Consider the following 243,793-nt stretch of genomic DNA (forward strand, 5'->3'; position numbering starts at 1 on the left):
CAACTTGCAGCCATGCTGTCCTAGGCAAGGCCTACCCTATCTGATGTAAGAAGCTAAGCAAGGACAGGGCTGGGGGCTGGTACCTCGATGGGATATTTTGAGTCCAAGGGCCATAGCTCAGTGGTGGAGCACGTGTGTTGTACGCAGAAGGTTCAGTCCCTGCTGTCTCCAGCTAAAAGGATTGGGTAACATGCTGGCCACATGACCACAGAAGCGTCTTCGGACAGCACTGGCTCTTCGGCTTAGAAATGGAGATGAGCACCACCCCCTAGAGTCGGGCACGACTGGCTGGGGGACACCTTTACCTTACCTAAGTATAAGGCAGCTTCATATGCTGAGATAATATGAATATATTTTTCAGTCATAGTCTCTCTCTCATAAATATTTCAGCAAAGATACTTCTTAAGTGCTAAGTACTAAAACGATAACATTTGAGGATATCTCTAGACACTACAGTTACCACAGTATTCAGCCTTCTCCCTTCCTCACTAAACACAGCCTTTCATCAGGATAAACTAGGATAGCCATGTGTCCTAATTTATAGAGGACAGTCCTGTAGAGCTGTCAGAGGACAATCCTCTGTTTAAAGGGCTTTCCTCTATTTGAAGAGCACTCCAGTCCAAATTTGTTTTAAAATTAAAGAACCAGAAGAAGGGATTGCTGGGCTTTGAAACTGACTATGAATAGTTAGCAGCTGGACAGCAGACTGAGGAGACATAACACAGGTCATTTGGCCACAGTCTTCCCCACTCTAGTGAGATGTATTAGGTTTCTATATATATTATAGAAATTATTTCTAAATTTGCATCTAGACATAGAAATTTGCATATACAAATGTTGTGCATATCAGTGCCCTCCCTGTTAATCTGGCTCTGACAGGGTTAAATAATATTGCTATCAATAGACTGGAGACTTTACTTCAAACTGAAGATGGCTAATATGTTCTGGAATGGTTAAATGCTTTGAATGAGGATTTTGGGGAGACCTACAAGAAGACCCCCTAAAAGACCCCAGATTCATATTTAAGAAGACTCTATACTTATATTCCAAGTCCCTGACCAATGGGCAAGAAGACCCTGAAATTGTGTTTCTATGCTTATTAATTTTATGGCATTATAATACCTCTAACTAAGACTTTACAGGACTGGCTTGAAAGAAGAAGAAAATTGCAGCTGTATTTTGCAAATGGCTTCTGTGGAGCAATAGCAAGGTCACAGTGGACTGTGCTGGCAGAGATGCTGATACGAGCAGTGGAACAGGGGAACTGACACATGCTCAGATACCAAATAGAAGGCAGAAAAAAAACCGTCTAAAGCAGATCGTGTGATGCACCTGCCTGATAAGAGATGCTGAAGCATGTCCTTACTCAGCACCTATTGGTTCAGAGAGTCATAACAACAAGCACAAACAAGAGTTGAAGCATATGTGACCGAGGATGACCAGAAGTTCAAGGAAGATGTACAGGCGAGAAACTAGGGATGGGTGGATTACTCACCCGGTTCCGGTCCGGGGCATCCGTGGGGGGGGGGAGGCGATCCGTCCCTCCCCCCAGAATCCTCCCCAGCTGGCTTCGCTCCGCAGCAAGGCTGCGGAACTGCCGGTCGGGGCTGGCCGCAGCTGGACTTCCAGCCGCTGCCGGCTGCCGGGCTGCTGCAGCCGCAAATGGCTGTCATCATAGTGGCCGCCATTTGTGTCCTTTCATTAGGCCGTGATAGGCTATGTAAGTATTTATGTAGCCTATCACAGCAAAAGGCAGGGGCGCAAATGGCGGCCGCTACGCCATTTGCGTCCCTGCCTTTTGCCATGATAGGCTATGTAAATACATATGTAGCCTATCACGACAAAGAGCAGGGGCACAAATGGTGTAGCCTATCACGGCCTAATGCAGGCACGCAAATGGCGGCCGCTACGACGGCTGCCATTTGCAGCCATGGCAGCCCGGCGGCAGCCGGAAGACAAGCCAGAGCCACTGCCGCCGCCTCCGCTGCCACCAGGTAGGTCCATCCCAGAGGGATTTCGGGGGGTGGCGGTGGGGGGGGGGGAGGCCGTTCCGCCATGGACTCCGGCGGGCCCAAATTCCAAAGAATCTGGCCTCACAGGAGTCTGTGGTGGATTTCTCCAACATCCCTACAAGAAACACGTCAAGTCAAGATAACATGGCCAGATGGTAGAGCTTTAGCAACATTTCAAGAAGTTACAGATTAATCATAGAATCATAGAATAGTAGGGTTGGAAGGGGCCTATAAGACTGTTGAGTCCAACCCCCTGCTCAGTGCAGGAATCTAAGTCAAAGCATCCCTGACAGATGGCTGTCCAGCTTCATCTTGAATGCCTCCAGTGTGGGAGAGCCCACTACCTCCCTAGGGAATTGGTTCCATTGTCATATTGCTCTAACAGTCAGGAAGTTTTCCTGATGTTCAGCCGGAATCTGACTTCCTGTCACTTGAGCCCATTATTCCGTGTCCTGCACTCTGGGATGATCAAGAAGAGATCCTGGCCTTCCTCTCTGTGACAGCCTTTCAAGTACTTGAAAAGCGCTATCATCTCTCCCCTCAGTCTTCTCTTCTCAAGGCTAAACATGCCCAGTTCTTTCAGTCTCTCTTCATAGGGCTTTGTTTCCAGTCCCCTGATCATCTTTGTTTCCCTCCTCTGAACCCTCTCCAGTTGGTCTGCATCCTTCTTAAAGTGTGGTGCCCAGAACTGGACACAGTACTCAACATGAGGTCTAACAAGTGCTGACTGGAGGAGAACTAGTACTTCCCAGGATTTGGAAGCTATGCTTCTATTAATGCAGCCCAAAACAGCATTTTTTTTGCAGCCACATCACATTGTTGGCTCATATGCAGCTTGTGATCGACAACAATTCCAAGATCCTCCTCACTTGTAATGTTGTTGAGCCAAGTATCGCCCATCTTGTAACTGTGCATTTGGTTTCTTTTTCCTAGGTGCAGAACTTGGCATTTATCCCTATTAAATCTCATTCTGTTGTTTTCTGCCCAGCGCTCCAGTCTATCAAGATCACTTTGAATTTTGATTCTGTCTTCTAGGGTATTAGCTATCCCACCCAATTTTGTGTCATCTGCAGATCTGATCAGCATTCCCTGCACCTCCTCCTCCAAGTCATTAATAAAAATGTTGAGGAGCACTGGGCCCAGGACTGAGCCCTGCAGTACCCCGCTCGCTACCTCTCCCCAGTTTGAGAAGATCCCATTGATAAGCACCTTTGAGTCTGATCCTGTAGCCAACTGTGGATCCACCTGATCGTTGTTTCATCTAGCCCACTTTTAGTTAGTTTGCTCATCTAACTAAGTATCATGGGGCACTTTGTTGAAAACTTTGCTGAAGTCGAGGTATATTATGTCCACAGCATTCCCACAGTCCAGAAGGGAGTAATATTAATTGCCATTAGTAATAATGCCAGAGATGTTCCCAGAACACGTGGGCATAAAACATGAGATTGTTGGGGAATAGACACCTCACTTCGAATTGGTGAATGGGTGGTCTAACCACGCACCCCATTTTTTATTGGAAGGTGGTTGTCTCATCATTTCAATTCACTTTTGAGTCTGTGGTGATGTTTGCCTGTTTGGACTTAGCTTGGTTACCCACCAGGATGTTTCAAACCCAACTGATATAAGTTCTGAAGCTAAACAGGACCAAATTAACACTCTAACATTAGACATGCTTAAATCCAATCTGTTTCAATGGGATCTAACAGTGCAAGTCAATGCATGTCCACTCAGAAGTAAGCCACATTCAGTTCAATGGAATTTACTCCCAGGAAATTAAGTATGGGACTGCACTCTAAGTTCTTAACTCTGTACTTGAGTCCCATTTATTATAACAAAGATTATAAATATAACCTTTTTTCTAGATTCCTCCCTATATTAAGACGAGTAAATAATTTGGAGCACTTTTAATTATCTGCAAAAACAAGCAGGGAACAACACAGAGGTGCAAGAAAAACCAATTCAAGGAGAAGAAAGGAGAGTACTGAACGGTGCCAGATTAGGATATGAGGAGATAAAACAAATATTTGGATGATGCTTCTGCAGCTCTTGTATTATTAAACACATCTACGATTTAGAAAGGCTTCTCTTTCACATGCTTGAGCTTTCTGAAATTCTCTGGGAATCCAGCTGGGTCTACTTCGATGCCTTTCCTGAAGGCAGACTGCCAAATTGCTACCATTCTAATAGAACAGGTGGTGTTAAAGTGTGGCTGAGGGAGGCCTTGAAGTATGTGCCTTGAAGAGTATTATTTTGTTTTTTAGCTTGAGGGACTGTTTAAAGGTTGATCTCAAATGTATGTGAATATATTATTATTTTATAAAGTGCACTGCCAATATCTCTTTTTAGGTTATTTTAACTGGAGGTATGCATAGAGGTATGATCCTGACTCAATACAAACAAATTGAAAACATTTCTGGGGTGCGTGGGTGTTTTTTTTTTAGATGTTATGACTGTTTTAATATATTTTATATTTATTCCTGTGCTTTTTGTTGTTTTGTATTTTATTCTATTCTTTTAGCTTTTATGGTTTTATATTGTATTTTACGCTTTTAGCTTTCATCGTTTCCTATTGTATTTTATTATTTTAGCTCTTGTGATCTGCCCAGAGAACTTTCATTGTTGAGAAGATTAAAAATATAATTAATAAATAAATAAGGGTGCAATCCTATGCATGTTTAGACAGAGAAAAGGCCTATAACTGGGGCTGGCTGGGGAATGCTGGGAGGTGTAGGCCTTTTCTCTGTCTAAACATGCATAGGATTGCACCCTCAATACACAACGTAAGTTTTTTTTTTAAAGGATCTATGCCTGCAACAAACAACATTTGGCATCCCTTCAGATATTTTGTTTTGTTTTGTTATGACCATGTGGTCTGTTAAAATCCAGAGCATCTGAGCTTTCTTTCTTCTGAAACAGAGAAGTCATGGTGGTTTGTTCATTTAGGGCGCAATCCTATCCAGATAGGTGACCGCTTCCAAACTCGGAGGTGACCGCCTATCCAATGCAGCCAGTGTGGCAAAGTGGCTAGAGTGTTGGACTGGGAACCCAGAGATCCGGGTTCTAGTCCCCACTCAGCCATGGAAGGTCACTGGGTGACTTTGGGCCAGTCACAGACTCTCAGCCCAACCTACCTCACAGGGTTGTTGTTGTGAGGATAAAAGGGAGAGGAGGATGATCATGTAAGCCGCTTTGGATTCCTTGCAAGAGGAAAAAAGGTGGGGTATAAATGCAATAAATAAATGAATGAATGAATGAATGCATGAATGCAGGGTAGAAGAAGCACGGAGGGGATCATTCCCTCCGCAATTCTCTGCCCTGCACTTTCAGCTAGACAGCTGATTGCGGCTCCCTAGCCGCAGGAGGGCAGAGTGGGGGAAGAGGCTGCTGTATGACACATTGGATGTGTCATACAGGCATTTCCGCCCTCCCTGCCCTGGAACGGCCCCTGACACACCCCTTCTCAGCCACTTCATGCTCCTCTTGGGAGCACGGAGGATGGGGCTTCTCTGTGCTACCTCAGAGGCAGCGCGGAGGTTGGGGAGGCCAGTTCTCCAGGATCTGACCTCGGAGCGCAGGCTCTGAGGTCGTTTCCCGGAAGCCAAGGTATCCTATGGCCGTCTAGCTGCTGTCTAGCGGCCATAGGATTGCTCCCTTATTTATTTAAGACATTTCTATACTGCCCTTCAGTTCAAACTGTCCAGGGTTGGGAAGAAACAGGTTGTTGTTGTTTTGTCCTTCAGGTTCTAGAAAAAGAACATGTAGCACAGCTGTATTTTTAATGCTTTCAGATCTCATAGTCTCTAAGCCTGTTTCATATTTTTGACTCCAAGACTGGGATCCAGGTGGAAATGATTGCAAAGCAAGCAGAACTGTACACATTTCCCACTTCCTCAATTTCAGCGGGATGCATAAATATCATCTCATCTACCCAAATATTTCCTTTATGTTTTCCAGCTTCCCCAGAATAGGAGAGCTTATAGCCAAGAGATGGGCAATACTTTGCCTCATCACATTTTCCCCCTAAAAGGGTAGGTTTCAGGAAAAGAAATGTGGGCAGATATCTGAGTACTCTCCTTTCCCTGGGAAAATAAGAGCACATGGAAATTCTATGCATCTCTTTTGTATGTTCCCCAATTTCCTCTTCAAAAGTGAGATGAGGATGGTTGTTGACAGACCCTCCTTGTAACACAGGAACTTCAGACTTGGTGGCTTTCTGAGATGTGTGTTGTGTGCTATATATGTAGTCAGCATTACCCTCGCACCTTGGTTCAAAAATCCATTTTGGCTCCAGTGAAGCAGCATGGGAAGGAACATGATTACCGTCTCTGGGATGGAGGTTCTCCATCCCCCCAGGTAATATTGACCTGCCCTGCTGCTGCAATCATCATCAGAGACTTTCCTGGTTGTGCCACATCTTGCAGATGTTTACCTGGAGACAACCAGGAAGAGGTTCACCTGGAGACAACCAGAAAGAGGTTCACCTGGTGACAACCAGGAAGTTGGGCACCACTAAGAGTGGCACCCAACCAGTAAGAGGTGGTATTCCACCTAACTCTTTGGAATACCTGCCCTTCAGAAATAAAGTATGTGCCAACTTGGATGGATTTCAGGTGCATGGTGAAGATTTTTTTTATTCACGTCAGCATTTGATGATCTGTGATGCCTGTCATTTTCATATTTTTCCATTTTTCAGCAGCCATTGGTTATGCTTTAGTATGCTTTTGTGACATTGTATATTTATATCTGTAGGTTTATATTATAGTTTTATTGCTGTACACTGCCGGACATGTTTTACATAAATAAAGGTGAATCACTTGGGCACAATCAGCTTGTGATATAAGGGCAAGGCGAACACAACATTTCCTGCTGCCTGAGGTTGGCAGCTGCGCCACTGCCCTCTTCTCCCCCTGCCCCCAGTCAGGTCCACCCACCCCACCCACAACAATGATGATGGCAGCCACAGCTGCCCACCTCTCCCCACCTCCTCCTTCCCCCTTCCCCCTGCTGCTTTCTCTGCCTGCTTCTGGCCACGGCAACAGTGGGGGCAGCTGCTCACTTGCCCCCTCCATGACAACGACGATGATGGAGGCAGTGGCAACTGCTGCCTGCCCTCCTCCTCCCTTCATTCCCCCAATAATGATGATGGCAGTGGTAGCCAACTGCCCTCCTCCTCCTTCTCCCCGCTGCTGCTTTCACTTCTCTCCCCCACTCCTCCAGTCACGGTGATGGTGTTGGTGGCGGTGGTCGCCCACACCCTTCTCTTCCTCCCTTGATGGCATTGGCAGTTGCCCTCTCTTCTCTCCCTTGCAGCCACGATGGCCCATCTTCCTCCTCCTCCAGTTCTCCTACATTCCCAGGTGGCAGTTACTGCCCTCCTCCCCCCGCTCCTGGCAGTGGTGATGGCATGCCTTTCTCTTCTTTCTATGCCTTGCTTGAGGGGTCCTTCCTTAGAGTGAGGTCTTGGCAGGAAGGTGGCCCAGGAGACCGACTGTGCAATGACAACATAGCATGGAGTGCTGGGCAGGGTGTGCAGTTCTCCTGGGGGCGGAATCCACTGTCCTCCAGGATCTGCCACCTGAGGCACCTGGAAGGGCTGGCCCTATATTATGGCACATCACCAGTCCAGTTTAGAATGACCACACTTTACCCATAAGAACATATGGAAGAATGAAGAAAAACATTTAAAAAATCCTTAACCACTATGACTATGAAAAAAACAGAAGCAATAAATTGTGTAGATGGAAGTAAGTGATCTGTGCTAAGTTATCTTGAATATGTTCCCTTACATTATAAATCCTCTAGAGAGGGATCATGCCACTTCTGTATTCTGTATGGCACCTAACATCCTGAAGGCACTAAATAATTGTTAAGCAGTGGTGATGATAACATGACTGCAAATGAAACACAACTGTCTTTTCATTTCTTAACTGGAAGGAAGAAAATTAAAAAGTGAATGTATTGACTTTTGTAATTATTATTTTAAATTATCCAACAGTGGGTGCACCCCAGAGAAACAAAGTGATTTGGCGTCAGAAACAAATGTAATCAGTGTGTATTACAAACAAGGTAATTGCAAAATAAAGTGTTTAGTGCTGTGCTGAACTGTCAAATGTGTTAAAAAATGGATCAAGTGCTTCTAAGATTCCTACTGCTTTGCCCAGGAGAATTTTATTGTTCTGTCCCCGTAACAGTCAGAACTTAGGTTAGGAACAATTAACCAGTGCTCTCAAAATGATCCTTCTCTTGATATTAATACATTGCAGTTATGTAACCATTCTTATTCCTGCCTTGTATTTCTGTATTTCATCCACAATAAAATGATGCAGATGTTACACTGAATTGTACACTACTCCTGATGCTTTTAAATCAGATACCTTTCCCTACTTCAGATTATGTTCAACTTAAGTCCCATTCATTTCAATGGGTCTACTCTACATAGGACTAATATTGAATATAAACCTTGGTGATCAAGTGGTGGCAATTATTCTTTGGACTTGAGATGCCCCGTATAAAAAGGGCAAGTCTAATATAATGCCGATTCATTTTTATTAGGTATGGGCAACTTGTGGCCCTCCAGATGTGTTGGCCTACATCAGCTCTAGACAGCACAGCCAATGGTGAGGAATAACAGGAGTTGTAGGCCAAATAATCTGAAGGGCCACAGGTTGCCCACCCCTAATTCAAATAATGGCGATGTGCTGGAGTACACACATACACTCTCAAAGCTTTATTTGTTGTTGCTTATGTGCAGCAGGCACCCATAGCTCAAGAAATAAGGCTCTCTTTAAACGGAATAATGGCTTATCTCTTTGGCAGTGGGAGCTGCTGCAGAGTAATCTACAAATGAAGATCTGGCTGTGCAGGTGGTTTGCCCCCAGACATGCACACAACCCACTGCATGCGTGCACTACGTCTACACGTACATAATGATGAACGGGAAATGCATTTCACTTCATTTTTCATCAGGATTTGCCCAGTTCGTACCTTCTGGACTGAACACAGACTTGAATGCAATCTGCAGTCACAGTCTGCACATTTCTGAGCTTGCAGTGTGATTTGTGGATTTAAAAAAATGTGTTTGACGGCATGCACACATTTTTAAAATGCTCATGAAAAAATGTACACTTTTGAAAAATGAGCACCAATATGCTTTAATCAATGGGAAAAGACAGTGTACACTTCAAAGATGCACACAGCTGATGAGCACATTTGGAAAAATACGCATGAATATATTTTATTTATTTATTCATTCATTCATTTCATTTCTATACCACCCAATAGCCGAAGCTCTCTGGGTGGTTCACAAAAAATAAAACCAAACAGCACACAATAAGACAATTTAAAATATATAGAACATTAAAACCACACTATAACAATACAACCACAATAAAACCTAGCATCACTGCAGAAATTTAAAATACAGATTTTAAACAGCAAAGCTAAAAGTCTAGAAAGCTAAAATGCCTGGGAAAATAAAAAGGTCTTCACCTGGTGCCGAAAGGAATACAATGTAGGTGCCAGGCGATACAATGTAGATATGAATGTAATATGAAAATATGAATACCTATGAATTTTTATGCAAAAAGAAAAAACAAAACTCAAAATCTGATATGGACATGAGATGGAACAAGCTTCAAGGTGAAATTTGGAGAACTTTGACAAGTTCAGGGTTTGCTTGTATGCCTATCCCTACACATACAACAAAGGTCCCAACCCAAAGAGGAAGAAGCAGGGGATGAGGCGGGTGGGGAAACAATGAAAAACATCACACTAGATTCTAAGCCAAAGGAACCATGTACGTAATTCTGAGAGTCCCAATAGGCTTTATAATTATTTTGCTTGAAAACCAGCCCATCTTGCCACACAGCAAGTTGCCTTTGAAATGGAGGGCAGTTTCAAAAGTGGTTTGTGATATGGTATAGAGGAAGGACTGCTCTTCCTCTATGGGGGAAGAGAACTCTAGAGTTCTTGTGGGCTAACTCAAGTTCCTTGTATGAACTGAAGCAGCTCTTTGGATCCCAGCCACAGCTGGCTCTCCTGCACTGTTGGTAAGTGCCATGGTAAAAAGAGAATTAACTTTTAAGAATCCTAACTCTGAGACAAAAGAATAATAATAATCCATCTCTCTCCCACTCCCCCCCCCCCATGATATCTATCATGGGGATAGATTTGTGTTGCTGGATTTTGTGGCAGATAGGATGGACCTCCAGGGGCAAACAGCAACATTGGGAGGGGGAGATGATTTTCTGTGGGAAAATGGTGCAGGGAGGAAAGGGTTAAACTTATCCCCTAGTGGCCCTGTCCCAGATCAAGGGCTCCTGCAGCTGCTTTTTGTGGGAGCAAGAGAAGCAGTAGTGGTAAACACACACTTTGAAGCAAGTGCCTAACGAAATGCATAGGCTGACCCTAAACTTCATGACAGGTCATGAGGAAATATACAGGCATAAATAGTCCACACTGTGCATGGAAAAACAAACCTTAACATTGCATTCACATTGCCTATGTATCTACATCTGGATTTGGGGTCATGCGTGTCAAGAATCCCTGATGTATTTCTACGAGTTTTGCATACACTATGTGTAGTACATTTTCAGATTTTTAGAAAACAAAGGGTGAGCATGGCCCCACCGGAGAGCATTTCTGCAAGCTTAACCTTGATCTGCAAGGGCAAGAGCAGTATATTAGCGATGGCACTTTTATGACACAGAAGCAGAGATTCCCAATAAATTTGTTAACAGCTTTAATTTCCCCGAGGGGGCATAACAACTCCAACCCATTCCTCTTATATGTTAAAATGACAATATTATTGGTGACGTGAGCCAATATTTGTAGCTGAGCTATAGCAAATCTCTGGTCAAAGCAGCTCCAATTTAAAAATACTGCAGATGAATAAACTAATGGCAGTACTTCAGAGCAATCCTATACTCACATTATCCTGGGACTAGAGATGCACTGCTGGTACACCTGGGTTTCTGCCAAATCCTATAGCTCCTCAGTTCTTTAGTATAAGATTGCACTCCAGTTTTTTTAAAACGAAAGGTGCTGTGGATAAAGTCACTGCCTGGAATTTGCATCTTTTACCCCGCATTTGTAATCCCAAGTATGTGGATGGTGAGGGACAGGTAAAATCTTCCTTATTGCAAACGATGGATTAAAACTTTATTCTTCATGAAGGCCAAAGCATGCTCTGATTTAATTTTAACCCCTAAAATATATATAGTAAAAATTTTAAAACAGGAAGGGTAATAAAGGGACCTCAAAGGAATGGGAGAATGGACAAAGGGCAACACATTATTATTATTGTTGCTGTTGTTGTTATGCTTTTAAAGTAAAACCCTTGACAAAATAGATGACAACTTAAAAATGAAAAATATTTTAAAATACAAATTATTATTATTATGCTTTTTAAGTAAAACCCCTGACAAAGTGGATGACAATTTACTTTAAAATACAAAATACACAATCAAATCATAAAAACAATAAATATTCAATACATAAATAATTAAAACAACAAATAAGATATATAACACAAGATGTAGGGCACCAACCCGGACAGCTTTAAAAGGCAATTAGATAAATGCCTGATGAGGCTATCAGTGGTTACTAGTCATGATGACTAATATTACTTCCAGTATTAGAGGCAGGATGCCATATGAGCAGGATGTTGCTCTTACATTCATGTCCAGCTTGCAAGCTTCTGATAGGCATCTAGTTGGCCACTGTGGGATCAGGCCTTTGGTCTGATCCAACATGACTCTTCTTATATTCTTAACAAATAAATAGCAACATCTGAAGACAAGGAGTTGCTGACACCTTGTTTACCTTTAGAATGCAATAAGGGCGCACTGCCTAGAGGGCCAGACTAGACACTGCCTAGAGGGCCAGAGGATTGTTCGGTTTCTGGGAAACGAGGTTGGAGCCAGGGCTCCAAACATGGTTCCCAGAAACTTCACTCACTTCCCCCTCCGCCTTGTAGCCGGAGCGGTTCTCTCTGCACCAGCTATGTCTCCGTGCTTGGAAAAGGAGATGGAGTGTGGAGTGTGGGGAACAGGAGGCAGCCTTGGGGGCAGGGAGGGAAGGAGACTGCAGAAGCCGCATTACACAGCTTCCTATGCACGCTTGACCTCCTTCCCTCCTCCTCCCCAAAGCTGCAGCTAGACAGTCAAAATCGGCCATCTAGCTAAAAATACAGGGTGGCTGGAGCATGAAGGTAGGGATTGTCTCTGTGCTATGGCTGCCCTGCACTGGATACTCAGCAGCCTCTGACTTTGGAGGCTGCTAACTATCTCAGTAGGATTGCGCCCTAGTGGACTTTAACAGAATTCCTAGATATTCCATAATGTAAAAGTCTCTCTCCCTCTCTCTAAGCCACACTTAAGTGTGATGAGGGGTCAAACTAGAAGTGATGTGGGAGCTCAGTGTTCCCAACACCTTTTTCTTTCTCAGAATGTATCTGCTGAAGTGTCTGATTTGTATCAAAGACATATTGACCTAATTCAGATGACATGGCAGCCCACTGTGAGTTAACTAAACCTTGGGGTACTGGGGTGTGTACTGTCTGCCATTATGAATATGCAAGCCCCAGTCAGGGGTTGCCATGGCTTGTCATATCATATGAACCTGGGCAGCCAGGGTTATTTGAGGGTTAAACAACCCTTGTATAACCCATGGTCTGTTTTAGGGTAATGTGAGGGTTGTTTAATCCTCAACCCCTGCTGGACAAGCCACAACAACTCCCAGCCAGGGCTTATATATTCAGAATGGCAGCTGGCATGCGCCGTAGCTCCTCACATGTAAATTAACCCACGATGGGCTGTTGTGTCATGCAAACTGGACTGCTGTGTGTGTGTTACCCTTTGTTCACCTAGCTAGCTCTATGGCCCCTATCTAAAATGGGCACTCCTGAGGCTAATGTTTGAGAAAGAAAGAAAAAATCCAGATCTCCGAACATGGATCATGTGTAGTTTGATTCAAAGAAAAACAAACCAGGGCAGAGGTGTGGATATAGTGGCTTTCTTGATTCCCACCAACCTCCACTGAATTATATAGGACAGTGGTTCCCAACTTTGCATTCCCAGATGTCGTTAGACTACAACTCCCATCATCCTCAGCCAGCATGGCTGCAATCTAGAATGTGTGGGCTGGGGAAATATGCTTCTCACTCTGGACTCTATAGTGTCCCTGGGTGCATGCCTTTACCCCCCCCCCCCCCGAATGCTGTTAGTTGTTCCTAATGGAAAAAATAAAGAGCTACACCTAGGAGCAAAGTTACAATAGAGGCTAAATTTGCCTACTCATCCCTAATGTTGAACCCATGGAAGTGGGTGGAGAAATGCCCCTTCGCATCAATTTGGGACAGAAAACAAATTTATGGGATCATAACACTTGATAGGCTGGCCGAATATAATGGATACGCCTTAATTTTAAAAGCCTTCTTCTCACATGCACCAAACACCTTTTGGTGGTGAGACATATAAAGATGGAAGGAGACAGTCATGTCACCTAAGCCCCTGCCTGGAGTACAGTGTACACACTGATTTACCAACTCATCTCTTTGTGCAAAGTAGACAAGAACCTACCATTCCATATACTTCCATGGATTGCAGTATAGTATCAGGGTGGCTCCTACATTTTTGGACATCAGATTTTGCAGTAGCGATCAACCATGCTGTTTTTAAGGGCAGTCCGTTATTCCATACTAAAACAAAAGCATGAATTTCTATATGTGTATGTATATATAATAGCAAAAATGTTAGAAAATCATGGGAACAGTACCTATTTTCTAAGAATATGTACAGGCTGTACATATTCAATGTGCAGATTGAATTTGCACCTATTTGCTAGAGCTTGTCTATCAACTATTTGGCTGTCACAATGATGTATGCCTCACTCAGGATGCAGCAAGCACAATTTTGCTAGTGTATTGAAAACCTTAGTACTTTAGGAGAGTTGTTTTGCCTAGCAATACACATTTATTGCTCAACAAATTTATGACAACATAAAATGGGAAAATGGGCATAAAGATCTCCTGGAAATGGTCTTTTCTGATCATTTGGCTTGCCAGCCAAACGTAAGCCAGAGCCAAGTGTATCGACATGGAGTGATCAACATGTGTGATCAAATTACACACCACACCTAACTCTTCACACTTTCCTATATGAAAGTGCCTTTGAAATGAAAACAGTAAAAACTCTCGTGATACCTTCAAGGCTAAGAAAGTTATTATGGCATCAGCTTTGTGGACTGTTGTTGTTCAGTCATTAAGTCGTGTCAGCCTCTTCGTGACCCCATGGTCCATAGCACGCCAGGCCTTCCTGTCCTCCACGCTGGGTGTGCAGTCCACTTTATCAGACTCATGAAGTATTATCCTGAGTTACAAGTATATATACCCATATTGTTTAAGGCTGAGGGCGGGAGCGTGTGTAATTATAAACAGAGAGGTGGGAGGGAAATGAAATGCAGAAAGTACAGACAGTGATAATGACTTTATTAATAGTCGCCATTCACAAAACAGTTGTTGGGCGATAACAAAATCATCCTTGCAGTAGTGAGCTGATCGACACACGTAGGGTGATTTAAAACAAAACACCTTTGTTCCTCTTCAGGCCGCTGGAGATACAAAGGGTGACCTGCCCGTCTCTTGCGCCATTAACGAAGAACAACAAGTGTACTCCTTTCCCAAAAGTCGGAACAGATGCAGTAAGAATACAAGGCGGCAGGCATCTATTTCAGAACCAGACTAGAGCGTCCCACCTGTGTAGCTTCCTTTGTGCGCGCGCGCCTGTGTTTTGTGAGAAGTGAAAGAGGGAAGAATATGCGGAGAACTAGTCTCTACGGCGCCAGGAGTCGTCTCCGGGCGGGGATGAAGGCGGGTGGAAGATGAAAAAGGCAACGCGTTAAAGCAAGCTGTTGCGACGATTGCTCAGCGCGGGGCCGTCCTCCTGCTCCGGATCATTATCCGGATTTTGTTTGCCCCCGTTACGGCAGTTCTTTCCCCCTCACGGCACTTGAGGGGAAAAGACCGTCCCCAGGGGAGGGCAACGCGCGGGCGGGCTCCTGCTGGCGCAGTTGCCGCGCCTGTGGGATGAACACCTGCCGCCTGGGCCTCCTTTGGCCGGGGAAGCTCCCTCCCCGCGCAGTTTGAGCTTCGTGACTGGCAAGGAGGACGCCGGCTTCTCTCTCTCCCCCACCCCCGCCTTTCTCTTCCCGAAGCCAACAGAGGAGGCGGGGAAGGCCGCTACGGCTGTGACAGCTGCTAAGGCGTTCGCCTGCAAGCCGCGCTTTGCATAACAAGAGAAAGGTGTGTGCGCGCGCGAGAGGGCGAGCGGCTGCTGAAGCAGGAAGGCGGCGGCGGCGGCGGCGGCGGGCGAGCAGTGAGGGCTCCTCTGGAATGTAGCATGCATGGCGGGGGGCTCCGTCAAGATGCAGCCCGCGTGTGACAGGGCCGACCCGTTGCCCCTCAGCCGGAGCCCCTCCGGCGCCAGAGACCAGGAGCAGCAAGTGCAGCTGCGGCAGAAGCTGAGGGAACTGCCGGCGTTGCTCCGAAGCGGACTGACGCTGCGGAGGAAGAGCTCCGCCGCTGGGGGCCGGGTGAGTGAGAGACCCGTCGCGTGCCCCCAGGAGCCCCAGCGTAGTGCAGGAGGGAGCCCTGCCCTGCCCTGCCCATGGCAGTTTTAGCCTTCCGGCCTCCGCAGACCAATGGGCGGGCTGGGACTCCAGGCAAATCCTTGCGGAGCCGTCTCCGCGGGCGTGCTGCACTTTGCATGGTTTAAAAACACAGCAAACCCCAATACCCAAGGCGCAGGCGCAGTTACTCGCGAGTAGCCGACACGGGAAAATAAGGGGAGCCGGGGCCGCACAGGAACGGCATAGTAAGATAGGCGCCTCTCGAGCTACAGCCCTAAATCCATCCGCATCCTAACGCATGTCTCGTTAAAGTCCGTGGAATTTACCAGACGTGCGGCGATCTCGGATTTGGGGCCTTGAGAGAGTGACCTGAGCACGCCGAAGTTAAGACCATATGCGTGTGGTCGCGGTTAAGATGGAGGCCTCGCTATGTGGACACTCTGGTTTTGCGGGGTGGGGGGTGGGGAGGAAGGATGTGAGGAGGCCACTGACTTCCCTTGATTTACTCGGGAGTAATTAGGCAAGTTGCAGCCCGATCTTAGCCGTATTTACGTAGAAGTAAGTTCCACCGAGTTCAATGGGGTTTTATCCAAGCGGGCATGGATAAGATTGAACTGTTAGTATTAGGCATTTCAAAAGAGTGTCCCTAGTGTACTGTCTTGGCTTTTGCAAACTGTTGTGGCACCTTGGAGGCTAACCAGCTTATTGAAGCATGAGCTTCATCAGGCTATGTATTTTTATGCTGCTATCAGTCAGTTTCATGCACCTGATGAAGCGGCGTTGCTCATGTCACACTAAGCCAGTTAATGTGTGATGTGTTGTGGCATTTTTTAAAGATACATTGATCCCTTTCACTGATTTGCAGGTTGATCCTGTACACAAGTTGCTTAGGCATATGTCCCTTGCTTAGGTGCATGTGCCACTGCCTTCAGTAGGACTTATTTCTTGGCAAGCATAGATAGGGTTGCAGCCTTGTCCTTTGACACAAGCTATTCAGGTGAATAATTGAAGTGAAATGTGATGGAGCCAGTTTGCACAAGACTATATTCAAGGTCAGCCCCTTGTATGTATTCTGTGGACAACATAATGTGTGATGTGGGTTGATCACGGACCTAGTCAGCAGCAATTTCACTGTCCGTAGTGCTGTGAATTGTTGTTCTTTGAGGATTGTCAATATCACTGGTACAGAAGAGAACTGAGGCTGTTTGTTTACTGTGTCTTGCTACAGGATATCATCTTTAATTTGTGTATAGTCTACTACTAAAGAATCATCAGAAATGTAATGGCTGGGGCTAGAATCTGATTAATGGATTAAGGGTGAGTTCGGAGCCCTCCACCTATCCTGTGCTCTGCTGGCAAGAGTGAGGCAGGGTGAGAGGAGGACAGAGGCAATTATGTCTCCATTTCTATGTTTAAAATGAAAAAAGTCCTAGATGGGCCCCTGAGTCAATCTAGCAGACTTACTTCTCAGTGGGTGGGGAGGGGACTGGAGAAAATGCTGAGCAACCCGGCCTCTTCTCTCCCCTCCCGTCAGCATGCCCCCTTTTCTCTCTCTCTCTGAACAACATCCAGCGCAACATCATAAGAGAAGCTTTCCATGGTGGCTACGAGGGGAGGGGGTGAGGAGGGAAGATCCATGATTGGATCTCTTTGTAGCATTGTCAACAGGCACAGAGTACCTCAGAGTAACAGAGTAACAGAGTACAGGTACAGGCACATTGTCAACAGGAACAGATTCAACCTGTTCTGGAGGGGGTTGCACTCCCCCTAAAGGATCAGGTTCGTAGTTTGGGGGTGCTCTTGGATCCCGAACTGTCACTTGAGGCGCAGGTGAACTCAGTGGCATGGAGCACTTTTTATCAGCTTAGGCTGGTATACCAACTACGCCCTTATCTGGACAGAGATAGCCTAGCTGCAGTTATCCATGCTCTGATAACTTCTCGTCTGGATTACTGCAATGCGTTATACATGGGGCTGCCTTTGAAAACGGTCCGGAAACTTCAGCTGGTCCAAAATAGGGCAGCAAGATTGTTAACAGGGACTGGCCTGCGAGCTCATATTACGCCAGTACTTTTCCAGCTGCACTGGCTGCCAGTCCGTTTCCGGGCCCGATTCAAAGTGCTGGTGTTAACATTCAAAGCCCTTAACGGCTTGGGGCCAGGTTACCTGAAGGATCGCCTCCTCCCATATGTGCCTGCCCGGACCTTAAGATCATCGTCAGCAGCCCTTCTCCGTGAGCCCCTGCCAAAGGAAGTGAGGTGGGTGGCTACTAGGAGGAGGGCTTTTTCTGCTGTGGCACCCCGGCTCTGGAATGAGCTCCCTAGTGAGGTTCGCCTGTCACCTACATTGTACTCCTTTCGGCGCCAGGTGAAGACCTTTTTATTTTCCCAGGCATTTTAGCATTTTCGCTTTCTAAATGTTTAGCTTTGCTGTTTTAAGTCTGTATTTTAAACTCCTACACTGCTGCTAGGTTTTATTGTGATTGTATTGTTATATTGTGGTTTAAATGTTCTATATATTTTAAATTGTTTTATTGTGTGTTGTTTGGTTTTAATTTTTGTGAATCGCCCAGAGAGCTTCGGCTATTGGGCGGTATAGAAATGAAACAAACAAACAAAACAAAAACAACAGAGCAAGAGATCTATGGTATCCTATGGCACCACAGATGCTGTCTAGGGACCACAAGATTGCTCTCTAAATAAATTTTAATTTTAGTCTAGACTGCAGTCCTATACATACTTTGGAGTAAGTCCCAGTAAAGTCCAGTGGGGCTTACTTCTGAATAGACACCAATAAGATTGTACTATTTACAATCCTCGATTATTGGAAGACTTCAAACCAGGGGGCTTTCAATCATCCAGTGGTGGGTGGGAGGAGTGGTGGAGGCGATCTTCTCATCCCAGTCCTCCCACCCTGCATTTTTCACTAGATGGGTCCCCCCTCGTCTAAGTGATGGTGCTTCACAGGGGAGGGAAGGGGGCTGGGAGAAGCTCAGGCTAGCTTATATCCTGGCCTCTCTGGTCTCCTCCCCTCCTGATCCACCAAAATGCCCCCTTTCATTCCTTTCTGAGGTCCATTTTCTGGCCTTGGAGGCCAGCCAGCATGGTTTGTTCCATGCCAGCTGTGAGGGGGTGAGGGATGATCTCTGACTTACCCTTCTGAGGTTGATGAGCTTTCTCCAACCTCGGAAGGGGAATCCCCACTATCCAGTGGCCCCTTGGACAATGTCTAGGGGCCATAGGATTGCTCCCATAATCATTCTATTGATTAAATTTACATACAGTAACATAATTCTGAAGCAAGGTTTGTTTCTAGATGATATACACATGTGTTATAGTGGTCATCAACTTAGAAGAGGCATTCTTCTGATAAGAGAAGGGACAACGCCTCCTCAGACAATATTTGCCATCTACAATTTTTATAAGCACTTCCATTTAAAATAGCAATCTTATAAAAACGTTTTAGCTGCCCAGTGAATTGGGGAACCATTTTTGTTTGGTTGATTCTTAAAAAACCAAATAAATAAAACATAGTCCTATTAATGCCCTAACTTCTTTTGGCATTGTTTTGTTCTGCATTTATATTAGGCAGAGAACTCATTTTTAGTGACCTGATAAACTAACTGCTTAATAAGTTTGATATCTGCTCTGTGAGAGCAAGCCATGGTCACATGTTACTTTAATGATAGAGATAATTGTGATTAATCCAGTAAAATTGTACAGTTTCTTTATCATCCATGTTACATTAGGGGCAAAATTAATCTTTGATAAGCCTTGTAAGGATGTTCATAGCTATAACTGCACATTGAGCGTCTGACATTTAGGAACATGTGAATAATGCAGGTTGGAGATTAGATGCCTTATGGGGATAGGTTACGCATAGCATTTAAACACTGGTGTAAGCACAATAATTCTCTTAAATATTATATGTGTACCCAAACCTCTGTACAAACACTAATTACTTATGAACATTATACTTGTATGGCATCAGGACGCTCTGAAATGAGGTTGCTCACAAACAATACATTTGCCATGTCCTAGTTAAGGCTTTCCTTCATTAGTCTATGTGAGTTACAGAAGTGTAATTACTGTTGTCATATCCAATTTTGCAAAATGGAATACTAAAATAGAGAGAAGATAAATGATAATCACAAGGCAGCTGAGTGACTCAACCGGAAATGTAGCCAAAAATCTTTGCCTCCCAGTCATGCATTTCAGAAACTAGTTCTTAGTCTTAAATTATGAGTAGACTAACAAGAATGGATGTAAGTTGTAATGCTGATATGTGTAGGTGATATGGTTTGGTTTGTGTCTGCAACATTATATAAATGTTGTGACATACAGATTGGGTTTGTTTACTTATCAGGGAATGAAAACCTTCTGAAGACTTAAGTGACTCGAGTTATTATATAATTGGAGAGAGACATAGGCAATCAATAATCTATAAAGGTTGATGCTAAAATCTTGAGGGGGGACAAAAATCTTGGAACTCAGTATTTGTGAGAAGTAAGGGCAGACTCTCATGACTATCCCCTTATCTGAATTAAGGTGCTACCAGAAAAAGTTGTGATTTTATGTGTGCATGTGCAGATATCACAACGGAACTGCAAATAGGATATAGATTAGCTTTCCCCAACCTCCAGATGTTTTGGACTTCAGCTCCCATCAGCCGTGGCCAGCATAGCCAATGGTCAGGGATGATGGGAGTTGTATTCTAAAACATCTGGAGGGCACTAGGCTGGGGAAGGCTTATAGATCTTTAAAATGAGAAGAGGTGGTACTTTAATTTGAAAAGAGCAAAATCAAACATAGAGAAAAAGGGAGAAATTAGTATTTTGCTGTAGTGTTTAATGTCCTCTTCTAGCTTTTAGTTGTTGGGGTGTGGGTGAGTGAATCCTACCTCACACAGGTGGCAAAGCATTTTTAAAAAACTGCTTCAGGAATGAAAGGTATGATGGATGAGATGCTGAGAGGCTCAGCCAGCCTGCACTGCAGTGACATGTCTGTAGATCTGCCTACACAACAGCATGACTGTATAATGGAATGATGTGGGGGTGTAATAAGGTGGGGTTTAATGGATAGTTAGGGCTCATGGATGGATGGATGCAACAAATAATGTTGTTGCAATTGAAAACTACCAGTACTTCGTGAATGCAACCCTCTGGCTATCATTACTGCCATCCCCTTAGTAATTGTGCTACAGAGTTCAGGATGGTATAGCAAATGTGCTGATGACATCCCCTAAAGAAATACTTTCGATATTCCAATGTCATATTGAGGGCAAAGTACTATTTTCTCTTGGATGTGGACAGTGCAGAAACACCTCTCCAGCTTTATCTGTGTAGGTTGCAACGCTGATATTTCACGTTGTAGCTTTAGTTTGTGTATGTGAGGCTATATCAGTGGCTATACCTATCTGTTGTATTTTGTGTAGAAGTATTAGCAAAGGGGATAAGTGCATTCTGTTCCTGAGTCTTGTGTGAGGCATTTTCCTCTTTGTTTTCACTGTAGTTTGAATAATGTGGATTTAAGGGGCTCATTGTAGAGTTTGCATCAGTGCATGGAGAACCTGCCTTAAGGGCGGTGAATTAAGTCAGCCCCTATAATTCCATGAATATTTGAAATTGGGGACATAGCTCATAGAGAAGTAGCATTTGCTTTAAAGCTGTAATTTATACTGGTGGCCTTTACTTTTTAAAGCCTGAACTTTTATTGCCATGGCGATTCAATTTGGATAATTTGTAGCATGTGTCATTATGTGACTAAAAATAGACCCTGTATATAATGCTGAGCTTTTCCTATTGTAATCCTCTATTTAGATATTCCCAAAGTAAATGAAATCAAGATAAGCATCTTACCATTTTTCCTTTACCCTTTTAACTGTGCAGCAACAGTTGAAATATATGAATAAAGGATAAACCTATTTTTCTTTTCAGATATTAATCATTAATTTTTCCCGCGCTTAAAATATTGCTAATATTAAAACCCTTCTGTTTTAATAATCAATACTACCCACATTTTAGTGAATTCTCTCTCTGTTTTGTGTGTGCTTCATTTGGATCTAGCAGATTCTTGATGGTATAAGCCAGTGTTATTGTTTTTTTAGGAAAATTGATGCTGGTGTTAAACTTATTGAGAAATACTCTCTGAAAGGGAAGTCCTTCCTCCTCATCTTTGATATGCTGATTCTTTCTCCATTTATTCAGCACTGAATTAAATGAACTCTACTGAAGATGTTTAGGGGCACGTTCATTCACATTCCAAAGGTAAGCCCTGACATTGGAAACAGATGGCAAGGCTGAGCTATAGTGAGCTCTAGAACAAATTCAGCCTGGACCCCCTCCCGCACCTGCTGCCCCAGTAAAATCTGTTGCACCAGTTTTAAAAAGCAGGATAGGGCATTAATTACTTTTTATCTTAAGCTTAGATGCTAAGTTTGATGTCTTCACATGAAATGTCTAGTTTAGACTTCCTCTGTTTTCGCCTTATAGTGGCTTCAAGCTAATTTCATACTGTATTTGGTGCAGAGAGTAATTGGGGTTTGGACTGATTTGTGCTACTACAGTTGAGACATGATTTTTTTGCCTGATTGGCAAGTTAGCTGATTAATAAATTTTGAAAATATGAGATTAGCTGTATTCAGAGACTTGGGTGTCCACAAATCTTGTCCTAATCAATTCTAAACAGCAATGGATTGATAAAATTTGGGAGACCATGATTGTATTATACAAACTTACAGCACATGGAGCAAGCAAGGAATTACAACTATCACACCTCAGTTCAGTTTTTATCTTCTATGTGGAACCCCGTTAAGCTTCTGGCCATATTCCAGTCAAACAAAGATATATATATCTGTTCTGACTATGATTTGGCTGTACATTTTACACACCCAAACTCTTCCAATAAACTCAGACAGTTTTATAAGCTCACCTATTCTCCTCCTCCTCCTCCTCATGTGTAGTGCTTTCAAGCATTCAGAGTGCTTCATATTATATAATGTTAATCCTTACAACAGCCATGTAACATAAATCAGTATTATTATCCCTTATATTGTACATGGGGGGACTGAGCCTGAGAGAGTAGCTTGCCTAAAGCCACTTGGTAAATTCAGAGCAGAGGTGAGATTAAAACCAGGGACTTCTTGAATCATAGCTCTGTCTGTAGCCACTCCAGTGCACTAGGTCACATACTAAGGACTGTAAGCTGCGAGCTTGTCCCCCCCCCCTTTTTTTTTTCACTTTTAATGAGTGATCTTGTTATGTGGTACTCTTTCTGGATGTTGTCTGCATTTTTAACTTTATTTCAAAATAAAATTTTACAAATCACAAAAATGTGCTTTGTCTACAGGGTACAATTGGTATGGTTTTTGGACATTCTAAAGTTTTTGAACCTGATGCAGCATGGATTGACTGTAACTTGTTTTACTAATTTTACATTAATAAAGAGTAAATTATCATACATTAATTAATGACTATCTTATCTCAGGATGAATGTCCTAAGAATGTAAGTTTCTAATGGCACACTACTGCACAAATGGTTTTATTGAAGTGGTGTAGTCTTACATCTTCATGAAAATTATATTTATTGCTTGTCTAGATATTTTTTAAACGCACATGAGATGCGGTGCTTTTTGTAACCTGAAGTATTTTTCAGTATGGATATTTAGTATTGGTGCTGTCACCCAACTAATCATGTGTGTTTGTCAGTTGATTAAACTGACAGTTCTGAAACAAGCATATGAGTACATAAATGTATCATAGCAGGCATCACTGTAGAGGTGATGACACAAGGAGATGCCTCTTCTTAAGATGGTACTTGCTGTCTGCAGTTTTGGTAAAACCTTCAGTTAAAAATAATACATATTTTAAAAATCTATCCCATTACGTAAGGGCACTTTTAATTTAAAACTTTAAATCTAACTGATCAATGAAATGTTTCTGCCTTAATTAATGTTAATCCTCAGGATCAGAACTCTTAAATAACAGAAGTGTAATGTTGTAATTTTGTCCTGCCTCTTCAAAATAGGACTTCATGTACCCCCTCATTCTGAGGCTCAGAGAGTGGCAACAGGAAAGAGGGTTTTTGGTGGTGGTCCTCCAGCTCTGGAAGGCTTTCCCAAAGGTAGCTTGTCTGGTGTCCACACTGCTCTCTTTTCAGGGCCAGGCTAAGACTTTCCTGTTCTCCCAGGCTTTACATTTTTCTAAAGTCTTTTAAAGCTCTAGGAGCATTTTAAACATTTGCATATTTTTGTATTTTATCTTTTTAGTCCCTGCAATCTGCTTTTATTTTATACCTGAGATTATATTCTATGCTGCGTTAACACATCAGTTTTATATGATTGATTTTATTGCATTTTTATATTGTTTTTGTAAAATGGCTAGGGAAATTTATTTTATGAGGAGCTTAATAAATCACATAAATATATTGAAATAGAATAAAATGCTTTCTTAATATCTACGTGAAGCTGCTGGGAGATTGTTGGGATTTGGAATAAGGTGCCATCAATATGTTGATGACACCCAGATCTGTTTCTTGACAGGAGTGTCCATGGAAGTACTGAACTGGTGTCTGGATTCACTAATGGGCTGGATGAGGGCTAATAAACTGAAGGTGAATCTTGACAAGACTGTGGCCCTGTGAACAATCCTATGGACCCTAGACATTGTCTGAGGGGCCATAGGATACTGGTGATTTCCGTGCCGAGGCCAAAGAGAGCATTCTGAACTTGGATGTGAGAGTCAGAGATCTGACCCCAACTCCCCCACCCCCTTGCAGCCAGCACAGAAAGAACCATGCCGCCTGCCCTCCAAGGTCGGAAAAGCAACCTTGGAGGGGGGAAAAAGGGGTATTTTGATGGGCAAGGATGGGAGGAGACCGGAGAGGCTACGATACAGCTATCCTGAGGCCGCTCCAGCCTCCTTTCCTCCCCCTCCAAAGCATCTCTGCAAAAAAGCCCATCTAGCAATGGTGCTTTGGAGGGGGAGGGAAGGATGGGCAAAAAAGCTGATCTAGTGAAAAATGTAGGGGAGGTGGATGGGGAGGCAAAGAAATTATAGGTATGGCTAGTCGGCATGGTTCTTTCTGCACCGGTGAGGGGTGGGGGTGGATCTCTGACTCCCCTTTCCAAGGTCGGAGTGCTGTCTCTGACCTTGGAGTGGGGGACTCTGAACAATCTTATGGCCCCTCAGACATTGACTGTGGACCATAGGATTGCTCCCTTATTAGATGTAAACCCATTGTAGCAATGTTCAGAGCTTGCCTTGTAAGCTTTCAGGTACTGAATTAACTTAGTGCTATTGTCTCGCCTAGTGTGGTGGTGGTGGTGGTGGTGGTTGTTTTGGATGTGGTTAGAGTGTATAATCCAGCCTTCCTCTCTTACTTGACTGTTCCTGAATGGTTAGTTTCACCTCCCCCTAACTCCATTTCACTGCTGATGTTTTTCTGCAAAACTTTAAGAAACATATAATTGATTTTTTAAAAAATATACCCAACCCTTTAGTTTTTGTGTTTTTTCTTTTTTAAAAAGATATACTTTCTGAAGGTGATTGTGACTGGTCTCTCCCCTTTAGATTCACTTCTCCAGGTTCTCTCCAAGTATCTGGCAGGTGAATCAGGCAGGAATCAGGTGCTCAGATATCCTACTATTGGCTTCTAGGTGCCAGAGCACAGGTGCAGTAGCTGGAACTCAGTAGCTGGCAATAGGTCAGCTACTTCATCTCCTGCAATGTTCTCACGATCTTAGGTATCCCCTCCCTAGATCTGGCTCCGGAGTCACCAGATCTGCTACTGGACAGCGGATACTTCAATCAAAGTAGGGCAGCAGCATCAATGCAGCAAAGCTTCCCACACACCCCAACTACCGTATTGGTTGGTGTTGAAACCTTGCCACTGGATTTGTTTGCTTTTTAAAGGCATAAGTGTGCTCCCTTATTCCAGTGGTAGTGCCTTTTGAATAAGAAAATCTCCCCACCCCTCGACAAGCACCAAAAATGACAGCAGCAAGGAAAAGGGGTGTAGCTGTCTTGTGTGGGGACTAGATAATGCACAGTGAATAGGGTTAGTAACTACTTTTGGAAGTTACCCCTTCCCCTAATCCATGATTAAGAGCTGGGAGAGAGTATTTCATGTTGTTCCTCTGCACCTGAATGTTATGGGGTGATATCAAGAGCAAAGTTTTCTTGCAACTGTATGAGTTAGAACAAGTAGTCAAAGTGCAAAGTTTTGCATTAGAAAAATGGTACCTCTTCGCAATGCAAAACTACAGATGGTGCACCATATATGGCAGGGTTTAATTGCTTAGCCTGTCTTTTTGAAGATGTTATTGCTGTTGGGATGACATTCATTAAAGAGTGCTATGGAACAATCAACCTATTTTCTCAAACATTTGTGTGACTGTCTGAATTGAGCTGGGATTGATTATGCACCTTTCATTTTTTACTTGCTGAAGCACTTTAATTCTTTTGTTCATCATAGTTTTGATGATGTATTCCTGACTTCTATTAATATTTTTGTCCTGAAATTATAGGTATTTGAATCCATGTTTTGTAATGTCACCTTTTGCTTTTTAGATCATATGTATGTGGACAGCATACCCAAATCTAACCATATAACACAGAATATTGGCTCTGCTCCCCCACTTTTCTCTTTATCACTGGAATCTTTGTTTTAATACTATAATTTTTGGACTGCTTAAGGTACAATCCTATACATGTTTAGACAGAAAAAGTCCTACAACTCTTAAGCTGCAAGATTGTTTTTCTATCTAAACATGCATAGGATTGTGTCTTTAATCATAAGGTTGGAATCACCTAGAGAGTGTTGTTTTAGCTATATTCACATTACCTTTGGTATATGGTATATGGTACCTTTAAAAATGCTCCCCACTTCTCCTGTGCCTAGATAACCTCCTTGCCTGAATATAGTTTGGTTCTTAAATTCTTTCTTGTAGAAGCATCTTTCAAGGTTGCCTCAAATGTAACATGGCTGTGCACATCTATCACTGCATGTAATTGCTCAGGGAGCTGTGGTAAGTCCCTGCTCATGCCTCCATCACATGTACTATTGAAAGTGCATATTTGTCAAACACACACTTCATTTTTAGATGTACATCTTACCTTTTTAAAGGTATAAACATCTTAATTCCTTTATTAGCTGGAGAACAAGATCTGTAACTTAGTGTTGAGTTTAGAACGTATTTATAGTAAACTTAATATCCTTATTCTGATTCAGCAGCCATAAAATACTTTCACTTTTGAAATCTAAACAATTGTTCTTGCTGAGTCAGTTTTTGTTGGCTTCTCTGACAATACCAAAGCTAGACAGGAATAGAATGAGAAACTACATTATTCTAATAGGTAGACTTTCCCCAAAATAGCTGAGGTGTTTAACAAGCATACATTTCAAAGAATAGCTGACAGAGCTGCTATTTGTTAGTATTTCATTAATGCTGAAAGAAAAGAAGCCATACTGGAGGTGAAATAACTGAATTGACCCAGTTTTAAAACAGAACACCAAAACAAACTGATGTGGTTGGTAATTCAGACAACTTCACCCACATTTAGCAGGGAATATTCTTATTGGCCAGATCACTTTGTGTGTCTGTTTTTTTATGTGTAGGTTCTTTGGGGTGTGTTTTCCCCAGGAACAAGCTTGTATTACTTAGAACTTTTTACTTAAACCCTGCACAGGCATTTGCCTGAACATGTGAGGGTTTAAACTGGGTAAGGCCCCGCACCTTATGTTGCCATGTGCACCAAACTCAACCCCCTCAGTCCCCACACTGAGAAGAGAGGCCTGAAGGTGCTTTCTACTTGTGGTTGCTTGAATGCAAGTAGAATTCTCCACAGAATTGAGTGACATGTGGGAAGCACCTCATGTCACAACTAACTTTAGTTGGATTGTGGCTTTTGTGCTTAATAATAGCCTCAATTCTGAAGGGATGTGTATGTGGATATAGTGTTAATTACAGTGTACCAAAGGCTGCAGTCTTATTCACAAGTAATTAGGACCCAATGGACTTAGCAGGACAGATGTCTGAGTAAATATTTTTTATCAAATTCATTGTCCATTTAAAGTACAAACTCTGATCATTCTTGCTTTTCAGAATTCATATTAATTCATTGAAAGATAAAATAAATTCCAGTTTGTCATCTGAAAGGCAAGTATCTGTCTGAAATGCAGTGAGGGAACACAACACATACATTATTTGTCAACTTTTTGAAAACTGTTTATTGAAGCTTTTATATTGTACTGCCAAAAGTTATGCTTTGACCTGTTCTACTCCCTTCTAAAGTATGAAAGGCACAAAACAGCATATTATTCAGACACTTCTAAGATGTAGCTGATGGGATAAAAATTGCAAAGATTTTACTTCATTTCCTTGTCAACACCGGTTTATGTTCATATTTATGCCCACCTGTATCCCATTGTGACATCCACCTGCTGGTTTGGACTGAAAGGTGCAGTTCTGTGTTGGCTTCATTAGCCCCTTCCCAGACAAAGTGGCTGCCTTGGGCAGTACCCAAGAGAGTTGCCCATTTGGGACTAAATCAGTTCCTCCTGGTGAGCTGCACCATGTGATGTCCACAATATGTAGTTAAATTATGGAATTATCTTCGACGGGATGTGGTGATGGCCACCAAGTTAGCTAGATTTAAAAGGAAGTTAGACAGATTCACAGAAGATAAAGCCGTTAATGGCTACTAGGCATGATGGCTGTAGGCTACCTCCGGCATCAGAGGCAGCATGCCTCTGAATGCCAGTTGCAGGGGAACAACAGTGGGACAAGGCTTATCACCACCATCATCAGTTTATTTGTACGCCGTAGAACCATGCTGAACACAGCTTACAACATCAAAATATTTACACAGTAGAATATAACATTTCCAAATAATTAAGTTACAAATCATAACAAGGTTTAAATAATCGTACATATAAAAACATCTCACACTAAGAAATATACATTAGGATTAAACAATCCAAGAATAATTATACTAAGGTCAAACAAAGGAGAAATAAACAAATCCAAACAGCAAAAATAACCACAGGGACAGCAACCTTTGTAGCTGGAGTCAGTCGGTCAGGGCCCCACCTCTCAGGCCAGGTGAAATGAGCCAGAGAAGCAGGGACCAGGTCTTGCTTATGCCTTCATGTCCTGCTTGCAGGCTTCAAAAGCATCGGGTTACCCACTGTGAGGGACAGGATTGTGGACTAGATAGGCCTTTGGTCTGATCCAGCAGGGTTGCTCTTATGTTCATCTCTCTGCCAGTTCCTTTATCCACTATTGCTCTGGGATCCTTCTTGTTCTCTTGAACACCCAATATATCCTACCTCCTACTCTTTCCACGGCAACTGGGGCTTGTCATATGGCATGTGAACCTGACTCAAGAGTTAAGTGCGGGTTCCTTAAACTTTGATTAACCCACAATAGTCAGGTTCACACAACATGCAGCAGTCACCCCAGTCAGAGGTTGCACATTCAAAACAGCAGCCATGGGCACCCTCCATACGCTACAGCTAATCGTGGGTTGATTAACCCATGATAACCCACTGGGTCATGCTAACTGAGCATTCAAGGTGAGGCTGGACAGCCATCTGTTGGGGATGCTCTGACTTGGATGCCTGCATTGAGCAGGGGGTTGGACTCGATGGTCTTGTAGACCCCGTCCAACCCTACTATTCTGTGATTCTATGTTTCCAGCATTATGGCATCCATTCACTCCCTTCTTTTGGAATCTCATATCCATTTGCTGTCTTCCTTTCTATCTCCTGTTTCTTCTTGAACTACCTGTCAGTTGTGCAGCATATGTTCTCTCCATTCAATTGCTTCTTCTTGTCAGAAATGGGCTCTCCCCTTCTGATACTGCCATCTCTGCTGGCCTGTTTAATAAGACTCCCCTCTCAGACATCTCTACCATAATGGGTGCAGATTTTTTTGGGTAGGCTTCCTTCTTGCCAAATTGTGCCAGTTTCCAGCCCTGATTGCTTCTCAGACTTCAAAGTTCATTTCATATGTGTCTGCTTGCTCTTGCATTGCTATATCATCCCCTGGGCTCCCATTCACTTGTCTTATCTGACATTGATCTTTAACTTGTCTCTTTCTCTGGCAACATTCCCACCTTGGTTACTTCAATATCCATAGATAACCTCACAGACCCAGGTGCCTTCTCTCCTTGACCCGCACCTTTCCCCTGTGACTTTGGACTGATTTCCCCACTTACTGCTTTGACCATTCTCTTGGTCTTGTGTTCTTTAAGAAATGCCTTATATTGGCTGTCCCTTCTATGGAACCTGCCTCTCTGACAATATTTCATACTTTCTGCCTTTTGCTACTTTTGTGACCTGCGGTTGATTGACACAGTGGTGTTTCTTGACATGTTCTTCAACTCCCCCACTGGCAAATACTGCTCCAGCAAATGGTGTAATCATTCCTGCTATGAAAATAGTATTAGAGCAGTACTCCTTTGCGTTCCTGCTCCCCTACACCACTGCACAACATATACAGATGTCTGAAGTTCCCTGATACAGCATTGGAGCTATAATACATGTGTGCCTTAGTCATATAGTTACAGTACAGAAAGAATCTGAAAGTGATTCTAAAGTTTGTGTCTTGGAAAAGCTGCCTGTTTTATAATGCTGATATCCACTCCTCAAAAATGATGATATCTCCGAAGCTGGCAAGTGTGTGAAAATTATTACTTGGGCAGGAGTGTGTTTTGCCTAGGCCTCTAGCAAACTGAGGAAATATGTGTAAAAAGCCAACTGTATTCTGAATTTATTGTGATGCTCTGAAATGATTATTTTAAGTCCAGGTTTTCAATTTTTAAAAAGTGGGCTGATTATATAGAATTCGGTTCTTGATTACATTTTAATTATGCATTAAGGATTGGATCCACTTATGGAAGGGCCCTCCACCTAATTTTCGGGGATACCCCTTTTTTCTTCAGCCCCCCACAGCCTACCCTATTCAACTTGGTCCCCTGAACCTCTGTGTAGCGTTTTCACAGGGCTGGAGGGGCTACTGTGGGGAGGGGAAATAATTCACTTTCACCAGCCCAGTGGCACATACCTAAATCTGGATTTAATCCTTAATATAATGTTATAATATAGCTCGCCTTTATCAACTGGATTTGCGGCATGACGAAAGCAAACGAATAAGTGAAGCTTCCATTACATTTTCATGCATCTTCAGTCTTCTTAGACTGTACTGACTGTTGGAGTATTTTGCCATCCAAGGCTAGGTATCAGAACACAGAATAGGTCCAGGGAAGCTCTCTGATCACAAATATAAGTCATTTGCAAATATCATGCATTACACATTGCTTCACATTTAACAAAAATCCAGTATAAAGAGTGTCTTGTCTCTGACAGCGGCCAACCTTTGTCTTTGGACTGCCATTGGTACCCACAGAGCGGGAGGTCTGAAGCATCCTGCCCTCCTCAGCTGCCCTCGCAGGGAGCATAGGATTGCCCCCCTAAATCACATAAAGTCAGCATTTAAAACTTAGGGCTCTTTCACATGGGTTTCTTTTGGTGTGATTGTCGTACTTCATTCACTGTTTCTCATGTGCAATATGCGACATTGTTGTCCTGCAGCAGCTGCCCACACCTTTCCCCTTTCCCCGTGATATTTTTGTACGTGGAAAATCCAGTATTATTTGCAGCTGCGCAATGGATCCACCATCACCCGCCCATGTATTGCTGACATCGCACTATGACATGCTTTGTCACGGCAGGTGTTGGGTGGTGCAGTGTTGACGTCACCTAGTGCCAAGGGGAGTGTCACCCTCCCGCACCTCACTTGTCCTCCAGCCCCTTTGCCATTCCTCTCCTGCGAACAACACTGGGAACTCTGGAAGTGCAACATACTGGCGTTTCACTAGCACAGCATGGCAGAGACCACTGCTGCTCCGAATGCCTGCAATGTTGCAACCCATTTCCACTTAATCCCCTCTCTCAGTGTATACTCAAACGAGAAAAGTGTTACTGCTTGCTTTTACAAGGATGATACTGACTTGCACACGTGGTGGTGGGGAACTTTGGAAGTGCAGCATACTGGCATTTCACTAGTACAGCATACAAGCGTTTCACAAGTACAGCATGGCAGAGACTGACTTGCGCACATGGGGTGGGAGGTGGGATGGGACAGCAGACTTATGAAGTTGCAAGTGTACTGTGGATTGTATTTAGAAGTTGCTAAGGTAGGGATCCGAGGCAGCAGAAGTGAAAAAGGGAGGCAAGGAAATTGAAATGGAAAAATTCATGCCAAGAGGGGGGAGGGGCTACCCCAAATGGGATGGACAGAAGGCGGACAATGCTGCTGAAATCTGATAACATCTCACCAGACTCCACCCACCAGTGTAAATGGCAGGTAGTGTTACGCAGTAAAAGAAAAACTGGCTGCGTAAAGAACTGATTTAAATCTCGCAAAGAATCCGGAAGCAGAAGCCCCGGTAAGTTGTGGGATAAAAAGCCTGGTGTGGTGAAGCCCTTATTCTCATCCTGTATATAAGTGCAGAATTTTAGAAGCATTTATTACCGTGGTTTTAAAAATAGATCGGAAAATGTGAAAATCTTACTGGACCTTTTATCTCCGTTTTGATTCTTGCTATAAAAAGCTCAGGTGTACTTTATGGGGATGTTACAATGGATTAGTCCTTTCTCTAGCTATGTTCTCATCTTGCATTACAAAGTGTTCATGAACATAATTCCCTGTGCATTTTGCTGCAGCTAATTTCTCTTCATGTCAAAAGAATTGGATGAACTCATGCATGGCAGGATGTAGAGAACATGATGTTAAAAACAGAGGTATTTCTGTATGAAAGTTTGGAAGTCAGTTCTTGGCAAAATGCAGTCTGACCTACCTCATAGTCTCTCTCTTTCTGATGTAGGCATTTCCTTCCAAAGTTTCCCCCTTTTCTAGAAATGACTTCATTGTAATCTTGTAGGAAATAAGATAATGTAAATAATTCCCTTTTTTGGTGATACTTTGAAGTTAACACAAAGAACTAAAGAACTCACCATTGTACTTGGAAGTAGCACAGTTGTATGTCTAGTTTTTCCAGTAATGTTTCAGAAACTGAAGCATTCATTTATTTAGTAACATTTGATTACTTGACTAATAGATGTTCTCTCATGTTTGTATTTATGCATTTTTATTATACTGCTACAGATCATAAAGAAAAATGTTGTTTTACCTTGATGTGAGTGACTATGTGATGTCTCTGGAAATGTCCTCCACTGACCCCCACCCTCTTCCTATACATGTATTTAATGTGGAAATTGGCAAAGGGTCATCTACACCTGAGCAGCTGCTCGCATGTAGATGTTCCACATGACAGGGATCCCTGATTGCATGGACCGCATATGCATAAGTAGTTATGAGTAGAATTCCCCTTTGTCAAATGTGGATGGTCAGTGGATGATGAAACAATGGATGTGGGTCCAACAGTGTGGAACCCCTCCCTACTGTATCCATGACTTCCCTATGTTTGAAAAGGTCTCAGGTGCCTCTCGTATTTAGTGGGGAAAGGTGGAATCTCTCTAGTTCGTTTTCCAATCTTCTCCAGCTCCTTCCATCATCCCAAAATATGTTCTACTAATAGCCATTGATAGCCAGTTCTCCCCACCCAAGCAAAGCATCAGACCTGGTTCCTACGTAGCAGAGGGATGGGGTGAGGCAAGACAAAGACAGTCTCAAGCCACCACTCTTGCTGGCAACAGTGAGATGATCAGCAGATGATCATTTGACTTAACTTCACTCTCCATGTTAATTGCTGCCAACAATAAAAATAACTCCCCTATTGGAGGAGCCAGTACTGCACCTCAATCTCTTGGCCATGCTGAATCCTCTGGTGAGTATGTAACTGCATGTTGTGCAAACTGGAAGTTTAGTGAGATCAAAAGTTGTATGCGTCCTTTTTATATGTGTGAATTTTTGCTTTGTGTGTTTGACAAATTAAAATAGGACCTCCATCACCTGAACCTTTGACTTAACCAAAGTTTTATATTGGGTTTAGTGCGCAATCCTATAGTCGCTAGTCAGCGGCTAGATGGCCATAGGATGGGTCAGTTCCCTGAGAACCGACCTCCACTCCCTCCCACGTTGCCTTGTAGGCAGTGCGGAATGGCCCTGCGCTCTGCACTCAGAAGAGGAGCATGGAATGGCAAAAACGGGGCGTTCCTGGGGCGGGGAGGGCAGATGTGCCATTCCAATGCTTCCTATCCATCATCCAGCATCTGCCGCCCCCGCTCTGACTTCCCTCAGCTAGACAGCCAAAATTGGCTGTCTAGCTGTGAATGCAGGGCGGCTGAAGCACGGAGAGGATCTTCCCCTCCCCGCTGCTCCTGCTCTGCATTGGATAGGCGGTTGCCTCCAAGTTCGGAGGCGGATGCCTATCCCGATAGGATGTGCCGTTACTGTATTTGCCACCAAGTATAGGGAAGAGAGGATTGAAAGGGTAGACCCACCATATGGTGAGCAGTATGAGGTCGTCAAGTGAGCCACTGAGTAGGAATAGATTAGCAAATACATAATCTTCCAATTTAAAACATTATAAAATCTTGACTTGGAGTTGACCGATAAAAGTAATAACAGCTTCTTTAGGATGCACTTCTCATATGGAGATGAATGTGAAATTTTTGTGATGTAGTTCTTCACCTTTCCAATCCCATGCTCCTACTGGCTTCTCTCTAACAAAAATCCAAAGACGTTCCATTCTGTACTTTTCTACTTAGGTTGCAAATATAAAAATATTCTTAAAGCAGTTATGGCTATGTCAGCCTTCCCCAGCCTGGTGACCTCCAGATTTTTGGGGTGACAACTTCCAGTATTCCTTACCATTGGCTATGCTACCTGGGGCTGATAGGAGTTGAAATCCAAAACACCTGGAGAGCACCAGGTTTGGGAAGCTGGGCCATGTGATTTGGATGGCGCAATGAGCATGTGGCCATGCTAGAGGATCTCCAAATTTGGGGGGCCAATGGGTACATTTGGAATTTTGAGACAGTGTTCTGGGCACTAACACAAAATGGCTGCTATGGGGGGCTTTCTAGTCACAAAATGGTTGCCATGGTGGGCATGACCAGTCACAAAACACCCATTTCCCAGAAGGCAAAGTGGTGAGGCTAAAAGAAAAGAAGCTTGCCCAAGAACTTTAAAAATCAGGAGGGGGCAGGTTGCTATGTTGGGGACCCCAGTAAAACATGTGGATTAGAGAGAACAAATATTACATGTGACCAAATTGAAAAGCTGGGTTTATCAACTCATCATCAGTAACAACAAATATAAATACACTTTGATAAGTGTGTAGAAACGTCCAATTAAAAAAACAAAAACAAAACTATTCAGCTTTTCTATACATTACATATATTTTTTTTCTGTACTGTTAATTTATATAGAAATTTTAGTGCTGCTTTTCATTTTTGTTAATATTCTATCACTTCTACAATAAACCTTCCTTGCTTGTATACTTTAAGGAGAAACTGTACTGTGGCTTAGAGCATGCTTGCAATAAAAACAGTTGAATGTTTTCTTTTGGTCCCTTCTGCTTAACTGCATTTATGTGTAGACTCCTGCCTCCCTTAAGGCCCAGCACTGAAATTAAGTAGAAATAATAGTCTTTTGTTCAAAGTAGAATACAACCTACAAGAAAGCTTTATTGCCAAAGAATGGAAATTACTTTCCATAGCCATCTTTCCCAAACCCTATGCCCTTTCAGAATATTAAATACATTTTTGCTTTTGTTTTGTCCAGATTACGGGGACTAAACCTTTTTGGTTCATCCTGTTACCACCTATGCATATTTGTACTTCTCCTTTAGCTCCTGAATGAGGAGAGAATGCAATACCATTATAGATTTTTCCTCACACTTGCACAATTTGAAACACTACTTCACTTGCACAATTCTTAGTGAAGGTGGTAAGAGCTGACAGTAATTAAAATATTGGACAGGATTCTCCTTTCTCTATTATCATGACTGGGATATTGGTATCCATGGCATTTGCCCTTGTCCTGGATGGCCCTTCTTACGCTTCAATGCTATAGTTACCCTGAGCTAAACCTTACTGGCCAGTTTATAAAAAGCTGAACTCTGTCTTCAGAGGTGGAAGATGCCCCTGTCCACACTTAATAAATGAACTATAATTCAGTTTAATGAAATCCTGGGTCAGGGAGCAGTGAATCCAAGTTACCTGAAGTAGCTGGGTTTCCCTCTTGTCTCCCTATATTATACTTTGCTGCATTTGTGGGTATTCTGGGAGTTATTACTGCAGCATCAACTTTGTGTGGTAGTGGTTCAGAGTTCATTCTTCTGCCTACTTCTTTGAATATAGGAACATATGAACATAGGAAGCTGGCTTATGCCAATTCAGACCATTGATCCACCTAGCCCAATGTTGTTGGTACTGACCAGCAGTGGCTCTCTAGGACTTCAGGCAACACCTCCTAGCCCTATCTGGAGATACCAGGGATTGAACCTTGGACCTTATGCATACAAAGTAGGTGCGCTACCACTGAAATACAGGATCTTCCTGGCTGCAGGCCATTTATTTTATGTATTTATATTTGCATCCAGCCATTCCTTCAGGAGCTCAAGTGGTATATCTGGGGCTCCCAGGTGTTTTTCTGGTCTACATGTGGAACATTAGAAGCTGTCTTATACCAAGTCAAACTAATGGTCCATCTAGTTCAGTATTTTCTACATTGATTGGCAGTGACATTCCAAGGTTTCCGACAGGGGCCTTTCCTAGTCCAATCTGAAGGTGCCAGGGATTGAATCAGGGGCCTTCTTCATGTACAGCATATGTTCTACCACTGAGCTACAGCCCTAATTTTAGAGGTGAATGTGCCTTAGACACCTTGAGACCACTTGCTGTTGGCCATAGCTACTGTAACAATTTTCCTTTGGTCACAGAATTTTTTCCCCCAAAGCTGATTTATTTTGAGATAGGTATGTATTTGGAACACTCAACAGTGGCCACAAGACTGGAAAAGATCAGTTTATATTCGAACTCCAAAGAAGGGCAATGCCAAAGAGTGTTCAAACTACTGTACAGTTGCGCTCATTTCACATGCCAGCAAGGTTATGCTCAAAATCCTACAAGCTAGGCTTCAGCAGTATGTGAACCGAGAACTACCGGAAGTACAAGCTGGGTTTCAAAGAGGCAGAGGAACTAGAGATCAAATCACCAACATTCGCTGCATCATGGAGAAAGCAAGAGAATTCCACAAAGACGTCTATTTCTGCTTCATTGAGTATGCTAAAGCCTTTGATTGTGTGGATCACAACAAACTGTGGCAAATTCTTAAAGAGATGGGAGTACCAGACCACCTTACCTGTCTCCTGAGAAACCTGTACGAGGGTCAAGAAGCAACAGTAAGAACCGGACATGGAACAACCGATTGGTTCCAAATTGGGAAAGGAGTACGACAAGGCTATATATTCACGCCCTGCTTATTTAACTTATATGCAGAGTACATCATGAGAAACACCGGGTTGGATGAATCAGAGGTCGGAATTAAGATTGCTGGGAGAATTATCAATAACCTCAGATACGCAGACGATACCACCCTAACGGCAGAAAGCGAAGAGGATCTAAAAAACCTCTTGTTGAGGGTGAAAGTGGGGAGTGCCAAAGCTGGTCAGAAACTCAATATTAAAAAAAAGTAAGATCATGGCATCTGGCCCCATCACTTCCTGGCATATAGAAGGGGAAGAAATGGAAGCAGTGACAGATTGTATTTTCTTGGGCTCCAAGATCACCGCAGACGGTGACTGTAGCCCTGAAATTAAAAGACGCTTGCTCCTTGGGAGGAAAGCTATGACAAACCTAGACAGCATAGTAAGAAGCAGAGACATCACCTTGCCGACAAAGGTTCGTATAATCAAAGCTATGGTCTTCCCAGTATGGCTGTGAGAGCTGGACTATAAGGAAGGCTGAGCGCTGAAGAATCAATGCTTTCGAACTGTGGTGCTGGAGAAGACCCTTACAAGTCCCCTGGGCTGCAAGGAGGTCAAATCAGTCCATCCTAAAGGAAATCAACCCTGAGTGCTCATTGGAAGGACAGATACTGAAGCTGAAGCTGAAATATTTTGGCCACCTAATGCGAAGAGAAAACTCTCTGGAAAAGACCCTGATGCTGGGAAAGACTGAAGGCAAAGGGAGAAGGGGACGGCAGAGGATGAGATGGCTAGATAGCATCACCGATGCAATGAATATGAACTTGAGCACACTCCGGGAGAGAGCGCAGGACAGGAAGGCCTGGCGTGCTATGGTCCATGGGGTCACGAAGAGTCTGACACAACGACTCAACAACAACAACATGTATAAATTAGTTCTGAATCAGGATCCATATCTTTATTTTACTTTATACCTAGGCGTGTATGTGTTTCTTACTACACTATTGAGTTTGTTTTTCCTTAGCAGTGTTTTTTTAAACATATGTCTTGAATTAAAGTGCTTTCAAAAGTGACATTGATATGAAGGATGGAAGCTTCTTGTTTTCATATGAGTGTGAAATGTTCATACATGGGCTAGGTGGAACAGTAGATAATTCAGCTCTAAAAGCAGATGTGCTTCTTGTAAATAGGGCAGTTGAAAGATGTGTTCCTGTACAACAGCCTTTCCAAACCTGGTTTCCTCCAGATGTGTTGGACTACAACTCCCAGCCTTATGAGAGTTGTAGTCTTAACACATCTAGAGGGCACTAGGGGAAGGCTGCTGTTCAGCATGTTGCGACTTGGGTATTGATTTTGTGTGTGTGCTGACATTCTGAATTCTCACTGGGCTAAAACTACTGTTCGGTGCAGGGTATATACAGAGCAATAGACTGTAATCCAAGGAAGTGGATCAAAGTGTAAATTCTTGGTGGTGAGTTTTATAAATCCAATAATTTCCACAAGTGCTTTCACTCATTTTCAGTTTGTCCAGTTTACCTGAAGTGCTACTGGATGAGGCAACACAATGGTGAAAAAGAAGAAACAAAAGGGATGGGAGGTTTTTGTGTATAAAACACTGATGCTTCTCAAAGCTCAGCCCTTCCTAATTCTAAGGATGTTCAGGCAGCTGTGCAAGCAGAAGTAGAGAATAAAGTTAGGCAAATGGGATTGAGCAAAACACAACAAAAGAGAGAAATGGAGGTTTGGTTCATACCATTGTTTTCAGCCAGAGGTGCAGAACTTCCAGCTGGTGGGTCTAATCGTCTCTACATCCAGCCAGTGGAGGCTTGTGCCACCTCTGCTCCCATCATTCCTTTCCGTTGTCTGTGCTGGCTGGGGCTGATGGGAATTGTAGTCCAAAACATCTGGAAGGTTAGGGAAGGGCATAAAGCATTTCCCATAAGTAGCCACAACTGCAAATTGTGTCACAGAAGCACAAAGTGAGATCTACACTGCAGCCACTGCCCCATCCATGCCTCTAATGGCCCACAGCAGGAAGCGGGTGTGTTTTTTCCACTGGCTTCTTTGCTGATAGTTTTAAAAAAATGTTTCCTCCCATTGAAACCAGTCGGAGGGAATTAACTATGCCAGGTCCAGGGATGCATAGTTTGGGGGCCTGTTTGGCAACTTGTTAGAGGAATGGCCACCCCCAGGGATTCACGGCCAAGTCAGCAATGGCAACAGCGCTTTCTGCTTCTTCACCGGGGGGGTGTGTCTCTCTCCCCTCGGACCTCCCTCTCCCCATACAGAGAGAGATCTGAAGCACCCCATGGTCCCTCAGCCACCCTCTCAGGTTGCATAGGACTGCTCCATTAAAGTCCTTGGGCTGGATCATGGCCAATGTTCTTAATACCTATAAATGGATAACTGAATGGATGATGTGTAGTTTGGCCCTTAGATTTTAGAAGAATTTTAGGACTGAAACCAATAAAGATAGCTTGGAAATGAATAGTGGATTTTGCCTACAATAGTTCATTTATATAATAAATAGTTCATACATAATAAAATGAATAATATTTATACAATTTTTTTTAACAGCCATTCTAAAATATAAACTATTACAAGAATCCTGGTAATTTCCCTTTTTGAGATATGGTAGACACAGTGTAGTTGAAATTTTCTTTTTAGATTTAAAATGTGAAAGCAAGGTTTGATTTAGCCATGTTTGACCTGTTCATGGTATGAGTTGGTGGTTCAGTGGATATTTTAAAGCTCACCTTCTGCTGCCACAATATCTAAACGTCAGTTTTAAGCATGATTGTTCAAATATTTTCGGATGGTAAATTCTTTATTTAATTTATTTAATTATAGTTATATTTGCAATTCACTCTGCAGAGTAAATTACCTATCCAGAGAACAGAAGCAATACTGCTGCCAAGCTAACTAACCCCACAGATCATGAATTTTTATGCTGAATACTTAGAACAAGCTAATAACTATTCATAAAGAGAAGGAAAATGTAAACATCCCGGTAGTCTTGAAGTAATTAATTTGTGGGCAGGTGGTTCATCTGATCAGAGAGATGGGACCTCTTCACACATGCTGGGGGGAAGGGTGGTTAGGGTAACTACGGAAGGGGGAGGTTTAGCGAAACAATGACACACGGATCCATCACACAACCAGGAGCCACGCAGTGCCGCATGGTTCCACTACCTCCCCCATCTGTAGTTGCCTGGCGATCTTACTGGAGTGGTTAGCATGCATCCTGATGTCCTTCATGGTGAGAATGGGCTCCCGGTGGCCACTCCAGTAACCAAATGCTGAGTGACCATAGAGAAAGTTTGTGGCACCTAGAACATCACCTGCAGTGGCAGATGCTCTAACTGGTGGACTTTATGGTCGCGGTCTGGAAGTTCTCCAGAGTCCATTTAAACCACTGGTGAGCCTTCCAGACAACACGGTAAGCCAGCCCGGGGCCCGTAGCCCTTTTGCAGGGGGGTGGTTAGTGGGGGTGACTTACTAACCATGAGGAATGTGCCCCCCCGACATGCAAAGCTGCCATGGTCAATGGAAATTCCACAGCGTGATGTCTGAACAAGCTCCCTGGTAGTTTAAATGGGGAGCCTGAATGGTGTTCAGTCTGTTCTGGATGGGGTTATAATCCCTACAATCAGTCTTGTAGTCTGGGGGTATGCCTGGATCCAGATGCGGCAGAGGCCTAGGTAGCCCCTGGGGCAAGTAGTGCCTTTCACCAATTAAGGGTGGTGCATCAGCTGCAGCCTTTCATGAACAGCGATAGTGTGGCCATGGTTATCCATGATCTGGTAACATCTAGGCTTGACTACTGTAAATTACCATATGTGGGGTTGCCATTGAATACTGCTCAGAAATTTCAGCTAGTTCAAAATACATCCACTGGGTTGACTGGGAATGGTTAAGGAACATATTTCACTGGTATTGAAAAAAACTTCACTGGCTTTGAGTCCATTTTCAAGTAAGAACGTAAAATGAGCTATGCTGGATCAGACTAAAGACCTATCTAGTCCAGCATTCTGTTTGCACAGTGGCCTACCAGATGCCCATGGGAAGCCCAAAAGCAGGACATGAGTGCAACAGCATCCTCTTGCTCATGTCCTCTGAACAGGCATATAGAGGCATACTGAACCCTCTATTCTTGTTACATGGGAGTGTTGTCAGTGGCTTCCATGGTTATTCTACAGATTTCATTGGGATGTATGCTACGTTCTCACAGAGTTAGTTAGAAATTGTCTTTTTATATTGGTGAGAGCACAGACAAACTGCAGATAAATGAAGAAAGTAAGGGAAAATGAATGTTAAAAATGTGAAGAGGAAGAAAAAAGCCTCCTCTCAAAATAGCCAAGGTACCTAATCCCATTAAAAAACAAAACAAAACAGGAAAGGAACTGTAGATATGCAAGGGAAGGTATGTGCGCGCGCGCGCGTGTGCGTATGTGTACACACATAGCTATACTTCTAAGGTGGCAATAATGCTGTAGTATTATCACAGTATATTCATAGTGGCTTCTTCAAGTTCATCCTTTCTAAAATGGCCCATATTACACATGAAACTGAGGCTACATTTACACTACTGTTTTATAGCAGTACTGAAGTGCAGTGATAACTGTTGTAGCACATTATACATTTGACGTACCGCTTTTGTAGTATTATTTCCTGCTTTTTATTCCACATTATCCAGTATACCGCAACAGCTGTCACTGTTTGTCCTATGAAGTATAAATACGTAAGAGGGCTATAGTGTTACCATGATGGGATTGTGATGATATGACACAAGGTGTAGATCTGGCCAAAGCCTGCTTGAAGAAAACAAACTCTTATAAGCTGTTGAAAGTTGGTGAGCAGATATTGATGATGGCATATTTAAAACAGTCTTTTGGACTTGAGTATGGTGTAGAACCCCTTCATGGATCACTGCCTTGTTGTGGCGAAGGGGCTTGCGTAACTCAGTGAAGCCATAAGCTATGCCGTGCAGGGCCACCCAAGACGGACAGGTCATGGCAGAGAGTTCTGACAAAATGTGGTCCACTGGAGAAGGAAATGGCAACCCACTCCGGTATTCTTGCCAAGAAAACCCCATGGAACGTATCACAAGGCTAAAAGATATGACGCCGGAAAATGAGTCCCTCAGGTCGGAAGGTGTCCAATATGCTACTGGGGAAGAGCAGAAGGTATTTCCAAGTAGCGCCAGAAAGAGTGAAGTGGCTGGGCCAAACCCGAAAGGACACTCAGCTGTGGATGTGTCTGGTGGTGAAAAGAAAATCCGATGCTGTAAAGAACAATATTGTTTAGGAACCTGGAATGTCAGATCAATGAATCAAGGTAAGCTGGAGGTGGTCAAACATGAGATGGCAAGATTGAACATCGACTTCTTGGGAATCAGCAAACTAAAATGGACAAGCATGGGCGAATTTAATTCAGGTGACCATCATATCTACTGTTGTGGCCAAGAATCCCTTAGAAGAAATGGAGTAGCACTCATAGTCAACAAAAGGGTGGGAAAAGCAGTACTGGGGTACAATCTTAAAAATGATAGAATGATCTCAGTACGAATCCAAGGCAAACCATTCAACATCACAGTAATTCAAGTCTATGCCCCAACCACTGAGGCCGAAGAAGCTGAGGTTGATTGGTTCTATGAAGACCTACAACACCTTCTAGAACAAACACCAAAAAAAGATGGCCTCTTCATCATAGGGGATTGGAATGCTAAAGTAGGAAGTCAAGAAATCACTGGGATAACAGGCAGGCATGGCCTTGGTGTACAAAATGAAGCAGGACAAAAGCTAATAGAGTTTTGCCAAGAGAACACGTTGATCATAGCAAACACTCTTTTCCAACAGCACAAGAGGCGACTCTACACATGGACGTCACCAGATGGTCAATATCGAAATCAGATTGATTATGTCCTTTGCAGCCAAAGATGGAGAAGCTCCATACAGTCAGTAAAAACAAGACCTGGAGCTGACTGTGGCTCAGATCATGAGCTGCTTCTTGCAAAATTTCGGCTTAAATTGAAGAACGTAGGGAAAACCACTAAACCGTTCAGGTATGACCTAAATCATATCCCTTATGAATATACAGTGGAGGTGAGGAATAGATTTCAGGGATTAGACCTGATAGACAGAGTGCCTGAGGAACTATGGACGGAGGTCCGTAACATTGTTCAGGAGGCAGCAACGAAATCCATCCCAAAGAAAAAGAAATGCAAGAAAGCCAAGTGGCTGTCTGATGAGGCTTTACAAGTAGCTCACGAAAGAAGGGAAGCGAAAAGCTTAAAAGAAGGCCTTCTTAAATGAACAATGCAAAGAAATCGAGGAAAACAACAGAATGGGAAAGACTAGAGATCTCTTCAAGAAAATTGGAGATCTCAAGGGAACGTTTTGTGCAAAGACGGGCATGATAAAGGACAAAGAAGGCAGGGACCTAACAGAAGCAGATGAGATTAAGAAGAGGTGGCAAGAATACACAGAAGAACTATACAGGAAAGATCTTAATGTCCCTGATAGCCATGATAGTGCGGTCACTGAACTTGAGCCGGACATCCTCGAGAGTGAAGTCAAGTGGGCCTTAGGAAGCATTAGTAACAACAAAGCTAGCGGAGATGACAGTATTCCAGCCGAGCTATTTAAAATCCTAAAAGATGATGCTGTTAAAGTGCTGCATTCAATATGCCAACAAATCTGGAACACTCAACAGTGGCCACAAGACTGGAAAAGGTCAGTTTACATTCCAATTCCAAAGAAGGGCAATGCCAAAGAGTGTTCAAACTACCGCACAATTGCGCTCATTTCACATGCCAGCAAGGTGATGCTCAAAATCCTACAAGCTAGGCTTCAGCAGTATGCGAACCGAGAACTACCGGAAGTACAAGCTGGGTTTAGAAGAGGCAGAGGAACTAGAGATCAAATCGCCAACATTCGCTGCATCATGGAGAAAGCAAGAGAATTCCAGAAAAATGTCTATTTCTGCTTCATTGACTACGCTAAAGCCTTTGATTGTGTGGATCACAACAAACTGTGGCAAATTCTTAAAGAGATGGGAGTACCAGACCACCTTACCTGTCTCCTGAGAAACCTGTACGAGGGTCAAGAAGCAACAGTAAGAACCAGAGATGGAACAACCGATTGGTTCCAAATTGGGAAAGGAGTACGACAAGGCTGCATATTGTCACCCTGCTTATTTAACTTATATGCAGAGTACATCATGAGAAATGCCGGGTTGGATGAATCAGAGGTCGGAATTAAGATTGCCGGGAGAATTATCAACAACCTCCGATATGCAGACGATACCACCCTAATGGCAGAAAGTGAAGAGGATCTAAAGAGCCTCTTGTTGAGGGTGAAAGAGGAGAGTGCAAAAGCTGGTCTGAAACTCAACATTAAAAAAACGAAGATCATGGCATCTGGCCCCATCACTTCCTGGCATATAGAAGGGGAAGAAATGGAAGCAGTGACAGATTTTACTTTCTTGGGCTCCAAGATCACCGCAGACGGTGACTGTAGCCATGAAATTAAAAGACGCTTGCTCCTTGGGAGGAAAGCTATGGCCAACCTAGACAGCATAGTAAGAAGCAGAGACATCACCTTGCCGACAAAGGTCCGTCTAATCAAAGCTATGGTTTTCCCAGTAGTAATGTATGGCTGTGAGAGCTGGACTATAAGGAAGGCTGAGCGCCAAAGAATTGATCCTTTCGAACTGTGGTGCTGGAGAAGACTCTTACGAGTCCCCTGGACTGCAAGGAGGTCAAATCAGTCCATCCTAAAGGAAATCAACCCTGAGTGCTCATTGGAAGGACAGATAATGAAGCTGAAGCTCCAATATTTTGGCCACCTAATGCGAAGAGAAAACTCCCTGGAAAAGACCCTGATGCTGGGGAAGACTGAAGGCAAAAGGAGAAGAGGACAGCAGAGGATGAGATGGCTAGATAGCATCACGGATGCAATGAATATGAACTTGAGCATGCTCCGGGAGATAGCGCAGGACAGGAAGGCCTGGCGTGCTATGGTCCATGGGGTCACGAAGAGTCGGACACGACTTAACAACTGAACAACAACAACAACAACAACAATGGTGTAGAAAATATGTAATTGTGTTGCTTTTAGTTGTTTTTTGGATTGTTTCATTGGGGGTGTGTGGGGGGGAAGGAGCTGGAAACTTTATTTATATGTCTTCTCAAGTGCTCATTGAGTAGAGAGCTGACTGAAAAATATTCCAAATGAACTTTGAACCAGTTTTAAAATCAGCGTTGTGGTGTATATGTTCCTTAATGGGAATTCCAGGTCTCTGAGCTTGAAAGATCACTTGAAAGAGGTGAGAGAAAGGAGCAAAGGGCAGCAACAACCCAAGTTCCAGCAGACAAAAGTATTTATTCCTTAGCACTGTGAACACTTCCATGCTATTTCAAGCTGATCTGGTATAGATAACCAACATGGTTGGCTATATTAACAACTTTTATTTACCTCTGGTGTGTGTGAACGCTGTCATGATAGGAGGGTTTTCATTAAATTCTTTGAAAAATGATGGTGTGAGTGCTTCTTTCAGGACTCTGCATGGGCAGAGTCTTTGAAAGGTGGGCAGAAAGTAGATCTCCAGATGTTTTGGACTTCAAATCCTAACATTCCTGACCATTGGTCATGGTGGCAGGGGCTTCTTAGAACTGAAGTCCTGTTCTTCCCTTTAAAGCCAGGCTAGGTTAGAGCCAAATCTGCACTGAGCAACTGGTTTAGGCAGGGAAAGAAGTGTTGAAGGGGGTTGAGGAAATCTTTCTCTGGACCCTGCAACAGAGAGGCGGTATACTGGGAGGAGGTAAGAACCTGGCTGAAGACCAAGACCTTTAGCCCGATTAGCCTAATGAAGGCCAGTCCTTTGGGACAGTGGGATGTGCAGTTTAGGAGCTCCATTTAAGCATATGCTAGCAGAGTTATGAGTAATGATAGGGTGGCCACATGCTTTGCCCCCCCCCAAAGGATACAATTTGCATATGTAAATTTATCTGTATGAATGCAAATTTAGAAATTATAATTTCAACAGAAATATAGTTCCTCTTACCATAGTGGGACAGACTGTGACCTGCCTACTCAGTTTGCTCTTCAGGTGCTAGCTACTGATAATGGGCAAGTGCAAGGCCCCAGTCTCTCCCTGCTTATGGTTCTTTATCTTTAAACCAGTCTTGGACAGAAAAGCCCTTCAAATAGAGGATGCCATCAAATAGAGGACTGTCCTTTGGCAGGCCTTCAAATAGAGGGCTGTACTCTGTAAAAGAAGACACATGGCCACCCTATGACAGCTAGGAAAGTAAAGTAAATGCTAGACCACACTTACGGATGTTGGAGAAATCCACAACTGATTCAGAGGAGTTCATATTTCTATGAATCTGTAGATTTCGCAGTGGACTGGCTTTTTCTGAGTCATGTGACATGGACTTGTGGACCGGTTTTTCACTTTTGGGGGGATTTGTGCAAGTGTGCATTAGCGTTAATGTACACTTGTGCTAATTCACATTAGTGCAAGTAGAACGAAATTCTGGTTTTAAAAAATCAATTATGTCAATGAGCGGATGACAGAATCAAAGATACTTGCTTGACAGTCTGTGAAACACAGATGGAACAGGTTTAAGAAAATCTGTACATTCCTAACCCACATCACATCACCTGTATTTTGATTACTCTTTTCGCCCAGAGAAAAATAAACCAGCCATGTCAGAAGTCAATGGCAGTGGTGTGTGCATTTCACATTAGCCCCCTTGGGCCCACCCATCCATTTGATAATACAACTTTTAACTCAGGCCCCATTTACATGGCACTGCTTTCACCCTTCACTCCATCGCAACAGTACAGCATTGCAGCTGCGAATTAGCTTCCGCTGCGATACACTCATGATTTATTGTGGACTTCCCCAACAGGAAACTCCGCTGTGCCCCTTTTTTTACTATTATATTTTAATGCGCAGCTGTGCAGGCACGTGAGTGTGGGAGTGTGACACTTCGGGTTTTAGTGGCTGTTTTGTACTTTAGGGGTTGTGTCTGTTTGTCCCTTGTTAAGTAAAATGTGGGTGATCTGTGTTCCTTCATTTTCATGCCAACTGTTTTGGCAGTTCCTGAGCCTGAGACTCTTGTGATACTTCACACTCACCAAGGCGTGGGAGGTATGTGCCTACCAATCACTCCGAAATGGTGACTGGAGCGAAGTTGGTCCTGGACCTTCTGCTCCCCCGAGACTCCCCTGGTCCTTGGGCACTCACTCCAAAGCAACTATTGTGAAGGTATGAAGCTGCAAAAATGTGCAAAAGTGTGATTAAATAAATGAAAACGCCTCTCCGTGACTCTAATTGTGCAGCTGTGAAGGGATGGGGGGAGTAAAGGGGCATCACAGAGTGATGCAAGCACTATGTACGCTTACAGTATGCCCACCACAAAATCTGAAGTCAGTTTGGGGAAGGGACAGACAGCTTGCAACCACAGAAAACCCGCAGCAAGCCAAAAACATTGCAGCAAAACACCTCCTTGGAAATGCGCATTTTCTGGGAGAAAACCATGGACGAGCTGTGAAGTGGCAACTGTGTTGTATGTCCTGAAGGACCTCGACTCGCAGCCGACCCGGAGTAAAACGCTTGTGTAGATGGGGCCTCAGCCTAACAAGGTCTAACTTAGGATCGTACTTTTTTTTGTCTGCTTGGGATTTCGGAGAATACAAATTTTGTGCATGTAGTAAAATTTTGTGTGTGTAGTAAAAATGAAATCTGCAGCTCTTTTATTGATAAAGCGGCACTAGCATATAAGCTGCTAGAGGAATACAGTGTTAAATGATATGTATGTTAGAGTAAGTGGGCTCTAAAGCAATGTGACACTTTTAATGATACACACACACGCGCGTGCGCGCACACACACACACACACTCTTAAATGAGCAAAGGGCTGGATGCGCCTGATCTCGGAAGCTAAGCAGGGTCAGCCCTGGTTAGTACTTGGATGGGAGTCTGCCTGGGAATCAGGCTTTCTGTACTGAGCAGGGGGTTGGACTCGATGGTCTTGTGGGCCCCTTCCAACCCTATGATGCTATGATTCTAAACAAGAGGAGAGAGAATAGATCAAGCAATGTTCTGTTCATCTCTATTTTGTGGTGTCTTTTGTCCTAAAAACAGTTATACAATATGTAGCTGTATATGCATATAGGCTTTTGATACCATCAACCATGGTATTCTCCTGGATTGACCCTGTGGGATGGGTATCGGGGACACTGTGTTACAGTAGTTCCAGTCCTCCCTATGGGGGCGATTTCACAGAGTAACATTGGGTGACTATTCCTTGGCTCCTTAGCAATTGAGCTATGGGGTTCTGCAGGGTACCATCCTGTCCCCAATGTTGTTTAACATCTGTATGAAGCTGCCGGGAGTGGTTATTAGGGGATTTGGAGCCAAGTGCCATCAGTATGCTGATGACACACAGCTCTATCTCCTTGTGATATCTGAATCAGGTGAGGCTGTGCAAGTTCTGGATCATACCTAGACACAATAATGGGCTGGATGAGGGCCAATAAACAAACTGAATCCTGGCAAGATGGAATTGCCGTGGCACTGTGGGTGAGTGGTTCCTGGGTCTGGAAGAGAGGCTTTTTGCCTGTTCTGGATGGGGTTGCACTCCCTCTGAAAGATCAGGTTCATAGTCTGGGGGGTACTCCTAGATCCATCACTGTTGCTAGAGGCCCAAGTGGCCATTGAGGCTTGGAGTGCCTTTTACCAGCTTCAGCTGGTTTGCCAGCTACTGCCTCTCCTGGACAGGGATAGTTTAGCCACAGCTGTATAGGCACTAGTAACCTCAAGGCTGAATTACTGCAATGCGCTGTATGTGGGGCTGCCCTTAAGGCTGCTCCGGAAGCTGGAGTTACTGTAGGATGCAGCAGCTCAGCTGTTAACGGGACCTGCCTCTTTGCAGCATGCAGCTCTTTTGCTGAGGGAACTGCACTGGCTGCCTATTCGCTACTGGGCCAGGTTTAAGGTTTTGGTACTAGTGTACACAGCCCTAAACAACTTGGGGCCAGGATACCTGAGAGAGTGCCTTCTCCCTTACCAACCTGCCCGATCACTGAGGTCATCAGAGGGCATGTCCCTGGTGGTTCCACATGGACCTATGGACCAACTGGAGTCCACCTGGAGAAGAGCCTTTAATGTGGTGGCCCTCTGTCTATGGAACTCCCTGCTTCCGGAGGTCAGGCAGGCACCAACACACTGGGTTGTTTTCGTCGCCTCCTGAAAACTGCTCATTTCCAGGAAGCCTTCCTTAGTTAACCAGCCTCGGTTTTATTGTTTTTTAATGAATAATTTTAATGTCATATTTCATTCTTTTTTATCATTTGTTAATTTTATCTCTTGTTGTTCAGAGCTCCAGAATCTGTTTAGATGCGGAGAGGGATACAAATGTTGTAAATAAATAATATGGGTAGGGAAGAATGTACTATTTCAGCACACTCTGTTTAACAATTACCAATGAGTTTTTTTTCCCCTGAAGAGAGATACTGATGTTGCTTAAAATTTTAGCTGATAACGCATGACCCACTTTACTCTTCTAACAATGTACAATAAGAGTGACTTCAACAGTGTCGCTGCTATTCTAGATTCATCCCTTTTTATTATCCAGTTTATTTTGAAATGTAACAGTACAGTAAAAGTACTTGTATTCCAAAACTGTTGGTCTGTAATGAATTTAATTCTTCTCTTGCTCAACCCACCCATAAAGCTATACGCCCCCTTTATCTATCCTTCCATCCCAATACCAGTGTCCAAACTGTATACGACACAGTTAATTTCTTTTAAACAATAAGCAATGGAAGAGAGAAGAATGGAAAAACATATAGACATAATTTAGGGGGCAATCCTATGGCCGCTAGTCAGCAGCTAGACAGCCATAGGATATCTGGTTTTCTGGGAACCGACCTCGGAGCCTGTGCTCTGAGGTCAGTTCCCAGAGAACCGACCTTCCCCCACTTCCTGTCTAGCTGAAAATGCAGGGCAGGAGAAGCGCGGAGGGAATGATCCCCTCTGTGCTTCTCCTGTCCTGCATTGGATAGGCAGTCACCTCTGAGTTCGGAGGTGGCTGCCTATCTGCATAGGATTGCACCCTTACTAAGCCAAATTATAGGTTAGTTAACAATAGGTGCAAGCATTGTCTTGGGGAAATGGGAACACCTCAAGACTGTGTTTCAAAATAATTATTATACAGTTATACAGTTTTCAGAATACTTGTACTCTTTGGGGATCCTTTGGTTCAAAACTGCTGGGGTCATTAACTGTTGTAGTTCCATTTATTTATTTAGTAGTGGGCCATAGGCCATTTACATATACAAAACAAGTAAACAACTAAAACATATTAGGGAAGATACAACATCAGAAAATCTAAAATGGTTAAAACTAAAAAGTATTCACAGCATATTATTTAATGAATAAAGTATATTCATTATATTATGAATTCATTAAAATTCATTTAAGGTATACTGCTTCCACATTTAAATGAATAATTACGATCTGAGAATTAAAACAGCTAAAAGACCATTAAACCAAGGCATCCCCAAAACAGTGAACTGCATTGTCAGAAATGAACTTTGCATGAATTTTCGATGCTGCCAAAGCAAAGAGAGAGACCTTGTGAGTTATGGTGGGATCTGTATCAGACAAAAGATAGAAAATCTTCTCTGGAACAGTGTTACAGTATGGATAAGACAAAATAAAACTCAGAAATTTAGACTGTGGTTCAGAGTATAAAGGGCAGGAGAGCAAATAATGTGGTAGATCTTCAGTCTCTGGAGCATCCCAAATACATAAACATTGAGCCAGAGGAATTTGAGAATATCTGCCGTCAATCATTGCTGTTGGTGTAGTTTGAAAACAAAGAGCTGTAAAAGCTTGCCTAAGTTTTGGGAGAGTAAGCTTTGTCAAATAGGCGGCTCTTTGGTGGTCAAATTTGTAAAACCTGTACCATTTTGAAAATTTTGGATTATTAATAGCCTGTGTGTCCAGGGAAACACTGTGACCAAAGATACATTCACGAAGTCTGTCTTTTGAATTCAGAGTAGAAAATACATCAACTGAGGTGAAATAAGATTGTAGTAAATTATAATATCTTGAGCTCCAGAATTTACAATTTAACAGCTGTTCATAACATAATTTAGGCAAAACCCAGACAGAAGATTCTTTTAGACTTCTCCGGTAATTAATCAAGGCACAGTGGATATAAGCTGTAATGGAGGGAAGACCAACCTCTGCCCGAACCAAGGCAGCGGGAGGGCCAGGAGGGATAAACTCTTGTAATAAAGGAATACATGATGAAAAATAAATGTGGCTTCAGTTGCCCAAATACCTTCATTATGCTTTGTACTTTTGTTAAGTAATAGTGTTTATAATATGTTTTTCTTGCAGATTATGTCCAGAAGGATTTCAAATCCATATCTGGAAAATCCTCCTAGCAAGGTATTTTTATTTTTTAAAATCTTATTTAACAACTCCTGTTTCGTGCCTTCATTCTTTTGAGCTATTTCATTAATGCTGCCTGAATTCATTAATGCTGCCACATTTGTTTGTCTTTCAGCTTATAACAGCTATGTGGGTCAAAGTTTTCTAATGTAAATAGTTTTCAATTTAGCTGATAAGGAATTTCATATTCAAATGCACATAGCTCAGTAAAATCATGCTTGTACTTGTTAGCTGTGTTCTGTAACTTTTATGTAGTACTAATGCTATAACCTTGTATGCTTGCATAATTTATGGTTTGCCCAATTTCCTTTAGATTTATGGAGAGGGTGCCTCATGTGCTGGAAGAGCACTCAGGAATGTTTTCGTTCTACAGGCTTCTGATCTGATGAAAGACAGAATGTCTCTGATGGGACTTTGCAGGTAACCGTGTTTTCCTTGTTTTAACAAAACATAGTTTCCTCTTTGCTATTCCTCCCTCCCTCGCTCGCATTTGCGAAGCTAAATTTGCGACCGAGCATATCTGCAGTGGCAGATTTCTTTCTGGAACCAGGAGCACAACTTTCCCTCCTTAATCCAGCAAGTTTCTGAATTGCTCTTAATCTGCCGCTATCCTTTTTCCCACGCCAAGGATCCTGATGGAAGTATCCATGTAATCAGGGCTACCTAATTGAGTGTCTTGAGTATTAATTTTTATTTATACTTTATGTTGTATCACTTTTTGTGTGCTGTGCTATTTCAGGGAAAAATTATTAAGACTTATGGACTGGTTAAATGTATTCTGTTTTATCTATGTGCATATTTCCAAGTGGTAAGTACATTATATTTGAGTTTATCTCATTTCCTGAAAAAAACTCACTTTACTAAAGATGGAAGGGGCTTTCTTGTGTCAGTCAGTGATATATTACAGAACTTCAAAAATGCATTTTTATTGCATAATATAATAGAAGTCAACGAACAGGAAAAACGATCATAAGAAAGTGCCCTCAGGGAGGCAGTATAGCAGTGTTTGTGGCTTGAACAAGTGGATCTTATATTTTGATATACATGCTATTATTAAACATTTGTCTTCGTTTATAGCATTTGGTTTGTGTTTCTTGCACAGTGTTTCTAGGAGTAATTCACAGTATTTGAGAACAAAATTAAAGATGGCTACCTAAGCATACACAGTAAATTGGCCTTCCTCTTTCATAGCAAGTAATTCCAAGAATTAACCCCTCACATCATTCCATTATATGAATTATTGGTTTTAAAATAGTATGCAGATTCATTATTTTGTCAAACTGAAAAGTAATGTTGTGACTTCTCAATTCCACAGAGGTATAATGAATCCTAATAAAAAGAAAAGACTGAAAGGTTGTGATTTTCTACCTGCAGGACTCTGATCCATTCAGAGATCAGACTATACTTACGAAACGTGTAAAATTCAATATTCTTGTAAAATCCAGTATTCTTGTGAAATTCTTTGGTATAGTGTACCCCCCAAACTTATTTGCTTCACATTATCTAAACCAGGACTAGGCAAATTTCACATGGCCCTTGGCCTAATTTCAAAAGCCTTCTTGAATGCTATCATTTCAGACCTCTGGCGAAAGCTATCTGTTCCTTCCCTGGTATCCCACTGCGTGGGAAGGAAGAGGGAAGGGGAGAAAAGGGGTGGCAGAAAGAGAGGGAAAAAGGAGTGACCCACCCACTTTTGAGTCTGGTCCTGTTCATCACTGTCTTCAGCCCCACTCGTCACTAGCATGTGGCCTCCCAACAGATTACTTGCAAGGGAATGCAGCCCTTGACAGAAAAGATGTTGCTTACCTCAGGTCTAAACCGTGTATTTCTTCATGAGTTTCCTGAAAGAATCAAGCTTTTCATATACAGTATTTTAGGAGGTGGTTGCTGCCTGTGGAAATGTCCCATACATTTGCATGGTGGTGAAATATGTCCTTTTTATTGCCCACACATCTGCTAGTAAGAAGGATGGTGGTTAATGCCACAGCCAGATTTCAAAGATGGGAGAAATTAAATAGATGAAGGAAGAGGAAAGAATTCTCAAGTTAATTCTGAAGAACTCAAGTTATAAACCAGCCTAGAAAGGCCAACAGAAGTTTAACCTGAAGAAATTACTTATTCCATCTGGAGATAATGAAGAAGTTGACACATAGAATCTTCCAAAGGAGAAGGAAATGGTTGATGGACTGCATGAAAGCTGTTGAACTGAAGGGTTAATCTTGTACTTGGAACACCAGCATCAGATTTAATCGGATGTGATGGAAAGGTGAATACACCTGCTCCTTTCTTGTGTTATTGTCACTTAAGGGCCAAGTGCTATGTGCACCAGCTATGACATGTCCTTGGGGGGATCTTCAAACAATGGAATGAGAAGCGTGTTGAAGTATTACCTGGATTTTCATGGAATCAGTTTTGGTCCATCAGGGACACACAAAGCAAGATAAGCTGAGTGTCACCTTTAAAATCTGGTTTTCAGGGGTCACACAGTGCTTGAAAGGAACATACTTCCAGGTGGGGTGGTGGGAGTAGAACTGAATGTCATCAAACTGGAAGGGGCTGCTGAACCAATGAGAGAGACTTGTTTTCCATCTCTGTCCAGGCTCCCTGCTGCTATTACATTATTATGAATGGAGAGCAACTAATTTTCCCCATGTGTGCAGATTTCCCTGAAGAAGCCAAAATCCCCAGTTCTCCAGTGCAGCATCTGAAGGCTCCCTCTACGAGCTTTCCCCCACCCCAATTTTGCTGCATTCTAGCAATCTGCCATGGAGTTATTGCTCCCACTCCATTTTTCCCGATGTGTGCACATTTGCCTATTGCTTCCAACCCCTGCTTCTCCATTTCTCCTTCTCCCTGCTCACGATGAGAAGCTCCCATAAACCTGAAAGATCGTTACTGCGATAAAGTGGAGAAGGGATTTTACATAACAACGGAGAAACGACTTTACATCAGAGAAACTACAGAACATCAAAGAAGCACAACATCGCAGTAGCGATTTAAGAGAGCAAGGAGAAGTGAAAGAGCGCTTTAGGGCAAGTTACTAAAATTAGCCTTTAACCCTTTCACTGCAGGGGAGCAAGATTTATTTCTTACTTCTGAGTAAACATGCACAGAAGGGGGGTATGTTAAAGATTAAAAGCAGGCTACCTAAGGTGAATGAGTGTCCCTGCTATTGTGGTAATGAGAGGGGTCGCTGCTGCGCTCCTGAGGATTTTCTCAATAGGAAAAACTACTTCCATTGGAGAAACGAGGCAATGGGGCATCCCACCCCCTTGACTACATCACTGCCAGGTCACGGAGGCACGCCCAGGATTTAATGCAGGGGGACGTGGCACGCTGTGGTAAAACTACCAGGGAGCCGCTTTCAGTAAAAAAAAGAGTAAAAGGAGTTTCAGAAAATGCGGCTTTTCAAGAGGGAAGCGACTGATTGGTAGCAGATTGGTGATGATGGCATGTGTTGTGAAGGAGCTCAGACTGCTCTAACTTTGCACTAAATCGCTCGTGAAGACAGCCCTCTTGATAGGGATAGACTGGCCATGGTTATCCATGCTCTGGTAATATCTTGTTTGGATTACTTCATTATATGGTGGTGCCTTTGAATTCATTCCAAAAACCATTGTTAAGGCAAAATGTAGCTGCCAGAATTTTTTACAGTTCATTCAGAATATATTTCACAAGTCTTGAAAGAATGTTCAAAACCTGAATAGGTTAAAAATTCATGGGGAGGGAGCACTTCTGCCCTTCCTTTCTCCTCATCATGTTTTGTCACCCTCTGCTTGTGGAGGGCAACAATCTGAAGAGGAGAGCCTCTGGATCATTGGAGAGCCCCCATGGATAGAGCAGGGTATCCTCTTCAGACTGTCCCCTTCCATAAATAGAGGGTAACGAAACATGACAAGGGGCAGTTGTGGAGTTGGAGCACCTCTCTCCTTGCGTGTTTACCCTATTCTAATTTAGAATACCTGAATATGGCTGTTGTGGCATCAAGATTTAACATTGTGCTCTAAATTTCCATTGAGTTTAGAGATTGCTCTGATTGTATTGTTTCATGTGGTGTACATCAAAATCAGAAGTTTATTCACAAGTAAGCTCCACCACTGCACTACAACTTATTCCCATGTAAATGTGGTTAGAATTACAGCCTCAATCTTTTTTACTTCTGTCCTTTTTGTTTTGTTTTGTTAGGAGAAGCTGCATTGGTTCTGAACTCGTGGACTGGCTTTTAAAGCGCTGTCCTTTCATTAAGAGCAGATCTACAGCAGCTGGTGTATGGCAGCTCCTACTGAATATGGGAATTGTGTTATCAGGTCAGTTTTATGAAAGCAAGTCGAACCTGTTCTAGGAAGGTTTTCAATTTCCTTTGCTCTCCTTGTCTTTCTCTGAGCATTAGATTTATGATGCTTACAAAGGAAGAACGGAAAACCCCCAATATCTCTTGTAATGAAACTGGGCTCTCACAGTGCTTCATTGCTGTATATTTTTGTTTCGCATGTGATCTTTCATATCCTGAATAATTATGATGAGAGATTTACTAGATATTTTTGCCTATGGAAACACTTGCCAGTTTCCAGAATGTAATGGTTTTCTGCCCCTGTTCTGTTCTTAACCAGTGGCTAGCTACTGGGGAACAGAAAGATCACTAGTTCACCATATGATTATGGTATTTTTAGTATATGGAAAAATAATATTTTACTGAAGAATCACATATTATTCCCCTGTTTACCTCCACATCCTCTTTCATCACCTTCCTCTGTTGCTCCCCTTGTGTCAGATTTTAGATTGTAAGCTTTTCAGGGCAGGTAGCTGTCCTCTTGTATTCTAAGGTGTCATGCATACTGATAGCACTTTATTGATAAATAAGTCATGGATAAATTCATAGAATCATAGGGTTGGAAGGGGCCTACAAGACCATCGAGTCCAACCCCCTGCTCATTGCAGGAAGCCTGATTCCCAAGCAGTCTCCCATCCAAGTACTAACCAGGGCTGACCCTGCTTAGCTTCCGAGATCAGAAGAGATCAGGCAAATGCATTGAAGGATGGCTTTGCTAAGGAGCATGCTTTATCTTCACATCTTCTCTCCTGTCACTATCTCCCACACTCACAATCATCTCTCAATATCCAGTTTATTACCAAGTCCTGCTTCCCCTTCCTTCTTGACAAACTGTGGTCCTTTTCCATTTATTACTGAACCCCCGATCATCTCTCATTTAGACTGTAATTCTTTTCATGTTGGTTCTCCCTTCTGGCAAATGTCTTGTCCCCAGACGTCTCAGAATGACCTGTTTAAATTTCTTTCATTGTTATGATTGTGTCCGCTCCATTCTTTAAGGCTTCATGTTGCTTCTACATAAGTTTCCATTTCCTTGGGCTAACATTTAAAGCACTCTGAGTCTCTCCAGCTGACTGTAGCCTGATTTGTACATACCCTTTGCAGTATGGTAGCTGCTTTAGAATTCAATTTATGATGGCTGCTCCAACAGCAAGCTGTTTGTGTGCAATTGCGTATTATGTAGTTCCAACCATGCTAAAGCAGTTGTTCTTTTTGGTAACTGCTTGCATTGGCATTTTTGATGTTGCATGTTACCATGCTTGCTTGGGACACTTGTCTTAACATATCCATGAATGACAGAAGAATTTAGCTTCAATGTGTGTTAAGGGAACCATTTCCTGATGTGACCCCAGCTTTATTATGCTCTGGAGGACTGGCTGCCGTCTCCTAAAGAAAATGCAGACAACTGAGTGTGTGTAACTGGGATTGCTTAGCCTGGGGACCAGGGTGCCCTTGTAAGATATCCACAAGGAGTTAGTGGAGATGAGATCAGAGCTTTGCAGAAAATGAAAGATTTAGTAATGAAACATAACTCAACAATCGTTGTTACAAATAATAAAAGGGTTAACTATGATTGACTGGTGAAGGCATCTCACAAGAGAGGAAAAAGCAGAGGAGAGGTTTGAGGGAGGTTTGAGTTTTGATTGCATAGCATGAATTCTGGCCTTGGCGGAGGGGAAAGAGGGAGGGGAAGTTACAATATAATTTGGAGGAAATGGAGTAAGAAAATTTAAAAATGAGGACAGAGACAGTTATTACTGATCTCTTATGTTCTGTCTAGTTCCCAGGGAGTAGTGGTGATCCAAGGAAGCTGTCAACCCTCACTGAAGAGGGGATTGTGTGGAACAGAAAGGGGAGCAATGCTCCAATGAACCCTGCAGAGAGAAAGGAAATATGGGAGATTTCAGTGAAGGAATCCTCATGGAAGGGAATGGAACTCCGGGAAGTCTTGAAATGCAAAGGGATTTATAGACTTGTGCATTTACAGCCGATTGTACCTGGAGGTTGGTAGTCCTAAAGGGGAGATCTCCATGTAAATGCAAACAAAAGCATTGCTTAACAAAAGACACATCTGTGAGGTAATGTACATCCTATTGCTGATTAGGGATGTGTGAAAAATTTGCTTGGTCAACTTTTTAAAAAATGTATTTATCCAATTTGCATCTCCTGGACTGGAATGCGGTTTGCAGTCAGTACACTTCTGAGCTTGTGATGCATTTGACAATATGTGCACACGTGCAAAGAAAAATGCATACATTTCTAAGGTGCACACAAGGTGCACACTTTAGTCAGTAGGTGCATGTGTCCAAAAAATGCATACATTTAAAAATGTGTACATTAATACATACATCACCAAAAACGCATACATGCATTTTTGTATTGATTTTGTTTTGTTAAATTGCAAGCTCATGTGGAAATGGGAAGAATGAGCTTGACCTCAAAAAATGGACCATCTTGGCAAGACTGAGATTTAAAGATCTCTGATGACTGATTAGTAGGTGATACAATGAGTCCTGAATGGATTAGAATGTGAGACAGATCTGGCTTAATGCTCTGGGATCTCTGGACGTGAATAGCTTGAAGGGCTTCCTCTTTCAGTCCTCATTACTGGAGGTTACAGGGGAACTTGCAGCTAGTATATGTGATGCAGCTAGATTCTTTTCAGCCACAGTCAGTAGCTAGATCATGTTCGACTACATTCAGACAAAATGGAAATGGTTTTCAGGCAAAGCGCTCAGTGAGGAGACACATTAAAAATAGTGGTGGAACTTTGCTCTCCACCAATATGTATGAACAATATGAAGAGCCACTTTATCCAACTTCACACCTTTTTCAACTGTGCGAATAGTGGAAATGGCTGCTCCTGTCTGTAATCCATGTACAGTCCAGTTCATAGCATGGTTCTGTATGTGACCTGTATGCAAAACAGATCTTATGAAGAAAATGCAGTTGTGTATTGTCTGAACTGGCCCTCAGTTATACACTGAAGTGAAATTACTTGAGGAATTTCTAAACACTTACTTCGACTGCATCTTTTGATTTTGTGGCAAGCTGTTAAAAAAAACTTTCTAAGATTCATTGATTATTTTTTCTTCTTTTTCAACAGTGGATAGACAGATTTATTTTCAAGACAAGTACGTTCTCTACCAATTCTCAGCTGATAAGTGTATGTATTCACATCTTCACATATTCTGTGAATATGAAGGAGAAGATGGATGGAAAAATGGTGTGAAACTTTTACTGCAGCTAGTGCCTGTTATTCCTCCAAGGATTAATACATGCAATCTGTAAGTATGTTTTCTGTAACTACTCTTGCTTAATGATCTGCAGTATATGAATTATATCAGGGGTCCATAACCTTTTTTTATCCCAAGGGCTTCATGTGATCCTGATTTGGGGGGCCACACATGCATGTACATGCGCACACACATATAAACATATGCATCCTGAAGTCAAAAAGATTGCAATAGCTGCCATGTGGCTTTCCACACACTTATAATGCATCCCTGTAGAATTACAATCCCCAACAAGCAAAGCATTTAAAAAACAAAACAAAACAAACCACACACACGACTGTGCCATTAAATATATTGGTTCTTGTCGTGCTCCTTTGGCTCCTTACTAGTGGGTTTGAAGGGGATGTAGGCCTTGAAAAGATTACAAGTCCAGTAATCACAAGCTCACTTCACATGAGCTACACTACTATCCTCCTGGGAGCCCAGGTGGTCAGAATCTGTGGCAACAACACATTCCCCTCCAGTACCTGGCTCTCTCACATACCTGTGTACCAAAGGAGAAGACACACTCATCCTTATGGACCTGTTCCTGGCCTTGGGTGCCCTGATGGATGGCAGCACAGATAGTAGCACTTTGTTCAGCTTTGCCATGACAGGTCCTTTCTCCAACACCACCCACAGTCAACCCCTAGTCATCAGAGAATGTTGTATACCAGGCTTCTCCAGCCAATGAGTGCAGCCCAAAGGCAAGGTGGAGTCTAATCCTTAAACCCCTGAAATGCAAACTACTTTGTTTGATCTGTTGTCTTCCTGGCAGAATGGCAGAAGCAGTGGGGGGGGGATTTGGTGTGGGTTCTCATGGGGGTCCATACATAAGGCCTTGGGGGCCACTTATGGCACGTAGGTTGTGCACCCCTGGATTATATATAATTACCAAGGGGGCTGTTGCCTATGAAAGTTCCTACCATAATATATTACTTATACTGTAAGGGGCCACATGCTACTCTTTTTTCTTTGTTTTTATCCAAATCAGGCTAGAAGGTTACAGCTGTCTGATTATCTGTAGGGAGCAATCATGCAGGACGTAAATCATGCATTAGATGAGCCATACACTATTGGATGCTTTCATAAAAACCCATTTATTTATGCTTGAGCTAATATTATATCTTGAAATGTTCACAAGTAAGGACTTGAGTAAACAATGGTGGTGAAGTCATGGAGCTGAAGAAAGGGGAGGACAAGGGCTGGGGACCAGGCTTAGGGACAGAAGAAGCAGAGCTGTTGGTATATACAGCATACATAGATACTATGAGATACATAGATGGAAGAAAAAAGAGGCCTTCTCGGATCTAGTCCTGGAAGCCAAGAGGCATTAAGGAAAGGATGTGCATTTCACAAGCTGGCTTGAATCAGCTAGCCCAGCCCACTATAGAAAGAGGGTGTCAGAGCAAAGCTGAGGTTAGGCTGAGCCTCAGTTGGTCTAGCTAGGCACCATCTGTGGGTCATGACAGGGTGGCAAGATGAGAACAAATCCTGGTTCAGCTCAGATCTCACCATTCTTCTTTCTCCTTAGAATGAAAGAATGTATTTCCTTTGGCTGCAATTCCTGAAATCTCAGCATATGCCACTGTAAAGGCTGCTAAATCAAAACTGAGGCTAGAAGATCATACTCTGGCTTTAACAGCAGGTTTTCTTCTTAATCTAGGCATGTTTGAATAAAATAAAAGTACTTGGTTGAAATGATCTTAGAAACACTTTAATTAGCTATGTTATGTCATGCTTTGGTCATAATATGCACCCAGTTTGTGCACCCAGTCTCACTCTTTCTTTAGTTTAAGTGCATCAGTCTAACTGGAGCAGTTCTTGACTGTTCCTCAGCCTCAGGTGTGTTCATGAGACATTTTCTATGCATTTTTAAACTTTTTGTTTTAAAAGGAACAATAGAAAAATAGAAGACACAGCTGAAACTAATGCTGAAATTTTTGTTCGCCTTACTTCTGCGGTAAGTCTTTCACAAGATTTTTCTTGACCTGATTGAAAAGTTATTTATTTGTGACAGGCTGTAATTTCACATCACAGTTCTGATACGTTGTACGTGTGATGATTTAATAGCAGTAAGTTAACGTTGCAGTATATTTATAGCCTAGACTTAAACGGTAAGGGGTTTTCGTGGCAGCTAACAATTAAAACAATAGTAATTGATATTAAAATATAAAAAAGCAGAACATTAAAACTGAGAGTTATTAAAACTACATGAACCCAGAGTCAGGAGGATCAAAATGCTAGGACTAATGAAAGGTTAGTGGCATCAAAAAGGTAAGGAAGTAGGCATCAGGCAAGCTTCTTTGGGGAGGTCATTCCAAAGATTGGGCAGCACCACCTCAGACAGGGACAGAGAGCATTCTTGGACTGCCACCTGCCTCACCTCAGACCTGAAGGGCTTCCAATGGTGATACCATCCGTTGTGTTTATTATCCAGAATGGTATTATATTAGCTGCTACTAGAGTATACTATATTGCATATTTAAAATAATGGCTGGCATGTGCCACAGTCCACTGTAGCTTAAATAAGCTACAGTGGGGTGATTTGATTGTGTGAACCATGTCAATAAGAGGGATACCACTGAGGGAAACCTCTGCAAGGTCAAGGGAATGTAATTGTGCCTGCAGTCTTGAGAGTGCCATCTGAGTACTCCCACCCATTGTAATTGGATTATCTCGCCCAACTGAGGATAAATTCTCACCTGTAGAACAATTATGTTAAACCTGGTCTGAGGAAACAAAGTTCCTTTTATGGTTGTGAGCTAAGCCAAATTGACATACCAAGTCAAATTGTGCAAAATATTTGCAGACGTCACAGAATGCTTCTTGTCTACCATGGCAAGAGTGACTACCCTCACTCCTGGAAAAGCAGCTGCTCCACCTGTCCCTATGATTTCCATCAGAAAGGACTCAGAAAAGAAAGCAGGTCTGTTTGATGCACCATCAGTCAATTAGCAGGTGGAAATGCTGTTCTTGGATTCTGAGGGTATTCCTGGTAATCAGCAGGAACAAATCAGCACCAATGGTTTGCTGAAATAGGCTGGAGTGATATTATCTGAGCAGATCTCGGATATAATGTGTTATTTATTAATATTGGAAAACCTTCTAAAGCATAGGGAGGTGGTTCAGGTCACAGTCCTGCTCTGCTGTCATCCTATACTGTGCTTGCCCAGCTTTTCTTCTCTGAGCTTTCCCAACCCCTGCCTTCTGAGTCCAATCCACAAGTTGTGCAAACATCTGTCTGCTTTGTAATAAATTGTTGATACAAGTACCATATACGTTGACTGGAAGACTCACTCCTTTCCCCTGCTTGGGTGTTCTACTTCTTGTCATGATGCACCATGACATTAGGTTAAGGGGCATTTCCTTGTAGGTAAGGGGAGAACAGTGGTGGCCCCCACTCTGTGGAATTCCCTCCCTAGTGACCTCCGCCATGCCCCCTCTTTGATGAGCTTCTGCTGGGCTTTGAAAACCTGGCTGTTCAGGTGGGCGTTTGGGGTGGGTTAGGGTTTTTTAGAGCAGTGTTGTTTTGTTTAGTTGATTATGTAAATTTGTTGTATTTTGTGTTGTTTTTTTGTATTGTACACCGCCTAGAGTGGCTGGGTAGCTGGCCAGATGGGTGGCTAATACATCTAATAAATAAAATCAAAATAAATAAATCAGGGCAGTCGCCTTGGATGCCAAATTCTGGGGGTGCCAAAAGGATCCCCTGAAGATGGTGGTGGTACTTCAACTCTTTCCCCATGCTAGCTGCCTGCTCATCTGTGCTGCCCAGAGAGCCTGAATACTGGCCCAGTCTCTCTCTCTGAGGACTCACCCAGAGTGAGAGATTAATCAGGTGGGTGGGTTATCTGTAGACTTGTGACAGCCACACAAAGCAGTTGACATGGCTCTCCAGAGAATGGGCCAGGGCCGAATGCCATGCATTGAGGGGTCCTTTCTTAAGGTGAGGCATTCTGGATGTGAAGATAACCTGTGCTGTTTTGACACAGGCGATCTCCAGGGCCACCTCACCCAGAATGCCTGGCTTTATTGTTGTTGTTGTTATTAACAACAACAACAATAACATTTCTATACTGCCCCATAGGTGAAGCTCTCTGGGCGGTTTATAAAGATTAAAACATTATAAGTACAATATCCAAAATTTTAAATATAAAAACACACAAACAGACAATATACACAAAGACAACTGTATATCTAAAAACAACTTTAAGCAATGAGCAAAACTATAGAACAAATCCAGGATCAATTAAAACTCGCCAAATGCCTGGGCAAAAAGTCTTGACCTGGAGCTGAAAAGATAACAGTGGCACCAGGTGGGCCTCATCAAGGAGAACATTTCACAATTGGGGGCCCACCACCGAGAAGGCCCTCTCCCTTGTTGCTGTCTTCCTAGCCTCCCTTGGAGTAGGCACCAGAGGAGGACCTTAGATGTTGAGTGTAGTGTATGGGTATGTTTGAGCCAGGAGAGGCACTCCATCAGGTATTGTGGTCCCGAGCCATGTAAGACTTTATAGCTTTAGGGAAAGATCCTTCAAAGCATTGCACAGATGGGGAGGCAGGCAGTGGGGAGAGTAAAGAAGAGGAGAAGGAGAATGGGTAGTTGTTGAAGAATAGGAGGTTGAAGTGAGGGTGGCAGGGAGAGAATAAAAGCATGGCCGGGGGTGGGGGAGCAAAGAGAGGGGGTGGTGGTGGCATGTTCACTCAAGTGCTAAAATACCACCTAGATGAGAACACATGGTAACAAAGGCATGAAAGCACCAGTCCTCCTTTTTATCATTTGGACTTCTTGGACATGGAACTAGGAGTCTTAACGTCATACAAAATTTCCACAAAATAAATCAAGGTCTGCCTTTATCAGTGTTACACACAAACGGATTGTTTGCCAAGTTAAACAGTGTAATAATAACTGATACATACAGTCAGGGCCAGAAATATTGGAACAAGGATAACTGTTTTGGCAGTTGGCCTCTGTACACCACCACATTGAAATTGGAAAGAAACACGCCCAGATATGAGCGAAGTCAGGACTTTCAGCTGTAATTCAAGGGGTTTGACAAAAGGGGGGCACTAACCATTCAGGAAATACAGCCAGTGGCATACACCCCCCCCCATTGTTGGTGGCTTATAAGTAATGGAACAAACCAACATCATTTCAAACTTAAGGATCGCCTTTAATACCTGGATGAAAATCCTTTGCAGTCAATGACTGCCTGAAGTCTGGAACCCATGGACATGACCAAATGCTGAGTTTCCTTTCTCGAGATGCTTTGCCAGGCCTTTACTGCAGCTGCCTTCAGCTGCTGCTTGTTTGTGGGTCTTTCTGCCTTCAGTCTTGTTTTCAGTAAGTGAAAAGCATGCTCTGTTGGGTGGAAATCAGGTGACTGACTTGGCCATTGAAGAACATCCCACTTCTTTGCCTTGAGAAACTCTTGGCTAGCTTTTGCTCTATGTTTTGGGTCATTATCCATCTGCAGTACGAAGCGGCGTCCTATCAGTTTGGCAGCATTCGGCTGAATCTGAGCAGAAAGTATAGCCCTATACAATTCAGAATTCATCCTGCTGCTTTTATCAGCAGTCAGGTCATCAATAAACAGCAGTGACCCGGTTCCATTGGCAGCCATACATGTCCATGCCATAACACTGCCTCCACCATGTTTGACAGATGGTACAAGTTAATCTTGGTTTCATCAGTCCAAAGAATCTTATTCCAGAACTGGGCAGGCTTTTTTAGGTGTTTGCTGGCAAAGGCTAATCTGGCCTTTCTGTTCTTAAGCATTACCAGTGGTTTGCACCTTGTTGTGAAGTCTCTGTATTTATATTCATAAAGCCGTCTCTTGACTGTAGATGTTGACAATGACATGCTTACCTCCACAAGAGCGTTCTTAATCTGGCTAGATGTTGTGAAAGGGTTCCTCTTCACCATGAGCAGAATTCTGTGGTCATCCATTTTAGTTGTCTTCCGTGGTCTGCCAGGCTTTTTGCTGTTGCTGAGCTTGCCAGTTAATTCCTTCTTTTTCAGGATGTTCCAAACTGTTGTGTTGGCCACTCCCACTGTTTTTGCTATCTCTCTGATGAGTTTATTTTGTTTCCTCGGGCTAATGATGGCCTCCTTCACTCGCATGGACACCTCTTTGAACCTCATGTTGGGAGTTCCAGTGAACAGCTACCAAACGCAAATGTAACACTCAGAACCACCTCCAGGCCTTTTGTCTGCTTGATTGGTCATGGGGTACCCAGGAAACAGGCCACACCTGGCCATGCAGCTGCTTGTCAGCCATTCGTTCCATTACTTATGAGCCACCAACGATGGGGGTGTGTGCATGCCACTAGCTGTCCTTCCTGAATGGTTACTGCCCCCCTTTTGTCAAACCCCTTGAATTACAGCTGAAAGTCCTGACTTCGCTCCCATCTGGGTGTGTTTCCTTTAGGGATGTTAGAGAATTCCGCCACGGATCCCAGGGAGGCCGAATTCCAGTGAATTCGGCCCCCCGGAATCTGTGGTGGAACGGAGCAACCTGCCTCACCACTCTGTGAAAGCCCCGCAAAACGGAGTCTACCTGGCTGCGGCTCCGGCAGCGGCGGCTCCGGCAGCTCCGGCTGCTGCCAGGCTGTGGCTGCAAATGGTGGCCACTATGCTAGCCACCATTTGCCTCCCTGGCAAGCCATGATAGGCTATGTAAGTATCTACGTAGCCTATCACGGCTCAGGGCAGGGACACAAATGGTGTAGCCATTTGCATTTGTGTCTTTAGCCATGATAGGCTACGTATATATTTACATAGCCCATCGCGGCAAAAGATGGGCACAAATGGCGTAGCGGCCGCCATTTGTGCCCCTGTCTTTTGCCGTGATAGGCTACATAAATATTTACGTAGTCTATCATGGCTAAAGACACAGATGCAAATGGCGGCGGCTACGGCGGCCGCCATTTGCGTCCCTGTGCAGCCCAGCGGCCGGATGTCTGGCTGCATGTGGCCCCGGCTGGCGGCTTTGCTGAGTCGCCACAGAGCACAGCCGGCCAGGGAGGATTCCGGGGGGGGGGACAGAGCGCCTCCCCCCCACTGCGGATTGCCCAGCACGGAGCCAGGTAAGAGTTTCGTACATCCCTAGTTTCCTTTCAACTTCAGTGTGGTGGTGTACAGAGGCCAACTGCCAAAACAGTCATCCTTGTTCCAATATTTCTGGCCCTAACTGTATAATACTAATATAAATTGTAGCCACACAAACGAAAGGCAAGGTTAGGGAATAACTATTTATGTATGGATGTGTGATGTAGCTTTATTATCACATGGCACAATGCTTCGTAGTGCCAGTTAGGCATATTTTCTTGGCTTTTCCCCTGCTTACTTCCCACGGGAGTTGAGTACCTATAACATTGCTTTTGGAAGTTTTTTTTTCTCTGAACAATAGTACAAGTTTCTTTTTCTTGATGATTCAGGCTAGAACCTGTTAGTAAAGGAAATGCATACTTGTTTGAAACAATGGAAGGGCAAGGGACTTTTGAGTGATAATAGTTCTGTTGAATGGTGCCAAGTTGGTCAGATTGCAGGAAACAACTGTAGTGCAGAGGCTTCACTTTTGAATGCATCTGCAAGGCTACTAAAAGGGACTGGGCATTAGAAATACATTACTCTGGTTCTTTGTCAGCTGCACTGGCTTCTGGTCTATTTCTGGGCCCCATTCAAAGTGTTAGTTTTGACTTTTAAAGCTCTTTATGGTTTGCAACCAGGTTACATTAAGGATTGCCTGTCTCTGTATGTAACTTGACTTTGAGATATTTGTTGGAGGCTCTTTTCCATGTGCTCTTGCCAAGTGAGGTGTGATGGGTAGCTGTAGAGGAGAGGGCCTTTTTGATGGTGGCACCCCAACTCTGGAATATCATCAAAAGAGAGACTTGCCTGGTGCTTTCCTCGATGCCAGGCAAATATCTTATTTTGTCCGGCCTTTTAATCTGTTTTGCTGATTATCTTTAACCAGTTTTTATCTCAACTCTTTGTTTTTAAAGCTGCTTATATATTTTATGGTGTATATTCTTCCATTTGTATTTTAAGCCTGCTCAACCCATTTTGTTATCCACCCAGAGAATTCTGTTGAAAAGCAGGGTATAAATAGCCAAAATAAAAGAAAAGAAATAATTCACAAACACACTGTGTTAGTAACTTAGTAGCTTAATAACAGAGCAATCCTGTACTCTTATTTATGCTGGGGGTGGGGGAAGAGAAGCCAAAGCTGTGTTGGTGGTACAGCCGCTCTGTCCTATGCATGCTCAGCTTGGGCAAAGAGTAGAGAAAAACACAAATAAAAATACTGGCTGCTTTATTTGCTACGAGGCCAAGTTTAAGGTTTTGGTATTAGTGTATAAAGCCCTAAACAACCTGGGGCCAGGATACCCAAGAGACCACCTTCTCCCTTAGCAGCCTGCCCAGTCACTGGGGTCATCAGATGGCATGCTCCTGGTGGTTCTGCATGGACCTATGGCTTGATTGGAGTCCACCCGGAGAAGAGCCTTCAGTGCGGTGGCCCCTTTCTATGGAACTCCCTTCCTCTGGAGTTCAGGCATGCACCAGCATTGTATTGTTTTTGGAGCCTCCTGAAAACATCTTTATTTCAGAGAGCCTTCCTTGACTGATCAGTCATGGTTTTTACTGGTATTCTGTTGTTAAAAATAACAGCTTTTTAATATGCAGCTTTATCTTTTTACCTTTTATTGTTCATGGCTCCGGAATCTCTTTAGCTGTGGAGCAGTATATAAATGTTGTAAATAAATAAAATGAAAGTCCCAAAATAGTGTAAAAACAGCAGATATATCCATAGTGTTCCTGGAAATACCATCAGTGGCAACCAATTGGTGACAGCGCCCACACACGGAGAGAGACAATGAACTAACATGATGGGGATATGCCTGCCATATACCCCTGCATTACTACACACAGCACTCAAGACGACACCATGTTGCCCCCACTCTGTCAGTCCCAGTGGTACAGCCAACAATGGACCCAGCTACCGCAAGGCCCCATTCACCCTTCTAGGCAGGCAATTGAATCCCCTTATGCTCCTGAAAAGCACAATATATACAAAGGAAGACATGGAGCCCTTGCAAGACAGCACCCACACAGGTCCCAGGGCAGGATTCCTGCAGAGAGCACATAAAGCCCTCCTCAGGATAGGGCTCTAGACCTATGAAGAGAGAGGGAGGCAGACTTTGGCCAAGCAACCAAGGGCAGCTGCAGCTGCACTTTGCGAGCAGCAGCATTCAGCAGCTATAGGGCACGGTGCTGGGAAGTGGGAAGTTCAAGCCCACTGGGGAAGGGGCAAATACAGCCCCAGTCCCCTTTTGCATGCCAGGAGGTGGGAAGTGACATATCAGAAGAAAGACTAGTTGTTTCTGGAACTCAAATGCACACTGCAAACACCACAGGTCTCTAATTGCCTGGCCACAGCAACAAACAGGAATCAAACGTATCATGGGGCATTGACAGCTTGTTCTGCTCCATGCACCTGAGCTATAATCCTGCAGTGCACAGTGTTCACATCTAGCAAAAGGGGTGGAGGGGAGACATGGGAGGCAGTTGCAGCAGTTACCTGCAGCATACATTCCCCCTTCCGTTGCTCACCTTGCATGGGATGCTCTGTCCTGGCATCCCAGTTGTTGGAGTGGGGCTGGGTGTTTTTGTCTGGAGTCCTGAGATGAGGTACATCTTAGGGCACCAAGCAGAGGAGCATTGGCAATGTGCTCAAGCTTCCATGTGTGTTCTTAGAGCACTTTTCATACAAATAGCCTGACCTATCTTTATTGTTTCCCATCGCCAGAGTTCTGCCTTGTGAGCCCTGTATGTGCATGATATGAAGCCAGAGAGAGAGATGACTCCATGCCATGCACCCTTGGATCTGAGTTAAGGTCTCCTTATATGTGTATCAGTGAGCTATGATTGCATGCTGTGTTATCCTGTGCTCTCTTGGGTGGAATGTCATCTCTTTGGGGGCAGCTTTTAAGAATGTTACCCCTCCTATTGGAATACACTGAAGGGAATTTTCTTGCATCAGGTCTCAGGCTGGTGTAAGGTTGCACTGTCAATAGGGGTGTGGCTGTGAATTGAAGTGGTAAAGGTGTGCTGTAAGTGTGCTCCTTCCACATGCCGCCTGTGTACAACTGCACCCTGTTTTAGCTCTTCTTCTGGTGGTCTGTTTCAGGTTCTATTTGCATAGCAGGGCTTCTGCCAAATCCTAAAGTCCCACAGTCAGTGGATATTGTGTATAGGATTGTGCCCTAAGGTAGTAACTCCAGTATATTAGCAGAAATGTTATTTATTTATTTATTTCATTTCTATACCGCCTAATAGCCGAAGCTCTCTGGGCGGTTCACAAAAATTAAAACCAAACAACACACAATAAAACAATTTAAAATATATAGAACATTAAAACCACAACATAACAATACAACCACAATAAAACCTAGCAGCGGTGCAGGAGTTTAAAATACAGATTTAAAACAGCAGAGCTAAAAATTTAGAAAGCTAAAATGCTAAAATGCCTGGGAAAATAAAAAGGTCTTCACCTGGCGCCGAAAGGAATACAATGTAGGTGACAGGCAAACCTCACTAGGGAGCTCATTCCAGAGCCGGGGTGCCACAGCAGAAAAAGCCCTCCTCCTAGTAGCCACCCGCCTCACTTCCTTTGGCAGGGGCTCACGGAGAAGGGCCGCTGACAATGATCTTAAGGTCCAGGCAGGCACATATGGGAGGAGGCGATCCTTCAGGTAACCTGGCCCCAAGCCGTTAAGGGCTTTGAATGTTAACACCAGCACTTTGAATCGGGCCCGGAAATGGACTGGCAGCCAGTGCAGCTGGAAAAGTAGTGGCGTAATATGAGCTTGCAGGCCAGTCCCTGTTAACAATCTTGCTGCCCTATTTTGGACCAGCTGAAGTTTCCAGACCGTTTTCAAAGGCAGCCCCACGTATAACGCATTGCAGTAATCCAGACGAGAAGTTATCAGAGCATGGATAACTGCAGCTAGGCTATCTCTGTCCAGATAAGGGCGTAGTTGGTATACCAGCCTAAGCTGATAAAAAATGCTCCGTGCCACTGAGTTCACCTGTGCCTCAAGTGACAGTTCTGGATCCAAGAGCACTCCCAAACTACGAACCTGATCCTTTAGGGGGAGTGCAACCCCCTCCAGAGCAGGTTGAATATCACCTAGCCGGGCAGACGAACCACCCACTAACAGCACCTTCATCTTGTCTGGATTGAGTTTCAGTTTATTGGCCCTCATCCAGTCCATTACTGTGCCCAGGCCCTGATTCAGAACAGCCACTGCCTCACCTGGTTTTGATGAGAAAGAGAGGTAGAGCTGGGTGTCATCCGCATATTGATGGCACCTCAGCCCACACCTCCGGATAACCTCCCCCAGCGGTTTCATGTAGATGTTAAACAGCATGGGGGATAAAATAGAGCCCTGTGGAACCCCATGGCACAATTGCCATGGCACAGAGCAATAATCCCCCAGCACCACCTTCTGGAATCGGCCATCCAAGTAGGAGCGGAACCACTGTAGTGCAGTGCCTCCAACTCCTAACCCAGACAACCTATCCAGAAGGATACCATGGTCGATGGTATTGAAAGCTGCTGAGAGGTCCAGGAGAATCAACAGGGTCGCACTCCCCCTGTCCCTCTCCCGGCAGAGGTCATCCCACAGGGCGACCAAGGCAGTTTCCGTTCCAAAACCAGGCCTGAAGCCCGATTGAAATGGATCTAGATAATCTGTTTCATTCAACAGTGCCTGGAGCTGTCCTACAACAACCCGCTTAAGCACCTTGCCCAGGAAGGGGATGTTGGCCACTGGCCTATAATTGTTAACATCCTCTGGGTCCAGGTTAGGCTTTTTCAGGAGTGGTCTAATTACCGCCTCTTTTAAAGCGGCAGGCACCACTCCCTCTCTCAAGGAGGAATTTACAACCTCCTGGACCCAGCCAGACATCCCCTCCTTGTTTGATTTAATAAGCCATGAAGGGCAAGGGTCAAGCACACAAGTGGTCGATCGGACTTGGCCAAGCACCTTGTCCACATCCTCAGGCCTCAGTAACTGAAACTCATCCAATAAAACTGGACCAGACAGTGCTCTGAACGCCTCTACCGATGGAACTGCATTAATGGTGGTGTCCAATTCATGACGAATCTGAGCGACTTTATCCTCAAAGTGCTGTGCAAACTTGTCACAGCGTGCTACCGAGGGTTCCACCGTCTCTCTCCCTGGCCCAGAATGTAACAGGCCGTGAACCACTCGGAAAAGCTCTGCTGGACGACACTGAGAAGATGCAATGCTGGTGGAAAAGAACTGTCTCTTTGCCACCCTCACTGCCACAGAGTAGGCTTGATAGTGGGCTCTTACCTGTGTTCGGTCAGACTCAGCACGAGTTTTCCTCCACCTGCGTTCTAGCCATCTCCCCTCTTGCTTCATTGCCCTCAGCTCAGGTGTATACCAAGGAGCTGGCCAGGCTCTGCTCAGAGGGAGAGGGCGCTTGGGCACGATTGTGTCAACCGCCCGATGTCAGGGTGGACACTAAGCCCATAGAATCCCAGAGTAGTTCTGATTCTGAGGAAGAGCAGTTGCTCCTGGGAGAGGAGCGTGCTCCTTTTTCCCAGGACCAACAGCTGACGGAGATTCCTCCCACCAGCATTCCGAGTTTAGTTAGCAGTCCAGGGAGTGACCGAGCACAGATAGCAGACTTGGTGGATGCGCGACGCAGACGCAGAGAGCGGCACCAGATGGAGGGCGCGGAAAGGAGGCGTAGTGCCCGGTTGGCGCGCAAACAAAGGCTGCGCCCAGAGGATCCAAGGGAAAAGGGGAGGGACTCTCCCTAGTCCTTAAGTTCAGGGGTCTGCCAGTAATTCCCTTTCAAACGGGGACCAACTGTTTCAACTTAGGGCATAGGTACTCTGCTGCTCAGATCAAGTTGCTACCTGTAGAGTTGTTAAGTTGTAAAAGAAGAATAAAGCTTTGAATAGAATCCCTTTGTCTGTGTCTGGACTTGGCTACTGGATTAGACTGAGAGAGGCCTCCAAGGAGCCCTTGACACCTGAGTCATCTCTGCATTCCACAGAGCGACCTGGGCTTTGACAGGAGCACCAGCCATACCAGCAGGAAAATCCCCCAGAGCCCTCTGGAATCCATCGGAATCCATTTTAATAGGTCCCCCACCCTTGCAGAGGGGGAAGGCTGCCAGGAGTCTAAACCTCAGCAGGAAGTGATCTGACCATGACAAAGGGACAGATGTTAATTCCTCCACTTTCAGATCACCATCCTCCTGCCCAGTCGAGAAAACCATATCAAGCGTGTGTCCTTTTATATGCGTTGGGCCGATGACATGTTGGGACAGCCCCATGGTTGTCATGGCGGCCATGAAGTCCTGAGCTGCCCCGGATACAGCGGCCCCGGCATGGAAGTGGAGATCCCCCGGGACCATCATCCTAGGGGTCCCCAACACCAAGTCCAAGACCACCTCCGTCAGCTCAGGCAGGGAGTGTGATGGGCAGCGGGGTGGGCGGTACACCAGCAGAATCCCTAATCTGTCCCGGGTACCCAACACAAGGTACAAACACTCAGGATCTGCACTCGAATGAGCAGGAAGTCTGGAGAGGGAGATTGAATTCCTATAGACCACGGCAACCCCCCCTCCCCGACCCTCAAGTCGGTGTTGGTGCTGCACTGAGTACCCAGGAGGGCACAGCTGGGAGACAGTGACCCCTCCCAGTTCCCCACCCAGGTCTCAGTAATACATGCCAGGTCAGCCCCCTCATCCACAATCAAATCATGGATGAGGGAGATTTTATTTTGGGCTGACCTGGCATTCAGCAGCAGCACCACCAGACCTGAGGGCAGACTGGTAAGGCTGCCAGGAACCATCAGGTTGGGGGAAGAACCAGAAGAGGGGACAGCTGTAAGGTGTCTAGCTCCTCTTCTCCTCAGCTGGCCTGTTAATCCCCCAACGCCATACTTCCCCCTGCCCGTGACCACAGTTATGGTGGCACCTCCCCCACCCCCTGAGTTGCCCAGTAGTCCTCCCAGGCACATATTAAAATGTTAGGATATAAAATGCACAACAGTTTAAAAAAAATATAAAAGATAAAAGAGGTAAAAGAGAACAGCAACTAAGAAGGAGCAGATAAAGTCCACGTTTGCCCCTTTCCCCTTGTCTTTAAAGCTGCTGCCCTCTGCTGCTGCTATTTGCTGCTGGTATCTGTGGCTGCTGGTGTCTCTGGAGAGGCAGGTGGGTAGGTCTTCAGATCCTACGCGACTCCAAGTGCGACGCTAAGTGAAATCAATCTATCAAAAAAAAAAATAGTATAAGAAATAGTTAAAAGGAAACATAATAGAAAAAATAAGAATAAAATATATTTATAGTAATTAGTAACTAATTACTAGCTACTAATTAGCTTTTAGTAACTAATAGTTACTAAAAGAAGCAGTTATAATAAAGTTATCTTCTATTGCACATTGCTTTCAATTCCAATATTCTCTGAGGAAGGCTCCATTCTTTTCCAAATTTCATCAAGGGAATTTACCCATGTTTAGTACAAAGATACCATATAGTTTTGTTAGGTGCCATAGCAGACTCTTTTTAAATTTGGCATTAGTCTTAATAAAATTAAATTTTGCACAAAAGAGCTGATATGCAAGCATGTTTAATGCAGTAGCTTTCTGCAGCTGTAAGTTCTGAACATAGGGGTTACATCCAATATTATCTGAGTGCACTTCCACTCATGCAGTGGAACTTTCCCATCCTCTCCTATTCCTTGCCGCTCCCCACGCCCCTCTACATTTGCTCCGGAGGGTCCCCAACTCTCTGGAGCAGGGGTTGAGCTGGGGAAACTCCATTCTGCTAACAGATGCATTTCCATTGGTAGGAGTTGCTAGTAGGATACAACCCATGATGTTATACAATTTTTAAGCCAACCTGCTACTGGTTTGGTTTTTTATGTGTGTGTTTTCATGACAGTGTGGGTTGGAACCAGATTTAGGTGCATGCAACTGGGCTGATGAGAGCAGACTTTGGCACCCTCTGCTTCCTACGGCAGCTGCTCCACCCCCCTGAAAATACTACATAGAGGGTTAGGGGACCCTGCTGAATGGGGTGCACTGTGGCGTGGGGAGAAGGGGATTCCCCAAAATTGGGCAGAGGCACCTTCTGTGAGTAGGAAAGGAAAGGTTCCTCCTGTGCAAGCACCGAGTCACTGCTGACTCCTAGAGGGACGCCGCTTGCACTGGTGTTTTCATGGCAGACTATAGTGGGGTGGTTTGCCATTGCCTTCCCCAGTCGTGACTACCTTTACAGAAGGCAGATCCTGGATCCAACTTGTGTATATATGTAAATCACATATCAGACCCCTGTTTTACTTACTGAGACTTTGAAACATGAGCTCCTACTTTCAAACCTCAGTTAACAGAAATAACTTGTTAAAAAAAGAAAGCTGTTCCAGGCACATGGCATGATAACTGACCACCTAATCTGAAATGGGATATCATTATTTACTTGTCCATGGCAAGTATAACACTGGCATTTGGTGGGCAAAGATGATCCTATGAGAACATTAAATCTGGATTCACATTTGCAATAAGACATTAATATTCCAGTTCTTTCCATTGGACAGTTTCCTGAAGCTTATGAGGCAGGGAGGGAAAAAGGAAGCTGCAAATATGTGTACTGGGTGAATAAAGGTAAACTATAAATTTTATCTATTGAAAATGATGAAATGGAACTGAAAGCTCAGTTAGAATAACAAGTTTATTTAAGTAACAAATGAGACGAAATAGGCATCTTAAGGTCCAGAGCTAGATAAATCTTTATATATTTGTATGACAAGCTCAGAGCAACAGAGTTGATGCATTTTTATTGATCTACATAGTTTATGCAAAATACTTGAAATGAGTTTTTGAACTCCATCTCTTTCATCAGGTCTTGTTTCTAAGAGCAAAAAATAAGATTTTATTTGTTTGACCTGGAGTAATCTGACTATATACCTAGCACAGTGATCTTTAGAAAAATGGGTAGGAGAGAGCAGAAAAAATTAACTCTTATTACACATTATCTGAGTTTTCTTAAAAGGTTTGGGGTACAGAAAACAACAAAAGATTTTAGCAAGTGTCTTAACATTTCGGAATAAAAATATTAACTCCTCTTCTTCGCTAGTCTGTAAGATGTTGCTTCTTCCTGTCTCTAATATAATTTGGGCATTTTGCAACAAACTAATTTGTCAAGATGGAAATACATTTGGAAAGCTAAGAGAGGCTTTAATCTTGTGCTCTCTTAAAACAAAAGCAAAAATCTTCAAGAGTTTGCAGAATCTTGAATATGCCCTTGTATGCAACTATCCTATTCTTCTGAGATTTAAATATGTATGAAAATTAATTTATGCTTCTATTTTAAAAAACACACACAAATACCTTTGGCCTGACTAGGATTTTTCAGCTCTCCTCCTCAGTGAGAGATCTGTGAGTTTCACCAAGTACTAATTAAGTCTGAGTGATTGCTATCTTTATGTAACCTGCTTCAGTTTCTCTGGTTGACCACACACACTGTTACTTAACCATTTAACTTTCAATATGTGTTGGCTTGTATATGCAGGAGCAATCATGAAAATACTAATTGAACATAAACTGAATTATGATTGATTCAGTTGTGATGACTGCTGAATCTGGCAGTAATTTCAAGATGATATCTCCAGGACATTTGATCGATGGCATTCATCTCTGCCAGGACCATGTGGGCTCTAATATGACATCTTACCTTTTCTTCCATGATTATCCAACTGGGTTTCAACCACGGAATTTAAATTATTAAAGGGATTATTAAGGGGATATCAAAGAAGTGATTAGTATGACTGTGAACTGTTGTATATGGAAGTACTGAGCATTAGAGGGATCTGAAGCTAATCTCAACTTGTACATTCCTTTTCCAGTACTGAAAATTAAAATGTTTAGCTATAAAATGTATTTTTGAAAAATTAAGCATTATTTTGTGCATTGCTTCCCAGTAGTCATAGCGGAAGAGCATCAGGGTGGAAAGCCTCATGTTATTTTCATGCCATCTTTAACCGCACAGATTTGGGTTAGAACAAATCTTTAGCTTAGTTGTAAACATTCCATAATCGCAAAAGCGATGTGTACTAGTTTTAGTTCCCAGGACATGAAAGGGAAATCTAGCTGTAGCTGCTTAACAAAACCTTCTGGAGAAAAAAGAATGATAGGGAATACATAGCAATTCTTACCACTTGTTATGGTCTGTCTGGAGGAAAATGAGACACTTCTGATAAGACCATCACTATGGTGTAGTCGTTAGAGTGTTGAACTGGGACTTGAGATATCGAGGTTCTAGTCCTCACTTGGCCATGAAGCTTACTGGGCGACTTTGGTCCAGTCATTGACTTTCAGCCTAACCTACCTCACAGGGTTGTTGTGAAGATAAATGGAGGGGAGGAGTATCATATATGCCACTTTGAGCTCTTTGGAGGAAAGGTGGGATATAAAAGTAACAAATAAATAAGACAAATAGATTTGTGCTGTAATTTCCTTTGGGTTAAAGATAGGTAGGCCTGGAAAAGGAACTTTTTCCCCCCTAAAGGATTTCCCCAGTTTTTATAATAGAACAATTGGAGTCATCTCTTATGAAAAGTCTTCCTCCCAGCAGCATGAGAGAAGGGGAGAGCAGGAGAGCCTAAGGCAACTCCATCCTTCTGGTACACCTAGTAAACTATGGTTTTACACATCCTTCTCCAATCTGTTGCCCTTCAGATGTTCTGGGGCACAACTCCCATCATTCCTGACCATTTGTTATAATGGGAGTTGGGGGTTCAACTCCCATCAGTATAATGGCTGATGGGAGTTGAACTCCAAAACATCAGGACGGCATCAGGTTGGGGAAGGGTCATTTAACATGATGTAAAATTTGGTTATTGGAAGCTTGTTTTCTGAACTCTTTTAAAATGAGTTCCGCCCCCCTCTTTCTGGAGAATGCTGACAGTATGAAGAGGAGACTGTTTCTAAGCTCAGGATAATATAAACTTACTTTTGTTTAGTATAGTACTAATAGTTTTTGCCAGTTGGGAAAATAGGGAAAAACTAAAAGTTGAAAATAGAAGCCCAGATATTTGTACTCTTGGGTACAGATCTTGCTTCTCTGTGCATACTTGGAATTGTTTGAGTAAAACTAAGGCATTTAGGGACCAAACCTATGGCCCTTAGATATAGGTGCCATAGGATTTTTCAGATCCAGGAATCTGCACTCCAATCCCCCTCCCCCTCACAGCTGACATGGAAAGAACCATGCCAGCTGTCTCTCCAAGGTTGGGAATGCAACTTTGCAGTGGGGATGAAGAGGGCATTCCCATGGGCAGGAAGGAGACTGGAGAGGCCAGGATATGAGCTATCCTGAGGCCTCTCCAGACTCCTTCCCTCTCCCTCTGAAGCACCCCAGCTAGATGGGCAAAAAGCCCTTCTAGCGAAAACGCAGAGCAGGAGGAGCGGGGAGGTGAAGATCGCCTCCACTGCGCCTCCACTCTGCATTAGATGACCGTAAGCCTCCGGGTTCGGAGGCTTACAGTTATCATGATAGGGTTGTGCCATTATACATCTACATTTCATCATTGTATCAAACAAACAACACACTTTTATGTGCTGGGTTGCACACAATGTATTTTATGTTCTTAAAATAGTAAAATAATTTTAGAGGTGGTATGAAAACGAGAACTGTGTATATTTCCTCAATGTGTTCCCTTCCCTCTGGAAAAAAGGTGTTTTTTTCCCCATGGCCCCAAGTCTTCTAATGTGGGTAGCAAGGACATTTTTCAAATGATGGCAGTGACGGCTGGAGTTTGCCTCTCATTTTTATAAATGACATGCTGTGAAAAGTAATTCTGCTGCATTCTTTGAGAATCTTACTAGTAGAGTAAGTTAAGGTCCATTAGGGAAGACTTAAGTAACAGGAAGCCTAGATTGCATTAGGTAATTACAGATGCAGTGAAACAACCCACCCAAAGAAGAGGTCAATTTTTTGATCTGAGTCAGAAATTTTGCTTTGTGATACAGACCAAATCCACGTCTCTGTCTATGGGAGCTGTGATATTTAGTCTGCCCTTACCTTAGCTTTTGGCCAAAATGCTGACTTCAGTTTGTTGGGCTTGACTTACAAACATATCACTAGCAGTGCAGTTAACAGCAAAGACTGATTAAAACTGTCAGCTGCCACGTAGTGCCACGTCAGCTTGGATTTATTAATCAGATGAGTGCATTTTAGCACTCATTTTAGCAGAAAGCATGGTTTGAATACTGCCACTGGTGCTGTGCCAAAAATTCTCCCACATTTTTTTCAACCATTCTCATTCAATTTGATAAGAAAAGAAATTGCTTTCAAAAAGAAATTCAAAGGATGAGACATTCGCAGGGGTTGGGTTTGGGGTTCTTGTGCTTACCTTACTTGTGAGGTGGCTGAGGAGTGTGCATGAGTGTCCTGTCTGTCATTGTACAGTCACCTCTCTGGCAGCCTGTAGCCTCCTTGGCTTCCTGCACTTTGCTTAGAGCCATCATGAGGAAGACATCATGAGGCAATTCCTCGCATGGAGATTTTTCAGTTCAGAAAGTGCAGGTGGCCTGGGAGGCTGCAGAGCAATGGAAAGATGTGTAATAGAGAGAGAGAACACACACAGCACTCTCAGCCACCTCACAGTGGTTGTGTAAGCTCAAAAATACCACCAAAATTCTGCCTCAGAAAAGCAGAAGCCTCAACACAGTTGATGGTGTTGCCACAGAAGCAGAGTAATAAACCAAAAATCCTTAGGAAAAAAGAAAGAAGCTGTGCTACAACCCCTGCCAATAGTGAGCCCTATCTGTGAGAAACTGTTGGAGAATTTCTCCTCCCCTAGGAGAAATTTGGTGAAATTCGCCTCCCAATTTATCTGCCCACAAATAGGCTTGAGAATATTGAGAGGCCATTTTTGCACACTAACTGCCACTGTGCTGGTAGCAAGTATACTGGGATTTAGAGACTTTATTCTGAATTATCTCTCCTCTGCTGATGCATATGTCAATATACAGACCTCCTCCCACCTATACCATTCCTGAAATCTGCCACAATACAGAGAAAGTGTTCTTGACAGGTGGACTACTTATATCACTGTTTCTTCACCTGGAAAACATGGCCATTGGTCCTGTGTTGAATTAAACAGGCTAAGCTATCATGTTTTGAGCTCTAGGGAATTTTAAAGGAAGTAGAAGGATATTTTTATACACATTCCTGATGGGTGTTAATAATTTTGATCGTTTCCAAAGATTTGTGTTTGTGAAATCTCGCTGTGTATATATATAAAAACAGTTTATTCAGCTGATGGTGTTCATGTGTTTGTTTAAACTGTTTTTTTGTTTGTTTTTAATTATAGTATTCTGTCCTATGGGCCGCAGTGGCTTAGTGGTTAAGACACTGAACTGCAGACCGGAAGGTCGGCAGGACAGCAATTCGAGACCCGAGTGCTGCGTGACGGAGTGAGCTCCCGTCTTCAGTCCCAGCTCCTGCCAACCTAGCAGTTCGAAAGCAAGAAATTGCAAGTAGATAAATAGGTACCGCCTCGGCGGGAAAGGTAACAGCGTTCTGTGCACCTCGGTGTTCAGTCATGCCGGCCACATGACCACAGAAGCGTCTTCGGACAGCGCTGGCTCTTCGGCTTAGAAATGGAGATGAGCACCACACCCTAGAGTCGGACATGACTAGTTGGGGACACCTTTACCTTTACCTTTTTTCATCCTATGCTTTACCAGCATTTCTAATAACCACCCATAATGGCTACATAAGTATTTCTTTGCCTGAAACGGCAGCTACTTGGATACTGATCTTCACAGCATTATATGTGATTGAATTAACTGACTGTACTACTGTGTAGGGATGGTGCGGATGCCCCATTCCATCTGGGAATCTGTCGGAACACCCCTTGTGTGTACCCCTGAGCCCCCCTTGCCAAGCCCCTGCCCCCGCTTGCCTCCTGCCCCTGCTCAGTGAGCGGCCTGCACTCACCCCAATGGCCTTGTCAAGCTCCATGGTCACCATTTTTTTGAAAAATAAAACAGTAACTGCAAAAATGTGCATATTTGCAGATGTGCAAAAATGCACATTTTGCGAATGCACATATTTGTATTCGCACATACACAAATATATGCATTTGCAAAATGCGCGTTTTCATGCATATGCAAATATAGGCATTTTTGTGATCACCATTTTATTTTTCAAAAAATGGCAACCGCAGAGCTCAATGAGGCTGCTGGAGTGAGTGTGGGCTGCTCACTGATCATGGGAAGGCTCATGCGCGGTCTGGGGACTGGCAAGGGGGGCAGGGGCTGGGCGGGGGTGGGTTTGCACATCGCTACTACTAATGTCAGCAAATTCCAACAATTGCCATTGTTGGTAATTGATCATGTGTCTGATGCTTATGGCAGATGAGGAACATCCTATCCTATATCTCCTGTGCTTAATAAACTTCTGGTCCTTATTCTTCAAGCCCTGGCATGGCAACCTGAGGCCTAAATTCATATGGCTGTTGGTCAGATTTCAAAAGCTGTCTGTGTAAAATCAGTTCAAATCTCTGACCCTTCTCTGACAGTCCACTGGGTGGGATGGAAGATGGAGAGAGAGAAAAGGGGGTGGCAGAAAGAGAGAGAAAAAGAGATGGAAGAAGGAGAAAAGGTATGATCCACTCACATTTGGCTCTGCCCCTTCCCACTGCTGGCTTCAGACCTGTCCACCAAGGTCTCCCTAACAGATTACCCACAAAGGAATATGACCCTCAACTCTTGCAGTTTCTCTGAGAGGGAGAAAACGTATCTGAGAGACAGAAATGATGGCATTTAGTGAAACAAATATGTGATTCTGGTGGCAAATTTCATGCATGATAGAACAATTGCAAATCATTTCCCACTTTAACTACCCCCACTCCTGGTATAGCTGTCTTTGCTTATGGCAATACTCCAGCTGTATATATGCCATTGAACATAACTTTTTGTGTTATGCAGCTTTTTGCTGAAGCAAAAATGTTTTTTGTAAATACAGTGCTACTTGGGTAATAATGCAATCCTATGCATGTTTCTTCAGAAGTATGCTTCACTGTGTTCAGTTGGGCTTGTTTCCAGGGAACTGAGCATAGGATTGCAGCCTAACTCCATTTTGGTCATAAGTCCATGAGCCCCAGACTGGTGGTAGTGCTTGTTCCTACCGCCTAAAGAGGGCGGATAAGCTGTGTGGGAATCTTTATTGTTTGTGTTGCTACATGGTTGAAAATCAATAAAGCGTATTTTTCCCTCACCCCTAAAAAAAAGTTTGCTGTATATATGTAAAACCTTTCTGATTATCGGCACAACTGTAACACTTTATCTTCTTGGTGTGTTAGATGCAGAGAGAATTGGCTGCTGTTCTTGCTATGAAGGCAAGAAAATCAGGCGAGTATACCAAGCTTTTGATTATGCATTTTTGGATTGTATTGAAAGAAATAAAAATTCTATAAAACTGTAACAAGAAACACTTGCTGGCATTTTCTTTTTCCTTCAGATTTTTCTTTCCCTGTTGTTCAAATTAATGTTCACCTGATGAATTAAAACAATAGTTGAGTTGCTGATTTCAGGTTATTGCAACCATTTTTCTTACAGATCAAGTGTTCTGTTTGTTTGTTTGTAGTTCATAAGTTAATGTTTACATATGATTTTCTTCAATTGAAATATGTAGGTCCTGATTTTGAATATTTTTGTTTTCATTGTGTTGAGCCTCTGTGTGACGACTGGTGTACAGAGTTGTGTTTTTCAGTAGTGCCATATGACTTATTTCATTTTTAAATGATTGCCTTCTAAATAAAATGTGTATGATAAAGGAAAAGGGCTGCCAAGCTTGCAGGAACCAGCTCATTTTCACAGTGTTGAACAAGTGAAGGGTATGTTTAGGGAGGATGCATGATGTGTGGATTGCATGGAATATACAAAAAGGGCTGGGTGCTTGATATCCTTCTTGTTCTTTCTCCCTTCCTTAGTTCCTGTCAATGTCACTTGCATATGTTGCTTTTTGATATTTACATGGCAACTGGAAGATCTGTAACCTGCTTTGGGTTACACTCATGTTGATAAATATGTGAAATTAAATATGTCCATGAAATAACATCAATAGTTTAGTTTGTGTGCTAATTTGCAGATGCAAAACCACAGTTTCCAAAATGAAGTGGATAATTATGTTAATGGACAGCATCAGTCAACTACCTGAGCATAGTACTGATAGAGGAACTAGAGTTAACTTGTTGCTAGGAAAATCTAACTTGGCTTTCAATCTGAGTGCAAGGCTGCAGTATTTTAATACATTTTTCATCATTCTTGCTGTTCTAAAAGTAAAATGATGGCACAGAGTTCCATCAAGAGAATGAGGTCTTGGTGATGCAATATTTTTAGGTATTAGTCCTGTAGCAATGTTTCTTTGACCAGTTGAAGTGGCATATACTAATAATTTTGAGTATGCATGCAAGTTTTTTAATTTAACGAGACACTGTATATTACAAACTGTGGCAATGGGAACTGGTGTGATCTGGTTCAGCATGTTGCTTTGATAGCTTTATTCATTGTTGAAAAACTTGGAAGCTTGGTTAATGGATGTGATGTTCCTATAGTGTTTATGGAAATACCTACTGGCTTTGAGCAAAGACTTGAAGTCACATTATTATTTGGAAACAGTTTTGCTGCTTTTTCAGTTTTTTCTCACAAGGCATGGATCTGTTCCTGCTGTGGGACTTGCACCTTGCAAGTATTTACTGTGAAATCATCTGACCATGAAGGAAGAGGTACTTAGATACTCAAAGAGTGCATCCTAAAATGCAGATGCTGACAGCTATGTTAATGGAGGGAGCAATCCTATGGCCGCTAGACAGTGGCTAGACGGCCATAGGATATCTGGTTTTCCGGGAACCGACCTTGGAGCCCATGCTCCAAAGTTGGTTCCCGGAGAACCGACCTCCTCCCACTTCCGCGCTTCCTCAGAGGCAGAGCAGAACAGCCCCATCCTCTGCGCATGCAAGAGGAGCGTGGAGTGGCCAAAAAGGGGCATGCGTGTCTGGAGGCATTCTGGGGTGGGGAGGGCAGAAATGCCTGAATGACACAGCCAATGTGTCGTACAGCAGCCTTCTTCCCTGCTCCACCCTCCCACGGCTAGACAGCCAGAATTGGCTGTCTAGCTGAAAATGCAGGGCAGGAGAAGTGGGGAAAGAATGATCCCCTCCATGCTTCTCCTGCCCTGCATTGGGTAGGTGGTTGCCTCCGAGTTCGGAGGCAGCTGCCTAGCTGGATAGGATTGCGCCCTAAATGACTTGTCCTCATTATCATGGAAAGTTCATAGATTTGCTTCTTAAAGAAGATAAATGTTAAAAGGACTGAATTTGAGAACAGAAAAATAACCATACTTTCCAATAATCATTGTTTCTGGGATTGTTACTTCAGACAATGAGTGTAAAAAAAAAAAAAAAAATCCACAGTAATTGGAACGCATTCTAGATCATAATCCAGTATACAAACTGTTATAATATTAGTTACTTAATACAGGCATGTCTAGTTTCTGGTGCTTCATTTTGTGGCTTATCTCCCTTATGGTCAATTAGCCAGAGTAGAGAAAATGAACACTAATTAACTGTGCTTGTAACACAGTGTCAGACAGGCCATGTTCTAAATTTTTAATTTTAATTGCAGAGCTTTTTTCAGTGATGGGACTCCTCCTTGCCATCCTGCTATAGCTATCATCTGCTGTTTATTCCTAAACACTACAGAATGATAGGAAATGCTCCTTTATATTTTGCAGAGATGTGGGGCGGGGTTGGTAGGTTACTGTTTCCTATTTGATGTCTGAGGAATTGATCCTTTGGGACTAACTTTGTCTACGGAAACTAAACTAGCATAATGAGTAGCCTTCTTTGGAAATTCAATGTTAGCATTACACCTCAAGTCAAAAGAAAGTTAATGACCATTTACACACCAGGGATAGGAAATTGCATTGCATTTTATATTTTTGTCAATTTAAAAGAATAGCATTACACTCAAGTAAATTATATTTAAATTGATTTAAATTGCACACCATAATCATTGAGGACGCTAGAGAACACTCTGGTGGAAAAAGCTAGCATCTGTGATATTTGTAAACTTGGTTTAGGCAGTAATTGCCATATTGAACCCAACAGATAGAATCATAGAATCATAGAATAGTAGGGTAGGAAGGGGCCTACAAGGAAGAGATACAGTTGGAGATGACAATCAGATATTAAAAATGGATAGAAGAGATACAGTTGGAGATTGCAATCAGATATTAAAAACAGATATGCTTGCATGGAGGAGGAGGAGGAAGAGCTGTGTATAAAAAACACATTTTGTTTTGTGTGTGTTTTTTGGTTTTTCACACAGCAGATCCCATCATCAAAGTCAAACTGCCTTTAAAACTGAAAACCTCTTATCTCTTTTGCAACAGAAACTGCAGAAGCAACCAACAAAACTCAATTTATAGATGGTTCTTATGTATCTCACTTCTTTGGAGCCAGATCAGTATACCTTATTGGAATAGTGCTGTAGAAGTTTGCACTTAGATTTTAGTTATGCATTCAAATGGTACCTGTTTAGCATCATTTAAAAGTTTTAGCTGTCATCCTTAACGATTTTGGCTATCTATGCATTTAGCAAAGATCAATGATTTCTTCAGCTCTTAGCAATTGTTTTCTCTCCTGCTCTTTTGGTAAAGTTTTTTTTTTTAATTATTCAGTTGATTTAAATAGCTATCTGTGAGATCGTCCCAGTGGTCTGTGCTAACTGATAGAGGGAATTTGGTATGCATATAGTATTTTAAAAGATATGTATAGATGGGGCAAAGGAAGAACTTACTCTTACAAAGAAGCTTAACCACAACTGAAATATGTGTGATGCTGATTCAGTAGTCTTGCTCTCCTTTTCTATCTTACCACCTACCATTTTAAAGGAAAACCTGTACCCACAAGCCCATTGGTTATTCCATATGCCCCAAGCTGTTCCTAAGCTTTTTCTGTGTAGAATCATAGAATCATAGAATAGTAGGGTTGGAAGGGGCCTACAAGGCCATCGAGTCCAACCCCCTGCTCAATGCAGGGGGTTGTAATTTTGTCTCTTTGTAATTCCTGTGTAATTTTGTCTCTCCACAGCCCAGCTCTCAGCACAAAAATGTGGACCGGGTTCACATAATCACAGAAGGAAAATAAGCTGTGGTGGCTTATTTTCCCTCCCCATGTGTGCTGGTTGTGTGCCGCCTAATTAGCATAGTTACCCTCTCCAGGTGCAGGTTGTCGTGGTGTCCGAACCCAGAAAGGGTGGGTGGCTGGGGTGGTTTACAAACCACCCTGAAACCCATGGTTTGTTCTAGGGTTGTTTTTGTGTTGAGGTCTGGGCTGTGAAGAGAGCTCTCTCAAGTGGTACAGCAGGGAAAGAGTCTCCTGCAGTCCATTATATCCTCCTCCAAATCATTATGATCTATTAGTCTTGAATGCTTTGAGATTCCCTCTTGCATTTAGGGGAATGTTGCTGGTATTTGTGTGGGTCAGTGGGTGAAAATGTCAACTGTTAACATTACCAACAAAGGAATTGGCTTGTGTTTTGTATATCTGCTTACTCATTCAGCACAAAATGGTCAATGTTAATTGTTAACACCCTATAAAGCTAGAGGGAGGAAGTTCACACCTTCCTTAGCTTTATTGTTGCAGTCTGTTTGGCTGCACAGTGTGCTGCCTATAATTCATTAGTTTGGGTTGAGAAGTTTATCTCTCCAACCAGAAGTAGTAATTTTTTTTTTAAATTGCACAATGCAATAGAAAATGCAAAGGCCATGAATTTTATGGTTCTTTATAAATTGGACTTGGGGATAAACCAGCTTAAAAACACTTTTTGAATATCAAGCACAATCTCAGCTATGTATAGTACAAAATGAGCAAGTAATAAGCTACTGTCCAGTACTCTAGGTCCTATGTGGTAGCCACCTTGAAGGACCTATGAGGGACAGAAATGTTTTAATAAATATACAGACAACCCATAATTATTTAGGAGCTGTGAAAATGCACTAGCTTGTAGCTTTAGAATATATTGGTGAGACCTTGTAACTTGTAACTTCCATGTTACCAAATTGAAGGAATTTCAATGTATCTTCCTGATAGGCATTTTCTAATGTGTGTGTTATGTATTTAAATACCATTTTGGGTGAAAATGGATATCAAATGATCTCAATAGGTACACAGTGGATTCAGTATTAATTGCATTTTAAATTAGGCATGTGTTCCTTTTGGAACAGCTATTCTTCATGTATCATAGCTAGGCACACTGTCATACATTCAGGTACAACTTGCTCTCTCTAGGGACCATTATTCTATTTCCTACACCCTGTTTTATTGTTGGGTAGTGTTAGAAACTCGTTTGTCCAACCATGACCTGTAAAATAACTTTGTGACACACGTTCAAGCAGCACTCTATGTTTATTAAGCACGTTTGCAAAGGTGGGTGTCCTAGTTGAGTAGGCACACCTGACAATCAAAGCACACAGTTTTTATTCTCTTTCCCCAGCCGCTGAGTCCCTCCCTTGTTTCCCTATTGGCTAGGTACTCCAAGGTTCACAACTTTCCGATCCGCCTATTCACATTATCTCCTTCACATGTTCCCCCTCCCTTTACATACATCGCATGTACATTATAATGACCTTATTAGCTATGCAGGGTGTGTAACATAATATTCATGAGCTCTTTAAGCATGCGCAGTTATATGTGTCCTAACTCTGGGTGTTTTATCAAATTTTCTAATGTGGTTTCTACTTTGCTTAGCTAATCACACTTCTAACTTCATTTTAAGTTTCTTACCACAAAGTACCTTAGACACGTTTCCACATCCTGTCTCAGCTCAGTTAACTGCTCAAAAGCATTTGCGACCTATTTAATGCAAAAACAACATTTAACTCTTTCCTACAGGTAGCGACAGTATAAATGACCCTAGCTCATTTTTTTAATCCCAATCCTAGAAACAGCTTAACTGGAATTGATTTAGTTTGGGGAAGGTGTATTTTACACACAGATTTGACAATAGGCCCTTGCTCTTAAGTTCTTTCCTCAAAACCACCTGACAATAGGATGGTCATGTGTCCTCTTTTACAGCCCTCTATTTGAAGGGCTGCCAGAAGGCTGTCCTCTGTTTGAATTTGATGGCCTGTCATGTCCAGTTTAAAGATAAAGAACCATAAGGACTGTTGTCCAACAGTTAGCATGTGGACAGAAGACTAAACAGGCAGTCATATTGGTCACAGTCTGCCACACAATGGTGAGATTTGCTGTATGTCCACTTAAATTATAATCATTATATCTAAATTTGCATCTCTACATATAAATTAGAATATGCAAATTCATGCAAATCACTGTCCTCTTTTGTCCTCGTTTCTGGTGATTCACAAGTGGCTACCCTACCTGAAAACCATCTCTACGTGGGAGGTTCTGTTTACCAGATTACAGTGTAGAACAGAATTCTCTCTGAATGGTAAACTACTGAAAAGTAAGTATTAAAAATGAAAGTGCTGAAGCAATCTTAATTTCAGCTGTAACAAACAATACATTATTATTGTCCGTCTTAAGTGAATCTTCCATTAAGGTCAGAGTAGGTTATCTCTCTCTCTCTGAAATTGCTTTGAAGAAATTAAATAAGCCTTACTTAGCAAGAACAGTAATCCCCTTTGTGCATAAAATGTACACAGTCTCTCTCCTGGAGCAAGCCTTTACTTTATTATTGGTTTTATAGAAAATCTTGAAGGAAAAATCCTTCCTGTTCCCCACAAGGAAGAAAGGAAATTAAATCAAGGCATAGCCTCCTGATCTTTTAAGTGACCTTTAAAAAAAATCAACATCCTGAACTCCTTAGGCTCATTTGAAATTGCACTTCAGCAAGCTAATGCTTATTTAACATCCTCACATTAACTATTCCATGGGTAAAACAGGAGAAATACTATAGGTAGAAATGGGGTGTGGTAGTAATAAACCTGACTGCAGTCTTTGTACCCATTTCACACTGTGTGTGTCATATTGAACAGATGTGTGGCTCTAATAAACACAGCTTTTGTGTTTAAATAATAGGAGTGGTTTCCTTTGCTCTCAGCACAGGGATGAATAGAGGACCATTGTTTGTTGGCATTGTAGGAATTTTTATTGCAGGTCAAGCTGGATTTTGAGGGAACTTCAAGATAAACAAGATCTCCTAACATTTTCCCATCCCACCCTTTTACACAAACCAGGATTTATAAGCCAAGAACAAACCCTGGTTTATGATCTTGGCTTGTAAAGCACACAATGAACCAGGATCCTGGATTTAGATAACACGCTATGTAAGCCATATCTGGTTTGTTATTCTGCATGCCTTAGCTGGAAAAGCCAGGTGGGAAAGAACAGCCTGCCAGTACATAGCTTGTTCATGGTAAGCCAGGATTTGCCAGAAAATTCTGGCTTAATGTTTCATCCAAATGTGGCTTATGGTGGTTTTTCCAATATTAAGTGTGGAGTGTTGGTCCTCTTTAAAGAAAAAAGGCAAAGTTAAGTACCAGAAAGTGGGAAATTATTCCTTAATTGTAATACTTTATGAGAAACAGTAAGCAGTATACTTGCACAGTACATTTGTGTACCATCTTAATTGCACAGCCATATGTATGTTTGTTTAATATGCATGAGCTCATGGGGAAATTTATGAATTCTTAACTATAGCATAAAATGCAGTGTATCATTCCCTTCTCAGTTAAGATGATACATAAATTTGGACCAAAAATGTGGCTGTTTAAAAAGATGGCAATATTTTAAAAGTAATACCAAAGATAGGTAGCATCCCTAATCTATGCACAGTTCTACATGACCTGCTCCGTCTTTTTTCTTAGTTACTCTGTTACGACTTTGAGTGATGATTTAACTCTGTTAAACATCAGCGGCACAATGGCAGAACAATATTTCAGTGCAGTTTCTTGGAATTTTGTAGAACTTGAAAATTACTTTCTAGACAGTCTGTTTTTAGATTTGCTTTTTCTGTGAAATAATTTTAGCCTGTATTCCCCCCCCCCCGCCTCAGTGGCAGTGTTTTGATCAAAATAAGAGCCCCCTCCTTGGGCAGTGTTAAGGTAAAAACATAAGAAGAGCCATGCTGGATCAGACCAAGGTTCATCTAGTCCAGCATTCTGCTCACACAGTGACCAACCAGCTGCCCACAGGAATCCCACAAACTGGACAGGAGTGCAACAGCACCCTACCACCCATGTTCCCCAGCAGCTGGTGTACATAGGCATACTGCCTCTAACGCTGGAGGTAGCATATAGCCATCAGGACTTGTAGCCATTGCTAGCCTTCTCCTCCAGAAATTTTGTCTAAATACTATCAGGAGATGCTGTGGCTGAAGCATCTAGCATAGCTTTCCATGTGGCTTTTCTTGGTTACACAAGTGTTTCCACACCAGCACAAGGTGTTCCCAGAAACATCTGCCCCTGATTTTGGAGTTCCTTGTTCAGTCTGGAGGATTCACACCAGTACTAATGGCAGTTATAGCCATAGTAAAAGAGTTGTACAGGGATATGGTAAGGCAGGAGTGGAGAATGTCTAGCCCTCCAGATGTTATTGGACTGCAACTCTCATCAGCCCTAACCTGCATAGGCTTTATGAGGGATTATGGGAGTTGTAGTCCAACAAGAATGTGTGCAGTCCACACATTCCCTACCCCTGTGGTAAGGTGTAAACTAGCCATGTACAGGGAAAAGCTTCCTAGGAAAAAATAATTTGCCACTTTGTATAGTGACATATGACTTTAAAGAAGCTAAATTGACTTGAGAAAGCATTTCTGTACAATCCTTCTGCATGCAATACATGCACATATGTAAAAAATGAGCCAGAACTGTTAGAATTGGTACCTATTTCATATTTCAGAAAATAGATTTGATTTGCCTGACTTCAGTTTGAGAATATTAATCCTGTACTTGAGCTAACAAAGTATTGATGTGATGCAGTTTTACCATATATGATGCTATATGCAGTTCTGTGTTCAGTTTTCCAGTAAAGAACACACAGTATTAGTGATGTCAAGGTTGGATCTGAGCCCATAGAGTCCGAGTCCCAAAGCAGCTGTGATTCTGAGGAAGAGACACAATCCGTGGGAGAGGAACCCACTCGTTTTTCAGAGGTGCAGCTGGAGGGAGTGCCCCCCCGCTCACATTCCTGGGAGCGACAGTGACCCTGGCATGGAGAGGGAGGGACATCTTGAGCTTCTAGATGCGAGGCGCCAGCGCAGAGACAAGTGAGAGGTTGCGGGCGCCGAGAGGAGGAGCTCAGCCCACTTGGCGCAACGACAACACCTGCGCCCCGATGCCCCACGGGAAAGGGGGGAGTCTCCCCTCCTACTCCTTAAGTTCAGAGAGTTGCCACGCTTTTCTCCAAACGGAGACCATCTGATCTTCCTAACACTTAGAATCCCTGGTAGGCTGCTCCTTTGAGTTTTCCACTTAGTCTCAGGCAATTAGCATCTGTGAGGGTCATTAGGTTGAATGGAAAGAAAGCCTTGGAAAAGAGCCCTTTTGTCTGCATGTTGATTCTGGCTACTTGAGGAGTTCAGAAGGCAGCAGGGGCACTCCTGACAAGTACTGCCCTATCCCAAGCAACTGTATCCTAGGATTGAACTAAGTTAGTTTTCATTATGGTTGTATTCTGAAGCCCATCTTTTACATGTTTCTAATTTCTTCTAACCTTAGCAATGAACCAAAATGATGAAAATAGCAATGAAGAAACAGCAGGTCAAGAAGATCAGAAGGATGTCTGTGATGCACAGGTACAAAAAGATAGATGCTGAGGTTCTTGGACCTTCTTTTGAAACATGCCACTTGCTAAGGCTTGGTTCTGAAAAGAAAGATATAACACCATTCAACTAAGCATGTTATGGAAAACTATTTGATTTTGACTGTTGGTGTTATCTGCAGTTTAAAGACCTAACCTCTTCCTGGGAATAATGTGTGTGAATGTATTTACACCTTCACTCCTTTTTTTATGTTGCTCCATATGCCTTGTGTGGTTAGTTGCGTTTTTAGTGAGAACTGCATACTGCACTCTGATTAAGTTTTGATTTCTGAAATTAAGTGGTGGTGTGGGGATAGTACATTCAGTTGATCTTCCTGCTCTGTATTAAATATGGACATAACTTCCTTTCTCAGAGGTTTGTCTTCTTTGGTGATAGTCACAATTTGGTGATAGTTGGTCACCAAACATTCTATGTAACCACGTTTCTTAATTAAATTTGTCTTCATTCTCTTGAGAGGGGTTTTTATTTTGGTCTCTGGTATACATAATATAACAGAGTCTTGTAGTACCTTAAGGGCAAACAGATTTATTCTGGCATAAGCTTTCATGGACTAGAGCCCACTTTGTTAGATGCATTAAGTGCTATCCTCGGTTATGATGCATACGCCGCCCACCCCACAAACATCAATGCTATATATATTAGGAAAAATGTAAAACCGTGGGGCCAAATGTTCATGAAATACAAGATGTAACGGTGGGTCAGATATTTCTGTGCAGGAGTCAAATGTATACAGGCTAAGAATAGTGTTACCTATTCACAACAATAGTCACTGTGAAAATACTATGCTAATTTAACATGTATAGTGGGAAAGAAATCCAGAGTCCTGATTAAAGCCAAATAGTTCAGCTAGAACCTGTCTTTGAAATCTTTGTTGGTCATATGGTGACCTTTCAGGTTGATAGCAGAGTATCATGGGAGACGGAAATGTTCACTCACTGGCTTATGAGTGGTGCCATGTTTCACATCAGGCTTGTGTTTGTTTTTTTTTTTTCTCGCCTAGACTGGCCTGTTTGTCCTGTGTAGACAGCAGAAGGTGATTGTTGGCAGGTGAATATTGGAGGGTAAGGCAAGTGAATAAGCTCCTCATAGCATGCTTGATATGTCCTGTAATAGTGTTGCCTAAGACAGATAGAGATGTGGAGACAGTTTGTTGCAGGGCTGAGTCCCCAAGTTTGTGTATCGGTTACATAGCCTGCTGTTGCTGGTGGGTAGTCAGTGTAGTCAGTGGGTAGTCAGTGTAAATTAGAGAGTAGTCTAAGGGTTAACTACACTTTCTTTTTAACTTCCAATTAAGCGTGTTGGCTCCTGAGCAGGTATGGGAGATTCAAACCTCCTCCCTCTCTCCAGCCTATTCCTCCCCCTCCCACATACATGGAAGGTAAAAAAAAAAAGAAGGGGGGGGGGAGAAAAAATCTCCATTGGCACCATTGGCTCCCATTTGGGAGGGGGAATTTAGGGCAGGGGGAGTGATTGGTAGAAGGGATGCTCGTGGCAGGCCACTATGGCACTATGTCTTTAACATAGTGTATAGTTACTCCCTAACTTCTTCCCAAGGAACTGGAACAAATGCAATTGTAGGAACTGGCTGAAGACATTAGGGCTGTTTGCACAACACAACAGCCATCACCGGCTGTGGCATGTGTGCCATTTTGAATATGCAACCCGCACTTAGGGATATTGCATCATGCGAACCTCACAAGCATGGGTTATGCAAGAGTTAATTAACTCTTGCATAAGCCATTGTCTGTTTTGTTTAACCTGCGCAAAACCTACATTTGCCAAGTTTACATGACGTGACAACCCCCAAGTCAGGATTGCAGTAACCAACAATAAGGTGCAGTGTGTCCTCTGAACTTGTTCAATGGATCTTGTGGTGTGAGCTGGGTGCTGGGTAGTAGCTGGAAGCATATAGATGTGTCTAGTGGACAATGGATCTCTGATATAAGGTAGCAGTTATATGGCCATCGTATATTTGCACAGTTGTGTCATAGCTATCCTTCTAGAATTTACCCTGTGGACGTGATGAAACACTGACCATATAAGCTCATATAAATGTTCTAATGAACACATGTCTGTGTTAACTTGTCTGCCAGAGATGGCCTCTTTATCACTCCTACATAGCTTTATTGCTTTTGCATCTCCTCAGTTAACAGTCTGGCTCTTCCACTAATTAAGCAGTGCCTTTGTTAAAAGGACTGAGCAACATGGTTGTTGAAGATACGGATGGTTGCTTCTGTTGGATGTTTAAAACTTAATTGCCTAAAATCTAATTTGATGTGGGGAATCTACTTCAATGACATCTTATAGGATCAAACTAGCACAAACATGGGAATTCCATGATGAGGATCTCCCTTTTTTTAAGATAAAAAAGTAGCTGTAGGCAGGGGTGTTGCCATTCACTTAAGAAATGCTGGGTCCAGGCCGATAGGACTAAACCTGCATACAATTTTCATATATTGATTTATATCTATATATGCAAATGTAGAAATAATTACTAGGTTTTGTTTAAATTTCACAGTAGGCAAAGGCAGCCAATTAATTTCTCATCCAAATAATCTCAAATAAAATATTCAGTGAATTTGCATCCTTCCCCAGGTCTTCTCAAATCAATAGAATGTTTTTTCTAAGCTTAATTGCCATGCAGGGAGATACTTTTGAAGGATGGGGGGCTTACACCATGTGGGGAGGGGAGACTCAACCCTTCCCTCCCCAGCTGCAACCCCTCTTGAAAATTGTCCCCTGCATGGCAATTAAGGTAAGAAAAAAAAGCTTCCATTGGCATCAGTGGACACTCAGAGCTCTGCAGAATAGATCTGGGGCCCTAAGAAATAGATTTAGTGCCAGGGCCTAACCCCGGTGTAAGACTGTCATGCAAAAGATGGAGCAGAGTTGTTCATTGCTCCAGAGGACAAGGTTAGAACCACTAGCAGGAAGCTGTAGGGAAGCAGATTTCTTTTCTTAGGAAAATCTTCCTAACAGTAAGAACTGTTCAGCGATGGAATAGACTGACTGGGTTCATGCAACATGATAACACATACTCAAGGTTGAATATGGGCTGAGTGTGAGTTGTTGTTGAAACATGGGTTGTTGTGTTGTCTGAACCATTGTTTGTTAACCATGGACAACCCATGAAGAGAACCCATCATTTGTTGTTGGGTTGTGAACTGTGGGTTGTTCATGGTTAATAAATCATGGTTTGTTATTGCGGCTGGGTTCAGACAACACAACAACACATATTTCAATGACAGCCCATACTAATCCCATACTCAGTCAGGAGGGTGGGTTATTATGTTGTGTGAATCCAGTCACTGCCTTGGGAGGTGCTGTGTTCTGTTTCGCTGGAGATACTTAAGCAGAGCTTGGATGGCCATCTGTCAAGGATGCTGCATCCTGTGTTGCATAGCCTGCATTGAGCAGCGGCTGGACTAGATGATCTCCAAGGTACCTTCGATCACGATGATTCTAATTTGCACTTCCTGAACCAATACATGAGCCAAAAAACAGTTCTACTTAGAGATTCACACTTTTCTGAATTTTGCGGCAGAGTTCGCCAATCAACAAATGGAGTAAATGCACACGTAACGTACAAAAACACATTACATTTGGGAGAATTGCTTTAAAAAATATGTGCATTAGGCAAAATTGGGTACAAAAATGTTCATATTGGGGGAACTTAAAGTCATGAAAACTTCTAAAAATACTCAGAAACTGATGTGGACATCAGATGAAGCAAACTTAAAATGGGAAAAGTCAGAAAGAGGGAGAACCTGAAATGGACAGATTTGTCCATCCCTATGAGAGAAGTTCGAAGAGGCAGAGGAACTAGAGATCAAATGGCCAACTTTCACTGGATCATGGAGAAAGCAAGAGAATGCCAGAAAAACATATATTTCTGCTTCACTGACTACGCTAAAGCCTTTGATTGTGTGGATCACAACAAACTGTGGCAAATTCTGAAAGAGATGGGGGTACCAGACCACCTTACCTGTCTCCTGAGAAACCTATACGAGGGTCAAGAAGCAACAGTAAGAACCGGACATGGAACAACCGATTGGTTCCAAATTGGGAAAGGAGTACAACAAGGCTGCATATTGTCACCCTGCTTATTTAACTTATATGCAGAGTATATCATGAGAAATGCCGGGTTGGATGAATCACAGGTCAGAATTAAGATTGCCGGGAGAATTATCAACAACCTCAGATACGCAGATGATACCACCCTAATGGCAGAAAGCAAAGAGGATCTAAAGAGCCTCTTGTTGAGGGTGAAAGAGGAGAGTGCAAAAGCTGGTTTGAAACTCAACATTAAAAAAACTAAGATCATGGCATCTGGCCCCATCACTTCCTGGCATATGGAAGGGGAAGAAATGGAAGCAGTGACAGATTTTACTTTCTTGGGCTCCAAGATCACCGCAGACGGTGACTGTAGCCCTGAAATTAAAAGACGCTTGCTCCTTGGGAGGAAAGCTATGGCAAACCTAGACAGCATAGTAAGAAGCAGAGACATCACCTTGCTGACAAAGGCCCGTCTAATCAAAGCTATGGTTTTCCCAGTAGTAACGTATGGCTGTGAGAGCTGGACTATAAGGAAGGCTGAGCGCTGAAGAATTGATGCTTTCGAACTGTGGTGCTGGAGAAGACTCTTACGTGTCCCCTGGGCTGCAAGGAGGTCAAATCAGTCAATCCTAAAGGAAATCAACCCTGAGTGCTCATTGGAAGGACAGATACTGAAGATCAAGCTCAAATATTTTGGCCATCTAATGCGAAGAGAAAAGTCACTGGAAAAGACCCTGATGCTGGGAAAGACTGAAGGCAAAAGGAGAAGGGGACGGCAGAGGATGAGATGGCTAGATAGCATCGCTATTCATGCAATGAATATGGACTTGAGCACGCTCCGGGGGACAGCACAGGACAGGAAGGCCTGGCGTGCTATGGTCCATGGGGTCACGAAGAGTCGGACACACTGAATGACTGAACAACAACAATGAGAGAAATGGTGTTAATTCATTCAAAAGTAAGCTGAATTCATTATAACTAAAAGTTTACTACCTAGCAGCTGAAATTACCCATCATTTAGTTTCTTTTCATGTCTATAAAGTCTCCCATCAAGCTGGTTCTGCTTGCTATTATAATTAGTTTATGTGAATGCTCATTTCAAGGTTTCGTTGTTCAAGATTTAAAAACAAAAGAATTCATTAAGTATTCATCTGCTCTAATAGGCAGCATGCTAATAAGATTATATGAGTGGATTATAGAAAACAACAGTAATTTAATTTCAATAAATCCAGTCATTCAGTTTGTCTGGAAGCTACTTTGAACATTTCACAAACATTGTTAAGTGTGTATTAGCTAATGTCCCACTTTTTACTTCATGGAAATTGTTTAGGGTATTGAGTGGAACAAAAGAGACAAGACCAGGGCAAAAGTATTTACTCCAGCTTCGATAATTTGATGACATCCATGGATGGTGCTGGGGGTTTTCTGCAGACAAAAGTGTTGGTGAATATAGATGACCATTTACCTAGTGGTAACTCACCAAGTGTACTTATAATCACTCAGTAAGCCAGTCAACTTTATTAGTCTTGCCAAGTATGGAACAGAATCTTACTATTCTCCCATTCGTTTTCTGATCAGGTCCCAAAATGTCAGATGATCCTCTTTCACTTGTCAGGCCAATACAAATGAATGTTTATATGCACACTTGTTATTATTTGGTAAATGTTCAACTATAGATTTGTTGATGGAATGCAAAGCTCAAGTTTAAAGGAAGCAGAAATGACATTTTTGCACTTTTTCTGTATCCAGCAAGAGTTTCTATGGAGTAAAGCTAGAATACCCTGGAGGATAAATCTTGCTTAGTAATGTTTTGTGTTGAATGTGATGAAAGTGGTTTGCCCTCTACTTCCCCAGGGATCCAATATTTCACTTTCACGCCACTTCTAGCTTAGTCATTTATCAGTGTTATGGCTTTCCTCTAGGGACATCTTTTCCAGGATTCGCTTTACAGCTAAAAGTGCATAGTCAACATTGTGGGCCATGACTATTGCAAAAACTACGGTAGCAAGTAATTTATCTTTCATGTTGTGCTGCTCTGAGTGTAATTTTTCTACCCAGTTAGTTTGACCAGTGACTTTCTCTGTAACCCTCTTCTCATATTTGGATCCACATGTAGAACACATGAAGAGTGGGATTGCACTACCTGGCTCTGACACCAATATTCCTGTATTGGGTAGAAGGTGGGAGGAGGCCTTATGTACATATTATTGTATGTATGATTGGGAACCCTGGTTGCAGAATGTTTTCAATCATGAGTACAGCCCTTATATGTATGTATGTGCATAGGGCCTACTCTCCCCTTTAACTCAGTATGCAGACGGCGGGGGCCAGCCGTCACAATCCACTCCCCCATCACATAATCATTGTATTCATATGTCTAAGCATGACAGGATGGCTTATAACATGGGGGGAATCTACATGGCAACAGTTTTCGAAGTGTTTTGTGGTTATATCCAGATTTTCATGAAATTGCTTTAGCCCATCAGCAGCACATGAAGCAAGAAAAGCAGAGCACACGCTACTTAAAAACCCACTTTCATGGGTCACACAACACTTGAGACCACCACACTTTGGGGTTTGGTGGGAGGAGTCCAACGAGTAGAACTGAACATCATCAACTGCGTAGGTGCCGCTCATCCCATGAGAGATACTTGTTCCCTGCCCGTATCCATACTCCCCTGCTGAGGAAAGTTTAATGGAAGTGCTGAATTAAGCCCCTGTAGTTTACCTCACACCTTTCCCCTCTCATCCACCATTGCGATATTATGAAAAAGTTAAAAGAGTGCTACTGCAATATTGTGAATGGTTAAAACAGCACTACTGTGCTATTGTGAATGGTTAAAACATGCTACACATTGTGAGTGGGTAAAGTGGGCTACTGTGCTATTGTGAAGGGGAAAACAGCGCTACTGTGAAAGGAAGCCTGTGTCCAAAAGCACCCTACTGTGAATGGGAAAGAAGAGGGAATGGGGGGGGGAGGACAGCCCCACCCCTTAATCGTCACTGCCAGGTCACAGCCAGGGTCACAGAAACGCCCCTAGGCATGCCCAGGATTTAATGAGGGGGGACAGGGCACTCTGCAGAGGAACTGCATGGGAGCCACATTTAAGGAAAACAACACACTAAAATGTCTTTGCAAAAATGTGTGGTTTCCAGAGGGAAGCTGTGGGGTTGCTGCGGATTGGTGACAGCTTCATCTGTCATGAACAGCCCCAATATGCTTTCGCTCTGCACTAAATCAGCGATGTAGATTTTGCCATGAGGTTTACTTGCGTTATCTGACGCTATAAATTTTGCAAGTACTCTGGGGTGATGCTCTTGATTCACTCCTGTTCTATACACACACACATGATATAAAAAAATTTAAAACATCAAAATGCTATGTTAGCTCTCTTGCTTGAGTACTTGTCAGAATTATGAGCACAAAGGAAAGGTTCCTCCTGTGCAAGCACCGGGTCATTACTGACCCCTAGAGGGACGCCGCTTGCGCTAGCATTTTTGTGGCAGACTATAGCAGGGTGGTTTGCCATTGCCTTCCCCAATGAGCACAAAACAATGGCCTTTATCCAATGTTAGTCTAACTTGTACCATTCAATTCAGTGGGTCTACTCTACGTAGAACTAACATTGGATACAATCCACTGCGTTTGTTTTTATACGTTTCCCACCTGCATTATGTGTGAAGCAATTTAAGAATTGCTTGATATGTATTTGCCTGCTATCGTGTCTATTTAACATACTTCAGAGGGTATATTTCATGCTTACAAAGAAGGGTGGAGTGTGAGAAATAGAAGCTCATGCTGTTATTTTTAGGGGATGACTCTTTTGCTCTCCATCCTTTTCCAGGGCTGTTCTTGGCTAACTTTCCCATGGATTTCTAACCTCTTGCTATGGTTCTCTTATGCAACAGGAAATAGGTTGACGGGAACAAATACACTGCTAGCATATCAGCTGCAACCATAATAGCAGCTGATTTAGTTCATGTCTTCATTTGGCTAAGCAGATAGCATAGCATAAAAGAATTGTGAGACCTTTTGGTATATTTTCCCCCAAGAAACAACTATCATTCTATTCAGCACAAAATTGCAGAGTTAAGGAGTGATGGGGAAGATGTTTTTTTTGTTAAAGTCAAAAGTTTATTAGCGTCATGTCCTGGGATTGTGGATTTAGGTATCTCTTTGCTTTCCCTCCAACTATCAAGGCAGGAGTTATGTGCAAGCTTCAAGAACGAGAGGATATTGGGCGCCTTGAACTCGTCCAGAAACTGGCAAGAGAAAACTGTCGCCTTCTACAGACAGATAAAAAAGAGCCAGAGAAGACAGACCAGGTAGGACATTTTCAGTTTGTGGTTTTTCAGGAGAGTATCCAGTGACTTGGAGATATAATCCACCAAAGTGAGTCATGACAATTCCCAGTTGAATCAATGGAACTCAGTTTGCAGTGCAATCATATACATGTCTACTTAGAAGTAAGTCCTGTTGAGTTTAATGGGACTTACTCTCAGATAAGTGAGTATAGGATTGCAGTCTGAGTCATATGTTAAGTCCAATTCCATAGCTTTGAATGGGACTTAATCACAACTATATTTTGCTGGATTCTGGCCTCTCTGTCAGACTCTTCCCCTTCAAAATAAGTGAAAACTTTAATGCAGTGTAAACCTACAAATAGCCTCACTAGTAATCAGCATGAAACATTAAAGGAGTGTTTATGAAATCAAATCAAAATCAACTACAGGAGGTTCAAAGTGGTTAATGTATGGATTTTTGTGAGAACATATTCCTAGAAATTCATTTCTCCCCACCACCCCACTTAAAAAACTCCCCTACATTTAACTTGCTAAGTTACCACGGGTACAGTTTACCCATATTGAAATGAATGGAAAAGTGATTACCGAATGATTAAGCTAATTGGAGTCCATTCTATCCCTAGAAACTTCTCAAATACAGAAGGGGGAAAACTTGGCAAAACAGGGGAGGGAAGAAAAAAAATCCTTGCTCTGTATCATAAATTCCATTTGTGTGTGTGTGTCATTATACCACTTCAAGACACTGGAGTAGATTTTTTCTGTTTTTGTAAAAAATAATTTTTAAAGTCTGTATACCACAAAAGGCAAGCAACCCCCCCACAACCCTCCATCACAAAACCACGCAGGTGGCTGTTGGAGCCCAGTATTTTGCCTGTGCCTTTTAGGTTTCTGTTTTGCTTTCTGCTCTGCATTCTCCTCCAGGGCTTACTGATAGCTCAGTGAGGTGCAGTAAAATCTTTAAAGCTGACATTGTAGGGTCCACTGTACGCCATTATTTTTTGTGTTAGACTATGTTTTTGGAATGACATACCAATAACATCTATTGTTAAAATGTTAAACTACACAGTTTCAGGGGCAATTGCTTAACGACATTGTTCTTCCAAGCACTTGATTATTTTGCTTCATGTACCACGGGTATATGGAGCAAGGCCTGATCACAACATCATAACCAGTGCAGGGGTTTGTACAGAAAGAGGCAGTCTCTAAGGCAACCTTCCCCAACCTGGTGCCCTCCATATGTTTTGGACTACAACTCTCAGCATTCCTGGAGGGCACCAGGTTGGGGAAAACTGACCTAAGATGTGTTGCTTTCAGGCCTTGCAGGGCTATACTAGAAAGCACTAGCACCTTCAACTGGGCCCAGATGCTCACAGGAACCCAGTGCAGTTGCTGCAAAACCAGTTGCATATATTTTCACCTCCCAGTATTTATTAGGAGGTGAGCCATAGCATTCTGGACTTGCTGCAGCATCAAAGTTGTCTTGAAGGGCAGGCATGTGCTTCCTTTTTTTTCTTTTTTTTTTAAGGAAACGTTAATGGGAACTCTTGACTTTGGTTTATAGATTATTTGAGGAGAAAGTCTGTTTTGTTTTTTTAATGACAAATACACCCAACCCCCCGGAAAGCATCCAATACAAACCCACAGCACAGGTAGACCACGTCTCAGAATGCTGGAAAATATTTAATTCCAGGCCCAGTGTATTTTGGACCACTTTTATTTTGGGGTCTTCTTTAGGGGTCATATTAAAATGGCCTACAGAGATCTCTGATAGATACTGTCTCCAAAATATCTATCTCCAAAATAGATATGTCTCCAAAAATAAAAGTGGGCTGAAATATGTTGCACTTAGACATTTCTTTCCTAGCATCCTGAGGTATATTTTTTTAATGCCATGTATGTAAACATAATTTTCTTTAACTTACTTGTTTAAGGAAACAGCATTGTGTCTTAAAAGTAGCTATTCAGATGGCAACAATTAAATAAAATGTCTTTAAGCCCACACTTGCTTTGTTAGGCAACTTGTTTTGTTCTTCCTCAAGGATTTTTTTTAATGTTTGTGGATTGGAAAATATTTCTCTTTGCTGCAGTTGTATGCTAATTTAGAACCCGCCAGAAACAAAAACAAAAAGTCTGCTTGAGTACTGGTGTGTAGTGTACGTAAGGTTCACCAATATTTTCTTTAGCCCACAGTCTGGTCTTATAGAGTTCTTGTGCCAAGCTGGAAAAATAGCTCTCTAAACCAAGTGTTTGGCTTTTATCGAGCAAAAACAGGAAATGAAACCTTATTTAAGTGCAGGGCCAGCCCTCCCATGAAGTGGGGTGAAGCCCCTGCCTGAGGCAGCAGAGCAGGAGGAGCGGCGAATTACGTGCTTCTCCCCACCACTAGGGGGCTTCCCCCCTGGGCAGATGCTGCTGGGTGGGTGTTTCAGAGAACGCTGCTGGCCGCTCTCCCACTGTGGCATTTGCCTATAGTAGGAGAGCGGAGCTGACAGGGCTCTCTGGAGCTGCTGCCTGGTGGCACTACAGCAGACACTCCAGGGCGCCCTAACGGCCCCACTCTCCCACTGCAGCAAATATTGCAGGGAGTGAGTAACCAGTGGGGCTTCTGGAACAACCACCCACCGTCTGGCTTGCCCTGAGGATCTTCTCAGGGCGAACCAGAGAGTGGGTGGGTAGACAGGCGGTCTATCTGAAGAACCACGACGGTCGTAAAAAAACGGCCAGCACAGCTCAGCCAGGCCCAAATGCCTGGCTCTGAGGTGTTTTTCCTTAGAGCCAGGGATTGTGAGAGGGAGTCTTCCTGGAGATCAGCTCTGGGGACACCCCCTCCTACAATGCCTGGCACTGAGGACGGACTCCTCAGAGCCAGGCATTTGGGCCTGCCGTGTCTCTGCAGTGCTGCAGCGGCTGCTTTTTACGGCCGATGCAGCTATTCAAAGAGCAGTGGCAGCGGCAACAACAATGGTGGTGGCAAGGAGGAAGTACATGGGAGACAAAGGGTGTAGCAGGGAGGAGGTGGCGTGTGGTGGTGGGAGATAGAGCACACAGCAGAAGGTGGTGGGTCCTGCGCTCGCTCGCTCACTCGCACACGCACACACACACACATAGATATGTTGGGGAAAATAATTAGCCAGGTCACATCCCTATAACATAATGGCCCCTTGACTGACCTGCTCAAACTTGTTCTCATGGTATAATTTTCTAACACCTGCAATATCATCAGCAATGACCTTCTCAAAGAACTTCGTTATTTGATAAGTTCTGTAAAGATGAAGATGCATTAAGAACGATATACTTTTTAGCTAATGATATATCATGCTATTTCATAGTACCTCATGTGTCATCGTATCATATGCAGCATCATATCTAGGGCTTGGCAGTATTGTATCCACCCTTGGATTTTCTGTGTATGCAGGGAACTTCGTATCTAACGCCAGTTCCTGGCAAGTTTCATGGCTGCGGAGAAAATATTGGAATGGCATAAGCAGCGTGTGGTGAAGATTTAGAAAACAGAGAGGTGTTTTGGTTATCTTTTATTATGACTGGAAGATAGGCACTTGCACTGTTACCCATTGCTCTGTATCTTTCCTATGGTAAAAATAGATACCGCCCCAGCTTAATTAGGCATCTCCACATCCCAGATATTTTGTCAGCTTGATTCACATGGTATACTTGGATGCACTGAAGTCACCATGTGGTGATTTTAGTCTGTCTGTCTGTCTGTCTGTCTGTCTGTCTGTCTCTGTCTCTCTCATTTCTATACTGCCCAATAGCGGAAGTTCTCTGGGCGGTTCACAAAAATTAAAACCAAAAAGTGCAGGATGAAACAATATAAAATAAAATGTTAAAATATATTTTATAAAATATAAAACAATATAAAAGAGGGAGCAACAGCTAAGAACAGCTAAGGAGCAAGTAAGATCTGCATTTGCCCCTGTCTTCCCGTTCTTTGAAGCTGCTGCCCTCTGCTGTTGCTGTTTCCCGCTAGTAGCTGGTATCTCTGGAGAGGTGGTGGGCAGGTCTTCATGCACTCCTCAGTGTGTCTCCAAGTGCAATGCTAAGTGCACACTTAGCGTTGCACTTTGCACGACGCTGAAGTGCGCGCCAAGGTGCTGCCTCTGGCAGTCCCTGCTCTTGAATACCTGTGGAGTAGAGGAGCGGCTGGTCAGCTGATGGTAGTAGCCATCATATTCATGCAGTGAATATGCAGTGAATATGTTGTCTAAATGTACCCCTGGGTAGTAATGGCTAGCATGCTGGAGGGAACCACTCCAGAGTTTGCCCTGGCAGGGGAAATATCAGCGATTAGTGCATTAGGCCACTTTCTTAAACACATATTAACCATGCAGATCTGATGTGATAGAATGACCCAGTGGAAACACATCAAAAAGTAATTTGCTAAGTTGTGGAAACAGAACAATTTATGCAATGTAAGCATAAGGATACACTTCTACTTAATTTACATTATTAAATCTGGTCATTGAATTTGAGCTTCCTTGGCACAGAATGCAAATGTGCTTGGCACAAAATAGAACCTTGACTGTAAGTGTTTTATTCTTGAATTCAGTATCACATATGTAGAAGGATAACTCAGTTATGAAAATGTAAAAGGAGGAAAGAATATTGCTTTTCATCAGCTGCAGATTTTGACATTTAGTGCTGAGATGTTTTTAAGATAATCTAAGAGGTCTGTAAAGATGAATGGCTTAATATATTTGCTTTCGTTTGCTCCACATTCCATACCATAAATTGTACGGCACCTTTAAGATTCTGCCTTAGGCTGGAGGTGTGTGGAACTCTGCCACTCCAAATATAATTGCAAGAAACATTGTGCCCTAAAGGCATTACTCTGAAGAACACCCAATTTTTCTCTTTGTGGTTTACCAAGGAAGCAGTAAATTATAACATTGCTTGCATTGATTCAGCTGTATTGGATACAGCTAGTTGTGCATATTGCTTGCCTAATATATGCCTGCTAGTACTGTTGTGGAGAAGGAATGGGCAGGTTGCGTCTCAGTGATTGTGTAGATTTTGATTTTGTGCCTGTCTCATTATCCAGCCTGTGCCAGAAGAGGGAGCGGTGATTAGATCCACTCCTTTCCATGACCCAAATCTTTTTCTCTTACCAGAAATCACTTCTCTTCTTGCCCTCTAGATCCCAAAGTCATCTTAAATGTTTTAAAAATATTCTTAACTTCTGAAAAAGAGTTACTTAATTTGCATAAATTATTCCAGATGTGGATTTAGAATAGGGGTGCAAAACCTCAGTCCTGTGGCTGAATCTGGCCCTCCTGGGGTCCAAATCAAGCCCTCTGGGGTTCCCTAGATGGCTATGCCCCCTTCTCCTGGCTCCACCCCTTTGCCCCAGCCAACAATTGTTTGGTGGTTTTCTAGCTTTTGTGTAGTCCCCCCCCCCCGCCCATTCTAAAAGATTGAAATGCTTCTCCTATGCCTACTGGCAGGAAGGAAATACATTGGTATTTTTGGTACTTTGTCCCAGCCCTTTTTGTCTTTGGCCTGGCCCACCAGTAGAATGCAGCCTCTGAGAGCTTCTCCAAAATGGAATTCGGCTCTCAAGCTGAAAGGGGTTCAGCATCCCTGATTTAGACTTTATATTCGATATACAAACAGCCATGCCTGTATGTGCTTGGGAAACTGCTTAGTCCTTGCATCCAAGGGGATTAATACTCAAAGTCTGCCTGAATGTGTGAGGTTTCTGGTAGCAAGTAAAGCCATCATAGTAATAGCAAAATATCATTTTAATAATATAGGAATGTGGTGGTACCGTACCGTAAAAAAGAATGTGTGTAAAATACGCACTTCTCAAAATTTTACATTTGTTCTAAGTAAAAAATAAAAAAACCAAAACAAAACAAAAGCCTACCAGTAGCTGCTTGTTAATACAGGATCGTGCACATCCCATCACATAAAATTAAAGTACAGATTTATATACATTTCTGATGATTTCCCATTAAGTGACTGGGTTCGGATGCTATGCCACAGCTTGTCATGGGTTATTTGAGGCCATGGCACCCACAGGCACCGATTTGCAGATGCAGCTCCCACTCAGGAGTTGTCGTGTCATGTTAACTGGCGAACATAGGTTATGCAAGGGTTAAACAACCTTTGCATAACCCATGCTCACCAGATTTGCATGACACAACACTCCCCTCCCTCCAAGCGAGGGCTGCATATTGAAAATAGTGGTTGCGCATGTCCCGCACACACCACGACCTTACCCTGGGTTATTTAAAATGATGGGCTGTCATGTCAGCCCCATTATTTATGTAAGTCTAACCTGATGCAAACTGTCTCTTTGTTTATTGAACCTCTAATTATTCAGAAGTGTTTGTTCCAGGTGCTTTTCAGATGGCTCTTCCTGAGAAGGAAGTGTATCCTTTCCTCCCTGTACTTTCCCTTAAAAAGAGGTGAAATGTATGTCAGAAGTTTTGTACACACAATGTTTCATAAAGGTCAGATTCCAACCTTATGTTATTATATTTTGCTGTTTTTCAGAGGTGCAGTGTGGTTTTATCCCCCCCACCCCCATCTTCCATGCAAGTCTAGAAAAATCATTGTCTCCAACACAGGAGAGCCATTGCCATTCAATGTAGACAACACTGAGCTAGCAGCTGTGCCATCAGGGCAGGACTTTGAAGCAGATTTCCAGGGCTCCACTTGGCAGAATGAATGGGGGGGGGCAGGGGGAATGCAGCAGGGCTGGCTTACTACATTTTGGAGTAAGTGAGGTAATACACATTGCTACCTAAAGGTAGAGGGCGTAAGACCATTAAGTCCAGAGTCTAAAATTACCTAACTGCATCACTTTGAACTAGGTGGACCACTGATACTGTATAAGGCAGCTTTCTATGTTCTTCGTCCCTCAATCAAGTTGACCATTATTTTTGCTGTCTCTTCTGATTTGTGTATTGGCTCCAAATACCCAAATTATGTCACAACTCAGTTGTCAAATTGCTTCTCAAAGTTCTCTTCTTTTGCAAAATCTTTTTAATTTTCTCCTGTCACAGCATGACTATTAAATTGTTCATTTCAGTGCATTAGCTTTCCCCTTTTTCCCATGTTGTTTTCTCACCCCTTGTTCAAAGACTGCTTCTTAAAGGATTCATACAGACTTTGTAAAGTGGACAAGGTAGAGAATTAAAGTGCAGTGTAGCACGTGCATTACAAATGAGAACTTAAAGCTATAAATCGAAGTCCTTCCCTTGGTGTGAATGGACATTCCCTTGGTAGTCATGGTGTATCTTGCAAGACTTTTCTTCCTTAAAATTCAGACGATACATACTTAACCTGTAAGGGTATTATTTATTTATTCCTTTGCCTCTCTCAGCATGCACAGCCAATGCACAGAGTAAACCAGAGAATGGAAAGTCTTTGCTTACCACCTATAAGCACCTATTTGCCGTGATCAAGCAAAGAAAGGGGGCTAGATGGGGTTATGGGAGGTGCACGCAGGCCTTCCATTTGCCACAATGGCCCCATCAAGCTGTTTGTGCTTATACAAAAGAATGGAAAACAGGAGCCCTGTAGGAATACATCTGTGTATGGAAGATCGTCCTCATAATGTGGGAAATAACTCTACGCTTGAATTATCCGAATCTATTTTTCTGTAAAACCTCATGTGTATTGATGACGATATGGGAATACTAATTAGCTCATTGAAAATGGATAGTGATTGGGCTGAATCTATAAATAGACATTTAAACAAAATTCCCATGTGAAATATCAGCCAATTTAGATTTTGCAATATTGAAATTCCCCCTTGTTAAACTAGTTCGAACAGCTGTCAATGGACTAAAGTGAATATTGGCACATGTCCAGCTGTGTGTTCAGTATCAATGTGGCCTTACATGAATGCATCCACTATGTCTGGAAAAAGAGTAAAGTATGTGAGTTTAGGGAACTGCTCTGGCACCTTGTAGAGCAGGAGTGGGGAACCTCAGGCCAGGGGGCCAAATCCGGCCTGCTTGGGGTCCCAACTTGGCCCTCCAGAGTTCCCCAGATGGCAATGCCCCTTTCTCCTGGTCCCATCCCTTTGCCACAGCCACTGATCATTTGGTTGTTCCCTGGGTTTTGTGCAGTTTTTCTCCATTCTAAAAGATTAATGTGCCTCTCCCAGGGCTTAGCTACCGGCAGTAAGGACTCAAAACTAAAATATGCTGGCATTTTTGGTATTTTGGCCCCACCCCTTTTTGCCTTTGGCCCTGCCCATCACTGGAACGCAGCCTCTTAGAGCTTCTCTGAAATGGAATTTGGTCTTTGGGCTGAAAAAGGTTCAACACCCCTGTTGCAGAGAATACCTAAATATAAATGTTAATGGGAACCTGCTATGTAGGAAGTCCTTGAGATGAACAAGGGGCTAACCTGCTATCCCAAATGTTATATGTTGATGTTCCAGAGGAGAATCTTGGTGGTTCTTGAACAGAGGGCTGCTTGAAATATTACTCCCCACTCCCATAAGAGCATGTGACAGAACCTGTGTTGTAGCAGTTTCAGCAAGGGAGATCCCACATCCAAATAATTTTTATGCTCTTTCACTTCAGATGTTACTGTCTTTGTGCAGTGAAGGAAGGGTGAGAGGAAATGGGCAAACTTCAAAACTGCTGCTGATCTCACCACATCTAGATATGGAGGGAGCCTAATGTCTGAACATGTTCCAATTTCATAGAATAGTAGGGTTGGAAGGGGCCTAAAAGACCATCGAGTCCAACCCCCTGCTCAGTTCAGGAATCCAAGTCAAAGCATCCCTGACAGATGGCTGTCCAGCTTCATCTTGAATGTCTCCAGCGTGGGAGAGCCCGCCACCTCCCTAGGCAATTGGTTCTATTGTCGTATTGCTGTAACAGTCAGGAAGTTTTGGGGGTGGGTTAGGGTTTTTTAAGAGCAGTGTTGTTTTGTTAGGTTGTTTTGTTCAGTTGATTATGTAAATGTGTTGTATTTTGTGTTATTAGTATTGTACGCTGCCTAGAGTGACTGAGTAGCCGGCCAGATGGGCGGCTAATAAATCTAATAAATAAATAAATGAATACCTCACTCTTTACCTCTCCCCAGGTTGAGAAGATCCCATTGATAAGCACTCTTTGAGTCTGATTCTGTAGCCAGCTGTGGAACCACCTGATAGTAATTTTACCTAGCCCACTTTTAGCTAGTTTGCTAATCAGGATATCATGGGGCAATTTGTCCAGAGCTTTGCTAAAGTTGAGGTATATTATGTCCACAGCATTCCCACAGTCCACAAGGGAGGTTGCCTGATCAAAAAATAAGGTCAGGTTAGTCTGGCAGGATTTGTTCTTGACAAATCCATGTTGGCTTCGAGTAATCACTGCATTGTTTGCAAGGTGCTTACAGATTGATCGCTTTATAATCTGCTCCAGAATTCTCCCAGGGATTGATGTCAGACTGATTAGTCTGTAGTTCCCAGGTTCCTCCTTTTTGCCCTTTTTGAAGACAGGGACAACATTAGCCCTCCCCCAGTCATCTTGAACTTCCTGTTCGGAGCCATGTTGCCCTGGCAGCGTTCTGCGGAGGCTCCATGGGACTCTATCTCAAACAGCTTTTAAAAGGTTGAAAAACCTTTTCATCTTCCCCTGGAATTAAAAGGGGACGCAAGAGCAGCATCTGGATGAAATCTTGGAAGAGCAGCTTATTTTGCGAAGCAGCAGAAGGATTGAACCCCAAGGCAGTCTGTCAGAGCTTAGACACCACTCAAAGTTGTTTCGAAACTCCTATCTAATTAGGAGAACACAGGGCTGACGAGTTCCAAATGTAGTTATTAGTGTTTGTGGATTAAGGAATACCAACAATATTTGAGGACCTGCAAGATCTGTTTGAAGAGAAGGATGGCAACATCAAAGAGGAAAAAAGCAGGATCTCCACCGAGCCCCACTACACCTCCCGTGGCAAAGACTCCGAGAAGCGATGGAAATACAGGGGAGTTGCTTGCTCTGCTAAAAACTTTGTCTTTGCAATTTGCTGAACAGGCTAAGAGGCTGGATGCAATTCAAAATTCCATCACTGCCCTGCAAGGGCCTGTGGACTTAATTAACACTTCTTGGCAAAAGATGGAGAGGAAGGTTAACGAGCTGCAAGATTGGGTGGCAGCGCAGGAGATTGCATCACAAGCTTTTTACAACAATTTGTCTGTCAGAATCTCCCAACTTGAGGCTTTCACACACAGGGCAAATGTACGTATTATTGGTATCAAAGATCTACCTACTGATATAAATTTGTCTACTTTTCTAGATAGGTTTCTGCATGAGATACTCCCTGTGCCATCTGATTATTTACTTGATATTGAGCAGGCATTCTGTGTGCCAAATGCCAAAGGGACTGATCATACAATTATAGTCCAATTTGCAAGAATCTCCACAAAAAATTATATCCTGCGTTTGGCAAGAGGGGGTGGAAATCTTTTTTGGGTTCAAAACAAGATAGAATCATAGAATCATAGAAAAGTAGGGTTGGAAGGGACCCACAAGGCCATCGAGTCCAACCCCCCGCTCAGTGCAGGAATCCAAGTCAGAGCATCCCTGACAGATGGCTGTCCAGCCTTGTCTTGAACGCCTCCAGTGTGGGAGAGCCCACCACCTCCCCAGGTAATTGGTTCCATTGTTGTATTGCTCTAACAGTCAGGAAGTTTTTCCTGATGTTCAGCCGGAATATGGCTTCCTGTAATTTGAGCCCATTATTCCATGTCCTGCACTCTGGGATGATAAAGAAGAGATCCTGGCCTTCCTCTCTGGGACAACCTTTCAAGTACTTGAAGAGTGCTATCATATCTCCCCTCAGTCTTCTCTTCTCAAGGCTAAACATGCCCAGTTCTTTCAGTCTCTCTTCATAGGGCTTTGTTTCCAGTCCTCTGATCATCTTTGTTGCCCTCCTCTGAACCCTCTCCAGTTTGTCTGCATCCTTCTTAAAGTGTGGTGCCCAGAACTGGACACAGTACTCCAGATGACGCCTAACCAGTGCTGAGAAGAGGGGAACTAGTACTTCCCGGGATTTGGAAGCTATGCTTCTATTAATGCAGCCCAAAATAGCATTTGCCTTTTTTGCAGCCGCATCACATTGTTGGCTCATATTCAGCTTGTGATCGACAACAATTCCAAGATCTTTCTCACTTGTAGTGTTGTTGAGCCACATATCCCCCATCTTGTAACTGTGCATTTGGTTTCTTTTTCCTAGGTGCAGAACTTGGCATTTATCCCTATTCAATGTCATTCTGTTGTTTTCTGCCCAGTGCTCCAGCCTATCAAGATCACTTTGAATTTTGTTTCTGTCTTCCAAGGTATTAGCTATCCCACCCAATTTGGTGTGCAAATTTGATCAGCATTCCCTGCACTTCCTCTTCCAAGTCATTAATAAAAATGTTGAAGAGCACTGGGCCCAGGACTGAGCCCTGTGGTACCCCACTCGTTACCTCTCCCCAGTTTGAGAAGGTCCCATTGATAAGCACTCTTTGAGTCCGATTCTGTAGCCAACTGTGGATCCACCGGATCGTTGTTTCATCTAGCCCACTTTGAGCTAGTTTGCTCATCAGGATATCATGGGGCACTTTGTCGAAAGCTTTGCTTAAGTCAAGGTATATGATGTCTACAGCATTCTGACGGTGTACAAGGGAGGTAACTTGATCAAAAAAATGAGATCAGATTTGTCTGGCAGGACTTGTTCTTGACAAATCCATGTTGGATTCGAGTAATCACGGCATTGTTTTCAAGGTGCTTACAGATGGATTGCTTTATGACCTGCTCCAGAATTTTCCCTGGGATTGATGTCAGACTGACTGGTCTGTAGTTCCCAGGTTCCTCCTTTTTACCCTTTTTGAAGATAGGGACAACATTAGCCCTCCTTCAGTCATCTGGCACTTCCCCCGTCCTCCATGATTTCTCAAAGAGAATAGACAGCAGTTCTGAGAGTTCTTCTGCCAGTTCCTTTATTACTCTAGGATGCAGTTCATCCAGCCCTGGAGATTTGAACTCATTCGAAGTAATTAGGTGTTCCTTGACCATATGCCTATCGATCTCAAGCTGCAATCCTGCCCCTTCAGCCTGCGCTTCGCCTTTGCCAGGGGGGTCATAGACCCTCTTTTGGGAGAAGACTGAGCCAACTCTAACATAGAGTTATGTTATTTCCAGATTACACTAAATAATTTGCTGATAAAAGAAGGCAATTTACCAAGGTGAGAAACCTGGCAAAACAAATGAACTTACAATATCATTTAAAATATCCTGCTACATTTTGCATTTTTTCTAAAGGTCAGATGAAGAAGTTTCTAAATCACGAAATGGCGGAGGCGTGGCTAATCGAAAAAACATGTGAGACTTCTGTTCCAGCCCCATGAACTGGAATTTATAAACATGTTTTGTCAATTGGCTATGTTTAGTCTGTAAGATCCAGGCTGGGCCAGAGATAATTGTTCATATATATCAGTCTTTTTTCTCTCATTTTTTTCTCTTTTAAATCCTTTCTCTTTAAAATGGATATGATATACTGTACTTAAATCTACTGTCTGAGGGTGTATAGAAACGTGCACACTCATTTATATATTTGGAAATGATACTATCTAAAATATAAATAGTACAAAATACATTAGTGATTGTTATATTTTTCCTTCTTTTTTAATCCTTTATAATTCTTTTCTTTTTAATTATTATTAATATTATTAATATAATGAGACTAGGATTAGTAATATTTTTGGCTGGTTGATTTTAAGCTTTATTATTATATAACAGCATAAAATTTATTAGTGATTTGTTATTCTTATTACTTATCCTTTCTAATTTCCTTTCTTTTTATTATTATTACTACTATCATTATTATGAGACTTTGGTTAGTAATATTTTTGGCTGGTTAAATTGTTAAGCTTTACTATTATATGTTAACTGAAGGGCAATATATGGTTATTGGAAATGAATTGTAGGCCTGCTCTCTTGCTATAAGACTGATGATATGATATTGAAATGTAAGATTGATTATCTATGCTGTACTGAATTGTAATATTGGCAATGTTATAGGTATAACTTTTAGAATGGTATTTGAAGTTTGTGTAATGGAGTTTAAATTTAATTCTTTTAAGTAACTTTTTATATTTTTTCATTTTCTTTCTTGCTTTCTTCTTCCTTTTCCTTTTCCTTCTGTTTCTTTTCTTTTTCGTTATTGCTGTGTCCTCCTAAGAATACTGTATTGTTGGGAAACTGTAGATAATGATTAGGTTGTTGGTGCTGTTTATTTCATTTATAAAGTTAAAAAATAGAATAAAAAGTATTTTTTTAAAAAGTCATCTGGCACTTCCCCCATCCTCTATGATTTCTCAAAGATAATAGATAGTGGTTCTGAGAGTTCTTCTGCCAGTTCCTTTATTACTCTAGGATGTAGTTCATCTGGCCCTGGAGATTTGAACTCATTTGAAGTAATTAGGTGTTCTATTCTGTCTAAGAACTCTTCGTCTTCTCTTATTCCCTGGAGGATTGATACTTGACACTCCAGTCCTCTTACTTTTTCTTCCAACAGTGTAATCAACTTGCACTTGTTGCATGTGTAAGCCATGTTGATCTCAGGCAAGAAAACAAACATTGCACAGACCTTACAGGTCACCACCACTAGAGAGTCTTTTGCTTTCATAGTCTCTATTCCCTTTATGTTTCTAGCTTCCTGATTGTACTGGGATAGCCTGTGCTTTGTCCTCTATTCATTGGAGGTTAACAACAGAGTCCCACTGTTATGAAAGTGTGTGTTACAAGAAAAAGAAATTTTAAAAAATTGTTAGGGAATTGTCAGCTTTCACAGTAACGGTAGCTGCAAAACCAGAAGTGTCTTGAAGAGGTATCTGTTACTGGGTGTGGAGAGAGCTGCTATTGTTGTTTTTATGTGGCGATTGCTGATCCTAGGAGAATAAACCCAGGGGGTCGCATGGGAATATTTGCTGCAGCCCAGAATTTCAGTATGCTGGATATCCATGAATTTGTTATGATTGTTGGAGAAAACTGACCTCTTTAAGCTCTCTTAAATAAGCTAATAGGACATCTTTCGTCTCTATTTATTCTGGTATTATCAAGAGGAAAAAACACTGCCAATTTCAGGGGAGTTTCCTGGTCTTAAGGCAAACGTTTCAGTATTTAAGCATAGAAAGCTGTGAAAAAAATGCTGTTGATGAATCTTGGGGACAAAATGGACATTAGTTTGAATCAGTATCTAGCAGCTATGCCTCTCTCTGCCCCCCATTTTTACTCTAGAATAGGCACAGGTTGGGATCTGTGTGTTTTAAGATCTGGATTTGAGAAATTTATTGGTAGAGTCCGTTGCTAAAAGATCTGTCATGGTGATTGTTTTATTTTTTAAACAATTAATTGCCATGCCAAAGAAGAAGAAAACTAGTGTTGCTATAACCTTGTCTTCAAATTGTTTATAAATTGATATTACAGTAACCTCAACATTTAATCTGAGCATGCTACTTAATATTATGTATTTCCATCTTATGTCATCTGGAACTTGCACCTGTTTTAAAAAATCTTTGGAAGTCTTCTGCTAGAGATTTGTGGTTGCTTGCTTGACAGGTGCTGACATTTCCTCAAAAAACTTTTTAGGGCCTATGGGGATAGGTGGCCACCTCCAAACTCTGAGGCGACCACCTATCCAGTGCAGGACAGGAGAAGCACGGAGGGGATCATTCCCTCCGCGCTTCTCCTGCCCTGCATTAGCGGCTAGACAGCCGATTTTAGCTGTCTAGTCATGGGAAGGTGGAGCAGGGGAGAAGGCTGCTGGACGACACATAGGGCATAGTTCCCTGCCCTGGAACACCCCCTGGAATGCCCCGTTTTGGCAATTCTGTGCTCCTCTTTGGAGCACAGAGCATGGGGCTGTTCTGTGCTGCCTGTGAGGCAGCACAGAAGGGGTGAAAGGTTGGTTCCCGGAAAACCACATATCCTATGGCCGTCTAGCCACTGACTAGCGACCATAGGATTGCTCCCTCCACTGTTGAACAGTTTCCTTCAGGAGAAGCTGAGGTGCATTCAATTCAGAGTAGTCTGATATTTGGCTCCTCTTTCCCCATGGCTGACCTTTGCCTTTCCGTCATTTACAATCTACCTATATTGGAAAGCCAAAAGCGGGAAAGGATATTAAATCTTCTTTTGGATCAATAGCAAACAGTTTGCCCTCCTTATTTATTTGCTGGAGCCACAATATCTATAGACATTTCTCTTAAAGCAGAGGTGGGAAACATGCAGCCCATGGGCTGCATATAACCCTCATGGCCTTTTTTTCAGCCCCTCCTGCCCCCCACTGCAAAATTTGCCATGACAGCAACCCTCCACCCCCCAGAGATTGTGCAAGAAAACAAGGTGCATGGGGAAGCAGAATTGCAGTAGTGTGATTCTGCTTGTAGACAAGGTGTGGGCCCTGTGTGCCCTGCTTTCTTTCAGAATAATCGGGGTTTTGCTGCCACTGGAGTGGCAAATTCAGTGGCAGAGGCGATTTCTTAGGGAGAGGGATGCAGCCCTCATGGGTTCGGGGGGCACTGTGGCCCCCGACCCCCAGAGGTTGCCCATTCCTGCCTTAAATGTTCTACAAGTAGATGAATGGTGTTTCTAGCTCACTTAGATCTTTCGCTGATTTTTTTAGGGTTTGCTGTAATACATACGTATTTGTTCTGCAAGTTATTATTTCCATTTTTTCAGAAAATCCAAAAACTCCTTATTAAGTTCATTCTTTTGAGAGTACTCTTTTTTCTTTTGCATTTGAAATAGCTTGCAAACATTGTCCTGATAAAATATCTTTACAACCCTTATTTATTATTCAGTTTATTTTCAGCTTCTCGGTGTTTTAGCTTCTTTAATCTTTCTGATTAATTACTATAGTTTTGTGGAGGAGTTGGGTTATTTACCTGTAATTTTATGCTTAAGACAAGCTTTAAAAATCTCCCACCAAGTCATACATCTTACTTGTACCTGACAACACCTATGTACTACACACTATGGATTGGATCCGGGTTTAGTCATACTTCGAATAGACCCATTGAAATCAATGGGACTTAAGTCAGTTATAGATTTCAATTGGTCTAGTCTAAGTATGTCTCGATCCAACCCTATACAAAAAGGCAGAAAATGATTTAATATCTTTGTGTCTATAAAAATAAAAACTTGCATAGGAATCATGTTACATGTTATACTGACATCAGTAAATGTGGAGACCTTGAGAAACATTAGTGTACAGGTAAGTTCATCTAATGCCTTTACATCACATTTTTCTCCCACACTTTTTCCAGATGGTTGCTAAACTTTGAACAAAACAAAAATCCCTCTTCTGTTAATTGTTTCTATTAGTAACTTATTCAATAGGGAGCAACGGCTTAATACAGAAGGAAGTTCCATTAAAACCTTACCTCAGATAGACTATATTTAATGTATATGGATGGCTATTTTTTCTTAACAAAGGAAGAGTCATCCTGGAAATGACCAAGGACCCATCTAGTCCAGCATTCTGTTCTCCCCATGGCTAACCAAATGCCTACGGGAAGCCTGCAATAGAACATGAGTGCAATAACATTCCCCTGCTCATGTTGCCCAGCAACTGGCATTCAGAGACATACTGGCTTGGATACTGGAAGTAGTATATAGCTCATCATGACTAGTAATCACTGAGAGCCTTATTCTCTATGAATTTGTCCTTCTTCTTAAAGTACCATCTCCTATTGAAGGTTAGCTATCATTACAGCTGTTTTTGTTTTTGATGCCGCTGCTCTGAATAGTTGTATAGAAGTACAGCTGAACCCTTCCCTCAGATTCTTTAACTATGATGTTTGTCTTCTTCTTACTGATCTGTTTCCTTCTATTTTGTCCAATACCCTTTTAAAAGCATTGAAATTAGTGGCCATCATTACATATTGTGGTAGCAAAATCCATAGTTTAACTATGTGAAGAAATGCTTCCTTTTATCTGTCCCAAATCTCCCATAATTCAGCTTCATTGGATGAGCCCCGATTATGAGAGGAAGAAAAATGTCTCCCTGTTTACTTTCTCTGCACAATGGTTAACGTTATGCACCTCTTTCATCTCTTTCCTGTTAGTCACCTTTTTCTAAGCTAAAGGACCCCTGGTTAAAAGTAGGTAGATATATTCTTAAATTTTAATGTTTAGAAGTGGGGTTGGAATTGGGTACTCAAAATTGTGTAAATATCCTGTATAGATTGGAGGCTCTCGAAGGGCAAGGGGTGAAATTATATGAAGTAAAACAAATACACAGGCAACCTCTTTCAAATTGCATTGGCACATTCATTTCCGGAGGATCAGACTCAAAGGCTGCAACCCTATGCACACCTTCCTGGGAATTAATTGCCATCTGAATAAATATGCATAGGATTGTGCTGTAAAATAGTTAACATCCTCTTCACAGGTGATATTCCCCACAGTGGGGTTGTTCACATGACACAGCACTCACCATGGCTTTTTTTAACACATACTGAGCCTGTGGGGCACATGTGGCCGCCATTATAAATTTGCAACCTCCTAGTGGGAGTTGTCATGTTGTGTGAACCCAGAGAGCGTGGGTTATGTGAGGGTTGTTTAATCCTCTCATAATCCATGTTTGCTGGGTTCCCATGGCACAAGAAGTCCTGAGAGGAGGTTGCATATGCAAACTGTTTCCTGGCTGTTCATAAGAAATATGAAGGCAAAGTGAAGGAATTCTTTGGAATCTATGTGTTCACCAGATATGCCTCATTTACTGTTAAATAGGCTGATTTTTTGACTGCACATAGTCGTTTTGGAGTTGGCTAACTTGTGCAGATAGTTAAAATTCTCTAAATTCAACAGATTTTGATCCCTTTAAGGCAACTTTTGCAGGACAGGACAATGCCTTTTTAATTGAAACATTAGTTCATTTGCAAAAGGGACTATAATCCAGCAGTCTCTCCTACTGGGGGAAGGGGAGAAGGTGATTTTTTGCCAGTTTCTCCTTCACCATCTCTCACGCTGTTCCGAAGGGTCTCCGAAGCATCCAGAGGAGATTTTCAGGGAGCTGCAGGGGAAAAGAATAAATCCAAGAAAATCGTGTCTCTCCCCCACCACCCTCCCATACTTCTGCTCAGTGTCTGGGTCCAGACATTGTTTTGTTTTATTATTTAAATCAAAGTTTCCTTACGTTGAAAACCCTTAAGGAACCTGCACTTTTCCCCCAAAGCCCCTTCTGTTTGTTGCACGGTACGATATATCTGTTAAGTGTAAAGCTTTTGTCAGGGGGCCCTAGCCGGCCTCTTTCAGTCTACTCCAGTAGCCAACTCCAGACACAGACAAAGGATTCTTTTCAAGGCTTTATTCCTTTTACAACTTAATAACTCTATCACCAGCGACTAAGCTATGAACAGCAGAGTAACCTATGCCCCGGGTTGAAAACAGTTGGTCCCCATTTGAACGAGAATCACTTGCAGACCCTGAACTTATGGGCTAGGGAGAGTCCCTCCCCTTTTCCCTTGGGTCCTCTGGACGTGACCGTTGTTTGTGCACCAAACGGGCGCTACGCCTCCTTTCCGCACCCTCCATAGCCCGTCGCTCTTTGCGTCTGCATCAAGCATTCAGCCAGCCCTCCTCCCGCGCTCTTTCACTCCCAGGACCACTATCTATGTCTGGAATGCCAGCAGGAGGAATCTCTGCCAGCTGCAGGGCCTGGGAGGGATGAGCGCGCTCCTCTGCCACAGATGGCTGTTCCTCCTCAGAATCAGAACTGCTCTGAGGTTCTATGGGCTCAGTGTCCACCCTGACAGCTTTGTTCTGTTCCTTTTGAGGAATAACCTGCATAATTTACACCATGTAGTTATAAAACAGATAGTTGTTAGATAGCGTAGCCTACTGAGGCTCTTCTCCAGAGCTATGCAGTGTGCAGCCGCATATTCCTGCCATGTGGTGGCGCATCAGTGTTTAGGTTGTTCTGAGTTAGATGCCTTGGCTGGTTGGATATAGCCTCTGGGCCTTTAAGACATATCTATCCTTGATTTAGAATGCTCTCAGTCTGCAAAGTGCACTTGCAGAAATTAGCAATTTTAATCAGTGTTGTATTTCAGTTGCATGGCTATAAAGTTTTATGATGCCAGGTGCAAGACCGTGAAAGAATTGGTCCTTAGATGTCAGCAGGGATTTGATACGTTGAATTACCGTGGAAATTCCTCTTTGTCTTTTCTAATTACCATTTCTAGACTTATCAGCAGTGTTTTTGCTTTAAAACTCACATGAAAAGCCCATGAAAGCCCTTAGTTCAGATACATGGATTTCATTTTTAATTTACTTTGAAAAATGTATTATTAAGAAACAAGCTCTGGCATAGTGGCTACTGTGGAATATAAAGCATTTCTGAAATATCAAGAGTCTGGTGGTGGTGATAGTAAATCCATCACTGCAATCGTAAGAATCTAAAGACACAATTCTATGCATGTTTAGAAAAAAAAAGAAGCCCTACAATTCCAGCATTCTCCAGTCAGCCATTCTGGGAGTTGTAGGATTTTTTTTTTCTGTCTCTTCATGTGTAGGATTGTGCACTAAGAAGAGTCCTGCTGGATCAGAGCAAGGGTCCATCTAGCCCAGTAGCATGTTTCCAACATTGCCCAGCCAGTCTGAGACTAGGAGTAGGTAAAATACATCCTCTAGGCCATATGTTTCTTTTCTCCTAGCTATTTTTGCATGACTTATACATGGGTTTTGTAACGGAATGTTAAGGTTTTCAGTTTTATTTTTTAAAATAATACTTTAGTAACTGCTTCAACTGGAAAAAATGTTTACATTTGTGAACTGACTGCCATTCAGGTGACTTGTGTAATAAACTTCAGCAGGGAAGCATTATTTTACAAATAAAAGGCTTGTACACAAGTGTTCCTGATCTAAACAGCCTCTAATAACTAGTGTTATTAAACACTGAAATTAAAGGTAAAAAGTTTATATTTAACTTAAAAAATTAAGTTAAAATAAACTTTTTACCTTTACTTGGGAATATTTCACACATAGGTAAGGATAAAGTGTTGCAATTACCAAATTCCTCTCCAGTGAACTAGCAGAGGTGTGCCTGGTAGCCTTGCAAAATAGGCTAGCTCTGGGCTACCTCCTAGCCTCGTGTGCTTTAATTGGAAATGAGTGTTGTACACGAATAACAGATAACCAACTTGACATCTTGCACCACCTCAATAATATAAACAAGATCTCTAAAGATGTCTCAAGGATGTTTTTGAAGATTGGCTTCCCTCTTCTGCTTGGGTAAGACAACTAGTTATTGCAATTGTTATTATACTTGTGTTAGTAATTGCTGTTCCATGCTTTGTGCAATGTTGTATAAGACTTATTTCTCCATTATATAAGTGCTGTAAACTTTCTTCAGGCCGGTATGCAGCTGTGCCTGTAAATGAGCCCCCCCGCCCCAATTGAAATGTCCAGTTCTCCAGTCCATCACCTTAAACTTAAAGAATTCTATTCATGACCCAAGATTGTACAAAGAGTACTATTTGAATCAAAGGGAAGACTGTGGAAAGAATCCTGTAACCTCACCCCTAATATGTTATGTGTACGCCAGAATGGCAACGCAGTTATAAGAGTGCCGGTGCTTGTGTTAATTGTGAACCAGAGTTGCTCCTTGTTTGTACGCTAGCCCACCTTGTTTTGGCAGTACAGTCTGTGAGAAGCAGATTACAGCCTGTCAGCAGCTTCTCTGAGAATTCCTAGGGAGTACAGGTTCCTCCCCAGGGAATGCTGATAAGCATTGCAGCGACTCAGTATCAGCAGCTGGTAAGCATCCACACTGTCCAGGGAGGGAACATTAAGCTCCTTTCCAGATAACAAACTGTGTGAATGCCTCCAAGTAATGTGTCTACTAGAGCATGGCTAGAGTTCTTCCCTATATATGACGTATTTCACTGTATAAAAGCCTGCCGCACTGAACATTCGGGGCTCTCTGCCCCTTTGCTGACAGAGTGTCTTGCTGGCCATGCAATAAAGTGCTTTTTGATCCTGAAGTCTTACCCGTGTCTAGTGTGATCCATTGTCTGGCTAGACATCGAACTGCTTCAACTTGAAAAAATGTTTACATTTGTGAACTGACTGCCATTCAGGTGACTTGTGTAATAAACTTCAGCAGGGAAGCATTATTTTATAAATAAAAAGCTTTTACACAAGTGTTCCTGATCTAAACAGGCTCTAATAACTAGTATAGTATGTTCTAATGTTATGCACTCCCAATGCAAGGTATTGTACTGTCAGAATAAACATCAAAAAGGTTCTATTAAAAATCTTTTTTATATGGGGCTTTTTATTAGTATCATGCTTGGTTTTTCTTGCATATTGCACAGGAAGCGGAGTAAAATGGTTGTATTCCATCTCCTTCCATAGTGCTATCCTGGGGGGCTTCGCAGTATTATGAACTCAGCTGAGCGAGATTAGGTAGATTGGCATTATAACAGACTCTATAGAGAGTGCAACCCTATCAAGACTGTTGTAGTATTAATCATTTTCGGTAAACAGCTTTGTGAGGTTCATCTGAAAAGCAGTATAAAATGTCTAAATAAATAAACTAGCCCTGTGCATTGGGGGTGTTGAACCTCTTTGAGCCCAAGGGCCAAATTTAGTTTTGGAGAAGCTCTCAGGGGCCACATTCCAGTGGTGGACAGGGCCAAAGGCAAAAGGGGTGGAGCAAAAAACACAAGAATACCAGCATATTTTAGCTTAAAGTTCTTTCTACCAGTAACTAAGCCTTTGGAGAGGCATTTCAATCTTTTAGAATGGGCACAAAAGCTGGGAAGCCACCAAATGATCAGTGGTTGGGGGAAAGGTCTGGGGCCAGGAGAAGGGGTGTGGCCATCTGAAGAACCCTGGAGGGCCAGATTTGGCCCCCAGACAGGCTGGATTTGACCCGCAGGCCGGATTCGGCCCACAGGCCTGAGGGTCTGCACCCCAGCTATACCTTGTAGAAGAGTGTATCCTTGATGAATCTTCAGAGGAAGCTTCTCTTCCATGGCCTTCATTAGGGATATATAAGTTCCCCATCCATAATTAGAAGCAGCAAAGAAAAAGTAAGCAGCATAGTCCTGCTGCCCTATTTGTACTGAAGGCAGGTGTGTATCAGTGGACTCTGCTTGTTTCTGCATTGATGTGTGAAATATTCATAATATAAGATACAAGCTGGTTTTGCCCAACTCAAGCTTATCTCACCCTAGGATACTTACAGTGTAATTTTATTGTGTCTGCTCAGAAATAAATACCACTGAGTTCAATAGGGCATACTGAGATCTAGTGTGATGTAGTGGTTAGAGTGCTAGACTGGGACTTGGGAGATCCAGGTTCTAGTCCCCAGTCAGCCATGAAGTTCACTGGGTGACTTCAGGCCAGTCACAGACTCTCAGCCTGATTTACCTCACAGGGTTGTTGTGAGGACAAAATGGAGGGGAGGTGAATCAGGCAAGATCCCTTGGGTTCCATGGAGGAAAAAAGGTGGGATATAAATGTAATAATAAATACAAATGGGGCTTACTCCCAGTTAAGAATGTATGGAATAGCAGCCTAGTAGCCGTCTACTTTTAAAACTCACACGCGTTTCTGGAATCCTAATGAATGTAGATCACTTTCACAAGGGAAAAATGTATTTTCAAGATGACATTCTTGTTCCATGTATTGAGTTATTTTAGCTTACCTTTTAGCTCTCTGTAGCAAAACCTAGATTACCAAGATCACCAAGAATTATAACTGATTCTTCTCTCTCCCCTGACACATGTTTTTAAAAAATGACCTGTGGCCATATATACACAATAGGCTGGATCCAGACTGGGTTAAGTCATTCTTTAGTCTCACTGAAATTGATGGGATTTAAGTTAGTTATGACTAGTTACGGGAATTTATGCATTTGGCTGTTTAAGTTATTTCCTGTGTGACACAGTATAGAACAAAGGCACGTCAATCTTGGAAACTACGTTGAAAGCATTTGCCCTATTGAAATAATTGGGGCTGATGCCAGTCCAGCATCTTCAGGATTAGATAAAGTCAGAGCCAGGAAAGTGCATGTGTCACTTCTGCTTTTATGACAATTAATGGTTCCAATCCTTTTACAGCCGCTCGCTTCCAATTTACCATGTACATGTTAAGTGCTTGCCACTGCAAACTCCCCTCTTCTTTCCATAGACAATATGCCTAATGTACATCAGCTGTATTGCATTGTCTAGGAGAGGGACCAAATGTTAAATGAGCAAGGGCTTTTATAAAAATGAAAGCCAGAGGAAAAATGGCTTCATCATGGGAAATCAGTGCCAGTGTCACATGATCTCATACTTCCTTGGCATACATATGATAGAAAACACTGGATTTTGTTTCTTCTAGCTGTATTCAAAGTGTTGGAACTGAATACATTCACTCTGCTTTAATAAGTTCCCATCAGTTGCATGCCACTATATTTAGGTAAATATATTACAGTGAGTTAGGCTAAGATTTAAATTTTCAAAACTTTTTCCTTATAAATTCAATCAAACACTTTGCAGTGCACATTTTTTTTTTCAAGTTTGATTTTCATGCTTGGGCTGAGGATTTGTAGTTCAAGATAATCACCAAACGAAAAGGAAGAATAACCTAAAAGATCCATTCTCTAGATAATCCTTCTGGTTTACTTGTTACCTCATATTTATGCTTTCCCTGCTGTTTCTGGAAGATGTGAGGCAGACACTTGTGGATGTTGCCGCTTATAAGATCTAGGAGCTCTGGAGGTTAGCTTGAGCTTTTGGTGAGATCTAGCAGCACCACTTCATACGTTATAAAGGAGAAGTAAGGTGCACTTTTTCTTGATTTGTCATAATTCAAAACCAGCTATAAGAGCAGGACTGTGCATGGGGGCCAATACCTGTATGTTTGTTAAGTAGTTGGGTATGTAGGAGATGTACCACTATCTGTTGGTTCTGTAAATGCTATTGTTATCATTAATGCTCATCACTGCCATATTTAGCATGTTAACATATGCATGTGTAGAATATGTCTGTAGAAATGTCTACAGAAATGTCTGTAGAATTAAAACTAATATGGCAATTTGGGCAGTATCCAGTGGGGCTGCTCCATCTCTGCTGGTTCCGTCACTCTCGTGGAACCCACCACTTGTGCAGTAGGGTTTTTGTGTTTCTAAAAATAACTTTGAAAATGAGCAGAAACCCTCATTTCTGAATTGGGATTGAGCTCCCTTCTGCAAACTCTGTTGACCAGCCCCATTCTGAAAAAAAGTGTTTCCAGTCACTTTGGGGGTTATTTTTAGAAGCACAAAAGCCTCATTGTGCAAGTGGTGGTCCCACAGGTGCATGGGCGCAACAGGATACTACCCTAAGTTTGTATGGCTTCACTAAAATAAAATAACTTCAGCTGGTCCAAAATAGGGCAGCAAGATTGTTAACAGGGACTGGCCTGCGAGCTCATATTACGCCAGTACTTTTCCAGCTGCACTGGCTGCCAGTCCATTTCCGGGCCCAATTCAAAGTGCTGGTGTTAACATTCAAAGCCCTTAACAGCTTGGGGCCAGGTTACCTGAAGGATCGCCTCCTCCCATATGTGCCTGCCCGGACCTTAAGATCATCATCAGCGGCCCTTCTCCGTGAGCCCCTGCCAAAGGAAGTGAGGCGGGTGGCTACTAGGAGGAGGGCTTTTTCTGCTGTGGCACCCCGGCTCTGGAATGAGCTCCCTAGTGAGGTTCGCCTGGCGCCTACATTGTACTCCTTTTGGCGCCAGGTGAAGACCTTTTTATTTTCCCAGGCTTTTTAGCATTTTAGCTTTCTAAATTTTTATCTTTGCTGTTTTAAATCTGTATTTTAAACTCTTGCACTGCTGCTAGGTTTTATTGTGGTTGTATTGTTATATTGTGGTTTTAATGTTCTATATATTTTAAATTGCTTTATTGTGTGTTGTTTGGTTTTAATTTTTGTGAACCGCCCAGAGAGCTTCGGCTATTGGGCGGTATAGAAATAAATAAATAAATGTGAAATAAGCAAACAGTGGAGTCCCCAACCTCTTTAGGTCAGAGGGCACATCTGAAATCTTGAGAGAGTATAATGGGTGCTCTCACAAAATAGCTGCTATGGGGAGGGGGGAGTTGCCCATTCATAAAATGGCTGCCATGATGGGCATGGCTGGTCACAAAACATTTTCTAGAACACAAACTAGTGAAACTAAAAGAAAAGTAACTTGCCCAAGAACCTAAGTACAAGGCAGAGGTGAGGTCTGAGCTCCAAAATACAAAACCACTCTTTTGAACCCAAATCAAGATGGCAATGGAGTTAGAGCAGCCCTTCGCTGTGCAGTATGCCAGCCTCCCAGTTAATTTTTTTAATTAAAAAAAACCTTTAAGAAATCAGGAGGGTCAGGGAGCATGGTGGATGCCCAGAGCGGTGTCCGTGGGCACACTGGTGCACATGGACCCCATGTTGGAGTCCCCAGAGAAGTCTGAAGGCTAGTCGCATAGATCTTCTGTTGAAAGTAAACCACTCTGGCTGTCTAAGCTTCCTTAGTAGAGGCCACCTGGGAACCATATGCAAATAGCTCAGAGTTCTTCAGAGGAAGAGCAGGACAGAAGCAAGACAAATAAGGAAGTAAAAGGCATAGCAAGGGCACCATGCATAGTTTTCTCTTATGTGTTTGCACACAAATATTTGGTAAACTCAGAAATATGAACTCCCTTCTGATCTATGCTAGAGCTGTAAGATTAGTTAATTTTTTTATTTCATATAATTTGTACCCACACATGCTTATCCACAGACTGTTCTAAAAAGTTTTTCTCAATTTTCAAAATAGTGAGAAAAGTGCCCTTTCACATACATCTTTTAAAGAGATGAATTAATCTCTGGATAAGGCAGATATTACTAGAGTGTGTGTTTTTCATTGTTCAGCAAAAGAAAATCCTCTGAGATCTCAGGGCAAAACAAAAAATATCAGTGTTTACTTAGAATGTTTTGCATTTCATGGCAGCTACCATGTGACTTAGTTGTTACCATGGTAGCTATGCATTTGTCATTCCATAACTCACATAAATGCTCAGATTGCCCTTGTTGGGATAACTTATTCTCTTTTTGAAGTCATATACCACTGTGCAGCATAATGATAATGAAAACAATGCCGAGAGAGAGAGAGAGAACTTGGCTATTTAAACTGATAGAATTACAAATTATATATAAAACTGTTCGATATAGATATAGCAATTTAAATTATTTAAGTCAGAACAGTTTTCCTAGTTTTAAGTTTGTTTTAGTTTTTTCATGGACTAAACCCAGTTATGATTAGAAGTCGCGTGAGTAGAAGTAAAATGGTATTACATTGTTATGTTATCTGTCAGATATTTTCACAATGTTGCCCATTTTCTTTCAAATGATTGCATGACAGGCACAACATGTCCAATTTTAAAAGTGCCACAAATTCTAGATTATTATTACATAATCTCAGCAGAATGTCTTGTGCGCCAAGCCCTACTGACATGGATAGAATTTTTAATTCCCATCTGTTACAGTGAAGCATATGTATGAAATGCTGTTAGTAAATTGTGTTCAGTATCTGCATTTAATGCAAGACATGGCTATTGAATGCTGCCATGCTAATTGCTAAGCCAGAGACGTCAATGATTGCAATTTCTTATCTCCTCCCCTACCCCCACATTTTTGTATAAACTAGTACAATTCTTCATGGGGGGCTTGTGTTATAAATGGCTCAATTTTAAAAAGTGCTCTTTTGATCTGTATCAAGTTTGTGGTCAAATAGGAAAACAGGGATAGCAAACCTGCTGAAATGGCAAGAGCAGGCGGTAGCCAAGCAGATGCAGAGTTTATTCTTTTTGTGGGTAGACTGTAGTTAGATTTATTTAGTGTAACTATATAATGAAGTATTGAATGAATCTCTTTAACATTTCTTACACAAGAAATTCCAAATCCTCTCAAGCAGAGAATAACTGATAAAGGTTTGTACTTGAAATATCCCATAAGTAATATATAAATATTGTGTGGCATAATTTCTTGTACATGTGAAGGCAGAAACACCAGATAAAAAAGGGTGGTTTGTGTGTATTTTAAAATGGAATAAAGCAAGCCTATGACTGGGTTCGTACAACACGACAACCCAACATGGGGGCCTCAAAAAGCGGGGGGAGGCTGTACCTCTCTTAAAAGGACTTGCTGGAGACTCAAGGAAGGGTGGAATGAAAGCAGGGCAACATTGAAAATCCTGGGAATCACCTTCCTAAGTGGGAGATTTTCTCCCCCTTTCCTGATGTGTCACTGTCAACGGCTGTCAAATTAGCTATATGCAGTTTCATTCTGTCAATCTGCTTGTATGTTTCATAGCGCACTTCCTTCCCTTTGACAGCTGAAACATACAATGGCATTGACAAGACAGGGTTATATATATTTGACAGATGCAAATGCACACTTGTGCAACTGTGAAAGACCGACAAATAATAATAACAATTACGAAGACATTTGCACAATTCCTGGGGCCGAAAATTTTATCAATAGATCTATATGCCCCATCTGCGCAAATGTCAAGGCCTGAAAAGCTGTATTGTTTCTGGCGCCTCCTGAAACAGCACTATTCCAGGAGGCATTCCTTAACTGACCAGCCATGGTTTCTATTGGCATTCTGTTTCTTAAAAAGCATAATTTTAATATGGTGTTTTAATCTTTTTATTCTTTTGTCTTTTACATTCACTGCTCTGAAATCTATTCAATATGGAGCAGTATAGAAATATTGTAAATAAATAAAACATTTTAGAAATAAATAAAATATAGAGAATCCAGTATGTTTTGTGGAGCTGCTATGGTGTTCTAAAAGAACTGATGTTCCTCAAAATGGCAAGGGTACGTGACTGGATTTTTTCCAATAAGTGTGAATACTGGCTGTGTGTGTGTGTGTGTGTGTGTGTGAGAGAGAGAGAGAGAGAGAGAGAGAGATGTATAACTTTTTTATCGCCATGCAATAGAAGCTTCTTTACTCAGCCTGTAAAGGAGAAAAAATGGCTTTTTATCCTCCTTGGTGTCTGCACAGATACAAAAGGGATGCAGAGCCCTCATAGCTATGCCAAATCATGCAGTGACATGAGTGAGCATTTTTTATGGATTAAGAAATGATGGATCAGGCCGCAGTGATGAGAGGAGGGTGCTAATTCTTTTTTGTAGTCAATCCTTGCTTCTTATTCAGGATGTATGCACCATGTAGGTGATACATGGTCTTTCAATTATTGACAGCCTGAACCTCTCTTCCTGTAGCGATGCAACAAGAACTTGAGCTGCAGGAGACATAGCAGTAGCCTTGGTGAGGTACTTGGGGTAGAATTGTCCAGCTGTGCCCATTTGGTGTGTCTGAGTCCACTCCTTTAAAACCACTATAGTTTTTTTTAAAACACAGCTAGGAGGGTTTAACCCTTTTCTTCCCCACCATAGTCCTGATAGAAATCCCCCTGCCCCCCAAATGAAAGATTTTTAAATTCTTGTACCTCTGAAGAACATAAGAAGAGCCATGCTGGATCAGACCAAGGGTCCATCTCGTCCAGCATTCTTGACCAACCAGCTGTCGACCAGGAGCCCACAAGCAGGGCATGAGTGCAACAGCACCCTCCCAGCCATGTTCCCCAGCAACTGGTGTACATAGGCTCACTGCCTCTGGTACTGGAGGTAGCCCATAGCCATCAAGACTAGTAGCCTTGATAGCATTTTCCTCCAGGAATTTATCCAACTCCCTTTTAAAGCCATCCAAATTGGTGGCCATCATTATATCCTGTGGCAGCAAATTCCATAGTTTAACTATGTGCTGTGTAAAGAAGAACTTCCTTTTATCTGTCTTGAATCTCCCACCAATCAACTTCATAGAATGACCGCGGGTTCTTGTATTTTTGAGCGGGAGAAAAATGTCTCCCTCTCCACATTCTCCATCCCATGCATAATTTTGTAGACCTCTATCATGTCTCCCCTTACCCTCCCTTTTCCAAGCTAAACCATCCCAGCTGTTGTAACCTTCTCTTATAGGGGAGATGCTCCAGCCCCTTGATCATCTTGGTTGCCATTTTCTGCACTTTTTCCAGCTCTACAAGAAGTTTCCAAGTCCCGCAAACTGATGGGTGTTTCTGCTGGTAGAAGGCATAGCAATGCTGATCATCACTCCAGATGTATTTCTTAAAGAACTGCATGAGTAGTATGGCAGAGTTCTCCAAATAATTTAAAACTTCCAAATAGTTAAATGATGCAGTCCCGGATAGTTATGTTACTTATCACTAGCAATGTCACAGGAACTATCTGATAAGTGCCCATGATATTTGCACTACCACACTGCACGCCGCAGTAGTGTTGCAGTTGACACGCTGTCCTGGAAGTGAAAAAAAATCTCAGCAAAGAATATTACCATTCAAATACTAGGGAAGTGGAAATACTAGGAAAAAGGGGTCGTGGTAGAGAACTCAGTGAAATCATCAATCCAGTGTGTAGATGCTGTGAAAAAGGCAAATTCCATGTATATTAGAGATAATTAGGTGAGACAAAACAAATAAAGCTACTAATATAATAATGCCTTAAACCTATGTGCAGCCATACTTGGGAATGCTGTGAACAGTTCTGGTTACCACACCTCAGAAAGAATACTGTAGAGCTGGAAAATGTGTAGGAAAAGGTAGCCAAAATGATCAAGTGACTGGAGTAATTTCCTTATGTATCAGGCTTGTCTTTCCTTCACCCACTCTGGCAAGCTGAATAGGACACCCAAATCAGTGAGCCTTTTTATTGTAGTAGATCAGGTTATACAGACCAGCTTCTAAGATCTCATGGCAAAAGCTTCATGATTACAATCCCGAATAAATCAGATATGTACATTTGTTGTATTTCATGGTGTTATTTCTACTGTATGCCGCCTAGAGTCGCCAGGTAGATGGCCAGATGGGCAGCTAATAAATCAAATAAATAAATAAATACATACATACATACATACATAGCCTAGGAGATTGACTATTGGCTCATTGCTTAGTTCAAGAGATAGTCCCAAGTCTAAATTTCACACAGTAACAAAGTTAAAGTCCAAAGTCCATCAAGATAGTTCAGATCATGATCTCACAGTACTGGGTTCACACAGACTGCATTGCTTAGTTCAAGAGATAGTCCCAAGGCTCAAAGTCAAGCAGAATTGCTGTTGGGGTCCAAAGTCTAACAGTGCATTACAAGACAGTCTTGTACAGGTTCAAACAGACAAGTTTCCAAGATTCACAATAAGTCCAGGCAAGAAAGTACTTCAGGCAGTTAAGACTTTGTTCAAGAGTAAGTTCCAAGGCTAGAATTCACACACAGTCAAAGATAAAGTCCACCAATAGATTCTACATCAGGATCTCAACTTTATGTGTTTCAAGGCAGACAAGGATCCAAGAGTCATAAGTCCAGGCAAGAAAGGATTCTGGATAATCAAAGATGAAGATACACGATTTAGCCAAGAATTCAAAGACAGTCCAGGGAAGAAAGTGTTTCAGGCAATTTAGACAATGGTTAAAGGCTCTCCACCCCTTCGTGGATAACTGCCTTGTTGTGGCGAAGGGGCTTGCGTAACTCAGTGAAGCCATAAGCTATGCCATGCAGGGCCACCCAAGACAGACAGGTCATGGTGGAGAGTTCTGACAAAATGTGGTTTACTGGAGAAGGAAATGGCAACCCACTCCAGTATTCTTGCCAAGAAAACACCATGGAACGTATCACAAGGCTAAAAGATATGACGCCGGAAGAGGAGTCCCTCAGGTCAGAAGCTGTCTAATATACTACTGGGGAAGAGCAGAGGGTAATTCCAAATAGCACCAGAAAGAGTGAAGCGGCTGGGCCAAAGCCGAAAGGACACTCAGCTGTGGATGTGTCTGGTGGTGAAAAGAAAGTCCGATGCTGTAAAGAACAATATTGTTTAGGAACCTGGAATGTCAGATCAATGAATCAAGGTAAGCCGGAGGTGGTCAAACATGAGATGGCAAGATTGAACATCGACATCTTGGGAATCAGCAAACTAAAATGGACAGGCATGGGCAAATTTAATTCAGGTGACCATCATATCTACTACTGTGGGCAAGAATCCCTTAGAAGAAATGGAGTAGCACTCATAGCCAATAAAAGGGTGGGAAAAGCAGTACTGGGGTACAATCTCAAAAACGATAGAATGATCTCGGTACAAATCCAAGGCAAACCATTCAACATCACAGTAATTCAAGTCTATGCCCCAACCACTGAGTCCGAAGAAGCTGAGGTAGATCGGTTCTATGAAGACCTACAACACCTTCTAGAACTAAAACCCAAAAAGGATGTCCTTTTCATCATAGGGGATTGGAATGCTAAAGTAGGAAGTCAAGAAATCACCGGGATAACAGGTGAACAAAATGAAGCAGGACAAAGGCTAATAGAGTTCTGCCAAGAGAACACGCTGATCATAGCAAACACTCTTTTCCAACAGCACAAGAGGCAACTCTACACATGGACATCACCAGATGGTCAATATCAAAATCAGATTGATTATGTCCTTTGCAGCCAAAGATGGAGAAGCTCTATACAGTCAGTAAAAACAAGACCTGGAGCTGACTGTGGCTCAGATCATGAGCTGCTTGTTGCAAAATTTCGGCTTAAATGGAAGAACGTAGGGAAAACCACTAAACCATTCTGGTATGACCTAAATCATATCCCTTATGAATATACAGTGGAGGTGAGGAATAGATTTAAGGGATTAGACCCGATAGACAGAGTGCCTGAGGAACTATGGATGGAGGCCCGTAACATTGTTCAGGAGGCAGCAACTCCATCCATCCCAAAGAAAATGAAATGCAAGAAAGCCAAGTGGCTGTCTGAGGAGGCTTTACAAGTAGCTGAGGAAAGAAGGGAAGCGAAAAGCAAGGGAGAAAGGGGAAGATATATCCAACTGAATGCAGAGTTCCAGAGAATAGCAAGGAGAGATAAGAAGGCCTTCTTAAATGAACAATGCAAAGAAATCGAGGAAAGCAACAGAATGGGAAAGACTAGAGTTCTCTTCAAGAACATCGGAGATCTCAAGGGAATGTATTGTGCAAAGACGAGCATGATAAAGGACAAAGAAGGCAGGGACCTAACAGAAGCAGATGAGATTAAGAAGAGGTGGAAAGAATACACAAAAGAATGATACAGGAAAGATCTGAATGTCCCTGATAGTCATGATAGTGCGGTCACTGAACTTGAGCTGGACATCCTCGAGAGTGAAGTCAAATGGGCCTTGGAAAGCATTACTAACAACAAAGCTTTTGGAGATGACAGTATTCCAGCTGAGCTATTTAAAATCCTAAAAGATGATGCTGTTGAAGTGCTGCACTCAATATGCCAACCAATTTGGAACACTCAGCAGTGGCCACAAGACTGGAAAAGCTCAGTTTACGTTCCAGTTCCAAAGAACAGCAACGCCAAAGAGTGTTCAAACTACCGCACAATTGCAGTCATATCACATGCCAGCAAGGTGATGCTCAAAATCCTACAAGCTAGGCTTCAGCAGTATGCGAACCGAGAACTACCGGAAGTACAAGCTGGGTTTCGAAGAGGCAGAGGAACTAGAGATCAAATTGCCAACATTCGCTGGATCATGGAGAAAGCAAGAGAATTCCAGAAAAATGTCTATTTCTGCTTCATTGACTACGCTAAAGCCTTTGATTGTGTGGATCACGACAAACTCTGGCAAATTCTTAAAGTAATGGGAGTACCAGACCACCTTACCTGTCTCCTGAGAAACCTGTATGAGGGTCAAGAAGTAACAGTAAGAACTGGACATGGAACAACCGATTGGTTCAAAATTGGGAAAGGAGTACGACAAGGCTGCATATTGTTGCCCTGCTCATTTAACTTATATGCAGAGTACACCATGAGAAATGCCGGGTTGGATGAATCACAGGTCGGAATTAAGATTGTCAGGAGAATTATCAACAACCTCAGATACGCGGATGATACCACCCTAATGGCAGAAAGTGAAGAGGATCTAAAGAGCCTCTTGTTGAGGGTGAAAGAGGAGAGTGCAAAAGCTGGTTTGAAACTCAACATTAAAAAAACTCAGATCATGGCATCTGGCCCCATCACTTCCTGGCCTATAGAAGGGGAAGAAATGGAAGCAGTGACAGATTTTATTTTCTTGGGCTCCAAGATCACCGCAGACGGTGACTGCAGCCCTGAAATTAAAAGTCACTTGCTCCTTGGGAGGAAAGCTATGGCCAACCTAGACAGCATAGTAAGAAGCAGAGACATCACCTTGCCGACAAAGGTCCGTCTAATCAAAGCTATGGTTTTCCCAGTAGCAACGTATGGCTGTGAGAGCTGGACTATAAGGAAGGCTGAGTGCCGAAGAATTGATGTTTTCGAACTGTGGTGCTGGAGAAGACTCTTACGAGTCCCCTGGACTGCAAGGAGGTCAAATCAGTCCATCCTAAAGGAGATCAACCCTGAGTGCCCATTGGAAGGACAGATACTGAAGCTGAAGCTGAAATATTTTGGCCACCTATGCGAAGAGAAAACTCTCTGGAAAAGACCCTGATGCTGGGAAAGATTGAAGGCAAAAGGAGAAGAGGACGGCAGAGGATGAGTTGGCTAGATAGCATCACCGATACAATGAATATGGACTTGAGCACGCTCTGGGAGAGAGTGCAGGACAGGAAGGCCTGGCGTGCTATGGTCCATGGGGTCACGAAGAGTCGGACACAACGTAACGACTGAAGAACAACAATGAATTGGATTGGAGTAGCAGTGCTGGGAGAAGGTGTGTTTAAACCTTTCTCTTGGACCATTTCCCAGTGTTTTTTTTTTTAATTGCTGCTACCCCGAGGCACCTCTGCCTGTAATTGTTAACCCAGTGGGTTGGAGGCAATGTAATTTGGGATAGTGGTGTAGGGATAAAGGTTGAGAACCCCCTTCATCAGAACATCTGGTGTGATTCAGTCAGTCTCCCACATACAATTGTTCCTAAATCAAAATAAATGTGTTGGAATATTTAGACTCAGAAATCTCCCCAGTAGCATGTGGTTTGGCTCTAACTTGCCTTTGACCAGCCCACAACCTTTGTGCAGCTAGCCAGCATGAAGAAACGGAAAGTTTAAAGGCGTACAGAATCATTCAACCAAAGGCTCAAGGCTGAGGTACTCTAATTGCCCACTGTCTGTCACCTTGAGCAGAAAAGCTCTGGGTAGTACCCTCCTGCTATTGATACCCAAAACTTTGTATAGTGCTTCCAAATGTTCAAAGTGATTCACACATATTGTCTTGCAATTGTTACAACAACCCTGTAAAGCAGGGGTGGGGAAGCTCTGGTCCTTCATATGCTGGGGGACTCCAACTCCTGTCATCTGTGACCATTGACTGTGCCAACTGGGGCTGATGGGAGGTGAAGTCCAATGATATATGGAGCCACAGGATCCCCACGCTTGCTGGAAGGTAAGTCAGCATTATTAATTCCTATATTGAAGATGGTGTGGTGAGGGGGAATGGGGTTGAGAGAGAGTGGCTTGCCTAAGTATACCTTAATGAGTTAGTGGCAGAGCCAAGATTCAAATCAGGGACTTCCTGATTTTTAGATCAGTTTCATAGGGCATTTCTATATGAGGCTTTTATCCCTCACCTTTTCTGGGGCTACTGTTTACAGATTCTTTGCGGGATTAAGCTTGCCTCTTTTACACATGCTTTTTTTCGGGAGGAGTTCTTTTTCTGCCTTTCTATATATTTCATTATACAGCCACTAGATGGTGCTGTGGTATAGTGGAATTATGCACTTACACATTGAGTTTAATGGCGCCATTCAGGATATGCCAGACTTTCCCCATTAAGAAGAAATAAAAAAACATGATAATAGTTGCAAAGCATGGGAGAGGCCCTGGAGGATGACGGTATTGTATAAAGGACCCACAAACTACTGTGAGTGAGCAAGCAGGAATGTGCAATAAAAGTCACATGTAGAAAGGTTCTCAGAGAACTTCACTTCGCTGGTTAGGGAAAATGGAAACTATGGGATAGAGGCAATGTGGGTTTATGGATTAATGTGCCCCCCGTGGCATTTTCCTCATCCACTTTACTTTATTTATCGACCTGGATCCTATACTTATTCCACAAAAACAGTTAGTGGGGAAAAGTGGAGTTACAGTTGGACGTTGCTTTTTCTTGAATAAAAGCTTGTAGAAGTGTAGTTTTTGTATTAGTATAGAACAGCTTTCCCCAATTTGGTGCCTTCCAGATGTCTGGACCACAATTAACATCAGGCCCACTCAACATAGCCAATGATCAGGGAGCATGGGAATTGTAGTCCAAAACTTCTGGAGGGCACCAGGTTGGGGAAGGCTGATTTAGGATATCGCCTCTGTCCTTGGTTCCATTGAGAAGGATTTTACTAATGGTGTCTTTATTATAAAATAACCACCTAGATGATAACATAAGCAGTTTTGGGAAAGTGCTTGATGCGTGAATTATCTTATTTGATCTTGTGGAGTTTTTTTAAAAAAAAAACCTGGCAACACAGCAATTTTCATTTAAGATAACAAGATTTTCTTGTCTTGATATCATTTTGATACATCATGATATGTTATAATATCTGGGTTTTGCTAAGGTAGGATGAGGGCGTTTTACTGTACAGATGTGTGATTATCATGAAGGAATAGTTTTATATATCCTGCAGTTAAGCATTAATGGACTTGGGAAAGAGTTAGTTTTACAAGCCAAAGCTTAAAATTTTCATTACACTAAAGCGTGATTTGCACAATCAAATTATTGTGATGATAATGTGGGTTCCATCGATCTATATCATTTGACATGTGGTGAAGGAGATGGTCTACTTCACACTGCACCCACACCATTGTACCACAGCAACAAATGCAGTGAACCCATGTTTTCACTTGCCAGTTGTTATTATTATTATTATTTATTGCATTTATACCCCACCTTTTTTCCTCTTGCAAGGAACCCAAGGCAGCTTACATTATCCTCCTCCTCTCCATTTTATCCTCACAACAACAACCCTGTGAGGTGGGTTGGGCTGAGAGTGTGTGACTGGCCCAAAGTCACCCAGTGAGCTTCCATGGCCGAGTGGGGACTAGAACCCGGATCTCCCAGCTCCTAGTCCAACACTCTTGCCACTACACCGATCCTAATTCTCGGTGTGCTGGGTTATCTTAGCTTCTAGTCAGAGCTACTTTATAGAGTCATGTGACAGTTTTACGACTAATAAAGCATGCAGGCTAGAGTCTATTTTCTTGGATGCATCTGAAGTGAATGTTATAGTTAACTGGCTTCATTTTGGAAATATGTGCTTTATGTAGTTCTTTATGTGAGAATCCACTTCTGAGAGATCATCAGTCCACTTCTGCTTGCTGTACAAGATCATAATTGGATAGTCGTCCATACATTTCTTTGGGAGTACTTAGCACAGTTTTCTAAATAGTACGTGGGTGATAGTGTAAGGTTTTACTCTGGTTTTATTGTGGTATTGTTATATTGCAGTTTTAATGTTTTATTTATTCATTCATTCGTTCATTCATTCATTTCATTTCTATACCACCCAATAGCCGAAGCTCTCTGGGCGGTTCGCAAAAATTAAAACCAAACGGCACACAATAAAACAATTTAAAATATATAGAACATTAAAACCACAATATAACAACACAACCACAATAAAACCTAGCAGCAGTGCAGAAATTTAAAATACAGATTTAAAACAGCAAAGCTAAAAGTCTTTTTATATTTTATATTGTTTTACTGTGTGCTTTTTGGTTTTAATTTTTGTGAACCGCCCACAGAGCTTCGGCGATTGGGCAGTATAGAAATAAATAAATAATCAAACAAACTAACAATAATAAAAATAATAGTATGGGTCCCCCACTTCCTAATCCAGCTAGAAATTTGGCTTTCTCTGACTCTGGCCCAAACTGTATGTGATGCAGGAGATATGTGTTTGGATTTCCCAACATCTTTTCTTAGAAAAAAGGCTTCTGTGGTGGGGTGATTTGGATTGGGGCCATTGGAGGAGGGGGTTGGTTTCCTACTGTGCCAGTTCCCAAAATACAAATCACATGCCTCTGAGCTGCTCTGAGGGGATTTGCATCTGGGTAATCAGCACAGGGAGAAAGGGTCAGCCCCCTTCCCCCATGGCCCTGATCCAAATTGGGCCCCTGCTGCAATTGCTTTCAGGTAAAAAAGTTGTTGTAAGATGCAGTCATGAATCTCCCACATCACATGTAGTTTAGCCTTGTGTTTTTGTTCAGTTTGTTCATTCTCTCTGTGTTTGCACAACACGCTAACCCACACTCAGTAGTTGAGTGTGGGTTGTTGAACCGTAGGTTGTTTGTTGAATTGTGGGTTTGCGTGTTGTCTGAACCCAGGACATTTTATTTATTTATTTCATTTCTATACCGCCCAATAGCCTGAAGTTCTCTAGGCGGTTCACAAAAATTAAAACCAAACAGCACACAATAAAACAATATAAAACATATAGAACATTAAAACCACAGTATAACAATACAACCAGAATAAAACCTAGCAGCAGTGAAGGGATTTAAAACCCAAATTTAAAACAGCAAAGCTAAAAGTCTAGAAAGCTAAAATGCCTGGGGAAATAAAAAGGTCTTCACCTGGTGCCGGAAAGAATACAGTATAGGTGCCAGGCGAACCTCACTAGGGAGGTTCCACAGGGTGGCTTGTTAACCATGCAGTGTGGCTTATTTTTCTCAAACAAGTCAGCTAGAGAACCCATGGCTTGTTGTTGGGCTGCTCATGATGGTCTACAAGCAACTCTGCATGGTTAACAAGCCACCCTGAAGAAAATGTCCAGACAACACACTAACCCTTGGTTCAACAAACAACCCATGGTTCAACAACAAACCACGCTCAACCACTGAGTGTGAGTTAGCATGTTGTGTGAACAGCCCCCCACCCCCCAATGCACACCACTAAGGCCCTTGTCTGAGACTCTCCCTCTGCAGGTGGATTCCTGGAGCCTTCTGTTTAAGAGACATTAAGGAGGCGCAAGACTGTAGTTTTTTGCTGCAACAGATTAACAGAGCAAGTATCTAGATGTTTTTCTTTCAAAGGCTGTCTGAGAGTGATCAAGCTAGGCTTACCTGTGACTTCAAGACCTGTGTGGATAGTAGTTGTTTAAAAAAAATGCATTGGATCCAGGCTTAATCATATTTAGAATAGATCCATTGAAATCAGTGTGACCTATACTTAAGAGTAGATCAGTTGAAATCAATGTGACCAGTCATGACTAACTCAGGTCTCATTGTTTTCAGTGGGTTTACTCTGACTAAATCTGGATCCATCCCTATGTATGCATCTGGGCAAGTTTCCTCATGAGACAGATTTCTACTTCAGAAGGCTAAATGGAAGGCTTTCTAAAAGGGCAAATTATAGATCAGCTGCATATTTTGTTGCATCAAAAATGACAAGAGTTGTGTGCCATCTCAAAGACTAATATAATTGATTGTGACTTTTTAAGGCTAGAGCCTACTTCATCTGATGCTAATTTATACCATGCTAATGATAGGAGTACTATTTGATTAGACACTGGCTGGGTTCACACAACAAGACAACCCATACCCAATACTGAGTATGGGTTGTTGTTGAACTGTGGGTTGTTGTTGAACTGTGGGCCGTTGTGGTGTGTGAAACCCGCTGCACTAACAAACCATAGTTTATTAACCACAAACAACCCATGAAGAGAACCCATGGTTAGTTATTGAATTGTGAACTGTGGATTGTTCGTGGATAACAAACCATGGTTTGTTAGCATGGATGGGTTCACACAACGGCCCAAAGTTCAACGACAACCCACACTCAACCCATACTCAACCTTGAGTGTGGGTTGTCATGTTGTGTGAACTTAGTCACTCTCTGTGTAAATTGTCTATATGGTAGCATTGAGATCCCCAGCCACCATGGCTAATGGAAAGGGTTTTTACCTTTTTTAATGAGGTACCAATGTACAGATGAAAAAATCCGGAAGAGAACACGGGAAGTGTTGTGGTCTGTTCTGCGGGCATGATGGCTGGGGATGATCTCATATCTCAAGTGCACCAGGTTGGGAAAGGCTGCTGTAACGTAATCCAGATATGAAGTGTATTGCTAGGTATCTCATATGTAAGGGATGCTGGAAATGAGTTCTTACCGTGACATAGTGGCTCTCCTGATAGCTGATGATGAGAGAAACCCATCTGTAGCATGACCACATGGGATGCATTTTTGCAGAACATTCTCATTCAGATATTCTATCAAGCCCACTTATATCCAGGCTAAAAATATAATAAATTCTATTCCATTAGTGTCTCTTTTCCAGTGTTGGGCTTTTTGCTAGGTAGTTGCTGCTTACTTCACAGATAACTATACTTGTTTCCACAGCTCATTTAATTTCATTTTTGTCACCCACTGTCCCAACATCAATCTTTATGTTTTTCTTGTATATGTGTGATCCCCTCCCTCAGCATGTTTTCCCCCTTGACATGTGTTCAGTTGTATCCATGCACCTATATGTGTACCAATAAATATGATGTAGTGTGCCAAAGGAAAGGTGGGGCACACATGAAGAGAGCATTATGAAATAGATGAATGTAGCTTCTGCAAAGAAAAATAAATTATCTGCCCGTGGGTGAATGGATCCCTTGGTATAATTTCTCAAATTCAGCATGAAAACTAAATGTTCAGGTAATGAAGAAGAGGAGGTGAGACAGTAGCTGAGAACAGGGACAGTGCAAATTCTCTGTCCTGTTGAGTCATGGAAAGGGTTTTTACCTTTTTAACGAGGTACCAATGTACAGAAGAAAAAATCGGAAGAGATCACAGGATGTGTTGTGGACTGTTCTGCCTCCTTGCACAAATATCAAAAGCAGATAGCTTGAAAACTTACCAGTTTGGATGTCATGTTTATTATCACTGTCATTTCTGGTCGTATCGAATGGGTTATATCTAGTGTTGGACTTAAGTCCCACTGTGAGAGCCAATGTGGTGTGTTGGACTGGGACTTGAGAGATGCAGGTCCCCACCCAACCACAAAGCTCACTGGGTGACTTTGGGCCAGTCACTGACTCTGACTAACCTACCTTACATGCTTGGTGTGATGATAAAATGGAGAGGAAGAGGACTGTGCACACCATTTTGGGCTCCTTACAAGAGGAAAAAGGGAGGATATAAATGTAATAATAAATTCATTCCAGTGGGTCTATTCTAAGTAGGGCTATCATTGGATACAGCACACAAACCTGGTTCGCACGATCACCACAGCCCAGCATGGCTTATTAGCTAAATCAAGCCTCCACTGCTGTGGCTTCTCATGTTGTCCAAAGCCAGCAAGGGTGGCTTGTTGGGGTGGTTAACAAACCACCCCACAACCCTACAACAGGCCATGGGTTCTGGGTGGTTTGTTAACCACCCCAACAAGCCGCCTTCACTGGCTTCAGACAACACAAGAAGCCACGCCCAGCAAGGGTAATTATGCAAATCAGCCAACACGCAACCAGCACGCACAGGGTGGTTAACAAGCCTACCATAGCTCGTCAATGACCCTGCAATCATGCAAATTGAATCATAGAACCATTTCACACAGTCAAACAAATCACAGTGGCTTATTGTGAGCCGTGGCACAATTTGCATAAATCACTGCCTGGCTGCAGCTTATCGTCTTGTCCAAACCCAGGTGGCATGGCTTCTTGGAGGGTTAAACAACCCTCAAATAACTCATGGGCTGTTGTAGGGTTATTTGAGGGTTGTTTCACCATCCAACAAGCTATGCTGCCTGGATTCGGATGACATGATAATCCGTGGCCAGGCACTGATTATGCATATTGCACCCGACATGCGCTGTAGTTCACAGGGAGCCACCATGGCTATTTTTGATTGTGCAAACCAAACTGTAGTGTGTGTGATCGCTCCCCTTTGCTTTTATATGTGATTGGTACCTTCAAAACCTGCTCGCATGCTTTTCTTGAATATATTCTTTGCCTTATCGCTCAAGGTCATGCCCTGCTACCAGCATCGAATTGTGGGAAGATAGAAAAGCAGATCAGCATTAGATGCATCAGCACTATCTAGCTGTGCTGCGTCAGTTTTAGCAAATGCAGCTGTGAAAACAAGAGTTTCCTACCTTATATGGCCTTATACTAAAAGTATTTCATTTGTTAATGAATACAGCTTACAGCCTATATGTTTCTGAGCATTTTGCTCTGATGCCTTGCATTACAAAGAGCTCCCTTTTGTATTTTCAAATCACTGTTCATGATTCAAAAAGTTTATATAGCAGCTTGTGTAGTTTGAGTACCTTATTTAGTTAATGTGGTTCATTTGAATTAGGTTTTTATATTTTCTCTTGTTCTTGCTGGTTCTTAAATTGGCAGGGTCAGATTCTCTTTTAAACTGTCCTTCTAGCTCACACGTCATTTCACTGAGAGTGATACTTTGATATAATAGGAAAGGAAATGTTTTAACTGTCAAGTGATGTGCTACGAAGGAAATTAGCATGTATATTCTATTTTCATGATTCTTGTAACATAGATGAAAGTCACATGTTTTCAATAAGTAGATATTTTTCTCTGCTATCGTTTCTTCTTTAATACACTTAATACTCATGAGATAACTGACTTGTATCTCCAGTTAGATAAAGGAGGCCTGCACAAGTTAAACCTGCTCGGTAAAGGGTTCTAGGGTGCAATCCTATGGGTTGTGCCCTTGCTAGATGGAAACCTATGAACCTGGAGGTTTCCATGTATCCAATGCCCTGCTGGACTGCACCCAGAAGGGCAGGAGGAGCGGTGAAGGCGTTCTTCACCTCCCCATCCTCCGATTGCTGGATTTTTCACTAGATGGGCTGTTTTGCCAGTCTGGCAATGGTGTTTTAGAGGCAGAAGGAAGGAGGCTGGAAGAAGCTCAAGATAGCTTGTATCCTGGGGCGTGTTTCCATGCTGTCGGATTTGTTGTGATTCTTCCCCAATCGCATCTTCTCCTTTTCCAGTTTCCACAGTCTTTAAAGTCTCGGCTTATCATCGCTGTATCCTGGGGCTCTGTGCTGTTTCCACTGAGTTCTAATCGAATTATTTTCTTAATGGTTGGGTGGAGTCTGAGTGGAGTCTGGGTTGGGTCTGATTACCTCATCAATGTTCCCACCTCCTCAGCCGTGTTTCTAGGACAATAGAAGGAGAAGCTAATGGAGGAGTATGGGATTTTTGAAAAGGAATCAGCTTTGCTGTGAAGAGAGGCTTTCCCCCTCTTCCCCCTTTCTCCTTTCCCCTGAAACTCCAGATGCACCTGCATTTCAGGAGCAAGCCTCATTGAGCACAATAGGAGTTACTTCCAAGTAGACACACATATGCTTATGCTGGGAAAGTGGGGGGGGGAGAGAACACAAAGAGGGAAACTAGCCCCCATTTTAACTCAGAGGACCTCAATGACCACAATGGGAGTTACTTCTGACAAGGCAGTAAGGGTTTGTTGTGGGAAAGAGAGCAAAACCAGCCCCCATTTTAATATACAGGATCTCTATTTGGAAGCTGTGAAGGAGTTACATCCTAAGGCAATGGACAACTACTTGAGATCTCAGTCGCATTTAAGGAATTGGGCTTAAAAGTCTGCCATTTCAATTGAGGGGGAATCTCTGTAAGTTCTGATGTAGGCATTCAAAGGCAAGCCTCATTCAGCACAATGGGAGTTACTTCTGAGGAGATACTAATGGGTTTGTTCTGGGAAAGAGAGTAGTAAAGACAAAGACAGAATCCAGCCCCCATTGTACTCCGCAGGATAGCTATAAGGAAGCTGCAAAGTACTTTCTTCCTAAAGTAATTCATAGGAGCCTCACTTGGTTGCTTAAACACATTTAAGGAATTGGGCTTTAATGTGTGCCATTTCAATTGAGGGGGAATCTCAGCCCCATCCACTGCAATGGGAGTTACTACTGAGGAGTCACTAATGGGTTTGTTGTGGGAAAGAGACTGAAACCAGCCGCCATTTTAATGCATAGGATCTCTATGTGGAAGCTGTGAATGAGTTACATCCTAAGGCAATGGACCAAAGCCTCGAGATCACGCTTAATCACATTTAAGGAATTGGGCTTTGATATGTGCCATGTCAATTGCGGGGCTTCTCTTTATTTCTGTGGTCATTGAGAGGGCAAACTTTGTTCAGCACAATGGGAGAAAACACCCCTTGACTGGAGTCATGGGCTGTGTTCTAGTGCTTATTTTCAATGATGTTTTAAAAGTTGGTCCCTTGGCATCCTGCTCCAAAATGGCGATGAAACGTCTGGAAAACAGGGAGGGAAAGGGTTGGGTCACTGAGGTCAGAGCGACACACCCACAAAGGCTGGGCTACATGCACCATGGGCAAGACTATGATACTGGACCCAGTGCGATTGTGGGAACAGGTAAGTAATGGAGCTGTGGTAAGCTGGAAAAGTCAGACTATAAGCAGTCTCAGAAGAAGTGGTTGTACAGCGATAAAATCCGGAGCTGGTGCTGAATGGCCACGACGTCATGGAAACACAGAGACCTCACCGCACAGCCACGCTGAAGTAAATCACTGGTGGAAACACAGCCGTGGCCTCTCCGGTCTCCTTCCCTCCCTGCCCAGCAGAATGCCTTCTTGGAGGCCAGCTGACGTAGACCTTTCCATGCGGGGGCAGGGGGAGGATCTATGACTCCCCCTTCCAAAGTCAGAGCACTATCTCTGACCTCAGAGGGGGGAATCTCCACTATCCTATGGCCCCTCAGACAATGTCTAGAGTCCATAGGATTCTTCCCCTAGTTATTTGGTTAACTTAGGGATATAAATATTTATATTAGACATGATCTAGCCAAAGTTCAGCACTTCTAAGTACAATGAACATGATTTAAATACGTTCTTGATTTTCACTGGACATGAATGGGAACTTTGTCTGGATCATGCCCACTGTGTTTTGGTGACTTACATGCAGAAAACTAGGATTCAGTATACAAAGCACTTCTGTGTGCACAGGGGATGGGAGACTTAGGTGGGGAGTGACCATTGTTTTCCTTCTGGCATCAGCCCAACATGTCTCCTGAAGGGTGGTGTGTGTGTGTGTGTTTGTGTATGTGAGTGAGGGAGGGAGCTGTCACTGGATGTGGGGAGCTTAAGTCTATGTGGTGCTTTGGATCCCAGTAAATATTCCTTACTTTCTACATGATTTTTATGGAGTTGTACAGAAATAAGTTCCAATAGGGAAAAATTAAGTATTTTTAATCATTATGTTAAGAAGTGATTCTCATTATTGACACAATTTTTTAATTGGCAGTTCAGTAGCTTGAATCTGAGAGGAATAATAGCAAATCATATTTTGGCAAGTTAATTTAGTGCCTATAAGTGTGTGTATACTTAAAAAAAACAAATTGAGAAAGCTGTGTGCAGAAACTTATTTTAACGGAATAATTTTAGGTTATAGCCTGTGTTTATCTCATTATTTTATGACTGTGCTGTAAATCGTAGGCAACAAAAGCATATACCGTGAAATGGAAGATTACAATTGTGCATCAGTATTCCTGCAACATGATGTCTCGCTAAATGTCCCCAGGGAAATTTTCAACAAATATCCTCTGTTAATTGGCTCGGTACTTGTATGTCTGACATGGCAAAAAATTAATAATTGCGTGCTCTGTGTGTGTGTGTGTGTGTGTGTGAGAGAGAGAGGGAGAGGGACGGGGGGGGGAGAGAGAGATTTTGAAAGCTCCTTGGGGCAAGACAATACCTTTGGTTCTTCTGGTGTCTAACAGAGCGTAGTTCTTGCTAATTCGTTTCTGAATTCCTTCATTCCATTAAGATATAATGGAAAAGAAAAGGGTTAACTGTCAAGTTACTGCTTTGTACTGCTGTTCACATCTAACATAATTTTTTGATGTTTAAGGCCAGTTTAATTCTATAATACCAGTTTGATACTATCCATTGTTTGTATAATTTCAGTGTATACAAACAAATACCTTGCATATTAACCAGTACAATTGTAATCCAAATTAGTGTTAAGTATTTGACTTAATTAAAATAACATTAGACTATATGGGTTTTGCCAAGCCTCTTGCCCCACTGGGGTTCTTCTAGGAGGCTCTGTGAAGGAACTAATGAGAGCTCTTCATCAGTCAATATGTTTTAGTGGAGATTGTTCAGTCAATAACCTTTGCATTGCGTAGTCACCCCTCCGAGATGGCTACTATAACCTATATGTGCAGGAATAGTCATATTCAGTTCCTTCCAGTTCAGAGGACCTGGGATGGGAAAAAAACCCTCAGCAGATAAAGCTGTGGTAGTCCAAGCATCAGCTTTGCGAGGGGTATCTTTTTGTATATTTTGTCCCAAAACTTAGTAGGTTTTGTTTTCAATTGCTAATTGTAGATGATATGAGCTTTAAGTGCAAGAAGCAATATCACACTTTTCCCTGACTTCACTGTTTCATTGTCTGCCCCCAAGAATGTAAACAGCTTTATAGGATGGTATGTTTTGTTTGTGTAGCAGGTGTGCTCTGTTGAAATGTGGTAAAGTGCTCGATGATGGTTGTAATTTGCTTGGCAGTTTTAATGTGGTGCGTTTAGTCACTAGCTAAATAAACAGATCAGCAACAGCAAAGCCTAACATGTATCAGGCAGTTACAGTTAATAACAATACAACCCTTCTTTCTACTATTAAGTCCCCCCCCCCCATTTATGTGTTTGAATATCATCTTTTGTAGTTACAGCATGCTCATGCACTCTCTGTGCCCCTGGGAAAGGAGAGATCTGCTCAAATCCTGGTGCATTGTGAATTTTCAGAATGTAAATCAAGGGCAGCGGCTGCTGCGTATGGCACCATTGATAGAGAGAAAATGTAGCTCTAATCAAGGCTTTCTCCCACCCCTTCCTTTCCTCAGTCCCTGGAGGTTTTACTCATTTTTCTCTTTTCTTTGTTGTTTGTCCTCCTCTCCAAATTAAAGCTGGATGATGAAGTGACTACTATTCAACTGAAGGAACTGGACCAAGATGTGCTGGTGCTTAGGAAAGTGTCGTCACATAGCCCAGCCCCCACATCAGGGAGTGCCGAGAGTGATTGGAGGTAAGAGTTTTTTCCTTGGGTGCTCAGCCACAGCCACACACACAAGCTGACTGCAGAGCTCTCAGCGGCTAGATGAACTCAGTTACCGGCAACAGAACCAAGAAGGCAAGATACAGCAGCATGTAGGGAATGTCTTTGTTATTTGCCCTACAGTATGGGAAGTTCCAGGCTGAGGATCTTTGATCCCCATGTAGAGAGGAAGGATTCTGCCTTGTTTCTAGGCAGGGAACTGCCTTTGCCCACGTTTGATGTGCCTTATTTTAAATACATTGATGAAGAGGATGAGGAGGATGAATGGAGCAGTCGCTCTCAGTCTTCAACAGAGGATGACTCTGTGGACTCTCTCCTTTCTGACAGATATGTGGTGGTATCTGGGACACCAGAGAAGATTTTGGAGCACCTCCTGAATGACCTACACCTGGAAGAAGTACAGGACAAAGAGACAGGTAAATTGCAACTGCACCCTCTCCTGAAAAGCAGCTGTCTGTGCCCACTCGTGGTGTTAGCAAACATAGTTGATCAGCCACTGTGCAAATATTGCACAGTATGGCATTTTCCCTTTAAAATGGTTATAGTTGTGTAGTATTACTGTTTTATGCATGTTGCATTTAAATCGATGGTTGATCATCTTAAAGTAACGTGTCATTTATATTTGACAATAGGCTATCAAACCTGGAAAATAAGTTACTTTTTAAAAAATTGTTGCTCGTGCTAACAATTTCAGCAGCTTGATATATAAAATGCAAACAATTTTAGGGAATGGTGTGTAATAAGGTAATATGAAGGAGGTAGTAAGCTGAGGTATATAGCTGGAGGGGAGATATGTCAGCAGTTATTTAAAGTACTCAGTATCTACTTGTTTTAGTACCAACTTCTGCTTTTTATTTATTTTTTATTAATAGCTTACCTACTGCATCCGTAGCACAAATTATAGTGTAGAGAATACAATGCTAATTAACCCTCTTCTGTACTGTGATTCTCTGTAGCCTGAAGCTATCACAAAATGACCTTAGTGTTCATTTTATTTAGCAGGACATTTTCTTATAAATTCAAATTTCTACTCTCATCAGAGTGCCTGTGCATTGATGTAGCATTTGAAGGTGGCTTATAGACTTCCGTTGTACCACAATATGCAGCAGTATAACCTTCTGTAGTACTTGGCTGTCTTTAACCAGGGATTGTAATTTTGTTCCAGCCTGGAGCAATTATATTGATCAGGCTGCTTGACATGCAGGTTATTTTTCAGCTTGATCTCCTGGCTTTAATGTACACTTTGCTGTCACCAAAGCTCCTTTGGTAGTTTATCAGGATCACCTGCAACTTATTTACAGTTTTAATTAAAGCAGTCTTGGGGCTATCTTTCAGAGTTTTCAGTATAATTGCAGAGGGGCTGTGAAATGTAGCAGGCTGGAAATGGAATTGATATGTTCTTTTTTTATTGTTCTCAGTGGAGCTACAATGCACATTCTTAGTGCTCTTTTCCAAATGAGATTACTAAAAATAAACACATTTACAAGGATTTAGGGGATTAAAGCATAAATAACATCTGTGAATTCCTATAGCATTCTTGAGCCAGGTTCTCTGACCACAAATCAGTAGAATATTGTTAGGCATATGGCATTTGTGGTTAATTGTACAATGTACTTTACTACACAATAAGCAAAAAGAAAAATCAAGTATCTGATTTATTGTGCTGTCTATTGAGCTGCTTCTCTGTGACTGGAGATTAATATTTTGTGCAGAGAAAGCACTGCTATCTGATTGCTATGCTTCCTCAGGTATAATCATAATAATGCTGTGTGTAATTTTACTGGCAGCAAATCATAGGCTATATAATAGAGGTGGTTCATGCCGGGATACTCTTGGCTAGGCTGCATAGAAGCCATGGAATTGGGGGAATCCTTTCTGAATACTTCTGTATTTAGGTTTGAAGCAATTGGTTAGCTTCTTCTGTAGATTGCTGTTAGCTTTATTCATTCACTTTAAATCCTATTGATCAAGGACAGACTCCCCGCTAATGTAGTGCATTATTCTTCGATGATTTTATCTTCTGAAAAGAATACATCAATATAATGTTTACCTGTCCAGTAGCTTTTCTTTTATTCCTTGTTTTCCTCCCCATTTCTCAAACTTAAGCCTACATGTCCATTTCATTTTTCCATACTATAGGTGAAAAATGGCCATCTGAGCATGTCTGGCGGAGATGATAATATATTTAGTGGCTGGTTGATTTCCATCTATATATTTCTGCACTTATCACACCCCCTCAAAAGACCTCACACTGTCAGTCCTGTCATATGCAGAGTGTGTTTCTAAGAACGATAAAAGAACTACAAGTTTACTTTTTAACAAATTAAATCATATTTCTATGAAAGTGAGTGAAGTAGCCCAAAAAGTTGACTTGAGATATGCTGAACTGTGAAAAACTGCAGAGCACATGTTGGTGTGGGGTTGGAGGGCAGGGGTGGATCAGCAGCATCTATCAGCTGGTCACTGCAGTCCCTTTTGTTATTTCTGGAACCTGCAAAGCCTTCTCCAATACTGTTGGGGATTGATCCCATGAGAAATAAATACAGGGTCCCTAAATACAATAAATACTGCTCACTAAATACAGGGCTACCTCCAAAGCCTTCTTAGGGACTTGCACAGGCTTCACCTGGCTTAAACAGGTTGATAGATCTAAGCAGTTAATTGATGGACTGGATGCATCCCCTTTAAAGGTGCTGTGCTGGATGCTTCAGGCCTCCTAGGCTGCTTACCCTCAGCCAGGCCAGCACTGGCTGTTGCTTCTCCCAGCTTCTTTTGGACTGCCAGTCTTATGCCTATTCCTGCACTCACTTTCTGCTAATATTGCAAGATTTGGGGCGGGGGCGGGGGAGCACCTAATTACTGATCATGTAGAACTGTTTCTCCTCTACTGACTTGAGTTTCACAGCCCATTGGCTTTCCTGGTTGTCACCAGCCCTGGCTGGGAGCCAGGTGGTATTATGGCAACAATCCAACTCATTCTCTCATTGCCTTGCTCACCTTGATATTTGCCAGGATTTGCTTCGAGAAAGCATGCTCAAAAGTAGTACACAGTCTTTCAAAACTAGCACATGGGAATTTCAATAAATTGAACCCAGAGCTGTGCTACTTGTTTGCCTTTGTGGGACCTTTGTGGCCTTTTGTGGGCAGGTTTTGACTCAACGTTTACTCAAAGAATGCAATGTTGTTTAAGCTCTGAACCAAAGCTGTGCAACCCTTGTATTTGCCTTAACATCATGTGTACACACAACCTGACAAGTTCGTCAGCTGGCTACATATGAAGCTGCCATATACTAAATCAAATTAATGGTCTATTTTTCCCAGTATTGACAGTGGCTTTCCAATGCCTCAGGCAAAAGCCTGTTCCAGCCCTGCCATTTGAGGTTTAACTGCAAATGTCAGGGAGCAGAAAGTAGGAATAAACATACAGTTCTCACAGTGGAGGGATGTAAGAAGTTGGTTCCCCAAGGCTTTGTATTGGGACCAGTGGTTTTTAAGTTATCCATTAATTATCTTGTCTTAGGGGTGAGCAGTGAGGTGGTAAACTTTATGGATAATGCCAAATTAGTCAGGGAGATAAAAACAAAAATAAATTCCAAAGAGCTCCAAAATGAACTCTTCATACTGGGGGAATGGGCATTAAAATAGCAAAAGCAATTCCATGTGAGTAAATGGAAAGTGATGCACATTGGAACAAAAAAATCCTAACTTCACGTATACACTGATGGGGTCTGAGCTGGTGGTGTCTGAACAGGGAAGGGAATGAGAATACTGACCCAGTCTGTGGCAGCTGTGAAAATGGAGAACTACGTGTAAAGGTTCATTTGGAAAGGGATTGGTAATAAAAATGCCAATATTGTAATGCTCTTATACAAATATATGGTGTGACCACACTATGTACAGAGCTGTGTACAGTTCAGGTTGCTATACCTCCAAAAAGATGTTGTTGAGCTGGAAAAGGTGCAGAAAATGGCAACCAAAATAATCAGGGAGCTGGAACAACTGCCCTATGTGGAAATATTATACAATTTGGGACTATTTTGTTTAGAAAAAAGGCAAGTAAGGGGGGACATGACATATATAAAATTATACATGGTGTGAAGAAAGTGGATACAGGTTTTTCTCCTTCTCTCATAATACTAAAAACCACCCAACAAAACTGAATGATGATAGATTCAGGACAGAGAAAAGGAAATACTTCATATAGCACATAGTTAAACTATGGAATTCACCTCTTCAAGATGTGATGATGGCCACCAACTTAGATGGCTTTCAAAGGGAATTAGACAAATTAATGGAGGATAAGGCTATCAGTGACTACATACTGCCTCCAGGATGACTATATACTGTCTCAAGGATCAGAGGGAGGATCTCTATCTACAACAGAGCGGGAGGATGCTGCTGCATTCATATCCTGTTGTGGGCTTCCTGTAGGCATCTAGTTGGCCACTGTGGGAAACAGGATGCTGGCCTAGATAGGCTTTTGGTCTGATTCAACAGGGCTCTTCTTATCTTATGTTCTGGCACCTTCTTCATTCAAATCATATGCTCTACCCCTGTGTATGACCTTTCTCAAGGATATGGATGTATACTATATATAGATATAAACAAAATGTTTGCAAAAGCTGCTGTGTCAGTAGCTGCAACATTATTAATTGTACAGCAGATGTGTAGGTGTCCCCAAGGAGAACTGTATATTCAAAATGTAGAGATGTCCCCCTGTGGAGGACACAAGGAGCTGGCTGTGCCTAAGTACAACAATGCTGTCACAAAGACAGCATTGGGACCCTGTGAGACGGTCCACTGTGCCTCTAAATGAATTATTTGGGGGAAGTCACTGGGCAAAGTCCAACATAAGACCTACTTAGAGCAGACACATTGAAATGAATGGGACTTAAGTAACTAACTTAAATCATGACTAACTTAAATCCCATTCATTTCTATGGGTCTACTCTAAGTAGGACTTATGTTGGATTTTACTCATTATATTCACCATCATACCATGAGCCAAGTACTGCATGAAAGAACTCCTTCCCATTTTCTGGAGAGTTGTTGTTGTTGTTGTTGTTGTTGTTCAGTCGTTAAGTCGTGTCCGACTCTTCGTGACCCCATGGACCATAGCACGCCAGGCCTTCCTGTCCTGCGCTCTCTCCCGGAGTGTGCTCAAGTTCATATTCATTGCATCGGTGATGCTATCTAGCCATCTCATCCTCTGCCATCCCCTTCTCCTTTTGCCTTCAGTCTTTCCCAGCATGAGGGTCTTTTCCAGAGAGTTTTCTCTTCGCATTAGGTGGCCAAAATATTTCAGCTTCAGCTTCAGTATCTGTCCTTCCAATGAGCACTCAGGGTTGATTTCCTTTAGGATGGACTGATTTGGCCTCCTTGCAGTCCAGGGGACTCATAAGAGTCTTCTCCAGCACCACAGTTCAAAAACATCAATTCTTCGGTGCTCAGCCTTCCTTATAGTCCAGCTCTCACAGCCATACATTACTACTGGGAAAACCATAACTTTGATTAGACGGACCTTTGTGGGCAAGGTGACTCTGCTTCTTACTCTGCTTCTTACTATGCTGTCTAGGTTTGCCATAGCTTTCCTCCCAAGGAGCAAGTGTCTTTTAATTTCATGGCTACAGTCACCGTCTGTGGTGTTCTTGGAGCCCAAGAAAGTAAAATTTGTCACTGCTTCCATTTCTTCCCCTTCTATATGCCAGGAAGTGATGGAGCCAGATGCCATGATCTTAGTTTTTGTAATGTTGAGTTTCAAACCAGCTTTTGCACTCTCCACTTTCACCCTCAACAAGAGGCTCTTGAGATCCTCTTCGCTTTCTGCCATTAGGGTGGTATCGTCTGCATATCGGAGGTTGTTGATAATTCTCCCAGCAATCTTAATTCTGACCTGTGATTCATCCAACCCGGCGTTTCTCATGATGTACTCTGCATATAAGTTAAATAAGCAGGGCAACAATATGCAGCCTTGTCGTACTCCTTTCCCAATTTTGAACCACTCGGTTGTTCCATGTCTGGTTCTTACTGTTGCTTCTTGACCCTCATACAGGTTTCTCAGGAGACAGGTAAGGTGGTCTGGTACCCCCATCTCTTTCAGAATTTGCCAGAGTTTGTTGTGATCCACACAATCAAAGGCTTTAGCGTAGTCAGTGAAGCAGAAATAGACGTTTTTCTGGAATTCTCTTGCTTTCTCCATGATTCAGCGAATGTTGGCGATTTGATCTCTAGTTCCTCTGCCTCTTCGAAACCCAGCTTGTACTTCCGGTAGTTCTTGGTTCGCATACTGCTGAAGCCTAGCTTGTAGAATTTTAAGCATCACTTTGCTGGCATGTGATATGAGTGCAATTGTGCGGTAGTTTGAACACTCTTTGGCGTAGGCTTATGAATCATCAGTAGATCATATTTTAATGTGATGGGTCCATTCTTAGTCACTTCCATGTTGTAATAATAAAAGTGGTCCCTATTTCCTTCATTTCTATTTTATTCTCAGTCTAGCTCCTAAAAACTTTTGCCTATGAATTGATCATATCACTTCTCTTAATTGTATCAGTCTTGTGTCTTTCTCTGTTTCTTATTCAATCAAGCGCTAAATTTTATATTCTTGCCATAAAGGGTAGCAAAAGCTTTTCTTTCCTCTTCATGTTAATTTTCCCTTTTGATACTTTTCATTACTTAGAATATGAAGGAGCAAGGAACTGTCTTATGTGGAGGTCCATTGTAGCTCAGTATCGGCTACTCTGTCAGCCATTTTCCAGATTCTCAAAGGTCAGTTCTGGCCCTGCTATTGGAGATCCTAGGGATCAGCTCCACAGTGAGTAAAGTGGAGTGGGTGGTCCCATTGTATACCTGGATCAAGGAAGGCAAGGAATACTCATCTCTGCAGTGAGAGCATGAGTGTTCATGAGCAAAAGGGATTAATTACACTAACAAAGTTCAAGCCATTCTCTGCTCTGTGTTCGTATAGGGAACATCTTGTAAGTTAATCTGATGTGAAGAATTTTGTTTCTCTCCTCCTAAATCTTGTCCTGTAGGCAGAATGTGTTTTGAAACCAATAACAGATGAGGTTTTTATTTTCCATTCAGCTGCTGATGGCCACATCTTTCTTTCTGTCGCTGCAATTGTATATACCTGTTAGAAGGTAATTAATTCATTTGTTTCAAAATGTGTTAAGACAATCCTGTGCATCTGGGGGCTCTCCTGCTCATTCTGCTGAGTGGAGCCCTGGACCTCTGTCCCAAGGTCTGGCCCTGATGGAATCATGGCAATAAACTGTGAGAAGTTTTACCATGGTAGTAACAACATTACTTACCAACCTGCCCGGTCACTGAGGTCATCAGAGGGCTTGCTCCTGGTGGTTCCACATGGACCTGTGGCCTGATTGGAGTCTACCTGGAGAAGAGCCTTCAGCGTGGAGGCCCCTTTTCTTTGGAATTCCCTGTCCCTGGAGGTCAGGCAGGCACCAACACTGTGTTGTTTCTGGCGCCTCCTGAAAAAAGCACTGTTTCAGGAGGAGTTCCTTAATTGACCAGTTACGTTTTTTATTGACATTGTGTTTTTTAACAAGTATAATTTTAATGTGGTGTTTTAATCTTTTTATTCTTTTACTGTTTTATCTTTTGTGTTCACTGCTCCAAAATCTGTTCTAAATATGGAGCAGTATATAAATATTGTAATAACTAACTAACTAACTAACATTAATCCTAAGAGTTCTATGTGTTTTAAACATTCATCCATCACTAGAGCAGGTCTGCTGAACTGGACCCCAGGAATTTCAGATACAATTCTTTGCATCCCCTTTTTGCATCTTTGTGGAATGGACTGCCCAGCCAAACTCATCAGTAGTGGGAATAGGGACAGGAGAATTCTGCACTACTTATGCATTTGCTCCTCCTTTTTCTGGACTCAGTTTTTCTATCATGTTGCAGCCAGACAGCCATGTTGTGCAGCCCACATGTGCCTGAAACTTCCTAACTGAAGCCAAGTGCTAGAACAGTGAGCTTTGTGCATTGTATCTATGGTGTGACCACAGTTGGAATACTGTGTAGAATTATTTTTGGTGCATATAAAAAAGGATATTGTGGAGCTGGAAAAGGTGCAGAAAAGGCCATCCAAAATTATTAGGGGCCTGGGGCAGCTGCTTTATGAAAAAAGTTGCAACATTTGGGATTTAGAAAAAAAGTAAGTAAGAGGGAACGTGGTAGAAGATTATAAAATGATATCTAGTGTGGAGAAAGTAGATAGAGAGAGGATTTTCTCCCACTCTCATAATAACCATATTCGTTGGGGACATCCAATGAAGCTGAATGATGGGAGATTCAGGACACACAAAGGAAGTACCTCTTCACACAGCATGTAGTTAAAGTATGGAATTTGCCACCACAAGGTGTGGAAATGGCCACCAACTTAGATGGCTTTGAACGGTGATTAGACAAATCCATGGAGAATAAGGCTATCAGTGGCTACCAGTCATGAGGTATTTATTTGTTTATTTTACAACATTTATACACTGCTCTACATGTAAGCAGATTACAGAGCTGTGAATAATAAATGATAAAAATAATAAAATACAGTATTAACAGTTACTTTAAATACAGAGTACCAATAAAAAACATGTCTGGTCAGTTGGGGAAGGCTTGTTGAAATCAAAACGTCTTCAGCAGGTGCCGGAAACAAAACAATATTAGTGCCTTTCTGACATCCAGAGGCAGGGACCTCCACAGAGATGGAGCCACCACACTGAAGGGTCTATTCCAGGTAGATTCCAGCTGTGCCATAGGTCCATACAGAACAACCAGGAGAGCCTCATCTAATGACCTTGGTGACTCAGCAGATTGATAAGAGAGAAGGTACTCTCTCAAGTATCCTAGTATCGATTTGTTTAGGGCTTTATATACTAGTAACAAAACTCTAAACCTGGCCTAGTAGTGAATAGGCAGCCAATGCAGTTCCCTCAGAAAAAGAGTTACATGTTGAAAAGTGGCAGCTCCTGACAGCAGCTTAGCTGCTACACTCTACACAAACTGCAGCTTCCAGACCAGCCTTAAGGGCAGGCCCACATAGAGCATGTTGCAGTAATCCAGTCTTGAGGTTAGTAATGCTTGTAGCACTGTGGTCCAGGAGAGGCCCATAGCTGGCGTATCAGTCGAAGCTGGTAAAAGACACTCCAAGCCACCACTGCCCTTTGGGTTTGCAGCGACAGTGATGGATCTTGGAGTACCCCCAAACTATGGACCTGATCTCTCAAACAGAGTTCAACCCCATCCAGAACAGGCAAAGCCTATCTTGTGGATGGAAAACAGAGCAAAAACAGAGAGTGAAGTAAGATAAGGAGACAATATAAGGGACAGAGAGACTTGTGTAGTGGGAAATGGGGAATAGTGGAGGTGGGAATGCAGAGAGACCTGTAGCAGTGCAGAGAGAAGAGTGTTACGGATTGCAGAGAGCAAAAGAGAGTAACATGATGCCGAGACCTGTAGGATGAGAGGGAATATCTGAGAGAGGGGGGTGCAACTCTATGGCTGTGTAGAGTGAGAGAATAGAGCATGTATCATAAAGTAGAGAAGGGGCTGGTTCGCATAGTCGCTATAGCCCACAGTGGGTTGTGGTGTGTGCCGCCTGCCCTTTTGAATATTCAAGCCATGGTGATCAGTCACTGCAGCTTATTGTGACATCCAAACCTGGTGAGGGTGGCTTATGCAGTGATTTAACAACTGTTTTGTTAACTCATGGGCTGTTTTAGGGTTATGTGAGGGTTATTTAACTCTCACATAAACCACCCTCACTGGGTTCACACAACATAATAAGCCATGGTGCCCGCCCACTGCATCTTGAATATTCTCGAATATTAAGTAAGCCACAGTGGGGTGCGGTGATCAGGCAAGCCTGGTCACAGTGTGCTATGAAAAGAGGATGAATGAACGTGGTTAAAACTGACAGTGGGTATGGGAGTGAGGTGGGGAAGAACTGAGCTAAAATTCTAATAATGCTTTAATCCCATTAATGTAGCTCGCTTGGGGTGATGTGAGTTCTCTCCCCACCCTGCCCCCTGCCTTAGAAACAAATGAAAGGTGAGTTGAAATTCAGATTACTATTGTAAAGACAAGATGGAGGAATGATATATTGTTATTGTTATTGTTGTTGTTATTATATTTATATCCCACCTTCCTTCCATCATGGAACTCAAGGTGGCTACATATGGTTCCCAGGTGGTCTCCCCTCTAAGCACTGACCAGACCCAAACCTGCTTAGCTTCAGCAAGGTGGCTGTCTCAAATGCCTTCAGACTATTCCCTGGGATCCTGCAATCAGATATATTGCATCTGATACCTCCACCAGTTGCCTTGAAGTTCCTTCCTCTTACTAGAACATTGCATTTGCATGCATTCAGAAATGAAGTTGCCATAAAGTAAGGCAATGCCCATTCCTGTGTTATCCAAGCCATTATTTTACTGGGATGTTGCAACTGCAACACCCCAGTAAACAACTATCTCCAATGGTTGTTGAGAGCATTTACAACTGGCCCTCCCACTGAGAAATTCTAGATGTATGTACTAGCAAAATGCCCCCCCTTTTTTTTACTCTGAGCAAATTCCATGGACATGTGGCAGTCATTTATATATTTTAACATTCTTGACCTGCCCGATACTCCAAAAATGAGTATGCTAAGCCACTTATGCCACAGATTGTAGGAGTGCTAATTTATTTGACTCATTATATTTAAGAATACTACAGGATATACATCCAGGATATTAAAATATTGAACTCACCATATTATAGAACAAATCCTTACTTTTAGCCAGAGAACACAACCCAGTTACTGTGTTCATTGTACACATGCATTTCAGTGTTTCCAATGTAATCTAGGCTCAAAGGATTTTAAGTACAAAGATTTTCCTGTTTGTAATGTTTTCTGTGAATTATAAAAGAGTATATTCATTGCCCTCCCACAGCATGTGAATGATGGCAAAGTTAAAAAAAACAGCACTCCTTTGCAATATGGGTATTAATCTTGAACCAAAGCTTCCAGCCATTCTCTTTCTGTAAATTGTGTTCAAATGGTCCAAGCAACCACAACCTTACAACCCTTTTGGAAGCATAGGTATTAAACTTAACTACTACTTCGCTGCTGCCAATCTTGTCTCGGTACTTGAAATCTGCTCACTTAGAGGTAACTACATAATAAATCATTTCTCAGTAAGAGGTCTACAAAGATGTTGGACATACTGGACTTCACAAGATGTGAAAAATGGGCAAGATTGTCTGATTTTTATGCCTGGTTTCCGTTTTTTCTTTTAAGTTAACAATCATCAACAGAAAACCTTTACTCAGATTGCTCAGTGGGTCTGGGAAATGAGAACTGGATACCTAGTGCCTGAAACTTCCTAACTGATGCCAAGTGCTAGAACAGTGAGTAGTAATCTCACTGGTTACATAGGCTGTGTGTGAAGGTTAATTCAAGATTGTTTAGCAGCCTAGAAGAAGGGTGTGGAATTGGTAAGTGTTTGTATATGGAAACACCTGAGAATTAATTAGCACTTACTAGCATGTTCTTGGCATTTATGGAAAAATGAACCCCCACATGATGTACTTGCTTTGCATGTTGTGTTTCAGAACAACGTTCAGCCATGCCTTTTGGCATGGTAATTGCTAATTTGAGTGCCATAGCATAGATGCATGATAGGAGTCAGCATGTCAGTTGCTAACGCCCTAGGCTGATGTAACATTTAGTCATAGTTTAAGGATTGGGAGCAAGTCATAGGATCACATCTCATTCATTGACCTGGTTTGCAACAACATGGCAGGGTCATTAGGGTTAGTTATCAACAACCTCAGATACGCAGACAATACCACCCTTATGGCAGAAAGCGAAGAGGATCTAAAGAGCCTCTTGTTGAGGGTGAAAGTGGAGAGTGCAAAAGCTGGTTTGAAACTCAACATTAAAAAAACTAAGATCATGGCATCTGGCCCCATCACTTCCTGGCATATAGAAGGGGAAGAAATGGAAGCAGTGACTGATTTTACTTTCTCTTGGGCTCCAAGATCACCGCAGATGGTGACTGTAGCCATGAAAATAAAAGGCACTTGCTCCTTGGGAGGAAAGCTGTGGCACACCTAGACAGCATAGTAAGAAGCAGAGACATCACCTTGCCGACAAAGATTTGTATAATCAAAGCTATGGTTTTCCCAGTAGTAACGTATGGCTGTGAGAGCTGGACTATAAGGAAGGCTGAGCGCCAAAGAATTGATGCTTTCGAACTGTGGTGCTGGAGAAGACTCTTACGAGTCCCCTGGACTGCAAGGAGGTCAAATCAGTCCATCCTAAAGGAAATCAACCCTGAGTGCTCATTGGAAGGACAGATACTGAAGCTGAAGCTCCAATATTTTGGCCATCTAATGCGAAGAGAAAACTCCCTGGAAAAGACCCTGATGCTGGGAAAGATTGAAGGCAAAAGGAGAAGGGGATGGCAGAGGATGGCTAGATAGCATCACTGATGCGATGAATATGAACTTGAGCACACTCCGGGAGAGAGTGGAGGACAGGAAGGCCTGGCGTGCTATGGTCCATGGGGTCATGAAGAGTCAGACACGACTTAACGACTGAACAACAAGCAGCTGTTGTATTAGTATTAGGGTTATGTGTGGTTTGTTTAACCCTCAGATAACCCACAGTGGCTAGGTTCACACGACACAGCATGTATTCAAACTGGCGGCCATGTGCGTCTGCACGTGCTGTAGCTCATTGTGGGTTAAATAACCCATGATGACTGTGTTGTGCAAACTGGCTCATTTTCTAATGCCGATTCCTCCTGCTTCTCTCTACCCAGGTTCAGCATTATGTCTGACTTTAGCTAACCCTGGTTAAGGGTGCACCTAACACCTCCAATTCAAAGCTGTAGTTTAAATTAGGGTTACCTTACTCAGACTTAGCAGTGGTCATACATAACGCCATATAGGATGTAATCCTATGCAGGTTTAGACAGAAAAAAGGCCTACATCTCCCAGCATCTCCCAGCCAGCATAGCTGGCTGGGAGATGCTGGGAATTCTAGGACTTTTTTCTGTCTAAACCTGCATAGTATTGCACAGTAAGAATTAAAACCAGCACTTTGAATCTTCCCTGTAAATAAATTGGAAGCAGTGCAGATTTTTCAGTACTGGTGGGATATGATCCAGTCTAGCTACAGTGTTTGGAACTAATTGAAGTTTCTACTTGGTCTTCAAGGTAGCCCCACATACAGTGCATTACACTAATCCCATTTGTAGTAAACTACAAATAATCTTGTACATGAAGGAGAAGCCTTTGAGGAGAGACTTCGCTTAGTATTTTATAATTTAAGTTGTACACAACAGAAATTCTGGGAGAAAGCTGTAGTACACCAAAGGCTGTGGAATGTGCATGTGTGTGCATAAATGAAAAACTAGGAAACTTTAAAATGGGAGAGGATGATGAAGTATAATGTCTGTCTTTGTAAGTGTAGTAAGCATTCATTTAAACCAATTGTTCAAGGAACAAATCTAAGTACACATCCTACAGTTTAGTACACAACTGAGGCCACACCTCCTTAAAGATGGAAATGTATCTTGACCAGCATCAGAATAAAAGAGCCCTTTCATGAAGGTGTAGCATTAATCTATTACATGGAGCAGATGGCTGGGTGGAACAATGAAGGCTACACAATGGATCCTTGCACAGCAATACTGTGGTTTTGCTGTCTGAAATTGTAGCTTTGGCAGTTGTTGTGAATAGTTTTAGGCTACTAAAATACAAATAATGTTTATCCTGCTTGCATCTCTGTGTATCATCTTTAAACAGAACAAGCAAAAACTTTCATTATTCCTCTTCCTGCAGTATCAGTATGAGGCTTTAACATCAGCCTGCAGTTTGAAGTTGTCATGGTGTTCTTATGTGAAAAGAAATCTCTTATTGTCTTTCCTTGGCTTTGTCATTGATAATAGTGCAGGATGTCTTTTTAATTATGTATTAGCATATACTGATATGGCATATTTGCATTTGTGTACAATACGCTTTCATTTCCTCAGTAATCATTATGCATGTAATACCGTCATTAATTTTTGCAAGGCTTAAAAGAAACTTCAACTGGAGATATTGGGACATACATAGAACAGAAAAATTTAGTTACTTTCTTGGTATAGCTTGGGGTTAACTTGGAAAAGATCCTGGACCATTATGTGCATAAAATAGCTATAGGGGCAAAGCTAATAAATAACTCTCTGACAAAAAAAATGTTCTTTTTTTTTGTCAGAGCACATTTCAGGTGTCATTTGAAAGTGAGGTCTGTTTTTTTGAAAAGGTACAGGAGCCCAATTTATACATTACACATGCGAGGGGGGCTATACACAGTGACTGGGGAGCAGGGCCATGTTGTTGGCCCTGCCCCTGGCATCACACAGATCCCTAGCATCACCTCTTGATGTCTGTGCATTACACATGGGCCATAAGTAGGTAAATGCAGATAGATGTTTGCTTGATCAGAACCCTATGTGCATTGACCTACTTACACAAAAGTGCCCCTATGTAAGAGTCCATGCTCAATGCACGGACATTAAGGGTCAATGCACAGATACTAAGCCCTGCTTCCCAGTCATCAAACATAACTCCTTCCACGTGTGTAATACATAAAGAGGGCTAAGGTGTAATGTTGATCATTCCTGGCTATGAGTGTAGTCAACTTTCAGGCCAGGGTGAGCAGCATGGCCCCAGACAGCATCTTCTATAAGTGGATCCCGCTCCATGCATTTAACACATGAAGGAGGCTTTTTATGATAACTTTCCTCAGGCCAAATGCCAAGAAGTTATCATTCCATGAAGGGGAAACCAGTGACTCTGCCTCATGAACAAGCTGGTTTGTTACACAAGAGACTCGGTGGGTCATGGAAGGTGGGTCATGGAAGCCAAAGATCATATCTTTATCTTGGAAAGCTTTACATCACTCTGGGAAGATAGGATAATATTATCCTTGCCCTGCCCCATATTGCAGATGAGGTTGGGGGGTGTTGCCTGAAGCCCACAAGAGAAAGTGGCAGAAGCGGTCAGTTTTGTTTTGGATTTTCTGGAGCCATGATCTCATTATTTTAATTAAAGTAGCCCTACACATTGTTAGATAATTGTTGTTTCAGAAGCACTTTTGTGATGCAACACAAGTATCTGCTGTTATGGTGGAAAGAAAAGAAGCAGTCCTGGTGTGTGTGTGTGTGTGTGTGTGTGTGTGTGTGTATTGAGGAGAATGCACATAAAAGGATCCTTAGCCTGGTTTGTGGCCTGAGGTTGTTTCAGGATCATTCCAGAGTCGGTGCTTGCCCTACCATTGTCCAAGCTGTGCATTTGTAAAGAAATGGATTGTTCCAAAGGTGCTCTCTCCCTCAAAAAGAAGATATTAATTCTGCAGAAAGAGACTGCCTAAAACTTCTCATTACCTGGGGAAACATTGGAGAAATGATATTGTGTGTTGGGTGACTGTAGCAAGTTTAAGAGCCTGACCTGGGAAGTCACTGTACTAGGATGTAGCATCTCAAGGGCTGTTTCCATTCCATCCTATCTCATGTTGTGTAGCTCTAGATAAATAGCAATATTTTTCAAGTGATTTTTAACTGTCATATTACCTCTGCTGCTACTTATTTCTAATTTTTTAAGCTGTATTTTCAATTACAAGCCATAGACTTTAGAAGAACAATATAAAGTCCTTCTATAGTGTTGCTAATCCTGCATTCTGTCAGAGGAGGAGTTAACTGCTTGCTATCCTGTCTGATGAACAAAAGAGAAATCATACTTCCCATTTTGTAAGTACCAAACTTCCAAATACTCTTAAATTAATACATTACTTTTGGCCTGTGGTATCAGCTGTTGATTCCAACTATTCGAAATAAAGCAAGTCAAGATTTCTTTCCAGCACACTGCAAGCATCTTCTTTTTAGTTTTTTTGTACTGAAAAGGGGATGTGGATGCCAGCCACCAGCCAAAATATATGTTGAAGTTTAGATTATAAGGCTGCCTGGCCAACAAGTTTTAAGTCAATATGAGCTCGGAGGAAATATTTAATAGTAGTCAGAGGAAAAGCAATCATATGGCAGTCTCTTCCTCTATCATTTGTTGTGAATGGAGTATTCAGTAAAACTAGGACAAAAAAAGTGTTGTTTGGGTCGGTGGTGGGAGGGAGATTGGGCATTGAGAGGATGCTTTGCTCTGTTTCCATCTTAAAAGCAAGGATGGACAATTTATAGCTGCTGTGGCGCTTTTGTGTGGTCTGTAAGACTTTTTGAATGGCTTAGAACCCTAGTTACCTCTTGGAAATGATTGGGAAAAAAGAAAGCAACTTGCAGTGCAATCCTATGTATGTCTACTCTGAAGTAAGTCCCATCGAGTTCAGTGAAGCTTACTCCCAGATGATGGATATAGGAATGTAACCTTAAAGTCCAAATATAGTGATCTCAACTCTCATGTCTTCTGAGTCCATATATTCTGATAAACCTGGAGATTATAATTGCTCATTAAGAGTACTATATAATAAATGAAACACATGAAACTTTATGTAGTGGACACAAAACTGCTGTGTTTATGTAAATGATCCTCATGTTATGTTAATGGATGGTAACGTAGTGTACATACTAGGAAGGGTTCTTCAGCTCATGATGGATTGTCAGTGTGGTCCTTGGTGTTGAATCACTGTACCATCCCTTTTTTTAAAGTATGCTTCCAGAATTAGAAGCTTGCAGAACTGTAGAAAATGAAGACCTAGAGATTTGCACGGGTGTACTCACATTCAGATAATGCTAGCTACTCAAAACACTGATGGTAACATATAATTGGAGAGGGTAAAAACTGTAAGAACATTGCTTACCCCAAGGCTCCAGTTTCTGGTCCAATGTCTACTAAATCGGCTGTGTCCTTATACACTTGAGATAACTGTGGAAATAGATGTCCACCAAACTAGATAATTATTCTGTGGAAGAAGTTGCTTTTCTACATATGATTGGAAGTACTGGAAATAATCCAAAAGTAATTAATGAGGACTTATGATTTCTGAACAAATATAATGTCACAGTAACAGAATGGTGAGCAAGAACATAATGACTAATCAATATGTGCAAGCTACATGTGCTAAATGGTTATCATCTGTTGACTTGTAGCAAGGTAATATAAAATGTAGCCTGTATATCTTCCCTTCTGTGTGTGCGCGCACACGTGCGTGTGTTTGAGGTGGTCCCGTATAACTGAGATCTGCTGACATATTAGTTCTTGTCAATAAAGGAAAATACATAAAATATGTATTTGAAAATATATTTGAGGAGGAATGTTTTTGTCTAGTGTTGGTTGTACTCATAATGATAATAGGGTGTTTAGTCAGCTTTATTCCTGTTGAAGTTTTCATGCTTCACTGCACTGTTGACATAGCTGCCAAGTTGGTAGCCATATTTAGTAGTAGTAATTGGAATGTAACTTTAGCAAAGCTCTTTGACCCCTTTTCCTGTCATCCAAGTAATGTTAGAAATATTGGATTCTGGCTTCTGAAATATTCCCACAAATGCTTTTCACACTGTAATAGATTTTTGCCAGTGTAGCTAAATAACCTAATCTTGATACTCCAATGTCTAAAATAAATGACTTGCTCTTTTGGTGTGTAGAGGCCTCAGTGCATCCATTGTTAGAAGATATAACTGTACAGCAATTACTTTAATGCATTATCAGCACATAACACATTGGTGTTCTTTTGTTACGGACTCTTTTTTCTAAATGCAATCTTATATTTTTTTCTCATGTTGTGTCTTTGAGTAGCATTTTTCATATTATAACCCAGTTCATCACGTTATGGCTTTCTTCAAATAGAACAAAATATATTGATTCAAAACATAAAGACGTACAAAATAAAATGCATAAAATCTAATAAAATTTATGTACAGTTGGACACAAACCACTGTTAATCAAAAATAAAAGTAATACCACAAGATACAGAGAGCTGGTGCAGATGTACTCTTAAGTCACCCACTTGGAAAGGAATTTTACCATCTCACCTTAACCATGCTGTTAAGAATTAAGGCTAACCAGAATTCCCATTTAACTAGGATTTGAAACCAGGGTGAAGTGATAAAGGAAGTGCAAATCTTGCTTAAATAAAACTTTGGTTAGCCTTATGATTAATTTGGGTGCCAATATAAAACAACCATAGATGAGAAAGGGAGAATCCACTTCTGAGAGGTCAGGGATGGGAAGAGGGAGCTTTTTATTTATTTATTTATTTATTTATTTATTTATTAAATTTATTAATCGCCCATCTGACTGGTCACCCAGCCACTCTGGGCGATGTACAACCCACCATAAAACAATTTAAAACAATAAAATTTTACCATAATTTTTTTTTTTAAATACCCTAACCCACCCCAAATGCCTGCCTGAACAACCACGTTTTTAATGCACGACGGAAGCTCATTAAAGAGGGGGCATGACGGAGTTCCCTAGGGAGGGAGTTCCACAGAGTGGGGGCCACCACAGAGAAGGCCCTCTCCCTCGTCCCCACCAGTCTAGCTGTCCTGGCTGATGGGACAGTGAGAAGGCCATCTGAGGCTGATCTTGTTAAGCGGCCTGTCTGGTGTTTACACTCTTATTGTAGATTATTTCACTCTTATTACACTTACACTCTGAAGCCCACTCTCAACTTCTAAACTGTGTTCAAAGGTTTGGCACTTCACAGAGTATGCGTTGTCATTGAATCATGGATTGTTGTTGAATCATGGGTTATGTGTGACACCTGCACTGTGGTTTAGCTATGGGTTGTTAACCTCAAACAACCCAGGAAGAGAACCCATGATTTGTTGTTACCCACTTAGATACCACAATGGAAAAGGCCTACTCTTTAGTATCCACCTACCTCACTTCATTTGGTGGGGACACCCAGAGAAGGGGTTCTGGAAGATGAACTTAGAGTCCAGGCAGGTATATATAGAAGGACACAATCCTTCTGGTAATTTGGCCCAACCCATTAAGGATTTTGAAAGTTAATACCACTACGTTGAATTGGGCCCAGAAATGGACAGGCAGCTAGTGCAGATGGAAAACTACCGACAATCGCATTGGCCATTCCCTGTTTATTAAACTCATTGCCCTATTTTGGACCAGCTTTGGACATTTCCAAAGGCATCCCCATGTATAATGCATTGTAGTAATCCAGGCGAGAGGGTACCAGAGCATGGATAACTATAGCTAGGTTAGCTCTGTCCAGATAAGGACAGAGTTGGTATATCAGCTTAAGCTGATAAAAGCTGCTCCATGCCACCGAGTCCACTTGTGTCTCTAGTGACAATGCTGGACCCAAGAGCAGCCCCAAACTACAAGCCTGATCCTTTGGGCGGCAGGGAACAACACCCTCCAGATCAGGTTGAACATCACTTAGCCAGGCAGACAAACCATCCACTAACAGTACCTCTATCTTGTCTGGATTGAGTCTGTTCATTGGGCCTCATCCAGCCCATTACTGTGCCCAGGCACTATAGGCCAGTTGCCAACATCCCCTTCCTGGGCAAGGTGCTTGAGAGGGTGGTTGCCAGTCAACTTCAGGCACATTTGAGTGAAACTGATTATCTAGATCCATTTCAGTTGGGCTTCAGACCTGGTTTCATAATGGAAACTGAACACCAACTACCTCACCTGGATTTGATGAAAAGGTGAGATAGAGTTGTTGAACAGCATGGAGGATAGGATAGAGCCCTGTGGAATGTCATAGCAATAATCCCCCAGCACCACCTTCTGGAATCAGTCATCCAATTCGGAGTGGAACCACTGCAATGCAGTGCTCCAGCTCCCAACCCAGACAGCCTATCCAGAAGGATACCATGGTTGATGGTATTGAAAGCAGCCAAGAAGTCTAAGAGAATCAACAGGGTTGCACTCCCCCCCTGTCCATCTCTTGGCGAAGGTCATCCCACAGGTGACAAAGGCAGTTTCCATTCCAAAACCAGACCTGAAGCCCAGTTGAAATGGATCTGGATAATCAGTGTCAGGGTTGGATCGGAGCCCAGAGAGCCCCAAAGCAGTTCTAATTCTGAGGAAGATATAGAAACAGCAGGAGAGGAACCTGCGCGCTGTTCAGAGGAGCAGCCAGGGGGAGAGCCCCCCCCGGTACACATTCCTGAGAATGATAGTGACCCTGGCAGGGAGAGGGAGGCGCAACAGCAGTTTCTGGACGCTAGGTGCTGGTGCAGCATCAAGCGGGAGATGGTGGGCACTGGGAGGCAGTGCTCAGCCCGCTTGGCGCAGCAGCAACAGCGGCACCCTGATGCCCCACGGGAAAAGGGTGGACTCTCTCCTCCTAGCCCGTAAGTACAGAGGTTTCCCACCTTTGCCTCCAAACGGAGATCAACTGATTCCGAAGGTTAGAACCCCAGAGTAGGCAGCTGTCTTAAGTCTCACTCATAGGATCAAGCAATTAGCATCTGTAAGCATCATTAGGTTGAATGGGAATAAAGCCTTGGAAAAGAGCCCTATTGTCTCTGTGTTGATTCTGTGTTGATTCTGGCTTGGTTGTATTGTTATATTGTGGTTTTAATGTTCTATATATTTTAAATTGTTTTATTGTGTGTTGTTTTGTTTTAGTTTTTGTGAACCGCCCAGAGAGCTTCGGCTATTGGGCGGTGTAGAAATGAAATAAATAAATAAATAAATAAATAAATAAATACCTGAGGATTCAGAAGGCAGCAGGGGCGACCTCCTGACAGCTTGATCTCCGTTCCTTTTTCTTTTCCTCCTCCTACTTCTGGGACAGTGCCATGGAGCAGGTTTTGACCACTCTGACGCAGGAGAACCAAGCGCTGCGTGAGCAGGTCACTCAACTGGCGACTGCCGTTCAGGCCTTTCAGGCTGCTGCTCAGCCCATTCTGCCTCCCATTCCCGCCCAAAAGTCTGGCGGTGGCGGTGCCTCGCTCTTAGGAGGAGCTCCTTCACACTGAACAAGCTCGGGATTCTTTTGTCCGTGAGAAGGTGGAGGGCTTGCGGCTGGCCTCTGCCCCCCCCCCCGCTCGACCCCCTTTTCCCTGCAAGGCGGGTTGCTTTACCATTCTGGTTGGGTGTATGTGCCTTCTAAACCCCTCAGTGAAAAAGTCCTCTGTCAGTGCCACGGTTCCCCCACTGCTGGGCATTTTGGCTTTGCCAAGACCCTACATGGGGTGATGCGGGATTTTTGGTGGCCCCGAGTGTGTCGGGACGTTAAGACCTATGTCGCTTCCTGCACGACCTGTCAGCAGGCGAAAGCCCCCTCGGGCAAACCCGCGGGCTTACGTCACCCCCTGCCTACCCCCTCGGGCCCTTGGAAGTTGCTTTCCCTTGACTTCATCACTGACTTGCCTCTCTCACAAGGTAAGACTACTGTTCTGGTGGTGGTGGATTTGTTTTCTAAGATGGCTCACTTCATCCCATGTGCCAGGTTGCCCACAGCCAGGGAGACAGCAGAGCTCTTTTTAGTGCATGTTTTCCGTCTCCATGGATGGCTGGAGGGGCTCATTTTGGATAGGGGGGCCCAGTTCACAGCCCATTTCTGGAAGGAGCTACTGGGGCTGCTCAGTGTGTCGCTACGCTGCTCACCACCCCCAGATGGATGGTCAGACCGAATGCACTAGTCAACTGTAGAGCAATACTTACGTTGTTATATAAACTACCAAAAAGATGACTGGTTTTCCCTGCTGCCTTTGGCGGAATTTGCTTATAACAATGCCTGCCATGCATCTACCTGCCAGACTCCCTTGTTTGCCAGTTTGGAGTACCATCCCAAGGCCTTCCCTTCCTCACTTGGGCCATCCTCAATGCCCACGGTACATGAGTTTTTAGAGGAGCTGTGCTCGGTGCACCACCTTTTATGGGACTCCATCGACCAAGCGAAAGTGGCATACAAAGAAACTGCGGACTGGCGTCGCCAGCCAGGTCCGTCCCTGCAGCTGGGGGACTGGGTTTGGTTGTCCACCCGCTACCTCCCCTCTCACTCTCCCACGAAAAAGCTCGAGCCACGTTGCACAGGCCCTTTCCAGATTATGGCCCAGATTAACCCTGTCGATTTTCGCCTGGCTCTTCCCCCCTCCATGAAAGTGCATCCTGTTTTTCATTGCTCCTTACTTTCCCCCTTGGTCTCTGACAACCCCCATCGCTCAGTCTGCTCCCCCCTGCCCCCAGTGCTGCTGGTGGCGGGGAGGAGTTTGAAGTCGCTGAGATCCTGGACTCATGGCTTTCCCGCGGGTGCCTGCAATATTTAGCAGACTGGAAAGGCTATGGGCCGGATGAACGTTCCTGGGAACCCGCTGACAATCTGCATGCCCCTTTGCTGCTGTGACGCTTCCACTAATGATACCCCCACAAGCCTGGGGCTCCAGGAGGGGGGCATGAGGGGGGGCCTCATGGGAGCAGGGACGATGTCAGGGTTGGATCGGAGCCCAGAGAGCCCCAAAGCACTTCTGATTCTGAGGAAGAGATAGAAACGCGGGAGAGGAACCCGCTCACTGTTCAGAGGAGCAGCCAGGGGGAGAGCCCCCCCGGTACACATTCCTGAGAGTGATAGCGACCCTGGCAGGGAGAGGGAGGCGCAACAGCAGTTTCTGGATGCTAGGCGCTGGCACAGCGTCAAGCGGGAGATGGCGGGCGCTGAGAGGAGGCGCTCAGCCCACTTGGTGCGGTGGAAACAGCAGTGCCCCAATGCCCCACGGGAAAAGGTGGACTCTCTCCTCCTAGCCCATAAGTACAGAGGTTTCCCGCCTTCCCCTCCAAATGGAGATCAACTGATTCCTAAGGTTAGAACCCCCGAGTAGGCAGCTCTCTTAAGTCTCACTCATAGGATCAAGCAATTAGCATCTGTAAGCGTCATTAGGTTGAATGAGAATAAAGCCTTAGAAAACAGCCCTATTGTCTGCGTGTTGATTCTGGCTGCCTGAGGATTCAGAAGGTGGCAGGGGCGACCTCCCGACAATCAGTTTCATTCAAGAGTTCCTGGAGTTGACTGATAATCACTCTCTCAAGCATCGTGCCCAGGAAGGGGATGTTGGCAACTGGCCTATAGTTGCTAACATCTTCCAGGCCCAGGTCAGACTTTTTCAGGAGTGGCCTAACTACTACCTCCTTTAAAAAGGCCAGTACCACCCCCTCTTTCATGGAGGAATTTGCACCCTCCTGGTCCCAGCTGGGCATCTGCTCTCTATTAGATGTAATAAGCCATGAAGGGCAAGGACCAAGCACCTTGTCTCCATCCTCAGGCCTCAACAACTGAAACTCATCCAATAAAACTAAACCAGTTGGTGTTCTGGACACCTTTATGAATGGAACTGCATGACTAATATAACATAATGCAGAATTGTAGATATTTTAATTCTTCTGTGTTTTTAAGTTCTGTAGCTGATACTTTTAAAAAAAACCCTCCATGTTAAAACTTGCTGGACATGCATTTGCACTACTAAAAGATTTGAATTGTAGATATTCTAATTCTTCTGTGTTTTTAAGTTCTGTAGCTGATCCTTTAAAAAAAAACCCTCCATGTTAAAACTTGCTGGACATGCATTTGCGCTACTAAAAGATTTGAAGCATTGCACACATTTTTCAGAAGCCATGTCTACAGAACTTCTATCTGGCAGTTTTTGCCTTGAGGCAAGATTTTTGATGTTATCTCATTTTATGAATTTTAGTTTAGGGACGTGACCAAAAAAAATCCCTATCAAACCTGAGAGCGTTGAGAGTGGATTGTGTTTCCCGTTTGATCTGTTGTACACACATCTCCCAAGTTTCCTTTTCTATTACTGAAAACAGTTTTATATAAAAATATTCCTAATTACATTACGTACATTCGGAGGCCATCCTCACAGGAGCACCTCGGGACTTCATGGAGACCATGGCCTCCTGGGAGCTGCACCATATTCTAACTGGGCCCACCCATGTAGCCGGTCATGCACTAGACCTTGTGTTTGTTTCTGGAGAAGTGGGGAGTGATCTGGAAGTCGGGGGTATATCCACCACCCCCTTGTCAGGGTCAGATCACTATCTGGTGACGTTGGACTTCTCGGTTCCACAACCCCTCCGCAGGGATGGAGGACCCATTAAAATGGTCCGCCCCAGGCATCTTATGGATCCGAATGGATTCCTGAATGCGCTTGGGGATTCTCTGGGGCACGCCAACGGCCACTCGGTCGAGACCCTGGTGGGTGGGTGGAATGCCGCAATCACTGGGGCATTAGATCAGGTGGCTCCGAAACGCCCTCTCCCCCTGAACAGGGCTCGGACTGCACCATGGTTCAATCTGCGGTTACGAGCTCTGAAACAGGGGGTGAGATGCCTAGAGCGCCAGTGGCGGAAGTCTCGCTCCAAAGACGATCAGACACAGGCTAGAGCTGTATCTTCAGCCTATCACGTGGCGGTGAAGGCAGCAAAAAAGGAATATTATGCTGCCTCCATCGCAACTGCAGAGTGCTGTCCCAGGAGGCCGTTCCAAGTGGTCCAGAGCCTGGTCGGTCCTGTGGCTCCGGAACCACTGGAGCATTCTAAGGCCTCCTGTGAGGCCTTGGCAAGGCACTTTGCAGATAAAATTGATCAGATTAGGTGTGTTACTCTGCACGCTGTGGATACAGTTAGTGAGCAAAAGGCGGCCTGTGGCAAACCGGTTTTGTGGGATCGGTTCCAGCTTCTTCCTCCTGATGAAGTGGACAAGGCGCTTTCATTTGTAAGGCCGACCACCTGCTTACTTGATCCTTGCCCATCTTGGCTCATTATGGGCTGCAGAGAGAGACTGGGTGAGGGGATCAGGGTGGTGGTGAACGCCTCCCTTGAGGAGGGAGTGATGCCATCAGCCCTCAAGGAGGCAGTGATAAGACCGCTCTTAAAGAAGCCATCCTTGGATCCCCAAGTTCTGAACAACTTTCGCCCAGTCTCAAATCTGCCATTTTTGGGCAAGGTGATTGAGCGGGTGGTGGCAGTGCAGTTGAAGGCACACTTGGAAGAAACTGATTATCTAGACCCATTTCATTCGGGCTTCAGGCTTGGGCATGGGACAGAAACGGCCTTGGTCGCCTTGGTAGATGATATGAGGAGGGCTCTGGATAGGGGTGAATGCTCCTTTCTTGTTCTCCTCAACCTCTCAGCGGCTTTTGGTACCGTTGACCACGGTATCCTCCTGGACCGCCTGGAGGGGTTGGGCATTGGAGACTCCGTATTGCGGTGGTTCCGGTCCTTCCTGTCCGGCAGGTACCAGAGGGTAGCACTGGGAGAGGAGGTTTCGGACCCGTGGCCACTTACTTGTGGGGTGCCACAGGGTTCCATCCTCTCCCCAGTGCTATTTAACATCTATGTGAAGCCTCTGGGGGCTATCATCAGGAGGTTTGGGGTGCAGTGTCATCTATATGTGGATGACACGCAGCTCTACCTCTCATTCAAATCTTCACCAAGGTTGGCCGTAGAATCCCTGTCCAAATGTCTGGAGAAGGTGAGTGGCTGGATGGGGAGGAATAAGCTGAAGCTGAACCCTGACAAGACCGAGGTACTTTTGGTGGGAGACAAGAGGAGGCTAGGGGATGTTGACCTGGTGTTGAATGGGGTACAGCTACCCTTGAAAGACCAGGTCCGCAGCCTGGGGGTCATTTTGGACTCCCAGCTGTCCATGGAGGCCCAGGTGTCAGCTGTGAGCCGGACAGCACTGTATCAACTCCATCTGATACAGCGGCTGCGCCCCTTCCTTCCCGACCATCTGCTCCCATCGGTAGTACATGCCCTGGTCTCCTCTCGTTTAGACTACTGTAATGCACTCTGTGTGGGGTTACCCTTGAAGACGGTTCGGAAACTGCAGCTGGTACAGAACGCGGCGGCTCGCCTGATTAAAGGCAGCCGCCGGCGAGATCACATCACTCCAGTGCTGAAGGAGTTGCACTGGTTACCAGTTGTTTTCCGGGCCAAATTCAAGGTGTTGGTTTTGACCTGTAAAACCCTATATGGTTCCGGCCCAGCCTACCTTAAGGAGCACCTCCAGCAGCAGCAGACAGGCCGCTTAACAAGATCAGCCTCGGATGGCCTTCTCTCTGTCCCATCAGCCAGGACAGCTAGACTGGTGGGGACGAGGGAGAGGGCCTTTTCTGTGGTGGCCCCCACTCTGTGGAACTCCCTCCCTAGGGAACTCCGTCATGCCCCCTCTTTAATGAGCTTCCGTCTTGCATTAAAAACGTGGTTGTTCAGGCAGGCATTTGGGATGGGTTAGGGTATTTTAGAAAATGGTTTTATTGTAGAATTTTATTGTTTTAAACTGTTTTATGGTGGGTTGTACATCGCCCAGAGTGGCTGGGTGACCAGCCAGAAGGGCGATTAATAAATTTAATAATAAATAATAAATAAAATAAAATATCATTTAACAGGTTTTTATATCAATGAGGGGGCTGGAGAAAAGTAGCTTATTAAAAACCCACACAAACAGTTACATACTGCTTGACTAATAAAGCTAATTTATTGAGAATACTTCACAAAGGTAACAACTTCAGTGTGGCTTGGAGAGTCTTCCAGAGTTTTAATCCTGCTGACCCACTGAAGGAGATGCTGACCAGCCTGGAGGTATTCATGATGCTCAAAACATCAGGTGGGCAAATGTAAGCACAAAAGCTTGTGAATCCTACCAACTAGAGTTATGATCTAGGTTGAAGAAGGTCCCCCAATGACAGCAACTAACAAATCATGATGGTGTCATGCCCCCACTGGAGGAGTCCTTCTCAGAGGAAGAGCTAGAGGCATCAGAAACCCAGGACACCCCAAACCAGGGACTACCACCAGAGCCACAGGAGAGGGGGTTGAGGGCCATCCCTGTCAGGCAGAGGCTGAACAACCCCCTGACCCCCAGGAGCATTGTCACCTCAAGCGACAGGCTAGTAGGGCTCCTGTGTGAAGGAGTGCTCATGTCCGGAAAAGGTCTCCTTGGGAGAAAGTGACTCCTCATGAGTAAGGCTCTGGAAAGGGAGGTTTGATTACAGTAGCCAAGCTCTGGATGGAATCCAGCAACCTTGGGCTTAAAAGCCTTCACTGAAAACGCAGCCACCATTGGAACAACTTTGTCCATCCTGCCTCTGCCGTGTACCTTGCCTCCCGAACTGTGCTCTGTGATGGATGCTCTGTTTCCTGACCTTTTGGAGTGCCTAACAACCCTGCTTCTGGACTGTGTAAAGTACCAAACTGATTTACTGTGTTTGACCTCTTGTTTGTTACTTTGCTATTGCCTGATCCTCATTGCCTGCTTGCCTGCCTGTGTTCTGACTTATGCCTGGATTTAGTCCACCTCTGTTGTAGCTTGAACCCTATTGGCTAACCACCTGTAGGCTTGAGTGTTTGCTGTCTTCACTGCATTTAGAGTTTGCCACAGCCAAAGCAGGACAGATAGTGATATGGTACTTCCAGTATCAGTGGTAGTATGCCTCTCTACCAGTTGCTGGGGAACATGAGCAGGAGGATGCTATTGCACTCATGTCCTACTTGTAGCCTTCTCACAGGAAGCTGGTTGCCCACTATGTGAGCAGAATGCTGGAGCAGATGGACCCTTGGTCTGATCCAGCATGGCTCTTCTTATATACTTAATAATATTGGAAAGAGAAGTTTCATAACCAGTCTCCTAAAATGTTGTGGAACGTGATGGGAGTACAGTAATACCACCTCCGTGTGATATCATTTCAAAACCTTGGTGCTGGAGCCATTTCCTCATGACATGGAGATATTTCCTTTATCTGACTGGCCCTAGACAGCTGTGTTCAGCCTGTCTGCTGTGCAGTTGTCTTTGGAAAAAAGAATGGAGTTTACTTCATAAAACAGCTTCATTCATTCATTCATTCATTCATTTATTTGATTTATTAGCCACCCATCTGGCCAGCTATCTGGCCACTTTGCATCATAATAGGTTAAAAAAAAAAGTTCTAATTTTGTAACTATAGCTTGACTTATGACTTCCAACAGGCATTACCTAACATTTTACTTTATTTGTGGGAGGGGATGAGTAGGAGGTGACATGCTAGAGGTGCTCTTTGGAATAGAAATGTGTAACTATCATTACCCTGGCCTGCAGTATCAAGTGACTTGGGGTTTTCTGCACAATCACTGAAAGTGTGCTGCTAGCACATTTTTTAGTCATTGACTTGGTTTCATGATCACCATGGCTTAAGCCATGGTGTGTGCTAGGTGCTATTTGCTTAATTACCTACCTGGGCGCAGCTTGTTGTCTGACCCCGGGCGGCATGGCTTGCTTGAGGGGGAAACAGTGCTCAAATAATGCAATAGGTCATGGGTTATTTGAGGGTTATTTCCCCCTCAAACAAGCCATCCCGCCCAGGTTTTGTGTGAACTGGGCCATCATGTGATGCTCCTGTAGTTCAGGAGCACACAGCATCCAAATATTAGTAGTTTTAATTACTCAATAAATATAAAATAATAGCATTATTAGTATAGCATTATTGATTATAGCTAGTAATTAATAGTAATTTTAAATGTGTAAAATTAATTTGTGCACGTGTGTGTATAGTTCCATTGCTTGTTGGAACTAAATAATGAGTGTTCTGTATTTTATGTTTTAAAATTATGTAAGGTAAGATTAGTCTTGATGTCAAATTAACACTTAATATGTGTTTCTAAGGTAGCACTGTCACTGCAATAGAGCTCAAGTGGTTAATTGTATCAGTTTTTCCAGTTGCACTTGGCTGCTTTGCCATTGGACGTTAATTAGGGATGTCAGAGAATTCTGCCACGGATCTTGGTGAGGCCGAATGCCAGTGCATTCAGCCCCCCGAAATCTGTGGCGGAACAAAGCCCCTGCCCCCCCCACCCCATGAAAGGCGCGCGAAATGGAGCACTTACCTGCTGCCGTCCACGCTGACTTGTGAATGGCGGCCGCGGTGCGGCCACCATTCACTTCCTCATCATAGCTGTGATAGGCTACGTAAATAATTACGTAGCCTATCACGGCTAACGCAGGGATGCCATTTGCATCCCTGCGGAGGCCATGACAGGCTACGTAAGTATTTACGTAGCCTATCACGGCAAGCTAAAAAACAACAACAGCGTACGCAAATGGCGGCGGCTATGGCAGCTGCCATTTGTGTTCCCTTTTTTTCGCTGTTTTAGCCTACGTAAATATATACGTAAGCTATTACGGCGAAAAAAAAGGGGAATGCAAATAGCGTAGTGGGTGCTATTTGCGTTCCTTTTTTTTCACTGTAATAGCTTACGTAAATATTTACGTAGGCTAAAACAGCAAAAAAAAGGGAACGCAAATGGCAGCCGCTGTAGCCGCTGCCATTTGCATACGCTGTTGTTGTTTTTTTGCCTGCAGGCTGCCCAGCAGCCAGATGTCCGGCTGCAGGCGGCTCCGGCCGGCAGCTCTGCGGAATCTCCACAGAGCGGAGCTGGCCGGGTTAGGTTTTTGGGGGGAGGTGCGGAGCGCCTCCCCCCCACCGCAAATCACCTCGTTGAAAAGGTAAGTGACTTTCGTACATCCCTAACATTAATGCAGGAGTATTTCTATCTAAGGGGCCGTGGTGGCTTAGTGGTTAAGACGCTGAACTGCAGACTGGAAGGTCGGCAGGACAGCAGTTCGAGACCCAAGTGCTGTGTGACGGAGTGAGCTCCCGTCTTCAGTCCCAGCTCCTGCCAACCTAGCAGTTCGAAAGCAAGAAATTGCAAGTAGATAAATAGGTACTGCCTCGGCGGGAAAGGTAGCAGCGTTCCGTGCACCTCGGTGTTCAGTCATGCCGGCCACATGACCACGGAAGCATCTTCAGACAGCGCTGGCTCTTCGGCTTAGAAACGGGGATGAGCACCGCACCCTAGAGTCGGACACGACTGGCTGGGGACACCTTTACCTTTTTATTTCTATCTTAGTACATATCAAAACAAAATTGCCCTAGTTCTGGAAGACCTTCCTTCCTCCGGAATCCTCCCTGGCTGGCTCCGCTTGGTGGCGAGTCCACAGAGCCACTGGCTGGGTCCATCTGCTGATAGACTTCCGTCCAGTGCCGGTCTGTAGAAGCAAATGGTGTTCGGCGTAGTGGATGCCATTTGCATCCCTGCTCTTTGCCGTGATAGGCTACGTAAATCTTTATGTAGCCTATCACGGCAAAGAGCAGGGACGGAAATGGCATCTGCTACGCCGGACGCCATTTGCTTCCACAGACCAGCAGCGGATGGCAGCGGATGACCCAGACCCGGCCAGGGGTAGGTAGGATCCGGCCGGCGCAAACTTCGCGGGGTGGCAGAGGTGAGTGGTCTGTTCCTCCACGGACTCCGGGGGGCCAGATTCTTTAGAATCTGGCCTCACTGGAGTCCGTGGTGGAATTCTCTGCCATCCCTAGCGATATTCAGTCTTTTTGTAAGGGCTCCATGTACTGCTGGGAATGCATTAGAGTTTCTGGGAAGGTTAATTTACTACTCCCCACCCCCTGGCCCATTCTATCATGCAATAGAAGGACTCACAACATCTCCCCAAATGCCATGATTTCAGACAAACTCCTATGGGTTCTGATTTATAACTTATGATTTTTAAAAACTTGTGATTTAACATGTTATTTTTAGTATTACAAGTTAGTACTCTTCTACTTCCCCACTCCTGCCCTGGTTGTAGCTTTGTGTGGCTTTACTGAGAATTTTAAGTCTGTATTCCCTGTTATTGAAATGGTAAAATCTAGTGTGGAACTGACTTGGGTTCAGAGTGCTGCTGAGCTTTCAACGAAAGCTGATTATCATGAACCATTGTTTTGCAGAATGTGATGGTGAGGAAGGTTTATTTGATTTGTACCCCACATTTCAAATCAAATGTGGGGTACAAATGGCACTCAAGGCAGATTACACAATTAAAATTGATTACACAATTAAAATTGATTAAAATAATAAAACAATATATTGAAATACAATAAAAACATAACAGTTTCAGGAAAAAATAAAGAATTTAACACAACCCAAAATATCCACTAACAGGCCAAATAAGGTGGTCTTTGCCTGCCAGCAGAAGGACAGCAGAGAGGGAGTGAACCTAGCGTCCTCTGGGAGGGAGTTCCACAGTCTGGGATCGGCTGCTGGAAAGATGATACTCTAAAACCTTCATCTGTCACCAGCCCAGGGGTCTTAAGATATGGATGCACAGAATTGGCTGGTTAATGGTGGTGGTTACTTTTGGTAATTTAAATTACTTTAGAGGAAACAAAAATATGCAAAAGAATGAAAAGACCTAAATAGAACTGGGAACTATATAGGATTAGAAGGATGACTAGAATGGCACAAAATAAAAGCATTAATACGCTAAGATTTTTTAATTCAAGAACTGATCTGAGGCCATTCATTTTAGGGGCGGGGGGTTGGTAATAGTCCATGTATTGAAAGTGCAGTTGGGATAATGTGAATTTTGTTCAGATGCCAGATACCTGTCCTTTATTTTTGCCAATTATTTATTTATTTATTTATTTATTACATTTCTATCCCGCCTTTTTTCCTCTGTAAGGAACCCAAGGCAGCATACATAATCCTCCTCCTCTCCATTATATCCTCACAACAACAACCCTGTGAGGTAGGCTGGGCTGAGAGTCTGTGACTGGCCCAAAGTCACCCAGTGAGCTTTCATGGCTGAGTGGGGACTAGAACCTGGATCTCCCAACTCCCAGTCCAACACTCTCCCCACTACACCACACTGGCTTAATTCCTGGTATGCCCTTATTTTTTACCTCCAGTGGTGATGATGTATCCTGGCGAGGTATTCTTCTTACTCCAAACTAATTTTCTGCCTTCCAAAATGACCTTATCTTTTTTCTTTTTTCTTGGAAATACTTTTTATTCTTTCTTTTTTTTAATAAATGAAATAAACAGCACCAACAACCTAATCATTATCTACAGTTTCCCAACAATACAGTATACTTAGGAGGACACCGCAATAATGAAAAAAAGAAAAGAAAACAGAAGAAGGAAAAGGAAGAAGAAAGCAAGAAAGAAAATGAAAAAACATAAAAAGTTACTTAAAAGGATTAAATTTAAACTCCATTACACACAAACTTCAAATACCATTCTACTTAAAGGTTATACCTATAACATTGCCAATATTATAATTCAGTACAGCATAAATAATCAACCTTACATTTCAATATCATATCATCAGTCTTATAGCAAGGGAACAGGCCTACAATTCATTTCCAGTAACCATATATTGCCCTCAGTTAACATATAATAGTAAAGCTTAATAATTTAACCAGCCAAAAAAATTACTAACCAAAGTCTCATAATAATGATAGTAATAATAATAAAAAGGAAGGAAATTAGAAAGGATAAGTAATAATAATAACAAATCACTAATAAATTTTATGCTACTATACAATAATAAATCTTAAAATCAACCAGCCAAAAATATTACTAATCCTAACATTACTAATCCTTCTGCTCCCCCTCCCCTATATCAAATGCTACTCAGTGACCAAGTGCCTCAGAAACTGGAGGTTTTGTTTCGCTCTCATGGTCACAGGCTTCAGTGGCTTTGAAATGGACTTAGATGAGTTTAGGAAGGACAAGTAGGGTTAGGATTAGTAGTAGCCATCAACACATATTGTAGTCTAAATTAAATACCCATAAACACTTTAGCCTTCCAAGGAAAATGCTTCAGCCCCTTTAGGTTGCCCTTTTCTGCCCCCTTTCCAGCTCTAACATGGTTCTGTCCTCCCCTTTTTTTGAAGATAAGGTGACTAGAACTGAATGGAATACTCTGACAGGGAAGACGGCCAGGTAGTGAAGGAACTAGAACACATGTCATCATGGTTGCTATTGACAGCTGTTTCTCCACTGTGCTCCTTTGTAGCTGCAGGGCTATAAAACAGCAGGGCTGGCTCCCCCCACCCCATGCCCTCCAAGCCCAATGACTGTTTAAAGTGAGAGGCAGCAACTGAGCCAGCGTTTCTCAGCTGTGCTCCTTCATAGCTGCACAGTTTTAAAACAGCAGGGCTGGCAAAGTGGAACTGAAGTCAATGAGTTACTTCCCGGTAGATATATTTACTCCTCTGCTCTCCTCACACCCCTGCCCCATGCTACTTTCCCTTCCGCCAATCAGAGCTGCTTCCATCAGCCCACACCAAAGCCAGCTGAGGTCACACAGACTCCCGAACAGCACTGAAGCTGCTGTGACGGGAATATCCAACACAAAATGAGTTGGGGAGGGGGCAGATTTAGGGGAAGAAACGCCACGCTAGCTATGGAGAGCAGCGTGCGTCACCTGACACTACTGATTTGGGGGTGGAGTAGAACTGGAGTAAAAGCCCCATGTAGATGGGGCCAGAGAGAATCTTGTGGTAAATTATATGCAATCTACAGTCCTATATAAGGGTCACAGCAGATGTGAGCATGAAAACAGTCTTCAAACTTTTGCAAACTAAGCCCTGCTTTTATATGTAGGCTGTCAGTTGGCTACTGTTCTGTTATGCTATCCTTTCTTTACATTAAACTTTAATTCTGTCACGACCCATCATAAAGAATAAAAGCTGCAACTGAAATGTATATACATAATTCTTGCAGAGAAACATGCTTGAAACCTAGGGATGGCGGAGAATTTCTCCCCGAAACTTTGGAGGGCCGAGCGCCAACGTGTTCGGCCCCCTGAACAAGTTTCGGGGAGAAATCCTCCACGCCCCCCCCCCCGGGACGGGACTTACCTTCACCGAATGTCCCTCCTGGTGGCTGGTCCGGCCGGCAGTTTGGCGGGTGTTCGAGCGAGGCGGGAGCGGCAGCCGGTCTTTCGACCGGCTGCCGCCGCCGCCATTGCAATGAAAGAAGAAAAAAAAACGCCCCCTGATAGGCTACGTGACGATTCACGTAGCCTATCCCGGCTAGATTTGCAAAGTCAGCCGTGATAGGCTATGTGAATCGTCATGTAGCCTATCACAGGTGACTTTAAAAAAAAAAAAAAGTGTGTACGGATAATGGCGGCCCCCATAGCGAGCCGCCATTCCCATTCCTTATTTGGTCGCTGTAGTCTACGTAAAGATTTATGTAGACTACTGCGAAAATAAGGGCAACGCTATTTGCGTTGCCCTTATTTTCGCCGGAGTCTACGTAAACATTTACGTAGACTACAGCGACTAAATAAGGAACGCGAATGGCGGCTCCCTATGGGGGCCGCCATTAGCGTACGCGCTTTTTTTTTTTTTTTTTAAAGTCACCCGTGATAGGCTACGTGACGATTCACGTAGCCTATCACGGCTGACTTTGCAGATCTAACCGTGATAGGCTACGTGAATCGTCACATAGCCTATCAGGGGGCGTTGTTTTTTTTTTTAACTTTCGCGTTCGCGGCCGGGCGAGGCGGGAAGCCTCCTCCCCGGCCTGAATTTCGGCCAGGGCGAGGCGGGAAGCCTCCCCCCTGGCCTGAATTTCGGCCGGGGCGAGGCGGGAAGCCTCCCCCCCCGGACTGAACTTTGCGGGGGGACCAGCGAAGCGCCTCCCCCCCACCGCGAACGTCCTTCGAGGACAGGTAAGTGACTTTCGTCCACCCCTATTGAAACCTGCCAAGGATAAAAGAAATCCCAGCATGGTTCCCAGGACACAGAAGGCATCTTATCTTTCTTCTCAACCTCCCATGCCCTACTTTAAAAAGTTTTAAAAGTTACTTTTATTTTCTTTAGGGTCATCCTATAAAATGGATTGGTGGAGTGTTCAAGATAGACAAAAAGAAGTACTTCTTCATACATAATATAATTAACATGAAACAAATTGATGCAAGATATATTAATGGATGCTAGCTTAGATGGCTTTACCAAAGGGATAAACAAATTCATGGACGATAAGGCTATCAATGGCTGTTAGTCGTGGTAGTTCCTTTAAAAGATTTACTATCCAAAGATCTTAAACTCTTAAGTCCTGTCATAATATCTAGGAAAACAAAAGTCCCATCAGAACAATGAATGTGTTGAATCTGCACCTGGGTGATCTACAGATTCTCCTAGCCCATTGAAGAACCCACTGACCTGATTTGCACGATAAATAAGCCCCTGTGGCTTTTTAAAATCATGGTGTGTGCCGGGCATGGCTTGTTGTGTTGTTTGAACCCAGACGGCATAGCTTGTTTGAGTGGGAAACAACCCTCCAATAACCTGTGGGCTGTTATAGGGTTATTGGAGGGTTGTTTTCCTGTCCAACAAGCCATGCTGCCTGGGTTTGAACAACACAACAAGCTGCTCCTGAGCAGTGATTATGGAATCACGCCCCTCATGTGCCCACAATGCCCTGCAATTTAAATAAGCCACCATGGCTTATTTTGATTGTGTGAACTGGACCACTACATAATATTGGACAAGTAATTATGTCATGGCCTCAGTTTTTTCATCTATAAAATGTACAGATGGTTTTAGAAGGAGAAATGAAGTATTGCTATATGATCCAATTTACTAAGTCATGGACCTGGTTCACATGTAAAAACTAACCATGGGTTAATTAACCATCGGGGCCATGGAGGAGCAAGCAAGCACACTGCTTCCCTCCCACTTGCCACTTCTGCTCTACATCCAGTTTAGAAAACAACCCAGGAGTGCCCCGTTCCTGGGTTGTTTGGTGTGATGTGTGAACCTGCAACTCTGGGTTGTTGAGGAGGTTACAACTTAAGAGTTATAACCCAAGAACAAACTCTGTGTTAAAACTCTGGTTTATTGCCCCTTCAGCAACGTCATTCCGAACAACCCAGGAATGGGGCGTTCCTGGGTTGTTTTCCAAACTGGATGAAAAGTGGAAGTAGCAAACAGGTGGGAGGCAGCATGATCACTTGCTCCTGCACTGCTGACAGCCCATGGGGTTGTCATTATGTACGAACTGGATCACAGTATTTTCACTCATGATCTTTTTCCTGGGCGGTTAATCAGGCCTTAGCTTTGGTAAATTGTGATACTTTATAACGCACTCTTACTATTGTTACATTCTGTTTTTGTAAGGTTGCCTGGTTTTATTATTCGTTTATTTACTTACATTTATTTTCCTCCAAGAGCCCAAGGCTGTGTACATGATCATCCTTCCCACCATTTTATCCTCACAACAACCCTGACACTGACTGTACTGTTAATGTACTGTTAATGTTTGGTCTCTTGTTTGGTTCCTTGTGGCACAATGTTTGGTCCCTTGTGGCATAATAAAAGTCTGGGAACCTGGGAGGCAAATACTAAGTGTTTCTCTTATATGTGCTTCTTAGCAGAAGTTGGGCTAGGATCAAAATCTTGATTGGTATTGCTATAGGGTTTATAAAATGACATGTACTTCCCCCTTTCATGCTTCCTATATGATGTCTGAAGCAGGAAGTCATACATTTTTCTCATGGCTGAGATACCAGGTCCTGATCTAGTACCCTAAACGCTAACTTAAATAGTTCAGAGAAACTGATCTCTAGGAAGAAAAGCACAGAGTAGCAGGTCTCTCTCTGAGTATTTAGAATGAGCAACTATCTCCTCTTCTCTGCCCACCACACCTGTCCCACCAATTAAACTCCCCCACAGTAATATTCCAGCTTGCATAGCCAGTTATTTATTGCTCCAGCGGGAAATGATTTGCAGTTCTATAATTACAGATGTAACATTATCTGTTTGTTTGCCTTGATATAGTGCACACATACTACTTACATAATTATACAGTCATTTATGAGTAGATATTAAAATGTAATGATCAATTATGGTACTTTCAGAAGACAAATTGTTCTGCCAGATAGATCAACTTACTAACTAATGTCCTGTATTAGTAACCTAACTGAGAAACTATTTAGTGAGCTTTAGTCTATGCAGTTGTTATCCAACATTCTTGAAATTCTGTAATTATTTACTTCTAGGTATTTAAGTTAGTTTACTGCATTACTATGCGGTGTTTATGAATTGTGCGCTTTGTGTATTTAAGAGGCTATATGTTTGGACTTTTAATTTTATATAGTGTTGAATCCTTTACTGAGAATGTATTCTGAGGTACAATGATATATGGGTGGGATGATGCTAATATGCAGGCTTCTCTTTATGATACTCTTTTTGGAGGGAATTTCTACGAATTGCATTGAGGTGAGGAAGCATGCATTTCTGAGGCTGGCTTCAGATTTATTAAACACAGCTAGCAGGGGTTCAGTTATGTCTGCACCAGTCTTAAGAATGAAATATAGGGCTTTTTACTTTTATGCAAGTACTGTTAGATATGCCAAAACTTTCCATCAGTAGTTTCATTTTTTATGGATTTTACACACATACACAAGTGTGCAGCTTCTGTATACAATTCTGCAAGACTATCTATGTAGTTTAAATGCACATGATTGACAGTGTATTGTCTGCATTGTGTGGATAATGTCATTATATAATTTATTCACTGGGTGGTAGTTGACTTAGTTGCATCTGGGTGGAGTCAATACTTTCCCTGCTGTTCAGTAAGACTTCCATGAGACATATTTTGTAATCCACAGTTGGATGATAACTTTTTATTAGGATCAACCGAAATGTCACAAAATAGTATGCAAACTTTTGAGTTATCAAGAACTGTTCATTAGGCTAGATCAGGGATAGCAACTCGTGATCCTCCAGATGTTTTGGCCTACAACTCGCATTGTCCCTAGCCAGCATAGCCAATGGTGAGGGATGATGGGAGTTGTAGGCCAAAACATCCGGAGGTCTGCATGTTGCCCACCCCTGGGGTTAGATGGTACAAAAAACAGGCAATTTGGGGTTGGGGGGCAAACAACAAGTACAAAGATTAAACCAGAAGCTGGGGCCATGAGGTTAGCATTTTAGACCCAGTCTCAAGATAGAGATTGCAGACTGAATGAATGAGTTGCTGTTACATCTCACTCTTGCCTTGGGTGAAACACACAGGTTCTTGGGTAGGCAGAGAGCAGAATTAAAGAGAAATATGTCAGTCTTTAAATTAACAAAGCTAGAGATTAGTATTGGGTGGTAAAAAGGAAAGGAAAGGTTCCTCCTGTGCAAGCACCGGGTCATTACTGACCCCTAGAGGGATGCCGCTTGCGCTGGTGTTTTCATGGCAGACTGTAGCGGGGTGGTTTGCCATTGCCTTCCCCAGTCATGACTACCTTTCCCCCAGCAAGCTGGGTACTCATTTTACTGACCTCGGAAGGATGGAAGGCTGAGTCAGCCTGAGCTGGCTACCCGAGACCCAGCTTCTGCTGGGATCGAACTCCGGCCGTGGGGAGAATTTCGGTTGCAATACTGCCGCCTACCACTCTGCGCCACACGAGGTTAAAAAGTCAATTGAATCTACATTGTGTAATTACCTAGAGGTTGGAGGTAATGGAATCCTCAAAATGCAAAGTTCTTCAGGTGGTAGAAAATCCCCTTCCTTGTAGATTCCACCCTGAACAGCTAAATACATATTCCAACACACATAAAAATCAAAAATAGCTGTGTTGGTTCATGAAAGAACTCCAAAATCTACAGTTAGACAATACCTTTATTAAGACCAAACAAAACGTCACAACATAAAGGGCAAACTGTTCAGATTATTTGTGTGGAAATGATCTGTACATCTTTTTTCCCCTAATTCAGTGGATCTCTGAACAGTTGTATTTTGAGAATTAACCATAGAAGTGGCATTAGGAAAAGGAGATGAAATAGTTAATTCCTTAAACAGAAGTTTACAAAGAAAGAAATTGTGAAAATTTCATGTTTCATGTTCTTTGAACAGAGATCAGAACACCCTTTTCCATATAAATTGTGTGCAGTCTTTTACATTGAAAGAGTTTGTTATATACGTAAAGACAATAGCCTCCATAAACAAAAACATGCACAAATTAATACCCTAACCCTGGCGCCAGCTTGTCTGGCAAAAGGGGGGGGGACATTGCGGGCAGGTGGGGTGAGAAGAGGTGGCTGCTGCCTATTGGGTGCCCCTCCCATGGCACCACCAAGCAGGGGAGGAGTCGGCAGAGCCCTCTTAAGCTCTGCGCCCCTTCCAAACTAGCTAAGGGTTGCCTGGGAGACCAACCCTCCTCACTCACCCAGGTGTTGTGCGGCACCAGGTTGGAGGTGACACCGGAAGGTCTACCTACCCCAGAAGGGGCAGTCCGGAGAGGCGGCGAGATCGACGCCACCCCTCAGGCTGGGTGTGCTTTCGCCCAAGAAGTGCCAGCTAGTCGCTGGCACAGTCAGATGCCCGTCCTAGGTTCCCCTTTGCAGATATTTCAATAAATGTGGCCCAATTTTCAACCCAAGCCTCGTTGTCTGACTCTTCTTTGACCCATCTCTGCTCGCAAAACACATTCTAAAGAACTATATGATGTAAATATTTTACATATCTTCTCAGTTCAGAGGAAACCACAAGTTTTGAAAGAGTAGAAATAATTCATAATAATAACATGCATATAACGGCATATGGATCTAAAGATCTACATGTCCTTTTATGCATATGCGTATCTTCTGAGGTTGGATATAGGCATTCATTTTAATACAAATATAATCGTATGGTTAGAACCATCATAGGGGATGATTTATAGCAGCCTTCCCCAACCTGGTGCCCCCCAAATGTTCTGGACTACAACGCTCAGCATTCCTGACCATTGGCCATGCTGACCAAAACATCTGGAGGGCACCAGGTTGGGGAAGGCTAATTGATAGGGTCATCTCTATCTACATGTAGTTATGATTTAGAGTAGTGCTCACTCTAGCCCCCCCCACTTCCCATAGCAGTCTCTCCACCCCCGTGAAAAAGCTACATAGAGGATCAGGGGACCCTGATGAACGGGGTGAGCTGGGTGGAGGGGGGGGGATCCTAGAAAATTGGGTGGAGAGATCCTCAAAACCTGGGTAGAGGCACCTTCTATGAACTGAGCTCTTCCATACATAGAAGGCAGATCCTGGCTCCAACCCAAGAAATTTAACTGTTAGATATAACTTTTGCGTTTTTATCTTTACAATCTTAACTAGAGGTTTTCCTTTTAGAAATTAGGTATTTGTTAGGTATGAAGTACCATTCATCTGTGCCTGTTTGACACAAGGGCAGCCAATAGCAAAATGAACACCTGTGCCATACTTAATACATGGGACCCAAAAAGAACATGAGAGGAGACTGCTAGATCAGACCAAAAGTTCATTTAGGGCGCAGTCCTATGGCCGCTAGTCAGCGGCTAGACAGCCATAGGATAGGTTGGTTCCATGAGAACTGGCCTCCACCCCCTCCTGCCGTGCCTCATAGGCAGCGTGGAAGAGCACGAAGCGGCAAAAACGGGGCGTTCCTGGGGGCATGTCGGGGCAGGGAAGTTGGAAATGCTGGTACGATACATCCTATGTGTCATCCAGCTGCCACTTCCTGCACTCCGAGGTCCCACGTATATGCAGAGCAGCTGAAGTGCAGAGGGGATTATCCATGTTTCTCCTGCCCTGCATTGGATAGGCAGTCGCCTCTGAGTCCAGAGGTGGCCGCCTACCCTGATAGGATTGCATCCTAGTCTAGTACCACTTTGCCCACAGTTGCCAACCAGATGCTTCTTGGAAGCCCTCAATAGCCCTCTGGTTCAAATGGTATACAGAAGTATGCTGTCTCTCAATCTGGATGCTCTGTATAATGTAGGGATCTTTTCCTTCAGTGTAGGAAAAATATACATTGGTTGTGTTTTCATGTAATACTAAAACAAAAAATCCTTAATCAAGGATTTGGACAAGCAGCATGCACTTGCCACTTCATTCTTCCCTTCCCATTGCATGCTACCAACCCAGGAGTCAGTATTTAAGCAAAGCTTCCCATGACATGCAAACCTGGAACTATGGCTAGGATTTGTAAGCCAGCCTTAAACTAGGGTTTAAAGTTGGTTTAGGAATCCTGGCTTGTTTGCAAGCACTTAACCATAGTTCCCAGTTTGCACTTCATCGGATGCGCTGGTTAAGTGCTGAATCCTGGCTTGTTAGCTCAATCACATAAAAGTGGAGGGAAACCGAGTGCATGCTGCTTGTATATAATCTGACGTATTAAGCCAAGATTTTTGCCTTGGTGTTGTGTGTGAACAAGGTCATATCAAAACAAGTTGAGATGACCATAAGAAGAACATGCTATTCCTGCATCAAAAGTGGCAGCTGGGAATGTTTCTTTCTTTCTTTCTTTCTTTCTTTCTTTCTTTCTCCTCAGCTCCTGTGAGAGCATTTGCAATCAGCACTCTTGTTACGGTCTGAGGGTCACTCTCACTCACTGGAAGAGAAAATGCTCTTCTCTTTTAAAATGATGATTAGGAAATTCTGAAAGTTAAACCTCCCGAGGTCTTATTATCCAGTCAATTTCATGCATGCATGTAGAGTTCAGTGAAAATGGGAATGTGCAAATGATGCAGAAATTGGACCCATGGAGTTTCATGGCTCTAACATGGGGCTGTTTCCATCTAAAGCATGATTGGCTTTTGATTCTTTAAACTAGAAAACACTACTTTGAAATGAGTAGTATTGACAAAGCTGCCAAAATAATCTAAGCTGAATTAATATCCTTTGAATGCTTTGCTTAACTACTTTCATTTTTAAAAATTCAACTGGTGAAAAGACAATGCTAGATTATTTATTTATTATTATTATTATTATTATTATTAACATGCGGCAACATTTCAGGTATTAATATCTTCGGTATTTGAAAAGACATTTGATTTCATTTTGATTATCCAGAGGAATAACATTTTGTGTATTGACCATACACAAGTACTTCCTTCACAGCACTAAATCTGGTATCATACACAAGACTATTAAACCCTTTATCGCAGGGCAGAGAACCAGCTGGATTTTTTAATTGATCTTTTATTTTTTTGTTGTTGTTCGTTGTTCAGTCGTTCAGTCGTGTCCGACTCTTCGTGACCCCATGGACCATAGCACGCCAGGCCTTCCTGTCCTGCGCTCTCTCCCGGAGCGTGCTCAAGTTCATATTCATTGCATCCGTGATGCTATCTAGCCATCTCATCCTCTGCCGTCCCCTTCTCCTTTTGCCTTCAGTCTTTCCCAGCATCAGGGTCTTTTCCAGGGAGTTTTCTCTTCGCATTAGGTGGCCAAAATATTGGAGCTTCAGCTTCAGTATCTGTCCTTCCAATGAGCACTCAGGGTTGATTTCCTTTAGGATGGACTGATTTGACCTCCTTGCAGTCCAGGGGACTCGTAAGAGTCTTCTCCAGCACCACAGTTCGAAAGCATCGATTCTTCGGCGCTCAGCCTTCCTTATAGTCCAGCTCTCACAGCCATACATTACTACTGGGAAAACCATAGCTTTGATTAGACGGACCTTTGTCGGCAAGGTGATGTCTCTGCTTCTTACTATGCTGTCTAGGTTGGCCATAGCTTTCCTCCCAAGGAGCAAGCGTCTTTTAATTTCATGGCTACAGTCACCGTCTGCGGTGATCTTGGAGCCCAAGAAAGTAAAATCTGTCACTGCTTCCATTTCTTCCCCTTCTATATGCCAGGAAGTGATGGGGCCAGATGCCATGATCTTCGTTTTTTTAATGTTGAGTTTCAAACCAGCTTTTGCACTCTCCTCTTTCACCCTCAACAAGAGGCTCTTGAGATCCTCTTCGCTTTCTGCCATTAGGGTGGTATCGTCTGCATATCGGAGGTTGTTGATAATTCTCCCAGCAATCTTAATTCCGACCTCTGATTCATCCAACCCGGCATTTCTCATGATGTACTCTGCATATAAGTTAAATAAGCAGGGTGACAATATGCAGCCTTGTCGTACTCCTTTCCCAATTTTGAACCAATCGGTTGTTCCATGTCTGGTTCTTACTGTTGCTTCTTGACCCTCGTACAGGTTTCTCAGGAGACAGGTAAGGTGGTCTGGTACTCCCATCACTTTCAGAATTTGCCACAGTTTGTTGTGATCCACACAATCAAAGGCTTTAGCGTAGTCAATGAAGCAGAAATAGACATTTTTCTGGAATTCTCTTGCTTTCTCCATGATGCAGCGAATGTTGGCGATTTGATCTCTAGTTCCTCTGCCTCTTCTAAACCCAGCTTGTACTTCCGGTAGTTCTCGGTTCGCATACTGCTGAAGCCTAGCTTGTAGGATTTTGAGCATCACCTTGCTGGCATGTGAAATGAGCGCAATTGTGCGGTAGTTTGAACACTCTTTGGCGTTGCCCTTCTTTGGAATTGGAATGTAAACTGACCTTTTCCAGTCTTGTGGCCACTGTTGAGTGTTCCAGATTTGTTGGCATATTGAATGCAGCACTTTAACAGCATCATCTTTTAGGATTTTAAATAGTTCGGCTGGAATACTGTCATCTCCGCTAGCTTTGTTGTTACTAATGCTTCCTAAGGCCCACTTGACTTCACTCTCGAGGATGTCCGGCTCAAGTTCAGTGACCGCACTATCATGGCTATCAGGGACATTCAGATCTTTCCTGTATAGTTCTTCTGTGTATTCTTGCCACCTCTTCTTAATCTCATCTGCTTCTGTGAGGTCCCTGCCTTCTTTGTCCTTTATCATGCCCGTCTTTGCACAAAACGTTCCCTTGAGATCTCCAATTTTCTTGAAGAGATCTCTAGTCTTTCCCATTCTGTTGTTTTCCTCGATTTCTTTGCATTGTTCATTTAAGAAGGCCTTCTTGTCTCTCCTTGCTATTCTCTGGAACTCTGCGTTCAGTTGGGTATATCTTCCCCTTTCTCCCTTGCTTTTCGCTTCCCTTCTTTCGTGAGCTACTTGTAAAGCCTCATCAGACAGCCACTTGGCTTTCTTGCATTTCTTTTTCTTTGGGATGGATTTCGTTGCTGCCTCCTGAACAATGTTACGGACCTCCGTCCATAGTTCCTCAGGCACTCTGTCTATCAGGTCTAATCCCTGAAATCTATTCCTCACCTCCACTGTATATTCATCAGGGATATGATTTAGGTCATACCTGAACGGTTTAGTGGTTTTCCCGACGTTCTTCAATTTAAGACGAAATTTTGCAAGAAGCAGCTCATGATCTGAGCCACAGTCAGCTCCAGGTCTTGTTTTTACTGACTGTATGGAGCTTCTCCATCTTTGGCTGCAAAGAACATAATCAATCTGATTTCGATATTGACCATCTGGTGATGTCCATGTGTAGAGTCGCCTCTTGTGCTGTTGGAAAAGAGTGTTTGCTATGATCAGCATGTTCTCTTGGCAAAACTCTATTAGCTTTTGTCCTGCTTCATTTTGTACACCAAGGCCATGCCTGCCTGTTATCCCGGTGATTTCTTGATTTCCTACTTTAGCATTCCAATCCCCTATAATGAAGAGGACATCTTTTTTTGGTGTTAGTTCTAGAAGGTGTTGTAGGTCTTCATAGAACCGATCAACCTCAGCTTCTTCGGCCTCAGTGGTTGGGGCATAGACTTGAATTACTGTGATGTTGAATGGTTTGCCTTGGATTCGTACTGAGATCATTCTATCATTTTTAAGATTGTACCCCAGTACTGCTTTTCCCACCCTTTTGTTGACTATGAGTGCTACTCCATTTCTTCTAAGGGATTCTTGCCCACAATAGTAGATATGATGGTCACCTGAATTAAATTCGCCCATGCCTGTCCATTTGAGTTCGCTGATTCCCAAGATGTCGATGTTCAATCTTGCCATCTCATGTCTGACCACCTCCAGCTTACCTTGATTCATTGATCTGACATTCCAGGTTCCTAAACAATATTGTTCTTTACAGCATCGGATTTTCTTTTCACCACCAGACACATCCACAGCTGAGTGTCCTTTCGGCTTTGGCCCAGCCGCTTCACTCTTTCTGGCGCTACTTGGAAATACCCTCTGCTCTTCCCCAGTAGCATATTGGACACCTTCCGACCTGAGGGGCTCATCTTCCGGCGTCATCTCTTTTAGCCTTGTGATACGTTCCATGGGGTTTTCTTGGCAAGAATACTGGAGTGGGTTGCCATTTCCTTCTCCAGTGGACCACATTTTGTCAGAACTCTCTGTCCAAAGTTTGGCAGTATTATGGAGAATCAAGACATATTGCAACCTTCCCCAACCTGGTGCCATCCATAAGTTTTGAACTAAAGGCAGTCGCCGGTGTGATCACATAACTCTGGTGCTGAAGGAGTTGCACTGGTTACCAGTTGTTTTCCGGGCCAAATTCAAGATGTTGGTTTTGACCTTTAAAACCCTATATGGTTCTGGCCCAGCCTGTCTCAAGGAGCGCCTCCAGACAGGCCGCTTAACAAGGTCAGCCTTGGATGGCCTTCTCTCTGTCTCATCAGCCAGGACAGCTAGACTGGTAAGGACGAGGGAGAGGGCCTTCTCTGTGGTGGCCCCCACTCTGTGGAACTCCCTCCCTAGGGAACTCCGCCATGCCCCCTCTTTAATGAGCTTCCGCCAAGCATTAAAAACATGGTTGTTCAGGCAGGCATTTGGGGTGGGTTAGGGTATTTTTAGAAATATGTTTTTAAATGTAGAATTTTGTTGTTTTAAATTGTTTTTACTATTGTACATCGCCCAGAGTGGCTGGGTGACCAATAAATTTAATAAATAAATAAATAAATAAAGTAAACTACAACTCCCACCATTCCTGACCATTAGCCATACTGGCTGGGCCTTATGGGGACTGTAGTACAACATATCTGAAGGGCACCAGTTGGGGAAGACTGATGTATTGACATTAAATCAAGAACGTACTGTCTGCTTCAGTTACCTGTGGTTCTTCCTGTCAGAAGGAAAGCCACAGTAGTTTTACCTTAAAAAGCAAATTCTGTGTTGGCTTTAAATACAAACCAGAAGGAAAAGCTATATTTAAGGCTGCAGTCCTATACACACTCACCTGGGCATAAGACCAGTTAAACTCAGTGGGGCTTACTTCTCAGTAAACATGCATTTTAGGTGGCCTAGAATGAAGTATTCATATATAGACTGCATTTTGGAGTCTTAATAGCTTGTTATTAATTAGGAGACACATTTCCATGTGAAATCATAGGATTAGTTGAATTACCGAAAGTTCCCAACACTTTAGCCCACATGGGAAAAGTGCTTAAAAACAAGCAGTGTCTAAAATACTCCAAAACTACAGATGCCACAGTCCAGCAGAGAGATCTGCATGTGAAAGCAGGTTGCTGCATATAAATCTGCTTTTGGGATTTACATCCACATGTGCAACAGGGTGCTATATACATAAAAAACTGTGTGCTAGAAAATTCTGTGCTCCCATGTTCCTAAGTCACTGGGTAATACTCTACTAAAGACCCTAAGGGTTTTGGGTTAGAATTGCAGTAGTCCATTAGTAGGAAGACACTCCTTGTCCCTAAACGTAGAGGTGTGTATGCCCAATGGTTGATTCTGTAATGCTGAAACCCAAGTCATGCACCAAAAATTTGAATTACATGATCTGTTCTGTCTATGATTCTTCGTTGTGTAACTTGGGATACCCAAAATACAAAAGATAAAAGGGCTAATAATTTACCACTTCTGTCTATAAGGAATACAATTAATATTTTTGCATTTAGAGGTTTATTTGAAATTTTAAGTAGCCACTGTTACTTCTTTAAGATATAGAATGCGAAATGGTCTTTCATACTCACCATCATGAGCTGTAATTGCTGCTGGGTTTTATTTTGGTTTTACAAGGTACTTTTAAACTTTAAAAAGTTTTATATTCTGTCTTCTAATGTTGTATCTTTCGGTTTTAATTGTGAACTGCCTAGAGAGCCTCACCTATTGGCCACTGTAAAAATGTAATGAATGAACGAACGAACGAACGAATGGTTTGGCTACCTGAACAATATCATGCCCATCCAACACTTTAGTCATAGTGTGGATTTTTATAATTTATTATTTGTAACTTTCTTTGCAGAGACTCTCCTGGATGACTTCCTTCTCACATACACAGTCTTCATGACAACAGATGACTTGTGTCAAGCTCTGCTGAGGCAATATCCTTCATTAGTGCAAGAAGACAGAATTCACTATCTTCCCTTCTTTCCTCATTGTGTCTACTGAGCAATGTTGGTTACATTTAGTTGAGATATTCTGATGCTTGTTCTGAGTGTTGGCAGGAATATAGCGGGCCCAAGATCTTGTATATTTGTATCTGAATTTGCAGAGATCAACTGTACTACATGGTACTGTTGAGTGAGGGACTTTTGGAACTTAATTTACTACAAAGGGTTCCTCTAATTTACTGTTGGAAGTTGCCAGCACTTTTTCTTCTTCCTCCTCCTCCTCCTCCTCCTCGTAGTAGTAGTAGTAGTAGTAGTATATACTACCTTTTCCTCCAAGGAGCTCAAGGTGGCATACATGGTTGTCCCCACCCACATTTTATCATCACAACAACCTTGTGGGATAGGTTAGACTTGCAGATTGTGACTAAGTCAAGGTCTCCCAGTGAGCTTTGTGGTTAAGTGGGGATTTCAACCTAGTCTTCTATTCTAATGATTATGCCACACTGGCATTCTGATTATGATGTTAATCTGGTATTAAATTATTCCTGGAAGACCTCATTCTGGGATGGTTTCAAACATCTCAAGGATAATGGTTTTAAAAAGACAAAGCTGGGCACATTCTAGAGTACAAAGTATTTCTCACCTCATGAGCAGAAGTGGTCATGCCAAGTGCCAAATGTTGTTTTTCTCAAAGGCACCATCTCCTTCACTCAAAGCATGGAAATATGGAAATTTAATGCAATCTTGGGCTGCATTAACAGAAGCATAGTGTCCAGATAGCAGGAAGTAATACCTGCTCTATTCTGCGTTACTGAGACCGCACTTGGAGTACTGTCAGTTCTGGATGCCCCATTTTAAGAAGGACATTGACAACTTGGAGTGTGTCCATGCAGAAGATGGAGCAGACTTGTTCTCTGTTGCTCCAGAGGAGAGGACTAAAACGAATGGGTGAAATTGCAGGCAAGCAGATTTTGGTTAAACTTTAGGAGAGTTAATGTTTAACACTCTGTTAAACATTCAGTTAAACATCCTAAGAGTGAGAGCTGTTCAGCAGTGAAACAGATTGCCTTGACAGGTGGTGGGTTCTATTTTGCTGCAAGTATTTAAGCAGAGGCTAGATAGCCATGTGTCAGGGATGCTGTAGCTGCACCCTGAAGTGCAAATTCTGCATTGAGCTGGGGGATGGACTAGATGATCTCCAAAGTCCTTCCATCATTCTAGGATTATTTTACTTCCCAGCATGGGGACAAATCAGTTTAATCCCTATTAAGAGTTGCATTGCAAATACTATGTGAAGCACTTTACAATTGATTTGAGGCAGTAATTTGAGAGCCAGTATTATATACTGGATAGTATATTTGTTTGTTTTATTTATATATTTTAGGTATTTATATACCACTTTCCAGGCAGGTCTCCCAAAGTGGCTTCCATTAAAACATGTCAGCTTAGCCATGGTCATGGGAGGACACTGAGCAAATCATCATCTCTCACCATAACATATCTTATAGACTTTCTAAGAGAATAAGAGTGAGAAACCATATACTTCCCCCTGAGCTTTCTTGGTGGAAGATGGGGTAAAAAGGTAGTAAGTAAAGCTGGAAATACAGTTCCTATTTGAAAAGCTATGTATGAAGGGACACACGGTATGTTTTCCATGTTAGGCTTCAGGATCCTCTGGCGAGAAATGTTTACTTCTATGTTGTTCACAGTACCTAGCATTAAATTTTATATTAGCACTAAAGAAACATTAAATATGCGTAGTAAGGAAGGAGCAAATCTCTCCACCCCCCTCGAGTCTCTTTCGTTTTCTTTTATTTATTGGCTACATTTTTCAGCTGCTTTTTAGAATAAAAATTCCCCAAAGTGGCTTACAAAGGTTAAAATGCAAACAGTATTAAAACAGCAATACAACTGACAATATAAGCTAACATAAAACATTGAAAATATTTAAATACCTGGTTTCTTAATTGTTGAGATTTGATGTCTCCTTAGTTTTATATTCCTTAACCTAATGTACTTATTGTGCTAAAAACCATCAAGACAAGGAAGAAATGCTAGATGTTCCCTGCAGAAAGCGAAAAGTCTTACATTTGGTGTCCCAGTGGACTTCACTCTACAAAGACTGGTTACATGAGGATGAGCATTTAAAACAGTTTCTAAAGGTATGTCTACTCAGCTGCATTTCAGTACTGCATGACAATTTTATTTACATATGTTTATGTATTGAAAAACTCTTTTAAAATAACCATCCTAATGAACCTTCCCAAAATATGTGTATTGATTTTGTAACAGTTCTCAGTCAGGAAGTGACAAAGGTTATTAGATGTAAATAGTTTATCTATTAGAGCAGGGATGTGGAACCTCCACCCTGGGTTGGTTCCCCATCTAGCCCACAGAGGCTTTGGCTCCCTCTGTGGGCATCACCCGCTCAGATCCCTAAGCTCCGCCCCATTTAGAGAGGATGTGACAACGGCCAAGTGGCCTGGCCAAAGTGGTGGCTGGAGTGCTCCTCCAGCTGCTGCCTTGGTCGGGGCCACTTCACTACATGCAAGCTTTCCTAAATTGAGAAAAGCCCGTGTACAGCAAAGCTGGTCTCTGGCTGAAGTGCCACCTGGAGCTCCCGCCAGCATTTCTGGCGGGGACCAGGTGCCATCAAGGTAGTGGCTATACACCCTGACATCATCTGGCCCTGACATCATCTGGCCCAGTCATTTGGCCTCCCCACACTGAAACTGTTCCCTATTCCTGCATTAGAGGCACTCAGGACTTAATTCAACATGAGCAAAACTCAAATCACTTGGTTGCTTCATATCACCAAACTTGTGGTAAACCTGAAACATTTTCCAGATTAAGACATTGTAATCTCTTGTACCACAGCAAAGGATAAAGAGAAATATAGGGATATGGGCAGGAGAGAAATTGGTTGTTGTAAGTCACATTCCTCATCAATCCATGATTACATTGTGGATTACTATCTCTTGTTGGATTCTATACAATCTCTTTTTGATTTGACTTCTTTTGTAATTGGAAAAGTCTAGCACATACCAATCTGTAATTCTCTCGAGCAGGGGTAATGAGCCTGCAGCTTGTGTGGCATGAGCTAGACTAGAGCAGAAAAAACTTACAGGACTGGTTATGGTGTAGTTAGACTTGTACTCCTATCTCTAGCCTACGTTGTCTTGCTGCCTAAGTCCATGGACTAGAGGCAAACCTACCAAGAGCATTTCTACACCAGTAATTTATTGCATGCTCTTTAATGGCCATTCACGGAAGTTTGCAGGTCCTTTACACAATGTTGTCAACATCCAGGACATCTCTCGCGCTTTCCCCCCTTATCCCGCTTTCAAAAGATTCGGAGATAAAGCGATAAGGGACATTAACGTGATATATCGGCAGCCCCATCTAGTGGCTGTATAATGAAACATATAGAATTTAGTGAGAGAGGAAGTCTTTGATTCAAAGCATATGTCCGTCTGTATAAAGGAGCTGATCTATCCTGCAAAGAATCCAGAAGCAGAAACCCTGGTAAATTGTGGGATAAAAAGCCTGGTGTGGTGAAGCCCCAAAGCACTGGGGTAAAGGGAGCTGTATACATACAGAAGTGTGCACTAGAGTGCTACTGGGTTCCTAGTGCTACCAATAAGTGTTCTTCCATTATAAGCTAAAAGTGGAATTCCTATCAACTGTCTGCCCTTCAGAGGGTTAACATGTTTTTGGTGTGTTCACCTTGCTGTTTTCAGAGTACATATAATGTAGCTGAGTGGGTAGTGTTGTCACCTGCTTTCTTAGTACCTCATTTTCACCATATCGCCCTTCTCTAACATTTTGAAGTGAGTTCTTTCTCAGCACCATTGTAGAACCGTGTGTGTGTGTGTGTGACACGCTGCTGCTGCTGTTGTTAGAATGCTTGCAATAAGGGGAAAGCATCTTGCAGCCCTGTTTCTGAGTAAACATGGTTATGATGGGCTGTAAATTCTTATTCTTTTCTGGTCAGTTTCACAACCTGGTGGTGGTAGGGATCCTATGATTTCAAACAGTGTTTCTTCAAAGGGAAGAGGGAAGGCAGCAGGTGAAACTGGCAAGCTGTGTGTCTGTTTCTCCTCCCTGTCTTTAATGCGCACGCCCACACACACAGCCAGCTCTTGAGCAATTTCAATGTGTCCCTATTCCAGCATAGTGAGAATTAGAATTTCTTTCTAAATCAAGCACCAGTAAGATGATTGCAGACTTGCAGCCAAATCCTACACATATTCACTCAGAGATAAGCACCACTGTGTTCAGTGGTTAGCTCTAACTCCTGTTTTGTAAGCCATGAGAAGCCTTAGGAGTAGGGATGCTGGAGAAATTCGAGATGGATTAAACTGAGCTTGGATTTCTAAGAATCTAACTTGCGGAATCAGCTGCAGAGCAACTGAGGCTGCGCGGAGTCTGTGGTCTTCCTGTTGTTATTACTTTCCTGAAATTTATGCATATAAAGTTGTAGGAAAATACATAAGTTTCTGCTGAGGAAACATTGAATGGAATGGGGGACAATACGCTAAATGTTACGTACTAAGGTTAATTATGTAAATACCTACGTAAATACTTACATAATTATTGACGTATTTTTCTGCATGATGAAAAAAAATCGCATCCTTCTGTGAGCAGACAACAGAACAAAAGGCACCTGACAATCTGCGAAACATAGATGCGGTGGATTTTACACAGGCCATACATCCCTACTTGCGAGAGGGGAAAGAACTTGCTTTGAAGGGCATGAAATGATTCTTCAATTGGAAATGCACAAATGATAAAGAAGGAAGGGCATTCCCAACATATTATCCACCTTTTCAAGGGACATCTCCTCCCACCCTGCCTCACTTACACATTCTATTGTCCATACCTGCTGTGAAAACATTGAACTCCCGTTCCATTCTTTTCTCCCTTACCATATTTTTTGCAGTTATAAAAATGATGGATACAGTAGTAGGAAAACACAAGTTGATTACAAATGGATCATGATGTTATCTGGACTCTCTGTGAATAAGACAGGGCACTTGCACAATAAAAGCCTTATCTGAAAGCACCATCTCAAACTTCACAGTTAAATTTGTGTCAGGCTTGCCAAAAAGGTTAGCCATCAGTTCTCTAGGATCATTACTGCTCAGTTTTTGCTCTGCCTTAAGATTCAACCTTTTGACACTAGTTCAGTTCCGTTTGGCACTTTCAGGTAAAATTTTCTACGTGTCTGTTGGGAAGCTGAGAGAAAAGGGAGTCTATTATGGTTAAGCTCTGCAGAACGTATTTAATCAGAACGAATGAGATAGTCTATTCTTGTGACCTTGGATTTTACAAGCAGGTCAGGATTATTGCAGCATTAGCAGTGTTTAGGACAAGTGCACCATCATTCACAAAAAATGAATAGTTCTGTTGATGGGATACCAGTTTTTAAAAGACTCCATAGAGAAATTATGACCAGGCTATCTGCTGCTGTGGGGAAAGAACCCCCCTTTTTGATAAAGAATGAACCATCCATATGCACATTGTAATAAAGGGGAGGCGGTGTGAGAGAGACAAGACTCATACCCGGTTAAGAGTTCTGACGAGGGCATTATGCTTTAACAGGCCCAGTAACTAAGGCTGATTCAGGTGTTTTGTCATTTGTTTAAGCCTTAGGAATATAAAAAAGGATTGAAATTAGCTGCTCCGTTTCAGACATATTGTAAATAAAGTCTGAATTATTTGCTAGCAGTGCTACTGTTCTTTTGATTGTTGAATAGTGGAGTTGTGATGAATCCAGTGTAGTCATGCTGAAAACAGAGGTGCTTGGAAGGTTATGGCAGGCTTTAAGCAATATACTGAAATGTCACTTAAAAATGTTCACACAAACTAATGAGAGTTGACACTTTTAATACCATTACTTAGGAATGGTACAGAGACTGCCTCTTAAGACATCAGCTATCACTGCGTCATGGTTATGTTTATTATGTGTTGAGAATTTTAGCTTGAAAGGATTTGTGACGTTTTGTCTTAACAAGCCAACAACTGATTTCCTGAAAGGTACTGTATGATGTTTTCTACTTTAGGCATCAGATCAATTTGGTTGATTCATATTTTTTCTCTCTCTCAACCCCTCCCTGCTTTAAAGACAATATACAGGAATGTGTTAGATGATGTATATGAATACCCTATCCTTGAGAAAGACCTGAAAGAATTTCAGAAATTACTTGGAATGCACCGTCGTCAGTAAGTTTCTAAAAAATTCCTTTTGGAGGGTTATAATTAGTTTTGTGTTGACAACCTTTTTTGTGTGTGTGAGTGAAGTGATGCCAAATGCCGCATAAGTATAATTTCATGCCTTTAATATTTGTTCAGGCAAGCTTTGCTTTTCTACAACTACAAAGGAATAATTTGAAATGACATGTTTGACACCCACAATCTTGGCAAAGAGAAGGAAATTCTGATACCATCAAACACTAATTTAATTTAACCCTCCACTATGACTAGTATTATAAATAGAAGATTTGTAGCTAGCTTTTTATTAACAAATCATTACTATTTGCAGCGGTGTTTGCCTTTAAGTGAGTTTAGACAATAGGATTTGTCATTGATTTTTCTCTGCAGAAAGAAGATTTGAGATAGTGTATGATCCTTAACAGTTTTAAAGGCTACTGTGTTCACACCTTGTTTCCCATATTTTTCAAAATATATGACTGAATGAAATGGTTTCACCTAGCTGAAAGCAAATAATTGCTTAACAGCTGTTTTACAGTTTTGCATACCTGAAGATTTCTGATTTTTTTCTCTTAGCTGTGGTTCCTAAACCTTTGCATACTGCACGCCTCTTCCTTTTGTCCAAACATCAGACATTGTGCATTTTTCTTCATTCCTTTAGCCACTGTTAACCTAATCTACTATAAAGCATGGAGGGAGCAATCCTATGGTTGCTAGACAGCAGTTAGACGGCCATAGGATATGCTGTTTTCCAGGAACCGACCTTGGAGCTCGCGCTTCGAGGTCGGTTCCCGGAAAACTGACCTCCCCTCACGTCCACACTGCCTTGGAGGCAGTGTGGAGAAGCCCTGTCCTCTGTGCTCGGAAAAGGAGTGTGGAGTGGCTGAAAAGGGGCGGGGCTGGGGGCGTTTCGGGGTAGGGAGATCGGATCTGCCTGTATGATGCATCCTATGCGTTGTACAGCAGCCTTCTCTCCCGCTCAGCCCCCCCACGGCTAGACAGCCAAAAATGGCTGTCTAGCAGAAGAAACAGGGCAGGAGAGGCATGGAGGGAATGATCCCCACCCTGTGCTTCTCCTGCCTTGCTTTGGATAGGCGGTCGCCTCTGAGTTTGGAGGCAGCCGCCTATCTAGATAGGATTGCGCCCTAAAGCTGCCGACAAACTGTGTGTGTTTTTTTCTTCCAGGACAATCAACTAAATATTCTTGATTCTCACCCTGATACACAGGCATTATATTTCTATAGATTGGTATTCAATATTGTCAAAGAATAAACTGTCTGCCTGGAAATAATGATGTACTTAGTATAGGTCCTTGATAAACTTTAAATTTCTATTTAGCACAGAATGCTGAATGAGAGAACTAATTACCCTTAAAGTATGCATGAATGTCTGTATTTTTGTATGTGTTCCATGGAAAAATTAGACACTGAAAATCTTGTAAAATCCATTCCTGCCATATGGGCAACAATTACTATGATATGGGACTAGCTAATGATATGCACTGCTGGATTACATACAATTGAGGTTGGCTGTGGTATCATGTTCAGCCTCAGTTCTGAATAACGCTGCAAACCTATAGACGTATCAGAGTAGGCATTACTGAATTCAAAAGGACTTGTTTCCAAGTAAACATGTATAGCAGGGTGGGCTCAAGTGGCCCCTGGGCCTTGTCTCCCCCACCCCATATATTTTCTTAAAAGAAATAAAAAGGGAGAAATTTAGATTGCTATCTCCGAATTTTGGCAGCAAACCAGTGATTTTTAAAATATTTTTTTCCCCCCAACCCACTGCAGCTGGGCTGTGTGTGACGAAAATGCCTCCCAGACCTCCTGCATTTGCCGACCCCTGGTGTATGAGATCGATCTGTACTTGTTCTTAAGGTGTAATTTTTAATGTCTTCTCCTCTCTGGACTTGTCATGGAAAAGATCTGAATTAATATCAACATTTATTGTTTTTGGATGGAGAGAATCATGTATTGTCTTTTTGTTTCAGCACTGTCGATGAATATTCACCTCACAGAAAGGTAATGCAGTAATTTCTAGTATTTTAATTTTATCTTGGTTACTGGTATGTAGCCTCATTTTTCACTATCTAGGTTTCTTTAAATCAATGAAGGCCAGTGGCCAAAAGCAAAAACAAAAGCAACCCCCCGCCCCCCAAACCTGGGCAAGACCAGAAGCACTGCTACATTTTTTTTGTTCCTGCTAGTGTAGTTCTGCTTCCAGCCACATAAATTAAGCTAAAGTGGTTGTGGCATTATTAGTGCTTAATTGGTATGCTCTGAGATGCCAGAATCCAGCAGAAGCCAATCAGCATATCCTTGCCTGTCTGCAGTTAGATAGCTTTGAATCTGTGTAGATTTGGGCAAGCAAATAGAGGCAAAGATATTGATTTCAAATGTCAGGTAGTCTATTGGAGTAAAGGGCATTGTGTAGCAATGGAACAGAAAGAGAGAGAGAGTGCTTGTTCAAGAAATGTAGAGGAAATGGTACCCTAAACTTCAGACAAGACTGTGTTGCTGTGGAAATGTGTTTGTTCTGGTCAGGAAATACACTAGACAGAAGCCTAGGGATAAAGTAAGCTGTAAAATACGACTGTGGAAGTATCGGAAGCAGAAAGATGGAAAATAAGAAATTTCTCACAAAACCATATCACAGTTATTTTCAGCGTTCCTTCAATCTGCTTCTTTCCCGTTTGTCCACAAAGACAACTTTCAGTTTATTTAGCCATGATAGAATTGATGTATTTCCTTTTTCTTTTATCCACCCAACAATTTTTGGCCAGATTTATTTTTGGATTGGATTCAGAATCTGCCTTCTGCAAGACAAAGGAACCTTCCATGAGAAGAAGGGCTCTGCTCGCTAAGTCCCTCCACCCAATTTTTGAGGATCTCCCTCTTCCCCCACCACACCACAGTTCACCCTATTAAGCATGGCCTCCTGACTCTCTGTGTAGCATTTTCAGGGTGCTAGCGGGGCTGTGGTGGGAAGGAAGGGTTGGGTAAGCCCACTTCTACCAGCACAGTTGATCCAGTGTAAATCTAGATGCAACCCGTTGAGTTTTGCAGTTATTTCATGTCATTTATTATTTATTTTTTTAACTCCTTCGTAGCATAAAGCCATTTTACACCAGTTCAGTCTCAAGGAGAACTGGCTTCAGAACAGAGGAACTATGAATGAAACTGAGGAAGGTAAGCATGGTTGAAATGGAGCATGGTGGAAACTGAGAAAAGGAAGGAGGAGAACGTTAGTCCACATTACTTCTACATAAATGGTGGAAATAACGAACCTTTCCAATAACAAAGATTAAACTACTGTGCAAGACAGTTTATGCCACTACACAAGGTGCCAAGAACGTGTTACGTTGGAAAAATTGAAATCTGAGTAGCCATGTAGTGTAGCCTTTCCCAGCCTGGTGCCCTCTAGATTTTTGGACTACACCTCTCAGGATTCCTGACCATTGGCCATGCTAGCTGGGGCTTATGGGAGCTGAACATCTGGAGGGCACTAGGTGGGAAAAGCTGATGTAGTGGCTTTGGTTGGAAATCTGTGCTGATACTGCTGCCATTATTGTTACTTTATTACTGCTGATATACGGCAGGTAATTACTGGGGGAAAGTGCCTTTGAAGTGGTGTCCCACTGGGTCCAGCATGATCTCCCCAGGAAGGCTTTCCTGGCACCTTCTTTGATGTCCTTCCACTGCCAAGCAAAACACTTTTTATTTTACTAGGCTTTTCAACTTTTGGCAATTCATTTTATTCTTGCTTATATGTTTTCTAGATTTGCTAGTTTTAGCTTATTTATATGTACTTTTAATTGTGTGTGTAAGATATTTTATTGTAAGCCATCCTGATAATTTGATTGAAGGGTAGGGTATAAATCTAAATAAATGCTTCTGTTGAAGAAGGTTGTTTGCAGTTGGTTCCTGCTTGACCCACAGACAACTTAAGAATTAGTAAAAATAAGTTATCTTAGTTTCCCTCCAGAAGGTCTGTTGAAAAAGCTCTACATATTCATGCTGAGGGCATACTAGCCATGAGGAACATTGTGGGTTTTCAGTTAACAGCTGTGAACAGAACTGATTTAACTTTGCATGTGGAACCCAAATATTCCTGTCAGTTGGTCTTAGTTTCATAACATTCGGCTAGCAGGCTCCATGATGCATGGCCCTAAGATCAGTCTTAGAGCTCCTGCTCACTGGTCTGCCGTCAAGACAGACTGGCAGGTACCAGAGACCTTTTTGGTGGTGGCCCCACATCTTTGAAGTTCTCTCTCTAAAGAGATACACAAATCTGTATCCACCTTTTAAGCAGATGAAAACCATTTTTGTTTCAGTCTGTATTTTATTGATTTGCTGAGTTGGATCAACCAGTGGTCTGACTTTGTATAAGGCATCTTCCTGTTGATGTCTTGGCATGCTGATATTTTAACTGTTTTATCTGACCTTTGGGAATTGTGTATATTGTGATGGTCTGTAAACTGCCTTGGAAGGGCTCTTGCCCTGAAAGGAAAAGTATAAATCTTTTAATAAATAAAAATAAAATGGTCTACTTAAAGAGAAATTGGGGCTGTTTGCATGACATGACAGCCAACCATGGGTTAAATAAACCATGGTAAGCCTGCAGCACATGCAACTGCCATTTTGAATATGCAATCCCCACTCAAGGGTTGTCCTGTTGTGCGAGCCTGGCAAGTGTGGGTTGTTCAACCCTCGCATATCCTATTGGCTGTTTTAGGGTTATACGAGGGTTGTTTAACCTTCGCATAACATACACTTGCCAGGTTTGCACGACACGATAATCCCAGAGTGGCAGTTGCATATTCAGTGTGGCACCCATGGCACCGTAGCTTGTGGTGGGTTAAATAAATAACCCACAATGAGCCACAGTGTGGCATTCAGAGACTGTATCCTCTAGTAGCTAATGAGTGAAATTTTCCCAACATAGATATCTTCTCTGAAGAAGGATGTCCCTTGTATGAGGACTAGCTATTGTACAATTAGCCCTAAATGGTGCTAGTGGAAGTATATTAGCACACACACAAATTGCACTTTTCATCTGGAAACACTCTTGTTGTTTTTTGTCCTTCTATTTTTCTAGGAAGAGGGAAATATGCCTGTAGGTCAGCATACAGCAGCTGTGGCTTCTGCTGTCAAAGAGTGACTGTCAAAGCAGATGTTAATCAAGGCATTGCAATAATTCAATCTGTGAAGATCTTGCTCTCTTCAATAAAATTTGTCTCCGTCTGTTATTGGAATTATTTTTTCTCTCTTTACAGTTTTTTGTCGTGTGTATATAACAGAACATTCTTTTGTCAGCGTAAAAACTAAAGTATCCACTTCAGCTCAGGAGATCTTGAAAATTGTAGCAGAAAAACTCCAGCATTCACAGGAAGACCTGGCTTTAGTGGCTCTTTCATTCGCTGGGGGTAAATTATTTTCTTCTTTCTTTCTTTCTTTTCTTTCTGTATCTTATCTATAAAGAGAGGGTTAGCATTTTCTAGTGCAAGGATAGGCCTGTTCCCCTATGGGTCCTCAGCTGGATGACCATAGTTATAGTAAGGAGCTGCATAGCAGAGAGGGGTTTCCATGACAACTGCTAATTCTTCGGTACTGTTGGATAATGCATTTCCACATCAGGTCTGGAATGCAAGGGACTTTTCATGTTCAGAAATATGTTATAAGGTTTGCCTCTTCAGAAAAGTCTCCCTCTCCATAACGTAGTATAACCTGGGAGGGCATTAAAGATACCTGTAAAAAGGGAAGGCACTCTGACGGAAGAAATGGGAAAATATGACTTCAGTAATGTAAATGTTTTCCAAGCCAATGCAAGTAATGAAGTAATGCTTTTTCAGTTTAAAAGTCCCTCAGTCTAGAGCCCAGCCCCCCCACCTGCCTTTTTAGAACGGAGTCTTCTTTACCTAATTCTTTAAAAAATTAAGGCCTAGTGACCTGCCTCTGTGAAATAAAATTACACAGCTCACAGGCTGCTGTTCTTCATCTATTTGACCAGCCTAGCCTCAGTATTTTACTGTAAATTCTTAAGAGTCTCTGGAAAGCTGTTTTGTTGTGTTGCACTATAATGTTATACAAGAAAATGTCAAAGGAAATGGGGCTAACTGTAAATGTGATGGGAATTACCAAAAGGCTATGGAATGAATTTATTACAGAGCATATATTTAAAGTTGCCCCTTTGAAACAGAGGATGTCTGCCTGGTACATATAGGCTCCTCAATTTTAGCATGAAATCAAAGCCAACTTAGAACACTTTTATAATTTTGCTACTAGTTTGTATTTACTAGTTTGAATATGTGGATGTGAATTCTTCTATTAATGAGCCTCTATGTAACAGTGTACACGATGCAATCTGTTGGGTAGCTTTTCTGCCCAAGCCCCACTGAAGTGAATAGCAGCGGGTTAAGAGCTTCTAAGACAACTAATAAGTCCACATGGAGTATTAAAGATGAAATTTTTATATAAAAAACCAGGACCTTTCTTCGCACTTCTCATCTTGCTTTACATAAGATGCCATAGGAGTAGTTGCCATTGCCAACCTGTGCTTGTACAGCGCTACTGAGCAGATGGGTACGATTTGGTTGTTAGATAAATCCTCATAGAAGCTTTTTATGCTTCCAGAGCTCTGGTGCTCTGGAAGGGAATTTTTGACTTGAAGAATGTGTTTTAAATGGCAAAGTATGATTATTATATTTTCCTTCTTTGTACCTATATTAAAGAAAAGCATGAACTACAACCAAATGACCTTGCAATCTCCAAATCCCTTGAGTCATCTGCTCGTATGTTTGTATTTCGAAAGGATCTGACAGATACTCTGGTAAGGCTGTGTGTTCTGAGTTTTGAAGACTTCTGGTTTATGTCAAAAACCTAGGTGGCTGTGGGTTTCTAAAAGAACACTGTGCAACCTATTTTATTGGCTTCTTGGTATAGAGACTATGATCAACTGAATTCTCTCTCACACACCTTAATATGAACAAAGGTTCATTTCTAGTTTTTACCCCTTCTAAAATACATGGCTTTGTACATGTTTGTTTATCAAATATCAGTTTTGTAGGTATCGTTTTGTAGGATGTCACATTCTATTTGTATGGCTATAAGCCATAACAAAATATTAGTTTTGTATGACATTGATATTTTAAATTACCTGCACAATTAAACCATTCAAACTCTGTCACAGTAATAATTTCATGCAACCGTTACAATCAGGAAAACATGTTTTGAAAAGGAAGAATTAAGTATGTAGGGTTTAGTATGGTTTAGCAAACCTTTATATAGAAATGTTTGGGGAAAACGAGAGATTAATTTTTTTTTTTAATATGTACTGGCTAAGTTTGTTTTAAGTGTCTCCTGTACTATATTTGCTTTGTGGATAAAACATTAATGATAACAGCACACCTGTACGTTGAGACACACAAATAGAAATTCAAAATGTTCATATGAAGAATGATAGGTGCTAAGCGCTATGGTGTTATTTATATCAACGCTATTAAGAATTTTAATGACTTAGTCTTGAAGGAAATACCACTTGTCTATTTTCTACAATTCCTAGAATTCTATATAAATTTAACAAGTGGTAGTAAACAGATAATTTCATCCCCTTTGGAAAAATGACCGCACTCTAAATATGCACAAGTTTGGCATATCTGGCCTTTAAATGATCCAATGTAAGGCTGCACTTGGCCTTAAGTACATAAGTCCAATTGAATTCAGTAGGCTTTTCTTCTGATGCATAGGACTGGGCAGTAAGATTAGTTTCCATTTGAATACTTCACTTATATACATAATTTCACAGTGTTTTCCAAAGTATTCTAAATCTTTAACAAAATCAAGCAAAACAGATGAATGGTTAAATAACCAGTGTGGTGTTACACTTTGCTGTAACATGTTAGAAGGTTTTATGTATTTGGATTCACAATTTTACTTTTTTTTCTTTCTGCTTGCCAAGTGTGCTTAGAATTGGTCATTTTTCGTCATAGAATTGACAGTTTTGCGAAGTTGATTCTGAATGGAGGCATGTTGCGTCCGTGTACTGTAAAATCTGATGTATTTGTTTTGTTGAGATCTTAGAAAGTTATTTTCCTTTTACTTGCAATACAAAACAGTGCATGAATTCAGAACATAACCTTGGTCATCTGTGAAGTTGGTTTCAGTATAGTATTTAGTGGTGTATTCTTGCTTGTTGTCTTCTTTTAATAATTGATTCTTAAAGTGGTGTGGCTGCCTAATGTAATAAGAATTCATTGATCTCCTTAGTACTGAAGCTATTTCAGTCTTAAGAGGTCATAATTATTTCAAGGCAAAAATGTTTAGAGAAAATAAAGTATTGAACAAAGATTACATTATGGCTGGATTTCAATTATGTATGCTTGTTCAGGAACTCTTTCCATCTGTCCATTGATTTAGAATCCTTTTGCTGAAAATGAGGAAACCCAGCAACGGTCAGTGAGAATTCTGGGAATTAACACTTGGGACCTTGCTTTGGAATTAACACATTTTGACTGGAGTCTTTTCAACTTGGTTCATGAGGTAAGAAACAATGGATACATATGCTTATTGTAAGGCTCTTGTTTAGTTTGGGCTGATTTCAACATAACATTTGCTCATGTAATGACTTCTTCAGGTGATCCTAAACCATGCAACTTTCTGGGATCACTCCAGGATACAACAGGAATATAGACTTGTGCTTTTAAAAGCAAAGCACCTGTCACAGTTTATATAAAAACTGATGGTTGGATACAGACTTAATCATACTTAGACCAGCTTAAGACCCACTGATTTCAGTGGGTCTACTTTAAGTATGAATAAGTTGGGACCCAACATGATGTGTAGAAGTAAAAAGCAAAATACATTTTCTGCTTATAGTGAATTCTTGTTGCCACCCAAATACATTTAAAAATACAAATTATGTACAACTTTGGCGAAGAAGAAAAAAGCAGCAGATGTAATCCAGCTCATTGGTTCTCAGACTGAAACCTGCCAGCAATTAATAGATGCCAAGTCTTACATTTGTAAGACAAACTGGTCTTACATTTTTCATAGCTGTGATCAGAAAAGTAATTGCTGAACATCTCACAAGGTTACTTGTGATTTTGAACTGTTTCTGACCTGCTTGAGGTTTGTTAATGAATTAATAAAAAGAATTTCCTGACCAGGTATCAACAGTTACATTTTTCAGACAAATTCTGATCTGCATATTTAAAAGCCCGATTATCTTTAACTGTCTTCCAGCAAGAGCTGATATACTTCACCTTCAGCAGACAGGGCACTGGGGAAAACACTGTGAATCTTAGTCTCCTGCTTCAAAGATGCAATGAAGTTCAACTCTGGGTTGCCACAGAAATACTGCTCTGCAACCAGCTCTGTAAACGTGTACAGCTAGTGAAAAAGTTCATTAAAATCGCCGCCCAGTAAGTTACACGCAATATGATTGTTGACACTGTAGTCCTCTGTTGAATGTATTCAACCTTTTGAAACTGCATTGAAGAATGATGGAAGAAAATTATTAGCATGTCATATGTTTTGGCAAGCACATTGTAATGTACATAGAAAATGCTATGTACAACTAGAACAACAACATATTTGTCTAAAAATAGGTGTGCACTATCTGATTCTTTTTATTCTTTCACTGTAGTCTAAAAAATCTGTGCTATTGCTGTCCCAGCTGCATCTCAGCTGTTAAAGCTCACATGATTGTTATAAAATAAGGTGTGTGTAGTAAGAACTATGACCTATCCAACTTCTTTTATATTTTAATCTTTAGCTTCTATTCAGAGTGTGGCTAGTACTGCTAAGCCATCTCTCGCTAAGCTATTATTAATCAATAACACGTATTTATTTCATTTGCTTCTCTGTTCCCAATGGAGAACTGTTGATGATCGCTTCTATTGTGTACTTCAAAGTTCTGTCATCTAAACTGAAATCGTTCATGAACTGCATTCTCATAAATCACTGAGAAATGCAATTTGTTCGTGAGCATACTGCTGAACAGCGCATTAATTTCCATATTTATCGAATACTAAGTTTGATTGTTTTACATAAAAAGGTTTCATTTTGTGAGACTTGCCATATTCTATTATTTTTATATCCTTACAATATACTGAATCTGTAGAACATGTATAGAGATAACTTTGCCTAGAGAGCAAAAATGTTGAATTATTTGTGTTACTCCAATCTCTTTTCATGGAGGATAAGGCTATTGATGGCTACGAATCATGATGGCTATATATTAACTTCCGTATCAGGGGCAGTATGCCTCTGAATACCAGTTGCCGGGGAACACAAGGATGCTATTGCATTCATGTCCTGCTTTTGAGATTTCTATAGGAGTCTGTTGGCCATTGTGGGACCACAATGCTGGTCTAGATAGGCCTTGGTCTAATCCAGTATGGCTGCTCTTAGGTTCTTAGGAAATATGAAATTAAAGCAGTATAAATTGAGATTCAGGACAGATAAAAGGAAGTACTTCTTTACACAGTGCATAGTTAATGGAATTTGCTATCATAGGATGTAGTGATGGCCACCAATTTGGATGGCTTTAAAAGCGGGTTCAACAAATTCTTGGAGGAGAAGGCTATTAATGGCTACTGGTCATGATGGCTGTGTGCTACTTCCAGTACCAGAGGTGGTGGGGCTGTGTACACCAGTTGCTGGGGAACATGGGTAAGAGGGTGCTGTTGTGCTCGTGTCCTGCTTGTGGGTTCCTAGTAGACAGCTGGTTGGCCACTGTGTGAATGGAATGCTGGACTGGATGGATCCTTGGTCCAATCCAGCAGGGCTCTTCTTATGTTCTTCCGTATATTCTAAATATATTTCTGTTCTGAATGTAAGTATTGATACCTCAAGAAGATTTTGATGTAAATGTGGTTGTTCATTAAACTTCTGAAAATTGATGCAATAAAAACATCAAAGTAGGAGGCCATATTACTCAGGGTTACTTAGGCCTTCAGAGATTACTTTAGAAAATACAATTAATTACATCAGCACCAGGCCCTGGTGTGCAAAATTATAAAAATGAAAACATTGTCAATGCATTATCTCATTTGCTCAGCAATTCCAGTATCAATTGACACAGTACAATACTGAAATTCAAATAACAGAATCTGTAAAAGCAGTTCCTGCAGACTATGAAAGTACATAGTACATTTATACCCTGCCCTGCGAATGTGTGGAATGGCAGGGTATAATAAAACACTAAAATAAATAAATACATAAATACTTGGTATAGGAATTCACAGCTTAGTAGCTGAGTGTTAATGGTATAACTATTTTACTAATTTGCAGGTAAGCTGAGGTAAAGGTCTTTCTACATTATCAGTTTATAGCGCCATATAATGTGCAGTTGGCACTTATTGGACACATGGCATCCATATCCATTTCTTCGAGGCAGTATAGGGATGCTGCATTTTCCAAGAATGTAAACTGAAATTTTGTATTGTTAGGCAAAATAAATTCTCCCACCAGACAACACTACCATGATTAAAGTGATTCTTGTGCGGAATATGTCACAAAGACACCTGTTTGATTATGCTTTTAATGTGAATGTGACCAATAATACCTATTAACTACTCAGTGGAATATATAGGTTGCACATTAATTAAATTTGCAGTAATAAACAACTACAGAATATACTGGAGGATGCAGAAGAAGAAAATGAATGATCATTTAAGAATTGTAAGAATATGTGAACGCAACAGTGGGGAGAGATTTATTTTAGATAAACTCCGAGCTGTGCAACTAGGGAATACTAATTCCAGGGCAATGAAATAGAAACAAGATTTCTTATAAATTATCAGCAGTTTTGAGAAGAACTTTGAATGTTAAGAGAGAAATGAGGCATTAGGAAGATGTATGCCACAATTTTCAATAAATATAACATGATTACATACAAAAGTGTTACATAAAGTAAAAGCAAGACTGTAATTCTTCCAAATGGAATCCCTATCAATTTGAACTTCTAACCAGTGCTGATTGTCAGGGGCGGGGGGAGGAGGCTGAACACTTTTGCACCCTTTGAAAAGCACCCCACCATTTTGATATGTATTTTTCAGTAGACACTCAAAAAGCATGAAATTTTAAAGGGGATTTCTATAAAGTAAACAAAATCCAGACATCTATGCACATCATTACACAGCAACAAGCTTAAAAATATTTTTTGTGCACATTTACTTTGCTGAATAGCAACTAATTTAAGGCTACAACCTTAAACACACTTAATAGACAATAGGCTCCAATGAACATAGTGGGACTTACTTCTGAGTAAATATGCATGGGGTTGCTCTGTTAATCCTTTAATTCCACAATTGTTTTAAAGTCGGGTGTTTATGTGCATAAATTACACCAAGGGAGGATTATAAATAGTCTCTTAATGTTCATGAGCATCAACTCACAGCAACAGATTGTGAAATTGTGGAAGGTAGGATTTTTCATGGAACATCTCACAACCTTCAAAATGGCAATTTTAGCTTGAAAAAAAATCACAAAAATTCTGCACAGCACTATTTTAAACAACTGTGAAGGGGCTGGTGGTTATATGGGTTTTGTCATCAGAGGTAAGTTATTATTCTACCATTAAGGTTGAGTTAGGAAAAGTCCTACTAAGGTTGAAGTAGGGAAAAGAACAATAATCTTGGAACATCTTATTGGACTTGCATCTATTGGATCAACAGAGAGGATAACTTTACATTAGTGTTAATATAGTTGGTGCGGTTAGTCTAGCACATTTATCCACCCCAGTAATACAAGATTTTGTATGAATAGGAAATGACACAATGCCCTTTTTATTTTACAGCTGCAAAGCCCAAAGAAATCTGAATTCATTCTTTGCCATTGTTATGGGTCTCAACACTGCATCGGTCAGCCGGCTTTCTCAGACATGGGAGGTAATACAAGTATTTCATTGTTGTAATTTGTTTAAATACTTGTTCATAACATATTGTCTTTACAGCATATAAGGAAATAAAAAGTCTAGATACAGTTAATTGCTGACATAGGTCATATAGAAACTCTTAAGATTTCTCATTAAAAAATCCTATTAGGACAAAGCAATTGAAGGCCTCAATGATTATACTACTAATTAGATTTAAGAAGCATCAGTTTTGAAATTCTTGAAATAGGTTGATGCATGCAGGCTAGTTAAATTGTCTCTGTATGCTGGCTGTTTCCAGTGGTGAGCCATTCATTCATGGGTACTTGATTGGCCTGTGAAACAGCTCCTAAAATGTGGATTGTCTCCATGACATTGCAAAGCATTCTTGGTGTCAGCATCGAAACAAACCACCTAGTGCAGATCCAAACCCTGTGGTGAGCTAGAATATACACAATGGCTTGCCCTGCGGAGCAGGAGCATCTCCCATGTGGAGGTGGTTTTAAACAATCTCCACATGGTATCCATATCATCAGAAGCAGCTCAGTCATATAAAAGTAATTAAAGGGAACATAGTTAAGAGTAAGATGACCAGAGTATGAATATTATTTATGGAAAAATGTTGACTAAATCATTAACATCCAAGACGCATTCCTTTGGAGATGTTCTTGTCTAGCTGTTTCTTTTACAAACAGATCACTGATATAAATGGTTGAAGGAAGGAAGAGCCATGCACAATCCCATGGTCTGCTTCCAGTCACAAAACCATGGTTAGCATTTAGATAGTGTTAGGACTCAACAGGCCCTGAGTGGAGGAAATGAGACAACTGGTTCACACAACAAAACAGCCAACTGTGGGTTAATTTATCCATGGGAGCTGTCGTGTTGTGCCAGGTGCCCACGGGTGCCATTTTGGCATGGCTCCCACAGGCGCCCAGCTTGCTGTGGGTTGTCATATCATGTGAACCCAGGCAGCAGGGGTTGTTTGAGGGTTAGATAACCCTCAAATAACCTATGGCTTGTTTTAAACAAAATGCGGGCACCCACCACAACATGGGTAAATTAACCCATGGTGGGCTGTTGTGTCATGTGAACTAGCAGATTGAATTGTGGATTGATGTTGAATCATGGGTTGTTGTTATGTGGGAACCTTGCAATATAGTTTAACTATGGGTTGTTAACCACAAACAACCAAGGGAGAGAACTCATGGTTTGTTGTTGAGTTGTGAATTCTTAATTGTTTGTGGTTAACAACCCTTAGTTAAACCATAGTACAGGGTTTGCACAGAATGACAACCCATTATTCAACAACAACCTGTACTCACCCCACACTGTGGGTTGTCACTATATGTGAACCAGGCCAATATTCCCTATTAAGGAAGGGGTTTATTTATATATTTAATTATAGGTCACTTTTAAGGTATAGTCTGTACAAAGTTGGTTTACATAATCCTAAAACTTAACATACATTAGGAAAAGGAAAACCTGAGAATTCATAAACTTTTTTTTTAATCACAGGCCTGATAATTCAAACATTAATAAAACAGCAGCATTGATTACACTAAATAACAATACTTAAACGTTTTAAGAACAGCTCAATTATTTTAAACCAGCAGCATTAGAAAAGCTCATTTAAGAGAAGGCAGATGGAAATTCATAAGTTAAAAACCCGCTTAAAAGCTTGTAATGTCAGAGCCTTGTGCACCTCAGTGGGGAAGGAGTTCCATAACCTGGGTTCCTAGACAACGAGCATTAATTCCTGGGAAGGTTTTTATGGTTGTAGGTGGACCTTCTATGGCTTTAAAGGTTAAAATTAGCACTTTGTTGGGCCAGGAAATGCAACAGTAACCAGTGAAACTGGTACAGGATTGGTGTCACAGGATTGGTGTCAGAACTGCCTGGCCGCAACCTACGTCCAGGTATTATTAGAATTAGTGTTATTTATTTATTTATTACATTTCTATACTGCCCCATAGCTGAAGCTCTCTGGGTGCTTTACAGAAGTTAAAACATTAAATACAATATCAAAAGTTTAATAGCCATTTACATAAAAGCACACAGACAATATACACAAACTACATATAACTAAAAACAACTTTGAACTGTCAATCATAACTAAAGACACATCCAGGACTGATTAAAACTCATAATGTGCTGCCAAATGCCTGGGAAAAGAGATAGGTCTTAACTTGGCACCAAAAAGATAATATAGTTGGCGCCAGGCAGACCTCATTAGGGAGCTTGTTCCACAGATGGGGGGCCACAACTGAGAAGGCCCTCTCCCTCGTTGCTGCCTTCCGAGCTTCCCTTGGAGGATGCACTTGGAGGAGGACCTTAGATGCTGAACATAGCGTACAGGTAGGTTCATTTGGGGAGAGGTGTGCTGTCAGGTATTGCGGTCCTAAGCCGTGTAGGCTTTATAGGTTAAAACCAGCACCTTGAATTGAGCTCAGAAGCAAATAGGCAGCCAGTGCAAGTGGGCTAGAGTCGGTCTTATATGTTCGGACCTTCTGGTCCCCGTTATCAATCTGGCCGCTGCATTTTGCACGAGATGCAGCTTCCGAACTGTCTTTAAAGGCAGCCCCACATGGAGTGCATTGAAGTACTCTAACCTGAAAGTTACCAGAGCATAGACAACTGAAGCCAGGTTATCCCTGTCCAGATAGGGACATAGCTGGGCCACCAACCGAAGTTGGTAGAAGGCACCCTGTGCCACTGAGGCCACCTGAGCCTCAAGTGACAAAGATGATTCCAGGAGACCCTCAAGATACGGACCTGCTCCGTCAAGGGAAGTGCAACCCCATGCAGAACAGGTTGGACACCCTCCATCCCGTCAGTAGAACCACTCAGCAACAGCATCTCAGTCTTGTCTGGATTGAGCTTCAGTTTATTAGGCCTCATCCAGTCCATTGTCGCAGCCAGGCAATGATTCAGCACATCCATAGCCTCACCTGAAGAAGATGAAAAGGAGAAATAGAGCTGTGTGTCATCAGCATACTGATGACAACACACTCCGAAACTTCGGATGACTGCACTCAACAGTTTCATGTAGATGTTGAACAGCATGGGGGACAAAACTGACCCCTGTGAAACCCCATATTGGAGAATCTACTGGGCTGAGCAGTGTTCCCCAAGCACCATCTTCTGGAGCAGACCCTCCAAGTAGGAGTGAAACCACTGCAATGCAGTGCCTCCCACTCCCAGCTCAGAGAGCTGTCCCAGAAGGGTACCATGGTAGATGGTATCGAAAGCTACCAGTAGTTGTGTTCTACACCATTTGAAATTTCTGAACCATCTTCAAAGACAGCCTCACATAGTATGTGTTACATTAATAGTAGTAGTTCAAGATCTGAAGTACATCTGCCATTAATCATCTTTTTTTAACGTTCATACATATAAGCATCAAACACACTACACAAAAACAAACAACAATTAATTGCAAATATAAGGTAATAGGCTTAACCTGAGAGAAGGATAGTCTGGTTTCTCTTCAGATCATATACACCGTTCATGTAAGAATATAAGAACACCTTTTACTAAAGAGTCCCATGGAAAGCTGCATTTGGGTATTCCATTTGTTTTTGAGGCTCTGTTCAGCGTCGCTAAAAATAAAAGAAAAAAGATTGAAGAAAAAAAATCCAGCCCATGGCTGTTAACGTTTGGCCCTTAATGTGAACAGGTTGAAAGAGTATTTAAATTGCGTTTCAGTTCTCACATTTTTAAAAATGCCACTTTGCACTGCTGTCTCCATGTATATACATTATAATCTCATTATGTTATAAATGTGCAGCTGTTATTTAGATTTGTGTGTGGGGAGGGTTAAACTCTTTGCCCAAGGGACTATTTTTGTTATGGGGTAGTGCATTTCTCCAGCACTCAAGCCCTTAACATTTTGTGGCTGAGGAAAATGCCATTTTCCCTCAAGCTAACACTTCCTGTGATGGAGAGCTGTGTTGAATAGGCATATAACAGGCATTCGTCGGTTAGTGCCTTTTGCACCACAAGTGACAACATTCTCCCCCCTGCTCAAAACCTGGTGAACACCAGTTAGGTTGTCATATCTCTGCAGCAATGCCCCATCATTTGAAGAAATACCCCCTTCTTTCTCTAATGTTGGTTGTGCACTCTCCCACTTGATCAGTAAAAAGCACATTTGCCCTATTAAAAGTAGTAGTCGTTATTATATCAGCAAAGAGGTCCTTCCCCTCCCCCTGAAGTATAGCTGTCTCCTCTGCTCCAAGGATATTGCACTACCAGTACAGATTGGGGCTAGCACTGGTGTAGTGCTTTTCTTTTCTTTTCTTTTCTTTTCTTTTCTTTTCAAAATGTCATCATTAGGAAAGGTCTTAAGAGAAGTAATGCAGACAGATTGTTAGTGAAGAAAGTGAACACAGATGTTAGGAGGCATTTATCATAAAAGAATTATGAATTAGGGAATCCTGAAAGGCAAAAGGGTTTGCATCACTCTTAAGCATTATTCATAATGGGGAATTCTAGTACTAAGAAAAATAGAAGCTGCCAGATAAAGTAGTCTCTTTGATTATTATTTTTTATTTGCTGTGCCATCTATGAGTCACTGAAAGAAATATTAAATACTTTTCTGCATACTTGATTTCCTCCCCAGTCCCATTTCCTTTGATACTTCTTTTTTGTATCACAGAGAATCCCTGGAAAGTTTAAGAAGCTCTTCACTGAACTTGAAAGTTTAACAGTAAGTAGGCTTTCTATGAAATGAAAAAAAAAAATTCCCCAGCTGTGTTCTCTTACTGCTTAATGGAAACAACATCATCTAAAGATGGGATTTGCTATCCTCAACTGTTTAGCTTCCAGCAGACTTCATAGGTCCCAGACAGGCTGTGTGGTACCTCCAAAAGTGAATGAATGTACCTTGCTTCACTTAGTTCTTTTCTTTTAGGAGATCTTTACATGCCTCATTTTCCAAGGAAACTTGCACTTCTTAAAGCATATTGATTTCCTTTCCTTTCATTACAATGAAATTGTTTTGGCAGGACCCTTCCCTGAATCACAAAGCCTATAGAGATGCATTCAAGAAAATGAAGTCTCCGAAAATCCCCTTCATGCCTTTACTCCTTAAAGGTAATACTATTTGTCCATATCAACTCCTTACATAGAATTTATAACACAACACAATCCTTGGTATGTGGATTCAGAAGTAAATCCCTCTGTGTTCAATGGGGGTTCATCCCTTCTAAGTGTGTTCAGGATTGACATCTTAGTTACTAAAGGGAAAGGTCATTCTTTAAAGCATGTTGCTTACTAAGGCTGCGATCCTACCCAGGACCATTGAACACACTGGGCCATGGGTTGTTGCCTTACCCAGAGTTAACCCACAGTTTGGCTGCTAGACAACGAGCAAACTGCTGGTTGCTCAGTCAATTCCTGGGTTGTTTGGTTCCTGGCCCCTTCATCCACTTCTTCCTTCTATCTCAGATATCTTTGTGGCACTGTAGTACTGGCATGTAGAATGGCTTGGTTGTTGATTGCTCTTGCCTGCCACCTCTGTAGCTTGGTGAAACAACCCATGAACAAACCACAGTTCTGGGTTCGCAAGTAACGACAACCCATGGTTTAAACATATCAGAGTTCATAACCCAACAACAAACTATGGATTCTCTTTGTGGCTTATTCATGGTTAACAACTCATAGTTAACCCATAGTTCCAGGTTCACAAATAACAACAACCCACAATGTTATGTGTGAACTAGGTCAGTGGGTTTTATTTCCAAGTAAATGTGCATAGGATTGTGGTTTTATAGCAGTATCTAATATTTATTTTGCACTGTTAGTATGTGCACGTAGCAAATTGATACAACTTGCACACTCTAGATGGACAAGACAAGGCTCAAGAGAATAAGTAATGGATTAAAAAATGAGAAGTATAGCAGGGAGGGTGAATCATAGAACCATGAAGTTGCAAATAAGATGAGATTTGAGGTGGCTTATAGAAAACCTTTGCTTGAAGACATGATTATTGAGTGGGGAGTTCAAAGTGGCTAGTTTGATCAAAATATAAGTTTTTCCTCATGTAAATAATTCCCTTTTTCATATATTTGTGTTGCTCAGCCATTGTGTTTTCCAATAACTGAGATGTCCTGATTAAACAGAAAATATGTCCTAAAGTAGAACATCGCCCTACCCTGTGTACTGCTTTGTTAAGGCCAATTTAATTCTGATAGGTTCTATATGGAGGTGTGCTTTGGATTCAGCTCAGTCTCAAACCAAATTGGGATGATTCAGAAAGATTCAAGAGATGTCCACAACAAAGTGGGACTTCTCTGAAGCAGACCAAATCTGAACCCTCCTGAAGCTTTGTTAGCGATTCAGAAGGACACAGAGACCCATTCGTCTGCTATGTGTATACAAAGATGAATACATTTCCCCTCAACATCTCCATATAAGAAAAATGTCAGGGTGGGGAGAGGGTGTAGGGAGAGGACAGGGCATAGTTTTTGACAGACAGGTCTAATCACAGTTTTATCAAGGCTCTCCAATCCCAGTGTTTTGGCACAAGGATGTTGAAATAATATATCACAAGACTGTTTCAGTGTTCAGTGCTCTTTGCTAGTTCTCTCTCCCAGAAGCAGAAATGTTAAAAGAGTTTTTGCAGAGTCTGTGGGACCTGGGAGGGTGTAGCCTTGGATGCTCCATATCCATCATCCACCCCTATCTTATTGCACTTTATGACTTCGGCGCCAATTAAGCAGAAAACAAAAAAAGCCTTGAACTTTTTCATTAACCCTAACTTCCTAGTTCCTGCACGTACCCTTCTGAAATTTTGCAGGTTTCCTGCCTAAGGTATTTAATGTATTCCCCCCCCAAAAAAAAAAATGGGGGGAGAGGAACAAATTATTCCTTCCTATGTGAAGTCTCCTCTTCCACAAAAACTGCTGCACTATCCCCAAAATGTTGTGGAGGTTTCTTAGCTAGGGCCACCTCTATGCTGTGTGCCATTTTCATAACAATTGCCCATAAAGAACATAAGAGTGATGAGCACATCCTTTTTTGGGAAATCCCCAAACTGTGAAGGTTGCTCTTACACACAATCCTTGAAACCTGGCAGGCTTGATCCACTCAAAAGGGGCAACCGTGCCTGCAATTTTCATACAATTCCTCCAAGGGAAAAAAGTTGTCAGTTCACTTTTAAAATTTAAAGGCATCTAGCACGACCTGCCCTCCTGCACCTATTTGTCTGAAACATAGCAGATTTCAGCCCTCACAAGGGGCCACCATGCCTGTGTATTTCATCCTCTTCTGTCAAAGAGCAAAACAAATCATTGGTTGTTTTCCAATTATAATCAGTGCAAAGCCTGGTCGGTCCAGTTGCACCGGAACCGCTGGAGCATTCAAAGCCCTCCTGTGAGGCCTTGGCAAGGCACTTTGTGGATAAAATTGATTGGATTAGGAGTGTTATTCTGTGCACTGTGGATACAGTTAGTGAGCAAGAGGCGGTCTGTGGCAAACCAGTTTTGTGGGATCGGTTCCAGCTTCTTCCTTCTGATGAAGCAGACCAGGTGCTTTCATCTGTAAGGCTGACCACCTGCTTACTTGATCCTTGACCGTTTTGGCTCATTATGGGCTGCAGAGAGAGATTGGGTGAGGGGATCAGGGCGGTGGTGAATGCCTCCCTTGAGGAGGGAGTGATGCCATCAGCCCTCAAGGAGGCAGTGATAAGACCACTCTTAAAGAAGCTCTCCTTGGATCCCCAGGTTCTGAACAACTTTCGCCCAGAGTAAATAAATAAATAAATAAATAAATAAATAAAGAAAGAAAGAAAGAAAGAAAGAAAGCACGAAGCTTCAGATTTCTAAATCAAAATTCAGATTCAGCCCCAAGTCAAATCGGGCAACTTTCGAAATCTCCAGATCAGGGTCCAAACCAAATCTTGTAGCAAATGTACATTCCTAGTTCTATGTTTTCTCCATCCCCTTTTTTCTGATGACCTTGGGATTTTGCTGTGCTTTCTCCCATCTCCTCTGATCTGCTGTTGTGGCCTGTGTTGTCTTCAGTGTTGCCTGATACTGGTTCTGATGCAATTTGTTTTTATGGTGGAGGCTACTGTTGGGAAGGTCTGTAGCTCAGTGCTTTGCATGCATAGGGTCCCAGCTTGAATCCCCAGGGTTTCCACTTAAAAAATGGTCTCAGCAGAGAGAAATCTTGGAGGGCTGCCGCTAGTCAAACAAACCGTACTGGGATAGATGGTCTCGGTTCAATCCCTGGCATCTCCAAGTAGGGGTGGTAAAGACTCCCATCTGAAATGCTAGACAGCCACTGTCAATAAGGTACCCTCCAGACATTATAGACTTCAACTCCCATCAGCTCCAGCTGGTATGGCCAATGGTCAGGAATCCCGGGAGTTGTAGTCCAAAACATCTGGAAGGCATCAGGTTAGAGAAGGCAGGTATAGATAATGCTGAGCAAGATGGATCCCTGGTCTGACTCAGGATAAGGCAGCTAGCTTCCTATGTTCCTAATAGCTCATACCATGCTTTAGCAAAACACCCCACAAGATATATTGCTCTGTTTTGTGCTAGCGATCTTGTAGTCCCTACAGGCTATGTATAATGGATATAGTTCACACTGGGCGCATCTTTAATAGAACACATTGCAATGTTGATACTACTGCTGAGCACTCTGCTTCCCTCAATACCTCTATCCTATGATATCATTCTTTGTTTCCACCTTCCCTAAACTTTTTTGGGGGGAAGCTCAAATAAGACTCGGATGATGAGTCAGCATCCACTACCACTGCTGCCTTTTCTTTTTCTTTTCTTAGGCAAAGGATTAGACCCCTTTGACACATTTTCAGGAAACACACACACACACACCCCCCTTAGCATAAAAGGATTTGTTTACTGATTTGAAAGTGATAGAATATTACAATAAAGGCTTTGGATACCAAGTAATCTTTGAAGAAGCTTAGTTACAGAAGCATAATCTATAAAAAGGGCTATCCTGCACTGAATTGCACCTCTGTTTCTCTGTATCTTGTACAGGAAACCAAGCCCTGACATACCTGAGGTGCTATCCAGCAAACTAATCATGCTGCTGCTACTCTCTGGAACAATTGCAAAGAGTTCCCAAAATGGGAATATGCTATCAAGAGTGGCTGTAATTACTCCCTACAAGTCATAGTGGTGATGCTGGTTGTTCACTGCAATTAGTCTTCAGACTCCAGGCTAAGGGTTCCAAGTCGAGGTCCGCACAGCTTCCCACAGGGTCATAAGGCTTATATTTGTTTTGTGGATGATGTCTAATTACAGTAGATCCAAATGATGTAAGTGATGTGAAAGACCTATCATAGGGAAACTCTCTGTGGCAGCAGTCCTAGGTAGGAGTGCTGCTGGTGTGGAATTTTTCCACACAATTAGCCTGATCCATGGCATAAGCCATTTACAAATATTAAGAGATTCCACTGTGCAAAAATTGTTTTCAGCTGCAACCCTGCAGTTTTATTCACATGATGTATGAGCTAGCCCTAAATACTTGGGAGCATTTTCTACATAGCAATTTCTACATACTACTTTATATATTATATTTATAAGCCATATATCCTAGAGGAAGCTCACATATGATTTCAATGAGATATCCTATCCAGGCATTGACCAGAACCAGAAATGCTTAGCTTCACTAAGGATGCTACATCATGTGCCTTTAGACCATAACCTGGGTCTTCACTGCCTATATTATTTCTGTGTCTATAATTCATAAATAGCCTTGAATTGGGGACTAAAGCAGAGACAGCAAAATGGGCAGAAGCAAAATAATCACTGTAATTTGGGTCTATCACTGTTGGGTTCATTCCATAGGTTAGCAGTCCTGAGTGGGCATTCCAAAGAAATCAGGGTGGCGGTGGGGGGACGACAAATTAACACCTTTCTAAATATAAATAGGTAATATAGACATTCAAATTTGAAATAACCCCTTTCTTAAATAGGGAAACAGTACCTTGACAACAAGGTAATTGAATTTGTACAGCAAACCCTGTTTCACAGACTCTGCTTCTGAAAATCTGGCTGATTTTTCAAATATTTAATAAAACACTGTTTCACTCTACAGTGTAGCTCAGATGCAATTTTCTTCTCCACTGGATTTATCTAGGCTCATAGTTGTTGGCAGCAAAGCAAATTTCCTTCCTTCATTTCATTCTTTCCCTTCCACCACACTCTTCATAAGGCCTGCACTGCTGTCTTTAAAGAGCAAGTAAAAAAATAACCTCTTCTGGCTTTTCAGTAGAAAGCCTTCTCTATTAGCATTGACAGTAACAATTTCACCTTCTTCAGTTGCTTTAATGATGGCAATAGGAGTGCCTAATGTGCCTTGCAATGGGAGTATATAATATGCAATGTTGTACCTGGTTCCAGGAGCGGAGATGGAAGAGAGTACACAGCACTGTGGCAAGGCAGGAGAAGAGAGTTGCAGTCAGGTGTCCATTTGCAAGGGGTCAGCTCTGAAGGAATTTCAGAAAGCAAATACTTTTTAAGGAAAAAAAATTATATATATATATTCTGTGTACTATGATATTGGCACTATTGTAGCCCTTTGTTTATTATACAAAAACTGGGAGCAGCAGGTTAAAAAGAAAAAGGGGGAAAGGGGAAGTAAGGTAGCGTTTTGGTGTGGTACATATCACTGTATTGAATTTGTACATGTGAGGTTTGCCCCTGCAAAAGCAGTACCCACTTTCTCTACAATCATGCTTTCCAGTTGTTCACCATGGCACTGAATCAGAAGCATGGGCTGTTGCTTTATATGTGCTCCTAGGATGGTAGTCAGTAACTGGAGGCCCTTGAGAGAAGTTGGCAACTCTTATTGACAAAGTTATCACTACCTACACATCCCTCTTCTAATTCTGAGTTGGCAAACGGTGACTAAGTGACTTCTTTCAGAATGGTCTGGTTGTGCTCAGGGGGCTCCAGTTGCTGATCTCTATCTTGGCGAAAGCTTTAGCTGAGAGTCCCATAAGTCCTAACTCCATTTTAACCATTACAGATATTCCAATACTGATTCAAATGCAAAAATGCCATGCCCCGTCCACATATACCATAGACAGGGAGGCAGTCTTATTTGGGAGATAACTTTACTATGAGGCAATCATATTTACAGCTTATTTAAAATCAAAGGAGTGGTGTGCTTCAGCCCTAGAGAGCGGGAAAGCCCACCTTTTTAAAGAATTGGGGTGGGGAATCCTGAACTGAAATAACAGGAGGTCATGAATTGTGAATGTTTAGATGAAATATTAGCAAGTGATGCAATAATGTACAGATTAGATTCACAGTTCATAGAAAACTGAAAAGTGCCTAATATGTACATTATTTTATCACTTGATAAATATTTCCTATAGAAATCTATAATTCATGGACTTCCACTTTTTCACGACAGGCTTTCCTCACAGTTCTTTAAAGATGGGAATTTACCCCTTCTCATAGTTTTATCACAGATAAGCTTTTTTTTTTTTTTCATCCAGGGGCAAAAATCCAAAAAAACCCTAGCAATGTTCACCAATATGTTTTATTACTGTCACCATGTTGTGCCACATAGAATAACAATGGGAATATATGAAAAAATATTTTTGTTTGTCTTTTAGATGTAACATTTATCCATGAAGGAAATAAAACATTTCTGGATAACCTTGTTAACTTTGAAAAGCTGGTATGTAAAATTTCCCATTCTAAATATAATATTATGATGAAGAAAAAACTATTGCTACATTGTCACTCATCCTCCTTCCTTTCTCACCCCTGTAATTCTATTTTTCCTTTCCATATAAAATATTGCTTATTCCTCGTTTCATCCATTGAGTTTTCCAAGTATCAGTAGGATTCTTAGCTTCAACCGGATAGCCAGACTCGGCTAGCAGTCAGTCTACTATCTTTCCAAATATTTCACACAATGTTAATCCAATAATAATCTGCGTTAAAATAAATCATAATATAAATTGAGTGTTGGTGTGTGGGAGATTGTTCAGTAGTGTCATGTGATAATCTTTCCTGTCAATTTTTGGTTGCCTGTCTACCAGCAGAACTACAAGTTATATGTCAGCCTTCCTCAACCTGGTGCCCTCGAGATGTCTTGGAACTCTCGTCATCCCCAACCAGCATAGCCAATGCTCAGAGTTGTAGTCCAAGACATCTGGAGGGCACTAGGCTGGGGAAGCTGTAGTGGGGGAGACATTTTTAAATTTGTTATTACATTTATGTTACTTTTCTTTTTATATACAGTGTTGCCACTAAGCCTTGTTTCATAGTGATTTCCTTGCCCAAATTAATTTAACTCTGACTTTTAGGTGTTGTACATAAAAACAAATTAGCATTCTTGAGTCCCTCTTTGAGGTATGTTACATTAACATGCATATTGAAGCAGCCTTTAATGCATATTTTATCGTAATGTTATCTCCATAGTGCCCTTCTAGTATTTCGACATGCTTTATAATTTACTGCTGCTAGTGGCAAATCTGCTGTGGGGGGTTAAGATGTTCAGATACTCTGTGATGGATATAAAAATAGTGAGCAACCACTTCTGCCATTAAGCAGAGGCTCTGTCATGCTCTTTAAGGGGGAAAGCTAGGAAGGCATAGCCAGGGTGGCAATATGCTCCTGCACATGCCCCAAGTTTGGTCAGACAGTATTATCACTTGGGGACAAGGCACAGCAGCAATGAAAACTGAGTGAGAACTACATTATTGTAGTCTGCTCCTAGGCAAGGATAGAGGCCCAAGGTCCATAGTCCCCTGGCGATAATATCAATGTTGTTGTGACTGGTATTGTTTTGTATCACGCAGAGACTTGGGAAGAGATACACCCATGAACCTCAAGGGACACTTCCTTAAGAGGCCTTGGAGGCTTTTAGGTCTGCCCTGCATTCAGAGATGTGGCTAAAGGTAGCACTTCCCGACAGCCTCTGCCACATGCTGTTCTTCTTCTAACTATCCAGAAGAATACGGCTGGGCACTACCATGGTTTCTAGCCTTCTGCATGCCTCGCTCTGAGGAGGTTTAATTATGATGTGTAGGCTACTATTCTTCCCCACATCAGAATGTAGATCTCCCTTTGCAGGTGTATTCATAGTTTTCTTGATTACAAAGAGTACATACAGCTGATAATGAAACCATTCCGATACAGTCATTGACCAGGTTTGCACGATCACGGAGGGGGAAATAAGCCATGGTGGCTTATTCATCACCGTCTCGCACACGAGCTAGTCATATATCTGGGGAATCTGCATAATTACCCCCGGCAGCCATGGGCTGTTGTAGGGTTGGGGGGGGGGGGCTTGTTAACCACGGCAACAAGCTGCTCTGGCTGGGTTCACACAACATGACAAGCCACGCTGCCAAAGGTAATTATGCGAATCCCCCTAGCACATGACCAGCACGGGAAATAAGCCACCGTGGCTTATTTCCCCAGCTGTGATTGTGCAAACTGGGCCCTCATCATTAACCCAAGCAAGGGACAGGGCATAAAGTGACTTTAGGAAGTTCTAAGAGCATGAAAGTCAGAAAAGACACAAGAGCCATGACATAGGCACTGCATCACACATCAAATTTACTTTTTTATTCAGTAAGCCAGTTTTTTAAAAAAGAAAGAAAAGCATGTAGAAGTTAGAAATCTCAGCTTGGTAACAGCAATAGCATACATTAGAGTTCTCAGACAGAAGATTATACTGAAAGTGACCACTTCATTAGATTTGTTTTTTATTAGTTTGAAAAAATGTTTCTAAAAGGGATTATCAGATTTCATGGTAAATGCAAGGCAGATGTTTTAAGAAGAAATAACAGCATTTGCGAAATTGGGTAAATCTGACATTTCCACAGAATAGAAGATTACCTGTTGCATTCAACGTTGGTATAACACACATTGCTCCTGTGGGATGATCGATATTTCATTATGCAAAACAAAACCTATTCTGATTTTCTAATCCATTTTTCCTAACTTTTGGAGGGTGAAGTTAGTCAGGCATTTTGTGCTTTTTTCCCCGTGTATGATGCCATAACCAATTGTAGACAGGTTGCTTCAAGTTAGTTATGGCAAACAATTAATTGTTTTGGTCCAATTGTCCTCTGCTTAGACTGCAACAGTGATCAAATAATTATGCAGAAAAACACGATAGACCAAGCCCTCAGCTGGAGTAAATCAATGTAGCTTCATGATCAATGCCAGTTCAAGTCAGCCTGAGATCCTGACCATACATGTGCAGTGAAATTGGAAAGGGTTTCTATTCTCTCTAATCAGTGCAGTCATCTGTGACTTATATTGCCTAAGAAAAGAACAGCACAGGAAGAAAATCTTTTTAAAACAGCTATTTTTACTAAGCCATTGCAATTCCTAAGGTATATTGAGTAGAATCTTTTCTCTAAGAATTTTTGGCTTCTGTTGTCATGTTGTCTGTTCTACATTAGATAGAATCTCCATTCATATGAATGGTGGTTTCACTTTCAGAAAATATGTGGAAACTGGATTGTTAGTCACTTCTGAAAATAATATTCATGGTGTGTGCGTGCACACGTGTACATGTATGGGTCTTGTACAGCAGAATTAGAATGGTTGTCCACCATTCCTTTAATGAGGTCTATCAAAGCAATTAGATGGCTGTCTGCTGAGACACTGGAAGCAGCCCAAGAAAGAAGGAAAGCAAAAGGCAACAGTGAAAGGGGGAGATATGCCCAATTAAATGCAAAATTCCAGAGGTTAGCCAGAAGAGATAAGGAATTATTTTTAAACAAGCAATGCACGGAAGCGGAAGAAGATAATAGAATAGGAAGGACAAGAGACCTCTTCCAGAAAACTAGAAACATCGGAGGTAAATTCCAGGCAAAAATGGGTGTGATCATAAACAAAGATGGCAAGGACCTAACAGAAGCAGAAGAGATCAAGAAAAGGTGGCAAGAATATACGGAAGATCTGTATAGGAAGGATAATAATATCGGGGATAGATTTGACGGTGTGGTCAGTGAGCTAGAGCCAGACATCTTGAAGAGTGAGGTGGAATGGGCCTTAAGAAGCATTGCTAATAACAAGGCAGCAGGAGATGACGGTATCCCAGCTGAACTGTTTAAAATCTTGCAAGATGATGCTGTCAAGGTGATGCATGCCATGCCCATATGCCAGCAAATTTGGAAAACACAAGAATGGCCAACAGATTGAACAAAATCAACTTATATCCCCATACAAAGGAAGCACCAAAGAATGTTCAAACTATCGAACAGTGGCACTTATTTCACATGCCAGTAAGGTAATGCTCAAGATCTTGCAAGGTAGACTCCAGCAATTCATGGAACGAGAATTGCCAGATGTACAAGCTGGGTTTCGAAAAGGCAGAGGAACTAGAGACCAAATTGCCAATATCCACTCGATAATGGAGAAAGCCAGGGAGTTTCAGAAAAACATCTATTTCTGTTTTATTGACTATTCTAAAGCCTTTGACTGTGTGGATCATAACAAATTGTGGCAAGTTCTTGGTGGGATGGGGATACCAAGTCATCTTGTCTGCCTCCTGAGGAATCTGTATAACGACCAAGTAGCAACGGTAAGAACAGACCACGGAACAACAGACTGGTTTAAGATTGGGAAAGGAGTACAGCAGGGTTGTATACTCTCACCCTACCTATTCAACCTGTACGCAGAACACCTCATGCGATTTGCTGGGCTTGATAAAGCCAAGGCTGGAGTTAAAATCACTGGAAGAAACGTTAACAATCTCCGATATGCAGATGATAGCACTTTGATGGCTGAAAGCAAGGAGGAGCTGAGGAACCTCATGACGAAGGTGAAAGAGGAAAGTGCAAAAGCTGGGTTGCAGTTAAACCTCAAAAAAACCAAGCTTATGGCAACCAGCTTGATTGATAACTGGCAAATAGAGGGAGAAAACGTGGAGGCAGTGACAGACTTTGTCTTTCTAGGCGCAAAGATTACTGCAGACACTGACTGCAGCCAGGAAATCAGAAGACGTTTACTTTTTGGGAGGACAGCAATGACAAATCTTGATAAAATAGTTAACAGCAGAGACATCACACTGACAACAAAGGTCCACATAGTTAAAGCAATGGCCTTCCCCATAGTAACCTATGGCTGTGAGAGCTGGACCATAAGGAAGGCTGAGCGAAGGAAGATAGATGCTTTTGAACTGTGGTGCTGGAGGAAAATTCTGAGAGTGCCTTGGACTGCAAGAAGATCAAACCAGTGCACACTCCAGGAAATAAAGCCAGACTCACTTGAGGGAATGATATTAAAGGCAAAATTGAAGTACTTTGGCCACATAATGAGAAGACAGGATACCCTGGAGAAGATGCTGATGCTAGGGAAAGTGGAAGGCAAAAGGAAGAGGGGCCGACCAAGGGCAAGATGGATGGATGATATTCTGGAGGTGACGGACTCGACCTTGGGGGAACTAGGGGTGGCGACGGCCGACAGGAAGCTCTGGAGTGGGCTGGTCCATGAAGTCACGAAGACTCGGAAGCGACTGACCAAATAAACAACAACATCAAAGCAATGCTGAGTTAATGCTTGAGGACAGCCATGACACATTTCTCCTTAATCTTGTGCCTGTGTTTTCCAAAATAACTGAAAATGGAAAGGGAGTATGTCTTGCCTGCTCTGCTAAAGGAAATGTGATGTCTATTGTTTTTGTACCAGAATTTTACTTTTTGTTCTTCTTCTTCATTTGATGTGAAGGAGGTTATCTCCTCCTAATGCCCTGGAAAGGCAGGGATCATGCAACATAGATTTCAACACTAGATCTTGCGCTACTGGACTCCCCCCCAGTTTTTTCCTGCCTTTGCCCAGGTCAGGGTGTGCCACTTCAGGTCCTTTGTTCTAGAATACTCCCTCTAGTAATATCTTATATTGTATTTTACTTCTTGATTCATTCTTCTTAGTTTTTATTTTTTCTGCCTCTTCTGTTTCCAAAAGGGGGAGGGCTTTATTCTCTTTGCTGTTTCTCTCCTTCCTTGCTGTGGCTCAAATGGGAAAACACCTCACTTCCAAGTCTGCAAATAACAAGAGGGAACCAGTATGTGTGTGTAGTGAGAGACAAAAAACAAACCACTGTGAGCTTTGCTACGACTACCCCCAAGCATGATCAATGTGGCTGCAGATTCAGGAGAGACATCCTACCCTCACAACCTGGAGCCCATATATGCTGGCCACTGCTGCCATTGGGGTGATCTGGCAGCAGAGTTCCACTAATGGCTGCATAAAGAGCCTGAGCCCTCCATGTCAGGTGAAATACAGTAATAGTAAGAGTACAGCATGGGGGAGGAACATAGTATTGATTATAATCTGATCTCACTTTCCAGTTGAGAAGTGGCTCCATCTTGGGAGGATGATATACCACCAGAAGGCAGGGACTGGCATCTCTCTAATTGCTATGGTTATGTATGCACATTCTCTGGCAATCAAGCATTTGATTCTTTGGGGGTACCTTCTCATGAGGCTGTCAACCTGGGTCTTTCCTCATTTGTTTGGAGGACAAGCTCTTACTAAAAAAACCCAAATAAGCTGTAATCAGCGTTCTTTATTTTCTTTATTTTTACTTGATGTAATAGATTCCTCAGGTTGTGCTCTGTCTTACACTTGGCCATGGAATGGAACTGGGGAGGAGTGTAGCAGCACCAGACTTAGTCTCTGATTCCTGCCTTTCCTGGGCAGTAGGAGGAGATAACCCATTATTGGATGTCTCTGCTACAACAAACCAGAAAGAACATACATGCTAAGTGTTCAACATTCCATTCTATTATATTCGTGTTCACTGATTTTGTATGTTTTATCTTCACAGCACATGATTGCAGACACTGTTAGATCATTAAGACATTGTAGGCGCAACCAGTTTGGTGAGTAAACTACATTTTATGATTCCTCTCAAGCAAGTATAAAATGCTTCCATCTGGGTTGGTCAAAGAGATTTGGTGTATGGCAATAAAGCATATTTTTGCCCAAAGCAACAGAGACTTGTGGCAGGCAAAAAACTAAGATATATTGTGGCGTAAGCTTTTATGAACCAGAGTCCATTTTGTCAGACAAATAAAGGGTTTACACATGCGCGCGCGCACACACACACACACACACACACACACACAATGTAAACTCTGGGGCCAAAAGACAGAAAATGCGAGAGATCAAGTATATTTGTGCCTTTCTCGTAAAAATGTTTTTCTCTGTTTTTAATTGGTGTGAAATAATTTCTGTCCTCTTGGACATCATATCTTTTTAATGAACTAAAAGGGTTTATATTGAAAAGACTTAGAAATTAACTTATTCTTTTATTACAGTATGTTTTGAAAAAAATTCTGATCTTTAGTTCATGATGAATGCTACGGCTTTGAGCCTTGCCCAAGAATGACATGATATATATATATAGTTTTGTATTCCTCACTAGTGTAGAAGTCATCTGAGGAGAGCAGATATGCAGTGCCAATAGCTTCAGGCCCAGATGAGGTTAGAAGTCTTTGGGGAGTCACCATTATACATATCTGTCTATTAGCATAGAAGTCAATTTGGTTAGAAACCCAAACAGGATAGTTTTGGAGTGTCAGAGTCAATGGTCAATTACACTTTGGGCATGAATTCAGAGGAAAAAAGCTGTAAAGTAACTGATCAATTATTTTTCTCTTCTCAAAACTTCAGGAAATGAAGTGCCCACAAAAGAGCATCAGGAGCTGAAGCCCTATGTCCATCACCTGCACATCATCGATAACCAGCAGATGTTGTTTGAGCTTTCTCATAGGATAGAGCCTCGTGTGTGAGTTCACACAGACTCACATAACTGCAGCACTTTCAATTAAGTGAATGTTTATGCCAAGCATGTTGCTTCCCTAGGAGAGAGATGATTACTGAGTTTTATCAGTAGCTGATGCTACAGCGTACACAGGCATCTCATGCAAAGCAAGAAGAGAAGCTGTTCACAACAGCCTTTCAGGATGAAGAAATGCCAAATCCATTCAACTGCAGAACAGGGAAGGGAGGGACAGCATTCTTCACATTCAAAAATTGAATCTTGGTCCAGAGTAGCCTTCAATCCAGATTCTGTCAGTGTTAAATTGAAGAAAATATTGTATCACCATGAACAAGATACTGTGTGAGAAAGGCACTCGTAATTTGCCACACAGTGTACCTCACTGACTGAGCTACCAAAAGTATTGACTGTTGCCAAAAAGAAAGAAAAAGGGGAAGGGGGGTATTGAACAGGCTTCCCTGGGATATGTAGCAACCTTTGCAGAGTTGAAGCTGAAGGAAAGACAACTTGTTAGAGCTCAGCATACAAATAGAATTCAAACAAATTGTAAAATTATAGCCAAGCAGCCATACATAATTTATTTTACCATCCCTTATACTTCTGAATATGGTCCATAGCCTGAAGCAAAATTTCGTGTTATAGTTTGTGGTAACAAGAGCAAGGCTTTTACACTGGATTGAGTAGTAGAGTGCACAGTGCTTTCAGGGTTTCTCATAGTTAATATTTTTAAATGTTTAGAACGATCTAAAATTTTTGTTCTCCTTTCCCAGTTCTTCTAATCTAGGTAAGCTGTTTCCACAGTGAACAAACCTATAGCTTCATTATAAAGGAATGCAGTATGTTTTACTCTGTGGTTGCTATACCATAAGGTAATAACTTCAGTTGTTTAGATAGGTGCAAGCTTACCTCTAAGAAGTGGCTAAATAGATAGGGAAGAATCTATCAGAGCATAACTGCAGCCTACAACAAGCAGTTCCCAAGAAGGGGAAAGATAATAACATCTCTTAGATTATGCTTTCACAAAACCAAAACATCTGTACCTCAGTACTAGATGAGCATTCAGGAATGTTTCTGACTACATACACCAAAACTTTAGAAGTAGATTTCTTTTAAGAGCCCTTTGGGTCTCCAGCAGAATTAACATCCATGCAAAACTGGAATTCCCCGAGTTTCCTCAGGGAACCTGTGACAGTTAAACTACTACATGGCACAGCTACCAGCATTAGTAAAACTGAAAATAAGAAATACTCTGCAGCTGTGTTAAACCTAATCTGCTGAGTGTACACCTTTAATTCTTCCACACTGAAAGACCAAATAGACCTAAGAGCTTATCCAGATAGTTAGTTCAAATCTTGACCTTGCTGAATTTTAAATCTAAATGAGATAGTCCTGCAAGTCCCTAGTAAGGGACATTATCGATATATCCATATATAAAAGAGGTAGAGTTGCTGTGCTTGGGGGAATAGCCATGCTGCTATCTCACCTTCCTTTGTTAAAGGCTGGATGTGGATTCCAGCATAACAGATGCTGGAACTGAAATGGAGTACTCTCACAGCAAAGTCTGGGGAAATCCTTTGTCAGTTTGTGGTGCAGCTTCAGTCTCAAGGCAAAATCTGAAGACTGGCTGTTGGGCTTGAATCTGACAAAAGACCGTGGGCCGGTTTGCACGATCAAAATAAGCCACTCTGGCTTAAATTGTGGCGTGCGCAGGGCGTGATAATCACCATAATCACCGTCTGGACACAGCTTGTCATGTCACCTGAACCTGGGCAGCGTGGCTTGTTGGAGGGAGAAACAACCAATAATCCTTGTTAACTCTCCAATAAGCCCTGGACACACTGCAATTTAAATAAGCCACGGCAGCTTATTTTGATTGTACAAACCAGGTCAGTTTTTCACACTGTCATGAGAGTGGTCAGCTTTGGTTCACATGAGCATCTCTTTGAAATGTGAGTCCTACATCAAAACTTGGTGCAGCATGGGAGAGGGACATAACATGATTTCATGGGCACTATGACAGGTTCTTTGACACCTTCATAGCTATATTTCAGGCAGCACGCCCTCTCTAATTGGAAAAATGAGATGACTTCTGGAACAAAAGTGTTTTCTTGAGAGAGGCATCTAAGGCCTATACAACAAATGTGTGCGACTACAGATTTGTTGCACTGTAAATTGTCTGGAAACTCTTGTGTCAAACCCTTTGCCTGAACTCTGATGTCCAAAGGTGAATTCTCTGATGTCAAAACATGACTCAAAAGTGAACATTTCCATCTCATAAGTTTCCTTCCTCAACATCAGTTTTCATTTTGATAGTTCAAAGCAACAATAACGTTCCTGAAATCGTGTCTATAATTTACATGTGTCTTCAGAATGTTTTCATTATAATAGTATTAAGGTTTCTCAAGGAATTGCCCAGAGTGTATAGTAATACGATGCAAAACAATGTGTTTCACTGTGAAATCTATTTATATGCAGCATTGTACAACATACCCTTTTACAGTGACAGTGAGAATATAGTTCTTTGTGAGAGGCCATGTATAAAAACAAGCCCTCTTTGAAATGTAAGTCTACTAAAACATCTGAACTCTCCTTCTCTTTGTGGCTGTTAGTGCATAACCATTCAGGAACCTTTTCTGCACAAGCTCCTTCCCAGAGGATTAGGTCCTATGGGAAGAAAAATAAAATCAGCTTTAGGTGGTAGAGGTCCTTTTTGCAGTGGCGTGGAGATTCTTTCCAATACGTTTTGGTCTCCCCAGTATGAAAAAAATGTGAAAATATTGTACAGGTGTAATGTAAAGAGAATGTATGTCTGAGAAATGTAACTGACTGTACTTGCCATTATGAATATATAATTATTTATCCTAACAGCTTTTTTAACCCAGTAAAATGGAGGGAAACTGCCCATGGGGTAAATATTTTATTTTAGGCAGTTGCACATATTGGTAACAAGCCAGATAAGCTATTTAGGCATATGAATGGAGCATTCTATGAAGTTTTCTTATAGCAACAGCTGAAGAGGCAAGGTGCTTTTTAACTGAATAGCAGCTTGTCTCTTTGGCTGCAGGATTTGCTGTACAAAAAACCTGAGAAATTTTGGCCCACACATATAAATAGCCTTTTTTTGTTGTAAATAACCTTTTTATGTGTGTAAGCAAATCAGACCTTCAGAGGGTGGAACTAAATAATACAAAACAAAGGATTCTCAGTCCCATGTTTGCCTCAAAAATACTAATGCAGGGTGGCGTTTGCAGGGGGAAATCAGGATCCTGTTGTTTAAACTGCACGTTACTGTGAGCCAACATGTCAGAATTTTTTCTAAGAGATGGGATTTGAATTTATAAAAGAAAAAGAAACCCTTCCCACAGCTGTGGCTGTCCACTGTAAGGTGCATCTGGCTGTTTCTACTGGGCTCTGACACCATTAAGAGGCTCAACTGTGGGGATGAATGACTGAGGAAGGTGGCATTTGCAAGGGAGAATCGGTAGATACAAGAACGGTTATGGACGCATGCGTGCGCATGTGCACACACTCATTCTCACTTGCCTTGCTTGTACATTCACTGATACGTTTGATGTGATGTGTAGTTGCTCCCACAGTTAAGACTAGCTTTAGTGTACTATTTCTTTTCTTGGCAAGGCAATAACGTGAGCCGAGCTCTAGTTTAGTTGCTGTTTTGAAATCCCCAAACTGCTTTCATGAGCAAGCGTATTTGCTTATTCTTGAATATGGTGTAATGCAAAGATTGGATAAATTTCAAATTCTTTATACTAGCTTTGGCTAAGCAGTGCTGTAATCCATAGGCGTTACGCTGGTGTTCCCTCAGTTTAGGGCGCAATCCTATGCATGTTTAGACGGAAAAAACTGCTACAAATCCCAGCATTCCTCAGCCAGCCATGCATAAGATTGCTCCCTTAGTGAAGTAATGGATAACATTTTTAAAGATAATTCAGTGACCACTTGGCCAGCACTCAGCCAAAGGGACAGATCAAAATTAAATTATGAGCCAACTGCTCTTGATGACAGAAATGGACTAGTGTTACAACTTTGATTTGGATCAGCATATGCAAGAGTTTATGATCGCTGGCTGGTATCTGGCTGATTTAAGGTCTATTAAAAATAGGGAAATCCTCATTGATTTTTGGGTATCAGCATGCAGTAACGCTTGTGCCATTTTTTATTTTTAATAATGTTGACATGCTGTGGCAGTGTTAGACTGTTACAAAGACAACCGTTACCCTCAGTTGTTGTCTTACTGCTAAACAACCAAATGGTAGGGCTTCTTTGGAAGCGCACTCAGACTGTATTCTGTTAAAATGAACAATTTTCTCTCCAGGGTTGAGCTCAGGAAAAAACAGTTTTGCAAGTTCACAGCAGAAACCATCTGTGCATAGCACTGATTGGCTGATACCTGTGACTTTTGCAAGTCCATGTCTCCCCCATCCCTGAACAGTGGTGCACCTTTTATAAAACTGTTTGTGGTTTTTTAAAGAAAACAAGATGTCAGATGGACGTTTAAATGAATAAACGTACACGTGGCACTTTAAAAATAAAGGGTAGACTGCTGTCCTGAAGCACCAGGGGAGAGTTAAGATTGGTGACTGAACCAGTATTCAAGTAGCTGGTATGTACACCTGTCATTTACACTGTGAAGCCAGGAGCAAGCTAGGGTTATTCTGTAGGAGAAAAATAAGATGTTACTTCTGTACACAGCCTTAGTCAACCTTCCCCAACCTGGTGTCCTACAGATGTTTTGGACTGGAACTCACAGCCAGCATGATCAATGGCCAGGGATGATGGGGACTGTAGTTGAAAACATTTGGAGGGCACCAGGCTGGGGAAAGCTGCCCTAAGTCTCACTGGCTTCAGTTGAGAAATTCAAACATATGCTTTGCTCTCCCATTAAAAGCAATGGGACTTGAGGCTGCAATCCTATGCACACTTACCTGGGAGTACATTCTGTTGAACATAATGGGGCATACTTATGAGTAAAAATGCATAGGATTGTAATGTACATTTGAAATCTATGTTAATCTATGTTTGCTGACCTTTAATAGCTGTTAAGGGAGTCAGCAATTAAAACAAGAGGGCGGATAAACAGCAGTGATTTGATGTAGTCACTTCATCATTTTGTCAGATGTGTTGGACCCTAGTGAGCAAAGGAAAAAAAAAACTGCAACAAATTCAATGAAAAGTGTTGGGCTGTAAAAATGTGAGCTGTAAATATTAACCTTTTTAGCAGAGTTAAATTACTATTTATTTGCATAGCCTATTTATTGTATTCTTTTTACACTGTTAGTTACTGGGACGCTGTCAACAAATACAGGCTATTTGTCTTGTCCATTCTGGTCTCTCTGGAGTGCCATCATTCTGTCAACTTGCATTAACAGTAATAGAATAGATTGCCCAAGCCAAGGTTATTTGCCTAACTTCTCAGGGACCACACCTTGTACTTATCCACATTATTAGAACTGGTATGTATAAAATGCTCTGATTTACCAGGAACATGGTTCCCAATGTATTTCTTTACATATTTCATGCTTGTTGGCCTCTGTATATATCACTGTATTGTGTATTTATGAGAGCTAGTAAGCAATAATTTATATGTCAAAATGGCCAAGCAATACAAAGATAAACTTGTAAAAGCAAAAGCTACGTTTAAACTTTTTTAATATTGCTTTTCAAAATATAAACCATATTAATGAAATCTGTCTTTGTGATTAGTTGGTCTTTGTTCCCAAAGTACAGACTTCTTGGGCTGTTGTAGTGTGCTGTTTTAAAGCATGAGTTCTGAACCCTGTATTCAAATTTCAGTATAACCATGAATTTCCTGGGTGACCTTAGCCAAGCCATTATTTATCAGTTTTATCCTATACATCTATAATATGGGGATACCTAATTAAAGGGTTGCTGTAAAGATTTATGAGAGAATTATCACTTAGGGAAAGTTGTGTGTGTGTGTGTGTGTGTGTGTAAGAGAGAGAGAGAGAGAGAGAGAGATTGGTCCATAATATTATGCAGCAGCCTCAAACTCCCCTCTCTGCACATGTCTCTGTACTTCAGTTATTTTTATGAAAGATATCCAGGAAATATCCAGGAGCTAATTTACATTTATTCACAGCAGCAAAATAAGCAGAACATACAGCATCATAAATTAGAATTTCAGCTAAATTGAAATATAATCTCCCCCACTCCCCCCCCCCCAACACAAATAAACCTCTAATGTCAAGAGCAGCCAGGTGGAAAGTGGGAAACTTCTGGTCTATGCTGTTATCAGAGGTGCACAACCTGCACCTCCTCAAAGCCTTTACTGTGGCCCCCCACGGTGTCCTGACCCTCCCTCTTCTGCTCAATCACCCTCACCCTGCCTGTACTCTCTACTCCCTCTCCTGGGAACCTTCATTTAGATTGCTTTTTCCTGCCACTGCTGGCAGTGATGACAGAACAATCTCTATTGAGATAGCTTTTATGTATGCATGTGTATACGTGTACATGGCCCCAAAGTCAGCATCACATGCAGCCCTTGGAGTCAAAAAGGTTGCACACTCCTTACACTCGATACTGCTTATGATGAACCACTTCAGGCTTCCTCTACAGCTGGCTTCCCCAACATGGTGCCCTCCAGATATGTTGGATACAGCTACCATCATCCCCAGTCAGCATGGGCTAGATGAACAAATAGTCTGACTTGATATAAGTGAGGGTGGGATTGCAGCACTAAAATGTACTCCACTCCCACCAAAATTTCTAGGACTGACTGGATCATTGAACTGATATGATTCTGGTGTTTTTACATCCCTACCATGCTCAGACTTAACAACAATCACCTTTGTGATGGTGCAGATTAATTCTGCCTCCAGGGAACCTGACAGATAACGTTGCCTAACTGTGGCATAATGCACTGATTGGTTGTGAGGATTCGGAAGGGACCCAAGAAAGATCTGGTGTCTGACTGATTCCGGAGTCACTGATGTTATATACCTGTCTATTGCTATTCTGTCTTCCCAGTCATTCTCAGTACATTTTAGTGGCCATTTGGAAGGGCAATACTTTTACTGGCTAGCCATTTCAGAGTGGCCTCTAAAGGCTACTGTATAACCACCCATCAACCTTGGTCATTTGGAACCTTGGCCAATGAATTCCAATTGTCTTCTGGTGTTATTCTTTTTAGTACATCTCTGAGGGACTGTACACTATATCAAGCCAATCAAAGTGAGTCACTGCCACCAATATAACATAACATTAAGCAGGGTGAATGTTTCAAAGTCTCACACATCTTTTCCCTGGAGGTGGTCTTATGTGTGTTAGATATGTGGAATTTTTCTGGCTTTGTGTTGACTCAAGTTGCTAATGATCATTTGTTTGAGACAGGGTCCTGTCATGGACACTGAGACTGATCTAGTTGAGCCAATATCCTTCTCATGCTCAGAGCCAGATGATATGGAGATCTGTGAATGCATCTTCTGAAATTTCCTTTCTTTTTAAAAGCAAAGGCTGAACTCGATTTGTGCTACAGTGCTGGGTGAGGGGTTGTTAATATCTTCCCCATTTTCCCCAGTCGATATCACCTCCTGAAAGGAGTATTTGCCCCACCAAGGAAAAAATACGTTTCCTCAGTGGGGCAAATAATCATTTAGGCAGGGTGATCTAGATCAGGAAAATGGCATATGGAGAAAAGGTTGCCCACACACCCACACACAGACCATAGCCCAGTTTAATTTGACCCATGTTCAAGAAAATGGGAAAGTTGGGAGATCTAATCATGTAATTTCAGCCCTGACTGACAGTTAACACAAAAGAACAAGAGTAGACCACCACTTTGGCACCTCTTCTATCCAGGTAGGTAAAAATAACCGATTAACTCAAATCGGAGCTAGGTTGAGATGGAAAGCGAATTAGCTTTTCTTCCCTCAGCAGTACTGAACACTGACCACCTTAGCTACTCGAGGAGATGTAAACATGAGCAAGAAAGGGAATGAGGAAACGGCTGTTCTTTCCTACTAGGTCACCTATTAGCTCTTCCCACACACCCACACCTGTCTTTTCCTTCCCATTTGAGAAGGCAAAGACTGTATTACATTTTATTGGTATTATCCAAGATAATGTAGTTCTAGAATTCTGAACTAATATGCCTAACGGAGACAGCCTATTATACTTAGTGGTAGCTGTAGACCTAGCAACTCAGGTAAGACGTTCATTCTGTTGGTCAAGCTTATGGAAACCAAAGTATGATTTAAAATACCAGTTTGCCAAGGAAGGGATTTCCCCATAACGAGTGTGCCCTTTCGTGTATGTAGACATTTGTGCCTGCAATTCTGCAGACACCAGTGACATCTAGCGTCTGAAAGCAGGCTGCTGGCTGCTTAAACTGTGATTATATGAATTCCCAGGAGGAGGAGATTCTGTGGTCTGCTGACTTCAATGTATTGAATGTGTTGGCGCTATGTTGTTAGAGCTGAGAGCTGATGGGCCTTATCTGTTCAATCTTTTTCTGGATGGTTTCCAATAGATTTAGCTTTCTGTTTTTATGATGAAAGTGCATATCGATGCAGTTTAGAAGCTAATGGGAACAGTGTATGGCATCCTGATACGTCACTCACAGCAGCCAGTCAGTATCTCAGCTGAGGCTTGCTACATTGTGAATATAAACTGCCCTTCATCCATAAGAGATCCCAGAGCAGTGCACATAACATCATATGCATGAGCTATATGCTACAATAAATAGCATGAGAATAATATCCCACTGTTGTTTCCACTCCAAGAACAATATATAATTACATATATTAAATTTATTTAATATAAATGTGCAGTCAAAGTGGGCAATCTTGAAAGAGCGCAATTACATAATTTGGCTTACAGGCCTCTGGAAACGCCAGGGTCCTGTTGGATCTTTTCAGAGCCATTTCAGCTGTCTGACATCGATCCCACATGCACACCCAAATTCCTCAAATCTGTCATAAAAATCTAGTAGAACAGGAATTGACTGGCAGCTCTCTCATTAGGTTCTTTCACAGATCACAAACTCACAGCATACACATGAGCATGCAGCAGACACACAAAAGGTGAGGAGCTTTGCCAAAATGATGCTTAAGTAAAGATGGATTTTCAACTGCCATTCTTCTAGCCTTAGACCATATTTATCTCCCCCCGACACACACACAGAACCCCCATGATAACAAAATAAGCCAGAATGTAATGCAATGAGAAGTGGGACCTACAACAAAATGTTGTAAATATTTGCCAAATTGACTAGCACCAACTGATGTTTCTCCATGTCTGCATGGCACTGCTTGGCCTCTGTATTTTCAAACAATGGCTCTGTTTTTCCTGCAGGACAAAGACCTGGTCGCCTGGTATTGCTTGTACTCTTTCAAAAGAGTCAGCCTTGGTTTGCTTGCCCCTCAGGATTACAATTGTCCTCTATTAATGGCTATTTTTTGCTTTCCTTGCCCTGTGTCATAGCTCTTGGATGGAACTTTCAATAGCTACCCTGTCTGCTATGATTTAGCTATTTTCTGTTTTATACTTTTTGCCATTATAGTGCTTACAAAATATGATATATTTAGAGACCTAGAATGTATTCATTCTTAATGTGGCAATACATTGGTCAGTGGCTGACTACGATATCGTTATTAGTAAGAAAGGTTTAGTAAACACCGACACCCATTCCTGTATATATCGAGAAATATATATATTGTATGTATGCACTTAGTTTGCTGTCAAAGCTAGAGAGACACTCTCAGACTCTGCAATAAGAGAAGGTTATTGAACACTGTCCATCACAGCTGTGGGCTAACAGGATAGCAGCCTGCCTCCTTGATTTTAGGGGACACTTTAATTTCTTGGTTGCTTCTGGAATGTTGTTAAGCTTAGGCAGCAATTTGAATTCCTAGTTCTGATTCACTGCAATACTAGTTCCTGCATAAAAGTATGCCTTCCTTATGTATGTATTTATTTATTTATTTATTTAACATTTTTATCCCACCCTTCCTCTAATGAGCTCAGCTAAGAGTGGTGAACGTGGTCTTCATGCCGTTTTCTCGTCACAACAATCCTGTCAGGTTAAGTAGGCTGAGAGAGAGAGGAGGAGAAAAAGAGAAAGAGGGAGTAGCCCAAGGTCATACAGTGAGCTTCCTGGTTGACCAGGGATTGTGTGTGTGTTTGTGTGTGTTTGTGTGTGTGTTTGTGTGTGTGTGTATCAATACTGAACTACATTATTTGCCTACCCTTATGTAGCCAAAACAGCGTCATCCCAAAGAGGAACGTATCAGCAGGCTTGGAGGAACCCAAAGGTTGGCAGAATTACCAAAAAAATCTTTAGGGGGGAAATACCCCAAAACAGCCGAAGGGGGACTGAGAAAGTTTTGTGTGCACAGAATTCTGCCTGTTGAGGGGAAGCAGAAAACCGGCGGGTGGGGGGAGGAACTTCATATCCCGAAAGAAGGCAGGTATGGAAAACTGAAGAGGAGCGCTCCAGCCTAGAACATTTTGTTGTAGGCCCGGCTTGTTATTGCTCTAATTCTCAAACTTAGCTTACCTTAACTATCCTGACACATTCCTATTTAAGCTGTAGTAGTTCTGCCAATATTTGAGAAGCATTAGCTCTAATTGGCTAGCCAACCATAGTCAGGGCAGGGCAGGTGAGAGTTTAGATATTCATTAATATTTTAAGTGCTGGAGGGAAATGTTAAGTGATAGAATATTGAGAAAGGAGTGGCACTTGCAAGTAAACATATATAGGGTTGGGTAATAAGGAACTATTAAACGATAGAATATTGAGGAAATGGCATAGCTTCTGTGAGGGAAATGAAAGGTTAGTGTAACTGAGGAAAAATTCACACAAGGCCAAGGGGCAGGAGGAACTGTGTGCTGTTGGCAAGTGTCAGGGTTGGAACTGAGCCCATAGAGCCCTAAAGCAGCTCTGATTCTGAGGAAGAGCTACAACTCATGGGAGAGGAGCCCACTCATCTCTCAGAGGCACAGCTGCAGGGAGAGGCCCCCCCCCACTCGCATCCTGAGAGAGAGAGTGACCCTGGCAGCAAAAGAGCGGGAGATCGGTTGTTGCTAGACGCAAGGCGCCGGTGCAGAGAGAGGTGGAGGGCGCTGAGAGGAGGTGCTCAGCCCACTTGGTGCTATGGCAACGGCCGTGCCCCAATGCCCCATGGGTAAGGGGGGGAGCCTCCCCTCCTAGCCCTTAAGTTTCAGAGCTTTCCTGCCCTTCTCCTCCAAACAGGGACCAACTGTGTACATGGAGCTTAGGTTACCCTGCTAAGATACCCTTTGCAGTTCCTTGCTTAGTCACTGGCAATTAGCATCTGAAAGAGTCATTAAGTTATAAAGGAATAAAGCCTTGGAAAGAATCCCTTTTGTCTGCGTCTTGTTTTGGCTACTGGAGGGGACTTTAAGAGGCAGCTAGGGCGCTCCTGACAGCAAGAAGCAGGAATTAATCAGGATGCTGAGGACAAAACCAGATCTTACATTTACTGAGTTGGGGTAATTTTTGTGGGGAATGTGTGCACTGTGGTCCCAATGAACCCCTGCCCCCAAATATGATTTTTTGTTTAAAGACCAACAAAAACCCAGCATGTTTGCTAATAAAAGTAACATCAGGTTTTGGCCCTGAGGGACAGGGAGGCAGAGCACTGGATAGCTGAGTAAGAGTGGATAGGAGAGCTATGGGAAAGAAAGTCCAAGCAATATGGCTGAAGGAACAGAGGCAGTAGACCAACTGCTGAGAAAGGGAGAGAAAAGGGAAAGATGGAGGGGGCAAAAGAAAGGGTCCGGGGTACCACATTGATTTAACATGGTTGATAATCTCGTTCATACAAGTGGAAATCGGCTTACTTGGAAGTGAAATGGATGCCATGTCTTAATTTAATTTAATCATTTATTTGTTAAGAAAGTGTATGCACCATCTTTCCACGGCAGTCATAGCACTCAGGGCAGCTCACACCAGTTAAAAGCAATACAAGAATATCAGAGAAGACTACAGACTTGAGAGGACCCTGGGGAAAGTACCCTATGTCAGCAAGCCCATGGGGGCGGGCACTGGGCTACGGGGATAGCAGTGAAGCAGGCAGCAGTGGCATTTAAAGGAGTGCTGGGTGGCTGCAATGAGCAGCTGTGGCACTCAGAAGAATGCTGGCTAACTGCAGTGCGCAAATGAGGTTCCATTCTAGTCCACCCTAATGCCTCTGATGTGGTGTTGCTCCAGAGCAATGCTACGCTGAGGGTACTGGAGACAAATTAAAATGGCCGTTCACTCACAGCTGCACAGTGCTCTCCTCAGCACTAGGTGGCAAGGCAAAGAGGTCTTACAGGGCCCACCCAGTCCAGTGGAGGCAGGCAAAATATTCTTAGTTCATGGAAAGGTCTTGCAAACACACTTTGTTTCTATTTTCAGCTGTGAAATGTTGGAGGGTATGTATTTGTACAATATAGGGCGGCTTCACCTGTTCATTTCCATGATAATCTCTAATAACACAAGCACCACGTTAATTTTTACCACATGCTTCTATTTATACACCAGTGGTAAGCAGTTGTGTCATCATGGAGCAACTTATTGCTAGTGTGTTAAATGACCCAAAGTGCATTGCCCTGGTTTGAAGAATGATGGGTGTGCTTATTTATGCTTGTGACAAGTCAGATGCAAGGAATTTCAGACACTGGGTGCTTCCAGACAAGCCTTTTATCATGCAATTGCCTTGCCTCATTCATGGAATTTTACAGGGGGTTCAGATGACATCTTCCATTTGAAAACACCCTCCTCCTGTGTTTTCCCACCACTTCTTCCATCTTTTTTCTTTCTATGAAAATCTGTTAAGGAAGAAAAAATGGAATAGCAGTACAATGTCTTTTGACTGGAGCACTAGAAGCTGACTATCTGGAAGCACCCATTTCCTTACATGACAAAGTTCTATAACCAGTATCTTCTTTTAAATCACAGAATACAGCAAATAAGAGAAATGGACTACAAACAGTACTTTATTATCCAAGGCAAATTGGTATAGAAGAGGGCCTCTTCCATATGGGACTAAGAGAGATTGTCCTACAAAGGAGAGTACATACAGTAAGAATTTGTTTTGTTTCCATTTTTGTCTGGCAAAGCACAAAGGGTAGATAACCTGGATATTATTATTTCATATCTGCAACAGGAATCCTCCAGCACCATCTAGTGGCTTTTGAATTTATTACTGTTCTGTAATGGCACAGATGTTTCAGTGGATGCAAATGGATTTTAATTATATGAGTGGTTAATGTCTTTCAGGGAGGGCTGTCACCAGATTAAAGAAATTTTAGTAAATCATATGAGTCTTAGTTAATTAATCAATTAAATTTGCATATATTTGCATATGCACAGGTATTATCTCCGAAGAGGCTTCAACATTGTCTCACACACAGGAGAGAAATCCTCTTCTAGCATAGCACTTGCCATCTGCGGTTTTTATAAGTACTTACATTAAAAAAATAAATGTTAAAACTCTGCCACTGTATTAATTGGTGGTCAATTTTGGTTGATTAAATATTTTTACTTGATTAGACTATTGACTAAATATTGCAACCCTGCTTTTATGGCTGCCATATAATCATTTTATATGAAGTGAAGCCTCTACTTTAAAGTGATTCCCTTCCCTTCCAATACTTCACCTTCCTAAATAATGGGAACTTTATCCTTC

At 42.3% G+C, this 243,793-nt stretch overlaps 1 protein-coding gene across 1 annotated transcript; it reads left to right on the forward strand.

The window, feature by feature from the left end:
• The first annotated feature begins 14,485 nt into the window (after positions 1 to 14,485).
• On the forward strand, positions 14,486 to 235,821 carry RAPGEF5 (Rap guanine nucleotide exchange factor 5). Its single transcript, XM_084858588.1, has 26 exons — positions 14,486 to 15,602; positions 51,459 to 51,509; positions 51,826 to 51,932; positions 55,698 to 55,819; positions 58,949 to 59,129; positions 61,014 to 61,080; positions 81,542 to 81,590; positions 90,925 to 91,001; positions 99,285 to 99,410; positions 145,310 to 145,428; positions 145,786 to 145,874; positions 192,197 to 192,275; positions 194,302 to 194,446; positions 198,412 to 198,509; positions 200,491 to 200,521; positions 201,610 to 201,688; positions 203,776 to 203,925; positions 205,231 to 205,328; positions 206,915 to 207,037; positions 207,740 to 207,918; positions 211,299 to 211,389; positions 216,034 to 216,084; positions 216,383 to 216,470; positions 222,979 to 223,043; positions 229,164 to 229,218; positions 230,012 to 235,821. Exons 1-26 carry the CDS (start codon positions 15,414 to 15,416, stop codon positions 230,128 to 230,130), a joined length of 2,628 nt encoding a protein of 875 aa, XP_084714714.1. The 5' UTR covers positions 14,486 to 15,413; the 3' UTR covers positions 230,131 to 235,821.
• Positions 235,822 to 243,793: the final 7,972 nt, after the last annotated feature.

The sequence above is a fragment of the Heloderma suspectum genome, chromosome 5 (assembly GCF_057233095.1).
Source record: "Heloderma suspectum isolate Gila_16-S chromosome 5, 16-S_ref, whole genome shotgun sequence".
NCBI classification, from domain to species: domain Eukaryota; kingdom Metazoa; phylum Chordata; class Lepidosauria; order Squamata; family Helodermatidae; genus Heloderma; species Heloderma suspectum.

Excerpts from the sequence above, each read along its gene's own strand:
- RAPGEF5 (XM_084858588.1), top strand. The coding sequence starts at position 15,414 with ATGGCGGGGGGCTCCGTCAAGATGCAGCCCGCGTGTGACAGGGCCGAC. Across the intron at positions 51,933-55,697 it reads TCTCTGATGGGACTTTGCAG|GAGAAGCTGCATTGGTTCTG; the intron begins GTAACCGTGTTT and ends TTGTTTTGTTAG. Across the intron at positions 55,820-58,948 it reads TATGGGAATTGTGTTATCAG|TGGATAGACAGATTTATTTT; the intron begins GTCAGTTTTATG and ends CTTTTTCAACAG.